This window comes from Sturnus vulgaris, chromosome 18 (assembly GCF_052056855.1).
Source record: "Sturnus vulgaris isolate bStuVul1 chromosome 18, bStuVul1.hap1, whole genome shotgun sequence".
Lineage (NCBI taxonomy): Eukaryota > Metazoa > Chordata > Aves > Passeriformes > Sturnidae > Sturnus > Sturnus vulgaris.
The window spans coordinates 12,722,508-13,010,865 of NC_142260.1; the positions used below are offsets into that span (position 1 = coordinate 12,722,508).

The 288,358-nt window shown below is 37.6% G+C and overlaps 2 protein-coding genes across 8 annotated transcripts; one reads left to right on the forward strand and one right to left on the reverse strand.

Annotated features, from left to right (window-relative positions):
- Positions 1–107,554: 107,554 nt before the first annotated feature.
- METTL15 (methyltransferase 15, mitochondrial 12S rRNA N4-cytidine) lies at positions 107,555–196,925 on the reverse strand. 6 transcript variants are annotated; one of them, XM_088175688.1, is made up of 6 exons: positions 196,907–196,925; positions 195,150–195,429; positions 158,926–159,062; positions 116,528–116,719; positions 113,891–114,069; positions 107,555–108,110 (listed from the first exon to the last, which is right to left on the reverse strand). In XM_088175688.1, the coding sequence occupies exons 2-6, from the start codon at positions 195,411–195,413 to the stop codon at positions 107,668–107,670; spliced, it is 1,215 nt and encodes a 404-aa protein (XP_088031814.1). In that variant the 5' UTR covers positions 195,414–195,429; positions 196,907–196,925; the 3' UTR covers positions 107,555–107,667. The 6 variants fall into 6 exon arrangements, with proteins under 6 accessions (XP_088031814.1, XP_014745301.2, XP_088031812.1 ...); XM_014889815.2 differs by having other exon boundaries at positions 196,617–196,917; XM_088175686.1 differs by lacking the exon at positions 196,907–196,925 and adding an exon at positions 196,366–196,506.
- Positions 196,467–229,208, forward strand: KIF18A (kinesin family member 18A). Of its 2 annotated transcripts, none has more exons than XM_088175685.1 (17): positions 196,467–196,589; positions 197,840–198,224; positions 198,941–199,098; positions 200,035–200,139; positions 201,082–201,192; positions 204,523–204,720; positions 205,973–206,146; positions 207,721–207,795; positions 208,045–208,154; positions 211,896–212,058; positions 212,602–212,766; positions 213,189–213,310; positions 213,483–213,721; positions 223,125–223,608; positions 224,131–224,235; positions 226,834–226,943; positions 228,646–229,208. In XM_088175685.1, the coding sequence occupies exons 2-17, from the start codon at positions 197,873–197,875 to the stop codon at positions 228,834–228,836; spliced, it is 2,862 nt and encodes a 953-aa protein (XP_088031811.1). In that variant the 5' UTR covers positions 196,467–196,589; positions 197,840–197,872; the 3' UTR covers positions 228,837–229,208. The 2 variants fall into 2 exon arrangements, with proteins under 2 accessions (XP_088031811.1, XP_088031810.1); XM_088175684.1 differs by lacking the exon at positions 196,467–196,589 and adding an exon at positions 196,983–197,091.
- Positions 229,209–288,358: the final 59,150 nt, after the last annotated feature.

The window sequence follows — 288,358 nt, forward strand, 5'->3', positions numbered from 1 at the left end:
TGCTAAAAAGATGATACAAACATTTTCTTTTAAACCAAACAGAAGATATGAATCTTAATTGGTCCTTTTAGCCTTTCAGTGCAAGCCATATTTCTCAATATAAGAATACACACAAGCTCAAGGCACTGTATTTTAACCCTTTAACTGACTTTAACTGTCATTAAACTCTTACAAATATTATTTCCTGACATCCACTACCAGTAGATTGTGCTGAAGTAAAGAACAAAGTGAACTTTGCAAAATACGGTTACTGTAATTCTTTTGCTATCTCCAAAATCCATGAAAGACAGAAGCAATCTCTAGATGCAAGAAAACAAAAATAGTTTATTACAAATATTTCAACTGACAAAGAACTGAAAGACTTTGAATTGTCTGACATTATCCTAAATTCTTGCTTAATGAATCACAGAAGGGTTTAGGTTGAAAGGAGCATTAAAGACCATCTCATTTCAACCCCTGCCATGGGAAGGGATGCCTTCCACAAGGACAGACTGCTCAGAGTCCCATGAAGCCTGGTTTTGAATATTTTCAGGGATGGGGCATCCACAGATTCTCTGGGAAACCTATTCCAGTGTCTCAGCACCCTCACAGTAAAGGATTTCTTCCTAATACCCAATCTATATTTACTGTCTTTTTAGTTTAAGCCTTTCCCTGCTGTTCTGTCACTACATATCCTTGTAAAATATCTCCCTCCAGCTCTCTTCGTGGCTCCTTTGGCTATGGAAGGTGCTGGAAGGTCCCCCCATAGACTTCTCTTTTCCAAGCTGAAAAAGCCCTCTCAGAGGAGAGATGTCTGAGCATCAGTGTGAGTATCTTAGTGGCCTTCTCTGGACCTGCTCCAACAGCTGCACATGAAATCCATTCCAAAAGTTTATGAAATATGGAGGAGGGCCTTTCCCACAAGGTTAAGATTATGAACAAATGGCATTTCCTAAAACTTCGATAAGGAGGACCTATCTTCTGTACCTAGACCTGCCTGAACAAGGGCCTGGAACATCCAATATTGAATGCACGTTCACAGAGCTCTTGAATAAAGCAGAATTAAACCCTGCAACACAATTTTTAGCATTCTGGCCAAGTGTTCTCCTTCTTTTGTAAGATAATTCTATTTTTATCTAGACAGAAGCCAACTTTATTCTTAGTAAACTTTTTTGTAGAAAAGTAAACCAGGCCACTTTCCACATGTCAGTGTAGAAATACACCTGCATGGCAACAGCACATTTAAATAAGAAAGTGTGAAACTGTGTCGAAATCTCTGTCGAAATGAAGAAATTCTGTTTTCATCGGGAATAAACTCGGAAGTCAAAACATTTTAAGCACCTGCTATAGAACTTTTGATAGAGTAAACATCAGCTCAGTTTCAAGTAAATTTTGGCTATATCAAGTCACAAGGTCACCAGAAACTCTCAACTCCCCGAGTCTGTAACTTCTGAAACCTGGCTTTACATCTTTTTGAACTCCAATATGAAGTCCTCAGACTGAAAATATACAGTTTTCAAAAACTCTGATTTGTCAGAAATTTGTTTCAAAAGAATACCCAGTAGTTTACCATGTAGTTGTCTTGGCAATATCCTGAGGTTTTATTCTCAATAGCATCCATCCATAAATCTCATCATTTTCACAAGTTAGACCACAGCTTTTAAACACTACACAAATTGCTGATTTGTCAGAGTCCAATACTGTCCTGAACAGGTGTGATTCTTTGGGGTGGGATAGAGTTAATCTTTTTCATAGTGGCAGATGCAGGGCTATATTCTGGATTTATGATGCCAAGAGTACTCCTTTAGATATTTAGATATTTCACACATAAAGGTTATCTTTTTATACCAAACTGTATTTTAATATAAAACTTGCTCATTTGAAGCAAGCTAGTGCTCTATGGAATTTCTGCTTCAGCAGAATGATATAAAATATATTGAAATAACAATAGAGATGTAAGTTACACTCAGCAAATATAGCAATTGCAATCTCTGGTTAATCTCTACTATGGATAAAGCTACCAAAATACTAACAATGGAAGAGAAAGAGTAAATCAGAGTTTGATGAAGTAAGTGAAACTTCCCATCTAAACCACAGATACTCACATTTTTAAGTAGAATATATGTCTATATGGCCTATCTCAACAACATCAAACTGGGAAATCCTAGTGGGTCTATGGTGTCTCAACCTAAATGTACTACAAAAGTAAAATATCACAGTATAGGATGAAAACAGAATTAAACATGTTTAAAACCTTAAGACATCAACACTTCATAATCTCTGCCACCAAGAATAAAAATTCAAATTTATCCATAACTATGCATGTTTCAAGCAATATGCTAGAATTATTCCTTACCAGGTAAATTTAATTTGAAAACTTGCACAATTCAAAATTCACCATGATATTTTGATAACTATGAAATTGTCATAATCAATAAAACAATAGGATTTGTTATAATTTTTTTCAGAATTTCCAGTTTAACACTTTTTCACAATTAACATGTTCTTTTGCTAAAATTATGACACAGTGCAACAGTTGGGTTTTTTTGTCATACAACAGAAGTATGGCGTTTTTAACAGATTTTAGCTACATCAAAGTACATTTAAGTACAACAAGTACTTAAATTTTTATTTTTGTTTTCCCTCCTCAATTCCACCAGTTCATTTAATGACATTTCATTTTTAGTGGGATATATGAAAATCATTGTAGAGCACGAAAATAAAAAGCCTTCAGAAACTGATCTTCTACCACTTTCAGAAATGAAAGATGTTGAGGAAATTCTGATATAGAAGCCATAAACATGCTGACACTACTAGAAACCTGCATGAAGCAGGTAGAACTGAACATGAAAGCACACATTTCTGAGTCTTCAGGGGTGAACACCATTTCACCCCTTTTCATCTATTTTGAAACAAGCAAGCCCATATTAAGACAATATTAATATGCTGCTATTAATAGTGTCTAGGAGTTTCCTCTGGCCAGACACCTGCAGAAGGCCAGGGAGATGATGTGTTTTCCTGAAGCAGAAAATGTGTCAGTGCACTGCAGGCAGCTCCTGGTGCCTCTCCCAGCACACAGGGATCACCAGCCCCCAGCAGCCCTGCTGCACAGTGCTTGCTTCTCTGACTGATGACAGACATTAAACTCTGCAGCCTCTCTATTGCCTTTCCACACTTACTCGATTCCTTCTGCTCAGCCTCTGTGCATATTTAGCTCTTTCAGGACCTCAGCTATTGTGCTATTGACTCTATCAACTGCCAGACTACAAGGAATGGACTTCTCACTAAATTCATCATTAAAACCATAATACAAGGGAAGGGAACACTTTTTAAAATTATTCAATTTTCCAGTGATTAGGATAGCTACATTCCCAAATTTTACAAAATGCTCTGCCTTTAGAAACATAGATCTTAAGAACACAAACTCTTCATTTACAGCTCTTTCTATGTAAATTCAATTAAGGACACTCCAAGAAGTGGCAGTACAAAGAAAAGCAGTGACTTGATTGACATACAGAAAATAAAAAAACTCTGTCCCTAACCTTAGCTCTTCAACTGTAGGCCTGCTGCTTACTCATTGCTAACAGCCTAGAAGTTTTCTCTTTTATAAATTAAATTCCTTGGAAACTTGGTCAGGTTTTTTCCAGGAACTCAGCATCACAGATCACATCATCGTGTGTTATGCTGACTAACCAGAAGAATTGTATGAACTGCTGTGAAAAGGTGACAAAAACTCTTGAAGTGCTGGGGCTTGAGACACTGAAGAACCCTTCACTGAGGTAAACTAAATAACACGGTGAGGAAAAAAAGTTACTCCAAAAGCTCTCAATGCTCAGGGAGAAATAATATTTTAAGATAAGGAACTTTTGGAAGCATAATTAAAGTGGAAAATCTTACAATGGTAAATAAAATTTATAGTTTTCTAAAATCTACTGGCAAGAAATTTTCTTCAAAATGAACTAAAGAAGCTCCAATAGCCTCTGTAGTATTTTCTCCCTAATGATTCAATTTGGTAATGATACAATTTTTTTCAGTATTTAGACTATAATGATTATCATTACTTAGGTGCTACTCAAATGAAGATACCTATGCTTTTGTTTTGCTTAGGTATTGAAGGCTGTCTATTTTATTTCATTCAAATTAATTTATATTAAATAAGACTTTTTACATTGAAATATTAAGATATAGAGAACCTCTTAGTACTTCACTGATTTAATGACAATAATTTATATTAAAACGAGTGAGTCTTGGTCATGAATGCCTGATATTGTCTTTTTAAATGACTAGGAAAGGTAAGGATCCTATTCTGGGTATGTATGAGATCCTTCCTTCTTCATTAACTGTTAAATTTTCATTGCTGCCACAATTAACATCCTTCTCCACAATTAACAGTTATTCAACACCATTTAAAATTTGAATTACTATTTCTATCCAGAACCCACCTGTGGCCACAATCATATATAAAATCCATAAACATGCAATGTTGGACTTCCTATTTTTCAGATGTTTTGAATGCCTAGATATTGGAAACTCCTTGCTAGAGGATAAACTGTGCAATTATCCAGTGTAGCTAGATTGCCTCAGCTCCCTCACTGGCTACTTTGGACAACCAAAGTCTTTTTTATATCTTCACATCTAATTAAGAATCTGATTCTCTGTCAGAGTGGGCCTAACTAAATGCCAGGCATGAAACTATAGGTTCAAGCTCCACCCAATAAAAATGAGCCTGACTAAAAAATATACCAATTAAATTTCTACTGAAATAAGGTATTATGTATCAAGTATTGCAGTGACCTTAAAGAGTATTTGGTATATTCTAATTACCTCTTGTACCTTATGTGATAACAGTTCTGGCCATGGAGTTCACAAGCAGCTATTTATATAGCATTTCATCTAATTATTTTATTGTTTAGGAGTTCATGATGACATAAATATTACTGACTGCTACTGAGATGACTAAAGTTGGTTCAAAAAATATGTTTCAGCATTTTAAATTCAAAATTAAAGAAATATGATTTTTAAATTTATTTTTTATCTATTTGCAAGAATATATCCATACCAGAAGCCTTCACTTTGGAATTTTCAGCTTCCAACATAGAAATAAGATATTTCTTTTAGAAAAGCAATCAACCAATATCCAACAACTTAAGGCTTAAAAGGCTTAGCCTTTTAAGCTTTAAAAAAGGTGAAGCATCAACTATACAAAGAAAAAACCCAAACCACTACATATTCAAAAAGGAAAATGTTAACACACAGGAAAAAAGATCAAGTCTATAGAGCCATCCATAAAATCCATTCAGTGCCACAGTTATGCCCAGTCTTGGTCTGATGTTTTCCAGCACCTTAAATATTGAATTCTTTCCTAAAGAGTGGCATTGTAGTGTCAAAAGTTGTAGGTAGATAAAGCATACAATACATTATTTTCTTGCAACAGACAGCCTGGACTTAATTATCTTTGGTCCTTTTGTGCCACCAGGACTGCAGCAGCACAAGGAAAACTCTCAGCACAGCACCCAGGACCAAGCTTGCATTTGTTCTCTGCCTTTTCCACCCCACACTGAAAAGCAGCTCCATGCCCCCACACCTTCAAGTTGATTTCTTAGCAGCCACAGCTCCCAAGCAATATCTCATTTTTCCAGCAGTTTTATGCGAGTTTAGAATGAATTGGCAAATTGTACCTCAGCAATATGACACAGTCACAATCTAGAGACCATTTGTAAGGTACAGACTTACAGGAAATATTTACAAGTCTTATTACACAAATGCTAAGTACAAATTAAGAAAATTCACTGTGTTGTAAACAAATGCCAAGGAGAAAAAATATGGAGTCAACTTCAGGAATTTGAGCAGCTAAATCTTTGTTTGAGTTTGGAAGTATGTTTGGATGAAGGCCAAAATTTAGAAAGGATCTCCAGAATTCTCCCACACTAGAACCAAAAAGAAAAGCCAGCCTCAGAACCCTGCTTCAAACCTCAGTGAAACAGAACCTCAACTAACCCTTTCTATTGCAAGGCACAGTTTCTTACCCTCTGGTGAACTGCAATGATTGTTATAGCAGAGATTTCATTTTAAATACTCTTATTAAGAAATCTCAGAGGTTTTTCCTCTTCTTTTTTTTTTTCCTTTCTAGTGGTGAACTACTGCTAAACTAAATTGCAGCTTTGCTAGATGATCACTTCTCCAGCAGCTCAACATTACTTAGAGAAAATGTACACCATACCCTGTACATGACATAGTTTTCTGAAATCACACCAAAAGAAGCCTATTCACAGTGAAAAGTGTATTCTAGTCACTTATCTCCATTTTCCTGTTGTTCCTTTGCAGTAATCTCCCATTGCGTGCAGACACAGTAATTTCCCAGTTTCTGTCTTTCACTGGAGATTTCAACCAGGCACAAAAAATCAATGATGCTTCATGAAAAACACGTGTATGCTCTAGGTCAGCATTGGGACTTGCAGGCAACTAAAATCTATTGCAACACAGTAACAAAATGAACCACATGCAAAATTAAAACATGTGTTTGGGTCCTCCTATCATAGTGCATTCATAAAAGTTCTCTGCATAAGAACTAACTTTTATTCTTACTGCCAAGACTCAATTTTCTTCAAAGTACTGTTCACAATGCAGAGAACTACCATTAAAATATTTATCATTTTAAGTGAAAACACTTTCTATGAAGTTTTCCAAATATGCATATATACAGATACATAGTTCTGATAACATACATAAACTTCCTCTTCATAAGAAAGCACCACAAACAGAAAAAACAGTTTTTTTGGGAAAAGGAATTTATAGTTTCGGATTTGCTTTTAATAAAGAATTTGAAGTCACTCTATTATTAACATTCTTTATCTGATTCTACAAATAAAGGTTCTTTTGTGTTAGCATATTTTGCTAGACTTTAGCATGTCAAAGCAGACAATTTGTGAATTAAGTTCTTGAAACAGATACTTTTCATGTCTAGGAATAGAACAAAACAAAGAACTGAAGTACCCAACTGCAAAAGATCTGTCAACAATTCTTTTATAAAGGCCCATTCTCAAGAGGTTACAATTATCACAGCAGGACATTTTTTCAGGAAAATAATTTTGTCCTAGATAGTTTTCTGGCTTATAGTTTTGGGTTGGGTTTTTTATTCCTCTCTTTAAATGAATAATGACAGTTCCCATATCTGTAAGAGGAAAATTACACATTACTTACCACTCACACTTCTCTCAACAGCCTTAAAAGGACCTCAGACTAGGTCTAGATTTCACTCATTTCAGCTTCTCTGATATTTGAACTGAAAGCTTCACATTAACACACTATCATAAAATCTAATAATAAAATTCAGAGGTAAACTCCAATATAATTCTTTGCTTTGAAGATTTATCTGTCTTTTAGATCACAACAAAAAAAGTTTGGCTTTAGAGTAAAAGGCTACTTAACTTTTTTCTTCCAGATACTATCTCAAAATATGCCAAATAATGCAAAACATTCATTGTTTGGAGAAGGAACAAATGCTGGTTCACCCTCTAGCTCAAGGCTTAACTCAAAATTCTCTCAAGACAAAGGCAAATCATTTATACATTAGCATTCCAAATCACCAGGGAGAGCATGGCAAGGCTTTCCTGTTGCATGTTGTGAAAACTATTTTTACAGAAGTCTGGAAAGGGCAGAAATAATAATAATTGATTTTAAGTTGCCCGCTATTTTTGGAAATTGGAACAAACTGAATTATATTAACCACAGAATCACAGACTATTCCGAGTTGGAAGGGACCCACAAGGATGACTGAGTCCAGCTCCTGGCCCTACACAGGACACTTGCTGACCCCTTCCCCGGGGAGCCTGTTCCACTGCCCAAACAGCCTCTGGGTGAACATTTTTTTCCTAATATTCAACCTAAACCTGCCCTGACACAGGCAGGTCCTGTCACAGACAGAAGGGATATGCAACATTTTCCATTTTTCTGAAAGTTGATCTTTTGTCATTTTAAGTTATCCTGTGACACGTCAGGGTTCTGTCACACATTCTTCAGAAAAAATGGTTTTGAAAGAAGGGCACACAACAAATGCTAGAAGTACTCTTACTCAGCTATGTTTTTCTTCATATTAGAAAGACAAAAGGATTCCAAATATTAATTGTTTTCATTGCTGAACTATTGTACTTCCTTGTAAACACAGCTCTTCAGACAATGTGAGGCTGGAGCACAGGACAGGTTTAAACAACTACCATTTCTAGTAACTTACTTAACTCAGGTTTTTTCTGTGCACTGCAGACAATCTTTTCCATACAAAATTCTCAAGGTCTGTTTAATATGCAACAGCCATGAAGCCATTTTTCCTTGCTATTATCTCCTGAATTGTAAGTGCACTTGGCAAGAACTCGAAGCATCCATGGCTGCTGACGCTTCATACACTGGCAGAGGAGGTGAAGGTTGAATCACTCTAACACTTAGGAATTGGTTTGGAATAGCTTTTGCAGGTTGGGAAAAAGCTGCTCATTCTCACAGCTACTGAAACGTTATACTATACCCTTATACACTGAAAGAGATAAAAACATACAATTTACGAAGAAAGCTATTGTGCTTCATTGTACATTCTATTCCCTGAGTCTTGGCAACAAAGAGAGGGTTGAACCGCCTTTGTGGGAGGATGATTATTGAATTGTGCACCTGGCACGCACAAGACTTTTCTGTCTTTCATTGACTGCTGTGGGCATCAGCAATGAATGAACCAGGGGAGGAGACATTGTTCTAATACTTTGTTTCCCAGCAGATAAGCGCCATAAGCCCCAAGCCGGGGCACTCCTTCCCGGCTTCAGATAGACCTTCAGGCCTTTGGAATTCTTGAAACAGTTTATTTATATTCAAACCTCTTAAAACCTCTTATTGCCTCACTTTCAACTGTTTCAGAGTAACTACATCCCTCTCTTTCTCTAACAAAGCAGTACTTTCATTGTCTTGCCTAAGGCCATAGACTCCCACTTGATCGGGGGTTTCACAAAAATCTTTCCTTAAGTATTATCTTAAATTATTTCTTCCTCCTGCCCAGTTCAGAGCTGCCCCAGACTGGTGTGCAGTCCGTGCTGAGCCCCCAGCTCGCCCTCCTCGCACTGCTGGTACCTTTCATTGTCCATCTCTCCCATCTCCAGCCCCTGTGTCCCTGTAGGGGGACAGGGACATCTCCAGCCCCTGTGTCCCTGTAGGGGACAGGGACATCTGCAGCCCCTGTGTCCCTGCAGGGGACAGGGACATCACCCATCTCCCAGCCCCTGTGTCCCTGCAGGGGGACAGGGACATCTCCCATCTCCCAGTCCCTGTAGGGGGACAGGGACATCTCCAGCCCCTGTGTCCCTGTAGGGGACAGGGACATCTCCCATCTCCAGCCCCTGTGTCCCTGTAGGGGACAGGGACATCTCCAGCCCCTGTGTCCCTGTAGGGGACAGGGACATCTCCAGTCCCTGTGTCCCTGTAGGGGACAGGGCTCTGCCCTCCCCACTGCTGGGTCCCTGGGCCAGCTGGGAATTCTTCCCATCACCCACGGCAGAATCCAGCAGCTCTGGCCAGAGACTGACCTGCTAAGAAACAAAAACCTCTGGGGACTCACGAACAACTCAGAATACTAAAAAAGGGCTTCAGCCATACAGAAAAGAAGCTTGGCAAGCCAGCAGAATTTATAAATGTGCTCTCTCAGGTTGTAGGAAAAAATGGTATTTGAGTCATGGTAGGTACTGCAGGAAACTGGTTGGTGGACATATTTTTTGGTTTATTATTGATTTTTAAATGGTCTTCATTCAGAAAATAAAGTTTGCAAAAAAAGTTTACTTATTTGAGAGTTTTCTCTTTTTCATAAAAATGTGGTTTAAAACAGCTTTAAAGAATGGTTTTCTGGTTTCTTTTCACCAGGTAACCAGGTTTTTTCTCCGATTTCTTTCATTTACTTGTAGATCAGTAATTTTCTCCCTAAATATAATGTGGAAAAGGAGTACTTTCCAGGTATTGCATCTTTCTTTTCTTTTATAGATTTGGACATGAAATCCTGAGGAGGATTTATTTCTTTCTGAAATCTTACCTGAGCATCAGAGAAGACTGTAGCATCTATCTCCATCACAAGATTCATTCACAAGGCAGGTCCTCATGTGGCATAACACTAATTAAAAAAAAAAAAAACCAAACGGGAGCAATAAGGTGTACTCCAGAGTTCCCGAGCTAAACTCAATATTTTAACTGACTCAATTACTTTTTCCAGCTAGTACATTTTTAGGAAATTGAGATATAGTAATGATATATTTTTGCTTTTCTTAGAGATGGACAGTTTAATTTCAATGTTGCTCTTTGCTCTTCATGGTTTAGAACTGGTCAGCTAAGTGTCAGTCTTTAATATGCCAGTTAACAAACCTTAAGTTGCAAAAGAAAAATTTAAAGACAGCCTAATCTGCATAATTAGGAACATGAAGAAAATTCGCTTTTCATACTTTAGTTAAAAACCTGCACCGTTCAGACTGTGAGGAGAGATACGCTATTCCTAAGGTGAGAACTGTCTTTGTAAAGCACATCATCCCCTATTAACACCTGCACAAAAGGGTTGCCACAAATCTACTTTATAACTAGAATCACAACAACATTTTGTAGAGGATGGTGATATTCAGCTATAATAGAGATTGACTCACTAGCCAGAGTGGTTTCAAATGCTCCTCATTCTCTTTACATATTACCTACCTTGTCTGTGAAAACCATATCAAAACATGCTTTTCAAAATTACACTTAAGAATACAGCTGTTGAATTTTACTATCACTCTGTGATGATGGCAAATAATACTTTCTAGGAAGTATTGTTATGTAATGACTCACATTGAGTGGCTAATAAAAGGGAGTCAAAATGCAGCCAATTGTCCTGTCATAATCTAATTCTTTATATTAATTACCCTTGGATTTAGCATTAAATCTTGTATTTAGCCTTCCTTCTGGTTTTGAGTGGAGTTTTTAAAATAAAAATTCAAATAATACACCATTTTTCAGGACTTAATTTTGAACATCATCTTGCAAACTGGTCCTGCTACATTCCCCTGCAGAACATAAGAGAAATCTAGTTAACACTCATGTTTCCTTGCGATCTAGCACAACAAACAAGGGAGAAATTCAGCTATACTCTGTTATTATGTGCTTTTTCAAGTGCTCCTAGCGTGCAATGTAGCAAAACCAAATTTGTGGAGTTGGCCAAGGATCCACATAACAGTAATACCTTTACCTGTTTTGTTAATCATGTCTCAGTCACCCAGTGGCTATTAATTAATTTTTCTGTTTCTTCAATGATCACAAGATCTATAGATGCTTACTCTAAAATGAAAAAAGAACTTGCTACCACAGTGCTTTCCTTCTTCTCTAGCTGCATTTGAGATTATGGCTGCATTGCTGGACAACTCATTACCTGCCAAATATTTCCTCTGTATCCACAGGAAAAAAAAAAAAAAAAAAAAAGAGAGAGAGAGAGAGAGAAGAATGTAAACATAAATACTGCTTACCCCCAAATTATTATCTAATTTATTTCACTGCATTCCATAGAGGTCTTTGTATCCAGCATGCCTTGCACAACATTAATAAAACCATAGAGTTGATTTAGCTCTTGTGTTTAGCCACAAGAAGAGGTCAAGTGTCTGGGCAGTTCTATCTGTGAGTCACAGAACAGTTTCTGCCCCTTCCTTTGACCCAGAGTGCCGAGTCCTCTGCAAGGTCTCAGCAGCTCTCACCAAGGTATTGAAGGAATGGAAATGAGAGTACCCGTGTCAGCCTGACCTGCCATCCAGCTGGCACCTGCAGAACACACTGACAACGGGACACGAGGCATTTTTTATCCTAAACCATCTCCTGGGGGTCAGGATGGGAGATCTGCCTGGCAGGCCAATCCAGCCCCTCTCCTGCTATCCCTGTGTCTGCACTGGTGGACACAGAGGGACTGGTGCTGGTGGGAATGGAGCTAGGGAATGCCTGTCCTAGCAGGGATCTCTGAATCCCCCAGGTGACATCCCTTCAGGCTGCAGGTGGCACAACCCTGTGCCTGCTGGGCTGCAATGCTGGGCATGACATTAGAGCCAAGACAATTTTGAGAACCTTATTTTGAATAAGTATAGCATGGAAAGTGAGCTTTCCTTGAAGTCTTCCCTTTTCTTCCTAGTAATCAAAGACATTCTCTTGCATTTCACTCAATTATCTGTTTCTTGCTGTTCATAAGTTATATTTTGGAAGTCTTAATTATTATAACATACACTTTTACCTTGAAGTCTAATCATTTTTTGTCATTGCAATATGCAAACCTACCACATGTTTAAATAGTTAATATATCATATGCAATTACAGAAATTAGAAGCTACTACTAACTTCCTATGAAATTAATATTATCATAATTTTACCATCTTACATAAAATTATTCTGTATGAGAATACATTTAAAATAATATTGGAATATTTAAATACCCCTGTGAGGGTCTTTACACTAACTTCTGTTAAATAGAAAAAAATACTAATATATTTAGCAAATATATTGAGCACTCCCCTCTTCCTTGTGCTTAAAGCACGAGCCTTATTCAAATCTTACAAAAACTTAACTTATGATCATTTCCATCCTTTTAGTTGATTACTCTGTATAACAACACATAAGATTAACCAGATCAGCACACAATCCTTACAAAAAAACCCAAAAACAAAACCAAAAACAAACAAACAAACAAACAAACAAACAAAAAACCTCAAGAGCCTTTTAAGTATTTTTGTAACTTTTGACCAATGATGTTTCCTTATGGAAAGTGTCTCTGCACTTTAGAAAATATTTGAAGACAATACTGTCAGATAAACAGTACTTGAGAAAGAAATCCTGACATCTTCCATGGTATCCCACAGAAAAGTCATGAAAAACTCATTCCTAAAAAAGCATTTCAACAGAACATAAATGTGATACTGATGCCAGCAGCAAAGACAGCACAAACAAAACCTGGGCTCCTGAAAGGTCTTTGTGGACCTGTACAACACCATGGATTTAGCAGAATCCTCTTGAAAAGGTGACGAATACCAAGTCTGTCACCATGCAAACTCTGACATATGGCCAATAGATTGTTGGTAAATATTTAATAAAATGAAACATTAGTCTCTCATGTAAAACCTCTACTATACAAAGAGGCAAAGGTACAGCAACAAAGCACGTGCCCTTTTTTGACAATGATGCTGTTTCAGGTTGCCCATGTCTACAGACTAAAATTAAAGCTCAATCTGTTACCACGGTGTAATACAACTCAGCAGAAGAGGCCTCTGTAGATTTTCTTTTTAGTTAAACCTGGATTCTATGGTTCAACATCTTGACAGCAGTGTAAAAGTATATTGCTTTTGCTGGAACATCTGTCTTTCAAGTCATTACTATTCCTCCTTTAAAATCTTCACTGTAAAAGCCAGCAGAATGTGGGTGTTGGGTTTGCTTGGTTTTTCCCTTTGTTAATATCTTATACTTTATCTAAGGTGCTTCCAAACAGAAAATCATAAAACACATCTCAATTTGCTCATCACCACTGATAGAAGACTGAGTTTTATAGAGGGCAAATTAACTTTTTCCTTTTGAGCTGTGATTGAAAATCAGAATTAGTTTAGTAGTAAAATTAGTTTAACAGCTTCAGCTCCAGGAGAACTCCAGAAAAATCAGCAGCTCCATTTACAGCTTGAATGAATTGTCAGAATGCAAAATCACATTTGGATATACCATGCCAGAATTATGTGCAAAACTGCCAATCCAAATCCCAAAATCATGGATGATTTTAAAAATCTTCACTTTTATGTACATTTTATTTACTTTTATGAACATTTTATGAATATAATGAAAATTGAGACCAGGTTGTTTTTTGGTTTTTTTTCAAGTTTTCATATTTTTGCAAATGTAGGGTCACACTTATTTAAGTATATTCTCATTTTAGACCCCAAAAATATTAATTTCATTTCTTCAGTGAAAACAAAAACCACCAATGTCATTTCCTGATTTTTACAGCTGAATTTTTGAGATACCAAGTTGCCAGAACAAAGAAAGTTTAAAAGCAATACAAGATAAAAAGACCCACAATACAAGCTCCATTATGAAGATTGGCAATTAGCAGCATTGTCCATGGAAAGTATAAACTGTGCTTGCAGATTTCTGTGAAGGAATTAATCAGCCATGAGAAAAGTCTGTCCCAGCTCATTTGCTGCAACTACTTCACTTTCCTCTAGAAGCAGTAACTTACTGCTGTACAGATGTATTACAGAAAATTCAGCACTTGAATGGATAAATATGTGAATGGATATCCTGGACAAATTGCAGGGTCAGTATGTCTATCTCAAAAGCTATTATCCAGTCACATTTGTACAATCTCATATTTCACTATCAACATTACAGATTAAGCATTTCTGAATTGTTCAAATTCTCCTTACCCAGCAAAGTAGAGACACTTCTTTTCTTTCATCCATTAAAAAAACAAAAGCAACATTCTTTTTAAAAATAAATTCACCCTTCAGGGCAACAATATTTCTTAAGGACAAGTCAAATCCCAAAACTGCAATTATTCCTTTTTGTATAATATTATAATCTCTGAACACTCCACACAGTGCTATTTGATTGTAAGTCATTTGGTGGTCAGCTCACTTATTTCAGCACCTCATTATTCACAGTCAAAATTTCAGCAAAACTAAGAACAAACACATATGCAACACTGAAAAAAAAATTCCTGGCATCAGTTCAAATTAGTAATAACATTTTGAACATTTGTTATTTAAGTTTGTTTAATTATTTCCATCTTAAAATCTGTAATAAGGCAACTTGTCCGATTTATCATCATGGCATCTTCCGTTATCCAATCATGTATCAAGAAAACATGAAAAAGTCACATTAGAATAGCATCTGTTAATGTATTTAAAGTTCTGCAGCTACTAAAGCTGATATCGAGTGCAGAGACCACTAGATGGCATAAAGCAATAAATACAATGAGAAAAAACATAATTATACCCCTGATTTCTATTATGGTATTCACTGGTATTTCTTTTATCATAAAATATCACACACTGAGAGAACAGATTTTTCTTTCATGAACTGCCAATAAAAATTAATAACTTTTTTTCTTCTACATGCAAAGTACTATAGATGGGATCTTGAGGACACAATCTTATCTAAGAAGCTCAGATTTTGTTAATATGTAGGTTATAAATACAATCTTAACTCCGTCCTTTAAGATTACCTATTCTGTTACAACATTACTACCTATTCACATGCTAGTTCAAATACAAGATATAGTTCAGTTTTTATAAACAGCTTTCTTCACCAAAATAATAATTTTGGAAAAAGTAAATTTTTTAAATATTAAAAGTGATTAGGCTTCACAGTCTGAAGAAAAGAAGGCAGAGAGGAGACTTTATTGCTCTCTACCTGCAGGGAGGTGGTGAGGTGGGAGTCTGCTCTTCTCCCAGGTGACCTGCAAAGGACGAGGGGAAAGGGCCCCAAGGTGTGCCTGGGGAGGTTCAGGTTGGACAGCTGGAAAAATTCCTTCACTAAAGAGTGACTGGGCATTGGAAAAGGCTCCCCTCGTGGAGTCAGTCCCAGGAAGCATACAGAAAATGAGTGAACATGACACCTCACTGTATGATTTAGCGATTTATGGTGGTAATTCTTCATAGGTTGGACTTGATCTTGCAGGTCTTTTCCAGCCTTAATGATTCTATGATTTTTGCTAACAACTTCACAAGAGAATTTTAAGATTGAGATCTGGTCTGGGAAATTTCTCCGGCACTCAGGACCTTCCTCCAATCACAACAAGCATTCAAAGATAATAATAATAAATAATAATAACCTGGCCTGGACATCAACCTCCTCCCTCCTGTACATCCCATCAGGGATGTGTTCATAAGGCCCTTTATTTGATCCTTCCCTACCAAGGTGTAGTGGGTTGACCCTGGCTGGATGCCAGACACCCACCAAAGCTGCTGCATCACTCCTCCACAAGTGGGAGAAAATGTACAACAACACCTTCACGAGTTAAGGACCAGAAGAAATCATTCCCCAAATACTGCCATGGGCAGAACAGAATTGGGGACATTAGTTGAATTTATTACTAACAAAATCAGAGTGGGATAATGAGGAGTAAAACAAATCTTAAAAACATCTTCCCTTCCACAATCCCTCCTTCCTGAGTTCTACCTCCTCCATTGTTTCTAAAAGATGCATTTACAGCTGAACTGCTCAAGCCAAGGAGAGAACAGTCACTGCAGGAGCCAGAAGAAGAAAAAGTTTCAATGTTGCTTACACTAAAGTCTGTCTGTAACGTAGGAAAGTGTTGAGACACTGCAGGAGTTAAGGATATCGAGTAGATATTACACACACAATAGTCTTCAGTTACATTCAAATCTCTGTTTTCTGTGTTTACACACTGCCTCAGTTCAGCACTTTTGCAGTCATATACTATTGTTTTATGTTCCAGATCCTATCTGTAACGGTGGTAAAGCTAAAAGAGAGCAAGCTCCAAAAACAGGAATGAGGATGCTCATGAAAATGTTTGCTAGCCAGACCCATGGTAAGTGAAAACTTCGTAACATTAGATGATGCTTTTTTCAGAATGTGCTGCTTCATTTCTACTTTTAAGTGGTTTCTGTAGCTGAACCTCTCAGTAATAAAGCCATTTTCTTCCAAAGACAATTTTTTTCCAGGAAGCAGAGACAGTTCTTTGACCAAAATTAAATTATTCTTTTCCCCATACATATATATCTGTTCCTTATCCACACACATATATGTATGCACACATATTCCTTATGCTCCATATATGCATTATTCAAATAGGTATATGTATTGAAATACCTATGTGAATATTCACCTATGCTTACCCATATATGTTTACATATATATGTATTTTCATAACCTGGTGCACAGGAGGAATCAAAGATCAGGAAAAAGACAAGAAAATATTCTTTGTAGAGAGTGGGAAAAAGCCTTTAGCATAAAGCAATAACACAAAGTAGACCATTTCATTCTCCATAACGTTTCCTGCTAGTTATGAATGCTTTAGTTTTTCAACTGGACAACAAATTGTAGGTACCCAACAGGCCCCAGCACTAGATGTTAATTACTAGTAGCACACAAATTTTTACCCATCTTTCAGAGGAGTTTAATTAGGTGTTCCCTGTACCCTGTAAGGCTAAAGCTATTTTCTGTATGGTGTCCCTGCATGCTGCCTTGCATGATCATGCTTCCCTGCCCTGTATGAATATTTCCCCTTTCTGCTTCCTCTTCGTGCTTTGTGTACTTGCTCCTTACTTACCTTATGTTGAAGTGAACTTTGACATGCTACTTCAAGCTTTTCAGCAGAGATGCTGAAGGTGTGACAAAAATCTTCCTGTGAAGAATATGTCCAATTTGGTACCTTCATGCTAGTCATTAGGGTTAGTTTTTATATGTGGCCCAAATATCATAATAATTATAGGTTTTAATACCTTCTTGATCTCTACTTACAGAACCTCAAAATTAATTTAAAAGCGTCACTCTCTTTGACTAATAAAATTAAAGTCTATTTGAAATAAAAAAATTCGAGGCCATTAACTTTTTAATCATTATTATTACTATAAAAAATTAGATATGGCTGAGCTCTCATTGTTCTTTCACTAACATGCTGTCCTCAAATATTGTGCTTATGGAAGCAAATTATTATATCATGAAACGTGGCTTTTCATGATTGTGTATCCATTGACCAGTCCAGTTATGAGCAGCTATGGGAAGTCTAAAATAAAAATATTAGTGTGTTTAAGTTTTTTCCTTCTAATACAGTTTTAAACCAAAATCTGCTTCACAGCTAATTGAATGCATAGGGAAAACATATGTTACTTTATTTCATTATCTATTATAATCTTCACTGAGTAATAGGTTATCTCATTAAAACCTCACTGGAATACTAAATGATTCCCACCCTGTCTGTACTGATATCCCACAACAGCCTGAAGTTGTTTCAAGGACTTGTTTAGATTTGATATTTTAGCACTTATGCAGCAGGTTCACTTGTTCATACAAAAACCATGATTTTTATTTCAACTTTAAAATTAAAATTCACTCTCATGCAACTTGAACACCGAGTTTGCAGCCAAAGAGTCTGTAAATAATTTTTAAGTGTTTCTATGAAGGCTAGGGCAGGTGGAAAAGCCAAAACCTACATTCAGTCATTTGTACACTGCACTATCTGGGAGTCTGTGCAACTCAAAGATAAGAGAGGGCAAGAGAAAGTCTTTCTGCAAGTCTTGATTAAAATAACAATCAATACAATCAAAAAGGCCCATAGAAAATACATCTGTCCACTATGTACTCATGGTTTTTGATAAATTAGTCTGGAACTGCAAAATAGGTCATAAAACTGAATTCTAATTCTACCAGAAACGCTGGAATCTGCTTAACATTTCTTAAACAGAATTTAGGTGTTTGGTTTTTTTTTTAATTTTAATTTGAAAAGACTATTAAGAAATGTTCCTAAAGCTCCTGGAAGAAACAGGAGAGTTTTCAGAGTGCTTGCACATTGAGAAGGCTGCAGGGATCTGAGAAAGCTCAAGAAAACACACAATACATGCTTCCTTGAAACTTCTTCATCACATTGCAAATTTTATGTGTTCCATATAAAGATCATCAGTGGATCAGACTTAATACTGAATGAACAATGTTAAGTGAATTGCCTGCCCCTTTAAGTTACTCTAACAAATCAAAATTGAATTAGTTCTAAGTTTGTTTAGATAGTAAAGAGTTAATATTCCAAACAGAAAATCTCCTCCTATATCTTCACAATAAACCCCTGTGCACCACCCAGTACATTCTAGTTCACCTGCCCTGTCATACCAGCTGTCACACATGTGCTGGCAGTAATTTTTTTCTGAGGTAATTTTTTTCACAATTACTAATATAGGACTGTGCTTTGGTTTTGTTCTGAAAATGGTGGTGAAGAAGGAATAAGGGGAACATTTGGAGTGGCAGCATCTGTCTTCCCAAGTCACCACCACCCATGAAGTAACCCTACTTTCCTTGAGGTGGCTGAGACCTGCCTGCCCAAACAAGGAATTAATTCCTTGTTTTGTTTTTCCAGTGGCTCTTGCTTTACCTAGTAAACTGTCTTTATCTCAACGCAGGAGTTTTTCCTTTTACTCTCCCAATTCTCCTCACATCCTGCTGGGGCAGTGAGTGAGCAGCTGCCTTAGCTGCCAGCTGGTGTTCCACCACAGCCATGCAAAACCACCCATTCCATCCACCTCTGCAGCGCTGGCAGCAGACACTGAGACTTTTCTTCGGGGATATTATGTCTGGAACCTGAAAGAGAAAACTACAAAATGCACGAGATCTCCTTGTTCTCCCTCTGCTCGACCACCTTCCTCTTTATTCTCTCTCCTGTATGGAACTTCAGAGCTCCAGCTGTGTGCTACAGTTCATGGGGCTCATGACACAAAAGGATGAATGAGGAGCAAAGTGAAAATGTCAGAAACATACGGGGGCTGCCCTCAAAATATGTTTTAAAGCCTTTAAGGGTAAAAAAAAAATTATCATGAAAACTCAAGGCACATCCACAGTATACAAGCATCTTGAACTCTCCAACTCACTCATCTGCTTTCTGGAATTGTCACATATAAAATTTCCCTTTTCCTTTAATGCATTAACTAATACTCCATTCACTACATCTACATAAGCCAAAATTTCTGATTTCACTCAGTTTTGGCTTTGGGATTAGTAACTATTGAAAAAAAGTAGAAAAAATGTCAGAAATTCTCATACAATTCCAGCTCACCAAAGAACAGCTCGATGGGCAGTATATAGACCATCACTATAGACTGGTAATCACTTTTCTCCTTCTTGGAGCATATTGATCACAATATTGTTTCTTAAAACCAAAATCAAACTCTCAAGACATCAAAATATCACCAGTCTAGCTTCATTCAACTCACTCTTATCTGGAAATTTATACATCCTAATACAGCTTTGATTAAAAGCCTCTCTTCAGGATATTGTATTGGATCTACAAAAGCTCAGATCCACAACCCTAGTTATGTCTTTAAGATACATATGCCTTATAAGCATTGTTGAAGTTAAATGAGCCATATCTACTCCAAAAACTTAATAACATTAATCTTAGTTTTTTTCAAGTTTCCGAAGCTGAAAACAGAAAAAATAACAAAGAATTGCACTATAATTAATATGTGAAATTTTGTGAACCTCTTTCTGCACAAAAAGCAGAGCATCTACATATGGCACAGCAGCACAACTTACATTAAACTATTTTGAAAATTGAAAAAGCAAGTTAGACAACTAAATAGAATGGAGCACAGAAAAAAAGAAAGAATATATAACTCCAATATATAATAAGCTATAGGAAACACCTTAAAATGCATCTCAGAGCTATAAGAATACCTTACTTTACATTTTGCCTATTTACAAGGGTTGAAACTTTTTGTTAATGAATCATGAGTTCTACTAAAAAGAAATAGACTCTAACATCTTTCTTCTCACAGGAGGACATACTTGACACGTGTCAGAATGACATAGCAGAGGCTATATTGTAACACACTGTAGGAACTGATCAATTAAGACAGCCTGACTTGTATCACAGTGTGTTAGCAAACTGATACCACAACAAACATGGAGATTCTTTTGTCACTAAAACAATTTTATGATAGAGATGTTGAACAGGACAGATATAAGAGCATAAAAATATTTCTTATAAAATAGACAAGATGGTGTGGAGCCTGATAGCTCCAGCTGTGGGCTACAGTCAGCTGACCCCAGTGATGCTGGCCAAAGATAAAGTTTTACAAAATGCTGCTGGGAAGAAGCCTGCAGTGGTTTAGCAGTGCCCTTTCATCAATCTCACACACAGGAATCGCTTCCAGTCGGGGTCTAAGCTGAACATTAGGTTCATACAGAAGTTGAAGACATTACTGAAGTTCTGGGTCATCACAGAATCCAAGCTCAGAGAACACACATTTGCAGCAGAAATTATCCTGTTCTGAACAGTAATACACCATAGATTTCACTTTCAAGGATATCATTCTTGAAGTCTCCCTTCTTTCAGTACCCATCAGCTGTGTCTGAAATATTGCCCTGTATGTGTATTTACTAAGACCTTGGGATAGACAACTGCTCCCTAAAAGGGGGAATTTTGTTGTGGAAACAGAGAATAGCATTTGTTTACACTTGCCACAAACAATTTTGTTAATCCTGAGCAAACACTGTACCTCATATGATCACAGTTTGCCAAATGAAGCACTACATCCAGCCTCATTAGGTAAAACCCAGTTTCTTCTCCAGGCAGTACAATGAACAACTTCATTTGTTGCCAGATTACTCCATCTCTAATTTCTTTTGCCAAAGGAAGTTGGAATTGTCATAGATCTGAAGATGCCACAATGAAAATGGGTTGGCACAATTCTGTTGAGAAATTACTTCTCTTTTATGAGAAATTTCCAAGTCAACACAATGAGTAATGACTTGAAACAGATATGTTTGATATATGCCTGCATATACCTGGATACTCCAGGATGTCAGGATACTACAAGAAATATCCTAGCCACATTGATATGCATGGCTTAAGAATGGAGGGGAATACAGAAAAATCTTCTGAGATTCAAATTTAATTCCTTCTACTGAAATGAAAAGATTAATAAAAATATTGACTCTTAATGGCCACAGTCCCCATGGGAGCAGTATTCTGGTTAGTTCATTCAGACCCAGTTCATTCCAGTGGTATTAGAGGTACCATAACCACATCTTTGAAAACTGCTAGTTTCAGGAAATGTTGTAACTCTAGAGAAACATGTAAAACCTTGGACTGACAGGTAATCTTTAGCAAAATATTACATTTTATTCTGACTTTTGTTTTCTCCTGACACTACTTTTCGTACAAAGAGTTCTTTCTTTTGCAAAAGATATATCTTAGACCCTTTGACCTTACCAGAGAGTAATAAAGAAATTTCACCCTCCTTTTTTTTTTTATTACTTAAACTGGAACATGCAGCAAGGAAATAAATAACTGGGAAACAAAGGTATGTTTTCAACTTCCTAAAGATACAGCAACTAAATCTACCTCATTGAAAGTGAGCTGCTCCTTTGTATTCTTCCTCCCTATCCTGGCCACTGGCAAAGTTGCATTATTATCCTATGAGTCATTCTTTCTTCAAAATATCTCTCTGGGTAGTACTTGTTAATTAAACTTTCTCATCCTCTCTTCCTCTTTCTCTCTTCCAGTTGTTAGCAGTAGGCTTGTATCCTCTCTTTTGAATAGACATCTACATGCAATCTCCCATTATTAGAATAGTAGGAAGGAACTATCTTTTACTACGTGTGCCCATTGAGCACACATTACTAATTATATCAAGTATGCCCTGTGAGTTCTACTGAGAATTTATATAGTAAATTTTTTTCACCTCTTCAGGACAATGATATCTATTGTACAATGTGTCTTTGGTGGCATTTTAGCTAGTGAAATTGAAAGGTTCTCAGTTTCATAAAGAAAAATGTGGAACATCTGTCCCTTTTCTGTAGATGTGACTCTACAGTAGCTAAAGCAGCCTGCTGCTCAGAAATGCAGAGTAGGAAATGTCATTTGAATACATGTGGTAATAATAGCCTGGTGGCAGTGCCCTAGCCAAAGCAAATACCAATCAGATGTGTTTCTAGTAAAATCATACATACTAATTTCTTAATTTCATTTTTATGAAAGAATAGCAAAACATTTTTCATTGAAACTAGGTTTGATTCCCAACCATATAAACAGAGATATCTATTTTATTATGAGCCTGGCCTACAAAATGCACAGAGAAGTAACTGAATTATATATCTGACTACAAATAAAAGGAAAATGCAGCTGTTATTTATGCTCAGTGAAACAAATTCACAGGATGGCTCTGCAGAAGGCCATGAAGTTACAGCTTATGTTTATATCCATGTTCATTTAATGCCTAGCTCTGAACAGAGTAACAGCTCTAGCTTTAAGCATATGTTGGGATAGGGAAGGTAAAATAAGACTGAAGAATTGCTGACATACTGGAGAAGCAAGGTAAGCAGAGAGAAAGCCTGAGCTGAGTAACACCTAAAGCTCTTCATCTGAAGTCAGACCTTCACCATGGAGGTTATTGTAGACATGAATAATTTGAGAGATTGAGAAGCCTACAATTAGGGCAGAATGGGAAGGTAGAATTCAGCAACTGATTTAACCTAGGCCAAGGAAATTCTGGAGCAAAATCAGGAAAAATATCTACCTATTGAAAAGTCCATCCAGACCTCATCTAGAAAACCATTCATTTTGTAAACAGAGACAAACCAACACCCACTGATGTGTTCTATGGGTAGCTATGACTGCCTTAGATCTGACTTGGGAAATCCCCCAAAGTCTCTTCAAGACCTACATTTCTATGGATTCAGAAATCAGATAAAGAGAAGGAGGATGGGACATTTTATGTGTGATTTTTGATCTTTTTATTTCTGTCATGTATGAACATCAAAAGCATTTGTTGGGACTGCAGTTGTCAAATTGTAAGCCAGCAAGTGAAAACAGCTGTCTATCCTCAGCACCAACAAACACGAATGGATCTGTCATCATAATTACAGCTCAGAGCTGGACTGCCTTCAAATACCAACAACAGTCTGCACTGTGAGCAATGTCAAATAAGCCTGACTCAACTGGTTTAGAATCCATTTCTTCTAGGGAGCATAATGACAGCCTTTCTCTTCTATGAAAGGTTGAAAAACTTTCTGTGTAAGGAAGTCTGTTATCTCTCATGTTAAATATTTCATGACTTGCTAAAAGAAATCGTTCTAGAAATCAAAAAGTGATTTACACATTTAATAAAATAATTATGCCATTTGTTTATGTGCACATAATTTTAACTTGATTAGACTCCAAGAGCCTTGTTTCCTTATTACAGCAGTAACTGTCTTTGGATATTGCTTTATGGATCTCTCACAAGTGTTTATTTGGATACATACAATAGCTCAAGGCATTACAATGGAACACCAATATTTTCATGCCCAAATTGTTGCACATTGGCACGAAAGTGATCAAGAGATATCTGAAAATATATCTGGATTTAGCAGTGGTCTAGACAAAGATGAATCTTATTAAGAATGCAATTTTATAATGTAAATATAACACTGTCAGTAGATTTGGTCAGCAGATTTACAATGAATATTACAATTCTCAGAATATCACTGAATATGAAAAAGAAACAGGAGGAAAAGAGCTAGAGACAAGTTTCCTTTGGAACACAGAAGAAGCAAGAACCAAAAATAAGAGTATTGGAATCAATTCCCAGTGTGTCTTCTGAACCAAACCTGTATTCTGACTGCCTCAGGAAAGCAGATTACAGCTGTCAGATGTGCAGATTGCCATTTTGAAATTACAACTTCTAATATCTGTTCTGCAAGGATATAGTTTCTCTTTGGTCTGGATATTGTTACATAGTCAATTCTCAATAGCAGGCAAGCCAGAATATTCTGCTTCCCATCATGCATTTCTTCCACATTCCCACATTTTTAGCTATCACACCAGCCTACCAGACAACCAAAAAAGTGTACAAGTAAAGTAAAATCAGAAAGCAACCGAAATTACAGGTCAGCAATCCATATAAACCAAATTGGCTGTATAGTCAAAAACTTTTGACTTCCAAAGCTAGCTTGAGGGTTTGCACATATCTGACACGAAGCTTTGTTAAATGTGCATTTTCATAGCAAATCGTAATGTGGAAAGTGCACTACTTTTGAATTACTACATTCTTGTCCTATATTACTCTAAAAGTAGCCATAATTATAAAAGAAGGAAAGAAAAGAAGTATGTAAAAAGAGAATGGGAGCAAGACTGCAGTTGGTCATTAATTTCAGAAGAGAATAAACAAAAAGAGGAGTTTCAAATTCATTGTCACAGGACCAAACAAATATCTTAGTTTGATTTGATTTTTCTGTATCCTCCTGAAAACTTAATTACAAAATGCAGTGTCATTATAGTCTGATCTTTTTTCACTTGAAATCATCTGAAAGAGCTCACTGGAGGAACCTGTAAAATTTTAGAAGACTGATGCTGTGCAGTAACACACTTGAATTGAACAGTCCTTATAATTGTAACTGATAGTTACCAATGGGTTAAATGAGGGACACTCACTGAAATAAAATCTGATGATGATGCCTCTCCTAGGTCCAGACTGCAGAGTGTAAGCTCAAGCCTAAATTCAATATTATTGTCATTTCCTTTTCCCTCCCTCTCTAGCAATCCCACACGTGGATTACACACCTGGATGCAGGAGCCAATGACAGGTATGAAAGCTCTTGGCCACTTCATTATTTTTCTCCTATGACACTGGGAGAGAGTTCCTCCCTCTGACCCACAGCTCTCAGAAAAGGGTGAGCACAGTTTGGTGTTTATAAATACAAATATAACTGTGCACACATGGAAACACATACATGTCATGTTGCAAAATGCAACACAGCAAACATGGCATAAGTTTTTATCTCAAATTCAGCTGAGCATTAGAGATGCAAGCAAGCACAAAGGGAAGATGTGGATTTAAATATAGCTCTTCAGGAGTGGCTTTCACAGTGTCATAATGGATACCTACCTTGTAGATTCAATCAGAGAATTAACTGGAGCTTCTAACCATTCTGAAAACAATTCAATTATGATATAGAATAAGAAATAGGAGCAGCAGGTGCACATTAGTTGGAAATTTGAATCTTGAAAGAATTAGCTGATATTAATTGTTACAATTTCTGGTTTAAGCTGTCATTACTCCACTTCACACTAAAAATCAGTAAGATGTTAGGAGCTCATTCACATTTCTAAAGGCCATTTTTGTTTTGGGGAAATCTGGGATCTCAGAAATATAAACCTAAATGCAATCTCACTATGGTTTACACACTTTCTTTTTCAGGGTTTCTTCATAATTTATGGGTCAGAAACAGAGAGAAATTTTTATCCATTCAGGACCCACTTTCAGCTGATGATGAAAAGTTGCTTTTTATAATATACCTCTGATGAGGTTTATAAAAAGAAGAATGGTATTTTCTATGAAATATTAAGTCTCTCTGTACCTTTAGTGTACTCTAGAACCACGCTGATTGAGGATTAATTTTTTAGGCTTGCTTTCCAGAATAGAGAAGCTGCATTTAAAAGAGGCATTGTTGTTCAATACAGCATTCTTCCCCATGACTAAGGTTTGCAGAATCTCTTTCAAATTTCACACAGGTATATGTGAGGCATGTGCAAGGAAGGGAGAATAAAATCCACTATTGCAGAGCTACAAAAGATGATCTCAAAATCAAAAAGTGTCATGTTATTTGTAGGTATGAAGCTAAGGGAAGACCTTTGAGATTCAAAATGCTATTATTTGAGATATAATAAGCCACAATCTCCACTTGTATTTATGCAACCCAGTGAGAACAGATAGATACCCTCAAGAAAGAACCCCTGAAACCCACTCATCTTTTATGTCAGCTCCTATAGAGAAAGGAAGAGAAAGGATATATTTCAATTCCATCCTGAATAGATGGTGAATAAGTCTGTAAGTCATGAATATTTCTTAGATATTCTCTTCAATCACATACACAACAATAAAATTAAAGGTGCAAAACCACACCAAAAATTGAAGTCTAAAGAAGTGGTGATTTACAAGGAATTTAATACACAAAACCTGGTTTGAGTCTGAGTCATGTGGAGCTCAGTATACTTCTGAGTTTTGCCAAAGGCAATTGTAATAATGTTGAAAAACATTAAAATTTTAAATATTATTAGACTCATGAAGAACTTGTTTTAAAGCTTAAGTGGATGAGGCAGTAGAGAATAAGCTTGGAAGCAGCTGTGAATTATTCCCATTTCACTTGGAGAAGGTGCTCCCCAAACACTTGAGTTGTGCTCTGTGGTTAGGAAAAGCTAAACCAGTCCCAGTGCAGGCTTTCTGCAAAGTGAACGAGTTCACTGCCCCATTAAGGCTGTTTATGCAGCGCCTCTGCAAGTCCTGTCTCCTGGCAGCCAGGTAATAACCTGAGACTCTATCTGCGACTGCTAAGGAATGAAATTGAGAAGGAGGAATGGTGGAACAAATTCATAGGAAGCGTTTCAATTTAAAAAGTTGTCAGAAGCTTGTCAATAGTGATTTAAATATGTGGGATGAGCCACATCCTGCAGACGTCATTTTCCTCATCACTTTCTAAGAGCTTATTTAGATTATACAACAACTTCTGAGTGTTTATATATAGATGTGAGGAGCCACACTTAGAGAAAATAGAAGATAATTAGAAAATGAGAGAAAAGCATCACTTCTTTTTGTAAGAAACACCATTGTGACACTCTAATAGAATTTCTACTTCTGATAGAGCTCATGAGCTCTTGTCCTTAAGTACACAATTCTAGTTTTTCTGGGTTTTGACAGAAAATTTTTGAATTATTCAGAATTATTCTTTTTCCCACTGCTGGTAAAGGAGAAGAAGCTACAGGTTATCCTCAACTAAAACAGTCTGCACTTGCCTGTAATATATACAATTGCATTTGAAACTTCCACTAATAAAGCTGGTCACTGTCATTTATTTCCAAAAAGATTTAAAATAGGATATACACTTCCTCATACTGTTGACAAAGGAAACATTTTCTAAACAAAGGTTAGAAACAACTAGATACTTTCCTCAGTCAGACACAGTAAAAGAGGCAGTATCATAAAACAACTCTTCCTCCCCCCCCCCTTCCAGGTATAAAGTCTGTGAATATATATTTTGGCAGAGAATCACTGTTTTTTTGTAAGACTTTTTTTTTCAGCCAACTGAACAAGAGTTTCCCTGGAATGTTCATTATTTTTTCAATACTAAAGAATGAAGACAAATATGCAAATTAGCAAATTTGATCAAAGCAACAAAAAGATCATTTTGTTGTTTTCAGAATGTCAAAATAATAATGTCTAGAAACAAATTCAGAAGATATACAGTGGCCCTCTCATTTCATACTTCGAATTCTCAGTATACCTGCAAATTTATTATTCTGACCTTTTGAGTCTGAACTTAATAATTCTGATCTTAATAATTATCACTAGGGGGGTAGTTTTCCTTTTTACTATGTGTTTTAATGAATTCCTCAGCAGGTGAAACACCCCTTTTCAAAAGCTCAGCCCCAGTTATATGAACCATCTAATTACCACATACATTCACAGCCTTGTTTTGTTGGTTTTTTTAAATAACCCTAAATTAACAGGCCAACAATCCACAACCTATAGAGCCAGCACTGAACTAAACCACAAATTTATAACCCCCTTTTTTTCAAGGCAATATTGATTTCAGTTTCTAGCCTGGAGACTTCTCAAACTCCAAACACTTAATACTTACACATTCTTTAGTTTGAAGATTACTATACCATCCCTAAAATGTTCTGACTTAACAATATGGTGGAAAAAATTTTGTATAATTTTGTATAATACTAGGGAAAGGTTTTCCATGAAACTGTATCCTTCCATGGTTTTCACTGCAATCAGATAAACACTAAGGAGAAGAAACATATCCAGCATTCACACGTCCAATCATTTTAAGTGGCAAGATCTAGTGTAAGACAGAATATTATTTTAGAATATTATTTAGAATATTATTAGTATTTCAGTCATTTTTTTTCTATTCAGTTCATCTATGCCTGTAGTTAAAGTGTCCCATGAGTTTCAGTGGCCACATTACAGTGGCCTTTCAGTGAAGGAATGAAATATGATTAAGCAGATATTGCTGAATCAGGCCTGCAAACATAAAGTAAATATTAATAGCTCTGTCCAATTCTCTCTAGGATAGCACTTTCAAGGAAAATGTTCAAAATCGTGTACTTTACTAAATAACTATTTAATATCTAATTAACAACAATTTGTTATGTAGAAGAGACCTCGAAACAGAATGTCATTCTGATGTCAATTGTCTACTTTCATTCAGTGCTAATAATCTTATAATTGAGGAGGTGCAAATAAGCATCTTTTCCAATGCTTCATTTGGCTCTGCACAAGTTCTAGGTTTCCTAAAAATCTTAAGGACAGAAGAGACCATCTTGCCAATAGATATTAAAAAATGCTTTTCTTTTTTAATGAGATAAATCACTATTAAGATAAAATATAATTCCCGAATCACAGCATATTATATTAACTTCATGCTCATGAAGGATACAGTATTTGTTGCCCCCTCTGGAATTTCCCTCAGTTGACAGCAACTCTTAGAAATAAAGTGTTCTCTTTACCTTCCCAGATGCATTCCTAAAGCTTCCATATCATACTTAGGATAAGTGCATAAAAGCAGAGATGGCACACAGTATCTTTTCTCTAAGTGAGTTCTCCAGACACTGCACTAAGCAGATCATCTCCTTTTTTGAATATTTACTTACTCTCATTTTCCCTCAAAACAAAACAGATCTTCAGCTACAGGTCACTAGCAAGGTGCTGGGGAGTACTGAGAGCCAAGTTCTGGCTGCTTGCTTTCCAGAAGATCTGAACCAAAAATTACATTCTACAACTTTCTATGTGAATGAGTAAACCAAAAACTGGACTTCAGGATCATCAGCTAAAAAAAAAAACAACAAAGAAAAAGCTGTGGTAAGAGCTCAGTTCTTTCAAAGAAAATGACTGGCACTGTACTGTTTGTACCAATTGTACACGACATAATCCTCCTTGAAGCCCTGACAGAAGTGTCACTAAGAAGATTTCAGAACCTATTCTCTCCTTTGTATTTCCTTTGCTAGTGGAGCAGGTCCCATACTGTGATTATGCCTAATCTCCTTGTGTTATGATGCAAAATATAGCTCTCTACATTCCATTTACAGTTAGAAGTTACAGGCTGCAGCTTTTAAATACTTCAATACTTCTCTATATAATTGTGTCTCTCTTATATTCTACATCTTTTTTTGATTCGACATAGTTATTTTTCTTGGTATTGATCAGTACTTCATGTTCATAGCAATTCCTTTATAGGCACAGCTGCAACACATATAATAAAATAACAGATAATAAACAATAATAATGATGATGATGATAATAATAATAATGAACAATTGACAGTGACTGAGTGATGTTCTGTTATGATACCAAAGTCCACCTGATCAGGCACAAAGCCTGAATCATCTTCATATTAAATCTGACATTCTCTTGCCCACTGCAGTGAAGGATTCCTTTTCTTTACCTGTTCTCCAGTTCAACAAAGAACTTAGGAAGGGTAGGCAGTACATGATACTGTGATAAAAATAACAAAGTAGAATACATCAATGGAACCAGAAGCAAAAGGAACCTCATGGTGCTGATTCACGTCATAGATGCCAACAACTCAAAAAGTTGCAGTTCATGAGTTTGTAAAAAAAAAAAAAAAAAAAAAAGAGTTTTGGCCCCTACTTCATGGCTGCATGACAGTAATTTAGTAATTCTTGATGTAAAAGTTTGTCAGATGCATATTCCAGGCAATACCTCCTCCCCCTCGTTGAATCATATAGGCTGTGTCCTAATCAAATTATATTTTTGAAGTGTTTCCTCACTGAATCCCACAAGATTGTTTCTCATATTTTCCCCCACACATGCTTCTGAAACTAACTATCCTGAGGCTGCCAGCAGAGCCTTCTTTCTTCTCTCTTCCCTACCCCCCTTTCTTTTTTTTGAGGGGGCGAGGAAGAGAGTCATAGTTATGTTCGTCATTTTTCAGTCCTTCACAATCTGCCCTGTCAGCTGACAATATCTAAAAATATCAGGAAGACCAATGTTTATTTCTGTCATTTCAGGATTATGCCTACTTTTTTTTCGTAAGAGTCACCATTTATTAACGTCAGGAAAACTTGTGTTCAGATCTTTTTGTGTTCTGCTGGACTGTCAGTGACCTTCCCCAATATTTATGAGAAGGCTCATTGATGTCTTCCAGCAAATACATTTGGAGGCTCCCTCTTAAAAACAGGGAGAGAATGCAAACTGGAGAGCAGCACAGTAGAGACATGGAATCACTCACCTAAGCTGCTGCCATTTGCTTCCACATCATTAGTCAGTGATTAATGCACAAGAACAAAACATTATGTCCTTGGCTGCCCACTGGTTACCCCTGCTTATCACAAGCCAGTTACATCATACCCTGTTTTTTATTTCCAATGGACTCACTATTGTCTTTTGAATTGTTTCCAGTTGTATCCCGAGCTGTTCTCTGTGCACTGTAATAACCATGCACCACCTGTTTCCTCCCAAACTGGCTTGCAAGGAGGCATTGAATTCACTTGTGCCCAATCATTTGCTAAAACAGGTTTCATCGCTGGGTTACAGCCATTCCCAGAACTTTTTCTGATGTTCTAGCAGTGTAAAGCAGCTGGTAGCAGCCAGTTACCCAGATCTGCATCCTCAGTACTCCCATAGTTCCTGCACAAAAGCTACAAGGAGAGCCATGGTCACAAGAAGAGATGACTAGGGAGGCTGAAATGCAGCTGTGGGGCTAACAGCCTTGTGGGATTCCTTGTGCAAATGTGTAATTTGGGTGAAACACATCCACCATACTGAACACCATGGGCACAAGGTATTGCCTGGCCTCTGGAACTGTGCAGCAAAGGAAACAGGTGACCCACACACTAAAGAAGGAAAAGTTAGGATGGCTTTTATCAATATATATTAATAGTTTTATTAACTAAACTATTAACACATTAATAGTATTAATAGTTTAGTTAATATTAATTAATTCGTACTAATTAAACTATTAATATTATTAATACATACTAATAGTTTTATTAATTAAACTCTTTTCCCGCAGGCCTAATGTCCTGGGTTAAATCAGTCTCCTTGGACTTTTCCCCTAGCACAGCACTGATCACAACCAGTCTCTCAGTAAACCTGTCTAAAAACACCTGTTACTGCTGAGGGCTGCATCACAGCCACCACTTCAGCTCAGGCTGGCTCCACCTCATCATCTTTCTCATCACTAATGAGTATTCTTAGAAAATACATGCCAGACAAATGACAGACCTTGTTGAGCCAAGGAAGCATGAAGCTTTAGCTCTTAATCTAACTCTTAGCAGTAATAGGAGGTCAGAGATGAGCTGAAGAACATTTTTTTCCAGCCAGGAATGTCAGTAAGTTTTCTGAAAATCCTGGTTGTCATGGAACACGTGGAAACAATCCCTTTCTATTGCCACAAGCAAACTATCTGTGACAAAGACCATGCAAATGAAGGAGGACACCAAAGAGGAGCTGGCAGCTTAATTGAAAACTTTGTATACTCTTTATCAGCCACTTTTAAAAAAGCCTTGCAGAATCTGAAGTAGCCTGGGGATTTAATTGTCACTTTTATTTTTAAAAATATCTCCCTCTAAGAGGACACATGAGACACAACACAATGTCAATCATTATTTCAAGACAAATGATCCAGATTTTAGTAGGAATTGGTTGGGAGAAGACGGAAAGAGGTTTTGAACACATTCTAAATTATTTTTTGCAATATATACAAGGCAAAATGTGCACAGTAAACCTGAAACAATTACATACGTACATTACTATTCTGAGTCTTGACTAGGAGTCAAAATCTGTAGTGGCTTTTACTGGATTCACTCTGTCTCCCCAGTGCACTTCTCTTCCCTCATGTTCTCTAAGTGCAGAGTGTGGGTTTAAGCCCAAGGACTGCAATTATACAAGTGCCACCAAAACTGTAGAAATAAAAGAAGCTCCCCAACATCATCTTTTAAGTGTGAGAGAATCAGGCATTACTTTATTCTGGCCAGGTTGTTACTCCAGCCAGGATGTGCAATGGAAATAGTTTCACCTACACATGGCAGTGGCAATCATTTCATCACACGTGCCCAGGTTGTATAGTGAAAATCATTCTGTCACACGTGATTCTTTACCAGACTTGTCACATATTTATACATAAAAAACCCAAAGAAATACTCTTTCATTGGCTCTACATTACACAGTTCAATTGGTCATTGATCCCTTTGCCTTTGATGCTGATTTGGTCCTCACTCTTTGATTCTCTTATCAATCTTTTCCCAGACCAAGCATCTTCAACTGCACCAGGGAATGATGTCTGTTAATGTCTATTTATCTTCTCTGTATCTTCTGGCTACTTCCAACCTGTTGATGTTAAACTTTCAGAATCTAGGTATCTTCCTTTTGTTGATTGAAGCCCACCAGGCCTCACCAAGTGAAACTCAAAACCTGGTGAACAGGTTCTTAAAAAGAGAAACCTTAATTCCCACCCCTCTGCAAAGGCAAACAAACCCATGATTAAAGTTCCTTTAAAAATTTAAAAGTTATGTAGTTTCCAACACAAAGACTATAAAACCTTCTTTATGGGATGGGAAAGAGTTGGGGCAAAGTCTGATGTTAGACACTTAGTTTCTTTGATTAAGAAGTTTTTAGTGAGATAGGTCCCTTGAAGGGGAATGCAACTATTAGAAAGCAGCAGTGTGCCTGTTTCATCTAAGTGTTTGTCAGCCTTGAACCCTCAGAGTTAGGCCAATTGCTAGAGCTTACTTGGAAATTATACTTCTGAGGGCTTTTCTGAGTGTTGAAGCTGAGCTGCTAGAACTGCTAGAGACTCTACTTTTTGATGTACCAGTTAGTACAGACACCAAGTGTACTGCTCCACTTGCTGGTAAGAACCTAAGTAAACAGGTCAATTAAAATTTGCCAACAAATGTTTGTCATGATAGATTGCACTTGGGAAAGCTCAGCTAGATTTGTGGCATAAAGCCTTGGCAAGAAATTTAGTCTGTCTGGGACACTACCTGAATTTATCTGTACTGGTTGATGATGACATTTCTCTCCTTCTCTGGAGTATTTTAGAGACAAAAACCAAGAGTGATCCCAAGGTGTTTCTATGATAAGACAACAGTTACTCAATCCAGTGTGTATTAGAGCAATCTGTATGGATCAACTTGACTTGTAGACTAGTAGCCTAAACTGAGCTTAAATGACTAGAATTTTTTCCTTTAATATAACATATTGTCAAAATCTACAATTGTCCTGGTTCTAGCCACAGCAAAGTTAATGTTTGCAGCAGCCAGAGGCTGTAAGAGACCACCTCCCACCATGGCAGGGGTTGGAGTGGGATCCGTGTTCTTTCTGCTTCTGCAGGGTCAGTGGTGCTGGGTTCTGTGAGGTGAGCACTGTGTGTGAATCGTTCATGTCTCTTGTAACTCTGCTATTACTACGGCTTTCTTACTGATAACTTTCTTATTTTGTTGCTGTTTCTGGTAGATTGTTCTTGTCTCAAACTATGATCTTTACCTTACTGTGCCTCTAATTCTCTTCTCTGTCCCACCACAGGGGTGGAGGGAGGGTTTGGGAGAAATGAGCAAGTGGCATGAGGTGTTTCAGTAAATTGAGGAGTACTATTCCTAAATCACAAACACACATCAAAATTGTAGGGCAAGTATGAATTACACTGCACAGGTTCCCAGCCTTCTCTACAACCTTTCACAGATGTACACTTCACCCTCATAACATTTAATAGTTCTGTGTCCTTTGATCTAGTTACATTTTACTGCATCTCTCTCACAGGCCTAAATCTTACCAGTGGCATCTGTATTTTCAGCCAAACATGGAGCAGGACGAGTCTTCCTGAAAAAATCCAAACAAATTCTCAGTTACCACTACTAATATCAGGAAAATTAGGGACACCCATATGTTTATCCTGGTCTTTGTTTATCAAACTGAAGATGGAGGCAAGGCAAAGTTAGTGAGACCCATCAGTTTGCCAGCTGGATTACATCAGAATTGCTCCTGAGCAGCTGGAATAGAGATGGACAAGAAAGCTGCATCAGTCATATTGGATGGATGCTAAAGAAGCAATTAGGCATATCCAGCCAAGACACATAGAATACATGAGAGGATCCAGCAGCAGGGACAGAAACAGAAAGGACAGGAATAAGTATTAATGAAGCCAGACAAGGATGGAAAATTAGCTGTTCAAATAAATTACTGTTCATTGTCAGGATTAGGAAACAATCTGGCCTATCAAAATTGCACCATGACTAACAGACAGAGAGATAATTTGGAGAGATATTGACAATATTTGTGCAGGTCAATTTGGAGGAAAATTTGTATATATTCTAAAAAGAAAATAAAAATAATATTATGACTTAAAAATAATATTATGATTAAAATCATCTTAGGCCTGATTTAATTAACAAACAGTAAGTGAGAAAGTCTCTGAAGATGGTATGAGTGCACCCAATAACAGAAATTAATAAGTCCAACATCAACATGACCAAGAGAAGACAATAGGGAAAAAAGTTAAGATGAGGAAAATTGTATGAAGTCCTTATCTAGAGGGTTTTTTACTCCACTGCTATTCCCCACATCTCTACATCCCTCACCACTACAGATGCCATCATTGTTTTCTCAATCATGCCACATAAAGCTACATGTATAGATGAAATATAAGACATATTCCCTATCTAGGCATGAATGTCCAGCCAAAGCTAGTATAGAACACATGGGGAAGAACAAGTGAAAAGGTACAATTGTGCAGATATCAAGGTTAAAAATCGTGGGTTTGTATGCTCAGTCTCTACTATGCTGCCTCACACTGAGTTATTACATCATTCTATCTACACTTGAGGCAAGCTATTTCATCCATTTAACATTTGTATATTTATATCACATCTAAATATACCTGTAAACATATGTATATAAATACTGTATCCAACCTGCCCATCAGCCCCAGTCACCTCCCACCTCCTGCTCACTAATAGCACAGTCCTGCATCACCTCCCACTCAGCCAAGCAATCCTGTGCTAGCTGCTTTCGACATACTCACAGCTATATATATTTGTGAGCAAGATAAAACCCTACTGCAAAGTAAAGACAACATCTATTTTGCAAGAGTTACAATGTATTTTAGACTCACTCTGATGCTCTGGGCTTTTTTACACTGTATTATGTGCTAAATTTGCGTATACATGCATGTCTGCAACTCATCTAGTCTGAAAAAGCATATACCACTAAGATAAAACCAACCAACCAACAAACCAACCAAAAAGAAAAAAGCAAACCCAGCCACATTTAGGTAGGCAAAAAAAAAAAGTTTCTATTACCATAATTACATCTTGATAATTCTGAACCATCAATAAATCTTACTAAAAAAAGTGAATGCAATTATGCTTTATCACACTGAAGTAAATTTCCCAGACTGTGTTCTGCTGTGGAAAGCCAGTCTTGATTATTTGTGTTCTGTATGTTCTGTATCAGTGTCTAAATGCAATCATGGTGAGGAATTCCCAGTGTTGCTATACCATCTATCCATTCCTAATGCAGTGCAGATACATTCCAAATCCATCACTGAATGATTTTCACATGATGCAAATTTTCCATTTTCTCTCGCTTTTCTTGTGAGGCTTTTCAGTGGTTCAGTATTTCATCTCAGCACAAAGGGTATTTAATGATTCAAGCTGCTTTCTTGCTTAATTTCATCCAACCATTCTAAAGTAAGAAATCCTCTATCTTGGTATTTGGCCTTTTCAAGTGCATGTTAACAAATATCATAACCTTTTTGCTCCATACTTTTTATTTTGCCAAGTTATGCATAGCAATTTCTTTTCGTAGTCAGCCTTATTGCCTTAATCTCAACTTGCCTTTAGCGTCCTGAATTAAGGCTTAATATATCTAGGGCATTCCTTCAATTTTAAGAGTTTGGCATTCCTACTCTCGTGGAGTTAAAACATCTTCATGGTTCATGGGGTAGAGCTGCAAATGTGAAAACCAATAAAACTCTCGGTGCAAGTTAGGCATGAGATCCTTTTAGAAGAGTATGCAAATGCATTTGGGCTACAACATTTTGGTGTTACATAGATTTACTTGGTGCAGTTTATAGATTTAACAAACTCCCTATGATTGATGGAATGGCATTGTCTGATAGACTCAAACACGAGCACTGTGAGCAAGAGATGATCTCTCACTCCAGTCTAGAACACTGTTTTTGGATCCCCACAGGACATGAGGAGTACTCCACATATTTCTGGAGAGACTGACATTTTCAGAGAACTGGACCTTTGGGTTAAATGGTATTCTTTGGGTTTTGGCAAGGGCAGGGAGGAACTTCCTAATGTGGCCATTCCCCTGCAGCAGCCTTGCTGTCAGTTTAGGAAGTGATATACAGTATGTTCTAGACAAAAATTACTCCTACAATAAAAACCTCTCTTGGCAAGCACAAGAAAAATACAGTGAAATTTTTAACACTCTATACCTAAAATGTTTAAAATATCTTTATCTGAGAACAAGACTGGGATTATGCTAGTATGCCTCCACCCCTGAAGAGTCAGTAGTGGTTTTCAGATGAGCATTAGACAGCTATTTTTAAAACACTAATTAGTTTTAGTATTTATATATACATAATTAGTATTATCATATTATTCAACAAACCCTTATTTCCAACCACAGCACCTCTATTCCAGTGTTTGTTTCATTGGAATTTCTAGGTGTCAAGTTTCCAGGTATCAGAAATTACCAAGAAAGCTAAAAAAAATTTTATAAGTCAAACAAATACCATCACTATCTCCAGTTAAAAAAAAAATCCATTGAGACCTTAATTTAATCTTCTTTCCTGCTTCTCCTTAGAGCTCTACTAATTGGCTGCCATTTCTAGGGGTCCAAGTACAGGCCTGCAGGATAGCAGACCTGATAATAACAAGGTCTTTTCTGAAGATCTGAGCATGACTCATAATACTGCATGAAGTGGCATGAAAACAAAGTACACATGCCGACATAGGAGGCAAAAAAGTCGAGGAAAGCATTTTAATTATGTTTATGCTTTCTGTGAACATAATAATAAGTACAGACAAGCAAGTAGGCAGCAACAAAACTCATGGGGATTATTTGCAAACTGCTGTAAAGTTGAACTAATTAATTAAGTGCAATTGATATTCAGTTGCATTATCCTCAATAGGAGAGAGGCAGGATTTAGTTAACATGGACATTTGCTTCTGCATCAAAGAATCAAGACCTCTCTTAAAAATTTAAAGAAGTATTTTCTCCAAACAAAAGTGTTACTGCCATGTGAATAGCAATAATGATGCTTTGTTAATTTTAGGCCAAAAAAAAAGTTTGCTCAGTATTAAGCAAAGTGTTTGTTCTAATTTAAACAAATTTGCATATTCTAATGGCTATAACTGTGGAAAGCAGACAAAGCAGGTTACATAAATTATAGGCAAGGACAAAACCAAGGAAGCCATTCTGTTACAGGGGAGATTGATTTTTACCACATTGCAAAGCAGATAATTTGCTGCTTATGGCATCCTGAACTTTCTCATAGTACCACAAAATTTTCATACACCCCAGAACACTCCCACTGCTTAGAAACAATCATAGCAGATTTCCAGAAATGCTGATTGCATCCCATAGTGACCCTTCCCCTGAAGGTTATTTATTATAGCATTATTGCAGAGCACAATGTAGCAGACTGCCATAAGGACATACATAATCCTTGAGTTTAACCAACACACACTGTTAACATTAACTAATTCCTCTAGCTCAGGTAGAGATCCAAAATCCTCACTTCACTTTGCAAGAAACAAAAAGTGTCATAAGAAGTCAACCACTGAAAATTAATGGAAGCCTATGGGTACCTATTGACTCCAAATTTGCAGTCATTCTCATTTCTCCTTTACACTCACTGTTCTAATTTCCACATTATGCCCACTTTTGCATTTTTCAGTTGCCATCCTTTGAAAGATGCACTGAATGCCAAACTTGAGCTTATACATATCGAGAAGTTTTGTCCATAAAGGATAGTGGGAGTTCCATCTGTAAGTCTTCACAAACTACTGTGGTAATCACTGCTAATCACCCATGTTTCCAATGTAGTCAATATAAATAATTCCACAAACAACATTTGCAAAGTTCTGACATGTGGCAAATGTTCGGTAGCTATGTTTAGCACATACTGGATAATCCAAGTTCTTCATACACATTAAATTAGTAATTTTGACTCATAAAAAGGGAAAGGAAAAGAAAAAAGGGTTTAAAATCTATTTCAACTAGAAGAGGAAAAAATGTGTATGATGCAGGAGTGCTACAAACTCACAGGAAGAGGTGTTTCCTTAATACAGTAAGCAAGGTACTCCTTCTAAGTACTTCCTTGTACTGCTGGTGTTATTACTAAAGCTTTTCTGTTGTTCAGCACAGAAGAATCTTTTGGTAGTGTATTGTTGCTACAAGTGTTCCTATAAAGACGTGGAAACACATTAGATGATAGATGACTGTCAGAATAGTCCCTTAGGGAAAGATGAGACCTGCTTTTTCCTGTATGAAGGTTCTTATACTTTCTCTAAACTTCTGTAGCTTTTATTAGCAGAAATTCTGGTATTGGCTCCCTTTGAGAAGGAAATGCTCAGTTGCTTCTCCTAGAGAAAGTATCATAGTTATATTTATGTTCTTTGGCGAAAGTAAAGTGACAGGAAAATGAAATATCTTCCTACTAAAATCTCAGATTTCTGTTGCATAAATTTGAATATTTTATCTGCTAATGTTACTACAGTGCCTTATGCTTTCCAGCTCTGATGTTTTCTCCTGTAATGCAGCACAGCTACTCTTACACATTAGAGGACCAGTGAGGAGAATGTTCACCTGCCACGGATGATGGGAATTGTAATCCAAAGAAAATTTAGCAGCAAACTTATCTCCTTGGAGACACTACAGCCTAAGACTCACATAAAAATTAGAAATTTCCACAACTGAAGCATTTGGCTGAAATGCTGTGGGTATTCTCTCTCTTTTTTTCCCTTTCTTTTTTCCTTTATTTCCCAAGAGAAAACTCGAAACTGCAAATGGAAGTCGAAAATTTTCTGTAAGAATCTTTTATGATACAGGTGGATACTAGTCATGCTGTTGCTGTGATTACTAGCATGGCATTTGATAAAAAAAGAAACTGAGTCATTAAGGACAGTCTTTGCTCAGGGTCAACCACTGAAGTGGTGACAAAATGGAAAGCTGAGACAAATAGTCCGAAGCTTTGGTCAGAGGCAGCAGGCTGGGGAGAGGAACAGACTGTACAAGTTCTGACCAAACTCTGGAACCACGTTAGAAACTTTGCCTCTTGAAACAGCCACTTCAATCTGCTCACTAGCAGCTTTTCTTGCTATGTTGTGATTTCCCCAAACCCCCACCCCAAATAATATCTTTTTTTGAACGAGGAAGAAGCATTATCTCAAAAGGTTCTCTGCCTTTATTCCTCCGAAAAGCTTTTGGTTTGCTCTTTCTTTTGTCCATCTTCCAGGCAGATATTTAGAGGAATGCAAATGCTTAACAGAGATGCAAACCACAAAATTAACATTCCTCACCAGTATACACACATATTTCACAAAATCCTGACTGGATGACAAGCATAGCTTGGGTAATACTACATCAAGATAACTTTTTCTTCTGCAGTCTGGCAATTTAAATGTTCTATGGAAGATGTGCCTTTGAGTGCACGTTTATTTGGATACCCTTTCCTTTCCTTGTGCCTAACATAAAAAGCAGGTTCAATCCTGCTGCAGAAATTCCAGATTCCCCTCTCTTGCAGGATCTCAGTGTTAGTAAACATAACAGACAACCAATCCGTCAGGCTACAGGAACACACACGTCTCCAGAAGGCAGCGAGAAAGCCTTAAATAAAGCACGGAGCCAGCCGTGAGGCGGGAGCAGAGGCAAGGGGACGGGGAAGGTGTCGCAGGGATTGCCGTGACGCGCCGGGGTGCCCGGGCAGGCTCGGAGCCTCCTCCTCCTCCTCCTCCCTGAGTCACCGCCTCCCCTCGGAGCCTTCTCGCACGTCATTGAGGGACCGAGGGTTATCCACACTGCACTGACTAAAAGCGAGCTTAACTGCATTCCCCTGGCCGCATGAACAGGACTGAGGTCACTTCCAGGCAGCCTTTGAGCTTTTTATCAATAGATCCAACTATTAAAAAAAAAAAAAAAAAAAAAAAAAAGACAAATTTAAAAAACAAAAACAAAACAAACCCCCCCCCCCCAAAAAAAAAGAAAAACCCCCAAAAAGAACAACAAAACCAAACACAAACAAAAGCAAAACAACAAAAAAACCCAAAAAACCAGACCAAAAAAACCAGGGGGAAAAAAAAAAAAAAGAGAAAAAGAAAAAAAAAACACAAAACAAAACAAACAAAAAAATGAGAAAAATAAAAACACAAAACAAAAAACAAACAAACAACACGAGAAAAAGAAAAAACGAACAAAAACACGAGAAAAAGAAAAAACAAAACAAAAAGAAAACAAAAAAAGACGAGAAAAAGAAAAAACACAAAACAAAACAATAAAACAAACAAAACAAAAAAAGAGAAAAAGAAAAACACAAAACAAACAAAAAAGCACGAGAAAAACAAAAAACACAAAACAAAAAACAAACAAAAAACACGAGAAAAAGAAAAAACACAAAACAAAACAAAAAAGAAACAAAACAAACAAAAAACCACGAGAAAAAGAAAAAACAAACAAAAAACCACGAGGAAAAGAAAAAACCAAACCAAACAAAAACAAAACAAACAAAAAAAAAAAAAAACACGAGAAAAAGAAAAAACAAACAAACCAAACAAAAACAAAACAAAAAAAAAACGAGAAAAAGAAAGAAAACACAAACCAAAACAAAACAAACAAAAACAGGAGAAAAAGAAAAAACACAAAACAAAACAAAAAAAAGAAACAAAACAAACAAAAAAAAACACGAGAAAAAGAAAAAAAACACTAAAAAACCCAAAACAAACCAAAAAAACCCACCAAAAACCAAAAGCAAAACAAAACAAAAACTAGATTGCCTTCTGCTCTGCCGTTCCTACCTCCCTCCTCCATTCTCCACACACCCCCCTCCCAAGCTGAGTTCTGTTTCATCCCGTTTTCCCCACAGCCTTAAAAATTCCCTTGATCACCGTAAAAGCTGTTTTATGGTTTCCAACTCATTCCAGAGGCTTTTAACTAATAATACAAGATTTAACGTGTATATAAAGCTCCTAAGTATTACCTGAGAATGCAGCTTCAGGACAGTTACTACTGAAATCCTTTGCTACTGCTGGAAATAGAGGAGTGCCACAAGCCAGTGTAACCATTTTGTTTTGCCCAATTGCAGTTCCCAGTGTGTGCCCTGCTCTCTCCCAGGCTTTCCACACCATCCCTGCTGGGGGAAGTGCTGCCAGCACCTGCCTTCAGCTGAAGCCTCTTCCAATTACTGTTAGCACTCATCCAAGTTGTTGGGTTTTTTAATTGGAGTCCATGAGTTATCTTTTCATTGTAACTATTAGGTGAAGTCAATAAATCCCCAAATGAGACAGGCACCAAATACTACAGGCCCAGTGCAGATATTATTGCATTGCTTTCACTGCCCACGGTGTGTTTTATCTCCTCTTTCTCGTGGAAATAACCTGTAGTGGAAAAAATATATTTATACTAACTGATAACTGGACAGTACTAGGGGACTGTAATGAGTATAATTAGAATCTACACATCAATGTAGTATAATATTTATGTGCAGATTAAAAAACAATAGGAGAAGATTATTTTTTATAAGATGATAAAAATGAAGGACTCAAATCTCCTATCTTCCATGAACACAATAAACTAATAATCTGACTTCAGCACATACAAGTAAACACATCACAGGTGCATTTCATAGGGCTTTTACACATCATTTTCCTCATAACCTCATGTCTAGTTGTCCCTGTGTTGCCTTCTCCACATCTTACTTATTCTTCTTCTATTGCTTTTATCCAGGTACCAATTTTCATCTGTAACCCTCATCAGAGGTTGCAAAGCTCTACCAGGATGGCCCTTTTTCCACTCACAGCCCTCTTAACCAGGAGCAGCCTTACTCCAGTGTGCTCTGGCATTCCCTGATCACTCAGCTAATACATCACAAAAGCCTATTCCCTCATGCTTGATTTCACAAAACAAGATCATGATTTTTCTCCAGAGATAACAGTTTCCAATTGTTTGCCAAGAACTTTTGTTTCAGGAGGCAGGCCCAGTGAGTGATAACATAAAAAGTGCTGGAATCATGCTACAGAGACTCAAAAATGAGGCAGAGCTGGAAAATAGGAAGGGCAAGGATAGTAATAGACTTCATCTGCTCAAGCCTTTTTGTTTGCTAGAACTGAACTGGAAATGATAATCTAGAGATGAGCTGGTCAGCAGAAAAAACACTCAAGACTTTAACATGTTAAACCACTAGAGAAAAATTTTCCAGATTGTATTTCTTAGCACCCCAGCACAGCCTATTAAATGTGGCAATGAAGCAGACTGGGGAGGATTCTATTTTTCATCTCCTACAAAGCACTCTGCAGAAGAAAAATACCGTGCCAAGTTCTCAGTTTACATTTTGTGACAGGGTGATGCTCTTAAAAATTAGTTGTACCCTCCACTGAAAGTATAGTTTTCTACTGTCATGACTAAATCTCCTGAAATAACAAGTCAGTTTATTTTCACACCCTACAGTTCTCTCTGGTAAAGAAATTCCAATATGTTTTTGTCTTTCTTCTTCCTATTTTCAACATTTGTGACACTTCTACTTTATAAGATAAATATTTGAAAAGGAAGATGTCTTCACACTACAGAAACACACTTTCATCACACTGGCTTTTAAAAGCAAAGTTCAGTTCTGAAAAGAGGGAGAAATCACATCATCAGAAAATGACTTTGGATAGTCCTGTGCATGAATTATTCATGCTCTATTTTATAGTCCCCTTTATTCTCCAAGAAATATCAAATGATTCAGCAAGCCTATGATTTTCTGTGTTAATCAGACGTCTGACACTATACTCAGGCCTCATGATAGGCCAAAGAAAAATAACTTCTTTATGTGAGCTAACTGCAAACCCTCTTGATGAATCCCACTCAGTTGCATGTCTTCATGTAATAAAATGTTCAAATGCAACATAATTACATTAGTGAAAATGGAAAAGTCTGTCTAATGATTTATAGCCTAAATTCTAAGATATCAAGGATATTTCCACCAGAACAATCATATACAAAATGAACTATAGTTTTCAATTCTTTTTGAAAAAAAATAGACACTGTATCCTTATTTTATTTATTTCTTTTTACTCTATTATTACAGCTATCATAGCCTATGCTTTCTTTTTCCAGTATGTTTCACACATCACCACTATCTATAGTCAAGGACAAGGATATACACATATGCCTTATAATGACTCATATTTAAATATATAATGGTCAAGCTATCTTTATATCAATTCTAAAAAAACCCCAACTTTCTGGTATGTTTAATTATTATCATCTAAACTGCTGAAGCTCCCGTTACATGATGTTTTACAAAACCATCAATAATACAGGAAGATAGGAAAACACAGCATATTTTTCCAGAACAACCCAGAAAATCTATATTGTTATATACATATGTATATGGTCTATACAGCCAGCACTGAGTCAGGTTCTTCCAATCCCTAATTATTGGCTCATTCTTTCTCTCCCATGTTGGTGGTTACAAGAACCCTTATTACATCTGCCAGTTCTGTTAGTAGCACACTGTAGGTAATAGTAGGGCTTAACCACATAAGGAAAAATTACTCTGTTATTCTTTACAGCAGAGGCATAAAATCAGGTATAAACAATAATTTTTTGCATGGATTCTTTTTCCTGTACCACACAGGAAGATTTTTGAATAACAAAACTAAAATGAAAAGAGCACTTCCATGTTAGAATATGAAGAAAGTACAAAGATACAACTCAACTAATGTAAATCTCACTGTGTCATGGAAGGATAGTGTGCTGGAGCCCAGCTCATGCCATACCTGTCTATCTGCTTTCTTCACACCTGATCAAGCAGCATCCAGCTGGACCAGTCACCATTTTGATAACAGCATGGTGTTTTATTAGATCAGCTATAACACAAAGCTGTAATCCTGAGTGTGTCTACACAGGAAGCTAGGCTAGTAAACCTTCACAATCAGCTTAAAATTCATGGTCTGGGTTTTATGAAAATCAAAATGTGCCCTTGAGTAAGCAGAGCGCTTTTCTAATGCTGATGCTGGAATTAACACTTTTATGTGGTTTCACTTCTGAGATAGGTATGACAGATCATGCAGATTTTGAAATCTCATTTAAAAACACATATACATCCCTGTCTTCTGATTTTAATTCACGTTACAATATTCGTGATTTCCTATATCCTATGTAAGATAAAATAGCAATATAAGAACCTCACTATATTTGAAAATAGTAAATAACTAACAAGGAATGACAGGTTACTGCAGGGAAAAAAAGGCCCAGTATGATTGTCAGTGTGGGCTTCGCTACTGTAGTATTTACTGCCTTCTGAAAGTAACTGTTGTCATTAGATAATTTTTTCATATTAGAATTTAAAGAAATAGGCCATTTTAAATATAAAACAGAAGATTTAAAAAAATAAAACTAAACCATTTTACATTATTTTTAATAACACAGGCAAGTCAACACTTCAAGACCTCAGAGCAGATTCAATTTGGTTTCTTCTTTATGACCTTTACATACCAGCAATGTGCTGAGGAACATAAAAATAGAAGCCAGTTAACACTGAACTTCTAATTAACTCTTATGTCTAACCCGTGAAGAAGGCAGAATTATCGGGGCAACATACGACAGACAGAGGGTGAGTGAACTAAGCAGATTCTAAACACACACACACAAGGGATGGAATGGGAAGACACGGAATGCAATGTGACAAGAGTAAGCCTTGGTACAGTGGACTCAATTGTAGCTTTTTTGTTTTGCATCTGAGGCACTATTCAGGAAAGAGAAGAGCAGGAAAACAAGGCACTCTTAAGAATAAAAGCCAAGCCCTTCACATAATACACATTTTATGTTCATTTTTAGCTGTGCCCTTTTTTCCTGTTTCGTGGCTGAGTTGCACAGAGCTACTCCTCTCAGACCATCCTAAATTGTAAATCCTCTACTGCAGGCAGTGCAAAGAGTATAAGGAAATGAAACACAACAAAGGCAATCACTTCCTTGCTTAATTTGCACAGTTGGTACCACAGTTGTGTTGTGTTAGTTACAGATTTATTGTTGGCTGGAGGGCTTCATGCTCTTGGATGAAGCTGACTGATCTACAGACGAGTATGCTGGAGGACAAAAGTTTGCATCAGAGGCCTGACAGTGCTAATTGCCCTTCATTGCAGCTCATTATAGACTGAGGAGATGCAGATCGTCCATCCTTGAAGTGCCATCATGAGAAAAAAACCAAATTCATAAATAAGTTATTAGTGGCAATTATGATGAAGAATAATGAAAATTAGCAGAGTAAGTAACTTTATGAAAAGGAACACAAAATATACATATAACATGTACTTTCTTTAATCTCTTAAAACCATCACTTCAACATTAGCTATATTATGTTAATTAATGATACTAGAGCTCACAGTTATGGCACTTCTTGGCTAATTGTATGAAACAGATGTCTGAGCCTGAAGACACTGGCTTCTATTTTTCCCCCAAATAGGGAGCTGTTATCATTCTTTCTGCTGCTAACATATTGAATTCTGCTGCCATTTTCTCTTCTGTTGTCTCAATGTTAAATCACAAAATACATTGTTGGTTGGCTGAGATAGGGTAGATGCAATAGTCCAACCTAAGAAGAGAAAAATATTAATTGTAAAATGAAAATACTCCATTCTGCAGCATTGCTGCCCCCCAACAAATGCTATACTAAAGGAGAGGTTGCTGGAAATATTTTCAGCAACTGAGGAGCAAAAAAGGATAGTTTGTGAAAAACACATGACAGGGTTAGGAAGGGATGATTAGTTCTATATTTGGTTAGTTTCTCTTGTTACTGTTACAGCTAATTAGAAATTGAAACCTATTTTCCAAAAGGACATATAGCTGAACTTCAGTGATCCTTGTGGGTCACTTCCAAAGCAGGATTTTCTATGATTCTATGATGTCTCTTCCAGATACCACAGAAAGAGCATGCATAACACTCTAATTTTTGTTATTGAAATAATGATCCTGAAGTGTTTAAGGAGGAACATATTAGGTGTCTCAAAATCCACTGTCAGACAAGCAATGATGCACATCACTGCAGCCCAAATTATATTATCATCCTGCTAGAAAAGCCTAATAAACAAAATACACCAGCAAAACAGACTGAAAAACAAGTGCTGAATGGTGCTCTCAACTTCATTGGCCTAAATGAAACGTTTGTGTGCTTGTCTTGTAAATTTTCTTCCTAGATGGTGGATATATTTTGAGTTGAGTATTAGTGTTAGTTTTCATTTTTGCTGAGCACTGATTACACAGAGCCAAGGCCTTTCCTGCCTCCCCTCCATCACCAAGGGGCTGGGGGTGCACGAGAAGTTGGGAGGGGACAGAGCCAGGACAGCTGGAATATTCCTCAAGACCTGAGGAATATTCCAGACCACACTGGCCTCATGCTCAGCACAGAAGGCTGGGGGAAAAGGAGGCAAGGGGAGACTTCAGTGATGGCATTTGTCTCCTCAGGTTACGTGTGATGGAGCTGCTCTTTCCTGGGGATGGCTGAGCTCCCACTTGTCCATGGGAAATGAGGAATTACATCCTTGGGGCTTTTTCTTTACATATGCAGCTCTTGCATTACCTGCTAAAGTGTCTCAACCTACAAGTTTTGTCCCTTTGATGTTCTGCCTCTGTCCCCAGCCCAGTGCTGGGGAGCAGCTGTGCTGGGCTCGGTTTCCAAGAGTCTGTGAATTTGATACAAGAGCTTTAGAACACTAAGCTGTTTAGAACCATGCTGTATTGCTTTTGCTAAGATTTGCCATAATGATCTTTACAAAGCAGAGAAATATTTGCTAGGAGAAATATCCCCACTTATAGAATATGCCAGACAATGATTACATGGAAAAAATAAGCCAACTGCTCTGTTTTGTAGAACTTTGGCAGAATTGTACAGTGATACTGCAATCATTTCTGGGAAATTTGAATTATAAAGCTAAAGAAATATACAGTGAACTCAGAGCAGAGTTAGGAGCTGGCAGAGAAAAGGGAAAAAATTAAAAACTCAACAAGTCATTTGCTGAACAATGGAGGAAGTTCTAAAAACACAGGTTAAGTGCTAAATTTCTTCTGATGCTCGAATGGTATAGTTAACAAGTAGAACAATTTAACATCAAAAATTATATAACTCAAAGTAATTTAATGAACTTTATAAATCCCAAAAGAGGCAAGAGATTAGAGAAGGAAAAAATCTCGTAATCAAAACCTTGAGGGGTATCTTACTCTAATGCAAAAACCTATTTCTAGGTAATGCACAAGGCTAGAATACAGCAGATCTGAAGTCACTTACCAGGTCTGTTATTTATATTATCAGCAAGCAAGGGAGAAGCTCACCTCTCTTTGCTTCTGTTGTGCTTCACTAAAATGGAGATATTGTTATGGCCACGTTTTCAATCTTTGTTCTATCTATTTAGATTTTAAACCCTCCAGCAGAAAAATCACTTTGTTCAATGTGTTCATAGAATACCATGCACAGTGGGATTCTAATTTCAGTTGATCTCTCCAATTGCTGCCATAATACAAATAATAAATGATAATATATTAAGACCACCAAAGAATAGCCCTCCAGTTTAATAAATGTAAATCCTCACTGGAGATAGTTAAATCTACTCTGGACTTAGAAATAGAAAATATATTTCAGGGAATAATCCTGAACCAGTAGGGGCATAGCTGACCTATTTTTATCTCTAGCTCCATGAATCACGGAAGATAAAATGGACGTATTACAGTATCAAATTTCTATTTTGAATGATATAATAGAAGTGGAAATCTTTTGAAGCTCCTTTTCTTTCAGGCACAGCACTCTACATATTAAGCCCTATGTAAGGTGCTTATCTTTGAGATATGGAATAAAAGCTGTTGACCTTTTAAACATAAAATCTTGGTGAGCTTTGGTATGGCTTGATCTAATTATATTATAATGGATAGAAGGTAATCTCTTATGTATGCTGTCTAGACACATCATCTCTTATCAGAAATCTCAGGGGGAAAATGGAACCTATAGCAAAGCAGTGATATAGCAATCTTTGTTGAAAGACCAGGATGCCATGGCTTCACAACAGACAGCAAGAGATGCATGACATTGCTAAGCAACGCTATGAGCTGGTGAGGTTTTCCCTGGCTTCATATGGTGTGGTAGTTAAGGAAGTAAGAGCAAGAAAAGAAAGACAAAAAACAACCAAATGAACTGAAGTGCGTAAGAAAGAAAGCATGTGAGCAAATGGAAAAGTAGGAAAAAGAAGTGTGAGTTAGCATAGTAATTGTAGGATGTCAAAACTGCTATTCCAGGAAAGCAAAAATATAATTTTGTCATTAAAAAGTAATAAAAATCAATATGTTTATCCATGAATTTCTCCAGGTAAACTTTCATCATCCTATATTCCTTTAAAATTTATAATCACCTATGAATTGGAAAGTGTCTCTTAAAGTAAACTATGCTTTACAGGAAATCACCATTTGTTAAAACTCTTCTCTTGTATTTAGGCTAGACAATGTTTGAAAACCACACAAGTGGGTTCAAATGTGATTGACAGAATGTTAAAGCATTTCAAAGAATAGAACAATCTGATAAATGGTAAAAAGCATTCTCTTTGACAGCTTGACAAGTTATTTGTACTCTAGAAAGCAGAGATGTTTATTTGTCTCCATCTTTTCTCTCTATAACATTAATTCTCAGATGGTAAATAGGTTTGTCTCCATGAGTAGATGCTCCCGTGTTTTCTTCTTTTTCAATAGAAGTAATCACTACTGCTCACTCATTTAATCTCCACACAGCCACTGCTGTTAAAAGTCTTCCCACCAAAAGAACCTCAGCAGGTAACATTTGAAAGTATGGCTTGAATTTTTCCTGAATACTATCAAATCCATGCTCATGTGCCAGCAAAGCTAGTCTAGAACAAAGGTATCACACCAGCATGCTTTCAATCTAATTATAAAAGGATATAAGTTACACTTTCTAAATAAAGTCTTCCAATTCCCTTCTTCCAAGGAGATTATTCCTCAGTTCTCTCTAAGGCCTCTGACTCTTGTGCCATTTTTGTCTTCTGTCAGAGAAATGACATTTGGGAAAAGATCATGAACAATCCCAATCCATCTCTCATTCAGCAATGAGGAGCTGTACTGTCACCTTGTCTACACATCATTCTTTTCAGGGAATAGCTTCTCACCTTGTTTTTTCCTGGAGTGCTTCCCAGGTAAACTAAAGCTACCACACACATGGCAACAAGATTGCTTTCTCTTAGCTCCTGGAGGAGAGATCCTTTGCATCACTTGATCATACGATGCAAAGGTTGATGGTCAGTATTTGTCATTGTAATCTAAAATAGTTAAAAAGACCATCCAAAAGAAACCATTTAAGATGTCATTCTAACAACCATTAGGTGTGGATAATCACTGCAGCAGTCAAAACAATCTCCCCATCAGTCCCCCATTTGATAAAGATTTTTCTAAAAATAAACAACTTAGTTACTGAAAAAATTAAAATCACAGATAAGTAAACAAAGTATTTAATTGACACAGGAATCTATATCTTTCTATGTCATTTGAAATCAAGTAAGTCTAAGTTTCTGGTTTTCTACTGTTTGGGAAACTTACAGCAAGAACCATATGAAATTAACCCCCTTTAAAAAGAGTATTAATTACAGACTAAAGAAGCCACAATTTCAGTGCCTTTAAACTGTTTCCAATCTGATTCATCACCAGGAACACAACAAGTCTTGACACACAAGGAGCAGTTATAAGCAGACTCTTGGGCTGCAAACCAGTAGAATTGTATTACTGATGGAGCTGTCACTTCTTGAATTATTTTTTTGTGAGAAGACTCTTCTTCTACACAGTTTTCTCAGAATTTTCAGTCTTTAAGTGCCTGCAATGAGTATCTTATTTTGCAATGTCTGTCATCCCAGAAGTTGTAAAATTATTCTTTATGACTTATTGAGAACATCCTTCTTATTTCTAATAGCTAAAAAAATATGTTCTATTAGACTAAGAATGCTCTACTTGCATTTCTGGCATTATTATTCAGTATTTTAAACAAGATGTATTTAGAAAAGATTTTACATCCTTGTTAGAATGACCCTTGCCCTATCTTTTTTATTTTATTTTATTACACCATGTTTTAAATGCCTCAATAATAGTTACATCAGAGATTTATCCTTTAATGAAGTTCAGGAATTACCCAAGAAATTTGAAATATTTTAACTGCTTTGTTCAGGGTCCTCTTGGTTCAATTGGAGAAAGGTTTCTTGGACCACAAGAGGGAGCTCATATTTTTCTGTTTTGTGCACAGCAATGTGCAGAGGCAGAGTGGAGAACTCACTTTAACTCCATCTGGTACAGAAATGAGAAAAATCAGATATATTTTAATAAACAAGCTGGATACAAATGCAAGTTTGAATTCAAATCAATCTTAGTTAAAGACTTTTTCAACGAAACCAAGATTGTCCCAGATTTTCTTCAAGAACATAATGCCACACTTTTAACTGTGTTTTTGATAATAAAAATATGTAACATGTATGCTGATACTCTTCTGTGAATAACTCCATGGCTTCAGTGAAACCATTTTTGGGATGGTAAATGTCTGCCATGATGAATGATGGCTGCAAAATTCATCTTACCTCTATACATAATAGTAATACACAAAAGCTGATGTTCCTAAAATAAATCTCTCATTCCCCATCAAGCTCTACCATGCATAGATTGCAGTAGCAGTAAAAGAGTTCTTTGAAGTTTTGGAATGCTCTTGAGCCATTTATAAGCCAAAAGCAATAATTATCAAAAGAGCAATGGGAATAAAGAAAATGAGCTTTGTCTGAAGACACTGATCACTGTGCCTCCACCCAACAAAGACTCACTACTGTGCAGCCCAAAGAAGACTGCTCCAGAAAGCTGGGAACACAGGAAGGGAATTACATCATCAAAATTTCTCTCCTCCTCCTCCATAGGTGAACTATTTTCTAATCTTTGGGCCTCTTGAATTCTAAATGTCTTGAAACTAAAAGATTTTATAAGTTCCATGTTCTCCAAATTTCAAACTTAAAAAGCTTTTGTATATTTTCTGGCACTCAGTCAACTCTTTTCACTTCTATTTTCATCTCAATTCTCACAAGTCTACTCATCTTCACAAGCAGTCCTGCTCTCTTTGCACTGTTTCTACTCTTTGAAAGATCCAGGTCTTCCTCATTTATCCATAGACATCCACACACAAATACACCCATATGCCTGAAGGACCCTGAAGGTGTGCAGGACACAAGATGAAGATCACAATGGTTGGAATTTTTTTTTTTTTTAATAATTTTATGTATGGTTTGAGAAGAAAACTTGGAAATTTCTTCTGTAATCTCAAGCATGGTTTATGCTTTGCTGGCAATATTTCACCATGCAATCTAATGAACCACATATATGTCCAGAAAAAAAGAACACAGGTGCATCCTCTGGATCAGTGTGTTTTGGATATTTGTCTGTAAGTGCTCCTTTTCATGGCCCTTTCAGTCATTGTTAAAGTTTTCAACGAGGATTCTTTATAAACGAACAAAAGATCTGAAAGTTATTGTTTTCTGTGCAGATGTGTTTCAATGTTTCTATTATACATTGATATATTGGTGTATGGTCTGCTTTCAAAAACAAAAAACAAGACTATGGTCTGCTGTGTTGACTGGCTTAGCCACAGGTTGTTCCAATATCTCACTAAAAACATAACAAACTTGCAATATCCAAAGAATGTATGTACATCATTAACAGTTTAAACTACGTGATATTTACTGATTTCAAAAGGTCACTCTTTTTCTGCATCTAGCACCTGGCAGGTCCACCCACAATCCATTTTATTCCAAATAACTTCCCTGAAAGAAAAGTGGACCACCTCCAAATTCACACTATTGTCATTAGTAGATTAAAAAAATAAAAACTAAAAGTTTGCAGATCTACAACAGTTAGCCCTGAATGCATCATATATGCGTGGAATGCTCTGCTAATTTGCAAACCCTCTTCATATTACTCAGTTTTTATAGTAAATATAAATACAATTAAACTCTTTATCATATTTCTCAGTGTTGTGTGTTAATTTATATTTCAATTTTCGTTAATATGTCCTCAGTAAAACTGCATAAGATCAGATTTTCTTTTAATAAAATGTAAAATATAATTTTTTGGGCTTAATAAAAGTGATGCACACAATTCGAAAAGAAGAAAGGAAAGGAAAGGAAAGGAAAGGAAAGGAAAGTTGAAAGAAGGAAAGGACAGGAAGGAAAAGGAAAGGAAAGGAAAGGAAAGGAAAGGAAAGGAAAGGAAAGGAAAGGAAAGGAAGGAAGGAAAGGAAAGGAAAGGAAAGGAAGGAAAAAGGAAAGGAAAGGAAAAGGAAAGGAAAGGAAAGGAAAGGAAAGGAAAGGAAAGGAAAGGAAAGGAAAGGAACAGAGGAAAGGAAAGGAAAGGAAAGGAAAGGAATGGAAAGGAAAGGAAAGGAAAGGAAAGGAAAGAAAAGGAAAGGAAAGGAAAGGAAAGGAAAGGAAAGGAAAGAAAGAAAGGAAAGGAAAGGAACAGGAAAGTGAAAGAGGGAGAAATTTTATACTCTCTCATCACTGCAAATTAAAACAGCAGTGAGAAAAAAGAAAACAGAAGGATTTTATTTAGGTAACGCTATAGATATTTATGTAATAAATGTATGTCTGAGCTTTTTGCAGTACCCAAAATTGCCAGCTACTGGAAGCCTTTCCTGAAACTGCCCACCAGACTGACAGAAACACTGGCCCCCCTCCCCACAGTTCACATCTGTGTTCAGCTTGTGCCCAGTAAGAACACCCTAAGACAGTAAGAATGTTTGTCTTGTGCCACTCTGCACCATTATTTCCAATGAGAAAGCCACTTTATCATATGGAAAGCAAAGAAACAGGTGACCAGTATCCTTGACAAGGCATGTTTTGCTAATAATAGATCACTTGAGTACAGAGCTTTCTTCTCCACATTTAAGCCAGTTAAGTCACTTGACGAGGCCTGACACAAACTTTCTCACCACAGCTAATCAGAGAGAAAAAGCCATCTCTACTTTTGTTTTGTCCATAGCCTTGGACCCCAGTCTAGACCTGGGAAACACCAGCAGGGCTTGGTTTCACTGTTAATGACCATTCAATGACACCAGCAAACAACAGGAGCCAGCAAAAGCAGCAGCCTTTCCTTTTCCCTAAGGAAGGGGGAAAAGCCTACAGCAGTCTATACAAGAGCCTGAATTTTACAATCTGAGTGAGATACTCATGACACAATATGATATTCAAAACGTGTGTATTGGTGTTAGCTCACCAGACCTTTTCCTATAGCTACACAGCAGCTAAGGAGCAGCTCAGCTCATCCCCTGAGGCTGCCAGGATATTCCTCATTTCTTCTTGGACACAGCTTCAACAACCACCACAGAGTTTTATGCTGTCTCAATTCTCAATTCCAATCCAACTGTCTGAGCAGTCATCAGCAAATCCACAATTAAATGTGATCCTATGATCTTGTGCAAGCAAAAATGCTTGCTGAATTTTGGTAACTGCTGACTCAGAACTTTGAAGTCATGTCATGGATGTTACAAATATGCAAATTTTCTATACATAATCCTAAACCCCACCCACAAAGCAAAGAGAGTCATCTAAAAATGTTTAAGGTATTAATATTTTACCTCATGAACTTAACCATTGTTATCTCTATAAACACCATATTTACTTTGAAATGTTTTCCAAATCTAGCACAATGCTAACAGATACAATACAAATAACAATAAAACAAGTCTACAGTAGATCAGCACTGCAAAATACATGCTCTGGAATGTTCAGCATGGCAATACACTACCTGGTGTTTCCTAAGGCCAAAATTGCCAACAACTGTCGATTATATTGAAGGTATAAAGAATAAATTATTTGCAAAAATCCCAGTACAGAAACTTTTACCTCCTGCATTCTAGAGACACACCATGTAATGTCAAACCTCCTCTCACAGGTCTCTTCAGCAAAGCGAGAAAATTGGACTCTTACACTTAGGTCTCCTCTGCCACCTGCAGAAATGGGCAAAACCAAGGGACAAAATTATTTGTGACTTTCACTTGTGGCAGAATGAATTAAGTGTAAGAAATCACCACTTTCTGAAATATGCACTTTTTTTTCATTTACCAACCTGAATAATTTACAATTACTGATTCTGTTTAGTGGCTAGACATCACTGTGAATGTCAGTGTTTAAATAACAGTACCAAACTTAAAGTTGATTTTAAGAATTAGCTTTTAAAATTTTTAGCAAAGTGGTTGAAATATATAAGGGGCACACAGATACATTAAACATTAAACCAACACAAGTCTATCTTGAGACCAGTCTAGAAGACTGAAAACTTGAAAGATTTCTTTCAGTGATCATTCCTAGCCTTCTATTCACAAAACCAGAATAGGATTCATCCAGTTCTTGATACACTTTCTTACATGATACAAAAATAATGAATGCCAAAGCACTGAATTACAAATAAATTAAGGGTAGCCATTTTCAACGGAAAGGAAAATTATTTTGTAGTAAATTCCACTGGAAAATAATTCAAACATTAATATGTTTGTAAACAAGTGATGGGGTTAAAGCATAGTGACAAAAACATAATGCAGCACACTAAGAGGTCAGACATGAAGAGTTGGCCACACATCCAAAGAAAGGGAACAGTCACAGTTATTTCTTCAGATAAGCAAATAAAGGTATTTTCCAATTTTTATATATTTCTTGAATAGAATGATCCTGTTCCCCTAATAAAACTAATTATGTCTGAGAAATACGAATAAGCCTACATTTTCTGTGAGCCTCAGAAGGGCTGGAATACTAAACTGATTGCCAACCGTTTTCCTCTCAGTGGCACACGTGTCTACATATCCTTGTTCTCTTCCAGTGCTGAAGCACAAAAACTCAAAATGAGTTCATTTCTGGCTCAGTGATTTTATTCTGCACTTGGGGGAAGATTGAGGCTCTTTGCTTTGTCTGACTGGGGGAGCTTACCCTCTATAAAGAAAAAGCTGCTGTCAAATAATAACGAGTATAAAATTTCACAAAAGCAGTTGGGTCAAAGAAAAAAATCTTCATTTCATGTCAATTATTCTCGTCTCCTTCAGCTAACTCTAAGATCTTATAAGACACTCCAGACTCAAATATTTGGCACAGAAGGACAAAGAAAGAGTTACATTTGACCTACCCACATTTTCCAGGCTCATTCCTGTCCTTACTTTTGAATCATTGTTGTCTTATATTACAGTATTCTCATCTAGGTTCCACAAAAACTACTGCACTAACTGCACCTGAAAGCTGGTCAGTGAGGAATTTATAAAGCCACAGAAGAGGAGACCAGTGCCAACATCTGATAGTTTTTAAAAGGGCAGGTTGCTATGTTAGGCAGAAAAGCAAGTCTCAGAGGAGTATCTGACAAATACTAACCCTGCTGAATTGGACCACAGATAAGTACATTTTAAGATGCTGTTAGTTGTTTTTACTGGAGATTTGAATTTATAATATGGATACTACATTATACATAACAGTTCATACCTAACACAACTAAATAATTAGCAATGATATGACTAATAAGTAAAAATATAAATTTGAAAGAAGTAGGCTTTCTGGGTTGGCATGGCAGAAACAGCAGCTCTGGCTTCTCAACACAGCCAGCAAATGTGCTCTGGAGCTTCTTGTTCTTAGTATGGGACAGGATCTGTCTTTGCATTCCCTCACACTGTAGTCCTTTTCTCTTTTAACTATCTGCCATGTCAGCTAAATTGTCTGATGCCACATTTATGAAATGAGGAGAACAGCAGCACTTTATGGCTTAAGCTAGTAGGGAAATTAGTTGGTTTGATTATAAATACTTTCAAGCAAACTGGGAAGAAAGTCATCCTCACCCTGAAATAAATGAAATACAGACTTCTTCTCACACATATTCAATTGACAAACTTCAAAGCAATTTAGATGTTTTTATCTTAATGTCTACTTTATTAGTAATCACTATGCTTACTTTGTAAAAAATTTCATCAGATCTCCTTTTTTTCCAGTTTAGCAAAGCCCAGCTGAACTTCACATTTCAGATGTTGCCTTGTCTGTCCTTTAAAACAGCTACTAAGGCATCACACAGCGTTGACATCAACCTGTCCAGTCTGTCATTCCTGAGGCTATCTCAGGTCCATACTGATAAACACTATATTCATTTTTCCTGATCATCAGGTGTTTTATTTGGACCTACTACAAACCACTGAAAGGCTGACAAAAACCTCTTAATTTTTTTTCCCTCTGCACAGTAGAGCACTCAAAATTGGGATTGCAAGGATGTCTTCTCAGTGAATTGAATCCTCTTCCTATGATAACCTGAAGGATTTGTAAAGCTTCATTTCATCCCCTTCTGATAGTGATAACTTGTTTCTTAAACTGGGTAAAATGCCTAGCTTCATAAAAATTGCACTCATATTGATTTTCTACCTCTCATTCATTTCACATTTTGTTTTCAAACTCATGATGTGGGCATATAATTTTTTCTTAGCCTTCATTTAGAATAATCACACATCAGTAAAACACAACAATGCTGTTCTGTCAGTAGTTTCTTCTCTTTATTTCAATTTCTTCAAAGATGTACAATTAAACAGTTTCTACTACACATCAATTGAATTTGGTCTTCTCCATCTTTTAGCATATTTTCTTAGGCATATAGCTGTTTAGAATTTTTATATGCAGGAAAATACACTGTAATCAACATGCTAGGATCAAAAATAAATATTAATAAATAATATTATAACAAATTATCTTAATTTGAATTAAGATGTACAATAGGGCTATTGTTCCCATGACCTGTAGTTTTATCCCTACCTCTTAAATGGGGTCACTCCAGTCACTACTTGACAGAATCTTAGTCTGAAGAGGTTATGACTTCACGGAAAAAAGACTACTACTGACTACTTCAGTCCTTTCACATTTGTACTCTTTAGGTCAACTAAAAACTGTCTTTGTCTAGCACAGAAAAGTATTAAACCTGGGAAAGAGCGTAGATCATACAGACAGCCCTCAAACTAGCACAAATTCATAATTAACAAAACCTCCCCCCCAGCCAGACTTCCTTACAGTAATCTCCAGAGTAAGGCCCAGGAAAAACTTTCAAATGCAAATGTTCACCAACAGGAAATCCAAGAAAGAAAAAAAAATAAATATATCCATTTGCAGAACAGACTTTTACATCACCTGTCTAAATACCAGGGAGAAAGGCTACTACTATTTTCAGGGGCTCTTCTCTGGTTTTCAGATAGCAGTTATTACATGTTTACACAATTTTAGGAAGAGAAAATATAGTGTAAATGTATGTTTATGAGCAGCCATCTTTTTGTACAGAAAGCAGTGGGAAGATTTTTTTTTATTATTTTTTGGTTGTTTGGTAAATCAAGAAAATTAGGCAGTTTCCATTAGGGCACATTATAAAAAGAAGTTCAGCTTGACGTGATTAGGGGGAAGCCACTGTTGCCATGTCATATCTATTTTGGAAGCACTGTGTACCTTCACAGAGTCCAAAACTAGACACAGAGAAGACTGGAGGATAAACTGAGCTTCAGTGATGGTGCCAGAAATCCAAGAACAGTCATGTAGGAAATTATTGCCCTTACCAAATCTCCCTTTAAAAATGGGAGCATGTGGAGGCTGGTAAACCAGCTGAGGAAAAAGCTGCTCCACTGCTCTGGAGGGATAAGCCATGAGCAACAACCCCGTGGTAATGGTGAGGAAAACACTTCCCCCAGAATGCATTGCTGCCATTGATTGCACGCGTCCCATTGGCCCTTCCCCTTTGTTCTGCCCCTGTGCCCTCATCCCATCCCATCCCATCCCATCCCATCCCATCCCATCCCATCCCATCCCATCCCATCCCATCCCATCCCATCCCATCCCATCCCATCCCATCCCATCCCATCCCTCTGTTTTGATGTTCTACCCTCCCCTCACTGATATAAAGCCCTGCTCTCTCTGTCCCTCTGAGGAAGAGGCCGTGCGAAGGCTCCGTCCCTTTCTCCTCTGCACTGCCCCGAAGGGCTGAGCTCACACCTGAGCTGAGATCCCCTGGGGGCAGCAGAGGTGCCTGTGCCACCAGGATGTCCTTCTAAGGACACCTCTCAGGGAAGGCTGCAGAGCTCTGACTGCCACTGCCCACTGCAACAGGAGCCTTCAATAATTAGGGGACAAACAGAAGGTCAAGACTCTCCACACACTTCCTTTGTGCTTCTCTACACCCTCCTTATTACAAGTTTAATGTACACTGGAAAACAAGTACTACCTCCAAGGGAAGCTACTGAATGAAGCTTCTGGAGACCCTCAGTCAATCAATTCCCAGATATGCCAAAATCTTCTGCATGTTTCTTATTCAGTCACTTCCTTTCCATGGACTTCAGGGAAAGCTATTTTTCTGGTTTTGGCTCACTACTTTTATATAAACTTGAAGTACTTCCACTTTCATGTCTTTGTTTTTTCTCTGATTCAGTGTTTCTAGAACCAAAGTTATGGATGCTTCCAATATTGTCTTTTAGGATGTTTTCTCATAACACTTATCAGTATTGCTGGCTAGTGTTATCATACCCAAGGCTCCAGCTGCCAAAATTCATGTTATGGTAATAACTGCACACACTGTAAATTGTGTTTAACACACTGTCATTGGTGTTTTACCTACTCCAAAAGGTTAATAAAAAGGCTATTAATAAGACAAAAGATTAACAGACATTTCACATGTTAACAACAAATACATTCAAAAAACATGCATGTCATACATATGGAGTGGCACTGCTCATCTCTATCACCTTCAGAGATATTGTTGATAGACTTAGCACTAAGTCTACTAAAATTTCCTTTGAAGAGATAATGATCTGACTTGGAACTTCATTTCTGTTCAAGTTCCACAGGCAGGTTCACCAGCTGGAGAGCAAACTTGAAACAAATCGTGGTCTTACCATGAGGTATCATGATCTTTACACATTTGCATCACACTGATGTTTTTAGCCTAACCCTAATGCACTCATTTTATATCAATTGCAATCTTTTTAAACATAATGATATTCAGGTGTGTAATTATTTAGAGGATTAGGTCCCTGGAATGCTCAATGTATTTCTCATCAATCTCCACAAGGTTTGGTTTGCTGTTTTGTATGTTATTATATTTTATATATACTTAAAGGTGTAGAAAATATTTTGGAGAGAACAAGCTTTTTTAAATGAATATTCATTGCTTTTATACTGAAAAATCTCTCTTACTGGAGAAACTCTCCCTTAGTCAAATTCATTGTATGTTATTTTATTAAAGTGCTTTACTTCATTTTCTCGATGTATTTACATACATACTGATCAGAAAGTCCATAGAGAAATGAACAATTATCTCCCTGCAGGATAAATACCTGACATATGATAAAATTGACTTATTTACCGTGGCAGCATGGCAGGAGCTGCTGAGACCAGCACCCTCCCAGAGGGTCTGCTCAGGAGAAGGGAAGGGTCAGGGGGCACCAGACTTGATGACTTCAAGGGGTCAGGGAAATAATGGCAGGAGGAATTCTTTGTGAGCTGTTCCTGTCAGGCTCTAGGGCACAGAAGGGAGCCAAGGACAAAGCACCCAGAACAAAGGAGGATCTAGGTATATAAGCAGGGTAGCAAGGGGTGGAGCAAGAGAATTGAGGGCCAATGGGTTGAGGGAATGAGGGCAGAGCAGAGGTGGGACCAGTAACAACCAACTGGGATGCAGGGGAGGAGCAGCTAGGAACGGGGGCCAATAGGGAAGCCAGCAGCAGGGAACATTCTAGAACTGGGGAGGGATGACATAACTGGGTAATTAACATAGAACCTCACCAAACTGTGAGAAGACATCACCACAACCTTTAGAGGGGTGATTCCTCCCAGGGCCTCTGGAACAGGGCATCCTTCACTGACTCCTGGCATCCAACAAGTTACCATGAGTTGCCATGGAAGAAACGCTCAAACACGTTGAGATGGAGTGAAATGGTAGTGATGCATTTGGTGAAGAAATAATGCTTAGGTAATTATTTTAACAATTATACTCTAGTATACAAGTTTTTCAGAAAAAAAAATCAACATGTAATTTAATTCCATTAAATCTTAGCATAATAGCTACTTAAAGAAAATAAAGTGAAGGTGCATTAAGGAGGTCACGTCAGGTCCAAGACTAAACCTTGGACAAAAGTATTTGCAGAAATTATTCTGGATTACTAAATGTGAAGTTCTATGAGATTTTTAGGAAATTGCAAATTCTTTTTGTGTGTGGGAATCACCAGCATTTTCAAGACAGCTGAAACTGGATAATACACAGGAAGTTTGGATTGTAACTGCCTGCTTAATTTGCTCTATATAAACCAGGCACTGTCTTACTATTTCCATGATAAATTCTCTACTATAGGCACTGTATCTAGTACACATGGGCTCCTTACCTGGGAATGTTCTAAGGCTTTATATCTAAGGTGCTCCTCAAAGCAACCTATTTCTTTTAGTTACTTTTAAGTTTTAGAAATATTTTGGACATAAACATCAAGATTATTCTTTAAGTGTAGTGTGTATTTCAGCAGGCCTTTTGCAGTTTCAAAAAGTGTTTGCACTTAAATAGTTTGTTATGTAGATGCATCAAAGCTTGCATCTAATTGCTCTTGCTTCAGTCTGTAAGAAACTCAGCACAGCAAGAATTGTCTCCAGTCAATTAATCTACCAATTATCATAACATTTTGTGTAATATCTTGCAGTAGAACTTATAGACACTGGTCTAGCTCCCTCATAATTTTAAGATTTGCTTTTTCAGACACCTGTCAGGAGAGATATTCTTTAACCAGTAAAGTACACCCATTCTGAAAAACTATGATGCACTGTGCAGTGGGAGTGTTTTGACAAGAGTTCAATTCTTTTTTCTTCTAATTCAAATAGTTCTATCAGTAGACATGCATTATTGCACCCAAAGGAGTACAAACAGAAGCCAGATATAGGAAGAATATATAAGAAGCCAGACAAGATTTTTTTATAAGCTTTGAATGTTTAGTTAGGTCCTTGGTTCTGTCCTACTCTGCTATGTAACCCTAGATGCAGAGCTTGAGTAACTCCTGTGTAAAACAGAACAATACATCCCTGTCTCAGCACGTAGTGCATGCCTGTTTGCTTCAAAGAGGGAACTCTTCTGTTCAAAGTCCTCTCCTCACTGAATTCATCTTGAACTCACACTCTTAAAGAAAGTATGTCAACAGCATTCACTAGGCATATTGCATTACACAGCACCAAAGCGAGTTTCAAACCTCAATCACTAATGCATATATAGTTTTAATGAGCTTTTTTCAGGAGATCAGTAATATTGTCCTCATGTCACAGGAGGAAAAGCAAGATGAAGAAAGGAAATATCATCCCCTTTATAAGATCATTCATTGTGTCACTGGCAAAGTTGGGTAGAAATTTGGGTAGCACTCACTATCTGCTGAAGGCAGTACTCATTATGATCACATGAAGAATAGCCTTAAGCAAGATCACCAAACCAAAAACTCAGCACTTCCCCAACACAAAAAACTAGCAAGGGGCACTTACATCATAGGCTAAGAGTGATTAATAATGAAAATACTGCAATTACAAAAATAGGCTTTGTAGTAATAAAGAAAGTCAATCTATATTTTATCATTCATGCATTCTACTTGGACATTTCTAAACATAATTATACAGTTGTCACTGCTTTTCTTGACTCACGGGATGCCAAGATAGAAATATAGATAACTAAAGCTTCAGCTTGGATGCTGCCTTTAACAATGGATGTATGTTTGTTACTTCCCAAAGCTCATGGCCAGTATTAACCAGGACAGGATATATCCTGCAGACAAAGTGCAGGAATGCCACTAGTGCATTAGGATCCCTTCATAGCCAGAAGAGTCAAATTCAAAATGTTTAAAATGAAAGACTTTACAGTCACAATATTTGTTTGTTTGTGAGTGGTCCTCTTACAGATGAGATTATTCATGATTTCCTAATTCCACCCTTAAATGTTTTGCAGAGACCTTTGACTATAACTTTGTGTGGGAGTAAATTGAAGAGTTCCTTAAATAGCAATGCCAAACTTAACAGCTCAGCAACCTGTGAACATTCTTTAATCTTGGTCCAATAGTGAAATCATGGCCCAGATAATAGCACCATGGGTATATTTTGTATTCATTTAGGGTTTTACACCAGTACTGGAACAAAGCCATTCACAGTACTCTATCATCAGCACATTTTTTCTCTCTTAGTCTCAATGTTCACCTCTCCCAGCTCTCTAAATTTCCAGACACAACGGCAGAACTTTCATTAGATGTCAAGGATGAGGCCCCAGAAATCTCCATCTGGTCCACTGTGAAAGTCACAGCGATGCTGTGGTTGTAAATAGAAATGCTAAAAGAACTGATCCACAGAACATAATGTGTTGAGAAGGAAAGCAAGAAAAAAGGGAAAAGGGAAAAAAAAAACAACAAAAACCAACGAAAGGAAAAAAGCCCCCAAACACTGCTCTAAAAAAAAAAAAAAAAAGGAAAACAACAACCCAAACAAACCACAAAACCACTTCTTTACTCAGGTTCCTGAGTGCCCACTATCTTGGTATGCAAACAGTAAGGACAGCTTTTCTTTGTAGTCAAGCCTGCCTCTTTATTGTGGCTGTTCATGAACTGTCATTTCACAGCAGGATCCCAACCACTAAGCACGTGAGGCTTGGTAAATGATCAACATGTATTTGTTTATCACAACAATGGGGCACAAATGGGGATTTGCAGCACAGCACCATTAAGTGTACTCAGCAGAGCACTGACAGGCTGCTTAAGAGCCTTTTTCATGAGAAAATGGTGAAAATACCAGGCCCTAAAACAATTCAAAATTGTTTCACTTTTTTTTGCATTCATAATGCAGCACCTCCCTGTATTATTCTATTGCATAACAGTTTCTTTTAATAGCATGGTTTTGTCCAGCCTTATGAGAAAGGAAACACATTCCTTTATAGGACAATGGAATGCCAATGATTAACTCATACCAAAACCAAGAAATCTGTTGGTAAAAAGCATGTGGTGTTGCATTGCATATATACAAGATTATAGTACATTAAAGAAAAGGCTTCATTGTTGAGAATGTACTACCCTAGCCCTATAATAGGTTAGTAATTCTAAATTCTTAGCTATACTGCAATGTTATGTTTTACTGTTTCAGGCTGGATAAACAATATTTCAGAGTATGCACAAGACATGATGTAATATTACAATAAAAATATCTTGAATATTAAGTAAGAAATATACATTTATTTTTAGATTACTTGTTTCCATTCCTTCACATGTTTTTCTACACTTTATTGGAAGAGTATTAGACCTATATTCAAGCTTGTCTTACAAAAAATATATTCCTTTATAGGATCTAATTCTTTCAATGGCAACGAACTTTCATATGAGAGATGAGGGACATGTGACCCTAATACAGGTGGATAGACACTGAAAATTTTAATGGTGTTGAGACAGAGAGGGTGGTCTAGATCTGTCTAGCCCCTAATCAAGATCTGTCATTATATTCTGTAAAACAGTGGCTTTGTTAAACAGAGAAATAGAAGTTCCTTTTCTCATGTTCATTGTTCATATAACAATAAATTAAAGCATGATACATGAAAACAGAAAACATTCCCCAATTTATATCAAGAATATAAAGAAATTTGACATCCCATATACTTTTGTGTACTGTCATTTTAGCCAGCATTAAAAATCAGTTCTCTCATAAAACCATTTTACACCAGTGGAAGTCACATAAATGTTTCAGGTAAAGCTGCATTGTCCTGGGTTGCAATACAAGATGTGACCAAAAGTCTGTATTCTATCACCATCTCTTGAAACCAGGTGAGGCAGTGATATTTATCTTTTCTACAACCCATCCTCCCTCCAGGAGATCTCTCCTGTTCATGGCCATGCAGTCCCAGGGCAGGGCTGATCAAATTCCATCATCCCATTGGGAGATGCTCCAGCCAGGGCAGGAGCCGAGCATTTCCTACCCAGATCAAAGGTGAGATTTGGAACAGCAGAGCAGCCTTTTCCCACTGGATCCCAGAGGAAAACCAGAGCCTTGCACATCATCCCTGCAGCTTTGGAGGAAAACTGCACCTTGTGCAGGAGCCCTGCTCCAGCAGAACCACATCTGTCACTGCAGGAGGATGCAGCCACCATGGAATGGGACTGCACCAACCCTGACTGACTGACGGGGGCACCTTGGATTCTCACTCTGCCACTGCTCTGGGTTTGTTCTCTGCAATACTGGATTGCTATTTTAATTTTCCTAATAAAAAACTACTATTCCTATTCCCATATCTTTGCCTCAGAGCCCCTTAATTTCAAAATTATAATAATTTGGAGGGAGGGGGTTTACATTCTCCATTTCAAGGAGAAGCTCCTGCCTTTCTTAGCAGACACCTGTCTTTCAAACCAAAACATTCATCTCTGTGCTCAGCCCACCAACATCTCCTAGACCAAACTGATAACAGGGAAAATGGGATATTCCAGCTATTTCCATAACTCACTCTTCTTCTCTGGTCAGTTTTATTTATCCAGGGCCTGCCTGGGTATGCAAACAGGAGAAGGCAAGTGCAAACCCTAGGCACTGAAAACCTCACTTTAAGCACAAGGGAACTCCTCCAAAAGAGCAGTAATGCTACAAACGAAAATAAGTCTGTGGAAAGGTGCTAAATTAGTACTCTGAGGAGACAGATGTATAAAATATTGATATAAACAGTCAATAAGTAGAAAGGTGAGGGCTAAACTGCTAAATGTTTAGAGAAACTCACTGGAAAAGAGAAGGCTCCAAGGAGACCTTTAGCACCTTTCAGTACTAAAGGGGGTCTACAGGAAAAATGGAGAGGGACTTTTGACAAGGACATGTGATGAAAGGACAAGGGGTAATGCTGTAAACTGACAAAGGATAGGTTTATATCAGATATCAGGAAGAAATCCTTTACTGTGAGGTTGATAAGGCACTCTGGACACAGGTTGCCCAGGAAAGTTGTGGCTGCCTCATGCTTCAAAGTGCTCAAGATTAAGTTGGATGAGGCTTTGAGTGACCTGGTCTAGCAGGTCTCTGCCCACAACACGGGGCTGGGAACTAGTTGATCTTTAAGATCCCGTGAAACCCAAACCATTCTGGGATTCTATGAATTCAATTGCATTTCATAGGCCTGTCATGATGCACAATTTTGGCTCCACACAGCAATATGCCTACCACAGGCAAAAAAAAAAAAAACAAACAAACCAAAAAAACCCCAAACTATAAAATAATTTAAAACCAGACTTTAGCTGTGTGTAGCCAGCGACAAGGCCATACCAAAGTGCCAAGATGATGCCCAGCATCCTCCCCTCAGGGCCCAGCCCCACTCAAGGAGCAACGTGGCAGCCCCAGTGCTCCCTGCAGCACACCCAGGCACTGCCTGTCTTTGTCCATGGCACAACAGTTTGTGCTTTTATATTTCCTTCATATATATTCTTAGCTCTGTAGATTATTATTGTATAGCTATATAGTTCCTAGCTAGCCCAGTGCTTTTCCCTAACTTTTCCCTGGCTTGGTAGGCAGAAAGACAAAAGAGATTCAAGTTGAGGGGTTCAGGGTCCCTAACCTATCTTGGTTATTCCTGGGATCCAAGGTTGAAACCAGCTCCTTGAGATACATTTTCATAAACAAAGGTTAGTTCCTATCTAAAGGGGGTCCACAGTAAGAGGTGGAACCAAAAGGGGGAATTACCTCACCACTTATGTATCTAATTGGGGATTTTTATCAGTTATGCTAATTTGCTAAACATATAAAACTGTATTCACCCCATGCAGGGTGGGCATTTTCTGTATCTGCCCCTTGGAGGCCTCCAATAAAGTCCATCCTTTATATTATGTCCTTTAGAAATATTGTCTAGCAAATTTTATTTCTAGGTCTTTAAGGCATCAGGACTGCCTCTCTCAGTGCCTTGCTGGACCAGGAATAACTCTGAGCCAGGTCTGGAGTGCAGAGGCTGACACACAGAACAGTGACTCCACGTATTCTCCATTGTGTTTGAGGCCAATATTCCTCAGAAATTCAGGGAACAGGCATAAGTAAGTGAATAAGATGAAATTAAAATAATTTCAGAAGTTAAATGGCTCTTTATGCCCCTCCCCAGCCTTGAATATAGCAGTAATAGAAATACAGAGAGGGCAAGGTCCTGACACATACCTGCAAGGACAGCACCTCAGGCACCCAGCTCTCAGGTCAGGACTTGTCACACACAGCAAAAGACTTTCAATGAGCAGTGAAAACCAGGTTTTCTTTCCATGTCAAGGACTTCAAAACAGAAGTTGGAGGAAGAACAAGATATATTTAAAAAAAACATGCATTACAAATGAGCAAAAATTTTAAAGTTTTTTTTTTTCTAAGTTTTGTCATTAGTGTTGTAGTTTGACATTGGTCAAACACCAGGCACCCACAAAAGCCGCTCATGTACCCTCCCCCACCACATCTGGGCAGAGGAGAGAAAAATTTAATGAAGGCTTAACGAATTGAGATATGGACCAGGAGGAAAACACTCCAAGGGTAAAACAGGATCAACTTAGAGGTACAAAGTGAATTTATTACTAACAAAATCAGAGGATGATAATGACAAGTAACACTGAGCCCTTAAAAACACCTCTTCTTCCCCCAAGCCCTCCCTCCTTCCCACCTACAACTCAGGGGACAGAGTACGTGGTTTTTGTCAGTGCATGATGGAGAATTTCTTCTGCTGGTCCAAGAGAGGAGTCCTTCTTCTATGAGACTGTGGGGGCCCTCCCATGGGAGACAGTCCTACATGAACTTCTCCAGGGTGGCTCCAACCTCACAATTCCTGCCAAAACTGCTGCAATGTGGGTCTTTCTTTCCACGGGGTGCAGCCCTCCAAGGACAGGCTGCTCCAGCCTGGAAGCAGGGACCCTTCTCTCCACCGGGTCTCCCACTGGATCACAGCCTCCTCCAGGGATCCACCTGCTCCTGCATGGGCACCTTCCCCACGGGCTGTGGGTGGATCTCTGCATCCCCATGGATCCCCACGGGCTGGGGGTGGATCTCTGCATCCCCATGGATCCCCACGGGCTGGGGGTGGATCTCTGCATCCCCATGGATCCCCTCGGGCTGGGGGTGGATCTCTGCATCCCCCATGGATCCCCACGGGCTGGGGGTGGATCTCTGCATCCCCATGGATCCCCACGGGCTGGGGGTGGATCTCTCAATCCCCTGTGGATCCCCAGGGGCTGCAGGGGCACAGCTGCTTCACCACAGCCTGCAGAGGAATCCCGGCTCTGGTGCCTGGAACACCTCCTCCCCTCCTCCACTGACCTTGGTGTCTTTATTGTTCTTTCCCTCACATGTTCTCGCCTCCTCCTCTTCTCTCACTGGAATTCAAACTGCACCCTGAATTGGTTTTGATTTTCTTCTTAAAGATGTTATCACAGAGGTGTTACCAACCTCTCTAATTGTGCCAGCCTTGGCCAGCAGCGTGTCCATCCTCAGAGCCATCAGGGACTGGCTCTGCTGGACAGGCTGGAAGCTTCCAGCAGCTTCTCACAGGAACCACATCTGTGACCCCCTACTACCAAAAACCAAGCTGTGCAAAACCAACTCCATCAGTGTAGAGCACATTTTCCTGTAGGACCATGTAGTTGTTGAAAAGAAACATTATTTTAACCATGCTTTTTCCAAGGCCTAAATTTTGAACAGAATTCATGTGTCCTTGTTCTTTGCAATGGACTGGAAACCAAAGAAGCCCCAGCCTCAGGTCAGATGGTAACAGTGCCCTCTCACAAGTCAGGCCCTATATATTAAACTGTCTTACAAGAAACAGAGAAAATTTCAACTTAATTTACAGCACCTTGGTTTAGTAAAGATTGAATTTCAAAAAGCCTGGATTGACCTAACTCAAGTCTCACATTGGACTGTATCAACTGTTAGGGATTGTTAAAGTTGTGCCACAAAGGTGTTGTAAAACACTCATTAGATTTCCCCAAACATACTAATACAATTTTAATTCAAAAACATTCACTTTCCCTAATGCATAAGGGGAAAAAAAACTTAAAATCTTTCTCTTCAATAACTTACAATCATTCTCTTTAAATAAGAAACCAAACTCTAAAAGGAAATCACAGTTTTCCTTCTGCATTTTCTATGTAATCCTAGGCACAGCTACCAACATATTTCAATACACAGAAGATGAAGAGGATAAAAATACAGAGGATAAAAATACTCCTCAAATGAAGAGTTTTCAAATTTTTTGTTTTAGAATTTTGCTCTTCTCATGCCTGTAGAAGGTGGAAATAAAAGATATGAAAAAGAAAGAAGCTGTTCAGCATCCTCCCCCACAATATGGGAAAATTATGTTTCTTCTGAAAGCAGTATTTTAGAACAGTAGGATGTTCTTATGTTGTGACAAGATAATGTGTGTTTAAAGCACTCCTATAATTTAGCTGTCACACAGACACAGCTACTCAAGTGCATGTGTGTCGAGGTAGAATTAGCTTTGATCTGAAAAATACATCAGATAGTTTCCATTCCTAATACTGAATCAATTCTGTTTGATAAGAAATTAATCTGACCATTTTACACATAGCCATTGTCAAAGTGTTTAATCTCTGGAACTGATGCTGTGACTGCATGGAGCTGTTTACACAGTAAAAAGCTAATGTCAATACAAATAAAAATCACTTTTTAACGGTTTTTATCTGGGTACTTCCACTTTGGAGCATCCTAGATATTTAAGGGCTATCAGGGTATCAATATATCCAGCAAATTTTTCTGTGAAGAAAAAGAATAGAGTACTTAATGTTGAATAGATGCTAAACTTGGGGGCTGAGAAACACATTTTCTGTAGTTTTTGTAACTTCAGTATTAGCAATACAGATGTGAAAAAATAATTATTTTCACAATTATGCCTGCCAACATTATAAAGACTGACTTAAACTTGCTGTAGTTTAAACTGTTAAATAGCACATCTGGTACTAGGTTTTTTCACTGAAATAATTCTTCCAAAAACAATTTAACTTCAGCCTCTGAGTTTTTCAGCACATGCTTCTTCATAGAAATAGAAAGCAAAAGTAATTCCAATTTCCAAGAATCAGACCACAATAAAGGAAAAAAATACATGCATACTATGACTCTAGAGTGAAAATCTTCATCTATTTTGAGGAGCCAGTATGGTTGGTTTGAGGGACAGAGATCATCCTCACTTAGCTGCTGCACATGCTTGCTTGAATGCACAAAGTATTTCCAAAAAATTCCAGTGTTCTTCCTACACTGAGAATGCTTGTCTCTCAAGTTTAGCTGCTGCTACAATTTATCTGTAATTTTTCCTTTGTCATGTGGGGAAAAAAAAGCCTAAACATCAGATCAGAAAAAAAATCAGCATAAATAAGGCCTCGCTCTCAAGCATTCCTTTCTGCCATATGCATCAGAGTTTTCCAAAGTTACCTCTAGGCACAGACAAGTCTTTAATTAAGAACTAGTGGCAGAGACTGCCTGCAGGCATTTTATGCAGCACAAAAAGTAGGACCCAGCACAAGAAAAGGAAATTACATCCATACGTGTTCCTAAGTGAGTACAGGTCTGGCTCTTCCAGTTTCTGACCAGATACTGTTTCTATAGACCATTCATATGGAGTGAAAACATCTATTTTGAGTGATGTAGTCTTTATTGCCAGTATTCCACTTGTATAAATAAGTATCCCTTACTTACTTTCCTTAGTTAATAAAAATAAACAAAAGAATATGTGCACATAGATGAGTTATTTCAGTATTCAGTGCAACTTGGGCAGTAGGGCAGGCAAAGGTGAAGTTGTATTTTTTAAACCTTGCAGCTAAAAGAGCAGGAGTGTAGAAAAGAATGAGGACTGTGGTGAACAATCAAAACTAAAACATTTTACAGAAACAGGGAAGAGAACCATGTTCTCTCTCAATATCTCTGACTGTACACATATTTTTGTGGCTATTAGTTGTACTACTGAACAAATTACAGCTTTGGGCATTGAAATTCCCATATTCACACTACCTTCTGAGAATTATTCCTAGATGTGAAGAGTACACACATTAATTGGGCAGTTACACACACATTATCTGTGTTTGTCGTTTCAGCCAGACAGGGAAGGCAGAGCAATATTTCACAATCCAGCCCATAAGGTTATTTTTCAAAGTCACAAGAATTAACAGCTTTGCCACCACCCCTTCTCTCAGAGAATCAGCTCTTTTCTGGTGTTCTCTAGGCAACTGACCTCTGTTTCCTCAGTGATACCTTTTTCTATTAACTACTTATCTGCCCCCCAAGTATCTGCATTCTTTCTTCCTCCCTGTGCAGTAAGAACAACCTCTTTCCCTGCAGAAAAAAATAAAAAAATACCACCTTCTTGGCCTTTTTCAAGTACCCACTCAGTCCCACCTGGAAGTCAGTGCTGTCAGCTCGTGGTGATCTGGCAGCTGGCAGATTGCAGGGGCTGTTGGCTCTTGGTTGATTTTTCTCCTTCCTCAGAGGAAACATCCATTTCACTTCCTTCTCTTCTCTTTCCCTCTAATCCCCTTGCCCTGCAAACATGAGAGATGAAATACAAATCAAATCAGAATAAAATTCCCGACCTACTTTATTCTTCCCCAAATTACAGAGAAATTATTCCTCCTTTGCTGAAATATTTTTGTTGGTTTTGCTGTCAGTGATTGTGTATTTATTTTTCAATACTGTCATGCTTCAGTGGTCTATCTTCACTGCCTTCTAAAATGATTCTTCTGAGGAACACTGTGATTTTACTATAATCTCATTTAAAATACAGCCCATGGGATTTTGTCTTGATCTGTATTCTTGGCTGCAACTGTTGGACTGCAAAAGGACAAGTAGTAACAGGTGTACATACAACTATGGTAGAAACACTGCTTTCTTTTTTTTTTTCTTTTTTCTTTTTATTTTTTTAGCTCTGAACAGAAGAAAAAAAGGAATTTTTTTAAAAGTGTGTATGCAGTTTTGGGCCAGTTAAAAATGCAGGATTTGTCTCCAAAATTTTATTATATATAAGCTGTTTCTGTCCTGAAAAATAGAAAATGACAAAGTCAGAATCTGAGTAGGCAGAAAATCCTCAACAGATCTGTCCACATTAGACATTCAGAAACAGACTTGTTTACCTTATTGTACAAAGATTTTAATGGCTTTCACACACACAGAATTGTCCAGTAATAAAAGAGAATTAAAGTGCAATTAATTACACATGAAATTAATATATTAGTTGCTCAATGGTACAATTTCTATCCCTAATAGACTGTGAGCTGGATAACTGAAACAGAAGTTGTAACCACAGCACAACTTGTTCTATGCACAAATAACTGACAGTAGCCATTAGCTGCCTTTAAAGATTTGCACACCAAGAATTTGCACAACAAAGAAAGGGCTGCAAGTATTCAAATAATGTACTACAGTGAAGTTGAAAGCAGGCATTCCCTAGTCCCTGATGGAAAGGTAACTGCAGAAGCTGAAGAAAAACAACTTACAGGACAAGAAAACCTGGGCTAACTCACAAAGTCTGCAAAACATTGAATTGAATTGATGAAGGTTTGAAGTGACCAGCCACAAAAGGAACAAGTTATTATTTTGCTCCAGAAGCAAAATTTATTCATTTATTTTTGTTATTTAAAGTAAAATAACTCTTTTAGAGTCAGTAGTGAATAAAGGATTGTGTTGAAATTCCCAAATGTTTCACAACATCTGAAGGGCAGAGAAATGATACAGTGCTTCCCTCCAGCATCCTTAAAGTAACACACAGACACTACACAGAATAGCTCTGCTCTGTCTCTGGACAAGAGAAAGTTACAAAATTCTGGGCCCCATTTGGGACCTTTCAGCTACCACTTATTCTGTGTCACTGGGAAGGGACACTGTTAGTCATCACTTCATTTATCTCTTGTTCTCATAAAACAGGTTCAGGATTTGATGGAAAGACAAATCACCAATCTGTTGCAAGCAGCAACATGGTCTATAAATTTGCTTCACTTATGCAGTTTTTATAAGTACAACACAAAAACACCATTTCAATAGAAACTTTTGAGCTTACCACTTGTCTTCACCGTGAGAACAAAAGTGTTGTGGACACTAAGTGCACATTAATTCACTGTTTTCGAAAAAGGGTAGACCTTTGTCAAACGAGCAAACCTGTGAATCAAGTACATTAAAGTATATTTCTATTCCTAAAATTTACATGAGCAACAATACAGATACCATAATATTGTCAAAGTACAACAAATTATATGGTAATGAATGACAAGACAGCCATTGCTTCCCAAAAATTGATACCTGGAAATGCACCAAAAAAATCCTCAGTAATCTTCTAGGCAATCAAGGAATCAGTTAGGCAGTTTGAAATTTAATGAAGTTATTCTTCATTTAACATAATTAATGGCGATTTCTATGATACTCAAAAAGCAATATTAAATAGTAAAACATGACTGCTATGAAAGAAACTTCAATATTTAGTGTTATGTTGGAGATACCTGTAACACCAGTTACCTTAAAAATCATAAATAACCTTAATTCAAAATATCATTATAGAATTTTTATCTAAAAATAAAAGCTAGAGGTTTTCTTCTGAGAACTACCTTAATAAAATTACCTCTGCATTTTTTTCATCCACTATATATACAATTTACAAACATTTGTCCTGGGGTACAATGCAAAAATGTGTATTCTATCACCATCTGTTAAAATGTGGGAGGGGTGGTGATCCTTATCTCTGTGGGAGATGTCCTCTGCTGATGTGCCATCTGATAAGATCAGGGGGATGATCATCGTTATCTATTCACAACCCATCCTTCCTCCAGAAGATATATTCTGTTAATGGGCCATTAAGTCCTATTGTGTGACTGATAAGATTACATCATCCCATTGGGAGATGCCCCAACCAGGGGCAGGAGCCAAGCCTTTCCTACCTAGATAAAAAACTGGGGTTTGGGACACGAGGGCAGACCTTTCTACTGGATCCCAGAGGGAAGTTGGACCTTTTCCACATCATCGCTGGATCTTCGGAGGAAAGCTGCACCTTCTACAGGAGCACTGCTTCAACTGAACCACATCTGTCATCCAGGAGGATGCAGCCACCATTTAATGGGACTGCTACAAACACCCTGACTGACAGGGTGTCAGATTGTATTTCTGACTGTGTTGGTGGTTGTTTCTTTTATATTATTGCATGTATTTTATTTTTTCTCTTTTCTCCTATTAAATTGTATTACTGACTTGGAGTCTTGCACTGGTTTTACTTTCAAACCAATACACATTATACCATACACATGGCTTTTATTCAGGTCTTTATGTCATATCTTTGTGTAAATGAGCTTTGCTTACATCAGTTATTGCTAGCTAAATCAGTTATTTGGTTGAAAAGAAGATTTATTCAACAAAGTCAAGCTGCTGGAAAACATGAGATGGGAGAAACTTCTCCCCACCAAGCCTCTGCTTGGCAGCAGTGGGAGCTACTGCTTGGATTTGATTATGCAACCAAAGAAAACTGCAACTCCTTTAGGGTTAGGATGTATAGATTTAAGGCACTGGTCCACATTGGTAAGATCTGCCATTTCTGTGCATGCTTCTGTGAGAAAAATGCAGTTTGTTTGCTGTTCCCTTCAGCATGAAAGCACAGAATTGGCTCAAAGCAGAGTTACACTGTGGATAAGAGCACTGCTGATTGCTTCATTAGGAAGGGATTTCCTTAATGATCTTTGTGACTGCTTTGATTTGAAGAAGGTCCTATGAAAAGTAAAATTTTGTAGAATGCTTGGAGACCTTCTGGCAATTCAGCACAAAAGACTCTATATGGCTCAATGAGTTCTTGATACACAGCTTTAGCTTCTCCCTAGGAGCCTTTCATAAAAGTTGGTCAGAAATTGCATACTGATAGCATTGTTCACACTTCAATTTTGTACTAACAATTTGTATTAGATTTTAGTATTAGTATAGAGTAAAAAAGTAATTGAAGTAACAAATTTCACCAAAAAAAAAGTTATTAGAGTGAAATGCATGCTCTGTATGAGTGCATCTAGAGAACTCAGAGCTTTCCAGGCTAAAAGAAAAAAAAAAAGGAAAACCCACCTAAACCAGCAACCAAAAAACCTCAAGTCATTTTGCCCACACAAACCTTTCAAACTGACATAATAATTAATTTATTCTCTAATAATCCATTTGAAATTGAGGATTGGTAATACTGCATTCAGACCCCTTATGTCCAGATGTGCTTCTGTCATCTATTTCTCCAGAACGAATTACACAGGCAATGCCTCTTTGTCACACCAAGTTAATGTTGAGGGAGTGAGAATACTCTTAGAAACACATGAGAAGTAGAAAAGACAACTGCAGTCTCACTCACTGGAGTGGTCATGGTTGTCTCTAAGAATTCCATGTAGAACAGGATTGCTCTGTTTGTTGGTGATGGAGGAAGAATAAGGGGACATTGACAGACATTATTACAGCCACTGTTGTTCCAATAGTTTGCATCTACTAGAATCATTCTCTCCAAATTTTAAAATCAGACTGTAAAAAAATACACAGCTGAGCAAATTGGACAGACCTGAAGTCACAATATCGATTCAAAAATATCAACAAAATGTTGTTTTAGTAACTTACAGCTGGAGGACTAAGAAAGAATGACTTTTAAGCAAAACAGAGTCCGTGTCCCCCTTACCATGTTAATGCCTTATCTTTTTATTTCAGTGGCATCAATAAGTTTTTTGAGCTTTGTGACTTTGTTCCTAGCTGGTGACTGTTAATTTTTAATAAAACAGTAAGATATGATAAAAATGCATCACAGTGAGATGTAAGAAATAAGTAGCTGTCTATTTCAAATGTATAATGAAATATAATGAAATCAGTGAAGTAAAAATTTACAGCATTGTACCATTTTAAATTACAAACTCACAGAATGGTAAGGTTGGAAGGGACCACATCTGGTGCAATGACCTTGCTCAAGCAAGGTACTCCTTCCCTGGAGTACCTGGACTTTAGGAGATTCCCATTTTATCATTTTCTGTATTATGAGTCAGCAAATAGCATGATTCCCACATGGACTCGTGCTTCTGCTCCTCAGCTGGATTTGATCTGATTCTCATGAGCTCCATCTTCTGTCATTTTGAAAAATTTTTCCAGTAAATCGGGACTCCAGGTTGTTCATTGAAAAGGTGAGGATTTATTGCTCTTTACACTGACAATGAGCTCTATTCTTATTAGCACAGTTTCAGCCAGTTTCCCACCCTCACCCTTCCCTTTAAATTCAGGGTCAAACTCGTTTTTGTAATATCTGTGTATTGGTTTTGCACAGCTTGGTTTTTGGTAGTAGGGGGTCACAGATGTGGCTTCTGTGAGAAGCTGCTGGAAGCTTCCAGCCTGTCCAGCAGAGCCAGTCCCTGATGGCTCTGAGGATGGACACGCTGCTGGCCAAGGCTGGCACAATTAGAGAGGTTGGTAACACCTCTGTGATAACATCTTTAAGAAGAAAATCAAAACCAATTCAGGGTGCAGTTTGAATTCCAGTGAGAGAAGAGGAGGAGGCGAGAACATGTGAGGGAAAGAACAATAAAGACACCAAGGTCAGTGGAGGAGGGGAGGAGGTGTTCCAGGCACCAGAGCCGAGATTCCTCTGCAGGCTGTGGTGAAGCAGCTGTGCCCCTGCAGCCCCTGGGGATCCACAGGGGATTGAGAGATCCACCCCCAGCCCGTGGGGATCCATGGGGATGCAGAGATCCACCCCCAGCCCGTGGGGATCCATGGGGATGCAGAGATCCACCCCCAGCCCGTGGGGATCCATGGGGATGCAGAGATCCACCCACAGCCCGTGGGGAAGGTGCCCATGCAGGAGCAGGTGGATCCCTGGAGGAGGCTGTGATCCAGTGGGAGACCCGGTGGAGAGAAGGGTCCCTGCTTCCAGGCTGGAGCAGCCTGTCCTTGGAGGGCTGCACCCCGTGGAAAGAAAGACCCACCTTGCAGCAGTTTTGGCAGGAATTGTGAGGTTGGAGCCACCCTGGAGCAGCTCACAGGAGCTCTCTGCTGTGGGCGGTGCCCCAGGGTCTCACAGGGCAGGGGCTCCTCTCCTGAGCAGCAGCAGAGCTCGGGTGATAAACTGACCAAACCCCCTTGCTCTGTCTCCCTGTGCTGTCAGTGGTAAGGAGGGAGATACTGGGGGAAGAAAAGGTGTTTTAAGGGTTTAGTTTTACTTTTCATTATGCTGCTGATTTTGTTAGTAATAATTTCACTTTGTATCTCCAAGCTGAGCCTGTTTTGCCCTTGGCGTGTTTTATCCTGGTCCTTATCTCAACTCATGAACCCTTTGTTAAATTTTCTCTCCTCTGCCCTGCTGTGGCAGGGGAGGCTGAGCGAGCCACTTTTGTGTGTACCTGGCATTTGGCCATTGTCAAACCACAACAGTCTGATACAGGCAGACTGTAAACACAACAGCCAGATGTGAGTTTTATTTTTAAAACATAGCTATGGAAAATGTTTTAAGTCATAACAAAAGAAATCTGAGGAGTTTGGAATAATTTTGGAGTAACTCAAACTAGGAAGAGCATGCACATGATGTTGCAAAAGAATCAGTTCCAGTATATCACACTGAAGGTACAGAATACTAGAGATCAGCAACCCTGAAAATCCTGTAAATGCCAGTCAAAACCTTGAGAATAAAAGAAATATGATGATTCTTATATTAGCAATGTTATTAACGACATTCTAAAACACCTGTCCAAACAACAACTTCAGAAGCAGCACCTATTCTTCCTTGCAAGAAAAGCTCTACCAGTAGTTTTTAGTAAAACATATCTCAGTACAGTCAAAATATTTTATTGCTCAACAGTGAAGGCTTGATGTTCATTTGGGAGAACACTGCATATTTACAGCTCTCTTGAACTACCCTAGGAGATTCTGGGAAGCTAATCACATATATCATCTCATTTAAATAACTACCTATACAAGGAATTCTTAATCTCCTGCCCTAGGCAGTTCATGTCAGTGGTGTCCTCGTGAAACCATCCACACACTGGTGGACCAACTAAGAATGGTTCTTGGTTTTTTGCAACATGCAGACACAACCTCACAAAAAAACCACAAAACTCTCCTTTCTTAGTTTCCTGTCTTTTGACTTAAAAAGCCCCTAAAGGGCTGTGGCTATGATTCAGTTATCCAAATTACAAAGGACCAAAGAATTTTCAATGCTTTTCTCTCTGCCTTTTCAGGGGCTCCCAAAATGCTCAAGCTGATGCTGCATGTTGAAACCTCACATCTTGAAAAGCTTTATTTTGTCTCTATAAGCTAGGAGAGTAATTTGTTTCATTTCTTCCTTCCTAGAATTTATGTTCCCTCCCTACTTGTTATAATGATATTTCAGTGTGTACATCAATAGATTAATTTAATCTTAGTGTCTTTTCCATGGTATGATCAGAAAAATTTTGCAACCATTTGTAAATAGTGCCAATTCTAGAACACCTGTATTTCCTATTTGACAAAATTGTCCAATTCTAGGAAGAGCTAGGAACATATCACTTAAAAGGGGGACTTTTATAAAAGATTTCCATAACTGAACTAAATAATATCTGGGCTTGTTCTCTCCTCCCCATGGCCACTGAAAAAGTCTTCTTGCTTTTATACTATTAAACTTCCATTTTCTAAAACTATGGATTTCTTCCAGCTGCCAATTGGGAGTGATCCCTTACCTATGGACACCTACTTTGTGTCCAAGAAACTATCAGGGAAAACACTGTCTGACCAGGCCAAATGAAAGAGGCCAGAAATACTTTAGCAGGAAATAGCTTAGGCAATTGAGGCAATTGAAATTCCAGTTTTGGGAAACGTTCCCTGTTACTGTTGGACAGGATTTACATCTTGGCACTGCTTGTAAACCCAAAACCCCCATTTTGTGCACAATAGCTTTCCACTAAATTTTTGAGGCCCAGATAAGAGCTTTTGTAAAACTGACACATGAAATGCCTCCTCTTTCATTAACATTGCAATAAACTAATATACAGGAAAAATATTATTACCTTTTCTTAAATTTACTTTTTGATCTCGAACTCATGAAATTTCTGAAATAGCTTCAGATGTGCTGTTTGCAGCCTTACATTATTCTCAATTATATAGCAGAGCAGTTTGTTCCAGTTCATTCTTCATTTACAGGTCTTCAAAAGGACCCAAAAAATTTGGTTTCATGATGGAACTGTGGGAGACTGAATGGCAACCAGATCCTTCAATACAGTGTGAGTTTCTTTTGCTAAAGCTATAGAAGATATATATACACACAGATATATAAAATAAATAAATGCATCATGCAAAGCAATACCTTAGCACCAATGAGAACTTTTTTAACACATTGAGCAGGCATGCACCTGGTTGAGAGGCCCACATTACATATTCAACATTTGGCATCTCTCTTATACCAGCATATAACCTAATCCCAATTTCGTTTATAAAACCCCTAATAAAAAGCCAGGAGGTTGCTCCTCTGAGTCTGCTGTTCTACCTTTTATCTTTTCCTTAGTCCTCTCACTGTAATCCAAATAAAGAGCCATGATTTCATACCTGCCTGCCCCTGGTGGGTTACCACCTGTTTTGCAGCTGGTGGGTCTCTTTCTTTACATGAAACAGTTTTCAAACCAGCCCTTCCTTCTGGCACCACGAGACAAATTTTAGTCCCACTAAAACTTAGTGTCCAATTGCCTTCACATAATCACAGCCACAACCCCAAGCCCTCCTGTAATTATTCCAAAAAGACAAAAAACTGCAGCAGTTTGAAAACCTGCTTTATTCTTCCAAGATTTAATGGTCTGTTTGCTCCTTCCGGAGACTACATATTGTGACATTTTGCTCAGTCTAACAGATGCTACAAACAACTCTTCTTAAAGCTGTGACCCTTATTCTTGTTTACTGGTTTTGCATAATGCAAAAAGACATATTAACAGTCTCTCCAGTAACTCAGAATTACTGCAATGGATTTATTCTTTATCTAAGTATTTTTTTCCACATATATAAATTTCCAGTAAACCTCAGTCCTATTGTAATGAAAACTGAGACATGCCCTCATAATTATGCTGATTGTTGTATGATTTCACTTTTATTTTTTATTACAGTCCTCTAATAGCAAATGTATTTTTTATTTAAGAAGCTGAGAAGGAACAAGTATCTTTTCAGGACAAATAAATAAGGGCATTTCAGAGAAGATTTTATAGGGGAATCTGTTGTTACCATGATTTAACCTTCATTGAAGAATTAACTGGTATGCCAGAAGGACAAGTTCAGATATCATGACATACACTGAGATATTCAATTTCACTGTATTAAGAGAATCTATATAATTCAGATTTGTTGTTCAGCCAAGTATGGAGGTCATTTAAACATGGTTTTACACCTGATTTCTGAAGTTTGCTGTTATGATTTCTAACGTTTGCTGTAAAGATTTTCTTCTTCAAAACAAAACACATTAGCATCTTTTGGATTTCACCAAGGGCATTTTTGATTAAGATGGCAAATCTTGTTCCTTGCACAAACGCACTATATGATGGTGTGCGACTTGGACTTGCTAAAAGTGCTTTGTAACAATTATCATATTCGGCCATGCTCATTGTATTTCATACTTGTTGCAACTCGGGTGCTTAAACAGGTATCTTCAGTTTTGTTGTGATGGCACGTTGATAAAGGAAGAGAGATGCTCACACAATCTGCTTAGCTGATCATCTTCCTCTCCTCTGCATCTGCAGCAGCCACCGAGCACGGACTGCAGCTGCCTTGACTTTATGTGACAAGAAACCAGACTGGACAGGAGCAGTGAAATGCAAGGAGCTCGGTCCACATTGAGAGAACAGAGCAAACAGCAAAACACAGCACCAGTGCTTTTCCTAAAAATACAGATGCTTTCTATACCTATAAATTTACCCCTTTCCCCTCTTTATCTCTAATTTCTTTCTTCTGACAGTGCTATTTCTAAAAAGCATTGTTTTGGAGTGCAATCTCTATGAAAAGTTGCATTTTGCTCAGAGGAACAGATCACTGACCCACAAAAGCCTTCTAGAGTTACCAATCTGCCTTCTGTATGCACTCAGGGATTCTCCAAAGTTATCTAGGCTGAAGAGATCTTAACAAAGTCTTTTGTATTATACCAACTGCAGAAGCTTCAAGGGGATGTTTATGCTAATGATTCTCTTTAATCTCCATATAATTCAGGCCAAGTAAAAATAGATCTTTTACAAACAATGAATCATCATGACTTTAAGTGGATGCAGTTCTGCCACAATAAAGTTGAGATCTCTGTTCCAGAGCACCATTCTTTACCCTCTTCACGTAACAAGTATCCAACAAGCCACTGACAAAAATCAATATAGTTGATTTTTCTTCTCTCCTCTTACTTTAAGTGTCAGTACTATGACCAGAGACAAATAAAGAAACAATTCCAAGTACCATACTAATTTGAAGGATAATTCCAGAAACTAAATAGAACTTAAAAATTTATTTTAATTTAAGAAAATTAGTCACGAGCATGTCAAGTGCAACAGCACAACAGCACTGTACAACAGTAGCCATGGTAATTGCTTCTTTGAAAGAAAAGAAAAAAGTACCTAGCCCCAAAACAGGCTGTAGACCTACTTTTGCTGCTGTTTAACCCTCCTGGAATGTGTTAGAACTCCAAGACACACGCAGCAGCTGAATTGATTATGAATGATTAATTAGCATCCATGTTACCTTGCAGATCAGATCCTCCTCACAAGTTTTTGCACAATGGTATTCCACATGCAAAGATATCTCCTAGTATCTCACTACCAGGAGACAAATAGCTTTGCAAATGTATCTCAAAGGTCAAGCAGGTCGTTGGTTGTCCATAGACCATTTTACTCAAAATATTATCACTAAAGGAAACAGAAATAGTTATGTTGAAATCCTAAACAGTAATTCAAATGGAAGTTAAAAAAATTAAAAAAAAACCCCACAGTCTAAGCAATTGTGTACTTGCTTTACACAATTCTTGAAGATTCTTTGTATTTTGTCAACACCCTTATAGAATTCCCTTAAGACAAGTACATAAGAATAAGGATTGTATGCATTTTTCTCAGAAAGAAGGTGGAATAAATGTACAACTGGGGAGCAAAAACCAACTATTAATATCAGAGGTTTAAAACTTAAGGGAGATCCAGGTGCTGGCTGGTGAAAAGTAAGCATAAGATAAGCTGAAAGATTGTTTCCTGGACTTTTAAAAGCTTTCATACCTTAACTTCTCTGGCATTTGCTTTTGGATCTTATTCTATTTTATTTTGTTCTTTTTCAATGGAAGTTAACAGTGTGATCCCTGGGTTAACTTACATACCTTACTAACAGTCTCAATTTACCCAAATTTCAACCTACAGAACTTCATGACTCTGTTGTGCTAGGATCCTATAAAAGAATGCCAATGTCAATATTGGGTAGCACGATGAAAACAAATCCCCAGCAGTGCCCCAGATGTCACACAATTGCCATGCAACCTCTCTTACACAGTCACATAGAATTCCAACACAAAAGTCTGAGCTGGAAGATCCACAATGATCCTCAAGTCCAACTCATAAGTGAATGACCCATCTGGAGCCTGAACCCACAACTTGGTGTTATTAGCACCATGCTCTAAGCAGCTGAGTTCATCTCAGGGTCAATGCACAATGAGCAATTACAGACATTTTTAAGCCCACTATGTTTTAAAAAGTGTTTTCTTAAATTATTGCAATATATACACCAATTAAACCAATGGGTACAGATGAAAATCACCAACCAGAAGACAGATATCACAGCTGTGATACAACCCAGGCAAAGAAACAGCTCCTGAAGGACACCAGGAACAGTGAACCCCCTAAAGAGTGAGCTTTGCTAAATTTTCCATAACACTTTCTAACGAAACCAAAGGAGGAGAGATTTCCATTAGATGTTAGGAAGAAATCCTTCACTGTGGGAGTGGTGAGGCTCTGGTCCAGCCTGCCCAGAGAAGCTGTGGATGCCCCCTCTCTGGAAAATGCTCTGAGTAAACTGGTGTAGTGGGTGGTATCCCTGCTCAAGGCAGGGGGTTGGAACTGGATGATCTTAAGGTTGCTTCTAACAAAAACCTTTCCATGATTCTATGATTTCTGGGCAGCAGAAAAGACTTCTAGTCTAAAGGAGTCCATTCTCTGGTCAGTCATTTTTCCCAGTCCGCAGGTCACTGGACAAAGAGGACAGTGAGAGGTGTTAAGATCCAATTATTAAAATTGTCTCTGCCCAAATTAAGGTGCAGACAAAGCTAATTTGCTGAAGTCAATACTACAGATTTTTATTTAACACTAAATGTGGGGTGGAGAGAGAGAGATAGAAAAAAAAAAGAGGGGAGAAGAGAAATAAAGTGATAAAGATAGTGGATCCTGACAGCATCTCACTGGTCCTCAACTTCCAGTCCTCCCACTGGCAAGGCTGGAAGTGATGGTCACAGTGATCCACCTGAGGTCAGTGAAGCCTGAAAACACAGAGTACCCTGGGTTTATATTTGCACAGGTTCATGTGGGAATGCCCAGCCACCTCCCCTGGAGTGGCAGATTTTACACTTAATGATTTAATACTTTGGATCAGGAGACACTTTGGGAGTCTTTGATGGAATATGACACCTTCTAAGACATTGCAGCTGCCTCTTACATCATCTTACATAACAGGTAAAATAATCCAAGGTCCACACAAAATATTTGAAACACCTTACCTGCCTTTCTCCTTTATAGCTATTTTGGCTTTCAGCTTTAGTTTCTTCCTCTTTCCACTCCTTCTAGCTTTTCCTTTCTGCTTATAGTAGTCACCTTCTTACTACCAAACACTATTCTCTCTCCAAACTAATAATTATCAAACTGTTACATTCACAGAAGAATTAACATTAAAGTTTGGCTCCAATTTTTTAAGTTACCCCAGAAGTTACTGAAGAGAACATCCGAGGAAGTACCATTACATAACCCTAAAGGCCTGAAGTAATCAGGCCTGGAGAAGACCCACTAAAGAATACTTACTGGACCTTACTAAACCTTGGCATAGCCTGTCTAGAAAGTTCTTACATGAACAGTACACATATGTATTAACAGTACACATACATATTAAGATCAAGTTGCAATTGCAGGCAAAGAAGGGGACAGTGAGTTCCTTCTGCATTTCTGAAGGAGTCCTTAATGAATGCAGAGACATCAGGGGTTCACTTTGCTCACCAGTAACTGAAAGAAGTATTCTGTGACATGTGAAAGAATTTAAGGGCCATCTAGTGCTAAGATTCATCTTCCTACTTAAAATTTTGTTTGTAATTTCTGGCGATCAAGAAATCCTCAGAAGGGGAGATATTGTGATGATTTCTTGTTGTGTAAGAAATAACATTTACAGAGCATGACCATAGGAATTACTCTTTGACTCCCTTGGCTCAGATTAAGTGTGTTATTTTTTAAGTTTTCAGATCTTATTGCCCAAATAAGTCAGAAAAAGCCTACATCAGGTAGATTAAGTTACTTTGCATGTGTTGCACCTCAAGCACATCAGTACAGGGAGTTAGCTTAGAAAATTCTGGTGAGCTGCCATGTGACTTTACCTCAGGTTCCTTGATTTTTACATGTTGTTATTCCTTTGAGTTTTCTTTCTCAGTGTTAAATATATTATTCCCTTACATTACTTAAACCTGTTTACAAATTTAAACTTATGCCAGGAAAGTATTTCCTTACAGTTTGCCAAAAAACCTTCCAGTTTTGTGTACTTACTATATTCACACCATGATGACCACTTTAATTGTCAATGGATCATGACTGCAAAGATGAGTGGTTTGTATTTACTGATTACTTTCTTGAAAAATGAACACTATCCTCATCATAGCCCTTTAGTAAATTATGTTCTGTGGGTTTTTTTCAGTAGCATACATATTCCAGAAAAATACTAGAACACAAAAGATGTCTATTTCTTTCTCACCTTGCCTTCTACTTTTCTTTCACAGTATTTCTGCAGTGCTATAGAAAATAAGATGCATTTTCCAGATTTAAAAGTATTTTTAATTGAGTCCTCAATGAATGTTCCATTGTGCAATGTGCTACATACAATCTTACTACTATCCCAAGAGAAAAAGTGAGTGTGGGGAATTTCTACAGTACCTTTGTCTAGATTAGATTGTTTGTAATGGTGACATCTGTGTATAAAGTACCTTAGGAAATGTTAAAAATTGATCCACTTTGGTAAATTACTATTAATGCTTTCATCTACATTTAATTAAAGAGAAGTCTCATACATTGCTTGCCTGACAGGCAGGTAATAACAACAACATCCTGACTTTGTTGTCCTCTTCATTTTTCAGTTTCTGTAACCACTCCATTCTAAATGAATGAAATGCAAAAGAAAAAGGATTAACCTGCCCTGTAGTGGTTTGATTCATCTCTGCTTTGCCTTATTGTTCTCCATTGCTGCCTAAGCTGGATGGACCTCCTAAAACAGAAGGAACAGCAGGTTCCTTTCCCTCCCTCTGCAGAGGGACAGAACAGTAACTGTGATAAGAAAGGACCATCTCATGTGTGCCATCATCACACAGGTCATTTGTAACTTCCTTTGAATCAGCTGAAGTTCCTGTGGAAGTTTCTTTGTATTTTTCAACAAATGGCCCTGGTACTTAATACTTCGGAAATTATTCACCAATAAATGTTTCAATTTATACATTACTCAAAAAAAAAAAAATGTTAGCAAACTGAAAACTGGTCTTCCCATAGAAATTTTTGCTAGACATTGTCATTGATTCCATGTTTTGTAGAAAGCCATCGTGCCAAAATAAATCATATCAAATCTACTATTAAGGCACTTTCAATAGGAATGGGCTGTAAAGAATAAACTCTAACAAAGATTTCCTAGAGCTGACCAGCAGAGAGGGATGTAATAACTCTGTGACAACACAAGTTATCTCCATCAGCAAAAGTGCACCAACATATTAAAGATGCCTGAAACATCACTGGTTTGCATCCATATAGGTAACATCTATGTGAAGTTATCAATTTTTTACTTTTTCCCTCAAAAACATATTCCTAATTTTTGTTACATAGGAATAACATTGCAAAGCAATCAGATAGCAATATTTAAAATTGTAGGCTTCAGCAATCTGTATCACAAAACCAACTCACATAATGTGAATGGAGTTCTTAAGCATCTGATGAAAATTTCACAACTCGATTCTCTTTTGTAGGTGTTCTTACTATGTGCACAAATTAATATTGACAGTTTGATTGAAAATCAGAATAATCTTTTTCAAAGCACACTGATCTTAGCAACCCAGGCTGTGAATATATTCTTTGAGAAGATGGTCAAAAAGCCACTTTCTTCCTTCTTTTCCCCCAAAAATAATAAATTCAGCTTGTCCATTATGAGTTCATTTTAATAATAGATTAAGAAGTGTACTGGTGTGGGGAACAGAGGCACAGTTACTAGTATTATTTCATATCAAGATACTACTGGTGGATGTTCAGATGGCCCTGTTACAAGTTCTATAAATCAGTGTATCTTTATCTGGTTGGCCTGCTAGAACAATGCTATTTTGGGGGGGAAGGTGGAGGGAGGAAGAAATCTATTTTTCAAGTAACAGATGGATAAACAGATGGGTGGAAAAGTCCACTGAATAGTGTGTTGGCTGCCTGTCATTGCCTGTAGGACAGCCAATAAATATCATATGGATTAAACCTGTAAACTAACATGTCCCTATTTAATGAGTTCTTTCAGAATGGTAGAGTTTTCTTGCCAATACTCATATAAATGAAATGCCACTTTGGATAAGGTAAATTTTTGCAAGGAGACCAAACACCTAAGCACAGTTTGTTCTAAGATTAATAACCAGAAGCAAACAGGGAAGGAAGGCACGTGGTAAAGTGTGTGCACTTTTACAGATTGTCTGTGAGGTGATCCTTTTGCACATCTGGAATAGATTCCTGCAAATAACTTTCAGTATGTTTACACTTAGGATAATGTTTTTATAATCCTTACATCTCTTTCTGTGAGAATTTTACACTTTTTTTTCTCAAGCTTGTATAAAGTGCTTAATTCAGTAGCCAGTCATGGAGATACCACCCCAGACCAACAGCAGAACATGTATTTCATCCTCTTTTGAGAGATTCTCTCTATTTTGGGCTAACATAAAATTAATGGAAAAAAAGCTGACATGACATAAAATTCCATATTTACTGGCTCTTAGGCTTTCCAGTGTCACAGACATCTTGCATTACAGACAATGACAATTTGCCTGTCTGCCAAAGCCACCATGGCTGTGAGGAATGGATGGCTCCTACTCACTTTAGAACATTCATCAGCACATGGATCCTTTTGTGTAAGAGTAGTTCCTTTACTTTTCTTCCAGCCTACTGTCTAATATTCACTGGGTAATTTCTAGATCTTCTGAGACAGTTGACAATTTTTTCCTTATTCAACAAATCATCACTAATTTTACAAAGAGAGGTAAAAGTCTTCAAGGCTCAGTTCCACAGGCCTCAAAATGAGACAAAGAGAAAAAAGCTGCAGTGAAAAATCTCCCTTGAAGAGGAGTTCAGTTCTCCAGAGCAGTGCTCCAGCGCTTCCACCACATGGGAATCTTATTCCTGAATTTTTTGAGAAAATACAAAAGCAAATATTCAGGTATAATAATGACATGTGAATTTAAGTGTTAACATCACTTTCAATAACTTTTCACAGGTAGTAGAAATCAATTTGCTGATTTTCAAAAAAATCTTTGAAAACAGTATTCCTGAAGAGAAAGTGCAGGACTTGTTGTTGTCATAAAACATAAAATATTTAGTTGTGCCTAGATGGAAAAAAATAGAAAAATAAAATGCAAAATATTTTAGCTATGAAAATATAATCTATAAACTCACTACCAATAAGAGGGGAGAATTTCATGAAAAGTTTCTAAAAATGTATAGACAGTTACAAAATGCTGACAACAATATTTTGCAACACTATCAGACATAAAACTCTGGATGTACTCAACAGAATTTGTATGACAACAGGAAAATGATTATTGTTGGAAAAGGGAATAAAAAATGAGTATAAAAATCCTGAATTGGTGAGAAAAAATATTTGGCCTAAGATAGACATGGTGAAGATTATCTTTAAAATTCAGTAATACATTTTGCCATATGAAAGTATCAGCATGAAGGCTGCTTTGCCTTTATACAACACCTTTTACTTGAGGAGCTCCAAATCCTGTAAGGAGCTTCATGATATTAATTAGTTTAATATTACTCTATTTATATGAAATGAAATTAATGTGATATAAGAGGAAAAAAAACATTAGCACTTTAAAACAATAATTTTAAATATTTTTTTTTTAAGTATAAAAGGACCTGATCAGTTTAGTGCCCCAAAGAGCTTGAAAATGAGAAGTGCAGTGTGTTCAGAGGAAGGTTAGGGCTGCAGTGTTTTTCCTGTACCATCTTTTGGAGAGCCCAGGCAGAGTCAGGTGCTCAGGGATGTAGCAGAAGACAAAAGACACAACCTACCCCAAGGACAGCACGTTCCTGGTATCTGCAGAAACACAGGGACACTGGCACAGCTGCCCAGAGAAGCTGTGGCTGCCCCATCCCTGCAAGTGTTCAGGATGGATGGATGGAGCTCTGAGCAGCCTGGTGTGCTGGAGGGTGGTCCTGCCCATGGCAGGGGCTTGGAATGAGATGACTTTTAAGGTCCCTTCCAGCCCAGGCCATTCCATGATTCTGTGTAAGAAAATGCAGAGCACTGAAGTGATGTCATGAGAAAACACATGCAAGAGATTTTTGATTGGTGTTTGTACTCTGCCACAGGAGCTTGTCCTAAGCAGAGACAGGAGACAACACAGATTTTGGCAACCCGTTGGTGCAAGATCACACACACATGTGATGCTGAGTCCTCAGTCTAACACAGTCAGTTATGTCTTTGAAAGCCTCCAAGAAGCCTGTGAATATCTCATTAGAGCTTCAGAGTCTTTACAAGGCTCCAGCACACCCAGCAAGACCACAGTGCTGAGCAGCCCTCAATCCATGCTGACACTGCTCCAGTGTACCACAAACAGGAAAGTACAGTCTTTTAAAAAACAGCTCTCACTTTTCTTGCCTCTTTGGGCATATGAGGCTTGTGCTTGTGCAGACATTACTTGGATTCAGTCTTGCCTAGGGCTGGAGAGTTCCCGAGTAGCTGGTTCGATTTTCTTACACACACTACAGCAGCCTTTTGAGTGACTGCTCACCTCTAGATCTGATTGAAGGGGAGAATTAAAAGTAGAATATTCTCTTTTAGTGTAATGTAACAAGTAACCATGCATCTTGCTGTACACTTAGTCATCCCTCTATGTGTGAATAAGCCCTCCTGTGAAAGAGCTGCTCTACTCTGGGCATATTATTATGATTGACAGAATCTGTCAGAAACCATAGTGAGGTTTTTGGCCTCTTTTCCTTAACTTACATGTAGCAGAAAATGAATTTTTTTAAGTAGTAGGAAAGTTAATAAAACCACTAGAAAGATAGGTGACATAAAGAAACATGGGCACTATATTTTTACCTCTCAAGACTGGAGAGTGTCAAATTTTGCCAAGCAAATCTTTGTCCAACTCTTTCTTTTTTAAACACAGAAGCCTTACACCCCTGAAATAACTAAATAATTCCATAGAAGCTTAGATTAAAATTAAATCAGGTTTAGATGTGTTTCTGAACTATTTCTTTCTCCTTAGTTGTTTAGTCTCTGGAGTCTTAGAAGAGCCTATGTCCCAGTTACTTAATGCAATTCAAAGTCCCCAAAGTTTGACAGCATCCAAGATTTCAAAATACAATCACAGGACATGAATTTATTCTACTGAATGAGAGCAACATGGAACAATCAAATGTTCTCAGCCTGCTGGATACATACAGATTAAAGCTACTACTGTCTTAGTATTTTTGTATCCCAGCAGGGTTGGGTAATTCCATAGATCAGCAAAGGCATGAAGTAATTCTTCACACAAAACTACAAACAGTGAAGATTATTGCTTGCCTTTTCAAAGTTTTCTCCTTCTATTCTCCTTTTCGACTGATTTTTTCTCAAAAGCAGACTTTGTTTTCTCAGATATCAAGAGAACTTTTTTCATTTAACTACTTCAGTCTTGCCTTTTCACACAGTGCAGTTAGGTGCATCCAGTTCCTCCACCTCTTCAGCTTTCAGCCTAATGCCTGCCTCCAGCAGATTAGACCAAGATGCCCAACAACTCAGCTAACAGGTGATTAGATTATTGTACAGGTTGATGCCATCTCCAGCTGAGTTGACCTCCGAAGTTATTTAACCAGACACATAAGGAATCCCTCTAAAACTCAGCCATAGAAAACATAGCTAAAGCACAATTCCCATAATCACAGAATCACAGAATATTCTGGGCTGGAAGGGACTCCAAGGGGGTCCACTCTTGACCCTAGGCAGGACACCCCAAGGGGTTGCATCATGTGCCCAAACACTTTGCATTGTCCAAACACTTCTTGAACTCTGCCAGGCTTGGTGTTGTGACCAGTTCCCTGGGGAGCTGTTCCAGTGCTTATTCATCCCCTGGGTGAAGAAACTTTTCCTGATATCCAGCCTAAACCTCCTCTGACTCAGTTTTAGGCCATTCCCTTGAGTCCTCTCACTGGTGACAGTGCCTGCCCCTCCTCTTCCCCTCCTGAGGATGTTGAAGACCACATTGAGGTCTGACCTCAGACTCCTTCAGGCTGAACAGAGCCAGTGCCCTCAGCTGATCCTCACACAGCTTCTCCTCAAGGCTTTCACCTTCCTCGTGGCCTCCTTTGGATGTTCTCTAATGGCCTCATGTCTTTTTTATATTGTGGCACCCAAAACTGCACATAGGACACGAAGTGAGGCCACCCAAGCTCAGAGCAGAGTGGGACAATCCCCTCCCTTGCCCAGCTGCTGATGCTGTCCCTGATGTCCCCCAGGACACAGTTGGCCCTCCTGGCTGCCAGGGCACTGCTGACCCATATCCAACTTGCCATGGACCAGGACCCCCAGGTCACTTTCCACAGAGCAGCCCTCCAGCCTCCTGTTCCCCAGTCTATACACACAACCAGGGCTGCCCCACCCCAGTTACAGAAATTGGCACTTGCCTTTGTTGAACTTCATAGGGTTTGATTGCCCATCTCTTCAATATGTTCAGGTCTCTCTGCAGGGTCTTCCTGCTTTTGGGGGAGTCAACAGCTCCTTGCAATTTTGTATCATCTGCAAACTTCTTAGTATCCCTCCAAGTCCTGTGTCCAATTCTCCCCAACACTGCCAACACAGGATCATGGCCTGGGGTTCCATATTCATCATTACTGCCCGTGTGGATCCTTTTTATACACATTTATCAGCACCAGACTGGAGCTAATTCTGGAAGGTCTGGAGGACACCCAGCCTGCATTGCTGTCACACACAGCTCCAGCTCCACAGTGCCTAGGAGGGACTCTGGGCAGCTTCTGTGGAGACACATCCAGGAGGCTCCAAAGCATCATGATCACCTCCAGCCTCATCACAGACACGCTCTTGCTGTCAGAACATAGTCCAGTCATGTGTGTCACCCTGAAACATCAAAGGTGCATTGCTACAGAGATAATCTTGACCACAATCCCTGCTGCAAAACCTGGAATACTTGGTTTTTAAGGTCTACTTTAAACACAAGATATGTTAGTTCTATCAGTTTCTTGCAAAGGTGTGCAGGAGACTAAGAATTTGAATGATCATAACAAATACTTTTACAAGTGTGTGTTGTCATTTTGAAAAATTAAAATTTTAAAAAATTTTAAAAGCCCAACAAAGTAAAAAGACACAGAAGAATAAGGTTGTGTGTATATTATTATTAAAGTTGCAAAATTAATGTTGGGTTTAGACCCTGAGTCTTTTACCACTGGATAAAACAAAAAGCCTGATCAGTATTCTTTGAAAAACCCTTTGCTAAAAGGGTTGGCATTTAAAATGAAAATAACCCCCAACATTGGGGGATTTTTTTGTTGTTTTTGTTTGGTTGGTTGGTTTTGGGGTTTTTTTGGGCTCTCCTTATGTTAAAGCCATTGCAAATTTGTAGGATAAGAAGAACCTGCAGGAAAATAGTTTGTACCATATGAGCAATGTAGGCTATGTAGGCTGATACAAATTTCATGTATCTTATTTAAAAGTCTTAGTGAGTCACATTAGATTACTTTCTAAATTTATTTGTTGATAGAAGAAAACTTTAAAAACTGCAGAAAACAGCCTGCCATTCAAACATCTAAAAATGAAGATAAGAGGAAGTGTGGATTATCTAGGTATTTAATTCTTAGTTTTTACTAAACTTTAGCAAATAAAATTTTTAAAAATCCAGCTCTTCCTTTATTTCACTTTGGGTTATTTTTTCTAATTAGAAATGCTGAAAAATCCTGAATGGAAGGCTTAATATATAGTGTTTCTGAACTCAACCAAATGAACTAATGAGGAAAACATCCCATCTAATTCTAAAATTTATTTTTTGGTCACAAGAGGTTCACAGAAATTTTGAACTGTGGTTTCTTTAAAGCTGAACCCCTAAACATTTACAGATTAAGTTTTCAATGTATTAATAACAAAGCTGTTTAAACAAAAGTGCCATTTTAAGAACTGAACCTAACATTCCAAGTGCAGTGCAATGTGGTCTTCTCCAACATTGCTCCTAAAACGTCCTTCCCAAGCCTCCAAGCTGTGATTCAGAAGAGGGAGCAGTTCAGGGGCAGCAGCAGGGAGAAGCCCTGGGTCTGCACCCTTTGTGGACAGAGCTGGTGCATCATTAGGTAATACAGGGAAGAATAATTGCTAGAGCCAGGGAAGGACAAAGCCCACACTAATGCTCTGTGAGTCAGCGTGCTCCTCAGCAGCAGCACTACAGACAAACAGCTCTGGGCTCTCTCGAGTGGAGAACGTGGAACTTTGGCAATTTGCTACAGCCCAGAGCATCTCTGCAGTACCACTCACATGCAAATGGAAGTTATGTGTTACAGGAATTTAAAAAACCTAGGGCCCCCTTGTGACTTCTGCTATGCTATATAGACTATAAAATTAGCACTACATAAATGAAAATCACCTCACAAAGGTAAAAGAAACACATTTTTAAGCATCACTGATTAAGAATCTGGAGTTTAGTAACGTTGTTTGCCATCTCAGTTCTGTCATTTTAGTTGCATTAGTTCCATTATTTTCTCCACATCCTTGTTCATACATTACTCTGTCAAACAATGGCCACATCACACCACAGTAGAAACAAAGACATTGACTCATATTGCTTTTAATTAAAAATTAACGTAGACAGGAAACATAACACAGACTCCTTGGCTTTCTGGGAAGAAAATGGGTATGGTGGTTACCACTATGGTCAAAAGAAAACCCCAGCAGAACAGAGCTTGGAAAAAGTAGGTGACTCTACCAACATTTTCCATTTCCAGCTACTCATGTATCAAACATAAATACCAGAGATCAACATAATCCAGTGACCTAAAAATGAGAATTTGTGGTTTTATTTCATTCCCCTGTAGTACAGAATAATTCTTTACGTGATAGTTGCCATTTCTTCATCAAGTATTATTGGAAGACCACCTATGCATCTTCTTTGGAAAAACCTGGACAGTGGCATAAAGTTTTCCATAAAATTCACCCTTATATCTATTTATTCTATTTTTTTCCCTTCAAACCACCCCAGATTTTCTTCCATCTTTCTCTTCCACATTCTAATTATTTATATTCAAACACCACAATTCTTTGCAATGGTCATTTGTGAGCCAATCTCTCAGCTTTCACACGGGTACAGATGCAAGACAATATTACAATAAATGGATTAATAAGTGCAGTCTATTACTGTTGTTCACATTTAAGGGCTTACAAGCTGCTAACACAGGAACTTTCCTTCATTAGCTTGGCTTTTTCCTCTTGAAGAAAGAGGCTTTATTTTCTCAAATACCCTAAGGATGGCCATGCTAATTAATGACAAAAGATTTCTTTGTGGTGTGTATATGTATACACATCTGTATGCATACCCAGATACACATCTGCATAGACATACAATTAGTTTGGTTAAAACAGCACAAACACATAAACATTTTGCTCAGGTAAGCAAAATTGTAGAATTCATTCAGAATCCTCCTCTCCTGTGAGACCTTAGATGGAAACAAATTCACAGGCTTCAGAAGGTATTTGCCATTGCAGCATTCTTTATATTGTCACAGCTATCTCTGTAAAATGGAAATTTGATATAAAATTTCTGCAGAGCTTCTCTGAAACTTAAAAATAAATGAAACAGAAATGGAGGAATGGCCAAAACCTCCTCCCCTTATTTTTCCTATATCTTCATTTTGGAGTAAGAAAGAAGAGCAGAATTTTCTTTGCTTCTGCTTAAAATCTGAAAAAACCCTGTGCTTGTTTTCAGATACACAAGCAACTCTATTTCCTTCAGCATTCCGTCTGAAAGTGTTTTGCATTTTCCAATGGTCATGATTTTGAAGAGGTGCAATATTCTCGCTAGCAATAAGGTAGTTTCCAAAAAGTTCTTCATTATTTCAGTAACATGAAGAGAAGAGAGAACTAGGATTTTTGTAGGGAAAAGGGAGAATTTGAGAAGAAATTCCCTGGCTCTTGGGAAGCAGCAAGTAAAAGGTACAACCATGTGAAAGTCGCTCCATGTAAGACAAAGTGTTTATCCCCTCAGTTTACATCTAATGATTTTAGCATCAATAAAGACCTTAAGAGTGGTAATTAGCATAATTTCAAACAAGTTACTTGAGTTTGCACTTCATTGCTTAAGTGACACTTTACTCAACAGAAAGTATTTCATACACACATAAACCAGAATTTTATTAATGTGGTGAATGTTTTATTTTATAGACAAAGTAACATGCTAATAAAGATGGAGTTAGAGCTGTGATACCATTTTGAGACTATGCTGGTGCCACGACAATTTTGCATCAGAAACTATACTGTAACTATATTAATAACAGCTTTGTTGTCAGTTAATTCTCTATATGCATGCCATCTATAAATAGCTATATAAATGTCTAAGTCTATCCATATTTATGATCACTACATATTTATGCTATTTACCCTTTTTCCTCATCAGAAATTAAGATTTTAAAATCTTAACAGATTAAGGAGATAAAGTGCAGCAGAAGTTTCCTCATCTCCATAACAAACACTGGAAGGCGAGGGATTTTAAAATACTCTATTTGCTATTTCAGATAACTTCAGCCCTGTGGAATAATCAGTACCACTTTTAGCAATGCCTTTCTTCAGATTTTTTCCTCAACATGACAACTTTCCTCAATCTTCCCTGTGAGAAGAGGAAGAGCCCCATTACAGTGTACTGGAAATATCTGCAGCAGATGGATTGTTATTAATGGGAAGACCAGAATTTGTTTATACAGGCAGAGGTACCACAATTCTATTTTTAAATACAAATTTAATTCATTTACAAAAGAATACCTGAAAGTTTAATGAAAGTAGACTGCCTAAACAGGTGATAACACTGTTTGTTTTAAGACCAGGAAAAGTTTAAATAAAGAAAGTAAGATATAATTACTGAAACTCTGCCAAGATTATAAAAGAAAACAATAATACATTTCTGCAAGAACATATTAAGCCCACACATGAACTATTCTTCAAGGAAAGGAATCTTTCCCAAAACAGCCACTTAGGTTAAATGGGAGGAAATTATGAAACTAAATCACAAAGCTGTAGGCCTCACTTTCATATTAAAAAGAAAAATAATAGGAACCCATCACCCACTCTTTGCCTTCTGTGATTGCTACTGCTTATTTATTTTTTTAAAAAAACTAAGCAGGCAAATTAAATTTTTCTACTAATGAGTATGTGTTGACTCCTGTGAAACAATAGCGAGGACTTCTCCACAACTGTTCACCACAGTTATTTCTAATTTATTTCATAGGCTTAAACATCCTGAATGACCACGTGAATGACCAGTGAAAACACTTATTCTGAAAATACTTTGTAGCAGTTTAAGCTCTTGTGCATCTTTAATTCTCAGATAAGTGAAGCTTCTTAATAAACACTTCTCCTTTTCCAGTGTACTCCTCACAAAATGCATTGTTGGGATTGAATGAATTACTGTACCCAGCTACATTAAAGCCACCCACAGTGCTGGGCTCTACTTGAGCAGCAGCACCTTCTTACCCTGTTACCACCACTGAATATAATAATAATACTCTTACAGAGAGCAGTATTTAACCCAATTTATTCATTTGTGCAGAGACAGAGATAAGGACTTTTTCACAAGTCCATTTCAAAGACCTATGTTTTTTAATTGATTCCCTGCAGATAAGCCAAATAAAGAACAGCCACGAACAAAACATTCACCAGAGTTCAACTTGCATTTTGCAAGCAGAACTGGTTACTTCTAGTAGAATGTTGCTTTGTTCTCAGGGGACACAAAGTTAGGTCAGCAAAGGTCGTGATGGACAAGGAGGAGGAGAGGAAACAGTCACAGGAAGCCTGCAATGCAGAGAAGAGAGGTCATGAAAATAAAACATGGCAAAATGCATTAAATAATTTGTTAAAATATGAAATGATATGCTTATTTCTGCATGCAGACACACGTTTCATAAACTGTTGGTTGAACATCACATAGAATCTCCTATGGGCATTTAATTAGATTCTGAATATTTTTTCCTACACATCCTGATGATGTGGAACATTTACAAAATATCGGAATTATTATTAAGTATAAATATGAATATTTGGATATTTTTGCAAATACGATTTTCATCTTATGTTTTCTGCATAATAGGCCTTGCCATGGGCCCTCTGGTTTAACAGCTTCTGGTGGAGAGATATACCCTTCATTTATTATTGCAACTGGAACAGCTAATTGTGACAATAAAAACCAGCAAAGCTGAGGGCTTTCATCCACCCGTAGCTCTGTGTGTATTTCTTCAGGCCAGTGGTTAATTTTTTTACTGAGACTTTGATATGCCTTAAGGATCTGTACTTTGTCCCTTAGAAACAGCTTTTTAATTAACTTATTTATTTATTGATGAGCGTAGGTGAAAGGAAAGAAGCAAAGGTAATAAGGAAAGCACACACTCCAAGCCTATTAACCTCTGCTATTCTAAAATGCTCCAAAACCCCCTTAACTTTCATCTTTTCTCTCTCTAGATGGAAAAAACCAATGTTTTATATTCAGTATGGAGGAGAACTAACATCTCTGCCAGCTAATACTGGCATAAAATGAGCCCTAGATCAATAGGGTTTTGTATTTACAGACATCTGTCACAGATGACCAATCCTCCAGTAGATTAAACTCAGAACAGATGACAATGAGTTGTTGAAGATGCTGCTGGAGATGGGCTACATTGCCATTTCACATGAAAGACTACAGGGTTCTAACAGTCCTGCTTGGACCAAAACAACCCACTGTTGGACTAAAGCCCAAAATTTTGTATTTGCCAAAACTGTACTCATCAACCTCTTTCAGATTTATTTTAATGTGGTGTGCTTCTCTGCAGCTCATCACTTAATACTTTAAATAATTCTATAATTCTAAATAAAAGGATAGTTGCTATAATTGCTATAAAAAGATAATTGGAGACATTGTAAAGAAAACAGTTCAAGATAAAACATGAATTGGCATTTAATGACAGTTTGACATACTTGCAAGTCAGCTGGCATGCTATTAAGTAGAATATCACTGATAGAAACCCAGGCTGCTGCAGTCAGGTAAGCCTGTTCAGGAACAAAGGTTGTGTGAGAGACAAGGTTTCTTTGCCCTAACAGCAACACAGGCTCTGCCAAGCTAATAAATTTTTGTTGAACAAGGATTAATAACTCTGCTTTAACTAAATTGCTTTCATTTCCAGGAGTAACATTCATCTGCAGAGTTTTAACTAAATGAGTTATTAAAACAAATTCACATCAAGTAATTACAGATTGTGTGTATTTAAGATCATTATTTTAAGTGAAATCACAGCTTTTCTTGTCATATTCAGGTATCTCAAAACCCTCCAGGCCTGCCTAAACTTTATCTCTGCATTTTGCTGCAATAAGAAAAATGTTATTTTTATGCCATTGGCCCTTTCTGCCACAAAAAGCCGTCACGGCATGCAGTGGGCTACAACTCCCTTCTCCTTGGCTTTTGGAAAGGAAGCAGTGGCTGCAGTGAATGCAAATAGAGATAATAATAATTATTAAAGCCAACTGCATACTAGTTAGACATTCTAATATTTTTCAACTTTTCTCCCAACAACACTTTAAAGCCTTAGAGCATTTCACGCTGCTGGAATTAACACAGGGACAGATCCCATAAAATCACTAACTGCCCACCAGTGTAGCATAATTTGTGGAAAAAAATGGAAGCATGACTCAGGCAGTTTGAATTATACTTCAACTTTAATCACTGGAAGAGATATACCCAAAGAACTATCTTTCAAATTAAACACTGCTCTCCATTGAGGAAGATATACCCCTCCAATTTAACCTGCCCAAGAGAAGTCATATGCATTACTCTTTTTGAGAATGATGAAATGATTCTCCTTATCCAATAATTACCCTCAATCTTATCATTACCCAAGGCAACTTTAAATTGCACAATCACCAATTATACCACGTACTGCTGGTGGTATCCTCCAGCTCTCAATATCACTGAACAATCCTTGCAGGCTGCAGCTGACAGCCAGACCAAGCCACATTCAAACATTTTCCTGCTTTGTCATGCAGGATTGCTTTAGGGACAGGATGAGAAGCTGGTAAAGTATGGAGCACAGATCACCAGCTCCCCAAAGCACTGTCAGTCTCATTCTGGCAAAGTGCCTCCCATCGCTCAGGAATCTCCTCTGGAAACACTGACCTGGCATTCAAGGCTAAGGAAACTGCTCCTAGGAAAAACTGTGATTACAAAGCTGTATTTATAAATATATTAATGCAATAGTTTAAATCCAACAATCCATAACCTTACCAGGATATAAAGTAAGAAATACTTTCAAGGATGCATTTGTAAAGGTTCATGTTTAAGAGAGGCTTTTATGCTTCAGAGAGTAAAAATTTGTGTGTTGAAGATGATGTGATTAGCTGATAAATCACACATAAGCAGGACATAGCAACAAACCTTTTTTCTTCCAATTCGAACCTTTGATACACCTTCTGGAGTGGAAAACAGAAGGCAGGGGAGGATGGAAAGAAGTGAAGTTTTAAAAACCAGAAGCAAGGGGCCAAAAATGACATGGCTATCCTGAGGGGAACGGGAGGGGACGGAGGGTGGAAAGGAGCAAAGTAAAACTTAAAAGAGGGAAACAGAAAGGGGAAATACAGGAAGATTATACTTTACTATCATGCATAGTTATGGGAAAGATAAGGGACTCAATTTTGCATGGTTTTCTCTGCTGCCATGAAGGTTGGAATTATGGGCTAAAAAAGGTTTAATATTTCAGGAAATTTGATAACCTCATGCCCATGGGAAAACTTGGAACATCATTAATAATAAAGGCAATGAGTGTTGTCAGCATTGAATCTGATGCAGTGACTTGAACACAGAAACATCTCATAATTTTATGTACAACAATAAGCAGAATTACAAGTGAGGATTTTGCTTAGAGAAAAGAAAACCTAAGTTAAGCACAGTTACTATACAGCTTCAGTATTAAATTAAGAAGAACAAACTGTGAATGCATGCTGAGGAATGCCAGATATTCTGTGGGCTACAGAAAGTGCCTGTGAGTAATGCCAGTTCAGGTGGCACCCTGTGTAAGAGGGAACATGAATGACAGGCAGTAGTTCTATTTAGTAGACAAAATTAATTCTGTATCCCTAATACAAATAATGAATTACTTCAAGCGAGAAACTACGGCACAAATTCTTAGATCTTTATTTCCTCATCAAAGTTAAAAGTAAAAAAAACCCAAAACAAAACAAAAAAAAGTGCAATGTTTTCTTTGCTCAAGACTGTATTCGAAAAAAGAATGAATTGCCTTTTCTCTGGAAAACCAACTACTTTTGAAGATTGTTTTCTATACAAAGAGTGCTCAAATGAAACAGAATCCTGAAAACAGCTAAAACTTGACTAGGTCAAGTAAAATATTTGCCAACTATAACTATAGGAGTGTATAAACTGTGAAAGAGTATTTTAAATATGCTGTTGAATTACTGAACTATTGGCAAATGTGGTATTTATTGGCTGTGCTCCCTTTGGTATACAGCTGAACCTAATGGTCACTGCAATTCGATTCATTAATTATTTTTGCCTCAGAGACAAATGTTGACTGCTGCTGCTGTCACTTAATTTTAAAAGAACAATAGCCAGCTTGCCTGGAGGAACAAAAGTTATCAAGTTCAAACAGCAAGTGAAAATACCCCCTACGCTCAGCTTGTGATATGTTCTTTTCTAAATAACTAGAGATCTATTAATAAAGCATTAAGTCAGTGCTCTAAAAAGTAAGATTTTGGAATACTTGAAAGGGAGGCTGAGATTTTAATCTCCATGTCAGTCATCACACTGCTGGCTACAGCAGTGCTCCTGCCCAGGTGTGCAGGCTGCAGCCCCGTGCTGCTGGCTTTACTTAAGACACATTCATGGAAAATGGGCAGGGTCCAGGAGTAAAGGCTGGTGTGACAAATCCCTAGTCACCCCTTAATTACCTTTGTTTTCGACTACTATGAAATGCAGTACAAATGTATGGCAAGCTCATTTAATTAATCTGCTATTTTATAATTTCACATCACCTCTTAGTTTTTAATAGCCTGAGTAACAGTGATAACTACAGGATTTGTGCTGTTTAGGTAGAGAGCCCATGGTTTTTACAACAGTGGGAACATATCTGTAACAGGCCCAGCAACACTAGAGATTAAATACCCTTTCCTCTCAAATAATTTTTCTGTCATCCTCCTGCCCTCCCAAAGAGAGGTAGTTAAAAGAAATATACAAGCTCAATTCCAAGGATTTTTTAATTATTATGTTCCTAACTTTAGTTTTCTAAAGTCACCATTACTAAGCCATTTTGGAATGCAGTATACTATATATCAGTGAACCTGCCTCCACATAAAGCACTGTTTTAATTCAGCATTATCATATTTAGTCACTATCATACAAGTGCTAGCAGTCAGCCTGCACTGCCCCATACTCACTTGACCTTGTTTTGCAGTGTTTCAAGTCCTTTCTGCTTCCAAAGAAGCCCACGATCAGCCCACTGAACTTAACCTCTGCTCTGCCAGCTCTGATTGCTTAGCAAGATTTCAATTTTCATTTCTATCCCAAGTATGAAAAATGGGACACTTTAGAAATAGGGCACACATATTGCCAAGCACTGGAACAGGCTGCCCAAAGAAGTGGTTGAGTCACTGTCCCTGGAGGTATTTAAAGACATGTCATGTCTGCTGTGGCACTGGGGGACATGGTTTGGTGATGGGCTTGGCAGTGCTGGTTAACAGCTGAACTCAATGACCTGAAAGGTCTTTTCCAACCTTAACAATTCTGTCATTCCATACCAAAGCTGGACCCACAAGGAAAGGCTGCAGGATGAGGCTTGCAGACTGGGCATGTGTTAACAGGCAAGCATCTGTCATTACTCTTGAGAATGTAATTTTTGCTCTATGTTGCAAAACAGTTTTTATGGTATCTCCATTTTCAGATACTTATCAGCCAAGACTGTTAATACTTCTTATTTCAGTTCTTAGCAAAGTCTACAAGATCTGTTCTTCCGTGTGAAACTACTTGATTAAAAAAAAGTATATATACAATTTACACGAAAGGTGTGGAGGGATGAGATTAAAATACTGTTCAAATTCAAAAAGAAGATTTTCTAGCCTGATTTGTTGATGACTAAGTGATTACTCAGCTTTCACACGTTTTCGTGTAGAAGTTATCACGATGCTTCAAGTTTTTTTTACAGTTACTAACTTGTGGTATAACCTTGTTAATGCTCTGTTGCTCTGTTAATATTATTAGTATAATTACCGCTAATATGAAGTTCTAATAACATTGTAAGTCTAGCAGAAACATATTCCGAGCTCTAGTATACCTTCAGTACAAATATAAACCAGAGACAGATTACATTTTCTGTGCCAGAATCACATCCACAGACTGGAACTGAAAAGATGACAATGGAGTACATAAAATCTAAGTTTTTATTTAGGCACTCCAGCATGTATAAATTTTAAGATGTGATTTATATAGTGTCATTTATTTTCATTCCAGTTTCTGTTATATCCAATAATGTTTCACTGTTTAGGCATATTTTTTTGAATGAATGATCAAAAACATGAAGTGTATTTGCCATTGTTATGTCTGCAAAAATTGTATGGGCACTAAAGAATAGAAAGAATTGTTATACATAGATATTTTATTCTAATAAACTAATTATAAATTTTGAGAAACTGCACAAGTTAGTTTTTCTGTGTTTTGAATTAGGTATCTTCACTGAAGTATTGTCAGATAAAAACATGAGCTTTATTCTTTTAAATTTCCAGTTAACATACTGGAATGTACCTACTGAGCTGTAAAACAAGCTACCCCATGTTTCTATCTTGCCTCTTCATGTTGACAATAAAGATGCTCTTCTATGATCATTTGCAAGTGCTCTCAAAAGATACCAGAGCAGAGGCACTGGCAGGACAGACAGAGGGAGCTGTATCTCCAGTTTTCTTCTTTAAAAAGACATCTATAAACAAGCTGTCAAGTTTAAACTTGCAAATATAAAAATGAATTTAAAAAACCCTCCAGCTTGTTTTTCACCATTACAACCAATCCAATTAAACTTGTGAAAGCAACAGGAAGAATAAGATTTGCCTAAAGATCAAGGTACAATGAAGAAATTTTAGTTTTCATAAATACAGGTATGTCAGTAAGAAATTTAGACAACTGATGTCTTGCTCTGTTTTTTTAGCTTTGATTTCCCATGAACAAATGTTTGCCCCTTTTCCTGATTTAGTGATGTAATAGCAATACTGAAAAACATGGCATGTCATCAGTGAAATATGTCAAGTAGAAAAGTATTATATAGTATTAATTTCAATAAACTTCTAAGGACAGGTTTTACAGTTCACCAAAAAAAGAAAAGCCCTTCCTTCTCATTCACCTGAAACAAGCTTAAAGAGGACTCAGAAAGGTAAACACAATTATAACTGCAAAGGAGACAGAGGGAAAAACATAGAGATTATATTTAGAAGCATAGATCCCTTCCCACTATTACCTCTCATTATGCATGAGAACCCATGCTCTGCATCCATGTACAGACACTGAGCTCTCACTGCTACTGTTCATGCCCAAACAGGCAAAATTAAGCAATGAACAGAAAAAGTAAGAGAATACTGCATATGTTAAATTCTGTTAAAATTGCTTATCAACCTCATAAAGAATTGTTTTTAAAACTTTTCATCTTTATTGCCTATTTCTTTAGAATTAAATGTATTTTTCTATTCTCTCTTCTACAGGGTCTGGGCGAAGGGGAAGGGAAAAAGCTGTTCTACATTCGTTTAAATTATTTACAAGATTCACTTGTAGCAATGAAGTCTTAATTAATCCACAAAATCCTGCTTTAATTGCAGTATAACTCCAGTGTAAAAGGGCCTCTGCATCTGATTATCCTTCTGGAAGACTTATAAATTTAATTTCATATTATTTTAACTTACAGATAAGTTTTAAGCAAGTGGTTTATGAAAAAGTAAGTGTATGGATATAAAGACTGACTCCCATACTCCACTAAATGCTCTTCAAAATCCTGCTGTAAATGCTACTAAACCTACTGAAGGGCACAAGAAAACCAGGTCTGAGCCCCCTTCTTCCTGTTACTAGAGGTGAAGGTGTTAGGTAAGATGGACAGCAAAAAACTGACTTATGGGTTCATTAATTCTCTGTTTATGCAAATTAGTCTCATTTTTCACCAGTACTTTTGCACAGTGATACTACAAACAGTGATTCACAACTGATTATTTAAAACAACTAAGTTATTTTAAAATTTAAACTAATCAAATCACCAACAATCTGTGTCTAAGACTTCTTATTGTGATTCTCCCACCCCTGCACATCACCTTTCCTGAGGGCACAGCTCTCACTCTCCAATTATTACCATGTTTTCCCCAGCACAAAAAGTAATCTTAGAGCAATTATATGAATCATTAATAATCATATAAATGCTACTCTAGAAAGCAGAATACAAAACATCTGATACAACACTTTCTGCTGGCAGAGGCACTTGCTAACTGTTCATTGAAGTCAGCTTTAGCCCATTCACACTCCATCAGGAATCCTTTCCTTCCAACTTCCATCTCTGAAACACCTCCATACATCTTTACACAAACTCATCTTTCAGACTGGGATTTTTTTCAAGTCAAGTGGTAATCTTGGCAGATGTGACTGTAAAAGACTACTGATACAATACTCAACTGAATGTTAAAAAAACCCCAAACAACCAAAGCTGAAGAGATATCCATTCCTTATATTACTTGCATTATGAAACAATGAAACTGATTCTTTTTCTTTAGGAAGCAATAGGGAAGTAATAACTGTCAGTAGGCCCTCACAGGCTGTAAATGCAGACAAGTGTGTTTATATTATTAAATTATGTTTTAAAGTGTACTAATTTTTTATTTTAAATATCTTAGTCACAGGATGTGTCTACTTTTCAAATATTTATTCTAGGCAAATTTCCTTACCAGGTAGGTACTTTCGATGGCCTACCAACTTTTACAATAACTTGGATTAACTAATTAAATCTTATTGTCTAGTAAATTCAACAGAAAGCATGTTTGCAATGCATACAAATACGTCTTATAGCTGGGTTTTATCCTTTTTAATTTTTTTCCACTCTTCTAAAGTACCAACATGAAAAGACACACTCTTCAGCATGCTCTGCATGCACATATTGTATGGCACCACTGTGTCTCCAGGACTACCACATGATGTTCTCTACAATTATTCCATATATTGGATGTTTCTACTCTTCCCATTGCAGGATCATATTCTTGTCATATTCCCTGTAAACACAGTCTACAATCTTGTTTCTTTTTTCTTTCTTGATAGATAATCTAGCATCTGGTGGTATTAAAATGTGCTTTGCTTAGGTGGAGTGGAAGTTTTTAGAAATGATACATAACTTGTACCTTTGACAGCATGCCTTGGTTTTCAGCAAGACCTTTTCCAGATATCGTCTCCTTCTTAAATATAATTTTCAATTGTGGCAAAAAATCCAGTTAATTTTAGTACCATGTCACATATACCACATAAGAAAACTTAAAGGTGTGCTCTGTAGATGTGTTCTGCCAACAAGATAAATGCCTAATACCTTCACATAATTTAATATCCCAGAACCACAGGATGGTTTGGGTTGGAAGGGACCTTAAGGATCATCCATTCCTCAGAGCCCCACCAAACCTGGCCTTGCACAACTCCAGAGATGGCACAGCCACAGCTCCTCGGGACAACCTGCTCTAGAGCCACCACCTTCTGAGTAAATTCCTTTCTAACATCTAGTTTAAAGCTCTCCTCTTTTAGTTAAAACCATTTCCCTTTGTCCTATCATTGCACACCTGTGTAAAATGTCCCAATTTTTTATGAAATTAAATAAAGTGAAATGCTTAAAGATACAAGACTTTAACCAAATATAACCAGAGGTTTTTCTGGGAAACTAGAGGTTTTTATTGTCAGGCAAGCAGAGGTTAAAATTCTCGGACTCTCCATATGTCAGGTTTAAAGCTGAAAATTAGAGGAGATGCTGAGAAGAGAGAAAGAGACTCTCAAATGGGAAAAACTCAACAAATTCTATACTGTCATGTCTGTGCAACTCCAACCTAAAGGCAAATAAAGTCTCTTTTCCTAAATGAGGGAGGGTATTTACACAACCTTGTATACAATAGTCCAATTACCCCAAGAAACTGTGCCTTTAAATTTGGGTATGACAAGTGTGGGTCTCCAACATTGTTTTAAGCATAAGGAATGTTAATGCTTTCATATAATTTCTGAGGTACAAATTCTGCTATAAGTGGATGGTCTTTCCCTGAAGTGTGCCCTGAACAAGGCACAACATGGCATTACAACTCTTCTAAGCCTGTGCTGGAGGCACAGTTTTTCAAATCTACAATTGAAATACATTTCAGTATGAAATCTTAGCTAAAAATAACCTTAGCCATTTATATTTAATGTTTGCACGAAAAAAAGAGTCTATTCAGGGTACAGTCTGTTGTCTCAGAGATGACAAGAGTAAGTAATATTATTTGAAGTGGAATGTTTTATTTAAGCAGCATGTATAATGAAGCTAGTGGAAAAATATTGAAATTTCAGAAAAGAATGGAATTCCCACCATCATGTAACTGTTATTTCAGGTTAGTGATACATGTTATCATCTATACCTAAGAATATATTATATTACTTACCTTTACCAAGGAATTAAACAATATCTAGCTATTTCACTATATTGCATATTGTATATTATATATTACTATATACTATATTGTATATTAGACAGTGAACCTAAATATCAGCTTGTGTCAATATGACCCAAAAACCTCCCATGAAGTAATCATTTACATCAACACAAAGAGGATTCTTGATGAAAATCAGGTTCCAAATGATCCAGTCAGTTGTTCAGAAACCAGTGGAGTAGTCATTTCACTGAGTGGGAAATTGCATTTTTTTTATTATACCAACCAAGTTTCAGACATCACAAATGAAACTCTGGTACCAATTTAATTATCTAAATTAAGACTTTTTCCTCAAGAGATGAGTCAGAGGTCAAAGACGTTGAAACTTATACTATTTTCCATTCATTTGTAGCATATAAAACTAGAATACCAGTGGTTGTTTAAGATAAAATATAAACCCAAAACTAAATTTAATTAATAGTAACCAAAAAAAAAATTCGATTAAATGTTCTACAAACTAGTATATATAGCACCCAAACAGAAAGCTAAGATAGTTAAGAGCTAAGAGCTAAGAGTGGACCTTTCCTAAAATAATTTAATACCTACTTCTTAATCAGCAATCACCAGGAGAATACTTCCTAAGGCCCACAATATTGCCTTTTTGATTGGTTAATAATAATTCCATCAACACCTAAGAGTTATAGTGGATCTATGCACAGAAGTTATGGTTGCTTTTTTAAGAAGCTTTTTTCCCCCCACGATACATTTATTATTTACAATTATTAATCATTAAACAACCAGGTTATCACTCAGACGTAAATACTTATTTTAAACAAGGTATTAGTCAATTTACAAATTCCTGGGTAGAATATGGAATCCTGATGTCACTTTATTTAAGAATCAGCTCTTGTCCCATAGGCATTCATGCAGCAAGTTAGCTGGGATAGAGAGACATAGAAATCAAGAATTCTTAGGTTAGTTTAAACTTACTCTAGACTAAACCAGACATCAGAATTAGGTGTGTGAAATCCACCCCCATAAAAATATGTCTCAACTAGCTACTGAATTTAGACTGTTAATGTCAGGATTTTGAAATTAATCTAAAGGGAATACTACAAATACATCAAACCTGCAATTTGTATAAACTTGGTATTTGATGCTCTTTAAAAAAAAAAAGTCTTTTTTGTATAATTAGTGACACCCGCTTATAAGCATTTATTTTGCATTTTCATGCTCTATAACACTTCCTAATCAAAAAGAAGCACAAACACAAGAAAGAAATGTTTTCTAACAGTCTTCATTTTATTTTTTCAGTTTGATATTATCTGTCCACTTAGCATTCTGGAAAATAGAATTTAAGGAAATCATAAAATCATGCAATCATATGTTTTGGTTTAGAGTTTAATAGCAGCCCTTAGCTTGGCTGACCTTCCTCTCGGGTTTGCTTGAATTTCCTTGGACTGGGGTGTGAGAACTTTTTTCTGTATAAAAATCCACTTTGAGTTGGATTTTCCACAGGGAGATCCTTGTGTACCTTCTTTGGAGGAATTTTTCAGAGCCTGTCTTATCTTCTGCTTTGAGCTAAGATTGTACTTTTCTGTCATGTCAATTCCATGAAGAAAACGTTTGATGATACGATCCTCTAGGGAATGGAAGGAGATGGCTACAAGGCGACCTCCAGGTTTTAGAAACTTCTCAGCTGTCTTCAGTCCTATGAGGAGTTCGTGGAGCTCATCATTTACAAATATTCGCAGGCCTTGAAAAGTTTTAGTAGCAACATGAACAGGTCTCTGAAGCAAATCCTTTCGTGCATAGAGAGCTGATGCTGGAAAAGCACCTGTCACACATTTTAAAAGATGTATGTTAGTAACTTCATATTTCTACATCTTGACATCCACTCATGCAAGATTACGTTAAAGGAAACATAGTCAAAACTGAACCTTGAGTAGTGAGCTTCCTTCTTTGTAATAAATCTTTATTTTGAATTCACATCTCTGAATGTAAACCTTATTAAACTAAGATGGTTTGTGGTTAAGTGTTGGGATTCTTTTCCCTAGAATCTTTTATAGACATTCCCTCTCCAAAAGCATCGCAAATTTGAACTAAAAAATAATGTGTGAAATCAAGATAAAGGAAAAAAAGATAGGATAGATAAATCTCACAGCTCAGTGTAATCAATGTCAGTTTGGTATTTGTGGTTATGTTATTGTTTTAAGGAAAATAATTAATGTACAATGGACACAATTCTAACTGTTGCCTTTCAGACAACTGCATTTCTTCACAGGCAGAGATAACTGAAGACAATGTCTACTGGTAATAACTATCTTTCAATGAATTACTTGAAGATTAAAAGAGTTATCCTTGTTTGGGAATAGCAACTGTTGAACGCTACACTTGCATTTCTTCAAATGTCTACAAAAATACCTTGAGAATTTTAGAAAATGCAGCTGATACTGTTGTGTTTTCACATGTCTACACAGCAGAATATGTCAAGGCTTGTCAGACCTAAAATCACCTATTTTTTATTAGATGCACACATTCAGATGTCTGAATCCTTCAAGACAGAATTTGGCAACAGGATTGACTTCTCCCAACAAACAACTGCATGGGAATTTGTGGCTTGAAGCTGTCTCACAAAACAGAGTAAATAGATGTAGCCTGCAGGAGCTAGGTTTCTCCATCATTTACAAACTCTAGGAAAAGTTATTCTAGCTAGTTTATATCATTTCTGTCCTTGAGAATATAACCTTCTCTATTTACTATGAATCACAAAAAAATGTATACTCTCATTGTAGAAGTCACAAAGCTCATTTTGATAAGAGACCTCAATTAAAAGGAGAACTAAAAATCACAGAATATAAGGCGTCCCAAGAAACTGACACCAAGCTTGTACTAACTGGCATGGTATCTGTTTCCATATGTCCTTACATACATTTAAATAGATTCTTTGGAAATGGAACCCTTAGAACAGCCACTGAGTGCCAGCCGTGTGTGATGAAAAGTGTCTCTTAATGCATAACATATAGGAATGTTGTGCTAGGCAAAATAAACACAACTTTCTCTAAAGGTCAGGTAACAACTACAAACACTAGTAGAATGCTCAGAACTATTGAATGAATTAGAAGTTAGAAGAAATTCTTCCCTTTGAGGGTGGTGAGGCACTGGACCAGGTTGCTCAGAGAAACTGGATTCCCCATTCCTGCAGATGTTCAAGGCCAGGCTGGACAAGGCTTTAGGCACATTGCTCTAGTGGAGGTATCCTTGTCCATGGCAAGGTAGTTGGAACTGGATGGTCTTTAAGGTCCCTTCCAACCCAAACCATTCTGTGAATCTAAATTCAACTTCAAAAGGCTTTGTAAAAATGTAAATGTAAAGGGACATAGTATGCTTATATCTGGGCAGATTTTCATTGGTGTGATCATGAACACTGACATTTTGCAATTGAAATACTGAATAGATAAATAAAAGAACAATGACACTGAGGCTATTAGCACAACTAGGACACAGGTCTTTGGAAAGTTCTTCCACTTATCCTGCCATGGCTGGTGAGTGCAGTTTCTTCCTACAATAACCTTCTATGACAATTAACTGTTAATTTATTACTATGAATAATTTATCATACACTGAAGAAAAATTAATTAAAGCCCAGGTATATTCTGTAAGTAAAATACAACCTTACATGTCTCAGTTGAACATGCACAAAGAGCACTGCAGGTCCTATAATAAAGTACAGAAAACTAATATTCAGAAAATTGGTAAAGAAATGCAGCCACTTTGCAGTTTTATGCAACCAAAACCTCCCAGACTAAAAACCAAATCAAACTGTTCACATGTTCAAAGACTTACTGGTTTATTGTCAAAGACTGGGATTAACAAATGTAATCTCTGGTAGTTATTTCTGTCACATTGACCTTCAGCTTTTTAGTAAAAGCTATAGATTCTGATCTGTGTTCGATGGGTGAAAAATTCTCCTATCACACTTACTCCTCTAGTTTAGTTAAATAAAAATCTGTTTGTGCTTTCTGCTCAGGCACATCACTTCTCACCCAGGCTCCTCCAGTTACCAAGACACTTACAGAAAATCCTTCCTGGTAACTGGCTGTTCAATGTACAACAACAGGAAAAAAAAAATCTGTACGGGAAGCTTGTAAAATGAACTTCATTCATAAAAACACCACTCTTCTGGCTAGATTAATGGTTTGAAATCCCAGTGAGAGAAATAACCATTTTTAGTTTTAGGATGCCCTGATGATACTAACACTTTAAAACAATCTAATAGGTTCACATGTTGAAATGCATTGAAATTTTAAAAGCTCGTGAATGAAATTAGCAATGTGCTGTGCCTGTCAATATGAACTATTAGAGTCCCCAGAGTGTAAGAGAGTGGGAGAGTTGAAAAATTAATTCAGATCGTGCACCTGTTTGCAGGAATTTGTCTGTTGAATTTGCACAGCATTTAATCAGTTTCTGTGACGCAACGATTGTCCTTTTGTCTAGGCTCCCTCAGTACAGTGTTAATTCTCACCCATCTGAAATTCAGGCAATATTACAAATTCCAAACTGATAATTAAAGCCGATAAAAGTGAACCAGTCTGAATGAAATTGACTGTACTGACTAAAGTTATTTTTAAACTTTTAAAATTTCTTTAACGTATCATCATCAACTCCTTTCAAGTTAAGGCCAAATGATTACATGATCTCAAAATTTTCTTTTAATAGATTATATATCTAAATAATGCTCAGAAAAAATACATTTTGAAAAGAAAATTAATAGATAAAAAGGCATATTGTCCCCTGAAAAGAAATCAAAATAGACCATTAGTTGTACAGGAAAAGCATATGAAAATAACATTCTAAAAATGTCACCATTTTTAATGAGTTCTCCTGCACACAGTTAGACCTCTTGTTTCCAAACAACTCAATGAGGTACAACAAAAGACACCAGGAAGAGCTTCTTAATCAACTTTCACACATCTATTCACTACCCTTCAGTTGGGAGCTACTGATTTTTAGTGTTTACAGAGCATTCAATGATGCAAATAGCTCTGTGAAATTATAAAGAGTGAGAAGAGTTTGACTTCTGTGGGAAGAGATGCTGTTCCCAAGACTGAACCAAAAACTCCTCTACTGCAGATTCCACAGCTCACAGAGATCTTATTTAAACAGATCTGAAGCTTCTCGGATAATATTTATAAACACAAAGAGAAAGGCAAATTTTCTAATGCTGTTTTGTTTCCTTGGTGTTTTGTTAAACTACATCCTTCACTTCTACCTCCCAATCAATTAGGAACTGCAATACAAGTTCTAACCTTTTGGGGGGTGGTAGGAAAGACCAGAAGTCTCGCATTCTATTAAAAAAAATTAAATTTTCCAAGTTCAGGTTAGTCCAAATCTAGATTCACTGTGATTCGGATTATCAGCTGGACCTTGAGATAAAATTTTGGAGCTGTAGAAAATCTGAAACCATAGTAATTCATAAGAGGAGAAAGAAATAGAGACACTACACAAATTCTCAGATACTGACACCCAGCTTCATTGGCTAGATTGTTTTGCCTGTCTTCTGGTTCCTATACTAGGCAAAAATAACAATCCTGCTCTGGAAGATAATCAGGCTTGCAAAGAATCTGCACAATCTAAAATGCAAGATTTTACTATTCTGATTAATATTTTATTTTTTATAAGACATAACATTTAACTAACATAGGTCATAAATCTTACTCTGGTGAAGTTCTGAATTAGTCAATGTTTTTTTTTTAGGCTGTGGCATCAAGAGGTTCCTGTAGCTATGGTCTCTGGCACTTTAGCTCTGGCTTATCCCAATAACTTCACAAACATAATTTCATGTAAGAATATATATTAATGATACATGATAAATGAATCAATATATATCACAATTACAAAAAATTTCCTTAAGGTTTTCTAAATCAGTTCAAAAACCAATAAGATCCACCATAGTACTCCCTTACTGGATGAATCAAATTAAAATTGGAAGAAGTTTTATGCAAACAGGGATCAGTGTAACAGCTCTAAAATTGTTATAACTACTTGTGTCCTCCAAAAAAAGCACACAAAGCATAGATATTTATTGTCTTGGCAGATGTGTGCTGGACTCATTGTTTTGGCATGTACACTACCTGATGCATACCTGACTCGTGGATCAAGAAGCTGTTCACATATAGCAGAGAATTTAAAGTGAGAACAAAAAAAATCCTCTCATTGTCACAGAAACTGGCCATTAACAAATGACTCACACGCAGGACATTAAACATGATGGGAACTTCAATTGCTGTCTTTCATACACTAGTATTTTAATTTCCGTAGTTTAAGCTGTGGCACAAAATTATTTCAGAATTACTGGGTTGCCTGTCTGTGACACATAACATATCCTTAACACAGTGATATGGTTGCTTCAAATTCTTAATCAACAGTTTTTCAAAAAGCATGAGATTTGTGACGTATATGACAAAGCCCAAAATTATTATTTCAGGATATTGCTAATGATGATATTAAAAGTGTAAGGTTTATAAAAGTCACATACTGCTTTATCTCTTTGATTTTTTTTAAAGATTGCTTACATTCACTATATTTACAGCAGGGGCTTACAATAACAAGCAGTGTCTCTTCAAGTCCTTTTATCATACCAGCTAAACTTTGGGCCTAGGTTGCCTGGACATTTTGCTAAACTGTCCTGACTTCTACAAATCCAAACCTTTTAATTTTTCCATCATTAAATATAAGTGCCCTAGATTTCCAGTTTAAGTAATACAAATTTTTAAGAATATCATAAATTTTTCAATTTTTCAACACTTCAGGACACTGATAAAATATTTTACACTGTTCTTTAGCAAGTGTTAAATTTGGATTAGAATTTTAAAGGTCTATAGTCAAAGTCAGCAGTTTAGACTTATGCATGACAAGATGTAGTGATTTTCATCATTTGGTTAAGAGAATAAAAACATCCTGATGCTACATATTATGTTAATGAACAGGATTCATGTCTTATATTTTTTCTTGAAATTTTTTTACTTGGGAACACAAATGTAAAGCTTCTTGATGTAAGCACTGTTCCTGCCTAACTGCATATTCTTCAAGTTGTTTACAGTGAGGAGCAAGGAAGATGAAGTGTTTCAATAGACTCTTCAGGCTGACCTAGTTGGCATGCACAAGGTGAAGCGAGCCATGTATTGCTTTGTGTTTCCTGATTCTTTAAAAATACAGAAACTATCTGATTTTACTCGGAATTGGAGACTGCCATGGTACCTCCCCTTAAAATATTAAAATACAGACATTTTAAACTACGACAGATATGACATATCTGATTTTTGAAAGTAGCCAGGATCAACAGCCAGGATAAAGAATACCCAAGGCTGCTGTCATTCTATGGTTCAACTTGGCTGACAAAATGATAAATCACTTCACGTTAAATCTATTATTAAACTAATTGTCAAACTACAATACAAAAAAATGGGAGCTTAAAAAAAGAGAAAAAGAGAGCTGACATCAGAGCAGAACAGGCAGGATTAGATCCTGCATGATTTCGAGTACAAATAGATCCCTCTGGGACTTTGGGGGATTAATATTTTTTTCCTCCTCACTGTGAAGAATTAACGAGGGTACCTGCAACGATGCTGGCGAGCTGCTGCGTTCTGGTGATGGGGTAGACGCTGCGTGCCCGCGCGATGGCCCAGGCGATTTTCCGGGCTTGCCTCTCCTCGCCGTAGGTGGCCAGGACGGCGGCGAGCGCCCGCGGAGCCAGAGCGTTCACGGCATCGGCCGCCGTGGCCATGGCCGGGCACCTGCACAGCCAACAGCCAATCAGGGCACTGACCCCAGCCAGCACCACAACAGGTGAGGCTTCACCACGCCGGGACACGGAGTCAAACACACACACACACTGCACACAAGGGCCTTTGAGGTTTTCAAACAGGAGATGGCAACTCTGGGGAAACAGTTTGCACCTTTCAAATGCTTTTTCTTGCTGGTCTAAATGGATTTTGTTCCTCAACTTCAATTAGAACAGTTTTAACTTCCAAATATATGCTTAATAGGATGATGTGGTTACTGCGCGGCAGAGAGAGAGAGAAAAGACAGCAACACACACGGAGCTCTTTGGGGAAAAAAGGCCAATTTATTGTACAGACAGCCCGGATTTAAAGTGTGTTAGTGCAGCCAGGACAGGACAGGAGCTCATTGGACAATTGGGAAAAACATCCTTGGGACAGCACCTCAGGATGTGTCCCACGGGAAAGACACCAGGGGTTAATGTTGGTGATGAATTCCACTCTGTTTGTCACCATGTTCTCACCCTGGGAGACTCCTCCCTAACTGAAGCTGCAGTCAGCTTGTCAGCCTGGGAATGGAGCTGAGAGTCAGGAGAAATCCAGGCCTGAAAGGAATCTCCAAGCTCTAATTCCCCAGCTCTCTGAATGTGTGTGTCCACAGGATGACAAGAATAAATATATTCCAGTATCGTGCTAGGATGGAAATTATGTGTGACCTTTCTACTTAGCCAGCTTTAGAATATAAACTTGCCTCTTATGGGTTCATTTTAGCCACCTTGCATCATAGTTGTTTTCTAGGCAGAATTGATTTCAAGGATCTTTTCTTTCACATCTCCTCTTATGAAAACAATTGCTAATGAAGATAATGAAACATTACTTTTCACTAAAAGGCATAAGAATATATAGAAATACTCTCCTGAGATAATGGAAATGACATAGTCATATAAATTACAGGACTTACTACAATTTAAGCAGTGAAAGCCTTCAATCTATAGATCTATATCTGTCACTTTGCTACTGAAATAGTTCAAGGTATTTTATGAACATCATCTATGGGTTTACTAATCAGAGAAAACATAGAAACTGCTTAATAAATTCTCTTGTAAATTCTCTTTCAGGCATTTTTTACTCCCCTGCAGTATCTTACAAAAGATAACAAAACTTAGAGGCAAGTAGTATCATAGCAACAACCATAGTGTAAGGAGTGTAAGGCTTTTGTTATGCCTCAGGTATCCTTTGTTCTTATGCTTCTATTCTGTGTTTGTTTTCTCATGATGCATCAGACTTATATTTAAGCCTGGAGTTCAGATTCTTGAAATCTGAGGGCTGAATCCCAGGAGAATCATGGCAGCATTTTGCACAAAACCAGAAAAAGCAAGTAACATGAAATTTAAAATTTAAAATTGTTAAAACTTAACATTAATATGGTAAGCTAATTCCTTTGAAATTGAGGCTTCCCATTGGCTCTTGTGAGCAATGAAGGAACAAATGGCATTTCTTAAGACTACATGTTCATCAAAACACCAAGAAGAATTACAATTGTCATGTAATGCACCATGCAATTACAGCCATCACCCATTCAAGACAGATCTTTGCTTGCTCATGCAAAAAGAAAAATGCTGCAGAAATACATAAGGTTGTCTGAAGATGAAAAACCCTGCATAAGTGGAAATTATAATTCCATGACTGATTTTTGTGCTCTTGAAAGTACTAAACACCAATCCAAATTTAAATACAGGTGATTTACTCGATAACCATAAATTTGGCAATTAAGCCTGATGTGCCTCCTACACAAAGAGACAGGAAGTTTATAATTTTGCTAAGTAAAACTTACAACAAATACAATGGCAAATGGGCATGGAAGCATGCATCATACTAGCATGTTAAAAGCAATGTAGCTATCTGATTTAAACCAGAAGATATAATGGATAGGATTTTATTTATTTATTTTTATTATGTTCCTTTTATAGAGAAGCAACTGGGTAAGATGGTCATTACACAGAAGAAGGATGCTGCTCCTTTCCTGAGGGAGCAACTGAACCTGCTCAAGTGAAGTTTCCAGAAATAGCAAGTGTGGCAGAAAAGGAAAGGGACTGCAGTAAGAAGTTGTGAGCCTGCAGATTAAGTACAAGCAGAGAAACTGTGGAAATAATAGGCCTCTGAATAAGAGATGTGACTGTACACCATACACTGCAAAAATGTTACAATTTAAAGGCAGAGTTAATAAAACATTACTGGTTTAATTACTCATCACTGGAACCTTCCTCTTATTTCAAAGAAGGCAAAGACAATAACCAGGGCTGGGCACTGAGATAGAAATAAACTTTTTTGGCAAAAGAAAGTCAGGGTACTCATGCAAAATTAGATCTCATTGTTTGATGACAAGAATTCTTCATTTTAAGAGGAAAGCAAATGCACAGGGGTTGCTGAGCAGACAGTTTTTGACGTTCAAGAATATTCTGTTATAATGTACCTGTCACTATCCATCCTCATGTCCAAAGGTCCATCCTTCTGCAGGGAAAAGCCTCTTTCAGGTGTATCAAATTGCATAGAAGAGCAGCCAGCATCCAGGAGAACACCATCCAGAGTCCCTGGCTCAACCCCAGAGGAGATTAACAAAGCCTCTGCCTCGCTAAACCGTCCTAGAAGAGGTTGGATCTGTTTCCTGTAAGAAAGTAACAAATAAATAGCCTCAAGTTTAATTATAACAATGCCATCTCTCCCCATTGCATCGCAGGAATTAGATAATAGCACTCAACTTGTCTCAGAAGCAATAGGGCTATTCCCAAAGTAATAGTTTGTGTATTTTCATATGTCAACATTGAAAACGGGTCCAAACCACCCCTCAGTGACTACTTCTACTTAAACTCTTTATTCCCTTCCTGCTTGGTCTTAAAGAAATGAAAAACTGATAAAATATTATTTTTTTTAGCATGCAGGACACTTCAGCAGGAATGTCCTGACTACTAAGGGACCTGCCCTGCTTAGCAGGTACTTGACCTTTAGTCAAGCAAGGCCAAGGTAAAAAGAAAGAACAGATCTTGGACCTAGAGAAGCAGACAAAATGGAACAAGAGTGCACAACCTTGTGATTAATATTTACTCACCAAGAAAAGAATTCCAAGTTCCTGCCATGGGACCAAACACGGTTTTAGTGGTATTTGTCATTTAAAAAAAAACTGGGAGAATGAGGTGCACTGAACCATAAGCAGGTAAAACACTTAGTGTATTTTGGATTTAGGCACCTGATCACTGGAGAGAGTAGTTTAACATGCAATTTTGTGCTTACTGCTCTTTCTTAAACTGGTTGTATCTTAATATTCCCATACTGACAAGGAAAAGAGGAATGGCAAGGGAGGAGATAACACATCTTCTCCACAGGTTCTAGTGTCCAATCACACAGAACCTGATGGAGATCAAGAAGTGTTTGGACAATGCTCTCAGGCACAGGATGGAATTTTTGGGGTGTCCTGCCAGGAGTTGCATTCAATGATCCTGATGGGTCTGTGCCAACTCAGCCTATCCAATAATCCTATGATCTCTGAGGTTTTCAATGCTTTCTTGAGTATCTCAAACTTTTGGGTTTTGCCTATATATAGGGTGACATACAATTACACAATTTATCTCTCTCAAAATCTCAATTAATTTCACAGACTTAAAAATATTAATCAACATCCTGCTGCATTTTTAAGCAGTACCTGCAAAACAGAATGCATTTCTGCCCATTCCAGGAAGCGACTGCCTCCACGTGGAGAGAAAAAGCTTCCATTAAAAGGAAGATGCTTATGAATCCAACCACATGGAAGAACATTCAGCTACACAATGTTCTCCTCGTTAGACCAGAACAAATCCACCTACTAAACAGCACAAATACCGGGAAACTGTGTGAATGAAAACTTTCCATGAGGGATATCATGACTGCATACAAAATTTTGAAGTGATTTCTGTCCAGCCCATAACTGAATACAACTATTCAGCATTAGAACTGACAGTTCCTGAAAAGCACAATGATCCACTTAAGATACTTTAACCAATTTAAGCTATATAGTTATACAGTTTTGAGATTGTATTTCCTCCTCATTATAATGAGAGGAATTTTCTATAAAATATGTACCACTTTTTCCAACTGGGCAGTGTTTCTACCTTCATGACTCATGCAAATGAATGAACTTTAAAATTCTGCATGTGGGAGATGAAAACAAATGAGACCTGGATAAAACTAAATTGCCATTGTCCAGTTCCCCAGCAGACAGTAATCCATGTCAGTGGCTCTGAAGCAGTGCTCTACCAATCAATCTGAAAAATTACCCTGAACAGTATTTATTTATTGCTAGAAATTTTCTTTAAACAAGTCATAAATATGTGGCTAGCTAAGATGCTTGTGACAGTTTTTGATTTGTGATCTGCCAAACTTTCGTGATTAGAAAAGGTTAATCTAAAAAATTAGTAAATTTTAAGTAAGTAGAAATTTACTCTTTGGTAGAGAGATGCTTCAGCTGGAAAACATTCTGGTGTTTACAAATAAAAAAAAAGATTAAAAAATTATTAGGTTGACATTTGATGTCAGTCTTTCAGCTGTGTGAAATTATAGCTTCTGTATATAATGTGCTTGTTATGCACTGGCTTGTGTAGATATAGGCATCTTGTTGAATATAAATTCTCACTAAAACCAGATGCTTTTTATGAGCCTATAATGACTATATTACAATGTTCAGGCTAGTTCTCTGAATTCCTGTTTCTCTGTGGAACAGAAGACACAATTTTAAGCATCTTGGCTATCTCATACACTTCAATTAATCAAACCAAGCACACAGCAATGAAAGATTTATTACCTTATGAAAGGAAATACAAATATCAACTCTTCTTTTGATAGGATAGTAACAATGATGATAGTGATGACAAGGATTAATCTATTAGATTATAAGCATGACACATTTATTTAAAATTAAATATTTTACCAAGAATTCAGAATATTTATTAGTAGATAAAGAACCTCTTCCCTATTCTACCATTCTTTATGCCTATATTCAAATAAAAACTGCCTGTTATACATAGGACTTCTCAAAATATTCTTAATTTACTGTAAACTTTCTTTTGACTTCAGATTTTTATTTATGTGATCTGTAAATCCACTTTCCAGAAAAAGCTCAAATAAATAATAAATAATAAACTGTTAAATAGTAAATTGTGTTAAAAAATTTTACTTCCTACAGTCACATGCCTTTTGCTCTTCCCAGGTATGCAGAATTCTTTCCACTTTCCTTTTCAGTCTTCCAATGTTTTCTTTGGCCAATAGAGGATTTCTGTTCCATGACCATATTTACCTAGTATGAAAATCTATTATCTTTTCTGTCTTAATATATTGCAAAATCAGTGCTTAGTGGAAAAAGCAGGAAAGTTAAACCAGGGAACATCTGCAATAAACACCAAGAAAAAGAGCCAAGCTTATAGTTCTAAGAAGCCTGAGATGAGAGAGTATATCAAAATATTACATAGCAAGACTAAATGGGGATTTTCATCAGGTCTTGGTGAAACCTTTGAAAGCTACTAAGGCTACAAAGGGTCACAGAGAGAGCATTGTAATAATTTCAGGCAATCTTAGAAGGTTAAAAATTTGACTAAAACAAGTTAAACTTAGTATCTGAACAGCATTTTATATATTCAAAATATTTTAGAAACATAAAAAACTATGATGAGCTTTTAGCTCCTCTCTTATAAATTGAGAAATGAGACTTGTAGGGTTTAATATTTAATGACTTGATGGTACCACATAGAAAGCCAAGATAATTTCAGAGACTATGGTCTGAGGATGTAAAACAGCAGAAAATACCTATCATGTAACTCTCATTTGGGGGGGTATGTACTGGGTAATAGCATGGTAATTTTTTGATGAATTCCCAACTGCCACAGACAAGCAATCTGTAACTTCTCAAAATATTCAACGTGTTCACTCCCTCTTTAGTAATCTTGACATTCTACAAGGAAAACGTATGTAAGATTTTAAATGAACACTGGGAATATGGAGAATCTAGCCTATTTTAAAAAGAATAAAAAGTTATTTACAGCAACTAAGGTTGTGGGCCCTTTATAGATTTTCTTGTGCAACAACTTCAAAAGCTTGCAGAATTCTTGGGGAAATAACACAGTTGGAAAATAATACAGAACCTTGGGTTCAGGTCCTTTGTTTAGGTCATAACACAGTATTTTATTATATTATGACGCATAGCATGGTAATTCTGCTAGACAGGCCTTGATCCACACTTCTTAACTACATGAAAGAGCAGAATGAGAAAGAGTTCAATGTCTCCTAAAGTATTTCAGGCTCTGCAGGTTTCAGTTAATCTCTGGTATTCTGCAATGCTTTACAAATTTTTTTTTTTATTTTACTCAGCTGAGAGGGATCCACACAGGAAAAAAAATAAAGCATTAACACAGCTTCAACAAAATAAATAGAATCTTTTCTCTCATCAAATTTCTCTCCATTGTCACAGACATTGACATGATCATCTATCATTCAAGTAATTTCACAGAGCTGTACAATGATTCTTTGATGGTGCTTCACCATTTTTTAAGTATACATAGTAATACTTGGTCTTGATGTTTCACTATTGCTCCACTTAAAAATCCTATGAATAAATACACGACAATCCCTCGCCAGCAGTGAAAACTACATTTTACACAACCAGAATAAAAGGTTCTTCAGGAGAACAGAACACAAGGTTTTTCAGCTAACTCTTGGCACTGCACATCAAACAAGGAGACCAGCGAGGTGCTTTGATTCAGTAACTCCACTGGGACTGCCACGGGGTGCCAAGGAGCACCAGCTGTAATGAGGATACTGGTACAGACCTGGCTTGACACTGACTCACCCCACTGAGGTCACTCACAGCTGTCAGAGAGCTGCAGCTTTCACTCATGGCTGCACTGCTCCAGGCATACCTAGAAGCAAACTATGAAGGATTCTAGCCATAAATTCTTGGAACTTTCAGTATCCTACCTGGAAATTGTTGTGTGTTACTACACCTCAGTGTAACATTCCTCTCAAAAAATGCATCTGAATATTCTGCAAAAAATTTTACATTACCTCTGCCAAATGGAAATTTGGCATGGTTTTCATGCTTGCCAAATGTATTGGTTTTGCATGGCCTGGTTACTGGCACCAGAGGGGGCTCATAGAAGTGGCTTCTGTGAGAAGCTGCTGGAAACTTCCACGATGTCTAACAGAGCCAATCCCTGACGGCTCTGAAGATGGAAAAGGCAGGGCCAATTAGGGACGATGGTAACACCTCTGTGATAACATATTTAAGAAGAAATCAAAATAAAGGTTGTGGTGTAGTTTTAATTCCAGCCAGAGAAGAGAAGGAAGTGAGAACATGTGAAGGAAAACAACATGGCAACACCAAGGTCAGCAAAGGAGGGGAGGAGGTGTTCCAGGCACCAGAGCCGGGATTCCTCTGCAGGCTGTGGAGATGGCATGGGGGAGTAGCTGTGCCCCTGCAGCCCATGGAGATCCACAGGGGATTGAGAGATCCACCCCCAGCCCGTGGGGATCCATGGGGATGCAGAGATCCACCCCCAGCCCGTGGGGATCCATGGGGATGCAGAGATCCACCCCCAGCCCGTGGGGATCCATGGGGATGCAGAGATCCACCCCCAGCCCGTGGGGATCCATGGGGATGCAGAGATCCACCCCCAGCCCGTGGGGATCCATGGGGATGCAGAGATCCACCCCCAGCCCGTGGGGAAGGTGCCCATGCAGGAGCAGGTGGATCCCTGGAGGAGGCTGTGATCCAGTGGGAGACCCGGTGGAGAGAAGGGTCCCTGCTTCCAGGCTGGAGCAGCCTGTCCTTGGAGGGCTGCACCCCGTGGAAGAATGACCCACACCACAGCAGTTTTGGGAGGACTGTGTGCCCGTGGGAGGGACTGACGTTGCAGCAGTTTGCAGAGGTGTTGTTTGTTGGATGGATTCCCAAGGGAGAAGTTTGTGGAGAGCTGTCTCCTGGGGGAGGGAGCTCACGGTGCAGCAGGAGAACAATTCCTCTCCTTGAACAGTGAGAGAAGCCCCAGGTGATGAACTGACCACAACCCCAATCCCTGTGTCCCTGCACGGCTGGGGTAAGAGGTAGAGCTGGGAAAGATGGTGGAGTGAAGGTGGTTTTACAGGCTTATTTTATTTCTCATTATCCTGTTCTTATTTTATTAGTAATAAATTTACTTTATATCACTAAGTGGAGCCTGTTTTGCCTTTGATGGTATTTGATGAGTGATTTCTCCTGGATCTTATCGCAATCCATGAACCCTTTGTTAAATTTTCTCTCCTTTGTCCAGCTGCAGAGAGGAGTGAGTGGCTGTTGTTGGTGCCTGGGCATCCGTCAGGGTCAACCCACGACACCAAGAAAAAACAGTAAAACCAAAAATTGTGACATCTATCACCTTACAAACAAACTGTGTCATTACATTTCTAGTTTTATAAAATTTCTAGTTTTAAAAAAATTAATTACATATTTATTATGAAAAACCCTGTATCTACTTGAGAACTAACAATTCAGTCTAGCTAGGTTTTGTGCAACAAAATTACAAATTCACATCTGTGCCACTGATTAACAAAGACCTGAAAACTGGAGGAAGCGTATGAAAAAAGCAGTTTCCATAGAACCAAGTTAAGATATCCAAATTTGAGGGCTACAATATTAAATGTGCTCTGTGTAAGGATCATTGAAATGTCATTTTAAGTATTTTTAAATTGGTAAACTTTTACTTACCATGTATTCCCACTTATGAGCGGAGAACATTTGAAAAGTCAGCTACTTCTCTTCATATAACCTAAAGACATCACACCAGAAAAACCCCAACAAACTCTCCTTTCTGCATTGACTTGGAGAACACTGAGCATCTTACACTGTCAGAAATTCTGTCCCAAGAGTTCTTCTGCCTCTTCTTGTCAACTGCATATCTCTCTTACATAAACCCTCATGAAACTGGTTATTTCATGCTTCAGTTGTTCTCCTCTAGCGTCCAGAACTTCCTCTTTTCCTTACTCTGCCACATGCTGTAAAATGATGCAGTCTTCCTCTGTTATTGACACCAGGCCCCTAAAACTGTTTCTAACAACCTCTCAAGCATACCTGCCCAAAACACATTGCTCACTGTTTAAATGTTCTTTTTTATTTCTATATGAAGTATGCAATCCACTATTCTGTCTGTTAACACAAGTTCAGCAAAAACTACTGGAGAAGACACTACTTTAGCTAAAGGAAAGATACAATTTTTAAACCAAAAGAACAAATATCGAAGAGGGTTTCCATTGAGTACATCCAAAACCTTGCCATATTAGACATTTTCCATAGCAGGTATACTCAATCTCAATAAAACAAATATGAAAATTTAAGTTCCTAATGAACAATGTTTCCTGCTAAATTGCACATTAAGGAGGAAACTCTTTTCCTTTTTCTGAGAAAACAAAAGACTAACAGAATAACAGTAATGATCAAGGCAAATTTCAAAATTACATGTCTCACCAAAATTTGAAAAAATGTATTTTTTCGTTTTATAAATAACACAAAATTTTGCTGCATAATAAGAACAAATTTTATGCAATTGTGTCTAGCCATTAAAGCCTTTGCTATAAAATATGTAACATCATTATGTGTGACACCTTTATTACATAATATATGTAGAATACATAATATGCTGTCATCATTTGGATGTGCAGAGAAAACCAAGCTGTCAGAATTATTTGCTTGTCACTCACAAGACATAACAGTTCAGAGAGTAAGACATCACCCTCAGAAAACTCATAGTTTCTCTGACTTTCCATTGCCCCATCTGGGGATTTAATTTGGAGGTGTATCTTAGTTTAGCTTTGCAGCAATGGATGGGACACGAATGTCAGGGGACACAAGCAGAGCTGAGCACATGTGCCATAACCTCAGCACTGTCACACATTCTCCATGACCCTCAGCACAACCACAATGTGAATCTGTTCTTTCACCTCTCCTAATAAACACTACTATCACTTTTACAATGACTGAAAGCAGTTTTGTTGGATTGTTGTTGGACATTTCTGCTGACAGTTTGCACAACCATTTTTTAAGGGTGAATGTCCAAACCATCATTCAAATTCTAAGACCATTTTTTCACTGTAAGAAAGGACAGCAAAGTAAGTTTTTCTGAGAGTTGATAAATCTTAATAATTATATCCTTATTCTTTTTCTACTAGCATCTTAAATGAGAGCTTGATAAAAACTGCCTCTCCAGTCCACAGCAACTCACATATAAATTCACACTTATATTAAAGACACAATGGTACTTTATTGAACTCAAAAGAAATGTTGCTGGTGGCCACAGAAGGAAGAAAAGTTCTGTTTAGATCAGTTCTCAAAAGCCAGTAAAATACAGAAAGAAATTCTGGATATACACCAGCAAGTCGAAAAGTACAAATGAACATCAGGAGCATAAAAGCTGTATATGAACACGTTTCAGTCCGTGAATATAAGAATACTAAAATCTGTAGCAACAATCATTGTAGAAATATTTTTTTTCAACATGCAGGAAAGGGGCAGATCACTTTTTTCCAGTGTTAACATGCAGTCTCAGAGGAATCTGAAATTGTATTGAGTGTTGCAGCTGGAGACAAGGCACAAAACCAGATTTATCATTCAAGCAGCTTTACTGATCAATTACTGATTAATTGTGATCAGGTATGTACAATGACCAAAATACCATATATAAAATATTAAAGCTTAAAAAGACAAGAACTTGCCTCTCCTTTGTTTCATTTGTTAAATGAACAAAAAAAAGTGTATTTCTCTAGGACCTGCTTTCTCCCACTACAACATTTCAGTTTCTGAATATGTTTCTGTCTTATTTAAATTAGTAATTAACTACTCTTTCTTTGACAAACCATTTCCTTGTTTGAAACAGTACTTAAACCTTAGAATACTGAGGATAAATACATCAAGAATTTATTACAAATGAAACAAGTAACTTTTTCTTCCTTCCCATCATTCTTTTCTAAGCTATGTCATAGAAGAACATGTCACAATTTAAATTAACTCTCATCACATGCATTAAACTCTCTGCCTATCACTTGGACAGCATCACATCTCCCAGCTATCTGCTTCTAATTGTGGGAAGGAGAAATAAGAGAAGCAAAACACAAGAGGAATGCAAATAAGGACAGACATGAAATAGGAGCATCACTTAGCTACAAGTTACAGTTTGCTCTTCTATACCTTTGCCCATACCAGGCCTTACCCTTTTCAAGACATGGGAACATGAACTCTACATAAAATTAAAATCAGAACATCAAAAATTAAATCATATAGTGGGTATAAAAGACAGGCTAACATTCAGTATTTTGTTCCCTATTTCTTTCCCAGTAGTTTTTAGCATGCTCTTCTAACCACCAGTGAACACAGGAAGGTTCCAAGAGCAAGCCCAGTGTGTCCCCAGGGCCTGGTGAGCTCACACCTGCACAGCCTCAGAGTTCTGCTCACTGCTGCCCTGGAAGGTGCTGCACGTCTCCAGAATAAGCTCCATTTTTGCTGTATTGGGTAACACAGCCCAACCAAAAATCAACAGTAATCATGCCACCAATTTACTGGCTTGTTTTGATAATTTATGAATAAGTTGGATGCTCTGCCCACATAACCTCGTGGCACTGCACTGGGGAGCTCATAGCTTTGAAATGAGATCAGAGTGACTCCTATAGCCAGGCAGGAAATCTACACCAGAAGATTGTTTTGCTTCTACTACTCACTCTCTGCACAATTTTACCTTGTTAAATTGTACTTGTCACTTCTATATTTACAAACTCTGAAAATTTGTTCCAAATTATGAAACAAAATAAAAATTAAATCTATATTTGTTACTCAGAATATTTCAATCCAAGAAAGTAATGTGCTTAATCCTACTAAAGATTCTATTTATATGCATACTTAAAAGGTAGGGTTTTACTAGTTCATCAAATCAAAACCTCAAGAAAGTAATGATTTCCAAAAACTGCATAAGCAAAATTAGGTATATCCCTTAAGATAATCTTAGTTACAATAGTAAGCATTAAATTTTGGAAAACTACCAAGATTACACAAAAGAACACAATACTACCAACTCTAAGAATGCTTTTGATTTTAAATGCTGTCTTAAAACACAAGTAGGCAGCAATTCACATTCCTGGTGACCTCGACCTTTTTTCTAGTTTAAAAATTTCAATTTCAGAAAGCAATCATAAAAATAAAACTAGATTGTTCAGGAACCATGAATACCTTGGTGCTCTTTAGACACCACCAGCTAGCATCTATGTAGAATTATACAGACAATTCTATATTAAATTCTAATTCTGTAACTTAATTTATTAAGTACCTTGTAATAAGAGCTGAGAAATTTAAATGCATTTCACCAGTGACAATCTATCCTGACATTTTTATTTCATACAAGTCATGAAATGCTGCACTCAAATGAACTTCCCTCCTATAAAATGAACATCCAGAAATTGTGTAAATTATCTTTTAAGTAAGTATCAGAAATAAAAATTATTGTTTTTACTGAAATACCCTAGTCTCAACAATGTTATTTTTTATGCACAGAGACTACATGCAGTCTAATTACTTGCCACTGCAGATTACAACATAAAATGTGAAGTTGTAAGTACTTGGAGAAGTAAGAGAACTTTCAATTGAATGTTTGCTCCTGAAAGTATGCATACAATTTTAAATTACTGCTCTGTTTCTCTCTACTGGGAAAATCTTTTCAATTAAGATACATTGAAAAAAAAAAGAACAAAAAAGCATTCCATTTGTGAGACAAGACAACATCCTGAGGTAAAAAAAAAGCTGTGAGTCAGCTTTACCAAATATGAAAGTTAACGAAACAGGTACACAATCAACAGTTAAAAAGATACCAGGCAGGAAAAGGGATATATAAGTATACATTGTGGCAGACTATGAGAACAGAAGCTGTTGCACAACTCCATCTAAAGTATAATGAGATACAATCCTTACAAATCCACAAACACAAAAAATATTTGTAGCAAGTTTTTAACCTAGAAGGGGCAATGTCAGTCCAGCTAAATTTGTTGCCTGTCCCCCAGTAAAAGATGGCAAAGTTCCTAAAATATTACCAAAGAGAAATGTGATGAGTTCAAAGCATCATGTGTGAAAATATGTACTACAGGGCCTGGAAGAAAACCCCTGCATGACCTGGAAGCTCATCATCTGGACATAACCATGAAGATATGCAAGCCAAAAGTCTTAATTGGAATAGAAAAGTATTAATGGTAAGGCTTCATGCAGAGTGTGGTATGTCATTATGAGAGCCTTGTCTAAAAGAGAACAACTCAGAGTGGAAGTGGCACAGAGCTAGAACAGGATGAGTAGAAGTGAGAGATTATCAGATGAGAGGATAAAAAAATCCCAAACTTGTTTTGCATACAAAAAGTGAGTATTTTAAATGCCAAGGAGAGAAAAGAGCTAAGATATATTAACATACTATTTGCTAATTTTCTTCAATTAAAATTAAATTAGGTAACTTGCTTTAACTGGAAATTTTTTTAAAGTTTCACATAATGAAAAATTAGACCCTGGAATAGCTGGAGCACTGCATATAGAACTCCTAATTACTTTTAAGATAGAGCACAGTGAAGGAGATTAAATTATGTACTGGCTTATAATACCATGCAATTAGATTCAGTGATGTAGAAGTCTCTTACAGAATGTTTATATTTGAACAGCTATTGTAATTCTCCATTGAAAAGTTCACCCTGAAAATGTTTATGTAAACTTATCAAGACATATACACATTACACATTTTACATGTGTATAAACATACTCCAGCCTAAGAATAACTTACCCCTTAGGTATAAACGATTCCTTTTATTTTTAGAAATCCCTAAACTGAATGCATAAACACAACATTGGCATTGAAAAGGCTTCTTTCTCCTAGGAAACTTTTAACCAAACATAACATTGATATTGACTGGAAAATGCTATTTTCTGGCAGAAAACTCAAAAAATACACTGCTCTCAGATAAATTTTTTTTAGCATTTTTATTTCTTAATTCAGAAGATGAGAAAGGAACTTCAGAATCCATTTGCTGCCACAAAAGGCTAATTAGGATCCCAAGATCAACAACTTTTGATCATTATTGAAGGAAAAGTTCAGCAGTTCAAAAGTTCAGGTGTCTGCTTTTCCACAGGGTGCAATAAAATAGTTTAAAGGCATTTAACTATTAAACTTATTTATATAAAAGCAGACAAAAACTGAAACCCCCAAACAAAACCTAACTTACTTTAGTGCTATTTTTATGTATAATTCTATCCAAGTAGAATAAAGAAGAATGGACACATCTAAGAACATTTTAACCTTTTGCTCCATGGCTTGGGACTTTGTAGGCTGTATTTCTCTATGTTTATGAACAGTTTTCCACCTGTTTTGTATAGTAGCTATTCCTCATTTAGACAAGTACTTTCTATTATGTTACTAGCTTTATTAAAGCTTAAGACCTTATAAGTAAAATAATTGCAGGTAATTTTTACATCAAGATGAATGCCCTTCCAGGTGCTAGAAAATACACAACATGATCTTGACAGCCTTCAGAAAACAACCACAGTCTACTTCAGCATCTATTAAAACTGAAGTTTTCCAAAACTGGAATTAGGCAAGAATCCTATTGATGTTATAGAGAATTTCTTTTTCAAAGTGCCATCTTTTTACCTAGGAATCACAGAAATAGGTAATAATTTGCAAAAGAGACCTCAAGAGGTCTTCTAGTCCAAAGTTCAGTGCAGACCTGATCAGATGGGTTCCTCAAGGCCAGTCCAGTTGAGCCTTCAACAGGTCCAAAGATACTCCACAAGCTCTCCACAAAACCTCTTCCTTACAAACATTTTTTTCACTGTAACATCTAACTGGAATTTCCTGCCTTATAACTCGTGCCTCTGAAACTCCAAAGGACTCCAGCTCTGTGGCAGCCCTTCAGGCATGTGAAAAACTTTAGTGCAAATTGTTCATAAAGTTGGTGAACAGTTTTCAATTACTTAAGCCTTCAAAAATACTAATCAGATCACTAATCCTGTTTTAAATTTTTTTTTCTAGAATTACCAAGACAAACCTGAAATTAAGATATAGCAACTGCGTATTTAATCAAATGATAAAATAAGAGTACTTGGACATACCCCTGGAAGATTCATTCTTAATTGTATTTTGTCACATAGATAGCTAAACAGTTACTCCTGAATCATTTACATATTTACTACAAGCAGATTTTTCCATATTTCATTTTCATTTTCCATATCAGGCTATTTATTTATGACTTAGGAGTTTTTGATGTTGGATTCTTGGCAGGATATAAAATAATTGCTCATCATTACCTGAGGACATGAAAAATTTAAGAATCAAGCTCTAAACACAAGCTGGTCTACACCTCAGTATTTCTGCACATTCTCAAAACAGCTGAATTTCAGTTCTATTATGGTTTCTTCGTAAGTGCCAGTAAATTGAATTTCATTGTTCTCCATTTGCTACAATATTTTTAGTAAAAAAAAATTCATTATTGAGTAGAATAACTCTCATTGGAAGAAAGTCTCATTTTTGTTACTATACAAATATATTTGTGGTCCCATTCATAAGCTGAACTACTGAAATCATTATAAATGCCAATATCAGCAACGTTTTATTTGGAATAAATGTCTCTTTCCAATGCAAAACCATGGGTAATCCATTAAATTCTTCACAATACTGTAGATTTGTAACATTTCAAATCACCCATGGGAGATACTAAAGAAACACCTCACAATTTCATTTCAGCAGTTTAATGCCTTACCTAGAGCATCTCTTCCCTAAGGTGGCACACTATAAGAGTAAGTATAACTCCATTTGAAAAACTTCTCTAAAAGAACTTTAAAAGACACTATGTTTCCAATAAAAAAAATCAAATAGAATCAAACAGAATTCAATAGAACCATCCACTGGAAGTCATTCATGTCAGGACAAGCAAGCCTTTGGTTCTGTTCTGCAAAGCACTGCCATGAACTTGGTGCAGTAAATTTCATCCCCACACATCACCTGCAATACCAATGACTTCTGTGTTATATTCACAGTATGGTTATTAGATTTGTTACAAAGTGTATAGCTCAGTTTGATTTATAAAAGTAATCCTCAAGTGATCCCAAAGCTATTGTTCTGTCTTAAAAAAGAATCCAGAAACTATCATTCAGAAACCTTCCACTGTGAGTCTGATTGCTCAACATTCATGCATTTGTGCTGACCTCTCCACGTGAAGCAGTTCTGACATCACAGTCCTTCTGACCATAAAATGGGTGAATTATGTGACACACACATTAACACCTTATGGAAGACACTGTCTGCCAAAAAGATTATCAGAGTTCTGGGACTATCAGACAGGGGATAAGAGGCATGTTCACTTCACTATAACTGTTTTGCATCTTACAAAGAAGAAGCTGAGCCAAACAATTCAGGCAAAGTCTTAAATCATGTCAAAGCCACATTGGGTCTTCTCAAAATATGCAGATCACTCTGACAAACATTAGGGTCTGTTTGAAATGAAGAAAAGAGTAGAATCACATTCTTCACAATAAGGGTCTGGCCTAGCTTCTTTATAGACGCATCCACTAGGAAAAAATGCACACACTTTCACAGTGTAATTAGCAAAATCTGATAATCAAAATTAAGAGTCAAGTATTCAATGTGTCACAGAACTTATCACCTGAAGTACTGTGCCAAATTTTACAACAAGTGCTTTAAAACAAGTTGTCAATAAGCTGAAAGAGATCCAGAGACCAACAAAGAAGTGGGTAGAAAACATGAGTCATATGGAAACACTGTACGTTGTGCTTTGTTTTGTTTTTCTTTGTGAATAAGAAGGCTGGAGGGGATGTGATGGTTATCTCTGTAAGAAGTTATTAAAAAGGTATCAGTATTCAGCCATTCTGCATGCCAAGCCAGAGCCAGTCAAGGAATACTTGACTGAAGTGGCAGAAAAGGAGCTCTGAGCTAGACACTGAGAAAATATCTTTATGTATAAACAACAAGAAATCACCCAGACATATTATTTATGCAATTCCTGTTATTATGGAATGCTCCTAGGAAGAGGAAAGGCAAACAGTGTTTACTAATTTCAAAAGTACATTAGGTTTGTTTTAATTTTACAATTTATTGACAGTGCTTAAACCCCTTGTTTTTAACACACATGATTTAATTTATTTGAATTTTCTTTTGGAAATCATTCAGGGTTGAAGTTGTTTTCATTGCTAAGTTTGATCAGGAAATCTGCAGTTAAATTTCAAGTTGGTAACATCTGATTTCATGTCTTTGGAAAAGTGATCAAATTTTTGCTTATATCATTCTGTTCTTTCTTCTGTCTTACCTCCTGATACCCCTGTAACTGCATCAGTATTTTATTTCTTTCTACTAGAAATACCGGCAGAAAAATCCTCTTCCTGCTCTTTTCCCTGCAGTCAATAGTATCCCAGATAGGACTTGTAGAGATCATAATGCTGGCCCTTTCAGTCTATTGCAAAGTGGTATTCTGCATTAACTACAAAGATTTTGGATATACAAAACCCTTTCTGCTTGAGTCTACAACAGTCATCTTTGAGATTTCATCTTTCAGTATTGTGAATGCCAGTATCCTTCTAATAAACTGAAGTTTATATAAAACAAATAAATTTATTTTATTATATATTAAAATAAGGATGTAGATAGTTGGTATCATTGCCCCTGGAGGGGTTGGAACCTAAGGCTCCTTTCCAACCAAAACTACTCTGAGTTGTTATTATTTGGGTTTTTTTAAATAGGTATAACATATAGAACACATATTTCTTTTTGAAATTGAATATTTTAGTTCAAAGCTGAGCATATGAACACAGATGTTACCAAAAAAGAAAAAAAACACCAAAAAACCCCCAAAAAAACCAACCAAACAAAAAAAAACCCCACCTGAGTAATTTCCAGTGAGGTCTGAAGGGACCAGTGTACACTTAGAAGCATTTTCACTGATTGGTATCATGGTGAAGTGGACAGAGAGGTGCAAAGCCACAATGGCCCTCTAAGACATGCCATATATGCTTTTGTGGAGCAGAAGATGAAGCCAGGCTGAAATGCACAGCCATGCACAATTTCCATTTTTCCCCTCTATACAAAAGACTAAAACCTATCTTTCACTCAGTGCATTCACCTTGAACAACATATCCTGAAGATGCACCCTGAAGTTCATATAATCTCTTTTTTGGCTATCCTTGATTTATCCATAAATTTTAACTGCTGCTGTTGAATGGTCAACTGATATTTAATTTCTGTTCTTTGTATTTTGCCTGTCACATTCCATATCTGCATCTCTTCCATTCATTTTATCTCTGTCTCATAATATTCCCTTCAATTATGAATTATTCAAACCACTTGTCTTTTTGGAATTTTTCTGATGCTCGATTTTTCTCATCAGAATTTACTCATAGCTCTTGCTCTCTAGACTTGCTTTTTACCCTGCATTTGCTGTATCTTCCCAATTTTCCACATATTCATTCATTTCCTGCTCTCCTCCATATTCTTCCCCACTGCTTTTCTACAACTATCAAGGCAATCCCATAGGTATTCTTGCAACATAATAATTTCCATGGTCTGTGAGCAATGAAGAAGCGTTTACCTCAGAAAGCATTACACAGAAAACTCTTCCTGCTTCCTAGGGATAAGAAATTTTGTCTTTACTCAGGATGCTTATTTCTTGCTATTATATCTAATTTACCTATGTTTAACACAAATAGTTATTAGCCAGGATTCTTTTCCACTATATTGATCCTGAGAGTGATCAAATTGAATCTATTCATGTTCATTGTAAATAAATCCCATTTAAATGATGTGAAATCACTGAAATTTTACAATTCTGCACAAATGAAAATCAAGCTCTTTAGCTCATTACACTTCAGTTCTACCAACCAACAATTGAAGTCAGAGGGCTGAAACACTGACTTGTAGGGATGATTCAGTTCTTCCCAAAAAGCTTTCCACTACAATACCTCATGAACTGGACTTTAAATAATCACTTGTAAATCTTGCATGTCTAGTTTAATCAAATTTCTCATGAAATGGCAAATGTTAAGAAAATACAATCCATCTGAAATAAATTTGTATATTATCACTGTCATATATTGCCCTTCTGTTACATACTTTGTTAATTCCTGTGACAATGAGAATAGAGGGTGTCTGAATTCCAGACATTATCTTATAATAGGCAATATAGTGTATTGAAGGAGATAAATATTCTCAAGAAGATTAATCTAAAAAGCTAGCATTTATGATAAAAGCACCTGTTTGGAGGTAGGAAGGGGGGAAGTAATGAAGGAATGCTGAAAAAAACCCAGGAATGAAAACTACAGTGAAACTGTGCAACTATTGCCTGTATTATAACATACAAGACATACAAGAACCTTAGCTCATGATTTTAAAAAATTTGCATATTAGGGATATCCACATTGTATCTATGTAGATTTTCACAGGTTCTGACAGCCTAAATACAAATTCATTTTGAATAGTTACTTCAGAATTTAACTGTAATTTTAAAGCTGGATTAACATTAAAGTGTAATTTTTTAATCTGAGAATTAAAGTAGATTTTCATCTTTCAGAAGCAGTCAGTCTCGGATTCACATTCCCAGTAAGGCACCATAAGCTAACAGCTTCAAAAGGTGCATACTCCAAGAAGCAAAGGCTGCTCATGGTTTCCTTCAGGAAACTCAAAAGCATAAACAAGTGGTCTCTCCACCAGAAAACTTCTTTAAAGAAAATATTGAAAGGATCATTCAGAAAGACAACTGAGTGTTTTGATATGCCAAACCTCCTCATGCCATGGCAATGACTCCACAGTTCTGAGTGGACATTCAGACAGATGCAAACAAATGTGCACACAGGAGAAACCAATAAGGCCACCCCCTTTCTGGAAGACTTAATGTCTCCTTCATAAAATTGCTAGGCAATTAAATCCCTTCTCCCTCTCTAACTGCCTTCCTTTTTTCCCCAAAGAAATTGGAAACACTTCCTGCAGTTTTGCTTCTCTTCTAGAATCAAGCATAACTTTTCTCCTTTTTGTTTTGATGGTCTCCAAATCCTGCCACCTCCTAGGCAGTCTCCATTCAAACGACCCCTTCTTTCCCAGGCTTCACAACTACCTCTTTCTACCTGGCATGCTTCAACAATTTTCTCAGTCACTACTCCGCAAAAGAAAATGTTTGCCTCCATTAACTTGGTAAGGACCCTAAAACAGGCTGGTAAAAGACACCAGAGCTTCTGATGTGCTGTACCTAAAACTATATCCAAATTACAGGAGATAACAGTGAGGGATGTCAAAGGTTCCACACATGTGAAATACAAGAACTAGAAACAGAATATCCAAAAATCTTCCCTCTCATGGCTGCTCAAAAAACGATTGTTCTCCTGGAAATCATATCATATTATAACAAAATTACACATAAATGGAGATAGCTGTTACTTTAAGATCAAGCAGCTTCTATTTACTTGGAAAACTAGGATGTAGCTGCCAAATTTAGATTGCAGCCACAACCTTTTACACAACATATTAAAGTTGCCCTATTACAATAAAGATCAGAGCCTTAAAGAGAAGCATTTTTTGCAGGAAACAACCTACGACAAAAGCTGGCAATATTTTCACTACTGATATAAATAACACAAAACCATTAATAAAGTGCAGGAATGGAATAATAACCTTCTATAAAAGAGCATTCCCTTCAAAAGAAATCTACAGTACACTAGTAAAGTAACATGTACAAACAAGCGTTCTGTAACTTTAGTTGACAGGTAACTCTAAATCCATGCCTGAATACACAGTGCCTATTAGCAAGCCCTCAGGAGAGGATCTCTGAAAATTACACAGAAGGAAAACATATCTGTTGTAGGTTCTGTTTGTAGATACTGGCATTTCTTATTGCCAGAATACAGACAGTGAGTCAACAGCCAGGAAACACATCCTATAGCCCTATCCCTCTCATGCAGCTGCTCCATCCCACTTTGTATGTAGTGTCTACAAATATGCACTCTTTAGTTTAGCTTTTTGGGGGAAAAGGCAGCATCAGAAACCTCTAGTGAAACTGCTCTCCATTTATTTTTTGACAAACCCACCCTGATTTTCCTCCACACCTGCTGTATCTCCCCAACTCTCTCTACCTTAAGTCATTTCCCCCTCCAACGTCCTACTGAAGCTCCCAGACTGACCTGAGAGAATGACTCAGCTGTAATTACATTAAATTCTAATAAAGGCTCATGCATTTGACAAGGCAGCCCAGCTTAACCCCTGCCTCTCAAATACACGTGTACAGCAAGCCAAGGTGTGGCTCAATAGAATGTCTTGGGAACTCTGAGTGCAATAATTTATATTTTTATTATGTTGTTTCTGGAAAGCTGCATTTAGCAAGTTATAAAAAAGATCTCTTCCTTATTTCTGTCTTGAGAAAGAATCCTAATTGGCTAGATCCAGTCATAAAAATTTAACCATGTTTCTGAAAACACGAGTGCCAAAGGGTAATGCATCGCTAATGGTTGCCAGTGGAATAAATAGCAGTTCTGACGTCAAAACTTTGTTACACTCCAATAACTGGCTCACTTGGGGTTTCAGGTACAGCAAGTTACATGTCAGTTTTAAATAAAGTTATAAAAATAGAACACACAGTGAACCATACTGCCACTATGCAGCCTGAAACTACATGATTTATGTCTAATAAAATGTTAACAAAGGTGACAGAGGGTATGAAAATAGTATTTTCTACCTCATAATATCCTTTTACTTAGATTTGAGAGGGCAAAACAAGGCAGATATAATTTTTCTTTTGTTTTTCAAAACATATGGCCAAAACCAGAGTAAGCAATTTTGAGTGGAAGTGACATTTTAAAAATATTTATAGTACCTTTACCCAAAAGATAGTATAGTAAAATTCAAGTTGTAAAAATCTGCATTACAATGCATCTCTGAGTCCCACTTGAATAAATTCATTAAGTAATAAGAAGCTTTGTCTTTCATTTCCTTCTCTAGTGCAGTGATTAAACAAAATACCCTTTCATTCTGTAAAAGATGAAACCTTGGGCTGTGCTTGTATAACTAAGAGTTTAATAGTTCAGTGATTCAGCCACCCAGATGATGGACAAAACTGTGGTGCATGTATGGAGCTGAATATTTGAATTTAGGAACTTACTTGAATACATAATGCTTAACACTTGAATTTAGGAACATGGTGGGCCTGGCAGTGCTAGGCTAACAGTTGCACTTAGAGGTCTTTTCCAACCTCACTGATCCTATAATCCTTTCTCTACCAAAAAAAAAAGTTTTAGATGTGCAAATCTGGCTGCATTCACAGGGAATGGAAAGTACAATACTCCTAAGGTAACACAGAAGGCTAGAAAGAAGTTTGAAGAAATTGCATTAACTTCATAGGAATAGGGATAATTGACATTTTGACCTGTAGGTTCTCCAGTGTTTATTTCCAGAATATTAAGACATTTATACCATCACATACAGCTTCCAAAGCAAAGGAAATTCAAAGAGCTCCCAGCACTGCAGATCAAAGATTACACACATGAAATCCAGCCCTGACAAAAGGCTGCTGATAGGCTTACAAATCACCTACACTGTCTAAACTTTGAGCAGGAAACTTTTAGGAATTATCAGAGCCTGTAGAAGAACGGAAGTAAACTGTGGCACCAACTGCAACAATCTATATTTGTAATCAAATTATGTAAGTATTCATGTAGGAAATCTATGATGAAAATTTTGGAGTGAGAAAGAAAAATTTGTTACAAATCTTGTTCAAAAAACCAAGATTTGCCTACATCTAAATGAATGCAATCAAATATCTGGAGGGGAGTGGGGCAAAAAGAAAAAAAATCCCCTTGTTTCACATTCAACAAAGTTTTGTCTCTTTTGAAGGCACTAGCTATCATTACTTAAATGTTTTACTGAAGATTTACTCTTATTTGAAAGGATCACAAGTTTTAAGAGAGAAAGAGAGAGACCAGAAGAAACTCTACCCTTTAGTCAGAAACCTTCACTAGGTCATAGAAATGGCCAAGCCCTTCGAGTCTTGAAATATTTGAAGTGCCTTCCTGCTGTAATGGCAATCTCCAGAGTGATTTAGGAATAAGAGAAAAACAAAAAAACAAAAACAAACACCAAAATTACATAATACTGACATCCATTTGAGTGAATATTCTTGAGCAAAAGCAATGCAGTAACATTTGATAAATATAAAGAGGAAGGTTTTGATTCCACATAAAACTACAACAAAAATAATCTTTATTTGAATTGGTTCTTTGTATTCCTTACAAGAAAACAATTTTTTACAGTATTAAGTGAAACCAATAGTACTTATTTTCACTTCTATAATTTATTTTCTCTGTTCATCACCATCATCTGCACCACAGGCTCCTGCTGCTTATAGTTCTGGTCAATTTTAAGCCCTTAGGTGACTTGTTAATAAACGATTTGGAAATAAAAAGTGACACAAAGGCCACGTAAATCCTTATTAATTATTAACTCACTCAACCTCCAAGCCACCTGCAGTACCTCAGAAAGTTGATTATGGGGCAGAAATCCGAAACAATAACAACATTCTGGTTCTAGTTATAGGGTGCACGTTCTTTCTCATACAAACTCATATTGAAATTGTCATTCAAGATTAAAATATTCAAAGATGAAAATGCTTTAGATATGTGTTAAACTTATAACAAGTTGTGACTGGATTGAGCATTGCAGATGAACCTTGTTGACTTAGGGTATAAACTAAACCAGTGAATTATAATTCCCTTTTGTCTTTAAATCATTTAATTCTAGAATAAAGTCAAATGCAAGTATGGAATCCCTTCTTAGCTTAGGTAAGAGCACATGCCAAGACCACATTTACCACATCTACTTTTAGAGACGGGCTTCACTTCCCAATACAGCAGTGCTTACTAAGAAGCACCTGAACCTTCAACCACAACTCTTTTTTTCCAAACCTTATCACAGGTAATAAAGAAACAAAGTTCTAAGATGCCATTCACTCCCTGCTTTACTTTCACACAGGAACCTTCCAAAAATCCCAATGATTCAAAGAAAAAAAATCTTATAATCTGTTGTTTGAAAAAATTACTTTCAACTTATCATAAAGTTGCTCATTATTAACAATACAGGTTTTGCTTTCCACTGGTTTGTTGGTTTTTTTTCTTTAAAGGGCATATTTGAACAGCCCCAGCTCAGTCATAATTATTAGAGGGTTTGCCTGCACTTCTGTTCAGAACCAATATTTTTAAAAGAAATAGAATTTAAGTCCAACTTCATCTCTAACAAGTATAATGCTCTCTGATGAGTTTAAACAAAGTTGACAGTGATACAACTGACTTAAATTAATCTTAAGAGATCATTTTAGTAATTGATGCCTTATGCAAGCTACGTTTCTCCTCTGCAGTATCTTTCAAAGACAAACAAATAAATTACAACTTCTATTTGTCAAAAGCAATTGAAAATTTTCAGTACTACGACTATCAGAAACTGTATTCATTTAATAACTTAAAAATGGAATTGAACACTCCATTAAATTAATCAGAAAGGATCTTTCATATGCATTTATTATCAGAGAACCTGCATTCCACAATGCTGCTGGTGAAGGATCTGGAGCACAGAACTCATCACTCCCTACAACTGCCTGAGAGGAGGCTGGAGCAAAGTGGGGATGGCTGCTATGGCTGCTTCCTCTAAGCAGCAAGCCATAGGATGAAAGGGAATTATCTCCACTTATGTCAAGGAAGGTTTTTATTGGATATTAAGAATATTTTCTTCACCAAAAGTGTTGTCAAGCACTGGAAAAGGCTGCTCAGGCAGGTGGTTGAGTCACCATGCCTGGAGGTATTAAAAGATGTGACAATGTGGCACTTAAAACATGGTTTAGTGGTGAACTTGGCAGGGTTTGATTTAATGCTTTGAATCAATGATCTTAGAAATCTTTCGTAACATAAATGTTTCTATGATTTTAACTGCCTTCTGAGAATCAGTAACCTTTCCAGAAAGGGAAAAAAAAAACCAGCCAAAAAAAAAAAAAAAAAACAACAAAAAACAAAAACACCAACAACCAACCAAACAAATAAAAACCCACAACAATAAGTACACGAAAACTGGATTAAGGCTGTATGTTTACATGGTGAGAAAGTTCTAGGCCAGTTTAATATGGGACCAGAGGGAATACCTGTAGTAAACTATACAATACCTGTAGTAAACTATACAATACAATAGCTGCAAAAAATAAGGAATTGGTAAAAACCTTCTTGTATAAGAAACAAATATTCCACAAATATTTGACCTCAGGTGTCACAGCTCCTGACACAGCCTCGAACAGATTTTGGAGGAATAACAGTGAAGGGTGCATTATTTTTCATGGCAATAATACAAGTGTCTAATAATACTTTTGAATACTGATCTAAGCTACGCAGTGTCACTTTGCAATCTAAGTCTTTAGGCAAAATTGCTGATGATGGTGATGGTAGCAAAGGAGACAACAAGCTAGAAATCACAGGATTCAGGAGACCTCAACCTTTTAAAGTAACAGGTAAACAGGAGGCTCTCCTGACATGAGAAGAAGCTCAGGACAATAGGTCAAATCCCATGAACAATTTCTGCAAAGTGCAAGGGAATCCACACACATATGAACACAAAAAGCCACAGCAGCCACAGCAAGATACCAGCTTGGCTGAACAGGGAAATACTGACTATGTCAAAAAGAAGAGGGCCAAGAGGAAGAAGTAGGACAAACTACCAGAGAAATCCTGAGCTGGACTGCACTCAGATGGAATTAAGAATACCTAAATCTGTCTGAAGGAAAAACTGGGAAGGGATATGCCATGAATTCATGGAAGACTGAAGAATGGCACAGGTGAACTAGTAATAAATTTCACTAAAAAGGCTGAGGCAATTAAAGCCTTTGCCTAAATATTCACTGGCAAAAGCTGTCCTAAGTGCCCACTCTCACAGATTAGGAGGGAAATGTGCCAACACCATAGAAGAACAAAGTGAGATGGTCACATGGAGCAGCTGGACACATACACAGACACGTGATCAGATGACACATACCAGAATGCGTCAAGAGAGCTGCCTGATGTTATCAGGAAGCTCCTCTGTCAGCTTTAAGGCAACTCCCTGATGACTGTGACAATGTCAGTGCCATGATAGCTTCAAAAAAAAACCAAGAAGAATTTTCCAGAGAACTACAGGCTGGCAGACCTCCCTTCATCATTATGGAATTTATTCATGAACTCCACATGAAAACTTTTACCCACCACTTGAAGAGCAAGATGAGAACAGATAACATAGATTTATTTAAGTAAAACACTCCTGGATCAACCTTATCTGTTTCTAAGACAAACTATCTGGCTCTATAGATAACAGGTAAACAGCATATTTAATTTCATTTTAATAAAACTTTTGGTTTATGTCCTCTATTACATTGGCAGGCAACATTAGAGTCACAAACAACGTATGCGCAAAAAGCTGAATTCAAGGGCTATTGGTGCAATGAATCAATGTATGACTTGCACCTGAAAGTCTGGCAGGAGAAGACAGATTCCTTCCAGAGACAAAAACCTGTCCCACCTGCCCAGGGGTATCCAATTTTGAGCTGAAAACTCAAAAGCAAAGTTCAGTAATTAAAGAGTTTACACTGCTCATCTGAATGCAGAATTAATGCATAAACATTTTCATGTACCATAATTTTATTATATATTTATCTATTTCTATTATATGTGCAACACCAAATCATTAAGAAGCTTCCAGATTGGAATCCAAATACTGACATTTCTTCCTGTAGCAATGGTTAGAGATAGGGGAGAATAAGACATTTTTAGTTCTGCAAACTTCTATTTTTCAATGTTTAATATCTTATTAATTATAATAATTAAAAATGGAAACACATTCCTTTGAAAGCAAGGAATTCCCTTGATTATACAATGAGATTCAGTTCTTGTTTTGAGCCATTAAGTCATTGCACAAAAGGAGTAATGAATTTCAAGTTTTTAAAATTCAGTAACATTCTAAATTCATAATTCTTGCTACAATAGATCTGAATTTATAATAAACTAGTATCTCAACTAAAGAGCTATGAAAAAAGACATCAAATTATCATCAGAAGCCTACAGAGATTTCTTTTCCAGTCCATTTTTCATCTGCAAAATATCTAAGGAAACAGAATTCAAGGTTTCCTTCAAACCTAGTTTTGGTGCTCTGTCCATCAAGCATGTGACCATGCAAAACAAAGAAACAGATGAGACCAAGAAAACCAGTGCCTTTCATGTCTACTGCTCTATTCTGCTAAATTCCCCATAAACCCATAATAGTCCAAATACCTGGGTATAAGCAGTGGACATTGTCTAACTGGAGTTGATCAAAGCTTTCAACACTCCCTCACAATATCCTCACAGGCACTCCGGGGGTGTGCACTGGACAAGGACATTTCAGTGGATGGAGAAGTGGCTGAAGGCAGATCCCAGAGAGCTCTGAGCAGGGGCACAGGGGCTGGCTGGAGGCCACTGGTGGCTCCTCCAAGGTTCAGTGCTGCTCCAGGGTTGTTTAACTGACTCATCAGTGACCTGCACAAAGGGGCAGACACCCTCACCAAGTTTGCTGATGACTCCAAGAGGGGAGAAATGGCCAGAACCCCAGAGTGCTGTGGATCCCTTCAGAGGCACCCTGGCAGGCTGGAGAGATGGACAGAGAAGAAGTGTCTCCAACTGAACCCAGGGAAATGCAGGGTCCTGCACCTGGGAGGAATAACCCCATGTGCCAGGGTTACTCACACAGTACAGGCTGAGGACTGACCTGCTGGAAAGCAGCTTTGTGGACAATGCACTGGGGTCCTGGTGGGTGACAAAGTGTCCAGGAGCCAGCAGTGTGCCCTGTGGACAAGAAGGCCAATGTATCCTGTGGGGCATCAGGGAGAACATTGCCAGCAGGTGCAGGCTGGTGACTGTGCCCCTCTGCTCAGCCCTGGGGAGGCACATCTGGATGCTGTGCCCTGCTCTGGGCTCCTCGGTACCAGAGAGACAAGGAGCTCCTGCAGCAGATCCAGGGCACAATAACAGAGATGATGAAGGGGCTGGAGCAGCTCTGCATGGACTGAGGGAGCTGCCTCTGCTCAGCTCCAGAAGAGATGACTGAGAGGGGACCCTGCCAGTGCCTGCCAGCATTTGAAGGCAGTGTCAGGGATGGAGTCAGGCTCTGCTCGGTGATGCCAAGCAATTGGCACAAAGCCAAGGGCACAAAGTGATGCACAGCAAGTTCCACCAGAATATAAGGAAGAACTTTGCTGTGCAGGTGGCCATGCATTGGAACAGATTGTCCAGAGACGGTGTGGAGTCTCCTCACTGAAGGTATTTGAGAACCAGCTGGACACAATCCTGGCAATGTGCTCTGGAATGACCCTGTTTGAGCAGAGAGGTGGCAGATGACCCACCGTGGTGTCTTCCAACCTGTCCTATTATGTGAAATTTTCTATCACTAGAATGACCTGAGAGGTCTTATCTACTTTGTTCTATACAGCAAGTATTAGCAACCAGTTCAAAGTCTGGTTTTATGACAGATCATGTATCTTCTCATTATTACCAGCCACTTTAGCTAATATTATTGATAATCTATTTGTATGTTATAATAGGTTATTTTGAAGGCAAAAAATAAAAGTATTTTAATTATGCGTTTTGTTTTGGGAAATCGAAATTTTTTCATAGCACAGTATGTTTTCCATACAAGCAGAAATAAGTTCATTTGAACTACAGACGTCCTATACCAGAACACAAAAATCCTACCTTAAGCATACTATAAAAGTAAATCTATTTGTGGGGTTCCCCCTCATTACCATAATAAAGAATAGCACACTAGCATTAACCTTTCTATTCAGCCTTTCCTTAGTTGCTGGTATTGCTGTATATAATAGATTAACCATAAGGACATACATTCCTGCATATAAAAATTTCATCTTACATACCCAAATTTTGTTAGCTGGAAATAAAGTTGCCCTTTACACTCTCGAAGCAGTATCCAAGATGGTCAGTTTACTCTAAGTGAAATGAGCTTTGTTGCAGCATAAAGTTTAACAAAGTGACAGTACTGATGATTCAAATGGGCACACATTTTTGGTCCTGATAGTTGGAAAAGTAACAAACTACACATTCAATTCTGTCGTGACACATAATTTTTACTTATCTATAGAAAATTAATTTTCACTTATCTATAGAAAATTAATTTTTATTATTTATTTTTAAAATATGAAAACATACTAGAATAATTTCATGCATTATCAGTTTTTGGCTTAAACACTATTAAATGCCAGAATGTCCTATCTTAATATTGTACTCACTAGGTGCTAACATCCACTTAAAGGCAGACTGTAGGATGGGCTGAATCCTCTTACAAGCTGGACGTCACACATCACTCCAACCTTAGTCCAGGCTGTATCACAAGGATCCAAAACTCATTCTAACAGTCAAGAGAATGAGATTTTTTGCCTTGTCTTTTGCTGCTAATCACTCTGCTCATTAGGAAGAGCTGGTAGGCATGAGGGAGGTAATGATAAACTACTACTTTTAACTGATAGAAGATAAGATAATGCAGTACTTGCCATCCAAAAGGGTGAGCAGCAACAATGCAGCAGTGGATTAAACCTGCCCTGACACAGAAAACTTGTCTCAAAGCTTTGCAAAATACTTCCTAGTTTTTTTGAGGGACAAGGATGCTGGTTTGCAGGAAAAGAAAAGAAAAAGGTGCTTTCCCAGAGAAGGCTTGGAGGAAAGGAGTGCTCCTTATCTTCTTTCCTTTCACAGCCAGGCAGGTGGCATAGATCTTCCTGAAGATGAATGGCCAATCTGGATATCATTATCAGAAAGAATTTGGTTCTGTTTTTCTGTTTTTCTAATTTATATTTAAAAATTTAAATTGCATCAGCCTCTAAAGACCATGACCACATTAAGACTGACAGTATAAACAATATCAATAATACAGATTGTGCTGTTGAGATAAGACACTTGTATTATTTCTTAGAAATCTGTGTGTGTCAAGACCCCCTAGCAGTCAATATTGGTCTCAAACATTTGCACTATTCAGTGGTGACAAGGCCACAGGTAACTTCCATTCAAAATAACATGTTTTCTGCACTGAGGTTTTACACAGAAATCTCTGAAATCTCTCTATCCAAATCTTTGCTTCTTGATCAATCTAAGATGATGTATTTTTTCAGGCACCCAAATACAAAGCAGCAATTAAGTGCCAGATTTCACTTTCAGTTCTTTCAGTATTCTGTACAATACTTGGCACAGCTGAGTCACAAAGACTAAAACCAAATTAAAATGCAAATTATGTTTATTATCACGACAAGAAAAAAATAGAATCATGTAAAGTAATTCATTTTTATGGTCTGTGTCACCTATATGCATAATCCTAATGCATCTAAGAATAACAGCATCTGAAGCCCAATGACTCAATCAGAAAAGTAATCTGAATTTCTCTGTACGTTTCTATATTTCATAGTTAAGTATGAAGCTCAGTTCTGATACAAAAATGTCTTTACAAATATTTTCATTTAGTTACCTGTTTTCTTTTTATCAAAGTAGAAGAAGTAAGGTTATGAGTCACAGACTAACAGCTTTTTTTGTTTGTTTAATTTAGTCACTTAGTAAATCATATGTTTATCTTAAATGCCAACAAGTCTTGACCTTCTCTTACTAAGTGACAAGCATCTTTTTGTCTACACATTTATATAATTTCCATCTTCACAGGAAACCACTGGTGTCTTCCATCCTCAACAATTATCATCTATTTACTGATGAAATAAACTTTCGTCTTTATAGTTTGATACAAGATGGAGTATTTTAATACAGTTTATATCCTCTTGATTTCTGCAGAGTGCCTTAATGCTTCCTATTGTAAATGTGAACAAAAATTAGCTAAATATTCAGCCTGGTACAAACTTGCTAAGGAATATGAAAATACTATCTTCTTATCAAGATAAAAAGATCTGTAGGCAACCACCTACTAGGTACAAAAACCTTCTCATGAGAAATTATCTTCCCCTCCTCCTTCTCATCAGAAGGAGTTTTGCTATTGTGAAAAACTAAATTTTAGAAAATATGAAAGCAGTATTATATCAGTGTCCTTTATTAAAAAAATATTATTTTTATAAAAATCAAACCATAAACTCTTGTTATGATAATGAAAATATATCCAGAACTCAACTGTTCATCTGCAGAAAAAATGCTTCAACTGTTTATAAAAGATATTTCTAAATATTTTTGAAACATACATTATAAAATGTTAATATTAGAATTTAAGTTCTACAATCATTTACATGCATTTTAGTAATGAGATGGTTACAAAAGCAATATAAAAGTCCTTAAGTCATCTAAACACCTGTAAGAAACTTTCTCATCAAAACCATGAAGAAGGAAAATTGGCTGAAAGAAAAAGATGATGTCTCCTTTACAGATCAAAAAAGTTCAAAGATTATTTCAGTATGATAATGATTTACTTGATGGGTATTGAAAATATTTTTTCCTTTTAGAAAAAAATCTGCAACCCAAATTAAACTTCAAAGAACTGTTCTTAGAAATACCCTGTGTTTAAAAGCTATAACAGTAAAGATATTCTGAACACTTTTATGCCACACTGATATAGATTAATTTTAAAAAGAATAAGAACATAATGAACATGTCTGAAACTACTACTGATTAAAGTAACACTTGATATTGCATTCCATTAAATTGAGCTAAGAGGTCCTTAAAAATAAATTAAGGATCTGGACATTTGTATTAAAAAGGAATTCAAATCACCCACATTCAGCTCCATCATCCAACTCCTCTCACAGAGGGGTTTGGATTTGTTTGAAATTATTTCAGAAGCTTCTTACCCCTCTCTATCAACTTAATTGATGGTCCTCTCATTCTGTAAGGAGTTAGCACTTTAGAGTATTCCTAGAAACACTGATGACAAACTGTGATGGAAGAAAACCAACATCCTACTGAGTGTTTCTTGGTCCATATCTGTGCTCTAAAAGGTGTAGCTTCTGCAGCCCAAAAGGAATTAAGCTGCTCAACCTATACTTCTATTGTGTAAGGATGTCTAAAGTTGCCTGAGATAATTCAGACACATGGATCATACTGACTGCCTGACATGTCTGATGCACGAGGCTGGACTAGATGACACCCTAAAATCTCTTCCCATGGGAATGTTTTTGATATTGTGTCACAGTTTGGGAATGAGACTTCCCGGTTTAGGGGTCCAAACCATGCAATGCTTACTTACTTCCCCTTCTGCACCCCTCCCCCTGCAGTGGGAAGGACAGGAGAACTACAGTCACAAAAGATAAAGACCACAGGTTGAGATAAGAACAATTTACTGGAAACAGCAAATGAAGTAAGAAAACGAACAGTAATGGCAGCAAAATTAATAACTAAGCATACAAGAGAGGTGAGCAATTCACACACAAGTGCTCATCACGTGGAACTCGGTGCCACCCCACCCACCCATCCATTCCCAGCACAACTAGAGGAGACCCCTTCCCTCCCCACACCCTGCCCACGATGTGGGGTGGCACAGAAGAATAACACCCAGGTTCTGGCCGTGCCCCTCCTGGCTACTGCAGAAGTCAACCATCCTGGCTGGAACCAGGATATACTGCAAGAGAAACTGCCTAAACCAAAACTAAATTCAAAACTGATAAACATCAGTTATCCACAAAACTCTAAACTTCACTTAATGTAAAACATATCTCTTCTCAGATTTTCCTACTAAAGTAATATGATTAAGCAGCTTATTCAAGAGCACTCAGATCAAAATTACATCACTTTGTTTTCCTAAATCAGTAACTTGCAAAAGGGATGTCCTGACTCATTTGACTGTCAATTATATTAAATCTAGCATAGGCCTATGAGATGTTATGTATGAAAGCAAAACTCCAGTTTTATGACATGAAATTTAAAAAAAAACTGAATAATGTAACTATCAGATAATTTTTTCAAAATAAAATATTTATCATTAAAAAGATTCATAGAATATTGTAAATACAATGAATCTTGAAGAACTGATCGGTATTTAATCCTTGTCAAAAGGTATCTACTGCTATAGAAAAGCTATACTGGGAATGTCAGCATAATTACATGCCTTGAAAGTAAAACTGTTTTGTATATAAAGGCAGTATTACAGAACAGTGTCTTGAAAGACACTTAACTACTTCTAGAGGTAAACAGCACTGTTACAACCCACCACCTAGATGGAGCAATGAAAGTTCTTGTTAAAAGATACTCTGGGGTGGATGAGAGGGAAGTGACATTGAATGCTGTTTAGATATAGAGATAGATAGATATAGATTGGGTTTATTTTAGAAGAATTTGATGGCAATGGAAAGGAGGTATGTAGCCATTTCTGTTATTATTATCTACTGTACTAAAACAATGCAAAAGTATAAGGAAGGGAGGAAGGGAGGAAGGAAGGGAGGAAGGGAGGAAGGGAGGAAGGGAGGAAGGGAGGAAGGGAGGAAGGAAGGAAGGAAGGAAGGAAGGAAGGAAGGAAGGAAGGAAGGAAGGAAGGAAGGAAGGAAGGAAGGAAGGAAGGAAGGAAGGAAGGAAGGAAGGAAGGAAGGAAGGAAGGAAGGAAGGAAGGAAGGAAGGAAGGAAGGAAGGAAGGAAGGAAGGAAGGAAGGAAGGAAGGAAGGAAGGAAGGAAGGAAGGAAGGAAGGAAGGAAGGAAGGAAGGAAGGAAGGAAGGAAGGAAGGAAGGAAGGAAGGAAGGAAGGAAGGAAGGAAGGAAGGAAGGAAGGAAGGACGGACCATGGATCAAGGTACAAGACTTGATTGTTGCAATTCAAATGTGTGTTGGTTGAAATGATGACCCTGTCTTGATCTGTCACGGTGGGGAAAGCCCATGAAACAGAGTTCAACATGTTAATATGTGTTCAGGTTCAGGTGGGAATGCCCAAGCACCTCCCCTGGAGAGTAGTTTCAACACTGTGCATCATGCACAGTCTTCTGATGGAACCCCACAGAAATGAGTCTGGGGGTGCTTTGATGGTCACTGGTGGCCACAGATGCCACCTGTCCCATAATTTGGGTGATCTTGGTTGACTGGTGATATGTGTATGAGCACTTGTTTCCTTTCCCAGCTTGCTACACTGGCAATCTTTGTCTGGATGCAATAACCAGGATGGGCCAACCAGATCTCACCTCCACCAGGCCAGGAATTAGCACCTTCCTGTCACAAATTCCTCCCTTCTGTGCTTCTCTCAAGTTCCTGTTGTGGTGGCTTTCCTTATGGCACGTTCCTTCTGTGGCTTTGACAGTGTTTGAGACAGGCAACTGTACCCTTGAAGTTCTTGTAAGTGCAAATGAGGACTTGTCTATTATGTAACCAGTACATGAAATGTAAACTCAACTAATATAGGAAATGGCCTGTAGTCATCCCAACACAAGGTGGTAGAAACACTTTCTGAACTTGAATTTACTAGACAATAGTCTACAGGTAAAGATTTTTGCAGCCCACACAATGAATCAAAATCCATTACATCTGCAATTAAAAGAAAATTAAGAAGTGCACATACAGTTTCAAACTGCAATGTTGTAGTGAAATTTCTGTAATTATGCTATGTAAGAGAAGCCTGATACTCAAATCACAGAATCACTTGGGTTGGAAAAAACTTCAAAGATGGAGTCCAACCACTGGACTCCAGCTCAGCACTGTCAAGTCCACCACCATCTCACTATATGCAACATCTACACAGCCTTTAAATCCCTCCAGGCATGGTGAGTCCACCACCTCCTTGGGCAGCCCATTCCACTGCTTGACAGCCCTTTCCATGACAAAATTTTTCCTAATATCCAATCTAAACCTCTCCTGGTACAACTTGAGGCTGTTTCCACTTGTTCCATGGTTATTACCTGGGAAAACAGACTGGTGCTCACCTGTCTAGAACCTCCTTTCAGACAGTTGTAGAAAGCAAGAAGGTCGTTTCTGAGTCTCCTTTTCTCCAGGCTGAACACTCCCAACTCCTTATAGGATTTTCTGTCCAGATCATTCCTCAGCTCCACTCCCTTCACTGGACATGATTCATCACCTCAATGTCTCTCTCGCAGTGAAGGTCCAAAGCTGACCTGAGGTGCAGCTTTATCAGTACCAAATACAGGGGGGCAATCACTTCCCTGGTCCTGCTGGCCACACTTATTCTGACAGGAGCCAGGATGCCACTGGCCTCCTTGGCCATCTGGGCCCAGCTGGCTCATGTTCAGCTGCTGTTGAGCAGCACCCCCAGGTCCTTTTCTGCAGGGAAGCTTTCCACTCTGCCCCAGCCTGTAGCACTGCAGAGACTGGTTGTTACCCAAGTAATTCATTCTGTTGACCTTCACACAAGTGCCCTTGGCCCAGCAATCCACTCTGTCCAAATCCCTCTGAAGAATCTTCCTACCCTCCAGCAGAACAACACTCCCACCCAACTTGGTGATGTCTGCTAATTGACTGAGAGTGCCCTCAACCCCCTTGTCCAGATCATCTCTAAAGATACCCAAAGGCCCACACACTGAGCCCTGGGGAGCACCACTCATAGCCAGGCACCTGCTAACCTAACTGCAGTCACCACCACTCTCTTGACCTGGCCACCCAGCCAGTTCTTACCATACAAGAGTACACCTGTGCAAGCCATAAGCAGCAAATTTCTCCAGAATTCGGTGGGAACAGTGTCAAAGGGTTTACTAAGTCCAGGTAAACGACATGCACAGCCTTTCCCTTGACAAGATTTTAAGAAAGCATTAAAGGGACAAGATATCCAACAATGTAAAAGGTGAACAGAACAAGTTGTCTTGTATGTGTTTTCTGTGTCAGGTCAATTTTGAATTTTATGTTTTGATAAAGAAATATGTTTGGCTTTCCTACTCAAATCTTTTGGGAAACAAAATAAATGTCAGTAAAGTAATATTTTAATATTAATGGCATTTGAGGGACTTTTTACTACTATCAATTGAATTTTTCCACTTCATATTTAAGTTAACTCACTTATCTTTGTTGCCTGCATTTGAGAGACAGACAGATGTTGACATACATGGAGAATTCTTTAGAAAGAAATAATCCTAAAGGTAACTAATTAAGTATACTTCTATGTAACTAATTAAGTATACTTCTATGTAGTCAAGGCACCATTATAATGAATATGCCTTGACTTCACATTAATTGTATTTCTTATGCACTACAGTTAAAAGTTAAATAAAAATAATATATAGCAAGAAAAGCACCAATATATAACACACAGCTACAATTCATAAGCACATTAAAAAATCTTATCAACATTGAAAAAAAGCTCTGATTTTTCTAGAACTGGGAAAAAAAATGTCTTCCCCAGTGTATACAATGCACAGCTGATCTATCACATTTCTCTGCAAACTTTGTGTGACTCTGAAAGCAAAATCTACAAGCACTCTCACACCTCCAAATCACTTTAAAAGTATATTAAAATGGTATTTAAATTGTATGAGGAATTCTATACTATTTATCCATACTTTTGGGGCACAATTTCTTACTCTGCTCAGCGAATTACAAAGCACATATTTTCTCCTCTACATTGGCTTTGCATGAGTTTCTCATACTTTAAAATTTTCCATGATATTGGTTAATTGCCAGACTTCAGCCACCTCTCTAGCCTCTTCCTTTCAGTGGGCGTGAAAGGGTTTACTTGTAATATATATTGCTACTGACTGAATTTCATCTTGTTCTTCTGGATTCTCAGCAGCAATTCCCAAGTTAGTGGCTTCCCCAGAAAGCACGTCAAAGGATTCCCACCCACACACTGAATATCTAACAGACCCTGACCCATTTTCTCCTTATTAAAGCAGCACTACATATTTTTAAAAATAAAAATAATAAACAGAGACACTAAATGAATGCAAGAGCTGCAGCTGGAACTCTACCCTCTTCAGATTTAAGTTCTGACAAAATTGCTACCAAAAAATAGAGACACATGTAAAATACAAACATCAAACGTATTTTCCTCTGTTTTCTCCTTCAGTGACTTATTACTCCAGCTATCTTTCAGTTAAATACATGGAGGATTTCATTTATAAGTTCTGGATATAGAAAAATCCCTTAATTTAGCCATATTTATCTCCTCTTGTCACAATATCTTTGGGCATATTTCACAGAATCACGTAATTGTTAGGGTTGGATGGACCTCTGGAGATTTAATTTGTAAGTTCTGAATATAGAAAAATCCCTCAATTTAGCCATATTTATCTCCTCTTGCCACAGTAACTTTGGGCATATTTCACAGAATCACAGAATTGTTAGGGCTGGAGGGACCTCAGGAGATCATCCAGTCCAACTGCCCTGCCAAGACAGGGTCACCTGAAGTAGGTGTCACGGGAACTCGTGCATGCGTATTTTGGATGTCTCCAGAGGGAGACTCCATAACTTCCCTGGGCAGCCTGTTGCAGTGCTCTGCCACCCTTAACATAAAGAAGGTCTTCCTCATGTTGAGCTGGAACTTTCTGTGCTTTAGTTTATGGCCATTGCTCCTTGTCTGGTCACTGGGCACCACTGAGAGATCTGGCACCACTCTCTTCACACCTGCATATTGTGATAAGTGATAAAAGATTCGTGTTAATCACAGAAGTATTGGGGTTTGTATAAACCAGAATACTAAGCTCTGAAGTGAAGCATGGACACTAGATAAAGGAAACTATATGATAAAATCATTCTGCTTAAAATCACCTTGTTATATTATATTGTTATGTTATGTTTTCCAGATAAGTTGCATCTACTACCAGCTTGCAAAATCAGACTTCCTGATAGTCTTTCCTGTCTTTGTCTGATCAATGCTGCCTATCTCAAGGACCAGACTTCCAGAACTTCTCTGGTGGTTATCTACAAAGACCAGATGGTTATCTGTGACTGACTATCAATGGAGATTTTGTGAATTGGGATAAGGATGTTTATTCGACCATCACTGCTTACCTGGCAAAACTGTGACAGCTAAAAAACCAAAAATTATTGATTATGGCAAGAAACCACAGTATAAGAAGAGGCTGTGGGCTGGGGTTCAATGGAGTGTGGAGTGGGCAGTGACCCCTCACGTTCCCCAGCACTGCGTGATCCGTCTATATCAAATAAAGCAATCTAAATTTTGCTGAATATTGAGACTTTTGTTTCTCATTTATAACAATATTTATATGCATTGATGAGATCACCTCTCAGTCTTCCCTAGACCTAACCCAGCTCCCAGAGTCTTTCCTCATAACAGATGCTCCAGACCCCTACACTTGCTTCATTAGGCTTCTCTCTGCCCAGCTCTCCAGCCCATCAAGGTCCCCCTGAATGGAGCACAGCCTTCAGGTGTATCAGCCACTCCTCCCAGTTTCGTGTTGTCAGCAAACTTGCTTAAGGTGCATTCTGTGCCTTCACCCAGCCCATTGCTCAGCAGGCTGACTGGGCTCAGAACTGAGCCCTGGGGAACGCCGCTGAGTACAGGCCTCCAGCTGGATTCTACTGCAGCCACCACGGCCCTCCGAGCTCTGCCCTTCAGCCAGCTCTTGATCTGCCTCCTCTGTACATTCCTCTAACCCAGATTTCCTCAGCTTACCCATGAGGATGTCAGGGAGTGTGTCAAAAGCCTTGCTGAAGTTGAGGCAGACAACACCACTGCTCTCCCCTCACCGTCATGCCATCACAAAAGGCTCAGATTGGTCAAGCATGATTTCCCCTTGGTGAATCCATACTTACTAATCCTGATGAACTTCTTTTCTTCTGCATGCTTTGTGATGGCCTCAGAAATTATCTGATCACCTTTCTAGAGAGCTTCCCAGATTCTCTTTTACGCCCTTTTTGAATCTGGGATTAACACTGCCCTTCCTCCAGTCATCAGGCATGGCTCCCATTCTCCATGTTCAAAGATGACAGAGAGTAGCGGAGCAACAACATCTGCAAGTTCCCTCAGCACCCATGGGTGCATCCCATCAGGGCACATGGATTTTTGGGTGTTAAGTTAGTCTAACTTAGCTCCAACCCAAACCCCTATGACCAAGGGGAAGTTTTCCTTTCTCCAGCCTTCCTCTCTTACCTCTGAGGTTTGGGACTCCTGAGGGACATTCTCAGCAGTAAAAACTAAGGCACAAAAAGACATTCAGTACTTCTGCCTTTTCTCTGTCTTGTTAGACCCATCTGATTCAGCAGTTGCCTCCCATTTTCCCTAGTTTTCATTTTCCTGCTGATGTATTTGCAAAAGAACTTCTTGTTGTCCTTGATATCCCTTGCCAGATCCAATTCCAACTGGGCCTTGGCCTTCCCTGTCTCATTTATGCATACCCTAATAATCTTCCTGTACTCCTCCTATATGGCCTGTCCCTTTTCCACATCCCATACATTCATCTTTCATTTGAGATTTTACTACTCCCTGCTCATCCATGCAGCTCTCCTGCCCCCTTTGCTTGATTTCTTGATCATGGGGGTACGCAGGTCTTGAACTTGCCATCTTCAACAAGTCTTCAACTTGCCATTGAGCAGGGTGCCTAGGTCCCTTTCTGCAGTGCTGCTCTCCAGCCTCTTGTTCCTCACTCTGTATATAATCCCAAGGTTGCCCTGTCTCAGGTGCAGAATCCACCAATAAAACGTTACAGCCCAACCCTGAGGGTGAGGGTAATTCAGGTTCTTCTTGATAGACACTCACAAATCTAGGGGACCAGAGGAGATCCACCCTGGGGTGATGAGGGACCTGGCACACGAGCTTGTGAAGCCACTCCCATCATTTATCATCAGATAACTGGGAGTTGTCCAATGTGATGCCTATCCACAATAAGGGCCAGAAGGAGGACTGGAAAACTAGAGGCCTGTCAGCCTGACCTTGGTGCCTGGCAAGATAATGGAACAGATCACCTTGAAGCCACCACACAGCACGTACAGGACAGCCAAGGGATCAGTGCCAGACAGCGTGGATTTAGGAGGGGCCAGACCAGCCTGATCTCCTTTTCTGACCAGGTGGCCTCCCAGTGGTTGCAGGAAAGGCTGTGGATGTTGTCTGTTTGGACTCCAGCAAGGCCTTTGACACTGTCTCCCACAGCATTCCCTGGAAAAGCTGCAGCCCATGGCTTGGACAGCAGCACTCTGTGCTGGGTTAGGAACTGTGCCACATCCAGCCAGTGGCCAGTCACCAGTGGTGGCACCAAGGGATCTGTGTTGGGGCCAGTCCTGTTTAATATCTTTACTGATGATCTGGATGAGGGGATTGAGTCCTCCATCAGTAAATTTACAGATGACACTAAGCTGGGAATGAGTGCGAATCTGTTGGAAGGTAGGAGGGCTCTGCAAAGGGACCTGGACAGGCTGGATAGATGGGCCAAGCCCAATAACTTGAGGTTTAAGAAGTCCAAGTTCCGAGTCCTGCACATTGGCCACAATAACCCTCTGCAGCACTCCAGGCTGGGGACACAGTGCCTAGGCAGAAAGGGACCTGAGGGCACAGATTGGCAGCAGACTGAACATGAGCCAGCAGTGTGCCCAGGTGGCCAAGACCAATGGCATCCTGGCCTGGATCAGGAATAGTGTGACCAGCAGGACCAGAGAGGTCATTCTTCCCCTGTACTCAGCACTGGTTAGGCATATCTTGAGTGCTGTGTCCAGTTCTGGGCCCCTCAGTTTAGGAAGGACGTTGAGATGCTCAAATACATCTAGAGAAGGGCAACAAGGCTGGTGAGGCATTTCAAACACAAGCCCTGTGAAAAGCCACTGAGGGAGCTGGGGTTGTTTAACCTGGAGAAAAGGAGACTCAGGAGTGACCTTATCACTCTCTGCAGCTACCTGAAGGGAGGTTGTAGCCAGGTGAGGGTCGGTCTCTTCTCCGAGGCAACCACTGGCAGAATGAGACAACGAAGTCTTATGCTGTGCCAAGGGAAGTTTAGGCTGAACATTAGGAAAAGATTCTTCACTGAAAGAGTGACTGGGCACTGGAATGGGCTTCCCAGGGAGGTGGTGGAGTCACCATCCCCGGAGGTGTTTAAAAGAAGACTGGATGTGGCACTCAGTGTCATGGTTTAGTTAATAAGGTGATGTTGGTTGGAACTGATGATCTCAAAGGTCTTTTCTAACCTAGTTAATTCTAGGCTGGAAAAGACCTTTTCCAAGACTAATTTCCTAGTTAATTCTGTGATCCTTTGGGGTGGATGACATTGCATGACCAATGTTTATCTACATCTATTTATATAAATAAATAAATTATATATATATATATATAAACATATATGTATAGTGTATTTTATAAGAATTTGGCTGCTATCAAAAGGAGGTATTGTAGCCGTTTTGGTTACTATTATCTACAATAACATAAAAGCACAAAAACAACACTTAAAAATGTATAAGGAAAAGAAAAAAAAGAAAAATATCACCACTTTTTGGATCCACCACCAAGACTCGATTGCTGCAATTTTATGTCCACTAGTTGACATGTAAGGGAGGACACTGCTGTGATAAAAAAGCACTATTTGGCCTTGCAGAATCTACTTCTTATTGCCCTCTTATCAGACTCACAACCCAGATTCTTGATAAAAAAAGGTGGGATTGTCATGGTCATCCTCTAGTGCTCATGCTCTCTGCACCTGGTCTGTTATCATGCACATCATCAGCAAAGCACCTACTGCCTCCACAAATGGCTGATTGACTCATTCACCACTAACAGTTTAGTCCCTCACACTACCCATGTTAAACTTCCTATGACTGGTGATTGCCCAGCCCTCTAACTTGTCCAGATTCCTCTGCAGAGCCCCTCTGCCTTCCAGGAAATCAGCAGCTCCTTCCACTTTTGTCAAGTCCTGCACCCAAGCCCTTTACCAGGATGCTGAAGACAACAGGGCTGAAGATGGAGCCCTGTGGAACCCCTCTATTGACACTCACCAGCCTGATGTCACCCCATTCAGCACAGCTCCCTGTGCCCAACCTGTGAGCCAGGTGCTCACCCACTGCATGATGGTGTGTTTATCCAGCTGTGGAATGGGCGTTTTGTCCATAATATCAAAAATTTTATTGAAATCCGAAAAGATTACATCAACAAACAAAGGTACATAGTGAATAACAATTGGAACTGTATGATTTTACTAAGATTATTGTCATCTAACCAGGATAAGCAATAACAATTAACATATGCATTATTCTGGTTCAAGTAGGACAAAAATGGCAACAGAAAATTCAGTTGAAGTATGACTTTCAGTTTGCCCATTGCATTCACAGTTTCAGCCAGTGGGAATCAGATTTACTGGTTATGGTTACACAACAGCCTCTTCCCCAACTTTGTGCTGTCACCTCCAAAGCAAATGAACCACTTCAGCAAGTCAAATAACCTCTCCCTAAACAGCAGTGCTAAACAGAAGAGGTGGGAAAAAGGCAGGAACAGAAGAAAGTGGAAGATGCTTATACTTTTGTGTTGCAGTTATTCAGTGAGATACATCTAAGGCTCTGCTTCTTACAGAAAGGGTAGCCCTACATTTCTCTTAGATTTAACTGCATGCTGCCATTGCCATTTTTAAGACAGCACAACTATTTCTGTGGCTTCCTGGTGAGCCAGGCAACTATTTAACCTGAGAATAGACCTGACCAGACATAGATGTCAACTGGATGCATTCCCTGAGCTTTTGATGCCCACACAGATATTTATTGAACTGATACAAGGTTTATTTCTAACACAGTGCAGAAAATAGATAATAAAATCCCATAATGTTAGACCAACTATCTTTTAATGAATACTGAAAAAAATCCATTTATAAAAGTTCCATATCTCAGAAGTAAATCCCTTATACTCAGCTGATTTGTAAGCAAACACCAGCTTTACCTGTTTATAAATTACATCCTTATACCTCCTTTCTATTTGACAATGGTTTATGCAACTGACTTTCCAGGGAAAGCAGATTAATAATGAGCACATAAAGAATATTCTTTTGCCATAAATTTTAGCACAAAGTATTGTAAGAAAATATAATATTTACCTTATGAAAAAGGACTCACCTATTCTTTCTAATAGGAAAGATAGAAAATGAAGGAAAACACCAGAGCAAGTAAGAATATGGCTCTGTAACCCACAATACATATCCAGGTGACATGCAGTCATCCTTCAATGATCAGGACTTTTCACCAATACTATATTTTTAAGAATCCACTTCATTCTAAGGATAATTTGCATCCATAAAGGCAGATACCACCATCAAAAATAAGAAAGGGGAAACCTCCTTTGTCTATTAAACCATAATAAGTTACATCAACTGCTATACAAAGTTCATCTTTTCTAAGCAAGCAGAAAATTATCAATGTCAATTATGGACAGAAGACCACCCAACACTTGGAAAATCTCTTTATCTATCTGGAAAATAAACTTTGCACATCCAGGTTTGCATAGGATACTTTCAGATAAACTTATATCGAGTCAGAGGATTGTTTATTATTGTTTTACATTGTGTGAATGTTTCTAAAAGACTGGTTTCTTTCTATGACACAGAGAACAGAAGACCTTACAACTCCCATGACATTTGGCAGAACATGTTTGCAGGCTTAGTTTAAAAGAAAATGGACTTTCCTTGACAATATTCTCCACAGGATTCCGTCAAAAAGAATTCTCTGCAGAAATAACAGTGGACAGAGGAATTCCACAAATTTCTAAGTACATATTGCATGGCACTTTAGCCCGAAAAGAACTGAAAATTTAAAGAAATATTGGTAAGTGGTTTTACAGAGTAGGATGGCTAGAAACAGCTCTGCTGTCCTGACTCATGCTTGCATCTCTCCCACTGGGTCTCTGTCAAACACACTTGAAGAAAGGAATGCAGAGTTTAGCTTTTTGTCTTAGAAAACTTGAAAAACTAGAAAACTTCGAATACTTTCTGTATTGATTAAATATTACTGCTGCCTCAGAACTTCTTTTCATGTGGGAAAATATGACTGAACAACCAGGTGTTTTTTTATCTCCTGTTCCAGATTTGTTATTGGAAATACTTATTTTTCTTCATATTAAAGCTCTTTTGAAATAGTGTTTTCAACATGACAGTGTGTATTGTCTCCTTACTACCTTATATATTTCTTAAGTCTTGACTAGTACACATTAATTAATTTTTTATCTACATATTTTTCTTCTTGGTCAGATCTGAAAATCTGATTTTCTGAAAAGTCCATATTCAATTCTATGTATTGCACACTTTTGCACAAATGAACTGATGTTCTGACTGGGTTCTTTCTTGAATTAAAGAAAGGAACAAGAACTTTGCATAACTATAAATTTTGCACTTAGCAATTGTTCATTTAGCAAATTCAGCACTCTTATTTAAAAAGAAAATTGAAGCACGAGTATACACAGAAATCATAGCTTATTAAATTGTTCAGTAGCTTTTTAAGCCAGTGGCAAAATACTTACCAAACCTAATACTGAATTACAATTATTTTGAGGTTTTTCTTAATTAAAATATTCATAATCCATATTTAAATTACCTAATTATTTCAAAACATATTATTCCATAATTTTTTTGTGAAATACGTACCACAAAAATATGCTTTTGTGCTACTTTGAAATCAGAATCATCTCAAGGCAAGCAGAACACATGAATCTTTTTTAAATATAAAATTAGCAACTTGATGCATGCTTAAAATTAAAACTACAAAACACATATTTAACTCCAAAAACCTAAGAAGAAACTGCATGCTTCACAAACAAATTGAACTGGATCTCCAATTTAACAGGGTACATACAGCACAGAATGCTATTCTAGAAGAAGTTATGAACAACTATAAAAATACATTAAATTCCATATAAAACCCCAAAGTAGCAGCCATCTGTAAGACAGGAGGAGCCGACTCACGGGTAGGTGTGTGTGAGCTGCTGAGCTATCCTGTAGGCTGTGGGGTCCCTGTCCAGGGCCAGCACCCTGATGTCGCCAGCGCTCTCCAGCAGAGCTGTGGTGTGCCCGCCTGCTCCAAACGTCATATCCAGGAAGAGCTTTGAGGGAAAACACAAACTCCTTTTACCTTACAGCAGGGAGAAACTGATTAAAAAACTTATTTAAAACTTATTTTGATAATCTCTCTCATGTACTAGAGGAAAATATACCTTTGCCTTTTTGGAAATATTTTTGTATTTTGTGCAGAATTGCAATCAGGTTAGAACATTCTTTTACCAAAATAAATATCCAAACAAACAAACAAAACAGCAAAACCAAACACCCACAAGCAAACAAATAAAAAAACCAAATAATACCTGTGGGCACACACATTTAGAGAGCTGGGGAATTCTTTCCAGGCCTGGATTTCTCCTGACTCTCAGCTCCATTCCCAGGCTGACAAGCTGACTGCAGCTTCAGTTAGGGAGGAGTCTCCCAGGGTGAGAACATGGTGACAAACAGAGTGGAATTCATCACCAACATTAAACCCTGGTGTCTTTCCCGTGGGACACATCCTGAGGTGCTGTCCCAAGGATGTTTTTCCCAATTGTCCAATGAGCTCCTGTCCTGTCCTGGCTGCACTAACACACTTTAAATCCGGGCTGTCTGTACAATAAATTGGCCTTTTTTCCCCAAAGAGCTCCGTGTGTGTTGCTGTCCTTTCTCTCTCTTTGCAGCGCAGTAACCACAATACCAAAAGAAAAAAACCCACCTTCTATCTCATACTTGGGAAAGGTGATTGTGACATCAAACTTCATATGGAGATAAAATGACTGGAAAAGGCTGCTGACTTCCAACCACATCATGGAGGAGAATGGCTGGAGCAAACAGTTTGCCTGCAAAGGCAGGAGACCAAAGAACTGGTGTGTAGCTGTGGAAAGGGGTTTTAACCCTTTAAGTGTGGCAGAAATAAGATGCACAGCTACATGGTCATCTTTCATGACAGGAAGAAAGGGCCGAGTTTATTCAGAAACACACTTGGTTTTATAGCATGACTGCAACTCCAAGAGTAGAGAAAAGGTGATTGGTTCAGAGAGAAGACACCCCATTTCCAGGGCCTGGTCATGTACTACAACAGGTGTTTTATTTTTGTTATTAATTCTTTTTTATTTTGACTAAATTATCATCCTGGGAGAAATTCGCCCTAGCCTTGAGCTGGACCAGCTTATTGGCTGGGAACAGAGCTGAAAAACTCCAGCCTAGAATATTTTTCAGGCTGTAATTTTCTTACTTTCTCAATATATGTCCCACACTGGTGAGCAGGTTCCAATTGGTCCCAGCTTGAGAAAGGAAGGAAGAAGAAAGGCAGCTGACTGAGACTCTGGAAAGGTGAACACTGCTCTCCTGACAGCTCTGCAGGCTCTGTAGGTTCATTCCAGAGGTGTTTCTATAGTCAGTGTCTGTATGACCAACAGGCTGACCCACAGGCTTTGCTCTTGAGACCTTCCAAAGAAACAGTGACTTGGGACACAGTCAGCCACCTTGGACCACGCTAAGTTGGGCTACATAAGCCCATTAAGGGGAGAAAATGAGTACAGCTTAATGCTGTGTTAAGTCTTCTTCTACCTATAAAAGAGCAGTAGTGTTTCCAGAAGCTGCCTTATGCCCCTTCCTCCTTAGGCCTAACAACACTGGTACTTGACGGATTCAAAGTCAGGAACTATTTCTGTTGACAGAAAGAACTGGCTCTTCACTTAGCCATGCAGTGCTTGTATGACTGCAATTCCACTTAGGAAATATTTTCTTTTCAAATTACTAAGTAACAATCTATAATTCTACAGTCTAGGAAAAGCATACTGGAGCACAGAAAGAAAAGGATTTTTATTGCTTTTATGACAATGTATCTAAACCAAAGTACAAATGTGACCTACTCTCTGCACCTTGGTATTCCCATATGTCTTTTCTCTCAGTTGATTAACTGACCTCTGTTGACTGGGGGAAACTCAAGCTAAACTTGAAGAACAAATTCTTCATATACTTCAATATTAATATCTGCATGGGGTGTTTTTTTCCACTTCTCAGATTATTTTTTATGTGAAATAGGTTTTGAAGACTACTTATCAGCTACAATCATATTAAATAGATATTAATATGAGCTAAACTTATTCTCACAAATTATACACCCCAAGGGTAAGCATCTTTTAAGTGAAATTTTCCAATTTAACTCTTGAAAGATCTAAGATTCAACCACAAATTTCATTGGGTAAGAACAGAAATTCAAAGGCAATAAAGACTCAAACATTTTTCCAGAAACATTAGACTAATTAGTTTATTAGAAAACATAAAGACTTATACATGAAAATTAAAAAAAAAAACAAAAAAAGAAAAAAACTTATGAGACTAATAATATAACTTTGCTGTGGCTATATTATTTACTGTGGCTGCATTATTCAATACAGTTTCTTTGTGCTGTACTATCATGTTTCCTAAGCTTATACTCTAGAAGCAAAGGTTTCCTACAATATTTTACAAAGTTAATGAAGGAAACAAAATTTAGTTGGGTGATCACCCAGTATTAAATTGCATCACTCATATGTAAAAATAAAGCACTGATCCAGAATTTTTTTGTAAGCGGTATCTATAAAGCAAAACTATGCTATAGAGGACATACCACCCATACTATATAAATGCTCCCACAATCCCTTTAAGCATTCTGATTTATCTTCCACCATAACAAAAACAAAAGTATACTCATTGAAATCAATATATAAACACAAAAACCAAAACAGTTAAAAAATGTGGTTGCTTTTTTAACACAACTGAATATAAGAATTTAACTAGATTTTAAATATACTTGCATATGCTAAAAATTCCAAGCATGTTCTCTTATATTCTCACATACCACTAAGATTCAGAGAAGCTCTCCTATGACAAAGATTCCAATCAGTTTGGGTTTTCTTTGCATTGCACTGTTACTTCTTCTACACTCAGAAAACTCCAATACTGGCTATTGGGTGGGATATTGAATTAGCTACTTTTTTTATTATCTCCCTTCAATGAAAATTATTAATATAAAAATGTAATTTTTAACTTTGTATTTAGCTTAGAAAATTGCAAAGATGATAATGAATTCTAGAAAATATATAAATCCTCTTAAATTACTTTTCAAATTTCCAGGGTATATCTGGAAATATATCTGGTTATGCTTTGATTTCCACTCAAGTTATTTCCACATAATCCTTACCAGAAGCAATGTACATAAGCAATAAACAGACCTCTAACTTTTATATTCTAGTTCTGTAGGGAAATCCATTTTGAAAAATCCCTTTAGAAATATGTGGAGGAGCAACAGAAAATTAAAACCACCTTTTTTTGTTTGGTTTTTTTTTGCATAAGATTAACCCACTCAGAAATGCACACAAAAAACTTAATCACAGGATTCCCAAGTGCCATTTAGGATTGCACTTATTCTGCAGCAACACATTACAGTCAAAACCAATCTAAATTACATCATAATTCCTCTTGGAAAAAAAGTTTAATCAGCATGAGTCACGTCTTCATGGTTGGGTTTGGTTGTTTGGCTTCATTAAAAAAAAACAAATGCTCTTATTCTTTATCACATTTAGAAAACTAGGATGAAAATTTTCAAAAAACATCACGATTTTCTTTCCTGAAAGAGACCTGTGGTGTTGGCAGGAAGAGTCACAGAAGGTAGAGGAAGTGTCAGAAGAGCTACTTCTATCTTTAAAATAAAATACTTTGGAATAGTAATTTTATTCCGCTTAAACTCACTAGTAAGAAGAGTTTCCAGAAAACAGTCTTTTCCCACTAATATGCTTAACTGCTTGTTTATTTCTTGCATGTCTGTTTATCTTCTAAACATCTAACTCTTCTTTGGTCACATCTAGGAAGTATTGAACAGCTTCAATCCTTCTCTCACCAGCATTTCTATACTCTGAGAAAGTCCTTTGTTTCATGATGTTTGAACAGCAGAAAATGAAAAAATTCTTAGGTACCTTTTTTGCCAAATCTCCAGACAATTTTGCTTTTTTAAGCAATACGTAACACTGGGATTTTTATTTTCAGATGAATTTTCTGAAGATCTTATAGCTCATTCAAGAATACTTGTATTTTGTTTAACAGTCTTACCTTTCCTCACAGATATCTGCTTCTGCTTTCATTCATTTTAAAGTTGATAAACTTCAAGCTTGACAAGCCCTTTACACATGCTTGCTTTTTAATGAACCATAGAGAAGATCTTGAAAATAAACCAAAAATAAACACTAGCAATGTAGACATGCTTACTGAATTCCACTGTCCTTTCTGAAAGAAACAGCACAAACCAACCAAACTTTTAAGAAATTATCTTTAACCTAAGAGCACTAGATACAGGAGGATACAGCTCTGATTCAATTCATATTCAATAATCTAGTTGTTCCACTCAAAAGCTACACTTTGCATCTAGAACCTAAAAAAAAAACCTATCGCCTTAATTTATCAAATAGAATGATTATGATATTAACATGATCATTTTGGAGCATTTATCAGATTTTAAATTAATCACTGTAATATCCTGCTTCAGAATGTTTCTTATATATACCATCCATCTTTCATGCCTGAAATAAAAGAGGCATCGTTTTTTTCTTCCTCTTTCTCTTTTGCTTACTAGTTTTTAATCAAATAAAATTAAATGACATTTTATCCTCCTGGTCCTATAAATACTAGAAAATATTACATTAATTTCTCCTGCAGTGACTCACAATTCCATTGTTAAGTTATGATAGTCCCATCAGAGTCCCCTTGGGAATTTTATAATCAGTTTGTGACTGTACATTTTAGAAACCATTTGGGTCTTTCATGACATACAGACAGCAAAAAAAAATTTCACAGCTTTCACTTTACAACTATCTCTAGTATAGTTAGAGAGATACAAAGAGTTGAGTTCACCATTTTAGTATACAAGACTTTTTACTGGAAAGCTCTCACAGTAAATACCTTTTAAGCATTTCATTTTACTATGACTGAACTGTAATTCCTCTAATGATTATGTTCCACATGTAATAAAGTTTAGTCCACAACACTTAACAGCCTTTGTGAATATTTTTCCTTTGCTGTGTAACAAAATGAGATTGCAGAACTTACACAAAATTGAAACTCAAACATGAGACATAAATTGAAATAGCATAATACTTACTTTAAAAAAACCTCACTATTCCAGTATTTTCCACTCTTCTCTTTCTTTCTTTTTTAAGGGCAAGTACTTTATACCCTTTTTTAAGTAACTTGATCCTTTATATGTACAACTTTATTTTCCTCTACTAACAATTATTTCAAGCACTCCATCAGATGTTCTTTCAAAAAATGTTTTTTCTTCCTCTCACAACCCTGACATTGCCTGAAAGAGGACTTCAATATATTGGACAACATCTCCAAAAAACTTTGACAAATTGTACAAAATATCTAAGATACACTGAGTTAGAATATAGGATATGAAGTCTCATGCCAAACAAACAATCTTCTATCCTGGCCATCAGTACTCATGAGCAGTCCCTCTTTTTTCCATTGCTGACCATGTGACAAACTCCTGCCATTTACCTTTTGTGTAGACAAACTGTCTCACCTTGTTCACCAAAATAGCATTAATACATTATGATAAACTAGCATGCATAAGACACTTGCCATGGCTCTTCCAACACATAAAATGAATTTATTCTAAAAACAGAAAAACTGTAATTTCCCAAAAAGTGACCTTGCACTGCATGATTATTTATTCAATCTCCAGTCCTGTTTATACACTTTTTCTAGTAAAAAAATTAAATCTATATTGACAACAACCACCTTGCATGCCTTCAGCAAGGGTAATCACCTAAACTATCTTACCTGCAAGTTCTCTGATTAAAACTAAAATAAATACAAATCAGCCTCAAAACAACCTTCCTGGGAAAATGCTGTTCCTTCCTCCAGTCCTGTTTTGCACGTGCTGCAATGATTTACTACACAACCTCAGAAGAGACAACTGCACAGTTATTCCCCTGTGATACTCTTGTTATCCTGCTGTTGACATTTGTCCCCTTCTTGCCTAAAGAACCATTTCACTGAATGGCAGCCATTCAAATACAGTGAGTGGCAGCAGTAGTTTTGCAGAACTCCTCCCAAATTAAGAATCATCAAACTCAGCAGGTAATGAAGACAGCTATCATGTCATGGAAAGAAACTAACACTATATAAATTATAGTGCATGATCTCTATAATTCATATATATATATATAATGTAAAACTCATTAAATTTTGCCATTTGCAGTCTTATGTATCAAAATCAGTCCAGATGCAGTTTTCAGAGGAAAACGTAACTCAAAGCTTACTTAGTAGCCAGAAAAAGGAAGAAGAATCCTACCTAATCAGTTCCCTCTTTACCTAATGGGAAAGACATACTTCCTGAGGTGCAAAAATACAAATAATGCTGTTTTCAGAATAGAAAACAATGAGTGAAAACTTTAAAACATGAACAGAAGAATTGAAAACAATATGAATGCCAAGTTTAAAATATGAGCAGAAGAAAAATTGCAAAAATCACACACTTTGCCAGTACCATATCAATATTATATATAATATTTTAACAGTGATACATGCTTAATGGAGGCCTTTCCACCCAAAATTTGGCTTCACAAATTATAAAACAGAATCATAGAACTTTCCTTTGGGAGAAAGGAAATATATCCACAAACCCTGCCGCAACAGCCAAGAACATAGCCCCAGTACCTCACCATTCATGTTTCATCTTCCAGAAGAAAAAAAAAAAAAAAAAAAAGGCAGTTATAAAGAATGACAATTATGAAATTAATATATTTTCAGTTTTATCAGTTATGAAATTAGAATATTTTCAAGAAACTTGCATAACGTATTTGTTTTGAAAATGGTACTCTTTCCACTTTTTACAGGCTTGAGGGAAAAAGAAAAAAAACAGAATACTGATTTATTTAAAACAGACTACAAAGAAAAAGTGAAGAACAACTACCCAGTATCCAAGCTATGTTGCCTAGAAAAAAAGAAGACACCTGGAAACTGCTGCCTGAGAAAAGAAAAAAAAAAAGGAGATTTTTTTTGTTCAATTGACATCCATGCAAATGTCAAAGTAACAATATTTTTCTTGGAGTATTATTATACTGAATAGTCTAACAAAAGCAAGTTCACAAAAATGAATGGTTACATGATGAGAGAAATAGGTTCTGTAATATTAAAGCCACCAACAACTAGTATATTAAAAGTCAATCAAAGCTAGATCACAGTGCTTTCTCTGCTTTTACTGATCTTTCTCAGTGGGGTAACAAGCCAACATTTTTCACAAGAATAGACTTTTCATACTTGAAATAAGAGCTAGTGTTTGCTGGAAAATGCAAAGAAGGTCAAAGTTCTAGGATGTTTGTTAAAGCTAACAATAAATATTTATTACTGCATTGCCAGGCACTGTTGGTCTGTATCAAAGTATTTATTCTTATTTTATTTGTATCTATTCCATCTCCTTGTGGAAAAAAAATTCTGAGGACAGAAAAGTAATATAAACAAAATAATCAACACATTGCAAGATGCTTTTTGCTACTTCATTCTTCTGGTGTTTCTATGATGAGTCATGTTCTCTAAACTTGCTGTCTGAATTTCCTTGTTATTCACAACAAAAATTGTTCACTGTCACAACACAACTTGTTTTCCACTCTGCTTTATTCTTCAAATATCAACTCTAACTGCAATAAAATATATCTGACCTCTTGTTCAAATACCTTGAATTTTCTACAGCTTACTATTTTAAGACACTCAACTATTTAATATACACTAAGTAGAACAAGCTGAATTGAAGTGGGGACCAGTGACAACAAATTCTACAGCTATCTTTTTCTGGCAGTGATTTTTTTCCCCCCCAATAAATAGTTGATCTGCTTTATCCTTTTATTTCCATATCTTTCGTAACTAGTCACTGCAAAGGTATGAATAGAGACATTTTAAAAATAGTTACTGTTGTCGGTGTTTCTTGAACAAAGTACACAGACTATTGCTTGGGCACATATTTTAAAGTCACTGTGAGAAAAGGCAATCTCTTCTCAGTTCCTCAGTATTTTATTTTCCTTCTGCAAAGCTCAAAATTGAGAATTAATGTTCAGTGCTGGCCTTTGTTAAAACCAACCTCACTGAACCTATAGTTTCAATAAACACAGAGAGAAAATTAATAACAAGGACAAATAAATGAAACCTATAAACTTCCTAAGAGAAAGGAAAAATACATCCAAACTTCAAATTATTTTCTTCCTCTCATCTAAATACAGGGATTCTACTAAACAATAACAGGAAACAGAACTTATATGCTATTCCAGCCAACAGGCAGGACTTACAACACCCCAAATTTGGTAGGAGATACTGGCAAACACTGCTTTAAGAAGGCAATCTTCCCAAAATCACAGCTCACCCCATAAGCAGTGTCCATGCAGAATTACAAATGTTAACACTGGTGTGCATGGAGAATAAAGGGAAACCTCAGGGAGCAAATACAGCAGGTGTGAGTGCACCAGACTACCCATAACAACACAGCTAGTGCAATGAATAAATTCACAGACATACACAAAATCTTACTAGCAGGAAAAAATACCTTTTGAAAAACTTAGTGCTTAAAAAACAAAACTTATCAGCCTAGAACTGTTCTGATTTGCTGCCTCCTTCTTCCCAGCTAGCAGTAGTAATTAATGACAATAAATTATATGCTTCATGATATTCCAACTAGTTTTCTGAATACCAATTACAAGTTCAGTAGATGAGAAAATATTTTTTTATTCTAAAATGCATCTGGTCTATTTGGCAGAAAAAAAAAGGGTTCTGTTGCTTTGAAATCCATAATATTTACCGAAATTAAGTTACTAACATTTCATTGGGGCCTTTCTAACAGCTATTCTGACATTCTTTGGGATATGGCCAAAAGGTACAAGGATTTGTATATTGTTGAGATTTTTCTTTAATTCCACTTCATTACTTCATCAAAAGGCTTTGAATTTACCACAGTGCACCTTAAAAACCAGGAGTCTATGGAGATATTGAAGCGCTTTAATTTTAAGATAATTATCCAAGTGGACAGAGAAACAAAAATGTTCCCAGAAAAAAAATTCCCCTGTTGCATGCAGCAATATACTACATGGTAATTCTAGGAACAGAAAAATATTATTATTTTCTTTTTTAATGCACAATGAGATTATACATATATATATATATATATAGTTCCATTCAGTATATGCATACCAATGAACACTAAAAACGTCATGTTCAATAACTTTAAATACTATGCAATGATACAACTAACTTCTATATCAACAAAGAAAAAGTAGACAGAACTATTTTAATTAAATTAATTACATTAGTTACATTAATTTACAATCTCCAAAAACTGAAGTTAATGCTTTTCATTAACATTAAACTGTACATATATGCATCATATACTGTACAATTAATTGAGGCTGCAAAACCTGGACAACCAAGTACCATGGAGTTCTAAAACTTATTTCACCCCACTTAAGGTGGCAAGGAGTTAGTTCCACATGGCAGCAGAAATGGGTGTTAATATCTTCAGAAATGATTTGATCTGAAAGGACCAGCCAGGCCCTGGAAGAGCAGCTGTGAGTGTCTTTATGAACACCAAGCCAAGCACATAGTTAAGCTGTTTCTGGGACCAACGTGATTTAACATGTTCTCACACTACCAGAACCTCATACCTGCTACACAAAATGCTTTGTGATTAACAGAAAATAAAATTATTCTGAGAGGATGTTATGCTAACGCAGGTATTTTCATAAAAAGCTGAATGAAAGGAAGAAAACCTGCTCTGTAGCAAAGTATTATAAAACAAACCAGAAGTGTCAGCTTTATGCATTTTCACCCTAATATCTGATCTAAACCTCATCTGCTGCTGAAATTGTTCACCAACACCTTCACATACATTTCTCCTACCCTCCTTCTCCAGGTCACCTCCAAGGCATGCACAACTCAAGCCTACAATCAAGACTTCCACAATTGTTGATTTTGAATCAAATTATGTCAGTATAGATTATCCCTGGAACTCTCTGATATGACAAACATGTTAAAGTATTGTTCAGATATGCTGAAAACAGTAATTGAAAAGGCAAGTTTTTTACATTAAAGAAAAAAAATTCTGCTACACACTTAGCATGTATTCAACATTTCTTACACTACTATATATGCACTACATATAATTCTGTCAATAATTTCCCACTAAAGCAGACAATCACCATTTCATCATTTCACCTACACAGACTGTGAGCTTTTCTGAAGAAATTTTACAATGAGTTTTTGCAATGTACAGCCAAACATGAGTCTAAAATTATTATGTGAGATATATGCAGAAAATCTTTGTCTTGCAGCTCATCACTTTTGAAACCACATGTCATGGAGCAATTTGATCATGACCAAATATATCAGAAAAGAAAAAAATAAAAAATTAGGACTGTCTTTTCTTAACACAGAAAGTCCAGAAAATTAAAATAACCAACAGGATGTTAAATTTTAATTGTGGAATAATTTCAAAGGCATTTTTAAGATATAATTTTGTCAGAGATAAAAAGGAAATCCAAATCTCCTTACATAGAATCTACTTCAGGCATCATTTTGCATTTTAAGTTGCTTACAATTATTTCTGAAGAAACTATGATGGTCATTGTGGGCAGCAAATAAAAGAATGTAGTACAGAAGGAACTTTGCACCATTCCCCTTAGGTCACTGTGAACATATTTATGTAAGAACAAAAAGAAAAAGCACTTCTTTAAAAGCTTACATAAATGAACATTTACAAACCAATAAAACCCCCAAACCTATTAATTGCAGTAGCAGTGCAAAGTCACACACAGCTAAAGTCACTTACACCAGCTCAGTTACACAGAACAATCCCAAAGGTCGGTGTTGACTTTGGGACATCTTATTATGGTAACAAACAATCTATTTAAAAGACACTAATGGAAGTAGGATCACTTTTCGTCTGAAAGACATATGGAGTCTTTTTTCTGTCAACTGAAGTTCATGGCTGGACTCAGCTTACAACTCTGGTCATACTGGCATGCTTAAAACCCTACAGTGCATAGAAATCTCACAAATATTCTCTTGTCAATAGCTAAAAATTCAGAACATTATAAATAATACTTCTTGATAACAGTTCTTTCTTCTAATTGTACTTCTATAGGAAAGTAACAATGTAATTATATGCTCAATTTATTTTGAACATACCACAGTAATAAAATAAAACCCCAGCCAATTAAAAAAAAATCACAAACACACAAAAAAACCCAACCAACACCCAAGGCCCTCTCCAGAAGAATAAAATATCCTTGAAAAATCATGTATTTTTATTGTTCATCTTTGAAGTGTAAATCCAAGATCATAAACCGTATGCAGTTACCAATTCTTTGAATGAAAGCTGCTGTTAATTTACCCTCAACATCAAAAAATCTACTCATCCAAACATTTTAAACAGTTTTCTCTTAGTAATATTAATTTACTTAACATTCCCTACTGATTAAGTAATGGCTATTTAAAAAAAAAAACAAAAAACTCAAAAAACAAAAAAGCCTCTCTCATCAGATTTTCAAATAAATTTCAAATACATTATTCTTCTAGAAGAGAAAGTCAAAAGGTAGTCATCTGGAAATAATCTCCAATTAGTTTTTAACATCATTCATGCAGTAAGTCATATTAACTGTTTTTTCAGTAACCAACTCAGCAAATTCTCTTCTCTCCTGCTCTCTCTACTTATTTTCATTCTTTAATAACTCATATATGAACATATCAAAAATAGGATTCTGAATCTCACCATCCAAAGTTGAACGTTTTCATTATACATGCAGAAACCCAAAGTAACATGGGACTTGTCATCTTTTTGGAAATGTTAGCCCCAACAACATGAAGTATCATGTTTTCTATGCAACAGAAGTCACTTTACATAACTTATCATGTAATTGAACTCTTTGTCATAGTGTGAATTTTCCTTGGCAAGATCAAGTATAAAATGGCAAGGGAAGAAGAGACACTGCTACCATGAAGGCAGGTTATATTGGTCCTCTCTTCAAGAAATTAATAGAATATTTTTTGACAATGGTAGAATTCAACCATATATTTATGAAATACCAAAAAATATTGTGAAATACTTTATTTTTTTATTTTACATTAAAATATCCCAAAATTATTGACAATGACTTTTAAATTTTTTTTGTAATTTTATAGTATATTTTACAGCAATTTTTTGCCATATTGTAAAAAAATCCCATAACTTTACTGATAAATTAACTCTCTAACTGTAGCTAAACACAGTCACACTCTAAAACAAGTGGCAACATAGTTCATTTTTCAGTATTTAGAAATGCAGTGCTACTACATCGAACAGAGAAGATTTAATGACCTCCAATACACTGTAACTGGAGATGCTCATATTCTCATCTGCTATGCAGATACAATACACTAATACATAATTAAAGAACAGGCAGTTACTGATTTATATTTATGTGAGATCAGCTTTACAAAAAGGAACATACTTCAGACTCACAGGCAATTAAAACCAGATTAATTTCCTACCACAAATATGAGTTCAAACTCCTAGTGAGAACAGCATGACTTGTAATTTACTTTTATACTCTTTATTACATTAATACAGCAATCAAAACAAAAATTGACATTCACCCCTGACAAAAATAATGAGCACAAAAACCTTGTCGAATTATACAGTTTTCATATAATCTACTGATTAGACAAGGCACCTACTTGGCCCTTCAGAGCATAAAACTGAACACCAGGAATTCCCAGGCTCTTGTGGGAACTGTACTGCTGCTTCAATAGCAGTATAAGTAGTCTTAGCAGCATGCAATTATAGTAATAAAATATCTTTAAAGTGTTGATATAAGTCAGTGAAAAAGAACATGCACAATCTGCCAACTGAACAAGGGTCCCTTTACTTCCATTTTAAGGCAAAAACGTTCTCAATTCTATCACCTGTGTACTTTAATAAAGAACGTCGTGGTGGAAATCACAGAATACAATGGCATGACTAACTTATGCAAATTTTTGGAGTGGAGGTTTTATATTTTTTAAAAATAAGATGTTCAGCTATTAATTACAAAAAGAATAAACAAGTGGATTAAGAACATAATAAATCAGATTTTACACTGAAGTTCTTGAACTAACTGGTTGCATTTCAACATGAAAGTATAGATACTATGATAAATCAAAAGCTGGGAAGAGGCAACATACCAAACTTCACTTTCTGATAATGATCTTTGCTTACTAACAAAGTTCTGCCTGTGGCAACATTTTACACAAGGAGGAGCTGGCCTGGCTCACATCTGTTACTTCACTGGAACAAGAAGCATAGAGCAACCACATGTAACTTAATAAATTAGATTAGATATAGCTAGTAGTTTAATCAACCAGTTCTAACACAGCATTACTTGAAAATACAAAAAACGGGCACAATGATATTTAACATCCTACTGTAAAAAAACTGTTTTAAAAATCCCTACAAATACACAGAAAATAAGACAGCTTTTACTACAAGAAGAAAGAGTATAAATACAGTAAACTTTCTTGCTCCCTTTGCCCATTATATATTGCCTGCAAATAAACTCAGTTTTGCATAGTGATGCTTGTATGCCATGATCCTTTATTAGAGACCAAAGGAATTACCATCAGCAAAACTAATTTGCATTATGATCTGTGCACATATACAATACAGTTATTTTCAAACAAACCTGTTATCTAACTCAAGATCAAACAAATGAATATGACAGAGTAGGAAAGACCATACAAATAACAGATACCAATTCCATATAATTACAGATAAGCAGTCACCTCCCTCAGCACAAAGCAATTAAATCTGTTTATCTTCAGACCTACAGTGTTTAGCTGCCTTGGAATCAACATGCACAACTAGATGGGTCTGTGAGTTTTGTAACTGTTAGCTTTACCCTGTATTTTCATCCAAAAGTTAGTTGCACAAGAGAAGAAAAATTAAAAAGCAATTATAGTTTTAAATCATCTCTTCGACAAGCAGAATCTGAGCCACCAAGTGTGGTCTAATCCATGTTAGACATTTAATAGCTCAAACAGGATACAGGATTAAAAGTTTATCTTAGTGGTATACATTTTTTCCTAATAAACTTACATAATTTCTTATGTTATTAAGCTTATTTTAAGATGGGAGCATTCTACTGTTTTGAATACACTCTATTTTTAGCCACACAACACCCTCATGCAGGTAGATGCACCCTCTTACTCTGCCTATACAAATGACAGCACATAAGAGCTGCTGCTGGCCAATCTGAATTGTCTTCCATTTTCTTTCAAGGAGTAGAATCACTCAAGAATAGTAATGTCTACTCTAAATACCACAGGTATGTCATCATCCTAAAAATCACTATGTGGAAAAGTTAAATATCTTAATGCAAACCCTAGCACCATCATTCCTTTCCCATCCATGATAAATTCACTATCTTGCAGATGTTATTCAGCAGCAAGTAATAAAACAACAACATACCAGAATTACAGAGAAGGGCAACAGCACAACTTGGAATTACCAAGAGCTCAGAAATAGTACCAAAATTCATGCCAAAAAATGGCAAAGTCAAGCACTACTGATAAAACAGAGAGGAGGGGCAGGGAGGTCACAAAAATCACCTAAGTACAGTTGGACAAATATAAAGGCAAATTAGAACTCAATACAGGTTCATTGAACAAAAACAACCAAATCCTAATACCTCAGACCAGTTTAAGTTTTCCTAAAAGCAATGCACAAAACAGTCATGTTTACCACTACAGCAGTCATGACCTACAATTCATATATGAAACTTACTTTCCCTTAACAAATGTGTACGTTGTCCACTCTTCCTGGCAGAATAATGTTTTATACATATATATTTTTATATACATACATATCACTGAGGAATGGAATTATGTCCACAAGAATCTGAAGTCCACTCTGACAAACTCTTACATAACTGAAACTTCAGCTGACCCTGTTAATCAGCATTTTCTTTTACAAGCATTTGGAAAAAATGACTGTGCAAGGTTCTTAAATTCCATTTAAAAAACCTACTTCAAAAAGGAAATGTTTTTTCTATGCTCCAATCCCATTCTGCTTCCTAAAAAAAAAAGCTGAAGTACAAATTTAACAACAGAAAGTAGTTTGAAGGTCAATTTTAATATGATGCCTGCATTACAGACATTTTCTCCAGAAAACATTAAATAATATTTAATTCAAAAATTGGCATAAAGATTAGAGGACTGGTTTCCTGTTGCTATGTTCCAGTTGCTCAGGTTTAAAATGAAACTAACCAGAGGATATCAGGTATGAAAACTGGATCAAGTCTCACTATCAGCATTCTTTACAGGATGCAGCATGGGAGGAAAGCTTGTCAGTGTCACATGTACATCTACACTACAAGGAATTCTTACTGGCAATTCTTCTTAAGAGGTCACATCCCATTACCAAAAAATCTATATCCCTTATCACCCCAGAGTCTGCAAATTACTTTTGACAGCATGAGTGATCATAAATTTTATTCTCAAGGATCTGCATGAAAACAGCTCAGCAAAAACAGAAGAGAGAGAAAATTTCACCCTACTCTATCCAACAGATACTTCACTTCTTCTAAAAAAAGTAGTATGTCACATTGCTGGATATGAACCTACAAAGATCCTCTAGAAAATCCAAGCAATTTGATATAGATTCTGGTGAAGAAACCAGGGATATTAACTAATTTTGGAACTTGTATAAGAAAAAAGACTGCAAATCTCCACATTACAGCAACACAGAAAATGTGCCTCAATTAGATGAAGAGACAGCACTTACATGGGCACTGCAAAATGAAGTATCATGTGTGGAACAGACCAGTAGGTCCCTTAACTAACAGATAGGAACAAATACATTCTCCAACTATTCTGGTCAAAATGTATAGGCATTTTATATCTTTGAAATTAGGAATATAAACATTAAGAAAGGGACATCTCTAAACATAATGTAAATATTACACACAGAATCACAAAAAACCCATACACACCACACAAATTCTAATTACCACCACATTATGAATAAAATTCAGATATTGAAAGCACTGAATGCATCAGATATTTGCACCAAAACTTTTCAGCAGATGAATGTGTTGAATGTGACCAATAAAACTGAGAAACAAAAGACAGCAAAATGTATTTACCAAGTAAATTTGCCTGAAATGGTATATTATTTTTAGTATTTCTGCTCTTTCAGGATTACCACTTGCTCAAATGTAACACAGTAATGAAAATCTAGTCGGTTCCAGAAATGAGATTTAAAGCTGCTTCCAAAAGGAATCAAATCAAACATGTTTCATAAACACTACACAGGCCACCAGCATTGCAAAGCAATCACAGAGACTCCTCAACTTTTGTACCAGTCAGGTTGTGTTTCCACCCCTGGGGCAGTCAGTCCCAGGTGTACTGGACACCTCTCCAGGTGAAAGCAAACTGTGGCCTGCACTCAGCTGCCAGAGGAATGGAGAAAAACACTTTAGCAGTGCCAACAGTGGCACCACTTTTCTTCCTTGAACTCCAGTTTGTACTGAAGTACCAGCATGTCCAGCACAGCAGCACTCAGTGATGGTGTGACTTAATTCAGGCCACAACAGTCTCCTGTCAGTCTCCACCCTCCACTGGACTTGGGCACTGGCAATATAGGACTTTTAAAGCATAAGTGAGTCTTGCTGGCCACTCTGGCTCTCCAGCTCACAAAAAATCTCATCGTTGGGGTTACAGAGTCCCAGTTGGTGCAGTGTTGTCAGCGGTGCACTGCTGTGGTAGCAATTGGTGCCTGCTGTTCTTCAACCCTCAACAATCTCACAGCAGGAGGGCCCTCTGAGCGACCATGCAAGGTATTAATTCAGTTGTCTAACTTCCTCTGTCTACACAGCAGCTATCTCAAAAGCCCAGCAATGCCCTTCTAGGTCCTGTGGGCCAGTCACAATGGAGTGTTTTGCCATTCACTCCCAATCAGGATCACTTCAACTTCCAGTACAGGCAGATGTTGGGATCCCCATCACCTCAGAAACAGAGATGGATTCTGCCCATACTTATCCTGATGGCATCTTGTGACATTGTTCCCACAGGTGTCAACTAAAGCCTTATGCTCTTGTGGGTCTCATTTGCCAGACCATGGGATCCACACAGTCCAATAGATCTGATTTCCTTTTCCCCACCTGGCTGGAGGCAGGGTCTCTCTAGTTCTGGTCATAGTACTCATTGCTCACTTCTTGTTGATATGAACTGGGCATCCTTTCAAGAGGATAAGTAACATCAGCCCTTTTATTCTGTCTGAGGACCTGAGGACTTGCCCCATGGAAACTGGAGCAGCATTTATCCTTGAAGAATTTCCTGCAGTGATTGTTCCTCATCTCAACTCCTGTACCCATGCTGCTAGGGCAGAGGCAGATTTTCCACTCCCTTTCTTCTCCATGGTCAGGCAGGTAAATCCACAGGTTACCTCTTGGTGTGTACCCTCTCTCTTGAGCATGGGCTGCTTCCTCCCAAGAGCAGAAACTCTGGTCTGTATTGGTGGGGCCTGGGACATTTCTTCTCTACCGTGCCTGAGTCTTTCAGATCTGTCCATGGGCTTGGACAGTCTTTCCACAGCCAAGGTGCAGGTAGGGAAGACAAAAATGATCTTCATATTGCCAGAGCCAGCACTGTTTGTTCTCCTTCTTTCATTGGCATCAATGCCAATGAGTTGGTGTACAACGATGGCATTCCATACAAACTTCTGCCACATGGACTGCGTACACTGAACCTCATCTGGATCTACAGGGGACTGCTCATCATTTGAGTCCCTACAGATGACCTCCAGCACAGCTAGTTGTCTCAGGTACTGGATACCTTTCTCCATGGCATTCCACCTGCTCGGGCACACTACCAGACCATCTTTGAGAAGATGCCTTTCCCTCACGTTTGACAGGAGTCACCTCCAGAGGCTGAGAGTTTCTGTCCTCTTCCCAATCCTCTTGTCAATCAATGCCTGCATCCCAGGACAGGGATCCCAGTTGCTTGGCTACCATCTAATTTCATATTTTGGGTTGTGATATCCCAGCATTGGAGCAGCCAGGTCACCAGGGTCTCATGTGACTGGCAGCTGAAATTTTTTTCCATATATTGGAGTTCACCTGGGGATAAATCAGAATTATTCCTGGCCCTGCCTTTTCTGAGGACCTTGTTTCCTCTTCATCCCCCACTAGTCAAACTGATTTGGTCTTTGATTTCTTTGTCTGCACAGGTGCAGCTGCTACTGGCAGAGGCTGTTCCTGTGGTTCAGCTGCAATTTGAATGGCCATGGTGCCTGTTGCTCTGCTTTCCTCCTCCTCCCTGAGGATACTGTCTAGTATCAGGCAGTGTCTGATAAATAGTAGCCAGGGCTTAGCACCTTGCATAGCTTTGCACCTCTCTGGAACTGCCACAGAATTTTTCCTTCATATATTTTATCACTTTAACAGGATCCTGTAGTTGTTCAGGGGTGAACTTCCAAGCCATTGGAGCAGAATAATCCTTCAAGAGATGACCCATTTCCACATTCCATGCCACTCATGTCTATCTACTCTCCTCAGAAGTCTCTTTCATTGTTATGATGGGGTCATTGGTTGGAGGCACAGACAACAGGAATTCACCAAGCGTCCTCAACAAACAGCACTGAGTTTGTTATGGCTGCTCCTTTTTAGAGGGGATTTGAATTTCCTGGGCTTAGACAGCTGATGGTTGGGGTCTTGGACTGCCCAGCTCTCTGACCAGTGAGAAGTCTGTAGCTTAGCATGGAACATGATTGGGTGAAGTCCCTGTTTGGGTTTGAATATATCCTATCTCTGTTCACCCTGGGACCTGTTGATCAAACCAGGCTAGCCGAACTGGGTTTCTTATTTATGGCCAGATTATTTGCCCAGCTACAGATCAGACGTGCTATGACATTTCACAACTCTGAACATAGTGTGGACCTCACTAAGGAGACCTGGAAGACTTAGGAACAAGAATATGCTTTCCTTAGCATCCATGGAAAGGGAATTCAAGTCTCAAAGGCTGTTGTAACAGGCCTGAAGGAGGAAAAGGGGGTAAAAGGCTGGGGAAAATCACCCTCCCCTGTTCCCTTCACAGACTGGATATGATTATTAATGGACTCACAAAGGCAGTGCCTGAGGTAAGGGTAGGAGAGCAGCGCTGCATCCACATCCCAAAATACCTTCATTGCCCTTGATGTCATCGTGTCATAAACTGATATTCCATTGTACAGAAAAGCAATCCTGATCCTTCTCCCTGCTTTGAAAAAGAGCACCATGATGGGCACAGAGTGCACATATGGAAAGATTATACAGGGTGAGGTACCACAGCCACATGAACAGACCAAGCAACATTGTGACCAGTGGCACCAGACCTAACACAGCAAATGCTTAGATCAAACTTGTTTCCAACCTGCTCTGGGCAGATCTGTTGTCATCTCACCCCTTCATGACCTACACCACACACCAAATCCTGCTGTTGTGGTTTAGGAATGGTATTCCCATATTCAGTACCCACACTGAGATTCTCCAAAATCCCACATCACTCTCTCTCGCTCCCTCTTCCCCTTCCCTCCCTGCTGGGGCAGGATGGAATTGAGAACTGAAGGCACAAGACATAAAGAGGAAACGAGAATTGAAAGCACAAGAGGTAAAAAACAATTTACAATATAAGAAAACAAACATTAACAGCAACAATACTAATAACAAAAGGTATAATAAATTATTTACCTAGACAAACATCCCCAATTAACAGAGAATACCAGACAGTTCCCTCCACCACACTTTCTCAACCCAAAGGAACCCCTTCTTCCAGAAGAGTGAGTCCCTTCTGCCTTCCCCTAACAGTGCCATGAGATGGTACTGAATAACCTCCATGTCCTAATCATGCTTCTTCCTGGCTATTGCAGAAATGAACCCTGTTCTGGACAAAACCAGGGCAATATTTTTAAACTTAGCTTGATATATGGTAACTAGCAACTGGAAACTCTTGCTCCCAAAAAAACCAGTATGGATATACACTGCTTGTAGTAATAATCACTGTTTTTTATACAACTTTTAATATTTGCTTTAAAATAATGTCACTGTTGTTTTTGTTAACTTGACCCTTGTATTCCACTCTTTTGCCTTCAGCATGTATATATTTTAATATACTACTCAAATAGAAAACTAGCAACCTGACTCGCTGAGCAGAAGTAATGAATCACATTCCTAAACTGTATAGGAAAATGGTTTACAGAACCATAAAAAGCACAGGACTAGGAATATGTTTCCAAGTGTACTTACTGGACTGTTTGTTAAATAATTTTAACTACTACAGTCTTTGAACCTATTCTCAAGTTAGTACTTTAATTGTTTCATGCCTTAGTAGGTGTTAAAATTTATCTTCTGGATTTTCCAAATGCCAGCTCCATCAGGTTCTGAGCACTTACTCATGCCCACTCAGAGACAGGTCAACAAGACAGATCTTTTTATAACCTTTGCTGAAATGAAGTCTTGAGTCTCTAATTATTCTCTCTACCAGCAGTAAAAGACTAACAAATACTTCCAAGACTGGTGCTATTGATTCCACTTATTACTGATTATAATTTTTTCCTTTCCTGCCTGGAAGAACAAACTAATCCACTAGAAATTTTGTGCAACATTTGTAAAAGCAATCCATCTACCACAGCAATGCAAAACCATTGGCTCTAACATGCAATATGTCAATGTACACAGAAGACAACCCCTAAACACTTAAGTGTTCTACTAATTATATTATCACCATTAATTATTTGCTTGTGTTATGAAGAAAGCATTGTCCCACACAATTCAAAAAGCATGGTTTGTTAATTAGTGTATATAAACACTCCTGAAAAGTTCCTCTACCTAAAGCAAATGACAATCCCACTACTGGTGAGACTTTCCACCAAAAATGTACTGAGATACACAAATCCCACTAACAGATGAGGAATCTAGTTTCTTCATCTTCAGTACTCCAACTTAGAACACACTGATTCTGCCAAGCAATAACCTCAACCATAGAATTTTGAGTTGCTAAAACCCAAAAAATATATGTGCTAATGGTGTGTGAGAAATGGGATGAGAACAAATAGGAAACTACCACCACTTTTAACTCTATAATCAGGATTATATGACTAATATTTTACAAAGTAATCAACGTTATGAGCAAAATTACTGCTGTAGGTTGTACTACTGTACAAACCACAATACAACAGTTCCCAAATTACTAAGTTTAAAATCCAAGCTACAAGTTTCCACCACAGAAATCTTTCTTAAATCTCCTGCACAGAGTAAGGAAAAAGTCTTCCATTTCAGCTCAACTTATCTAGATAAGCTCAACTTATCTATTTTTATTTAGAAACAGACTACTTCCAAGTAGAGCTTTATTCTCCTCAGTGACTGTAAGGCAGGTGAAAGCTTTGCTTTAGATCTTTAGTGTTTCTTTCAAATTGAAAAAGATGTTTTGAAATATGCTGCATTTTACTCTTCAAGAACTAATTTTATTGCTAGTCTCTAGGATAAATATTATTTTGGTGACCATATTCAAAACATCTAAGCATCTTCACAAACTGATGAAATAGAACAAATACATGCATGAAGGAGTTACAGCCATAAACCTACTTAAAAACTGAGTTTTTAATATTTAGATAACATGCAAAACCAAATTAATAAACATTTTGATGGAGAATAAGAGTAAAGTGGGGAAACATAAAAAACTGTTAGAAAAGGAGCAAAACCAGATAAAACCAAGATAAAGACAACAAAGGAAAAATGCATGAAGGAGGAAATCCTTTCAAAAGGAAGGAGGCTGAAAAAGAACTGCATCAGTAAGCCTTGCATTCCTAGGAGAAAGTTGATATGAGGGAAATCTACAGTCCAGAAAAACAATAAAATCACATTCAAAGAACAAATTTCAGAGCCAACTGATCATTTCAGGAGAGAACAGAACACCTTCCATCACTGCTGCTTTATATGAAACTGGGCTTAGATGAGTAAAAGAAAATAGGAAATGTGGAAAAGGATTCCCTTAGGACACATCTCTCTGGTCCAATAAAACATCCAAAGGCTCCAGCAGTTTTCTGTGGAGGACTATTAAAATTGTTTTTATACAGCTGTAGCAGATGGTATGATTCACTTAACTCAAAAATACAAGAGCTCAGGGAACTTGATGATATTATCAAGCATCAAGTTCGAACAAATAAAAAAGTGCCTTTCATGCAAATATTGAAACTATGAATAACGTTGTGGGGAGAGGTCTAGTATTTAACACGTTTGAGAGAGACCAAACTTGAAAAAAACACCATGCTAATGATATGATACAAATACAACCCTCATCTTTCCCCCTGCAAGGAAGTTCTTCAATTACTGTTGTCAGGTGAAGGTTCTACAAGGTAGAAAATAATCATTCTCTCCCTTCCTCTCCTTTTAGGCTTCCATTAGCACCTGGTGTTGAGCACTGCCAGAGACCGGACAGCTGCTCAGGTACACTCCTGTACTGTAACAGAACTGTAATTCTAATAGCCTTGTGATTTAGCAGTATCTTTTTGAGCTGAAGAGCTTCAGTGAGACAAAAAAACTGAAAAAGAATATAGAATCAAAGAATCTTCTACCTGCTCCAATCTCTAAAAAGACATTTGTTCACAACCCCAGCTTCACTATTCATCACATATAGAAGTAGCATTGATCTTTCTTAGTGCAAAATTACTGTCTCAGTAGTTTCAAGAAATATGAAACTCAGTTGCAACCATCCATTCATGTTTTCACTCCTCTGTTCTCAGTGGGAACAAGCAGGAGACCTGCACAAAGCCAGCAAGGTTTGTTTTCTCTAATAATGCAAATAACAAAATAAATAAATTTAAAAAATAATAATAAATAAAATAAAACCTTGCTTTTCTCCCAATACGTTAAGGTTGTTTTATTTTCCTTAATGAAAGAGACAGCTTCAAGACATCTCCTGTCCTATGTCCCCCATATAGCCCCTTGCCTCAAGGTGCATGATGGTAAGAAATACACACACAAAGGAACTGAAGAACAGGAGAAAGGCTCCCATGATATTGGAAAAACTGCTAATTACCTGGAGATGGTGGGCACCAACTCAAACAAAGAAAAGTCATTTATTATTATAAAGCAGGGCACAACATAAGATGAACATCAGAAGTGAAAACTAGCAAAATTGAAAATACAATCTGCAAGACAAGACAAAAAAAAAGATTTCTTTTTAATTTTTGGTTTTTTAAAAGCTTTGAATGATGCTTTAAAGTGTTTAGGAACAGTGGAAAAACATTAATCAGTACTAATAGGACAGTTCTTAATAACAAAAACTTTAAAGTCCTCAAAGGACTCAAAACATCTCTAAATGCACATGCATAGTAAAAAGCATCATTACTGAATATGTGACCTAACAGACCGAAAAAATTCAAACTGAGTATTATAAAAATCAGAGAGGATAGTAAAAGATAATGGCAATGGCAGGTCTATTTAACAGAAACATCTTAAAACACAAATTTTAACAGCAAAGAACAATTAATCTAAGTTGCTAAAAACAAAATACTTCAGTGGGATGTCAATCAGTAACACAGAGCTGACAACTGTGCTTTAATTACATTTGAGACTGTTACCAATTAGTTAGTCTACAGCAGTACAGGCTTCATGCTATGACTCAGAGCACTGACTCATTCAGGAAAACTTTTCCTACACAACTACCCAGGCCCCCACAAGGATGCAAGATCAAAAGGAAAGTAGTTACATTGACCTTCTCAGCAAAAGTCTTGTTTTCAATTTAGATGGCCAAAAGTGTATACTGACACAACTGCTCAAGTAGGCTGTTTGAAGGGGAGACTTTCAGGAGCACTGTTTTAACTCCATTTCAGATAAACATCTCAAAAAATCAAAATACAAATAATGCTTTGTACAGTTTGAAGCTGAAGCAGCACATTTTAAATCTAGTTTGGTTTTTTTTACAAGCTGCTCAAGTAGCATTATTTCCTATTAGTAAAAAAACATCTACCATCAAAAAATCCTATTTTCTGTCACTTAAGTTCTGGCTGATTTTAGCAATTGAAGGCTGAAATTTTTTCTATGTTAGAAGGAAGGTCACCAGCTGATGGAAGCGGGGGGAAAGAGTGATAAAATGTCTTCAGCCATTTCCCTGTCTCAGGAAAAAAAAAATCTTTGGTTGGGTTTTTGAATTACAACAATTCTACCATTGCACTAAGCAGTAATGGCATTTTCAAGTTCTGCAATGAAACAACAGGAAGATAATCCTGGGTGAAAGATTCTTCTATTGATACTCTCATGGACCTCCAAAAACACGTTAGATTTCAAAGTAAGACCTCTGTGCCAGTTATTCTTTCTGAATGCTCAGACTATGATGCCAAAGCTGAAAGTGCAGGATCCTGGAAAAGGAAAGCTGTGTTAATTATTCTCAGCTTCTGGTCTGATGGTCCAACACAGTGCAAGCAATCAAAGAGGTGAGTGCATGAGGTGTCCAGACTCAGGACAGATAAGCTGCTGAAGCCCTTCAGTGTACCAGCTCCTTGTTTCTGAAAACAGCTCACTATCGGCTTCAGCTCTAGCTGCACACTGGCCCTGTTCTCACAGGTTCAGTTTATTCCCCTGAAAACAAGGGTCAAGGAAAAACACACTTTTGCTGTGAGCTCATTCCATGGTGGAACAACCAGAAGAGCAAGAGGAAGCATGGATGTATATCCAGAGAGCAGCATGTCCAGTGCACCTGGCAATGTGTTAAGCCATTAACATGTAAAAGTTTTATTTTAGGCCTGGATGAAATGGGAGGAACAGATAAGGCTCGAGGATTAAAATGAGTATGAATGTTGGAATTAACAAATATTTTAAAATTAAGGCATGTTTTCTCCACAACTATATTAGAACCTACAAATCTCAGTATTTAACATTTATTTTTAGCAAGTGAAAAAGCTGTAACTCAGAACAGGCATACATCATCTTCTCACGGTAAAGACAAAGAGTGACAACTTACCTAAGATTAGTACCAGACCAATCAACTAGACTACTACGTTGCACAAGATGTTAAGTGTTAGGTGTAGGAGTAATAAGGCATTATTGTCTGATGTGTGCTTTCCCTCTTGCAGGTAATTTCTCTCAGCACAGGTGTTTACTGTGTACTTCCATAAGCCAATTAAACTTAGCAACATGGCCCAGATAACTAAAACAGAAGAAAAAGCTGCATTGTTTCCTGACATGTTAGTTTAACTGACTTGCAGAAGTCAGAGAGGGACAGGAGCTCAGGGAGATGGTGCTGTGGGGGGAGCAGGGATGCCAGACTTGTTCCCTTCAGTGGCATCGTGACACTTCAAATGGCTTCATGTTCAGCTTGGCTCTTCCAGCAAATCCTAAGGAACGAACCAATCCCTTCAAGTTTTCTTTCCAAAAGTGAAGCAACACTGGAAATTGCAATATCCAACATGTGGTGACTGCACTGCAAAGAAAGAGAAAGGACAGCAATACACACGGAGCTCTTTGGGGAAAAAAGGCCAATTTATTGTACAGACAGCCCGGATTTAAAGTGTGTTAGTGCAGCCAGGACAGGACAGGAGCTCCCTGGACAATTGGGAAAAACATCCTTGGGACAGCACCTCAGGATGTGTCCCACGGGAAAGACACCAGGGGTTAATGTTGGTGATGAATTCCACTCTGTTTGTCACCATGTTCTCACCCTGGGAGACTCCTCCCTAACTGAAGCTGCAGTCAGCTTGTCAGCCTGGGAATGGAGCTGAGAGTCAGGAGAAATCCAGGCCTGGAAAGAATTTCCAAGCTGGAATTCCCCAGCTCTCTAAATGTGTGTGTCCACACCAACACAGTAACTGAGAAATGCACTCAACTGACAGATGGACACTGAAACTTTGGCCACCCAGCTCCTGTGATTCTCAGGAGTTCACTAACCAAGCAGGTAGGTCACACTGTTTCTCATTTTCTGTGTGTAAAACTCAGAAGCTCTAGAACTGCTTCCCAGACACACTGTGACCTCAACAGCTGCATGTGGATGATCCTCCAATGCACTGCAAAGCTCTAAACCCAAATGCTAACCTCTTCAGAAAACCAGGAAAAGAGGCATTTCTGCTTGGGCACCCAAAGCAGAATTTCAGTATTGTTGCCTCTAAATTCTCTGAAGTAGAAGCAATACTATGTGCTACTTTATAAGAGTAAAAATAAGAGTATAAATTGTGTATAATGGATTTGAATTAATTAATCTATAAAGATAATCTGTGAATGATTCAAAGGTTATAGGGATATAATTCAAGAGACAGAAATCTAAATTCAAAGTAGAGTTTGAATAGTAAACAGCATGTAAGACATGTTTGTAAACAAAATATTTGGTTTATTTCCCCGGCACTGTCTGGCTGTAGCTACCTGAACAGGCCAGGGGAAGGAGATTCTCATTTTGTCTGGGCCCCTGCACAGAGGTCAGCAGGTTTTACTCCAGATCATTTCCCAAGGTCATTTTCTCCTCTTCTGCACTGCCAGAAGTCACCTTTGTTGAATGAACATAACTCATGTAAGCTGAAACATCTGCAGCTTCTCAAAGCCATTAAATAAAGATTTCAGAATAAATTTTAAAAGTCCAAGTCTGCCTACCCTTGATCAAGTCCAAATCATGCATCTACAAATTTTCATTACATTTTTCCATTCTAAGCCCTGTTTCTTTGGTTGACTCCAGATGCAACTTAAAATGGATAAGTATCCTGTATCCTCCCAATTTATCTCAAAATTATTTATTGCACCTACCACTTTGTCCTACCTAATGCACAAGATCAACCATGTACAGAAAGGTTTCTATTTTAATTTTGGCACAACAACCTAAGAAATTGTCCTCAATTCCTATTAAATAAACAAGAATCAAAACAGTATACTTGCTTTACATGTCTGACCAAAGGCAGGGTTTTTTAAATTGAGCTACATAAACCAGATTGTTAAAAACCATTGGCATCATGAGACATGATAGAAGTTACTTGTGAGATAGCAACAAAGATTTTTTAGTAGAGAAATGTACTTTTAGAGAAATGCTGGAAGAGTTCTACTTTTTTTTCTAAATAACTACACACACTCAGTCTCAGAAGAAAACATTATTAAAACACACACTTTGCTGCTATTCACATGCAAATATGAAAAACTATCCTAGAACTAAGAAAATAAGAGGTCAATGAGACCAAGATATTCTTGCATTTTTATACTATTTTATTCAAATTTAGAAGAAGCAATATTTAGGCTTTAGTATGCTAATAACTTTTGCTTTCCCTTACGAGAATTCAAAATATTTTGCAAATAAGTTCTGTAAAGTAAACCAGACATAGCTGTTTTTAAAGTAGAGCATTTTGATTATTAATCACCTTGTCAAAATCACTGCGTTACAGAAGGGAAAATAATATTACAAATCCAGTGAATCACATATGCTCCACAGACACCTAGTTATGCTATACACCCATGCTGAAAAGTTGCAATTTTCATTTGCATTCTGTTATTTCTATAAGAACTCTAAAAATGAAATTACTTACTAGAGGGCTGTATGTTCTGATGCCATCCTAACGTCAATCGGTAAAAAAATACTGCCATGTTTAGCATGAAATTACTTTACAATAAAAAGGAAAAAAAAAGGAATTAAAAAGTAACTTCTAGAAAATAAAAATGTCTGTGGCAAGATGTAGTTAAGGTTACCCTGTAGAGCAAAGCCTCATTACTGGTTTCCCTGCAGTAAACTTGCAAATGGTTTGAACCTATGCAAGGTAAACAAGCTTTATACAAATCTATAGACCCAGTACCAATAGGATGCTGATGACACCACTATGAAAATTATGAGCAGCTACTGATCTATACAGGAATAATTCCCATCCAAAGCTCGCTCAAGTATACAAGAGCTGAACTTGTCAGTGAAAATATTATAAAGGGATTAAAAGATATTATGCAGGATGACATTACCTGCCTGAAAATAAAGTTGAACAAACAAGTGAAAATTTAAAGTTCTATATTTTTGATAATGGTAATACATTACACCATAAAACCTGTCTTTTTTTGGCACCTATTAAAAAGAAAATAAAACAATCAAATTAAGTACATAGCAAAGAAGAATTTTAGTCGCAAGCAAAAGATCTCTCCTATCAGTTCTATACAGTACATGTCTTTCATTTATGTAAAAAGTTATCAATTGTAATTTAAAAAAATAAGGACTGATAGGTAAAACATAACTGGACTAATTTTTTCCAGAAGTACTCTTGACAGAATATGAAATGATAAAAAAGTTGTTTACACACCAAGTCTAACAATTTACATCACAAAGAGAATATAAATTAATAGTTGGCATTTTGTAGGAAAACAACTTTCTCAGATCACGTATTAAGCAGAATATAAAATGATTTTCCAGTATAGGTCTATTCAACAATTTAACATAATGCAACCATTATTTACCATTTTTCACATTGTACACTGATACACTGAGGATGCTACTAAATTATATCAGTATACAGTCAAAATATCTGTATAATCACTAAGTTTGCATATCCAAGAATTTCAGTAAGTTGCACTATCAACCATCTCTTCATCATTTCACACAGAGGAGAAAAAAGATTGCTATGAGCATATTTTGAAGCACCCATCAATCATAATCACTTATAGCCTCAAATAATTTCTAATGCATTTTCTTCACAAGGGCTCGATTTTTCTGATTACAGCTAAATATGCAACAACGCATGAAGAAAAATGAACAGGTTTTGTATGAAAACATATAAAAAGGCATTTTACTTCTGCTTTGCTTTGTTTTGCACTCCTCACTTATTTTCTAAAGGCTCCTAACTTGTCTTGATTCCACAGGACATACTGGAATACATCACCTGAAGACATCTACCATTTATCTTAAAGTACATAACATCTTTCTCAGTCATCAATGGCAGTTCACCTCAAAAGCCTGGCACAGTCCAGGCACTGGCAAACCAACCACTCTGACCTTTACACATCCACAGCAAAGGCAGCCACATCCCAGACCTCCTCAGGAATGCCAAGTGGCATTCCTTGCCTCCTGTGCAACCTGCAGCCAAACACTGCACTGCACACAGCTGAGAAAAAGAGCCAGAAAGATTCCTGACAAGTATTTCCAATGCTAGAGAACACAGATGAGCCCCTGCCCCCTCTGCTCTTGCATCAGAGGTAAGAGAAGCAAACAAAAACCACACCTTTGTCACCTGCTTTTAGACAGCACTGGCAGACCTTGCTTCAGTATGCATTATTTATTTCACTCATTTTCCTAAGAGTAATGTTGTCTGGAATTAGATTTAATGACATTATGACTCAAGCACACCATTATTAACATTTCCATAGGAAATTAAAATTTCAGTGTCTGAATGACTTCAGCTAATCATCAGACTTAACAAGAAAAGCTGACTTCCTCTGTTACCTCAGAAGAAACGTCTTTCCTCAATTATAACTGAGATATTTAAGATGCAATGAAAATTTTAAAAAGGCTCAAGTAAAAATCTAATTCTTCATTAATAATGATTAGCCAACCCCAAAAAAGTCATGAACATGTTTTTGATAAGCCTTAGCTGCCAGGTTTTACAGCAATTGGACATTAAGTAATTTTGATACAGAGTGAGCCTGAAACAATATTTATTTATTTCAGTGACATTATTAAAACAGAAGAATTTGTCATTTATTAAAACACAATTATTAGAGAATTATTTTCCTAAGATGCTGAGCATCATCAAACATCATTGCAATGAAGATAACATGCTCAGGAAGTCTGAGAAAAAGAAAAAATATTTGAAAAAAAAATCCAAGCATATATTTGCATGACTTTAGATACCTGTTTAAACAATAACTTTAGTAACGTAACCTTTTAATCATCTCTTCACCCAGATTAATTCTGTGCAAAACTACTCCCAACAGTATAAAACACAAAATAAGAAAACAAAACCATATCTCCCATACTCCAACTGTGATCTTCAATTGCTAGTAATATTTTGTGTGATAGGAAAAAGTCTGCATTTCTGTTTGCAAACTCAAATTCAAATATTTAATAAGAAAGCTTAGCCAAAAGGCTGACTAAAGACACACAGTACTAGATGAGGAGGAAATGAGTAGCTACATATATTAATTATCACCCTTTCTGAGAACACAGGCTCACTCAAGTTAAAATTTAAAGGGCTTAGATTACTTTCTGGTGAATTTTATTAGTTTTCCCCAAGAGGTGCAAAGACTAATACTGTCACAACAGAAAAGGAGAACATATACAGCGTCATTACAAGCTGAGTCACCCGAAAGCACTGAATCTTGCTTTATTATAACACAGCATCTTAAACAGTCTCCTGAAGCGCTACCATTTGTTATGTGATAGAACAGTAACAGCAAAGTAACCCAGTACCACCGTGAAATGAAATCTGCACATCTGCAGGCGTTTGCAGCAGACAGACCCTGTTCCCTTGCTGGTCCCTTTGGATATAGCAGCTGCAGCTTTTCCTTCCTCTACTGCAGTAGAGAAAGATGCAAAACAAAAGCTGGTGAGAGGTCTTCTATACTTGTGGCTGCTGGTAACATTTAGATATGCCTTCAGAGAGCCATGATGCAGGTGGGAAGATGAGGTGTTCAGGCAGATGTGCAAGAACTACAATCTGAAGATTCTTTCCTGTGCAGCTGTAGCCATCAACTTATCCTTCCTCTCATCCACGTATTCTAGTTATTTTCTGTCTAGAGACCTAATTCTTGAAGGAGAAAAAAAGTAAAATCTGAAGGAATTTCTTCACCATGCCTCAGTTCATATCCTGCCATCATTCAGATCCAAATCCACAGATATTTTTCATTTCCTGGTACCACAGTCTAATCACTCAGCAGCGCCAGCTTCAAAACAGAGAACAGTTATGCAGTACTCTCAAACAAATTGCATGTGTTTTAAGTCAGTCAATACAAAATTTAAGATCTGTTTTTGGAGGGCCCACTACAGAAGTCAGCAAAACAAGCAGACAATTGAAGGGTGTGACTTTCTCTGCCTCCTCAACTGGCAAGCTGTTAATGAATATCACCTCCTGTCCTGTCTTCTTCCCAGTCCCCTTCTTTTCTCTCCCTCTTGTGATGGAACTCACACAGATGCAGATACTGTAGAAGATGTATGACATTTTGTTGGCATTACACTGTTAAATGCTCCTTTACCTTTTATTTTTTATTTCGACTGTATGTCACAGCAGAGAGCAATGGGTTGTAAGTCAAGGACCATAAGCAAATGGGGTCTGCTTTTCCAAATCTGCATGTAAACACTACTACTGTAAAACCAGACAATATTACTATTTAAAGTAATAATAAATACTTGAAGTACTATCTTTCACGTATCTTAGTCAAAACCGTTTTGAAAATGTTTTCCATTTTCATGCACTAACTTCAAATGCTAACTTCACTAAAAACATCCCTCTTAAAGTATGATTTTAGCCAAGTATTTTAAACAGTGCTATCTGATGAGAATCCATTTAACTAGTTTCCTAGTAGATACATCCAAAAATAAATATACTTTGCATCGATACACATTCGATGCACATTTTATTACACACTTCCACACAGAGCTGAAGCCTGGCTGGCCTCTTCTGTAAATCTACAATAAGTGCAGCCAGGACATCAGGCTAGATAAGAGTGACAGAAAAAATACACAGGAACTACATGATCAACTGAAACAACTCTCAATATGCCCCAGTAACACTTAAGTACCATGAGGAAAAAAGTGTGTTCTGTAATTCCCAGAACATTTTCAGAATTATTCTGTATTAATTTATTGACTCTCACAAGTTTCTGTATCTTCCTTTCTTTTTTACAACTATCACTACAAAGCTCACTGTGCTGCTGACAGAGAAAAATTAGCCATAAAATTTGCACATGGAAAGATATTTTCAGCATGTTTCCCACAAAAAAAATAGTTGTTTCTACAATAAAGAACATTATGCAAATCGATAGCTTTATGTCACCTTACTCATTTTACAAGTCCAGTGAAAAACAGACAAAAACAATACAAGCTTTTACTATGTCCATGTGTGTGTGTGTAGTGCTTTTCCAAAACAAGTATTTCATCATTTATCTCATGATGCAACTAATACTCCCTTCCAAACTTGGTATTTTGGCTGCATTCTACAAAAAAACTCATACAACTTGAGAACTCAAGAATTAATTTTTCCAGACCCTTTTCAATTCCTCTTTATTTTGGACATCCTGCAGAAAACTTCAGTTTTGAGAACCTCTAGTATAAACGGGTCATTCCAATTATAAATTATTTGCATGTGGCTTTGGAGGTGCTGTGATAAGAATCATGGTCACCAGCACAGATATGTAACTATTTATATACCACAATACTTGGAAACCTTTGTCACAAAACAGAAGTCCCCTCTGCAGGGTGCTGGACAGAGAAAGGTTATTTTTGCCTTAAAGCATTTATATTCAGTACAAGGCAGAATGAGAATACTGATGTATGGACAAGAATACACAGAAACTAAGACGACAATTTCAGAACTGACTCTGCTTTCTCACTCCAGCAGCCTAGCTCAGCTTCCTTCAAGTGTCATCTTTACTTGACTAAGTGCAGAAAAGGAAGGAAACAACCATGCTCCAGATCAACATCCAACAGGAGCAACAGAACCTCCAGGAGGTGAGAAGCTACTGTCTTCAAACTTGAACCCCAGAGCTCAAGCAGCACTTCACTCACAACAAAACAATGTCTTATACTTCCTTCCTGTTATTTTAGAAGTCCATGCTCACACTCCTTCTGAAAAAGAATTATTTGATGTTTGGATACATGAAAACAGTAAGTATCCTGAAAACAACGCAGCATGTACCTGAAAGAGTGAAAGGAAAGCTCATGGCAAAGCTGCATGTTTTCAGGAAATATTTGTCTCTTTCTAGCAACTAAGTATAACACATGATTTCCAAGACAAAGAGGATACCTCCTTCAAGGAATGCCAATAGCAAAAATAATCTGAATAACATTATGAAGAATCAAAAGGGAAACATCCACAGTAAGTCCTGGCTAACTCAAGATGAAGTCAGACAAGATCTCTTTGGAGAAAATTAACTGCCTTCCTTTTTTTCACACAAATTAACATAATGAGGTAATAAACATCACCTCCTTCCTATTAACTGCTTCTCATGGACCACTCAAACACTGGAGAAAATTGAAAGGTCTCATTCATTATTTCTCACCTCAATTTTGACCACCTACCATTTAATTTACGGATACTAAAAAAAAAGGTTCTAAATCTATCATAAACCAAATAATACTAGCAGAGCTTATGGTATCTCCATTATAGTCTCTTCTAGATCATACTCAACCATAGATAAAATCGATCATACAAAACCATAGATGCCATCAGACTACAGGCTTCCCCATAAAATCTGAGTAGGGCATAATATTTCTTTTCTTCTAGTTGGAGTTTAAATATTATATATAGAAGTATTTGCTGGTGCTGGAGCACTGCCATTTCCTAGAGCTTTGCAACTCAAAAGTCTTTAAGATTCTCATAAGAACAGTTAAAATGTCGGAGTTTCATCCTCTTCCATTCATAAAAGAACTCATTGCTCTTGAAATTCTTTTACTTAACGTTATAGCCACAGTATGCAGAAAAGATCCACACCTCTAGTTAAAAGATAAATGGCCATTGCAAAGGAAAAAATAAGAAAAAGTAGGCTGAAAACTGAAGGAACATGGTTCTGGATGTTCAAACATTGATTCAAAATAAGTTCAGTTCTTTAAGAGAACAGAGAATTGTCCAGACAACTGCAAAAATATTGGTCAGGTATTTGCAACAACACTCATGGACTGAGAAGATTAAAATGCAGTGTAATCAATACAGTAAACTTAAAGGAAATTACTTATGTGTGGACTTACTGCAACAGACTTTTCATTGAGAAGCGAGGTAGATTAGTAAAAACTAATTTGTAGGCTTTGTTTCAAAGACAGGACTACTACAGGGACTTTGTGAAACAAGGCAATAAAAGAAGATTCAAAGATAAATGGAAGTATTATTGCTCAAACTCCTGACAAACAGATTCCCCAAAGGAGACAGTCAACAAGAATATTCAGTGGGAGGGCACTAACATCTTTATCTCAGCGCTGACTCACTCCTAAGTAACATTTATTTTCGTAAGAACCTCTATAAGTAAAATGAAAATCCCATTCAGTGACCATAACTATAGAGAGAACATCATTTTTCTAATTAGATTTTTTTTTTATACTGGTAACTTCTGTCTTAGGACACAAGAAGAAATAGAGGCTCAAATCAGCTTTTTTATAACAAATAATATAACTCTATTAAAGCCAAGTAAAGGAAATGTTTATGTGTGTAGGAGAGAATAAAGCAGAAAAACTAAATTCAAGATCACAGCACTACCTTTCCTGCCCAGAAAATAAAGTGTTTATAGACTTCCTGTCATGACTATAATCTTAAAAATGTAAATTTATATGACACTCTCAGTTGACATCCATGTTAATACAAACTAATTACCACCACTCAGGTTAGTGACAAACTGTCTCAATCTGTGTTCAAATTTCCACTAACAGCAAAACTCAGTTGACACATTGCATCCTTTTGCATACTACTTACTTTTCAAGGCTTCAGAAAGTGCTTTGAATACATACAGAAAAAGAAAAATGCAATTGCCGAACAGTTTCCAGTTTCAGCCATGCTGAACGGGTCAGCAGTATTATAAATGCTTCTCTTTGAGGTAAACACACCTGGGTTCTCTTATAGCAGTCATTGGTGGGTCACTACTAGCCTAGGAATCTGAAAACACATTTATACCACAGACCTGAAAAAATCCCACCCCAACAATAAGCTATTTACATTCATAAATATTTAAATTAGAAAAAGTCTTCAGAGGCAGTAACCTTAAATACTTTGTTTTACAACAAGTTCTGTTGCCAAGTAAGGTTTTCTACATCAATAAAGAAAGTTTAATGAACACTGACTTCATCAGGCTCTTCTTATCTAAGTAAAAATTTACACAACTGGAAAAATATTTCACATAGTGTATCACAGTTAATATGTTCATTTAATGTGTGAAAATGTCATCATAGTTTTGACATCAAAATAAAATCTGAACTCAAAGTTCCTTATGTATTTCTCTAATTTGGGTATCTTGAACAGCAGACCACACAGAAGAGCAATGTGTATCAATACTGTTTGCATTTTCACTGCTCCTTCAAAGACTTAAAATGATAAACAGTGCAACACAACAAGATTTGACTGCAAATTTTTGATCACTGAATCCACCTCAAACTTGCTATATAACCTTGCCACTGTTGGATCATGCTGTTTTCAAATAAAAATAAAAACATACACACTTTCACCTTTATACTTCTACTTCTGTTTTTTCAGTCTTTGTAGTAAAACTATACATTGATAAGCCTAAATTAGTAAGATTGTATGAAGCTAAAAGAAGCACTAAAATCACAGATGAAAATATCTGAAATGTGAACGTTATTTAAGAATTCATATTATTTTAAAAATCCTTTCAAATTAATACTACGACCACCCAGACAAAAAACATTTCACTGTGTATAATTTTCGAGGATGTATGTAACCATATACTTGGACTATAGCTGCAGTGTAGATATATCAATAGAGAGACCTGAACTATCCCAGATACCAAAAGCAAACTACTTACAGTAGCATACCCTAATAAGAAGGCTTGAGCTAGTTCCATGCTAATGAGGCTGAACAATTTTTAAAACCTACAAAGTTACTACCTCTTACACAAAAGGAAGAGGGCTCTTCAAAAACTGATGAGATAACCATACATGAGAACTCCCCAGTACTATGAGTAATTAACATAATCTTAAGAATACACAAGCGCAATTCAGAAAGACAAGCACAAAAGCAACAGAACAGTCAAATATGACAGTTTTAATAAATACCACCTACTTGAGGATTCAGGCACAAAGACACCAGAAGTTTATTAGTTTGAATACGGAGTTTTAACTTGAACGTTAAAACAATTTAAAGGTACAACTGATTGTTTAAGAGCATCCCTTTATTCCTCTAAACAAAAGTTATTCCTACACTCCACACATTTTTCTGCTGGACTGTTAATGGATTACAAATATTTATTAATCATTTAACTTACCTGACCTGGCTGAGGGGATAAACAATTAAGAACCTCCTCTAGCATCACTGGCATGTGCAATCTTCCATAATTGTTGTTTTCTGTACTTTGAGGCAACTCTTCAGTTTCACCTTTCTGGACAGTTTGTTCCTTTGACTCGGAGTCAGAAAGCTTTTTTGATGAAGAATGGATCCTTCTGGCCAAACCAGCCACATTTACTGAATTCAGTTTCAAGTTACACAGAAACAAATATTTGCAAACTTGGCACAGATTTTGAGGTAACATTTTGGAGTTGATCAGCCTAGAAGAGCAGTAGATGTTGGGAATTACTTTCAAACAAATATCTGAAATAATGTATTTGTTTAAGTAACAAAGCAGAAATGCTATAGGCAAAGCTATATGCATTCCAAGTTGGGCAGCTTTATAGATATGTTTGATCAGCAAAATGTTCTCAGAACTTTCAAGATTATCTACAAATCCATCACGTTCAAGCAATAAGCAGATTCTTTTCACTATCATATTTTAATGTGTGCTTTTCTTGAATTTACCTTGCCAGAAGCTACCAATATTTTTCCTGCATAAGAATATGCTGAGAAAGTTACACCCCTGATAATTGAAGCTCCAGCTGGGAAGTAATTCCCCTACCTTAAGTTCAAAAGTGTGCATCACTCTAACTTTGAATATACACACAGCTGTGAGGTTTTGCAACAAACCATAGTGTGTCTCAAGAAAACATCTGTATTACCATGGTATGCTGTGCTGGTTTTGTCTGGGGTGGTTGTTTTTCTTCACAGTGGCGAATATGGGGCTGTGTCTTGGATTTTTGCTGGACTCAGCAGGGAGGAGACTCAGCTAGGGCAGGTGACCCAAATGCACTGAAGGGATGGATATTCCAGCCCAAACGTCATCATGCTCCATACACAAAGTGGGAGGAAGACAATGTTTGGAGCGATGGCATTTGTGGTCCCCAGTAACCACTACCTGTGATGGGGCCCTGCTCTCCTTGGAGATGGCTGAACTCCTGCCTGCCCACGGGAAGTAGCGCACCAATTCCTTGTTTCGTTTTGCTTGTCTACACAGCTTTTAATTTACCTAAGAAATTCTCCGTATCTCAGTCCCCGAGATTTCTACCATTTTACCCTTCCCCTTCTCTCCCCAGTACCACTGGTGAGCGAGTGAGGAGCGGCTGTCCGGGGTTAAACCATTAAATGTGGGCCATCATCGTACTCATGCTCACCTGCACTGCTATGAGCCCGAGACGCGCGGTTAAAACGAGGGACACGCCGTGCTCACAACCACCCCTGCTATACACAACTGGAGATCTTTTCCTTCGAAGTGAGCAGAAAGTGTCTTTTATAAACAGCGCAAGGCTAAAGGGGCACTCGGGCACGACTGCAGGCTGAAGACTGCCGCCTCAAAATAGAGTGGCACTCAAGATCACGACTTCTACTAAAGCAGAAGGTAAATACAGCAGGGACAAAATCCTACCGCTCAATACTTTTTACTAGAGGCGACTGGAGAAGTGCCAGCCGATCGCACCGCGGTGCGCACAGGCCCCGCTACGTCCGGGGGAAAGAGGCTGTGCCCGCCCGAGCCGGGCTGGCGGGATACGCGGAGCCAGAGGCCGCCCGCCCGCCCACCAGTCCCAGGCGTGCCCGCGTGCCCCCGTGCCCCTTCCTTTCTTCCTTCCTCCCTTCCAGCCTCCCCGCAGGCTCCGCCACCGCACACGCCGTGTGGGCCCCGCGCACAACGCCCCGCGCTCGGCCCCACGCACTTACCGCGGCGCTCTGCTGACGTCAAGGGGGACAGCCAATGAGGAGGCGAGGAGCGCTGCCTGCGCGTGTTTGAATTCGTCGGGTGGCGGTTGGTGCGGCCGTGGCTGGGGCGCGAGTCCGGGGGGCGAGCCCGGGGACGGCTGAGGCCACGGCCCGGCGGTGAGACTGGGCACGGCCGCGGCCCGGGGGTGAGTGGGGCCGGGGCAGCCTCTCTGTGGCCGGAATGGGGGTAGAATTCTCTGGCCGTAGGGCCGAGCCTGGGGCCGGGCCCCGGGGAAGAGCTGTGCCGTGGGGGAAGAGAACAGTGCGGGTCTGGGAGGCGGCTCCGCTGAGAGAGGGCGAGCTGGGCCTGGAGCGGCAAAAGCGCCACTGAGAGCTTTTGCTGTGTAGATTACTGTCCGCTTTTAAGGGTGGGTGAACAGCCCGCTGTTAATAACAAAAATGGGCTAGTTCAAGGAAGTTCCGTTTTGGTATCGGTTACTGCGTCCCATGCAAGGCACGTTAACGTGAATCCTGCTTTAACTCTTTAAATCCATGTGCAAGGTGACTATATCAATAATCCAGGGAGAACAACATAGGCAGCTCCTCTTTCTGCTGAATAACAAAAAAACTACTCGCTTTAGTCTACAGAAATGTGGTATGCCATCTGAAGGCTTGGTCCTTTATAAAGGAAAGCCTGTAGGTCATTTAGTAGTTTAAATTCTGAAATAAGCTTGAGCATTTACTGGGGAAGTGCTAGTTGTTTTTCTGACAGCTGTGCTGAATTAAGTCATCTTTTGAGGCCAGTTGTAGTGTTTGCCAAAGTCTCCGTGCCATTGGGGCAGTACATTGACAAGTGATGGCTGGATCCAGCATAGCTGCCTGTTCAAATGGGTGAGCTGTTGGAAAGAATGAAAGGCATTATATTGCAAATAAAACCTATCTTGTCAATTGCAGAAAAGATTCAGCTGTTCGCTCTGAAAGCGTTGGATGTGGAGCTGGGGAGCAGAAGAGATGACTCCTGCTAAGGAAGAAGATGTCTGTAGCCATGTGAAAGTGGTAGTCCGAGTCCGTCCGGAGACCCAGAAGGAAAAAGACGGCTGCTTTAGCAGGGTTGTCCGTGTTATTGACCGGCACGTATTGGTCTTTGATCCAAAGGAGGAAGAAGTTATCTTCTTTAACAGGAAGAGAGTGACCCATAGGGATATTAACAAAAGACAAAGGAAAGATCTTAAATTTATGTTTGATGCCATTTTTGATGACAGTTCATCCCAGTTGGAAGTTTTTGAGCATACTACCAAAAATCTAATTGATGGCTTCCTAAATGGATATAACTGCACAGGTAACTTAGCTTTTTATCTTCTTTAATTAAAAAAATAATGATTTTCTCAGAGTTTCTACCGTTCTGTCCAATGGCTGCAGAGGTATTAAAAAAGCCCGTGATAGAAATAAAACATTGTGGTTTAATTCATAGATATAAAAGCCTGAGGTTTTAGCATATGGAGGTTAGGCTAGCTCCACTCTATTTTAAAAATAAGTTTGTGTTAAGGTTATACTAGACTTGGGAATTTTATCTGAAATATATGTGCTAATGGGAGTCCTCTAGAGTTATCCAAGCAGAAGCAGTTGTGTCACTAAGCGTAGTAACCTGCTTTATCAACTCTCCAAGATCTTGGGGGTTTTTTAATTGGCTGCTGCAATGTGGTGAGGAGATGAAATGCCTATCAGCAACAAGTTGATGGCTTAGGGTTATGAGAGTAAGTAAATAACATTTTCATGCAACAGATCGGTGAATGAATTTTGAACGGAAAATTCAAAAGTGTTGTTTTGAAACATCTCTCTCTAATTATAGATGTGAAAAGTAAAGCCGAAGTAAGGAACTTGAACCATTTATGAAACAGTTGTGCAAAATAACAAAGGTCTATGAATGTTTGAGTTGTGTTCCTGATTAGCTTAAAAATAAATTACATCTTTTCATTTTGTTGGGTTTTTTTGTTTTGTTGTTTGTTTGTTTGTTTTGTTTTGTTTGTTTCTTTGGTTTTTTGGGGGAAAATTCAGTGCTTGCATATGGTGCAACAGGAGCTGGAAAGACTCATACAATGTTGGGTTCTCCTGAAGATCCTGGAGTCATGTATTTAACTATGATGACACTTTATAAACGCATGGATCAAATAAAAGAAGATAAAACATGTGATGTTGCTGTCTCTTATTTAGAGGTGAGTTCCTGTATTTGGTATGTTGCTTTAAATAAGTCATATTTTATAAATAAAGACAAGCTGGTTTTGCTTTCCTCTGGTCCTTTCTGGGGCTTGACAGAAAGTGTCCTTATAGGAGCAGAACTATATTGTGCTCTGCAAACTTGGTGTTCCTAGGCACCTGTTACTATTTTACAGAAGGCTGCCCAAGAACAACCAGCCCTTCTAATATGTTTATATTATCTCTATCATATCTATAATATGAACTGAACATTCATGATTGTGTTTTGCTGATGAATTACATGCCTCTGAACATCTGTTGATGTGTACAAGAAAATATAATTTCAGAGTCATATTTTAGAACTTCTCAGCAGCATCTATAAATACTGTGAAAAAGCACAACAAAATGCTCTCTTTTTCCAGGTAAATGTTTTGGCACTGCTGCTGGGCAGTGCTGGTAAAATGGTTATCTTTTTAGCTCTCTCTAAGTCTTAATGGGCTCTGGTTGGTATTTGGGAGAGGTAGAAGGAGATGGGGAAAGCTTGCATTGCCATAAGCTTTCACACACCAAGAAAGAAGACATTCAAATAGTTTTAACAGAAATAGGTTTGAACTAAGAAATATCACTGAGGTGTGCATTGTGATGTACAATGGAGGAAAAGAAATGCTTCAGATTCATGCTTGCTGCAGAACTGTTTTTTGTAAAAAAAGCCAATTTTTGTTCAATAAAGAATGAATATTATTTACTAGAAAGAATTATTCACTTCTAAAATCTAAATGGAAATCATGTAAATTGAATGTTTTAAGCTCAGTATAAGAAAAATCTAAAAAAATTAGAGCATGAATTCACTACTTTGTCTTAAAGGAGTATTAAAAAGGACTGGTGATTTCTGTTTATTGAATTCTGTCAACTATAGGAGGATATTTTAACAAAATCTTTTAAATTCCCTTTCAAAGGTTTACAATGAACAGATACGTGATCTGCTGGTCAAATCTGGACCTCTGGCTGTTCGTGAAGATGGCCAGCAAGGGGTGGTAGTCCAAGGTCTGACATTGCATCAGGTATGTAAATATCTATAGAAACTTACAATGTGCTTGAGATATTTGAGAAATGTTCCCCTTGTTCTCAGGATTGTATGTAATTTGGTAATTTCCTGGCCATAAACACCACTAACTTGCAAATCTAATTAATTTATTAAAAGTACATTGTGGAAGAAACCTGCTCGTCTTATTGAAAGCAAATCTAGAAGCATTCAGTCCTTGTTATCAAAAGGGTACTCTTGGCTTGATGCTCATCCAGTAGATTTTGGAAGCTTTCTTTTTTGGCTAAAATATCTTGGCATTGCCTTCGTTACCATCTTGGAATGTTCCACACTGCTGTGAAGTCTCAAGGTTATTTTTGTTTGTAAATAACCATATTTGAAAAGTTTCATATTTAATTACTTTTCTGGACTAGCACAGCAATTCTTTGCTAAGTCAGTGATGGAACTTAGTTTTCCAATCTCAAAATCAATTCCTGTGGACCTATTTTCTTACAGTTTTCTTTTGTACGTTGCATGCTGTGACAGGAAACAATATTCTAAGTTTGGCTAGCTCTCTGAACATCCTTGTTCCCAAACCTTGACTCTTGTGAGGAAAATGTTTTCTTGTACTAATGCATTAAATAGTGATATACTAATTTAAGTCCAGACATTCTTAAAAGAGGCTGATTCTAACTATGGAGAATCTTTCAGATTTGTTTAAATTCTTTACTAAAAATATTTTCTGATTTAGGTTGCTGCACTTAAGTGCTTATTTTTCATACCTTATTGCTTTTTAACTGAGAATATTTGTTTGAAGTGCCTCAGTTTCAAACAAGAAATTTCTCTTACTTCTAGGTAGCTAAAATTTTAAGGTTATTTTTGAGGGTTAATGTTAATGTAAATGTATTTTAGAATCAGTGTATTCCTATAGTTGATGGAAAAGAAAAGAAACCTGTATTTGTCTTGTGCTCTACTCTTAAAGCCTAAATCAGCTGAGGAAATCCTTCAGATGTTGGACTATGGAAATAAAAATAGAACTCAGCATCCCACAGATGTGAATGCTTCTTCTTCCCGGTCCCATGCTGTCTTTCAGGTAAGATGATAAAGCCAATAAATGTTGGTCATCACTGTGAGAAGCAGTTTTTGTTTAAAGTTGGAAACAATGGAAGCTTTTATGTGAACCTTAGTTTGGGGAAGAGGGAATTGAAGTTTTTCAGTTTAATCTTCCTGTTGACTCCTTATTCCTTGGAAGTATGTAATGGTTCTTAGTGTTTATGTTCATTAAGAAATTAATTCAATGAAAATATCTCTAATTCCAATTGTTTGAACTTACTACATATAAAATGTACTTATACCTTCTTAACTTATATTTCTTAGACAAAATAACTTTTATGTAAAATGGTAATTTAAAGCTTTAATGGACTTCCATATTGTAATCTTGTAAACTGAAACTTATTCATCATTCTTTTAATGCTTTCTGGTTTCATGATGTTGCTTAGCATTTCTCTGGGAAAAATAATCTACAGAATGCAGTTATGTAAACTAAGAGTCTCAAGTAGTACTTTCTTATTCTATTTTCTTGGTTAATGTTAATTTTTACAATAAAGTTATTTCCTAATATCCTTATATAGATCAAATTTTAGAAAATTACTATGATGATTCTCAGTTTTCAGAAATTAGTTTTGAATGAGTTGTACAAACATGCTAGAACTTAGGAGCTCCCCAAAGATTTTTTGGGTTAGCTACACTGCCTTATTCTTCTGACTTCTCTTTTAAAATACAACCTGTGATATTTCAAAATGAATCCTGTTATCAGCAATGTCTCTTTTTTCTTTTTTTTTTTTTTTTTTTTTCTCCTGTTTGCTGTTACATACTGGAAAGCAGTGTCTTGAATTTTTTTATTTGTTCCACTCTGGGTTGAAAAAAATATTAAAATGCATTTGATTCTGGTCCTTGCATTAGAACACTTAAATGTTGGAAAGTTCTTAACGGTATCTGCAGACTTAGACAATGCTAAATAACGATAGAAAATTTTAAAAAAACCTTCTGATTATGAAACAGAACGGAAGTCATTGTCCCTCTAAAATCTTCTGTTTTCCTACATACCTTAAACTTATGTTTGAAGTTGTCCTTCCTGTTTTTAATTTCCCCCGAGTATGCCCTTGTTGTGCATTTTCTGTGACTGCACAAACACTTTTCAAGTTGTTTGGGTTGAGATCTGCCTTGTGTATGTGTGCTGCCCTTAGGCTCAAGGTACAGTGCTACAGGCAGGTCAGGGTGAGCTGCTGGTTTCTGTTTGTTTACTTGCTGGGCTGGGATGTCTTATCTTGCCTGCCTTTACTTAGGAAAAAGCTCTGGATTTTATTGTCTGGCAGGCTTTTTCTCAGTACACTTCTGAAAGTGGTAAGCAATTAAATAAATCACTTCAGTTTCTCATATATGTCCACAGATCTGTGACATTCTGCATAACAGAATTGTGTCTTTGTTTCCAGAGATATAAGTGATGAGAAATCCCCAGTGCTGTCATGATTGCTCTTTATTTTTAATGGTCTTTTTATTCCAAGTGTTGCTTTTTTGTAGATAGATGTTATTTTTGGCTTTTCTTGTTTAACCTTTTGGGAGCAGGATGTTTTCTGAAACTAACTCAGAAATTAAGTCTTGGTCCAGGATATTCTGAGCTGATTTTAGAGATGCAAGTTTTGCCTGACTGTACCATATGTCTTATATTTGAAATATCTATCTGGGTCAGGCAACTACTGCATCTGAGAGGAAAATCTGAATTGCCACACTGTTCTATTGAAAGTGTTCTGCTTTGGGGTATTTCCTGTATCTTTTGAATTTTTATAAAAGCTGGGGTCATACAACATAGTTTGGCTGTCACTCTACTTTCCTACTTCATTAATATAGTTACTGTGTTGCTCTGGTAGTGTGTTCCTGGACTGAGGTTCTTTTTTTGTTTTGTTTTGGTTTTTTTGTCTATTACACTGGAAACAATACAACTGAACTTAGTTGTACTGTTTGATACAGGGACATGTCTATTTGAAATACATGAATTACATTTCATAGCAAACCATAAGAATTTTATTTTGTTCATTCACAATACTTGTCTTCTGTTACAACTTACTTCTGTTACTTGTCTTCACAATACTTGTTTTCTGTTACAAGGTACTGTGAAGACTTCATTTCTCATGCACAAAGCTTAAAACTACAAAGTAGTGAGATGCTGCCTTTACTAGTCAGTCACCTTCTATTCATGGCAGCTCTTTGCTAATTCACTGTCCAGAAGGGCACTCAGGAGTGTGCCAGTAACCATTAGCCATATTAAATGGCAAGGCACTCAGTGGTGAAATATATACTGAAAAAGTATAAAGCCATCTAAGGATAACTTTGGTTCTTCTTACTGACTATATATTCATGCTTTGCCTACTTCCTTATAAACCTGAAGAAAGAATACCTTCAATAGCAGAAGGAAGCAGAAGCATTTAGTTCTTTATACTGTGAAAACTTTAGGAAAGATGGATTGAAGGGGGAACAAGTGGTTTCAGGAGGTATCACATTTGAAAAGGTCCTGGAGTGTATTTTCACAGCAGTAAATGAGTACTGTTTCCTATTAATGGGAGATATACATTTTGAAGTACACTATAAAGAGATGTTTAGGGATAAACCAGGAAAAGGTTGACCTTTCAGTGATTTGGCTTTAATTGTATTTGAAAAAGGAACACCTCTTTCAACTGCAAGTTCAGGAGTGTCATGCTCATTTTTAGTGCAGAAGAATCAAGAGCTGTGAAATTCATTTTCCCTGTAAAAAAACTCATTATCTTTGCTGCTTTGTGAGCCTGGGCCAGTTGGTCACTTCATCCTCTGCAGCAGAATGGGAGAGAGGATGAGGAGCAAGAATCTTGTGGTTCATTTAAGTGAAGGGAAGGTGGCAGGTGGGGCAATTACTTGCCACCATCAGACCAGTGCCCAGCCATTCCTCATGCAATGGCTCCTCAGAGCAACTTTCAGCTGTTTGCTTGCAGCCTCTTGCCCACTGCCTTGACACCATACAACTGCTGTTCAGCAAAAGCTCATCACCAGTGTGTGCTGTCAGCACTGTCTGGGTCACAAGTCCTGGAAACAACTTATGGGCAGATGCACAGAAATTAACTCCACCTCAGTCAAACTCACTGCAGCTATACTCTGCTTCTTCCCTTACTAATACATGAAACAAGGGACTTTAGAAGGTGTCAGAAATAGATTCACTATTTTCCACTAGAACAAAGTGTCTGTTCATGTTAGATATGTACTAAGAGGTTTAACTTGGATTATGAGGATTCCAATACAAATGCCTTCAGACAGTTGTTACACTATGAAATTAATTTACTGCTTAGATTGATTAGTGATTACTTTTTAATTATGTTCTTTTTTTTTCTAATTGTAGATTTACCTACGGCAGCAAGATAAAACAGCTAGTATTAATCAAAATATTCGTATTGCCAAAATGTCTCTCATTGACCTGGCAGGATCTGAACGTGCCAATGCAACAAGTGCCAAGGGGGCTCGTTTTGTAGAAGGAACAAATATTAATAGGTCCCTGCTTGCTCTTGGAAATGTCATTAATGCATTGGCAGATCCAAAGGTATGTGCTGCTTTCCCATGCACTCTTTACCTCCTAGTGTTCTGAAAACGTTTTTAAAAAGTGCTAAGCTGATTGGATAATGTGATTTACATCGTTGATGCTGCTCACATCATTCTCCCAAAAGATTGTCTTAAGGGTTTCCACCACCATATCTGATATAGCTGAAAGACAGTCCTAATGAGAGAGAACTCTCAAAAACGATGTGCAGGTGCCTAAGGATAGTGTAAAAGATGAATGGTACCTGCTTTTCTTACCTTGATTTCTTCAAAATCAAGCATATATAGAGAAGCTTGCATGAGTACATGAATAACCTTACAATGAACCTTTAATCTTAGGGGGAGGCAGCTTTATAGGCTAAAACAGTACCTCTTCCAAGTTGTTCTCTTGGGATTTCACATATATCCATACACACACACATGTCCCGGCTCAAAGCAATGAGTCAGTCTGCTGATCTGGCTCACTAGCTCAAGGCAAGGAATAGGTACAATTGTGTAGGACAAGACCTCCTGAACATTTGCATAAGTCAAGTCCGTTGTCTACCATAACATTTTTTTTTTGTCCTTCTGCTCAACAACCAAATTCCTCCTTCAAATATGCCAGGAGAAAATCAGATTTAATTTACCTTCCTGATGCTGCATGTCCTCATCACCATCTTGGTGGAGGGGAAGGTGGAGTTTAAAATCTGTACCATGGACATACGAAAGAATCACATTGACTTACTTGATGTGGGATTGGGTTCCTAGTGACCAAACTTAGTTTCATGAAATGAAAATTCTGTAGCTTCACAAAGCAGAGTTTGTGTTGCCTGGAAAGTTGTGAAATCTATCCATGGAGGTAATAAAAACCCTACTGGGCATGGTCCTTGGCATCTTACTCTAGCTGACCTTGCTTTGAGCAGAGGGATTGAACTAGATGGATTTTAGAGGTCCTTCCCAACTTGAATGATTTTGTAAACTGGAAATAGTTTAATGTAGCTTATTTTTTCTGTTAGTTGTCCCATCACAAAAATAGGAGTTACATATTCAGATATCAGAAAGTAACCTAGCTAATACATGTGTTGTAAAGGTGTTGAACAGTTCCAAGAGACTTAAAATGTGTAAGATGTATAGCTATTTCAAAGAAAAATTACATATGTCAAAGAATTTTCATGGCTGTTTATCATGTTTGATGTTACTGTTAAAATTCTAAACAGGCTTTTATTTAAAGTACAGTTAACTGAACCATAAATATATATATATATAACTCTTTTTAGAGCAAGAAACACATTCCTTATCGAAACAGCAAGCTCACTCGTTTGTTGAAAGATTCCCTTGGAGGAAATTGCCGAACAATAATGATAGCTGCTGTTAGCCCATCTTCCTTGTTCTATGATGATACCTATAATACTCTCAAGTATGCAAACCGAGCCAAGGATATCAAGTCTTCTGTGAGTATATTGGTATTTATTGATGTCTTGTCAAAGTGCAATAATAGCAGTAAGAGAAAAATAACTTCTTTTGGAGTATTTGATTTTTCCTTCACTTTTGTCTCAAATTTTGTTCCATCTTCTATCTTTATGGTCAGCTCTTTCTTATCTGACTGATGGGTGTAGTAGATACACAGTAGATCCTCGATCTGGCCTGAAATCAACATAGCTCTGTGTCCTGGTTTAGGATAAATTTGGGAGGAAACCTCCGAAGGGTTGTCCTGTCCCCCCTCCAGGAAACAAACCCAAGCACCCCTCCCCTAACTGGTTTGGGAAGAAATATCCTTGGAGAAAAGTGGAAAAAACTTGTTTATTCAACAGGCAAAGCACTGCCCAGCACAAAAAATGTATGATACCAAACAACAAAACCTCTCGCTGATCTGAAGAGATGACAAATTCAGAAAGTCTCTCTCCTGTGGTGGCAGCTCGGCTCAGTCTGTTCTCAGTCCCTCCAGCACTGGAAAATGCCTCTGCCCGGGCCAGGCCCCGGTGGCCGCAGGTGCGAGCTCCTGGTGCTTCTCCCCCGGGTCACCAGTCCAGAGCAGGGTCAAATAATTCCAGGGAAAAATGAAGGAAAACAAACTGTCTGGGGAGCGCCTGGGCTCGAGTTAGTCGGGAACTCCTCTACCTGAGTTAGTCAAAAACGAGCTAAAAGCAAAGGAGAGCTCTCTTTGCTGTCCACCACAGTGACACAGTCCAGGAGGATGATGGAACTCCTGTCTCTGTATTTTGACAACAACCCCCTGAGACATTCCACCGCTTCTCCTCCCCCCTCCTTCACTCTCAAATCCAGCCTTAAGGGTCCAAAACTTATTTCTGGGATAAACAGACAAATGGGGATACAATTCAACATGACAAACTCACCCCAGGACACTCTGTTAATGAGATAATGCTGCCAGTGTGAAACAGTTTGTTTTGTGAGCATGAAATTTAGAAATAATCCTCAGCTGGTAGAATTCACATCCTTTTTTAGTATCTTGCTATTATGTTCTCAGAGAATTGTAAAGTATATTAAATTTCTGACTAGTTGTACAAAAATCACTCCAAGTTTGTACAGGTAGAATCCAGCTGGAGTCAAGAAGCTCAGTGAGATTGTCTTGGTAAATGAAAAGCTGTAATGTCCTGTTTCTGCACTCTAATGTTTAATTTTATTTTTCATGATCTTTTTTTTATGGCAGCTCCTAATTATTTTTATGCAATACAGGGTTCGCTGTAATTTCCATTTGTTGCTTACTTAAAGATAGCTTTTAGAATAAAATGCGCAAGATAGACTTTTTAAATAGTAAAACTAATCAGAACAAATGCAAAATGTGCTTGCATATGTAAATTCTTGGTTTGTTGAGGGAAATGCCCTGGCCATGGGTGTGCAACAGGTGACAGCAAAAGCTGACAATCATATTCTCATTGTGCAAGTCAGAATTTTATGAATCTCTTTCCTCATAATATCCTGTGTGTGTAAGTATCTAGTACATATACAAGGTGTTTATTATGCATGAAGACATGACATTTTTAAATTCTAACTTGTTTCTTTACAGTTGAAGAGCAACGTTGTTAGTTTGGACAGTCACATAAGCCAGTATGCTAAAATTTGCAATGAACAGAAGAAAGAGGTATGTAAAAAAATCTCTTGTTAAGAGGTTGAAAGGTTACCTGTTAATTTTGAATATAAAAAATAGTTTATGGGATTAAATCTATAAGGTAATATGGTTCTAATATATTTTGGAGTATGAAAACTTTGTCTTCTGAGAGGACTATCACCTACTGCCATTTGCAAAGCTGTTCAGTATCAGCACTGAATGATAATTTTGGAAAAAGGAACAAAAACGTATTTCATCTGAAAGGTGCTTCTTTTGGTTTAGATTCTGATGTTGAAGGAGAAACTGAGAGAGTACGAAGCAAAACAAGCAAGCATTCCTGAAAATCATCATATTGCAGAACTTTCAAACAACCAGCGAGTGGAAATAGAAAGGTAAATGAATCACATTCTGAGCTTGCTTCCAAGCTGGAGTTTGCCTAATTTGTAAAAGCATTTGTAAAACAAACCTTCTCTTTTCGGTATTGCTTTCCTCATTTCAACATTGCCTTACCTAGATCTAGGTATGGCTTTGCCTAACATGTTGTTTCTTTTTAGAGCAGCTTGGTGGTGGCTTTAAAATGAAAGGGGGCTGTAGGAAATGACATGTGACAGGAAGGAGTATATGAATGCTGGCTTGCAGCAAAGCTTTGTAACAGGTTGTGTTTGAGGGTAGGCAGAATGTAGTTTGCATAAATGACAGCAGCTCTTGTGACGGTTGGCAGGCACGAATTCATGGGCTGTCTTTTCTACAAGGTTTGAGAGAGACAAAACCTGGAAGTTTTTCTGCAGAGAGTTCACTATGGTTGTAGATTCCTTATTGTTAGGAAAATTAATCCACAAACGCCAGAGGTTTATGTCTAAAAAGGAGACAGAGGAGTCCTTTTTGCTTTATTCAAATAAAGGGAGAGGCCATGGGACATTCCCCTGGGATCTCTCCAATTTTTGGAGGACGCAGCCTCCTTTTTATCCTATTTTCCCGGCCGCATTTCCCTCTCTCTTTCCCTATTGGCTGAGGTACTTGAGAGGCACAGACTTCCCGGAACGCCTGATACCTGAAATTCCCCTCTAATGTATAACCCTGCCTCTTCATTTTTAATTCTTATAGAATTCATAGTTTTCCCCCTGTTGTTTCTTTCATCTTTCAATGACCAATTTCATTTATCAGTAGCCCTACAGTTTGTTTGTAAAGGCAAATATCTCTTTCCATTCATCAATCAGTGGAATCCATCCCATTGTTTCTTTTATCTCTCAGTGCTAGCCTTATCTACAGGCTGATCCACAACTCATTTGTAAAGACAAATTCAACATTCCACTCATTTTCTATTGCTTCAATATTTCTTGGCCTCTTCTGGGTAGTGTTCCTGTCTTTTGTGACGGTCTCAGGAGAGAACACAAAATGTAACAAACTAAAACGTGAAGTATCAATTTGTTGCAGAAGCCATTGTATTCCATGAAGGTAGATTTTGGAGCTAAAGACATTCCAGATGTGTCTTTGCATGTCTCATCTCATATTTCTGACAATTATTTAAGTAAATTTAGCTAACTTTTTTTTTTTTATTTGGCCCTTTGAATCTGTTATTTTTTTAACCTGGAAAACTTTCTGACGTGTAGTAAAAAACCATTAAAGCTAGATGTTTTAATGCTTTATTTTAGTAGCATTCCAGACATTTCAATAAATCCTTTCATTCAGGTTATTTAAATTTAATTTTCAAAAGAAGTGTGGGCTTTTAAGTCATGTTGATAGTTCTGACAGTTTTCCTGCATATTTTTGCACTGTATGTCTTTAAGATTGATTTAATTTCCTGTGATTTGCCCTTTATTTCATTCTTTGTGTGTGGGAAGAGTCAGTCAAGGGCAAGGTCTCTAAAATATCTTTTCAAAAGGCTGGACATATTCTATGCCAAGATTTTCTGGTCAGAGAATATTTGTTTGCATTTCATTGTTATGGAAAATCCAAAGGGCCACATGTAAACTTATCCTAGTCCCTCTGGATGTCAGAAATGATGGGGATGTCTCATTCTCTTCCTTCTCACGAATATCCTGCCAAGTTCATCCTACTGATGTAGTGTGGGTGACGAGTTGATTTCTCCCATTCATTTACAGGTTTTGAAGGCAGTTTGCTGCCTTTTCCATTTTAGTTGGGACAGGGAAGAGAGCCTTATCCATAATTTGTATTTAGGTCCAACTACCCATGATTTTTGCATCACTGTTATCTGAAAGAGACTCACTGAATACGTCACTTGCTTCTTAAAACCTAAAAACCATTCTTCCTCCTGCTAAAGCTTGGAGATGTGTTGTCTGCCAGTCTTTCAAGGCTTGAGCTTGCTGAGGGTAGACAGTGGACACTGGCTCAAAAACAATGACCAGTAGGTCCTTGAGCACTTTCACACTGATGGTATAGGCAGTTCATATCCTGGATAAGCCTACATGGTAACTTTGTAATTTTTCAAGTGAAGACCAGAGGGTAAAGGTAACTCTGTAAGAACAGAATGTGCTCATTGAAAGACTGAATCCACAAAGGCTTCTGTACTTTATGCTTTATTTGGAACACTGGTGAATATAAGCACACAAAAGGCTGGTTTAACCAGTAATGGCCCCTCATAAGGGGGTTACATTGAATCAGAATCTTCACCCTCATCTGAGTTGTACCCAGCTTTTTACTGTGATGGAAACTGAGGTGATTCATTCTTATTGCTGTGTTTCCCAAGCAGCTGGGAGGGACCATATTTCTATGGATGCTATGGAGGACAGAAATTCTCCAGGCAGTGTGCAGTCAATAGTAGAGGTGTATGGATAGGAACAGTGTAGGGTAAGAGCTCTGGTACTCTGCAGATAACTGTTTCATTATTACAAACTCTTTTAGGTTAGAAAAGACCTCAAAGATCATAGACTCCAACCATTAACCTATTATTGTTCCTTAAAGAAATCACAATTATAAATCCTATGAGTGTTTTAGTACACATTTTTACCTAGATACGATAGCATTCCTCTAGACACTCAGTGAAAACCTCTTGTGTTTCTAAATCTGTGAAGAAGAATTACTTTCTTAATTCTGTTTCTTTTTAAAAGGCAAGTAATAAAACACTCAGAATAAGACTCAGTTATTCAAACTTTAGACAATGAAATAAAATTGCTACTTTTGAAACACTGGCAAGAAGTCAATTGCATGACAAAAATGTCTCTTCAACTTCTTCTGGAGTTGAACCTGGGTTTTTTAGCATTTTTGCAGTTTTTAATTTTATGGGGTTTTTTAATACTAAAATCTGTATAACCTCAAATGTTTCATGTCTTTAGAACACTTGCATGTTAAACTGTGCTTTTATTTTTATGTAAAGTTCTAATAACATGGGATGTAATTAAATACTTTGTATGTGAGGTTGGTTATTATTGAGATACACAGTATCTTTTTGGCCATTTTCAGTGGTCAGGAGTGAAGTGACAGAGTACTACCAGTGAAAGTTATATTGCAGTATGGCAATGCTTCCAGGTCTTCTTATTCTGACTTGTGTTGCAGTCTAGGGGTAACCAGAAAACTGATTACTCAATTTCCTTGAGTACCATCTAGCAGTAGTTTGGTTTTCCCTCCTATTAGTGTAGTATGTGTTAAAACATGATGAATATTCTGAGTTTTGTTGTCCATTAGTGATGAAAATTGTACAGCTATTTCAGGGAAAGTGAGATCTGAGGCCCTTTGTGGCTGTCCCTTTTTTTTTTTTTTTTTTTTTTTGAAGATAGCTAGCAGGTTTTTGAACACCTTGTGTGTCTATGGCAACAGTAGTCTGATCTGTTTAAAAAACTGATGTAAGAAGTACAGCACATTGGTATTTAGTATCTTTTGGAGTTAGAGAAAGGCACCTGAAGCTTCTTCACATAATTAAATCTCAGTGTAATCTTCATGATTATAACAAGATTTATTTTTAGTGATTCCTTCAAAATTTCACATCACATTTTCAGTTCAAATACATAAAATTCTTACTGATGTACTGATTTATTTAGTTCCTCTCTACAACAGCCCTTAGTCATTTCCTTTAAATCTCTTTATATTTATTTTATTTATTTAGAATTGAAAATTCCCCCACCCGAGGAGATGGTCATAAAAAGTCTTAAAAAATAATTATTATCCTTTGGGTTTAGATACAAAGAAGTACTTAAAAAAGTTTTTGCAAACCGTGAGGAAATCAGAAAAGAATACCTTAAGGTGGAAAGAAAACTGAAAGAAAATACACTAAAGAAGTATTACCAGAATCAATGTCATGAACAAATTCAACTGATATGCTCTGAAGAAAGAGTAGAAAAGGTGAGTTTTCTATAATGGAGTGCAGGGTATCGTCTCTTCATTTTGGTATAATTGTGCAAATTTTGCTTAAGTAATTATATAATGAGTTAATTCATTTAATTAAAATGGGACACACAGATTATCACTCCTCTATGACTACTGGTGTAGTGACCTAATTTTTGAGGTAAACAGCAGAGTATAATTGTCTTCTAAATAGAAAAGAGTACTCTTTGCCTTGTTAGGACACTACCTTGCTTATATCCAGCTTTCTGTTGCTGGTTTTGTGCCTTTTAGTTGTCGTATTTCAGAAACAGTACAAATATCAGAAGAGTTTGATGTTTGAAGATAGAGGATTTTGCAGCTCAATGCTTTATCCTTTAGCAGGCTTTTTGTAGGACATATTGCATAAGGAAAATGGAAAAATTGCTTCTTCATATTCATTCTTGAGTTACTAGGAATTTTGTTTAAAAATAAGGAAACAAATCTATATATAAGGAGAATTTGGTGAACAGAATTTGAAAGTTTCCACCTTAAATGCTGAGTATTTGGGTTTTTTTTTTTTAGGCCACTTGCAAACGGGACCTAAGGCTTTCAGCACTGAATAGCCACTATGTACGAATGCAGAAGAAAAAGGAAGAGCAGTGCAATCTTTTTGAGGAAAATACCAAATGGCTGCACCGTGTGGAAAATGAAATGCGCCTTCTGGGTCAAGATGGGTGTATTCCTAAAGTAAAATGCCTCTCACTTTGTCATGGTTGGGGATGGGCAGGAGAATTGGAAAAAGGGTAAAACCTCTGAGTTAAGAACAGCTTAGTAACTGAAATAAAGTAAAATCTATGGAGAGAATATACAGCAAGAGGCCAGCATGTTTGGGCATGCATGGATAAGCATCCCTATGTGTCTGGATTTTTAATGTTAATTGCAGCACACACACTATTGGTCAAAGGAATTAACAGAGTTATTTATGCATATAAATAAAAAAATCAAATAATTCATACTTCTCTAGTATAAAACTTCATTATGATAATTAGCTCTACTCTGCCTTTTCAATGTAGGCTGATCTATTATTATTTTAGTTTACGTTTTAGTTTCCTCCTGCCAGTTTTATGTACAGCTGTTTGATTTTCATTTGTATTCGTAATTTTCCAAAGGAGCTTCATCAAGATCTGCAGTATTGCCATTTAAACCTAGAAGTTCAGGCCCTTAAAGCCCAGATTGAACACATGTTGTCCCTGGTGTCCATTCAAGATCAGTATAACAAGCAAACAGAAAAGTAAGTATGGTTTCATGACAGGTGGGATAAGACTAACCCGACACTTGTGAGAAGACCTATTTAGGGAATTTAATTTTAATTAAAGAGAAGCAAGGTTTTTCTCACTTTTTGTTTTCTGGGTTAAAATTGTGTTTTCTTAGGCACACTTGTCTTGCCTCTTGCTGTTTTACAGAGTACTAAATACTGCACTTCCAGTTCTTCGCAAGCAATTCCTGACTTTGAGAGAAGCTGGATTGACAAATTACATAAGTGAGACTGAATATGCAGAGGTTGAGCAGCTGATTCAAAGACAAAAATCGGTAGCTTGGGCTGACCAGACTGAAGAAAAGAATCAAAATCAAAGCCATGAAGTAGAAATGTCAGCTATATTTTCATTCCCACAGCTTGTGAGCAGACCAAACACCCCATGCCGTAAGTATATCAGTAAATTTTTCTCTGTTGGAAATAGGTTTAAATATCTTCTGCAACGGTCAGATATCATCCATAAACACGGGTCTGCACTTCTCCAGACACTGAAGCCAGATGTAAAGTTGAGTCTCAGACCCATTTTCTATAAGTTTTACACCATTCTTAATTGGATATAGGAAAGAAATTTACTTTTTCAACATCTAGACACACACTGCAACAGATTAATTCATCCTCTTCATATTGTAACATACCCCATATATCAATGTACACAGATGCTGTGAGTGCTATTAAAAATTGCATTTGAATCTTTCATGTGACATTGGTGGGAAAGGAACCATAGTGTTAGTTGATTGTAATTCTGTTAAAGTAACTTGAGATGTTAACCAGGTGTAGTTTTTAATAATAGCCTTGAGGGAAATGAGATTTACTATTAGTTAGAGGTTGACCTGGAATTAATTTACTGCAATATTTTAGGAGTTCGTGTTCCTAAGAATCAAAGGATATCGAATCATACCTACCATGGAACTGACTGTTTTGCTGTATCCTGATGGCCCCAGTTTTTCCCCATAACTCTATATAGCAGGCTTTTCTTCTTTAGCTGTGAAGGGAGTACAGTCTGGGTAAAAAGGGATGAAGATTCCTCATTAGATGGTGCTGTTCTGATGGATTACATGCAAAATTTCATCCTAATAGTGCAACTGCTTTGGGTCCCATGTTTGTGTTTTGTGCTGTGGATGGGGAGCACCCAGCACCTGAGGCTTTCTCATTACTGCTAATAATCCATCTGGCAGACATCTATAGGTAACAAGGGAAAAAGAGAGAAATGCTACTTAAAGTACATCAGCTTCTCAAAAGCTAGTAGTTCCAAAAAAAGCATTGACCTCTGTACAAACTGAAATGAGCTCCTTCCTATTGATGGCTTTCTTCTATACAGCTTGAGAATTTTTTTATCAAAAACCATGTATTGTCCTTCTCATAAAAAGTGTATGTGATTTTTTGAATGTTTGTGTTGCTGTTGATACACAGTGTCTCACTAACTGCAATGCTAAGTTCAGACTGCATTGGCAGTGGGCTGGAGTTGTTTGGTTTGTTTTTTGGTTGGGTTCAGGGGTTTTTCATGAGTGGCATTGGTTTCATTTTACTTTGGATTGGTTTTTCTTTTTAGTGTGTGTTTGCTTTTGTTTCTACAGAGAGGAGGAAAAGAAAGTTAGCAGATTTTCATGCTTACATTTATTCTGCCCATGTTAGTCGGATTCATTCAGAAAGGGTGAAAGCTGGTATTAATTTAAATCCTATGTTCTTAGATACTGGGGGTTTCTTGTGTAGAGGTGCTTTTTTTTCTGATGGAATACGTAGGAACATTAATCCAAAAGCTCTATAATATCCTTTGTAACAAAATATTGATTGTAATGATTTTATCTTGTCATATGTAGGTTAAGCTTGCTGTGAATTTTAGTTTCTGATGCTAGTCTGCTATGTTAGAGTTCTTGATTAATTTACTTCTTTTCTACCTTTCTTGAAGTTTTGTGTTGTAAGAGGCCTGGTCAGTTCTTAGTGAAATTAATACTAAAATTACAATTATTTAAATTCCCTATGAACTATTAAAATATGAAGACTTTATTTTATTAAAATAATTAATGTTATTTAAGGGGTTTTCTTGAAAACCTTGTGTAGGTTTTCCAATTATTCTCTTATCCTAAATTCTGTTGAACTTTTACATTCAGCTAAGTAAATGGGCACCATTTTCAGCTAAGACAAACTTTTTTCAGTTGTAAATGATGCCTGAAGATGACAAAAATCCTTATTGGTGTTTTATGATTTTTATTTGCTTTTTGGTCTTTGGAAGAGGAAATACAAGGCATTAGTGTCACTCCTTTCCCCTTCTCATTAGATGCAGGATAAAATGTGGGAGAAACAACTGTTCTCCAGATTTTGCAATCTTTAGGGGAAGGTTAACTAAAATACTAATGATGTTGACACAATCACTTCAATACAAGTGGGGAGGATAAAAGCAATCCACTTACTAGTGCTTGGATATTTTTTTTTTTTTTCTGTTCAGCACACAAACACAACTAAGTAGCTCCTCTTGAATTGTTTGAGTTCACATTTAAAATAATTGGACTACTAAATGATACTGAGTTATGGAAATACATTTCTCTTGTGCAAATTTTATGCAACATACTAATAAGAAAAAAATCATAAGTCAGAAACATACATTAGTATGGGAGAATATGAAGTAGTTCAAGGGCAGCATGCCAACCAGAAATGAGAAGGATGTAGTAATTTCTTTTTTTTTCTTTAAAGATGAAATTAAATTATTCAAGAATCAAATTCCTGCTTCCTAAAGTTATCTCAGTTTGCTTGGTAACCTCTAGCAACAGCTGACCTAAGAACTTAGTGAAAAAAATTGAGAATTTTAAACCAACTCCCTTGCACCTTTGATACTTGGATATTTTATTATCTAGAATTTATTCAAGGTATTGGGAAGGAAATAGTGCTCCAAGGTTGAAAAAACAAAACCAAGAAACCACAGTTGTTGTTATTCCTTATATAAAACCTCATATTTCACATTTAACATATTTGAATGGATTGCATCTTGTCATCAGGAAAGAGCAGTGCATTTCAGTTCTTGTGCTTTGGTTCTTTTTATTTTGAAAGATGTGGTTTGTTGTTTTGTTTTTTTTAATCTCCCATTTAATATAAATGTATGTTGCCTTGTTTTGGAAGTTTCTCCCATAATTTAGGGAAGAAGGTAAAAAAGTTAATTGATGGCAATACAATGATTCTTTAATATGAAATGTAAGTCTGGAGCATTTAGATTGAGGAGGAGAGTGCACTAGGTCTGCTAGCAACAAATCTCAGGTATTGCTTTGAACCTATGTTAACATATCTGAAAGACAATTTTCGAGGCAAAATCCATCTGCAAAGATGAGATAGCACTCATTTATAAAACACAAAACATTATGAGAAAAATATTCATTTCTCTTCAGTGTAGGCTTACAAAATAATTGTTGAACTCAGAAGTATCTAGGAACGTGTGCAATATCCATCAGTCATTCACAAACTACAGGTCTCTCTTCAGTTCCTACATGTTTAAATTGGTGGTGATGCAGGAAACCATCTGTATTTGAAGACAGTGCTGAATTCTGTGTGTTGCAGAGCATGATGCAGTAATCATTGCAGAAACTTTTTTAATGACACAAACTTTTGTCTGCAGTTCTTGGAGAGAACCATGACAATGTTCAAATGCAAATTAATTGTTATTGGGTGTTTTCACATTAAAAATGAAGTATTTTAAGTCACATAAATAGCTTTTCTGATTATAAGCACTGTCTCCAAAAGGTCAAAGCAGCTACATAATTTCTGCAGAATAGGTAAAACTATGAAAGCAGGACTTGAACAGGTCCTGAAAGCAGTCTTGTGTGTTCCTTTGTAATTAACTACATTTGTTGACTGGTCCCAAAGAAGAGAGTCAAGCTAGTAATCGATGTGGAAGAAGAATCTAAAAACTGCAAAGAGAAGGTGAAAGGGTAGGGGGATTTATTCTAGGTTTTGTTAAGTTTTCTACAGAAATAAGTTCTTGAAATATAATTCTAAACGTTCTTACTTTTTTATATGAATTGATTTTGTTATTGTCTTAAGATCCTTCTTCCCAACAGGAGTTTCAAAAGAGCAAAAAATTTCAGCTGATTTGCAGTAATGCTAAGTCTTTGTTTCTAATGAATATTTCTTCCTTGGAAAAGATTCATATATATTGAGTAGTATGGGAGGAAAAGATAAAGGTGTTTTCTGGCCCTTCATTCAATGTCTGTTTCTCTGGTCAAATTATCAAGGTAGTCAATTTTTGTGAATCATCTCTTGATTTCTAGTGAAAGTTAAAGTTCACATGCTTTGCCAAAGCAGATATAGCACTTCACTACAGGAGCTGACCTCCTATCTTGCTTTTCCTTTAGCTCTTGAAATCTTTAAACACCTTTTGTAAAATTCTGACTTTAATTATATGTCTGTTGCTTTTTACAGAAAACGCTGGCTTTCCAATATTTTCTCTTTTTTTGGACGCATACATGAAAAATTTAGATTAAGCTTGTGTATGCTTAATGCTACCGTAAATGTGCAAGGTCATGAACAATTTAACTGTTTGTGTCAAAGAATGCACAAGCTATGGAAACAAGTTCATTTAAGAATGTATTTGGGCACCCATTCTTAAGTGTTCATTAATGGAGAGCCATAGAGTATTCAGAGTTCAGCCTGATGGCTGCAGAGCTCTAACTGGTACTTGCAAGTATTTCTTTGAATGGGGAAGTTCTTGGCACTGTTTCAAGCATCCCATTTCCAGAAGCCTTACTGTACATTACCACTGAGAGAATGGAATTGATTAATAGAAAAAAATAAGGCATCCATTGCCTCCTCTTGTCACAAACATTTGGATCTGAAAAGTCAATATTTTTCTTCTGTATGGCAGGAAAAATTGAGGTATAGTTGTATATAGTAAAAGATTTGATTAAAAGTAGGAAAAGCATGTGTCTTGAATAGGAAAGATTTGTCTTGTTAAGCAGCTCTTTCATACTGTCTTATGTGACTTCTCAGTGTTTTTTCCCATGCTGTGTAAAACAGTGCACCTGATCAATAGAGGAACAGCCTGGATTTGAGCCTTTTCCAGCTCACAGCTGTTGTTTGTGAACCTGTTGTGAAACTTGCCATCACAGTGATGATGCCTTTGGGTCACAGGAATATTAAATAATTGAAATGCATTGACTAGACCTCATTTGCAATTTGGAATTCCATGAGTCAGTTGTTAAAAGAATGAAAATGTATGATTAGAATTGTAATTTGATCAATCAGTGGTAGCCCAGAAATGTTTATTGAAATGAATACATTAATATTTAATTTCACTTTAGCAGAACAACCTGGTAGACTTAATTTAGCCCAGTTTCCAGAAATAATCCCCTTATGCATGTATTAGCACGAGTTCCAGAAGAAGACAATTCTTGGCCGTTATTTTGTCCCTAATGTCAATTAGAACTAACTCAATTCATCAGATTTGTTTTGCCATGAGCTCTGCTCACTTTTCCTGTGACTCATATTTCACACACAGTGCATTCTGCTTCTCATATTAATGCACAGGCCTGTAAATATCTGATATTGCCATGTTTCTTGTCAGATAAATCAGTACTTCTGACTAGTCTTTTGGGACAAATGATAGAGCAAGCTAAGGACCAAAACCACCTTCTGTCACTGGTGGGGATGGTTGATCAGTGGATGATGGCTTTTATGTTTAATTTCTGAGTGGATCTCTTAAATAGTATCTTTATAAAAGACAATTTAAAAAATTCTTTAAGATCAGCCTGAAATCAAGGAATATCAAATATGTGATCTCTTCTCCAAAATACATTTGGAATAATGTTTATTTTTAAAGAGATGCATTGTAGCTGAAAATACTAGCTAAGGAAATAAAACTTCCAAATTTTTCTTTTAACCAACTTCATCAAGTTAACTGCAGCTGTTCTATAAAGTGTATAAGTGATTCATTTCTGTATATGAAATAAAAAATTACTGCATGATGACTATATTGATGCAAAAGCTTGAAGTAGCTATAAAGCATGAAGCAAATATAGACTATAAACATAATTTCCCTTCCTTATTATGGAACATGTTTGAAAATGAATTTTTTTTTTGTAGTTGGAGCTTGTTTATCTTTCAATAGGAAAATAATGGCAATACTTAATGATTACCGTTAGACATCCATTCAGGAACTACTTGGATTTGTACTTTAAGGAAATATAAATAGCCCTACGTGATTCTCCACTGTATCATCTTCAGTACCATGTATTTTGAAGTTTCTGGAACTAGTAGAGTTTCTGTAGCAACTTCTGGTGTCCGAGTCCCTTTTACATAAACTTCTCAATAGTAGCTATTAAAAGCACTTGCAAAAAAGTTAGCTACTAGCTTGAATATCTTGCTTCCTTAATAAGATGGAAATAGAAAAACTGGCAATTCTTTATTTTGTGTCCAAATGTTTTTCTTGCTGTATTTTTATTTACTGAGATCACAACTGTTTGGAGTGATACACAGTAGAACAATAAGATAAAGTGGAATTAGGATTTTTTGAGTTGTTTTGGCCACATGATATTTGGTTTATGTTGTTCAGTGAAGCCAAGTTAAAGATGATAAAGATGATGTTTGTTTACTGTGTTAGGAGCAAGCTAATATTCTCTCAAAAAGCTATGGGAAGGGAAACTTCTTAAGTATTTTGTATTATTTCCAACACTTCAATGACAAGAAAAGCTTGTTGTGTTTTTACTTAGTTTTGCAATGAGTTTTATTCCAGAAATGAATAGATGTTAAAAATGTCTGGTTTTACTAGCAGCTTATATTTGCCTTATATAGAATTCCTGCAACTGCTGTGATTAGTTTACTTGTATTACAGTACAAAATGCTCTCCATTATGATGGAATTCATCAAATTATTTATGTTGGCAGTACTTTTGTGTTCTTTATGTATTTAGTTAATGATTTAAATGCTAGTACTTACAGTTAATATTAAAATGCTTCCAATATTTAGGCCTGTAGAAGCTTCTAAACGTTGGCACACCCATCAAAATGTTTCTCCATCAGAGTTCCTTCTAGTAACTTTAGGACATTAGCAAAACCTCAGTGTCTTACAGTAAGCAAACTTTCTGAAACTGAAACCTCCCCATTCTAATGTAACAATGGACTAATAGAACTCTAACCGTTATTTTTCCTGAAACAGACATTCAGATGCATATAAGTAGGAGTAAAAACTAATAAATGAATATTTTAAACGTGTCCTGAGGCATTTAATGGATAGTTATTTCAAACACTAAATTATATAAACCTTATTCTTGTACTTAAGACTATAAGATGTCAAAAGTCTTTTAAAAAAAGGTTTGGATTCAATTTTGGTTGTGATGACCAGAATTTTTTTTAAATATTTGTTAGTCTATTACATTGAGGTATATGTTGTACTTACTAAAACAAAGAGCAAGTACATAGTGAAGCATAGCATTGTTGATAGTGTCGTAAAGCAGATGTTTTAAATTGTTCATAAATAAGTTTCTTGTTTGTTAAATCCAGCCAAGTCTTGGAGAAATGTCTCTATCACAGTGGGCATATTTATTTTAGGTGGAGGTAAAGATTATTTGAGGTACACTCAGGCCTTGTTTTACTACTGTTTCCATTCCACTACTCATGGGGTCCTGAATTTAGCATAATGTTTAGATTACACTCAAGGCACTGCATCTCAGCAGCCTGCTGCATTTCACCTGCTGAAAGCTGCTGTGTGTTGGATGCAGTATAAGATAATTTCCATTTTAACAAAGGAAAGGTCCTTTACATACACCAAGTGAACTGTAGATAGGTGCACATATGGACAAATTTACAATTCAGTTATTTCATGTCAGGTTTCCTCTCAGGCCCAAGTTTTCCATGGATGTGTTTCTTCAAAGCTGGAAGCAACATAATAGAATTGTAATCGTTCATGTCCTTGTCCACACCACCTTCCCCATAAGCAGTTTAAACATTGTTCATTCTGCCACTGAGCCCCTGAGTGAGGAATAAACGTTTGCTTGGTTTTTTCAATGGTTTCATTTTTGAATTAAGTTGTGGCAGCATAGAATAGACTTGTGGCCAATATCTAACCATCTCATTTACTTGATGCTTGTACACTCTTTGATACTAGCTGTTCTATCCTCCTGGAACAGGTCTAAGTCTCATTGTGGTCTTTAAATCCTTGACTGTCCCTTACCAGCTCTATTTTGTATCTTCTAATTGGGCATCATCTCGTGTAGCTGGGTATTCAATCATATGGCAGCGCTAGTACAAAAGTGTGCAGGCAAAAGCGGTGCCGAGATCGTTCTTCAGTGAGGATCTTACTTGGGCCTTTTCCCCAAGATATCTGATCTCTGAGGGTACTTGAGGAATTGACTTTTTTAAAGCATCTTGGCAAATTGGGTTGCCACTGGGCAATGAGCTCAAAATTAAATGTGGCCTGAGAAATGGTAAGCAGAGAAAAAGCTGCAACTATTTAAGCCTTGCTTTCTATAACAAATCAGCCTTGTGGAGGTGAAATATACAATACATACATGTTTTTAATCAGTCTTTGTCATGTTCAAAGAATGTTTTTGGAACAGTTAAAATGCTCTAAGTGTTAACATGTGAGAACAATAGAAGCATTCAGACCGAGGAGTTTAAACTAGCTTTCTTAGTCTGAGGCAAAAATAGAATAAAATTTAGAAGAAATAAATATTTATCAACACTGTTCTAGGAATACTATAGCTAAGTCCCGAGTAACTCGCATCAATTTAAAAAGCACGAGGTGTTTTTGCAGTTTAGTTGCTCACAGGCATGAAGCAGGCAATGCAGAAAGAAGTACAATCTCTGGCTGCCAGCTGAAGGGGATCCAAATTGTAGGCATTTTAAGGCTACTAGGCTTCAGTTCTTAAACTTGCACTGGAAGTTAAATATAGAAGCACTTGGGATTTTGACAGCCCTCTTCTATTCTTGATTTGTTTAAAAAAGGAATTCCATAATTTTTTTATTATTAACTGTGTAAGTCACCAGTTGTCTACCCATTTGAACAGTGAGCTGTCTTAAAATGATCCTCCTTCACTGAAAGCTGGAGTAAAAGAAAGGCCTTTCCTGTCTTACTTTGGAGATTGCCATTATTACCACTTGCTTGAAAATAAAAACATTATGACACTTCAAGAGAAATCCTTTCAGTCAGGATGAATGAGAATGGCCAATTACACTGTATTGCTTGTTCTTATTTGGGAGGGTGGGGGAAGTTGTTAGTCAAGAGCTTTGCTCCCTGCAGTTGATATAATGGGGTCACAGAATCCTAGTAACTTCTTGGTTTCCCCTTTGTAACTTCTTTGCAAAACCCTGCTTTCTCATTTGCAGTGTCAGCGAATTTTGTCCTTCTAAATGGTTCTGTGCAATTCCTTTTTCCACAGGCTCTCATTATTCTGCATGATTCTTGCTGGGGAAAAGAATGGCTGGGATCAGGAATCAGCTCTAAATTACTGTGATTGTACCACCTTAAAATATGAGTTTTGTCATGGTAGTGGAATAATTTTCAGTACTCTTACTCTTCCATTCCTTCTTGTGAGGTGTTAGATCTTGGTTGTGATTGTTTCTATAACCTCTGGGATTAACTACACCAACCTATGCATGTTTATAATACTTTGAGTGTCACAGAGCAAATATCATCTTGGACAATGCTGCAATAGAAATAATTTCATCTCTATGACCAAGTTGATATGGATATGAAATAAATGGTATTTGTAATAATTTCTGGCAATGTCTCAGTAGGCATGAGGAAGGGAAAAACAAGATTTAAGTAGTATGTGCAGTTAGATGTGCTAACCATTGTTACTTATGTTTCACAGGCACCTCTTTTGGTACACCATCACAAGAAACGAATAAAAATACACAACAAGTATTAGAATATACAGAACCACCACAGAAAAGAACTAGGAGGAAGCTAATGGACTCTCCAGCTGTGGCTCCAAGTCCACCTGCTTCCAACCACTGGGGCTTCCAGCACCTGGAGGATTCTCTTGCCAAGGAAGTCTACCCTATAGTGTACACACCAGACTCTTGCAGAAAGCCAGTGCAAAGCTTCTGCACTCAGACTGTGGTGAAGAAGGCTTTGCACCTTGCAGGCCTGGGCAAAGTCAGTGCATGTAGTGCAGATCTGCCAGCCAAAAAGGCCAGTATCATGGACACTACATGTGATCTCATCCCAGACTGTGACGAAGGTGTCATGAACTCAACAATAATTCTCTATGAAGGTACAGATGAAACAACTGAAATGTCTACTTACTCATCTGTGAAGGAGTCACAGGCATGCAGCAATAGCATTGTGCAAAGGTATTTTCCTTTTATATGGGTGAGGAATATTACCAAGTAATTTAATCCTATCTTTACAGCTGGGTTTTTCTTTTATATCCGTTTTATAAATAAAACCAACGTTTTGAAAATCAAACCCTCGATTTTGATTACCCTCAAATTCAATTCTTCCATTATTTGAAAACAGTAGTATGTTAGTGACAACAAATCAAGTTGAAAGCTTATCCTGTTTTGTAAGATATGTACCAAAAAGAAAATACAGCATTTTTAAAATTGATTCTGATGCCTCAGGCAAGTTACTTTCTCTCTAAGGTTTATGTTTTCTGTCTGTAAAATGGATACTTAACCTCTCCACATTGTGAAATGCCATGCTTAAAGCCACTGTGTGTGTCTGAAGTCTGCGAAGCTACCTGAAATGACATTAATGAAATGAATTTCCAGTTTTGCTTTTCAACTTACCATATATTTGTTTACAGTTAAGAACAAGTTTACTTGACTTTTGCCAAGAATACGTTTTCCAAAAATGTAATTCTTTTATTGCAGACTTGATCTTTCTTCCTTAATCAACAAAAATTCTGCTCCAGTATTTGAGAAGCCCTCATATATGGCAATGACTTCAGCTGCTCAAAGAAAAAGGAAGGTGTTAGGGTAAGATTGAACTAACCCTTCTATACAAAATGAGTTTTCATTTCTTATGCTCTTACTTCAGTTTCTTTATTCTATTTCAAATCTGCAGACATCTTATACAAGTCATTTGGACCTGCATGTGACATGTTCTGATTCACAGATGTTTGAATTCAATTGAATTTTTTTGTTTTTCCCGGTAACTTCACTTTGGTTTTTTGTTTAGTCTTGGTTTAAGAACTTCTGTTTTAATAATTGCAAACTAATATCATGTCATGTGTAGCTGCTGTCTACTCAAAATAGAAAGATGGCATATAATTCTGAAAAGAGAAATTTCATCATCAAGTAAAAGTCTTAAGGTTTTTGAAGACGTTCTGCCTTTGCTGGAGCACATTAGAAACTACCAAAATAGAAAGCAGGGAAAAGAAACTACATGGCAGTACTTATGTGATCAACTTTGAAAATGAATTATCAGAAAATCAGTCTCATATTGTGACTTAACTTTTGCGATCTGCTCTAGGAAGAACTTGTGTATCATCACTTCTGGTTTATGACCCTGAAAGAGGCTTGTTTAGTAGGAACACCAGAAAATCTGAAACTGAGTAGACAATAAGTTGAATTGTAGTATTTTTTTGTGTGTGTGTATTTCTTTGATTGGTTGGTTTGGGGGTTTTTTTAAGTCTATTTAAAACCTGATTAGCTATGAAACAGATGGTTTTCTTTTATTTTCCTAAAAACTGATACAACCTTTTTTAAATCATGTTACAAGTCACCTGTTGCTACCACCCCACAGGTCTTATGAAGAATATCTTAAGACTGTTGGCATAAGTCTATAGTTAGATCACAGTACATGGAAGAAACATAAGAGCCTTTTTGTTTATTAGCATCTTTAAAATAGAGAATTATCCTAAAAGATCAGATTCATCTGGTCTAGTTACATGTTACTGTTCTGATTGTTATCAATTACTCTTCCAAACTGTCTTGCTAGGATGAGGAGTAAACTCTTCTGCCCTAGGATGAGAAAAGAGCCACTGCTTGCATTTTCAAATAGCTGGTTATATTTAGCAAAATTTATCAAAATAAATCACCTGTTCTGAAATCGAGCTAGTTTTTTTCAACATTCTCTCTAGGGAGAGACATGGGAACTTTTGGAGCCCGATTTATCTAGTCTTAAGGTAAAAGTTCTCAGACAGGCTTTTGACGTATTTTTTTTAATAACTGTGTAATAATTTAAAGTATATATAAATAATAGAAGCATATAAAGCATATATATAAGCATATAAAAATATACTTATTTCTTCCCAAAAGACTAGCTCTCTGTGTTCACCTTTGTTTCTTTTGTATCTTAAACATATTTCCCAGCACACTACAGAAAAATCCCACAAATTCTGTTCCTTTTATAGGGATCATTCTTCCTCAGTAACTTTGTCTGTAGACTGAAATTCTTTATGGTGTTGGCCAGCAGTTGGTGCTGAAGAGAAGGAATGAAAACACGTTTGTGAAGGAGAAAAGCCTTTTCAGAGTGCCTTCATTCCATTCTCTTCACTTTTTCCCTTTTTTCTCTCCCATACTTTCCCTGATTGAAGTGGCTCACTCCAGTCATTCATCTCCTACTAATGTTAGAATAAAAATACAAATTTCAGTCATGTTGTCCACATTAGAAGTATAATTTGAAACAGTTGTATTTTGAGGATGAGGGATTAGAGGCAAGTTAGTCATAGGAGAGACTATTTTACCAAATAATGTTAAATTCTTATTGGCATAAGTTTTCTTGCAAGAAGCATGCATGAGTAGGTTTTAGGACTGGTACAAGGAAAGTCTTAGTCTTTGCTGCTTGCTATATATTTTGATTTAGGCAGAAAATCATTATTAAGAAAGTGTGAGTTAAGGGACTATAAAGTGGAAATAATACAATATTTATTACAGGAATAGGAAAAGCATAGGAACTTGGGGCATAAATACGATTAGCTTGTTTATGAGGCTGTCTTGCAGAGTGCAACCAAGGAAGTTTGCGAGGCAATTGCAAAAGGGTTGAGATCAAATAGGTTCATAATTTTCACCATAGACCTTAAGTTCATCACATAAAGTGCTATGGATAAAATATAGAGGCTTTGTTTTCATGAATTTGAAGCTATAACAGTTGTCTTGCAGCTTAGTTAAAAAGTATTGTCTGCTATGAAGCCACCCCCTCCAACTGTGTTGGAAGCTGTGGAAAAGTTAATGTAGGAATAAAAAAATGTGATTTGTTCAATAAACACAGCTTGGTCATTTCAAGGATTTTGCAACATGCCTTAAGATTATTTCTTAGTACAATTTGTATGTGATGGCCATCAAACTGGCTTCTGTGTTTTCAAAAAAAACCTGTGACATATTGTCCTGCCTTTTAATGCAAATGCCAGCATTAGATCTTATTTTCACAGCTGGAGCGTTCTGGTAAATTTTTAAAAAAGAAAAAAGGGAATGGTAGCCATAGATATACATAATAAATTAGTTTATCATTTGCCTTCTGTTATGATTCTATGAACACTTGATAACATTTGAAGTACTTCTGTATTGCAAGGCCTGAGCTACTGTTAGTAGTGACTGTACTGAAAGCAAACTCCTTTCTGGTAACTCTTCCAGCTCTGCATCCAACACTGTTCTGGGCAGCCTGCAAGGCCCAGTTTGTGCCCAGAGGGTCCAGCAGGACATCCTGTTCAACCACACAGCCCTGCGAGTGCCCCGAGCCACTGGTGAGTGTCCCCGCTGGGATGGGGGCCCTGCCTTGGTGGCAGAGATTGTTTTGCACTGGCAGAACATCAACATTGCTGCTCAGTTTTTGTCAATTTAATAGCATGTGTTGCTGTGATAGTATGCTAAGCCATTGGTTTGAGTAGTATATTAAAAAAAAATCAGAATGTCAATTATATAGACGGTGTCTAATCAAAATTCAGTTCAACCTCGTAATAATATTGTTGGGAAACCTTTTCCCCAAGAGGTTTTAAGTTATTCCACTTAAAATAGTTTTATATACTTGTTGAGGAATTTGGTGAATTTTATTACCAATTTTGTCTTTGCCCAAGTGTGGTTTATCAAAAAATAAAAGTTGCTAATAATTTCCAAACCTGTTTTTAATTCTTTGCTTTCTTTTACAACACCTCACTGATTTGTTTTAACAGATAACAGGTATTTTCAGAGAGTTATTCGTCTTAAAATTTGGGGCGATTCTGGGCAAAAACAATAACTGAGGAAAAGTTATTTTGCTTCTAGCATACTGCTGGTAATATTAGCAAGTTGTGTGAAAGTTTGCCTCAATTATATGGTTTCTCTCTGAGGTGCATAAGTCTTTTCTGTGATAAAATCAGTTACAAGTAATTGTTTTCAGCCAATATTCACAAATGTCTTCGCAATTTTATAAAAACCTCTGTCTTTTCTAGTGCATGGCACTAAGTTGCTTGGCACCTGCAGCAGATTTTAATGTGGTGAATCAGTACAATTTTCCTTCATCTCTACCAAATTGCTTCCTTTTCCTCTCTACCTTCAGAGAAAGAGTTAACAATCTTCTCAGACTATTTAAAGGAGATCCAATATTCGTTTCATAGTCTGCTTTTGTTATGAAATGGAAAAGCAATGTGAAAAAACACTTCCATTGTGTAGCTTTTTCCAGTGTTCTGGGCAATACACTGGTTTTACAGTACATACATGTTTTTAAGTAAAAATTGATGTGAGGGAACAAAGACATATGAAAATGTCTTATTCTGTGTTCATGAGAAATGTTGAGCTTGTATTACTAGAAGCTTCCTGGAAACTGAATATCTGAGTGTAAACTCTGTCTAGCCAAGTGACTTCTTTGGCAAATTGCATACACAGTTACTTCATATCAATGTCTGCTACAACAGACCAGGTTATGAAGTCACCACTATTCAATCACCTCTGAATTAAGAAACTGTAATGTAGAAGCACATTTTGAAATGAGAATAAATTTTTGATTCTTTAATGTTTAACTGAATATGAAATAGACTTTCTTTTCAAGAGCATGCACTACAAGAGCAGAATAAACCTTAACCAAATACCTAAGAGGAAGAGTTGCTTTCAGATTTAAAAGATACAACTCTCTATAATAAATGTTCATTTTTCAATGCTATTCTATAATAAGAAGGAATAATTGCACTTTTCAATATTTCTACATCTTTTTATAGACAACTGTGCCTTTTTAGTAGCATCTCATGTCAGTCGAGGGTCTAATCATGGGACTTTCTAGACAATTAAAACACTGAATTACTGAGCTAAGAGTGATTACATTTTTGCATATTAAAATTAGGCTTTCAGTAAAGGAAAGAAATGTGTAAAAATTCTTAGACGTATTCTGAAAAGGAGGTCCAGGTAGGCTAAATTCTAATTATGTTTATTGAAGGAGTGTCTCCCTATTTCTAATAGCATTTCTTTCTTCACTAGGAATTAAAACGAAGAGCAAGAAGCAAGAACAGACTATGTCAAGAAAATTGGTTAGAAGTCTTTCTCAAGGAAATGTCCCACTCGATGTTAAATCAAGGACATCAAAAAATCTTTTACTTCGTGTTTCCAAGAAAAAGGATTTAGTTCTGAATTCATCTGTATTTCAAGCAGGATTGATGGATAGCAAATGAGAATAGGGTGAATTGCGATTTCCACTTGTAAATAGTTTTGAGAGTTTTGTGGTGGAAGTCTTAGAAAAACGTTGACCCCCTAAGTTATTTTCATTGGACTAGCTTCCTTGTGTTAGGATCATTTTTCTTTTGGAAGCAAGTTAAATAGATGCTAATATTAGAACATGTTTGTAGATTGCTAGCATCTATTGATGACATAGGAAATTCCAAGAGACAAAAAAATATTTCCAAAAGGTTTTTTTTTCATTTTTTTGTCTTTCTGGTTTTTAGTCTGTTACTTGGTTGTAAATGTTCCTATTCTGTTTTTTCAGTTTAATTCAGCTGTAAATAAATTTTCTTAATTATGTCAAATAAATTTAAATATTAAGAGAAATATAATGTGAAATTTATTTCTAGCAAAAATGTTCCTTTCTTCTCTTGTGAAATATGTCTAAATCAATTTTGACAAACATTGCTGTAAGTACATATTGTTTATAATGTCTTCTAGCAAATTATTAGTACTGAGAGACAGAGCAATTCATGTGTAGCTGTACTGTAACCGGTCTTCAGAATGTCACTCTAGTGTGTTTGGTCTGTGCAAATGCAAGCACATGAATTTCTCCAATCTGGTGAGAACCTGAGGAAGAAGTCCAGTAAGAAGTTCCAGTGGTGTTAGAAGCTGTCTGAAGCAAGGAGCTTCCAACCTGATTAGTTCAGTAATATGAACTATGCTGCAGAATTTATTCCTGACACAGTGGAGGAGCATTTTCCAGAAGTTTCTGAAGGAGATGGGAGCTGAATGCAGAAGCCTTCAGGACCACTTGTGGAAGGAGCAGACAATGTTGCAGAAGTAGTCTTCATTAGGGAAGTTCAAAGAGGAAGAAATAATTTCTTAAGAAATAGGTCTTACTAGTTAAAAATACTAGGATGAGAGAAATGGAATCCTCCTAGTTGTATTCTAAAAGGAGTATCAGTGGTAGAGTTGTGGTGAGCCTTGGATCTTGTAGTCTAATGAGAACTGAGAAAATATTGGCCATGGAAAAGGCTTGTGTAAATTCTAAAAACTAGAATCTGATATATGTCCCTATAGCAAGGTGATGTAATTTCAGTAGAATGAAGAGGGAGGGTCACTTTTAATATTATGATTTTTGGCACCTGATACAGCTTAAGTAGTAAAGACCATTTTTGATTTGTGGGAATGTTTTCAAATTCTCATTGTTTAATATAAAATGTACACAGCAAGCTTCTTGGGTTAATATGTACAAGAGGCATGTTGGGTTTTGCTTATAAATATAGTTGTAACTTTCATTGCTCTTGTGGCACATTAAGTCTTACACAAAGATGTCCATAGCAATCTTGAAGTTTCTAGACAAGCTTGTGCATGCACCTTTTTAATGGTCAAAACATAAAATTGATGAATCTCATGCTTTTTAAATGTTTTCCATACCCTTGAATGGAATTGGTTCAATTGCAACACAGGGACTAAAAAAAAATTGAGAAAATGAAAAACTGATATGAGAAGTGATGCAATCAGAAGTTGATTATAGATTTGTTAGCTAGGTATATATTTGCCATTTGTAACTAGCATAAAATGTTTCCAGAGATGTAGCAGATTGAAGCGGGATTTTTGTATATCAGATTACTATTGAGTAATTTTCTGCGCTGTTATTTGTACTTACATTTGTTTTCTTACATACTGTGAACACATCTAGACTTCATAAGCAGAAAGTGCTTCACAGCACATTCCACACATCACTGGCACAGAACTTTTCATAACTTTTCGTTGCCTAATAAGATTTTTTTGTCAGATTGCCAGTTAGGTAGAAAGCAAAAGGTATTTGGGAAGCAGTGGAGGCATGATATAGCACATTTCATTTTCTTGCCAAGCTACTTTGACTTCTACCTGCTGGGTTGTCTTAAATGCTATTACTTAAATTAGTTATCTGAAGTACACATTTCATTGATTTCACTGTTGTAGCATGCGAGGTTAAATTGTGTCTGTTGCAAGTGTGAAAAGGATGTTAAAGATCTTGTCCCACTGGGAGAAACTTATGAAAACATGCAAAGGCTGTAGGGTATAGCTTGTACTATTACTTGCTTATTATAACATTCAATCAACATAAAATGCTTCTCAGAACATTAACTTGGCCCATTCAACTTAGCAAAGTTTAAGCCTATTTGCTTTTTAGTTACTCAAGAACTTCCAATAAGAGGGAATTAGAAGAAGAAAGAAAAGCACACATTCTGTGTTTCAGTAGTGTTCAGATAGAAACCCCAAGATGAAGGCAGGGTCAAGATCAAGGCCTTGCCTCCTGTTTGGCTTAAACACCCTTGGCCTTTGTCCCTAGTGGGACTCCTGGTCTCTTGGTGGCTCGGGGCTGGCTTGGGGCAGAGTGGAGCGTGGCCTCCACTGTGCCTGTGCTTGGCACCACTGCCAGCCTGGGGTAGGGGCTCCAGGGCTCGGGGCTGTGGGGCACTTCACTGCCTCACCACACACACACCTGCCCCCTACACATGCATTCCCAAAATGTCTGCAGGCATCAGGCTTTCAGTTCATCCATCCATCAATCGATATGAAATGGTGATTCTTGAGGCTGCACGGTGCAGGGCCAGCAGCTGGAATTTACTCATCCCTAGGGGTCGCTTCCAACTCGGGAGATTCTGTGATTAGGATCACAAAATAATTATATCTGCAGTCCTGTTAAAATGACAAAGCACAAGAATTTGACTGGATTATTAGAAAAAGTTATTCATGATGGTGGGAGAAGTTTCCATGGCAGTCTGAAGGTAATGAAGCAGCTGCTCGTTGGAAGAAATGTTTTGGGATATCCTCTGCTAAGGCAAGTGTCTCATACTTTTAAGTTTGGGTACTTTGGCTGCAGAAAACAGCAGGTACCTATTTGGAAGCATGACAACATAATGCAAAAATAGATTTATGTTAGCAAAGTGGGCCACCATGAAAATCATTTGGACTTCTCATTAGTTTTCTTTCACTTTGATTGGATTTTTGAAAATTTGATTCTGTAAACAGGCATGAGGAAACTAGTTTTACCAACTAAAAAAAGTAAACATTCTTAGAAAATTCATCCACTGGATGTGAAAAATATGTAATATTTCCTGCAGGAATTTCCAAGAGCTGAATTAATAGAGAATAGATGTAATGGTAAATGGTCTGTTTAATTTTTCTACTCTGTAGCGCTCTTGGAAAAATTATTCCTGATTTCCCTGTTGTTTTGAATTTAATTATGCTATATGCATTAGGTCTAAGAGTTTTATGTAGCATGACTATTGTGCATCTACAAGCAAATGGTTGAATCTAACAGTAGAATAAATCATGCTTTAAAAGAGTTTAACTAAAACAAGTTTCATTTTGTGTTTGAATTTTACTCTGCTACACTGCTGGTATTATTTTTAACTGAATACTTGTATTTCTCAAAGTATTACAGTAAGGTGGTGAAAATGCTGTTTTCACCACTAGCACATGCACATAGAGGCTACTGTACCTGGAGTTACAGTGAAGCAGTTGGTTTATTTACTTAAAGATGTCTCCAAAAAGAAAAGATATTCAGCTAGACTAACTTTAGATACAGTAGCAGTTCTATATTCTGAAGGAGACAGGGAAACCAGTGCTTGAGCTAATTATATAATTAACATGAAACACATTTGTATTTAAATTAAGTAGCTAAATTCCTGTTGTTCATCCCAAATTGCATCAAGACAGTGACATAAGGGAAAACATCCTTTAAAAATGAGAAAACATCATTCTAGTTAGAGGCTTAATCATGTGTAGATGCAATAGTCCCTCCTGGCACTATAATGCAGACTACACTTCTAGACACCAAAAATTGCCTGAGCAGCACATAGGTGATGCCTCAGAGTTTATACATCACTCTTAATAAGTTCACATTCAGTAGCTTTTGTAAGCTGAGATGGAGGGCAAGGAAGCCCAGACAAACCACTAGAGTATTTAACCTGAGAAGGTGGGGGGGGAACTAAAACTAAAAATGTTTTTAAATAATCTGTAAGGGGCAGATAAATGCTGAAATGTTCACCTGAAGTATATATCAAATCAACCTATGTATGGAAGGGAATAAATGCTTTAAAAGATAAAGGAGAAAGTTAGAAGTCAAAATCTGAGTCTTTCAATATTGGAAGTAAAAATGTGGAATCTATATTTATATGAGAAAAAACAAAAAAATTTATATAAAAATTTAAAATAATTTGCTGGAAGTGAAAGTAATTAAATAATTCACCTATCTAAGGGCAGGTGTATAGTGGCTTGGTAAAAAAGTAGTCAAAGAAAAAAGGTTATGATAGAGACCTAAAAGGAGGTACAAATCTGAAAGGAGTTCTTGAGATATGTTAAATGAGACTTGTCAGAACTTCTCTTGGCAAGAGTTGGGTAAAGCTGTTGTTTGAGGTTGAAGATATCAAAAGCACCTTTATCAATTTGGCAGGAGTCACCAAGAGGAGGGTGATGGGAGGTGAGCTGATATGCCCAGGGGCAGGACTGCCACTCAGAGCTAAAGGAAACAACCAGCAAGAACCTTTGCAGCCATTGTGGTGCAGGGTGGGAGCACAAGACAAAGGCTGAGGGAGGAGAATTTGATTTTAGCTTGGCTGCCAACACCAATATAGATCAGAAGGGGCTGAGAAAATAGGGTTATACTCTGCTGCAGTGCATGGTGGAAGATCAAGGAGTGGTCCTAAATTGGACTGGAGGTGTTTCTAATGGCAAAGATAACTAAGCACTGGAACAAGTTCCTGTGTGGCTGTTGAATGTCTGTCCTTGGAGGTGTCAAGAAAGAACTGGACAAAAGCCTGTGGGACTCAATCAGTGTTGACCCTGCTTTGAGCATTGAAAAACATTGAGGCTGAGCTAGATGAACTTTTTGAGCTTTCTTCCAACTTGAACCATTCTGTTATTCAAAGGAAAGGAAAGAATTTTCCGGCTGAAAATCAAATGGAAGATACTTTATAGGCAACTTTTGTAAGGAGCACTAATACAGCTGTCTCACCAGCCAAAAGCACTAAAGGTCAAATTTAGAATAACTATGATATAAAACCTATTGCTTCAGTTGTTCTTAGCATCAATGACTTGTAAATAGGCAATACTGTTCTTTTGGTTTGGTTTGTTGGTTGGGTTTTTTAGAAGCTCTGGTACTCCATCCAAAAATTAAAGAATGTAATAAGAGGTCTGTTAGAAAACGTGTCTAATGGTCTAGTCTTTCATTAGAAGGAAATCAGGCCTCACAAATCTAGTAAATTGCTTCACAGACTCTGAGCTTATAATTGAGATGTAACTGCACAGTTGTTGTCCACTTATATTTTCAAAACCTGCCAGAAGATAGCTCATGGTAACTATTAAGCAATAAAACTACTTTGGGGAAAAGGCAGGGGGGATTCACGTAAGAGTTAATTTGTGTTTTAGAAGTCAAAACCAAAGTGTAGGAATGCATATTCAGTTTTTAGAACAGAGGAAATGAATATTGGTGCAGTCCAGGTAAATGTGCTAGATCCATAGGCTTTAATATATTCACAAATTATTTCAAAAATGGGTTCTAAGGTAAACTGACACAAATTATTGAAATTCAATTATTCAGTTAGCTGAAACTAAAGCTAACTATGAAGAGGTGAAGGAGCATGTCAGTTACTGAAGGACTGGGCAGTAAAATAACAAATGAAACTCAATGAATGCAAAATAATGCACAAGAAGGAAAACAGCCCAAATTGTACACACGTGACAATATTATTACTCAGGAAAGAGACCTTAGAGTTATTGTAAAAATGTCATGAAAACATCGTCTCTGTGGTCAAAATAGCACAAAAATGGATGGAGAACAAACCATTGTGTGAATTCCTTGCCTGAATCTTGGTGTTATCCTACACATTTCAAATGAATGTAGTTGACCTACAAAGGGTATAAAGATGGATGAGGGGAGCTGTTAAAGTAGTGAACAGCCTGAATAAAAGTCATGTAGTTTAGGAACACTTCACTCTGGAAGTGAGCAGTGATGTAAGGTATATGAAATAGCGAGTCATGGAAAAGGGGACTAGGCAACAATTATTCACTGTTTCTTACTGTACAAGAGCTAAATGACAGGTTCAAAACACATGACATTTCTTCCCTGCATGGCATATTTGGTGATGAAGTCTGGAATTTAAAATCTGATGGGGGTCAAAAGAGTTGGGTTCAAAACTGATTACTCAAATCTGTGGAAGAAATGGTTATGGGGAGCTTTTGAATACAGAGAAACTGGTTCTGCAGGTGCTCAGAGCAGTGAACAAATAGGGAGGCACGAGGGTATGCTCAGTGTTATTCTTATCATTGGTTCTGGTATTTCCTTTAGTATCTGGTAAGTGGTGTAAGTAAAGAGAGGAGACAGAGCTTACTGGACTTTTAACTCTAGTTGTTTATTCTGGGTTTTTCCTTAATATCTTAAGTGCTTAACACCAAGAGGGTAGTCTTCTTGGCATCCTGTCTAGTCAACAGAGAAAAAGAAGGTGGGAAAGAGTCTCTTCCAGAAGGCAGTTCAGAACGGGAAGCTGGCTTGGATTCTTTTGGCATTACACTCACCTGGCAGGTAAGTCTTGCTCCTAGAAGACCTTGAGTTTGGCATTCCAGCTATCTCCTCCCAAATGAATTTTATGTTTACTCTCCATATACTCTGTGAATTTATAATAATGCACCCTAACGAAGAATATAATAAAGTTTCTGACGTTTTAGCCTGCTTGTGGCATCTTTCTGAGATTTGAAGTCTTAGATGACAATCTGCTCTAGTTGACATGAAGAGGTCTGGGAGCCACAATGGGCACTAAGTGCTGGTTTCTGATCTCAGCAGGGTGCAGCTCCAAGTGTAATAGGAATTCCCATTTTGGAGAGTGACAGAAAAAAGCTAAAGCAATTACAAACAAACAAAAAGCAGAATCCACATATATTCCAATATAGCTATAAAACTTAGAAATAGTGATTTTCATCTTTTCATTTTGCGTCATAATCTTATTGTATAGTTTGGCTTTGCTTTTTCATGTGGTTCACAGTTTGTCTTCACTCCAGTTGACCTTTAAATCACGCATTTCCTAGTCTTCCTAACATTCTGTGACGCTCTCTGCTGGTTCACATAGAAGAGAAAATATATGTTGAGCATTCTGAAAGATACAGGGAGATTAATTTTGTGATTGCTTTAGGATATTTCATTTGAAACTCATTGAAAGGTTAAAGATTAAGAATTTTTTAGCACTGGAGGTTCCACTGGAAAGCTCTAAAAGCTGTATTACCTTCACACAATTCATGCATCCAGAATTAAAAGGTGCTATGGAAACTCATAGAAATATGTACTCAGTATGATAAAATACATTGAAATTATAGAATATTTTCCTAATGAATCAATTCTCATTCCTCAGTCCTTGGTCTAAGACTTTTCAGAGATGATGAGAATGCTCACGGATGATAATTTGAGTCTCTCTAAATGTTCCCCTTTTCCCACAGGCATCTTACCTTGTCTCCAGTATAAACAGATAAGATTGATATTTTTTTCTTGAATATCTAGCCCTTTTGATGGAATTGCTTTGTTTGTGATCTGGAGTCATTTAGTGAAGAGGATAGAGCTCTATACAAAATCTCATTACTTGTGTAAGATGGAAGTAATCTTGCAAAAGACTCAAAGGAAGGGAAATAATGCTGTTTTGATTTTTGGCCACAATGATGGTTCCTTTAAGGAAATGGGCTCACCATTCACAACAAACTTCTTCAAGTTCCTCCATTTTGAGTGCTTGTTTTGAGACAACTGAAGTTTGATATCAAATAATGTTGAACATGTGCAACATTTTGCATTCATGGCAGCAGCTGGTGGAATCAGGTTCTTTGCTCTGAACATATAAAACGGCTTTTAAAACCTTTAGCTTTTGGAAAACTCAGAATCTTAGACTCAAAACTGGCAAACAAAATTAGCTGACACTGAACATTTTGGCTTTTATCTTAAATATTCCATTCCCCTTGTGTAAAATAGTGATAAAAATATCCTCTAACTTCAAAAGGATGTTGGGAGGATCAGTTCATTAATGTTTTCAAAGAATTCAGATGCTGTAGTGAAATCACCATACAAAATCCCATAAGGAAATTAATAATTCTGTATTCATTGGCTTTGGGTTATGGTAAGTCAATAACACGTAACATTATATACTGCATGGGAAGGGTATCAAAATAATCTTTTTTTGGAAAGTAGTCTTTCCTTCTGTAAGTGCTGTCCACTCAAGGCACTCTATGTGTCAGGAGCACTACAGAAAACAACTCACAGAATTCACAGAACCGCTGGGTTGGAAGAGGCCTTCAAGATCATCGAGTCCAACCCATCCCCTAACACCTCAACTAAATCATAGCACTGAGTGCCACATCCAGGGATGGTGACTCCACCACCTCCTCGGGCAGACAATTCCAGTACTCTATCACTCTTTCTGTAAAAAACTTTTTCCTAATATCTAATCTATATTTCCCTTGGCGCAACTTGAGACTGTGTCCTCTCATTCTGTCAGTGCTGCCTGAAGAAAAAGACCAACCCCCATCTGACTACAACCTCCTTTCAGGGAGCTGTAGAGAGTGATAAGGTCACCCTGAGTCTCCTTTTCTCCAGGTTAAACAACACCAGCTCCCTCAGCCATTCCTCACAGAGTTTGTATTCCAAGCCCCTCACCAGCCTCGTTGCCTCCTCTGGATGTGCCCAGGCATCTCAACTTCCTCCCTAAACGGAGGGGCCCAGAACTGGAGAGAGTGAGAACTCAAGGTGCAGCCTCACCAGTGCCAAGTACAGGGGAAGAATCACTGCCCTGGTCCTGCTGGTCACACTATTCCTGATATAGGCCAGGGTGCCATTGGCCTTCTTGGCTCATGTTCAGCTGGCTGTTGACAGTACCCCAGGTCCCTTTGTGCCTGGGCACTGTCCAGCCACACCACTCCAACCTTTAATGCTGCAGGGGTTACTGTGGCCAAAATGCAGGACTCAGCTCTTGGACGAATTAAACTTCATCTTGTTAGACTCTGCCTATTCATCCAGATGTTCCAGGTCTCTCTGCAGAGCCCTCCTACCTTCCAACAGATCAACACACACTCCCAGTGTTGTCTGCAAATTTACTAATGAAAGGCTCAATCCCCTCACCCATGTCATCAATACAAATATTGAACAGGACTGGCCCCAGCACAGACCCCTGGGGAACACCACTGGTGACTGATCCCCAGCTGGATGCAGCACCGTTCACCAGCACTCTCTGGCCATCCAGCCAGTTGCTAACCCAGCACAGAGTGCTGCTGTCCAAGCCATGGGCTGCAGCTTTTCCAGGGAATGCTGTGGGAGACAGTGTCAAAGGCCTTGCTGGAGTCCAAATAGACACATCCACAGCCTTTCCTGCATCCACCGGGAGGCCACCTGGTCAGAAAAGGAGATCAGGTTGCTCAAACATGACCTACCCTCCTAAACCCATGCTGGCTGGGTCTGATCCCCTGGCCATCCTCTAAGTGCTGCATGATAACACTCAGCAGAATCTGTTCCATGACCTTACCAGGTACTGAGGTCAGGCTGACTAGCCTATAATTACCAGGATCCTCCTTCCCACCTATGTTGGTTTGAAAGTAAAACCAGTGCAAGACTCCAAGTCAGTAATACAATTTAATAGGAGAAAAGAGAAAAAATAAAATACATGCAATAATATAAAAGAAAAACCACTGACAAAGTCAGAAATACAACCTGACACCCTGTCAGTCAGGGTGTTTGTAGCAGTCCCATTAAATGGTGGCTGCATCCTCCTGGATGACAGATGTGGTTCTGTTGAAGCAGTGCTCCTGTAGAAGGTGCAGTTTTCCTCCGAAGATCCAGCGATGATGTGGAAATGATCCAACTTCCCTCTGGGATCCAGTAGAAAGGTCTGCCCTCGGGTCCCAAACCCCAGTTTTTTATCTAGGTAGGAAAGGCTTGGCTCCTGCCCCTGGTTGGGGCATCTCCCAATGGGGTGATGTAATCTTATCAGTCACACAATAGGACTTAATGGCCCATTAACAGAATATATCTTCTGGAGGAAGGATGGGTTGTGAATAGATAACGATGATCATCCCCCCATCTTATCAGATGGCACATCAGCAGAGGATATCTCCCACAGAGATAAGGATCACCACCCCTCCCACATTTTAACAGATGGTGATAGAATACACATTTTTGCATTGTACCCCAGGACACCACCCTTTTTGTGAATGGGTGTCACACTGTCCAGCTTCCAGTCATTTGGAACCTCACCAGAGAGCCAGGACTGATGACAAATGATGGGAGTGGCCTCACAAGTTCATCTGCCAGCTCCCTTATCAGCCTGGGGTGGATCCCATCTGGTCCCACAGATTTATGAACATCTAAACTGCTCAGCAGTTCTCTGTCTGCCCCTCCATGGATAACAGGGGGACCATTCTGCTCCCTGACCCCATCTACCAATCCAGGAGGACAGCTGTCCTGAGGATAAACTGTCTTCCCACTAAAGACTGAGGCAAAGAAGGCGTTAAGCACTTTTGCCTTCTCATCTGCAGTCACTAAGTTCCCTCCCTCATCCAATGAAGAACAAAGACTGGTCTTACCCTTCTTTTTACCACTGATATATTTGTAAAAACATTTTTATTTTCTTTTACAGAAGTCACCATTTTTAGTTCAAACAGAGCTTTGGCCTCCCTAATTTTTTCCTATGTGCTCTAGCAGTCCCCTTAAATACTTCCTAAGACACCTGACCCTCCTTCCAAAGATAACACATCCACTTTTTATTCCAAAGTTTCTTCAAAACCTCCTTGCCCATCCAGGCTGGACGTTTGCCTCATTGACTCGCCTTTCAGCACACAGAGACAGTCTGCTCCTGTGCCCTCAAGATCTCTGTTTTGAAGCACGCCCGCCTTTCCTGAACTCCTTTGATTTTAAGGGCTGCTTCCCAAGGAATTATCTGAATAAGTCTCCTAAATAGGCCGAAGTCTGCCCTCTAGAAGTCTCATGTAAAAGTCTTATTGATGTTCCTCCTGATTTCCCCAAATATTGAAAACGCTATAATTTCATGATTACTGTGCCCCAAGTGGCCTCCAACCACCCCATCTCCCACCAGCCCATCTCTATTTGCAAACAGCAGGTCTAACATAGTCCTTCCCCTGGTGGGCTCACCCACCAGCTGCAACAAAAAAAAGTTGTCCTCCATACACTCTAAAAATTTCCTGGACTGCCTTTTTTCAGCTGTGTTAAATTCCCAGCAGATGTCTGGCAGGTTAAAGTCACCTACAAGAACAAGGGCTGATGATCCTGAAACAGTACCTAGCTGCTCACAGAATAAGTTGTCCAGCTCTTCTCCCTGGTTGGGTGGATGATAACAGACTCCCAGTAGGATATCAGCCTTGTTAGCTTGTCCTTAATTCTCACCCACAGGCATTCAACTCCATCGTATTAGCTTCAATATTCATGATGTCAAAAGCCTCCCTAATATAAAGGGCCACCCCTCCACTTCTCCCTTTCCTGTCTCTTCTGAAGGGTTTGTAGCCATCCAGTGCAGTGCTCCAGCTGCGTGAGTCATCCCACCATGTTTCAGCGATGGCAGCTACATCATAGCTCTGCTCTTGCACCATGGCTTCCAGCTCTTCTGGTTTATTACCCGTGCAGCGTGCATTGGTGTACATGCACCTCAGCTGGGCTACTGATTTCACCCCTAACTCAGGCTTACCACCCTTGGGCCTGCTTTCAGACAGCCCAGCTGCATCCCCTTCCCGCTTCAGACCTAGTTAAAAGCCCTCTCAACAAGGCCTGCAGGTTCATGAGCTAAAAACTTTCTGCCCTTAACAGAGAGATGTACCCCATCTGGTTCCAGCAGGGTAGGTGCTGTAAAAGTTGCCCCATGATCAAAGAATCTGAAATTTTGCCTATGACACCAACCCTTGACCGACTTGTTAATGATATGAATTCTCCTATTCCTTTCACTGTTTATGTCAGCCACCAAAGGGACTGAGGAAAAGACTACCTGTGCCCCTGTCCTATCAACCACTTGATCCAGTGTCCTAAAGTCCCTTTTAATTGCCCTGACACTCCTCTTTTCAGTCTCATCACTGCCAGCCTGGACTATTGACAGTGGGTAATAACCAGAGGGCTGAATCAGCCCACGAAGTCTCTCCGTGATATCCCATACCCAGGCCCCAGGGAGGCAGCAGACCTCCCTGTGGGATGGGTCCAGTCGACATATGGGGCCCTCAGTTCCCCTCAGAAGGGAGTCACCCACTACAACTACCCTTCTTTTCCTTTTCATGTCAGAGGTGCTGATCCCTTTGACAGATGAATCGTAATGGGGAGGCTCACTGGGCAGATAATTTTTTTCTGAATCATCTGGCTGACTCTCTAGATCCAGGGCCTCATACCTATTCTGAAGTGGCACCTGGCTAGGACGTGGAGATAGGGAGGAATTTTTGTTATTACCTCCCTGAGCAGGGACCCATTTCCACTCCCCTTCTTCTACGAGGTGCAGTGTTGAAGCTGTGGGGAAAGGCATCTGTACTGTAGGAATGGACACTCAGGGACACATTCATACTGCACAGGCACCCTTAAAAATGTGATTTTGATTTGACAGTCAGACATTCTCTTAGTATAAAATTTAGCTAGTGCTGTTAATATGTGTTCAAGTATCTGAAACGTGTTTGTTTAATCATCCACTGAGAGAATCCTGTTAATATGGTTTAAAAGCAGCCCTACACTCTTTGAACCTCACACATCGTATTTCAAGTCCCTGTCAGAGAGCTTTACACAGCACACAGTGATTGCAAGGAACGAAGATTGCTAGAAACAACTTGGGAAATGCATTATAATTGCTGTCATGAACCTGAGGATCCCATTACATCAGATAATCTGGGGATTTACAGATCAACAACCAAACTTCTGTGTTTCAAGGAGTAAAAATAAATAAGCCACTCAGAATTGTTCAAACTATTCAGAGCTGTAAGAGCTGTAAACATTTAAGCAGAAACTGCAGTTAACAGCTGTGCTGGTTCCAGTCCAGCTGCTATAACAGAAGATGAAATCAGAAGGCTGATAGAAATCTAGAAGTGGATGGAACAAAGCTGCACAGTTTCCATAACTTCATTCAACATCTCCTCTAAATGTGTACATTTAAAGAGCAAAGAATAGAAGAAAACATGGAAATTAGTGGAAAGTGGTAGGTGTTATTGATCCACGTGGTCAGCACATGGCTCAGCTGAAGGAGCAGGGCTGCTGATGCTATGGGAGCACAAAGCAGAGACAGGAAGGGCAGGTGGGGAACACAACCCTCTGGGGGAAGCCTGAGATGTTCAAGCCAATGCTGACAACTGTGCAGCAAGCTGAGGGCTGTTAAGAAAGTGTGGTTACTAGTGCAAAGTCAGATCATTCTATGTATGCTACAATAACTGGTCCACATGGGGACATTCTGGACTGTGGGTAGGTAAAAAGACAGTACAGATACCAATAATCAATCTAAATTAAACCAGCCAAACAAGTAAAATAAACAAATAAGAAAAAATAGACAAAACACAATATCTTTTGGCAATTATATATAGATGTCAAAACAGCCATTCATATAGAAATTTAGGTTAATTTCTTGAACTATTGCGTTAGGCAATCTAGCCAATGAGATGCTCAAAACTGACATGGGAATTTAAGAAATATATATTTACTGAGCAAATTCTGAGAGGTTCAAGTTCTGTTGCGTGTTTGTGAGCACTGTCAGCTGTCAGAAGGAGGAAGATGCTATGTTATAGCAGAGCAAGTGGATTTTTCATCTGTAAGGCAGGCACTAAGGATTGTGAAGAATGGTATTTGCACCTACCAATTTTCAGTAATAGAGATGACAAAAAAATAAGGGGGGAAGGAAAAGGACAAATTTGAAATCAAGGGGGTTTTGTTACAATATTTATTTCTCAATTATTCAAGTTTTTTCTTGTGAAGACAAAATACTTGTTCCTTTAAATTGTACATTCAACAAGAATAATAGCTGCATAATGCATCCTTGCCAAAAGATATCACTGAATCCAGGAATTAAAGAGTAAAATTGGGAGTCCAAGTGTCCTAATTTAATTTTCTCTTTGGGGCCTTAAATTTTTATTTAAGTTTTACTAGATTATGTTATAAAAAGATTAGCCCACAAAAAACTTGAGTTTTTCAGTTCCTAAGGGGAACCTGAAGCAGAAAAGGGAACATACTTTCTAGATGCTGATCACTTTTAGGAAGAGAATTAGATCATGTAGGACACTGCCCCCAAAGATTCATGCACAATTAGTATTTTTGCTCTCAGCATCATCATTATTTTATGAAAGTGTTTTAGTGTTGTTTTTGCACACTAGACAATCTCAGTTACCCACAAAATATTTTTAGATGGCCTTTACTTGAATTATGTAGTGTGTCACTCATTAATAAATAAGCATCAAAATATAACACGAAATAAATCAATTTTTTAAAGTTACTTAAACGGATAGTAAAAGTTAACAAAGGGAGAATTAATTTGTATTCTTTAATGTGTGCAATAAATTAGTGGCTATCCATGGCTAGGCCTTTCTGGAAGTGTTTAGATATAACTTTAAGAGTAGACTTGGAACAATGACAATTTGCTTCTAAAACTTTTAGGCCAAAAAAATAAATTTAGCATTACTTGATTCAATTATGTCCACAAGGTAATGACGCAAGAGACTAAAAAAAGGCTGCCAAACCTTCACAAGACTTTTTTTTCAATACACAATGTTTAAGAAGCCGGAAAGTGTTGGACTGGACTTCTGGGGAGAATGAAGGTGATAAAATGCACAACTATTCCTACAGCTGCACTGTGTACACTGCCACTAACAATGTGACTGCTGTTGACAGGTGTTACTCTGAGAAGGTGGTATTGCTTTCAGACATATGCTGAGCTATTAACCCATGTTTCTTCCTCTTTTTCCTTTCCAAGTCCATAGGAAACTGGCATATTATGGCAACAAAATCTGCTTTCTTCTTTAATTAGATTTTAATTTTTTCTTCCTTGAAATATCAATTGTTACAGGGAGAAAACATCTTAAATTCCTGCTCTCACTGAATACAAGAGTATGCAATGACATAATGTCAAGTTTTCATTTTGGTTTTTGGGAGGCAGCTTCTTCACACAAGCAATGAGAAGTCCTGTGCTGTGCTGCTCCTTGCTTTTCCCTGCAGGCAGGAGCTAACAGAGGTCAGTTCAGGCCACTGAGCAGCTTTCTGCTCGTGGCTGTGGCACTGTGTGTTGGACCATGAGCGATGCTGTACTCTGATCTCTGCTGCGTCTAGACAGATATTCATAATGAAATAGATGTCTGGATAATGAAGCAGACTTTCACAGTCCTAATGGGATTGATGCCTACAGAGGCTGGAAAAAGAGCAACTTGCATTGCACCCTCCTGGGCTGCTGGATTTCACAGGTAAGATGAGCATGGGCAGTCAGGATGGCTTTGCTTTTAACCTCACCTTCTCCCCACGTGCTCAGCCTCACTTGACCTGATTTGGGCTCCTAAGGCTGGGCTCTGTGGAGGGGTGCACAAGCATATTGACTGAAACAACCAAGAGAACTTTATACAATACTTAATTTCATCCTAAATTCTCCAGGATATAGGGTTTTTTTCAGAATCAAATTTCAGTTTTTAAATCCTGTGTGCAGATACGATCTTCTAATGAATGACGGATGTTTACTTGAATATTTTTATGCTTCTTGGCATGTGGAAATCCTCCCCAGCTAAAGTAAGAGTGACTGTAGCTCCCTAAGGCTATCCTTTTATGCTTCAAGAGTTCCTTGAAACAGTAGGTCAGACTGGAGTATGTAAGTATGAGTGCTAGCAGTGGCAAGAAGCAGGAGAGAGAATGTAGGCAATTGCTTTTTGTCTTAACAGAATTAGACAGCAAAGGAGAGCACATCCCTAATGTCAGGAACAAGCTACAAGGCATTATCAATCAGAGTACAAAAAATTTGCTGCTGAACAGAATTACGGTGAGACAGCAGAAGTCATGGTCATTTCATCCTCATTCTCATCTATATGCAGAATGGTTCCTTAGCTCTTTGTATATTAACAAAACCTGAAAAATTTAGGAGCTGGGAAATTTCTGAAATAATTACGGAACTCTTTGGGCATTTCTCTAGTGGTCTTTTTGGGATGTAGCATTAGAGTACTTTGGGGTTCATTTTCACTGGCTCTTCTTGAGAGGAGCCCAGATGGCCCCGGGACCTAACCCTGCCTGTGCTGAATGCAACCTCCAAGTCAAGAGACCTCCCAGAAACTCCCCAAAGTTAAACAACGTTCGAGGATCCCTCGTGTTCCAAGGTTCCCTGCTTGCTGTTGCCAAAGTAGATACAGAGTCAGTGTGGAGAACTTGCAAATGTATTCAGCAGGCATACATTATGCAGTTTCTCTTGTAACTGATGACCTTTCATAACATACCTGTGTGTTGGGCATTCATCAGCTGTAATGTGATATAGAACTCATGTAAGTGTATCTCTACAAAACCCATTAAATAATATATGGACCTATTGAAAAAAAGTATAACAAAAGGATGGAGTATAGATTAATAGCCTCTGTTTCCATTTTTTCTATGAAGGTAAAATTATAATTTGTCCATATTTCAAATAGTAATTTCTGGAATTCTTTTAAAATTAAAATATTTTTAAAATTAATTTGCCAAAAATTACATTTTCAATATGCCAAAATCTGTAAACGTACTTTGTAATATTCATAGACACATGCATAGATTTAAAATATGTAAAACTAAGGCGACAGCAGAAGAGGATACAAAAACTTCAGATCCTTTATATTTAAATAGTTTTTCAGAAATTAATTTATGAGGGTTTTTTGATCAGCCCTTCGTGTACATGTGTAAAAGAAAATGCACTGTGCATTTCCCATAGCATTTACCATAATCATGTGCTTAAAGACAGGAACCTTTTTGAAATCTGCAACTATACTAATAGCATTTCAGTCGATAGAACTCTTCACACTTGATGAAATATTCCCTGTGATTTATAGGGCATCCATTGACATGCATTTGCTGATAAGATACATCACTAAAAAACATATGAAACAGTATTTACATTTTGGACTACTTTCAGAGGCAAGAAAATGTTTCATCTTGGGCAGGTAGGCATGAATAGCATGCTTTCAGCTTTAGGAGAGAATGCTCCAGCAACAGAAAATCTGGGATAAGCTGAGCAGGAAGCATAACCTATGGAAGAGCTGCTGCATGGTGGAAACCAGAGTGAGCTGAATTAAACTCAGCTCCACCTGGATTGGTGTTTCCAGGGTTGTAAAGGTAAAACTGCTTGTCTCTATGTTAACAACATCTCTACATCAGTGCGCAGGGTTCTCTTCTTGAAAATTAACTATTTGATAACATTTATTTGTGAGTCAATGGCTCATCCTACTCCACTGAAACTTAAAGTCTCAGAGTAGATCGAGCACCATCCAAAATACAAGTTAAAGTATTTTATGTCGAAAACACAAGACCTTATTTCTAATACCATGTCACCCTTCTCATTCTTTTCTGGTGCTCTGACATGGATAAAGAAAATGTGATCCTTGAAGATGAGGGTGGTTTGAAAAGGCTTGCTAGAACTAATAGAGTGTGTTTGTATGTGTATAAATATATATATATATATATATATATATAGGAGTTCATATCTCTCAAAAGTCATCCAAGATTTTCCCTTACTTTGTAAACATACTGATTTTATAAAACCACTATGCTAAGAGAAATTGTTGATGCCTAAATGCTGTTTAGTGTGTTCAAAATTTGCTTTTTCTTATTCATATTGAAAAATAATTGATCAGATTTAGGTTAGTGGGTTTAGTTTCACTCTTATCAAATAATAGATATTGGTTTTAAGTTATAACAGCTTAGCATCTGATATGCTTAACATGGTGAAAGAGGCATTATCTCCACTCTTTTTGGGTTAGCACTCAACAGCAAATTCACTTTCTATTTTAATGCAGACAAGTTGAAGGTGTGCTAACCAGCAAGATACTAGGAGCCAGAAAGGAATTTTTAGAAGGTAATGGGCAAAATTATGCTGAAATAATATTCATGTGAAGGTTTTGTGCATTTCATCTGTCTGATAACCACTGGGTGACTACCTTTCCCCACTCTAGACACCCTTTCCTGTGAAGACCAGTTTCTCAGTGCCAACAGATCTCTGGCATCAGAGCAGTGCCTGATGGTACCTGCTACATGCTTGGTTGGCCTCAGAAAAATGATCTTCCAGTTGGCCTAAAGGAAAATCTCTATTCCTAATTTTCATGAAGTGCAACGGTTTCTGCCCAAGTTCTCCTTATTCTCCAGAAGGAAAACAATGAAAAACAGCACTGGGATAGGTTTGATCTAGTGTTTTTAGGTAAGGGAGAAGCAGGAGCTTCTGTGCATCTAGGAAGTATGGATAGGGCCCATGACAGGTCAGGGAGAAATATCAGGGAACATCAGCCACTGACACTAAGTAATTGCTGAGCAAGAATGTGTTTTAAAATTGTGTTTGCTTTCCTCATGACACTCACTTTATGGCAAGGATTTTGCTTTCAGCACTGATCCATAAGACCAGAGCATCACCATGTAGGAGTCTGATGGCAGAGCAAAAGCAGAGGGCAGGCATATTTCTCAGCATTAGACTCTTGTTTGTATGAGATATCCAATTCATTAAATACTTTCAGGTGACCTATAGCCTGTCCATCTGCTTCACACTTCCTCTCCTGTTCCTGAGCTCAGATAGGTCTGTAATTGGAGCTTGGAGTCATAAGGATACAAGTGTTTTCAGGCTGTGTTGGCCTTGGCAGTCGGTGAAAGCTGCATGTTTGGCTGTGCAATAGCTTTGTTCACCAGCTTTTAGATGTCACTCTTGTCCAATGTGAGGAAAGTGAGCCAAGATCCCCATGACTGGGAAGAGGGTCCAGTTATCCATACAATGGCAGGCATGCCTGCTCCTTGGTGTCCTATTTCAAAACAGCAAATGCTTCTTGCTGCTCTCAGGCACAGGGCAGCGTGGTGACAGGAGTGCTGCAAATGCTCTTGTGATTCTTTTTCTTTGTACCATATCATGACACAATAAATCCATGAGACAGGAGGTATGTGTTTATACTACACCTGCTGGTCTCCTTGCTGGACTGATCCTGAGGCAGCATTCCATTCTGTATTAACCTGTTATGTACTAGTTAGAAAAGCCCTGCCTACAGTGTCATGGGCTGCAGTCCTACTGTCACTGGACCATTTGCCATGTTTTACTTAAATGTAAAACATCAAAGGAACAATGAAATATTATCTTCCAGCATCTCTCTGTCTGCTTCCCGGAGAACTTTGTGGATGAGTCTGTAGGGATGGTAGGATGAGACAGCCTAAAATTAAATGCTGCTTTGTACTCTTTCAGGTTCAGGCCCTGAATTCCTCAAATTTTGTGTTAAGCTTTTTTTCCCTTGTAGGTTGAGCCTTTGTAAATAATGAGTGAGAGAAACCTGATCTGGTAAACTAATAATTGAATACTTTAGGTAATATAACAGGAAAGCAGTGGTACAAGACAAGATTCCTTGTACAGCTCAATAATTAGGTGATTGACTAGGGCAAATTATGCAGCCAAAAATCTGTTTCAAATTTGGGGTTTGTTGTCAAAAGTGTCATAACAGACTATTTCAGTGGTCTGGGCCATGAGTTGGCATGTGCTCAGTGGCACTGACTAAGTTGAAAAATACTTTATCCTCTGACAAAGGCTTAATATGGGAGACGAGAGAATATGGCTTTACTGACACTTTAGGGAAGCAGAGTGTCTCTGCAATTCTCGTGAGCACCCTCGGAAGGAAGGGTTTCTGTGCAATTAGAAGTGAGGCTATTGTAGGGAAAGAGAAATATGACAAGAGTAACAGTTGTGGTCAAACACCTTCAACAATGCCAACACAACCTCTCTGGAAGCAGAGATAAAAGACATGGTTTGATTGAAATGACTGACTCTTACTCCTGCCATGGAGAGGTGCAATGCTGTAGGCTACATGGGAGTGGGAACAGAACTCCATATAGATGAAGGGGTTGAGTATCTGCATATGTGCACTTATATCTGCATAGAGGGAAAGAAGGAACATAAATAAAAGACATGAGGGACTAAAATGCCTTTATTTCTATTTCTGATAAATTACTGAAAACTGTGTTACACAGAATATTCATTGCAAGAAATCCTTGCAGTTAATAGTAGTTGTAGACACAAGAGTTGTAGATACGTAATGCTTTGTGTCTGTTATTCTATGATTTATATGTTTGATAGAATAGATTACAATATTTCATTTGGAAGAGACCAAAACTGCTCCTCTTATGCAACTCCCATAGCTCTTGTGAACAAAAGACCAAAAGTTAAAGCATGTGCTGAGGTGCATTGTCCAAAAGCTTCTGAACTGTGGCAGGCCTGGGGCATCTCCTCCTCTCTAGGAAGCAGTTCCAGCATTTCAGCACCTCTCCATGAAGAAATGCCTCCTCATATCCAGCCTGCACTTACCCCAGCACAGCTTTGAGCCATTTGTTCTCATCACTGAGTCCCAGGGAGAAGAGATTGCCATGGTGTCCTCCCACCCTCCCCAGGACACTGTGGAGAGCAGCGAGGTCACCCCTCAGCCTCCTTTGCTCCAAACTAGACAAGCCCAAAATGCTCAGAGGCTCCTCAGAGCACATCCTTCCCAAGCCTTCCATGAGTTTGTTGCTCCACTCTGGATGCATTCGGGCACCTTCAGGTGCAGACCGTGGGGCCAGAGCTGCACACAGCACTCGAGGTGAGGCCACCAAGGCTGGGCTGAGCAGGACCATCAGCTCCTGGCCTGGGCTGCCTGAGCTGGCTCTGATGACCCCAGGATGGAGTTGGCACTCCAGGCTGCCAGGGCACACTGCTGGTTGCTGTGGGTCTGCTGCAGGTCCCTGTCTGCAGGGCTGCTCTCCCACTTTACACCTGTGCCCGCTCTTACTCCATCCCAGGTGCAGAATCCAGCATTTGGACTTGCTAAATTCCACCACACTGATCTTCCTCCAATGTTCCAGTCTATCTAGATCCCCCTGGAAAGGATCTATATGATGTCTCTTCATGAGAAACTATCTTATCTCCTAGCACGGGATTAATTTTTTTTTCTCAGTTTTAGGGGAATGCAGCTAAATATTGGCCGCCTTCATCAAAATATGAATGACTCTTGTATATCAGGAGCTGTGGTCTTCCTCTGGCTTTCTGCCTAACATGCCTGATGGAGCATGAAGCCACCTAGGGCAGAATTGTGTTTTGTCTGCTGGGTAACAGGCAGGCACTGGCACGCTGTAACTTGTTTGCAGGGTATCCTCACTCTGCATACTTGTGAAGTCAGCACCCTCTCCGTTTCAAGTATTCAGCATTTTCACAAGCCCACACACTTCATTCTTCTGTCACCTTTCCTGCAAGTATAGGCTCCAACACCCCAATCTTATATCCACTAGGATTTTCCAAAATATTCTCTGACATTGGCACTAATGAGTAGAAGAAGTGATTTAATGCAGACAGGCAAGCATAATGACAATTCCACTCCTTGCAGTGAGCAAAGGCTGTGGTTTCCTTACGTTACTCCTAACACAGCATGCTGAATGTCCTGGTTTCCACCAAGGACAGTGTTTATTTCTGCAGTGGGTAAGGGGGTGTGTCCAGACCCTAATGTTATTTGATAACACCCCACATCATTGCTGGGGACAAGGGACTCTCTTGGTTCTGAGAAGAAGGGCAGGGCTTCCAGTCGACACAGTGTGGCAGGTGAAGCCATCTGCCATTTGTCCATTGTTGCCCAGAGCTCTCAGTGACCATTTTTTCATGTGAATCACCCTCTCTTTTGTATGCTTTTGTTATTAATATTGTTGTTGTTACTATTCTTTTTCTTATCTCATTGCTGTTTCCAGTAAATTTTTCTTATCTCATGATCCCTGCCTTCTGTGCCTCCTATTGGAGAGCAGTGGAGAGGAGACATTTTTACTGATCTTTTTGCTAGGAGTGCTAAACTGGGGAATACCATTCCTTAACCATGACACAGCTTTACCTGAGCCTGGGGAGGATACAATAGCAAGTCCATGAATACTATGCACATCCGTTCAAAGATTATACCACACATTTTTCACAAGTGTTTAATTTTTCTGCTCAGTACCTTGAGCAAATTAATTGGCACAGCATCCCACACCTCTCTCTTTTCAAATTTAATTTACCCTAACTAGATTAAGTAAAGCTTCATCACAATATCATCATCAGAGCATTGCTCAAGTTCCAATTTGGCACAGCAGAAGAAAGAAGCTCAACAAGAAGTTCTATCCTAGGAGAAATTACACTTTGAGGTAAACGTGTTTCCAGGAGAAATAATTTTCAGCCTTAGACCCTGAATCTTAACTAACTCTGTAACCCCAGAGTTCAAACATCTCAGAAATATGATGAATGTTTAAAACATAAATGTAAGTTAAAAAGTTAAAGATGAGCCTGAGTGCTCAGTTTTAAGAACTTTGTAAGTCCAGCTTCTGCTCTTTGTATCTTTGTTGTATGGGTTATTTGTTTTTTGGGTTTTTTTAATGCACTCTCAAAGTAGTGGAGTCAATTTTATAAGCTTCATACTATCAAAAAAGGGTAAGGTGTTAAAGCAATATAAGGTTATTTTCATCTCCCGGAAAGATAAGTAAATTTAAGAACAAAGGATTTTGCAGCAGTTAAAACATTCAATGCTTTGGTGCCCACTAGCTTTGGTCTCGTCACAAAAATATGTATTTCTTTATGTAAAAGATTTTGGGGGGATTTTTCTGAGGAAAAACTATTGGATGAAGCAGACAGACTTCAAGCTTTAGAGGATAAGCACTAAATATGCATTTAAATAATAATTTAATATCAAAATCTCATTATGCATTTGTAGCCACTATTATGATTTTTTAAGTATTATATTTATGCATTTTGGAAAATAAGGATTTGATGAACAGAAACAACAGCTGTGCAAAGTTTGGCTCTGTTTCAGGTTCATGCCTTTCTCAGGGAGACACAGTACATTCTGCCTGGCCTTGCAATCTGAATGGGTGGCTATTTCTAGACAGAAAAAAAAAGACATATAACTAACTTCTTACTGCTACCTGCTCTTAATAAGCACCAAGAATTTTGTGCTCTTACAGAACCCTCTGGAAGGATTTGAAAAGGTTTACAAGCATTACTGCAGCATGCTCACTCACTCTGTGTTGGAAGGGTGGTACAGGTACAGAGCACTCTGCACTGGTCTCCAGTAAAGGATAGAACATTGCCTACTATCACATTGCTGCACCACTGTGTATTCTGAGAGTCCTCAGTTACCTCATGGTCAACTATTGTTATCACATACATTTTTCTGTGGTGGAAGTGCTTAGGAGTTTTAACGTGGAACAAGACCCCAAACCAGTATAATATACAATAGAGAGACAATCCCTGCCTCAAAATGCTTGAAAGGTGAGATGGCATGATACAGGATGGTGTTAGAGGTCTCTTCCAACCTTAATGTTCTATGATTTTATATACCAAGAAAGAAGACAGAGCAGCAGAGCAGGCTGGAATTGGACACATCAGTAGCCCACATTGTGGTTTGGTAGGCATGAGGATAAAGAATGTACCTGTTGGTGAATGGCAGCAGATATTCTTCAATGAATGAAGGCTGGCAGGCAAACAAAGTGTCCCTAGCAGCTGGAGTGAGTAGTTCAGGTTTGATGCACTGTGGGTGAGATGAGTGTCTAGCAGAAACAACACAAAGGTGAAGCAGCACGGGCAGATGAGTCAGAAAAATTCTCTTGGTGGAACATGCAGGGTGGAAATCAGTGGGGCAAGGCTGCATTTGTCAAGGAAGGAGGTTGCAGTATTTGAGATAAATAAAAGAGTTTGGATAAAAGTTCAGTCTGTTTGAATAAACTCCAGTTTCAAGGGTCTTATACAGAAAGAAATATTATGATATAAACTGGACATCAAATTTAGAATGAGTCTTCCTTTCCTTTGCCAGGAGGGATAATTAACCTCTAATTTTATTTTTTTTTAATATTTCTGAGTTGGTTTATTTTGTTTTCTAGTCTCAGGCAGGAAAAGCATCATTCCAATATATTATCATATTGGTTTGTGTTAAACATGTTGGTTTTATGGCAGAACTCAGAATACTGCTGTCTAAACTTTCCAGTGAGGTGCCAGAAACAAGAAACTTTATACGAATATCAGCTATAATTTTTTTTAGACATTCTGGCAGGATTTCACTAAAAGCTGAAAAACTCTGCTAAATTGTGCAGCACATTAGAAGTGAATTAGAAATGGGCACTTACAGCTTGATTAAACTCTTCAATTTTTAAGTGACTTCTGTGACTTCTTTTGTCATCTGTTTAGAGATTTCTGAATACTTGAAACTAGCATTGCTTCTCATTGTACATATTTGTTTATATAGCCCTGTTTGCTAACATGCATGGTTGCAATGCCAGTTTCAGTTTTACACAGGTCAGTGTATGAATATCAGTGTTTTCCAGCCAAGTATTCCAATATTACTTTATACTGGTTTTTTGTAGATACAAACTCCTAAAAGAATGTTTGGCAGCTTCATACTGTGCTATATAGCTACAGATGGCACCACAGAATTTCAGAATGTGCTGAGTTGGAAGGGAACTATCAGGATCACCAAGTCCAACTCCTGGCCCTTCACAGGACACCCCAAGAATCCCATCATGCTCCGGAGAGCATTGTCCAAACACTCCTTGAGCTCTGTCAGGCTGGTGCTGGGACCACGGCCCTGGGGAGCTGTTCCAGTGCCCAAACACCCTCCTGGTGAAGAATATTTTCCTAATATCCAACCTAAACCTCTCCTCAGCTTCATGCTCCTTCCTCGGGTCCTGTCACTGGGCAGCAGAGGTCAGTGCCTGGCCCTCTTCCCATCCTGAGAAATCAGGAGACTGCAGGGAACTCTCCCCTCAGCCTCCTCCAGGCTGAGCAGAGCCAGTGCCCTCAGCCCCTCCTCACATGGCTCCCCCTTCACTGTAGGAACACCTTTTGTCTCTTAGAAACGTAGGATGTTTCCCCATGTATTTTTGCTCCTTTACACCTGAAGAAATGGCTCTACTAGCATTTAGTGGATCAGGGGCACCTTAATCTCTAATGAACCATCAAGCTGTAAATTACTTGATCATCTCATTAATCTATTTATTAATTGCATACTGAACTGATAGCAAAATCAAAAGTAAAGCCTATGTTTTTCCAAAGCTAGGCTTATACAAAACTTACATATTTGTGTGGGCACTCACATCTGGTTAAGAATTTACGATTTAATCTACAGATTTTAAAAATGAGACCGATTAATACTTCTCTAGATCACTGCAAAAGTTATCTCTTTGTCTTCCACCCAGAGCTCTATCTTCACTTTAAGAGAAGTTATAGGTTTTAACATCAGGTAGACAACGTATGGACAATGAAGTATGATGTAATTTTTGTGTGATTTACCAGGTTGAGTCAAAAGCTCACATCATAAGAAACTTCACTTCTGCTCAATGATTCACTGGGAAATTTTAGACTGCCTTGTCTTCGCCAGGGTATTTACTCAGCTTCCTCCAATTAAGAGTTCACCTTTGTTGGGCAATGTAGACATGGCTTGAGTTGTGCAAGCTAACTTCTTGACCTCTGAAAGCTGCTTGTGATTACATCTTATCAAAGGTTATGGTTTTACTATATTAAACATTATTTTTTAATACACTTCACATCTCTTGCTCTAAGCTCCTTCTAAACAAATTCAATATAATCTTAATCCAGTACCATTTCCATCTTAAATATTGTGTCTCCATCTGACTCTGGATTCAGCATGTGGTCCCTAACCTCTCATGACAGGGGCTGAAATTGCAGTCCATTGGTATATCTTTTGAACTGCATTGTTGAACATAACCATGGCACTCATGGTGTTTGACACTGCACTGCAGAGTGTCAGCAGTTGCATGGGTTCTCCTGCTGCACTCTCCTAACGTGCTATCTGCCAAAATGTTTTTGAACACAACCTTCTTCTCTACAGCAAATCTATCCATTGCCTTGAGAAAGACCCTTCAGAAACTATTTTACTCAGCTCTTTTAGCAAAGGAAGTGGTAGCAGAGGTGCAGGAATTTTCTCACTTTCCAAGGGGACTGAATAGGAACAATGTAGGTTTTTTCTCTTTTTCACTGGACTGGTTCAGTTTTCATCAGCCATGCTCATATTTAATAATTGTGCTCCTATAATTCAAAATAAAGTGCACATCATAGAATCATAGAATGGGTTGGGTTGAAAGAGATCTTAAAGATCATCCAGTTCCAACCTCCTGTCTTGGACAGGAATACCTTCCACTAGACCAGTTTGCAACAAAATGATTAAGCTAAAGCCTATGGAAGAGAGTTGGATTTAGTTTTTCACATGGTTCTCACATGTAAACAATGGTGATTGATGTCTTGAAGTAATGGAAACAAATTTAGCATTTCAATCTAACATCAACAGAGACTACGTGTCAGCTGAGCCTCATTTGGTACATAAGAAATAAAGCTATTGTTCTTGTCCAGCACTGCTTGGCAGTAGAGATACCAACTTTTACAACCACTAAAATGAGAGGTTAATCAGTTTCTTATTCATAAAGCAGAAATAAACTTGACTCTTCACCCTAGTAACAAGCTATTATTACAGAGGGAGGGAGCAAAAGGCAATGCAGAAAGGACAAAAGGATCTGAAAGGCAGAGGAAACCAGTCATTTAATATTTTATCTTTATGTTTTAAATTGTTGCTTTTGAATTTCCTGAATCTCGATTTAAGAAATCTCTTTGGCATTATTTTGGCTTTAAATTATTTATGTTTCCCCATCTTTCATGGTACTCTGTTTCTGGGCTTCCTGTAAGATCTCATCACCTTCTAGCAACATGCTGAGGCACTGCTGTAATCTGTCAAAAAGAAAGGGAGATAGGGCTAACAAAGTGATGCTCTGGGATTTGTATTAGCATGAATTGTCAAAGATGAATGACTAATGATATGTTTTCTCACTTCTGAAAAACTAGGGAAAATCCCTGATAATTTTGTTAGAATAATTCATTAACCAGCATTTTTGCCCTTTGTTGTTAAATCTTACCTATCTCTCTTTTTTTCATCAAACTTAGTGAAGAACTCTTACATTTGTATACCTTCCTGCTTGAAGAAATCTACTTCCCAGAGCATTTTTGTTGAGATTTTGTTCCATTTGATTTCAAATATCTCAAGTAAGAGAGATACTATATCTCCCAGAGTTGATGATACAGAACATCTCACTGTTAGGTACATTTTCCCTGTGAAATTAGGCAAAATAGTCCTCTCTTTTTTGCATCCTATTCCAGATAGGTCTGTATACATCTTAATTCTTCTCCCTCCACTGTATTTCTGCTTTCAGACACTCAGACCAGAGAGACTGTCATTTGGCACCTGTAATTTTGCCAAACTGCAGCCAAGATTAGATTGTGCAGCATCCCCATCAGCGAGCAAAGCTCCATGGGAATGCCCATGTGCTGTGTGGAGCCCATGTCCTGCACAGTATGCCTTGGCAGAGGTGAGTACAAACAGGCTTTCTTCATTTCCCTGGCCACATTTCACTGTAAATTCCCATTCCATTAACCCTCCATATTTCTCTTAGGTTTGGTTCAGGATTACTGCTTTCAAATTTCCCCCCCGCCTTCAGAGAAAAATGTCAGTACTTAACTGTTTTGGATTCATTCATAGTATTAAAATCTGTTTAGGCTGTGCTTCAGGTTCTGGAAGTCTTCATTTTTAAATTAAGAGACCTAAGGCAGAAGAGCACTTTGTGTTTTATGGCCAAGAGAATATAAAATGTCACTGATGGAGCTGGAGAGCCTTCTGCAGTTCCTCTAGTTCAAGGTATCCAGAGCCAAATCCATGTCAGTAACCCTATGGAAGTGCTTGGGAGTGTCTACTTATTGAATGTAAATTGTTTTTCTCATGGACTTCTTTAGTCCCACAGCTGCATTGTTCACTGCTGTGGAAGATCCCAACCTGAGCATCGAATTTTCCGTGATTGATTTTTAATCAGATTTATCAGCTATGGTAGGCTGACTTTCAGAAAGTGCAATAGACAAAACAGTAACTGTGGGAACAAAAGGAATATTTTTTCATTACTGGCAGCTTCCTTGCTTTGACCCTTTGACCTCTTCCCAAGGTCAATTAAATGCCTCAGAGGAACTGGAGTGGTTACAAATCAACTTTGTCATTGTCCATTGGGTGGATGGAGAACATTTCATAAAAATTAAAATAGGTTTCCAGGGAGACCTTCTCAGTACATGACTTGTCCATGAATTGAAGCTCAGACCTTTTCACAGGGCAATTTACTGGTTTGCTCAAGTGTTCTCTCTCAGTCTTGGTGTCCCCAGATGTTTCTCTTGTGGCACAGTGGTGTCAAATAAACCATCAACACGCCCAGCTGGAGTCCTTTCCCTTCCATATCTCCTATCTTCTGGTCTAGTACATAATCTGTTTAAGTACCTTGTTCACTCTGTACTGGAGAAACAAGTCATTATCAGGGAATAATACCCTTTGACTGTGGCTGATAGGAAAAGGAAAAAGCCACAAAAATGAACACTAAATGAAGATCATCCTGTTGACTGCAAGAACTATCTTTGAAGAGTTCTAAACAATCAGAAACTTCAGTTTGTTTTCAGCATATGCTCCCAGGGGAAGGTCATCTGATTCATATCCGTCAAATGTTGAAAGGATGAGTCACAGTCAAACAAATCACACTTTTGTAACTGTCTTTACACATACGGGAAGGAATAATCTCTCTTCATTTAAAAGGACTTCTTCTTTTTCTTAGTAGACAACACTCAATAACTTAGCCCCATGTTATCTGTTTTCCTTGAATTATGAATATTTATTCCTCTCTATATCCATAAATAATACATAATCTACAGTTGCCTCATTTTTCTCATATGACCTTTATACACATCCTGTACTTTAAATCAAATTCTCTCTTAGTTGCAAAAAGCTCTAATTCCCACTTGAAACTTAATTCAACATCCACAAAAAAAGTATTGTCTTCAAATAATAGCTAATACCAGATCTTATATTCTTTCCTGCCAGTCAAACAACACTGGACATGAGAAGAAATATATTAGTCCAGAAGTCATCAACTGATGCCACAGCATTTAAGATGTGATAAAATGTATAATGTGCCCATGATCCCAATCCCATGGCTGCAATGTTAAAGTGTGAAAAGTGCCCACTTCATGCACAGCTCCCATGAAGCTGACAGGACACTGTCCTGATGCAGGAAGCTGTGATTGCCCTTTTGCTCTTCCACAGGGTCCTTCTCCCTCAAAGAATCAAGGAATGAGTTGGAAGGGACCTGAAAGCCCATCTAGTTCAACCCCCTGCAGTGGGCAGGGACACCTTTCACTAGACCAGGTTGCTCAAACCCCCATCCAGCCTGGCCTTGACCACTTCCAGGGATGGGGCCTCCACAGCTTCTCTGGGCAGCTGTGCCAGGGCCTCAGCACCCTCTGAGTAAAGAACTTCTTCCTACATCTAATTGGAATTTCTCCTCTTTTAGTTTGAAACTATTCCCCCTTGCCCTGTCACTGTATGCCTGTGAAAAAATCATTCTCCCTCTTTTTCATAAGCCCCTTTCAGTACTTCTCCTTGCATGCCACCTGCCTCAGGCTGCAGAGCCCCCAGGTAAGATTTTACTTTAGCAATTTTATCTGCCTGGCTTCCTAAGTGCAAGTGGTTGACTTTGTTTCACAAATGGCATTTGGTAGGGCTACGTGTTTTGTGGCAGTATTGTGCATTCCAGCACACAACAGTGCTCATTCCTGGTCCCTGCCACCTTCCAAAATGTGTGGGCATAAGAGGTGGAATTCCCATCGGATCAGGAAGCTGTGTTAAATGGAACCCAGCAAAACATCTCTCTGCAGGTGCAACCACCTGCATGCTGCACTCCTCTGGGGGGCACGTGTGAGAGGAGGAGGTCCAAGTGATGGCTTGAGCAGATGAAAAGCTGTTAAAGAAAATCTTTCAGAAAAGTGTGCTCTGAACCATGACCTGAATGTAAAGTATATGTGTTTGCAAGGCATGCTCAGGAAATTAACATTTTTGTTTGTAGAGAACTGAAAACTTTTTTTCTCCTAATGTATACTAAAGTGCCTAAAGAGTAAATCTGAGTGAGACAACTATTTTAACAGCAATCATTTCACACTATTCTAAAAATGCATTATTTTAGATTTATCACTGGGCATCACAAAAAAATGCTCAGGGAATGTGCAAAGGTATTCCCTCAGCTTCTACTCACTAATAATTTGAACTGCTGTCCAAAATCCGAACTATTCAGAGTTAGGTAACTATTCCCATTTTAGAGAAAAAGAACCTTGATACACAGAGAATGCATTCAGAGCAATTAATCACAGGATGTATCTGGCGCCAGAGCCAGATCTTCTGACTCACAGTGCTTCCTTTTCTGTTGAGAAAAAACACATACTTATTTTTCATAATTATGTCCTAGAATAAGTGTTAAAAAAAAAAGTTTAAAAAAATGATACAGACTTTAAGGTAATCTAATTCCATTTTGACAAGCAAGATTTTAAAAAGTATTCATATCACCTATTTATATACTGGAAAATGTGTGTCTTCAATCTTCTAGTTTGGATATCCATATGAAATATTTCTAAATTATGTTTAAAAGTTCCTTGAAACTTATCCTATGGGAGATACTGTCATTTCATATTTTATTCTGCATTCTAAGTGTTTGCATTTCTAGAAGATTGGACCTGCCTCTGAAGGGATGCCAATCTGTTTCCAGCTCCTCTGATTTCAAATGGTCGTTTGCCAACACCAAAAGTAGTTGAAAGAGTTCCACTGAAGTGTTAATCTATAGTAATATAAAATATAAAGGGAAGAAAGGAACCCCCTCAAAGCTGGATTTAACAATGAAGCTAATTTATCAGATATGCAAAAGATTTTTGGCCCGTTAATGCAAATAGGCAGGCTGTATCTTTCTAAGGTTAATTACAGAGCAGTTTTCATGACTACTTTCACTTAGATTCTCTGCTTAATTCATATGAAATAAATTATGTGATTTAGACACATAACTGATTTTGAAATGTCATTTTATCTAGGGGGGGAAAATGGATGTTTCAAAACTGAACTCGTTCTGTCCTATCTTACGTCCTGCCCCATTTTCACACCTTCAACTTGTCTTAGAATTTGTATTATTTCCTACTTAAAAATAAATAGCTAAACAGAACTCTGCTACTGCCCCAAGTTCATCCTTACCACAATTGTCAGGTCCAAATGTATTTGTTACTGGGTATTATGGTCATTCAATATGCCAAATACATACCAAAAAATACAGTACCAAGCACCAGGGTTTTAAAACCTGTCTGAAAAAGGAGGGAGAGTAAAAAAGATAGAGTCATCTGTGAACCCAAAGGTACAATTGAGCTCTTTTGAGAATTTAACCCCAACTGTACCTGCTGTGCTTTTGACAATATACCTATTTGTTATATGATATAAAATATTACAGTATCATAAAATCTTATTATTTGGTTGTGATATACCATATGAACGTAAATTTCTCTGAAGTAGTTCTGTTTAAATTCTAGAAATACTTAAGCAAGTAATACTTCACCCGAAAAGGTAATAAAATCCATCCCAGTGTCACTGTAAAACATACCAGAATGCAATGTGAGAATATACAGAGAACTTTGGAGATGTAATTCCTGCAGGCCAAGCTGCTGGAATGATGTCTATTCAGAGAAAAGCATCTTGTCTCCAGTTTGCTGTCTGATTGTAAAAGTGATCTTGATGCAGTGAATTCATGTCTCATTGCGTGAAAAATATCTCTAAGATAAATTCTGAAAACCAGAAAAAATCGTATTAAAAATAACTTTCCTTTATTTTCTCTTTTTTTAAGGTTCTGTTAAGTTCCATGTTGAAACAGCACGGGGTGGTGTAATAAGCAGAGTGAATGGGATGTCACACTGCTTTAAAACAATGGATGACTTGCCTTAATGTCTTAATCCTGCTGTATCTGTAACAAATACTTCTGGAGCCCCACTTGAGAGTTGCTTTAATTTCAAGTTAATCCACATCGGTGTCTATTGCCTATTAGTCACCACTTCCAAAAGGAATGATAGTGACAGAATACTTAAAAAGAAATGCCACTGCTGATGATTTGCATTATGAAAAATGCCAATATCAAATCTATTTTGGTGTCCTTGAAAATGTGAGCATTGAGAAAAGGACATGAAGAGTTCAGCCCTGTGCCTGAACGGGGACGGGGAGGGTCTGTCATGATGGTCAACACTTGGGTTTTGGAAAGAAAGCCAGGAACTGCTCCCTGTGACGGGCCTGAGTTACGGAGTTTGCTCCACACTGTTCCTGCCCCTTTTGTTTCCCAGGTCTTCATTATTTAAGAGGAAGCTTCAGCAGAAGGACTGGAGGGTGGATGTGTGTGAGCTAACACACAGTACCTAAAGGGTGGAATTCACAGGCTTAATCTCTCACACACATCTCACCCCATTCAGTGATTGCTCTGGCAATTAGGATGCTCCACCCATTTCCTCCTCAGCCAGAAAAAAGGTCTCGTGAAAGGCAGAAGTGGGTCACAAATTAGTTGAAAGGACAAAATCTTAATAGGGTAAGGACTGACAGAATAAAATGAAACTTCTGAGAATTGTCATCTTAGGTTTAGCAAGTGCAACAATACTTAAGTAGAACCAAGATGTACAAGTCAACAATTTTTCCTTTTTATTTTTATTATCATCCCTTGGCATTATTACCGAACTTACTCTGTGCATGGGTTAAGCATAGGGCAATGAATTATTATGGTAACTATTTTTCCTTGGATACCAAAAGTCACTGAAGAGCATAGATTACCATTTCTTCTAATATATATGCGTATCTAAAATATTTCAAAATAGCAAACACCTATCAATGCCTTATTATTACTGTCAAATTATTAATTTCTTTTATCCTCTGGTCTTCAGCAAAGTTTTCTCCTTGAATTTATTGAAACCTTTTCATATGGCTAATAAAAAGTAATGTATTGAATTAATCTGTTTAGGAATTCTTATATAGTAGTTAGCTATATTTTATAGTGAAATGAGGTGGGAAGATGATTACTGCCCATCCATGTGAGTGCCATTTGATCAGGAGGTAACACTTCACAAGAGAAATTGAATGGAAGGATGTCAAGCAATGCAGGTGTTAATTTGGGAAGATCCCCTGAAACTGTCTGGAAGAAAGGACTTTACAGTATGGAGTTTAAGTTACCTTTTTAGACTCAATAAATTGCTAAATTTAAAATAGAGTTCAAACTCATATTAATTCTATGACTCCACCAAAACCTGAGAAGATCAATAGGCCAGGAAAATATCTTTCAGGAAGTCAGGGGTCTTTCATGGAATTTGGGACATTAAATGGTTCTGGAGTTTTCAAACATATCTTTTAAAATATGTTACAGAAACCATCCTGTCTCAGGGAATTGGTTGCTAATATGGGAGGGTTAAGTGAAGGAATAAGTTTTGCAGAGGAAGATGTTTGCAACAATTTTAGTATGTAGTAAACAAAAATCTATCCCATTCGTCCATCATCCTGTCTTTCTTCTCTCTCATCAAACCCCTTTAAGTTCACATGACAGCCTCAAACGTGTGGCTTCAATATTCAAAATTAGTTTTGAATAGACAAATGAAAATATTTTAGAGTCAAATTTTGGTATTAGTGCTCAAATATGCAAAGAGCATCACACTGTTTTCAGCATGACACTTCAGGTAAAAATCTTGAGTCAAATTTTGCAAGATGCTGAGTGCTGCTGAGGAGGCAGTGAGCAAACTCTCCCTCCTTCCTTCCCACAGCCACACACATACTGTGTGTGGAGTGCTATGTACCCTGTGGAAGTGCATCCAGAAGAGAATCTAAGAGCCACTGTGGCATAAACAACAAAGAGAACAGACTCGAATTAATTCTCTTCTGGCTTTCACACTGATAACAAGATGTAGTAACTACTTTGTCACTATTGTACTTTCTGTAACACTTTCTTAGAGAGCTCCCGTAGAGAATTCCCCCCCAGAAAAATAACGTGTATTATTCCTGCCCTCTGTGCATCAGTTGTCAAATTCAAGGATGCCTGCCAATGCCACTTAGCCTTTTGTAGTCTGAAATTCATTTTCAAACAATGCTTTCCAATTTCCAGCTAATCTTTTGTATGTTATTCAAACCTCTAATGTATGTAATTTCTCAAGGATCAACATAGTCAAGCACACAGAAGCCTTGAACTGGCATGTCAAATAAAATGTTTTCTCTCTTGGAAATGAACACAGTTTCATAGTGATTGAATAATTGGTGTTTTGAGTGTTTGCTTCTGAGGTTTTGCAATGTATTCCAAAGTCTAATTTTATAAATGTATCCTAACACTTCCTGACTATGACTATGGAACAGCTGTTTTGTGTAAATTAACAGCATGTGCAAAATCCTAGCCCTGCTTTAAGTCAGCTGCACAAATCTCTTGTGTTACTTCAGTTTGAGAATTTCTTGCCTATCTTTCAGGGTACAGCACGACTTTCATTCCATAAATTCTAATAACAAATCAGGTTTTAAACTTGCAGTGAGGCCAGTGCCTATGCAGGGGCTCTTGACATTTTCTTCTCTGCTAAATCTGGACCAAGGTCACACAGATGTTACGTAATCTGCCAATTTTTTGCAACCTCAGTGAAATCCAGCAGTATTTCAAGAAAATCTCCAACAAAAAATCTCATGACAGAGTTGGCTGTGGAGCCAGCAGCCTTCCTCTCTTACAGTAGCTGGTGAGTCAAAACAAGATCAAATAAATCAGAGTGTTATTCATTACTTGGTCTTGGAGCTTAAATTACCAGTTCCTTATTTGTCACCTGGACATTTTTTTCAGGCAGCTTAACAGCTCTAGGCACAAGCATGATGTGACTAACTTACGTTTTTAGTCTAGGCTGTGTGCTAGATGGCCCAAAGTCTCAGAACAAAAATTATAAAACTGTTGTCCAAAACTCTTCCTCTGCTCTCTAAAGTGTTAGTATTCTATATACTATTAGACCCAATTTCTATGCAAATCTTTCTCAGGCCAGCCACCCAGCCCTCCTATTCACTAAAATGGAGGCTGCATCTCTCTCGTTCTGTTTTGGGGAATGGCAGGCCTGAGAGAAGCAGGGAGGTACAAGACGCCTTAAATTAGCTTTAATATCAGTACTTTATCTTCTCAATATTTCAGCCACTAGCCTGCAAAAGCATAATTCCCTTATAAACCTAAGCTGGTAAGTGCAGAGCCCAAGTTTGTCTCGTTTTTGGACAGTGAGGCTTCTCAAATGAGGGAGGAAAGCAGGATTTGATGTTGAATCTATGATCAATACAATTGGATTGTCCACTTTGGGCTGGTCTGCTGAAAATTCATAAACTGGATATAGAAGCTCCTACCAAGGAATTCTTTTCCTTTACCTCTTTAAAGTAATAAATATTATGTTAATATATGTACTGAAAAATGTGATCGTGTCAAAAGTAAAGTTTTTCCCATCAGTAAAAAGACAGATTTGTAGGGAGACAGGTGAAATGGCTTGTGCAGTGGTAACACTGGTCCTAGAACACCTGAAAGCAACTTTGCAGGCTTTTCTTCAGCAGGATGACACTTAACTGCATGTATTGTAATATTTAGCAAGTACTTGTTTTTACAAGCACTTGCTAAATACTACAAAACATGCAATCAGGTCCCAAAGCTTTGAAACCTGCACATTATATTAAAGTTGATAATGTTGAACATTTTATTTCATTGGGAGAAAGAACTAAGCATCAGCTGGAGAAGAGGAGGTTCCAAGGTGACCTTATTGTGGTCTTTCAGTACCCAAAGGGGACCTACAAAAAATAAGGTGAGGAAATATTTACAAGGGTAAGAGGGAATGTTTTTGAAACGACAGAGGGTAGCTTCAGAGTAGATATTATGAAGAAATTCTTGACTGTGAGGGAGGTGAGATACAGCAGCAGGCTGCCCAGGGAAGCTGTGGATGCCCCATCCCTGAGGAGTTCGAGGCCACGCTGGATGGGACTCTGAGCAACCTGCCCTAGTGAAAGGTGTGCTTGCCCATGGCAGGGATTTTGGATAAAGATGGTCTTTAAGGTCCCTTCCAACCCAAATCACTCTATGACAGTATGAAACTAAGAAGGTCTTACATGCCATCACAGATCTTGCTTGCTGAAGTGCAAGAGATTCAGTCCCTGCTGCTCCAGAATCAACAGCCCCTGCTGCCACTGAGGCCACAGCCGTGGGCAGCCACATCCTCCCAGGGGTGCTGTGAGACCACGTCCCCACTTCTCTCTAGATTTATCCTCAGGGTGCTAGCATATTGGCCATACTCCAATTCTTTTGCTGTTACAAAGGCCTCTCATTTTTTTATTAATGTCACAACTGGAGAAGCCTGGCTGAGAGGAGCTCCAAGCCTATGTGGAACATCCTATGGCTGTACTACAATGTAACGCAGTCTCTTGAACATGAAAACCGTTTTTTAATTAAGCAGTTAGAATACTGCATTATTTGAGGGTCATTTAGCGTCTCCAAATCCTTATTTGATTGAGCTTTATTTCAGTAATGTACTTTTTGTTGCTTCTTAGTATCATTTTCTTTGAATCTGCTTAGAAATTCATTTAGTCAGGGTAACTGCTCCTTCACAGGGCACTTCTTTGTAATGTTCAGAACAACGATCTCATGTCAGAAGATGATGTTAAAATAAAGTGAATATCATGATAAAGTCTTGTTTAAAAAGAAAAAAAAAGGAGAATAAAAATCTACTATTTATTCCTGTTTCTGGTTTTCCTCCATTACAGGTAATGAAATAATACGAAAAAATGTTGTAAGTATCATACATGTGGGAGCCCAGACTTATCAATAATTTCAAGAATTACAAGCATCATCTTGTTTAGTTGCACATATTGCTGTAGTTGGAATTCAATTGTCTGATTACCAAAAGAAGAAAAGGAAGCATCAATATTGCTGCTAAAGTCTTAAAGTAATTTTATTTCCAAATTAACAACATTAATGATGTACTTGAATATAAAAGAATCCCTCTTCAGTGAACAGAAGGAATTTGAAAGTGCTGCTTCAGACTTTTTGTATCTAAATTTGTCAAAAAACAAAACTAATAGTATTTAGATGGATGGTTACACAGCTTTTCATCTGCAGAAAATGGAGCCTTGCTTTACAAAGCCCCGTGACTGTGGCCAGTAGAAGCAGTGGCTTGTCCTGCAGGATGATTTCCACAGATGGGAAATGAAAGGGTAGCTCCTGGCTCAGCTGACCTCTTGGTTTCAGGGTTGAGAATACTAGCTTACATCATGTTTGTCAGCACATTAAATTCTCGTTTTACAGGGGAGCCACTGGTCTTGGAAAAAGATGTCTGGAAAAGGGGCACAGTCTGTTTTATATTATTTGTTTTGAGTGGCATTTGATTCCTCCCGTGTTTCTGCACAGATATGTAGAAGTTTACATTGGGGGGGAAAAATTAAAGCCATTATTCATAGGCTTTACAGGATTTTGTTGACCAGTAGTTTAAACAAATCCCATTTTAACAAAACTTCTTCATCTTGACTTACAAAAAAACCACAACAGAACTTATTTAAGCTCATCCATGGAACCAGGCTTCTGTGACTGAGATAGGAAGGTCTTACTTTGAACAGAAGTATTATTTTGAAGGAATCTGGTTACACTGAGATTAGCATAGTAATTTACTGTACCATTTGCTGTGTGACTGTACTTTGAAGATGTTTGTGATTTCTTTGCAGTAAACCAGACAATGCAATCCTCCAGGAGTGACAGGGAGGATGAACAGCAGAGGTGTGTGTCTATTTGCAAACATCATGTCTCACCAGCTCCAGCCCTCTCTAGCTGCATCTGTGATACAATATCTTTGGTTTTGAAAAACCTGTTAGCTGTCACTGTGCAGAAATAAAGAGTTGCAGTATTTGGGTTGGCCTCAAACATCTGATAGGTTCAATTTACAGGGAGAGCTCAGAACGAAATAATAGCTTATCCCTCAACTGACCACCTAGAAAACTCCTTGTTTTCTTGCTGCCTCAGCTTTGGTACACAAAGGGAAAATCAAACCAATATTAATGGTCCCGAAAAACATTGTATTAAATAGTACTGGCACAAACTTTTGGTCAACACTTGTGACAGTGCAACAGGGTGTGAGGAGGATTGATTTTTCTCCATTTCTCTTTTTTAAATTTGTTTTTCTAGTTTGGTTTGGGATTTTTTGCTATGGCATTACTAATGCCTCATTCTGGGGAGACAGCTACCCTTATATGAGATTTGTTAATGCAGCCATCACCTGATGCTAACAAGCCTAATAGGAACCTAATAGGAATGTTTTTCATGAGTGTTCCTAGCTAGGGGAAATATGGTGAAGACAGTCTGATTCAGAATCTATCTGAATTTCTTAGGTTATTATCAGCTTCGTTTCAGGACATTTTACAATGCAGAGCAAGGCAGATATTAATGCCTGTGGTCTGCTGGTAACAGACAAAGTGCTACATGAGAGTTTCATGGCAAGATTGATGCTGCTGTTTCTGAGATGTTGCTGACTCATCCATGGCATCTAATGGATGCACTTCCCTGAATTAATTCCTGCTTCCAGTTCCATAAATATGGCTAAAGTAAATGATACCTCTTAGGAAACATCCTGTCTTCATGCTAATGTACTTATTCCAATGGTTAATTACTCTTACTGTTAAACATTTGCATCTTATTTCTAGCTGAAAATCGTCTAGTGTCAGATTCCAGTTATAGTTTATTGCCTTTGTGTTGTTTTTTCAGCAAGCCGTTTTTACTTTGGAGGTTTTGTAATTAAATACGCTTTTTTTCCCTTCAGTCAGATTTTAGTGATACCATCACCAATCTTTTCACCTGAGCACTTTTTTTTTTTCATTCAGCATGTTTCTTTTTACAATAAAGAAGCATTTTGGAATTGTTAAACCATTTTAAAATATTGTACTCTTTTAAAGAATAGTAATGATTTGGCTTTGATAATCCAAAGGTATGAGAGACATAAGGATCATAGGGCATATTCATATATTTTATTAGTCCGACTGATACAGGCTGGGGAGAAAGAGGGTGGAGATATGGAATAAAAATTTGAACACATAAGTTTTCTCTGAGATGCCAAGAGGTTTTTGTGATCAACTGTTAAGTAGTCAGTTTAATAAGAAATTGCTTCTTAACTGTCTTCCTTTTTTTTTGCAATATTTCACAAAACAAGGGCAGAAAATTCCATATAAATAATATTTAAGTATCTTCTAGCAAAAATAAATTTTGTTTGATAAAAATAATCAATGAAAGAAGGTATGAACAGTTTTGTTCTGCCCAGAAATAAATGAAAATCGAAGAAATAAAAATAAATTAATATAAAATATGTTATATTTTCTGTAAGGCTGAAAGTGTTGAGCTAGAGAAAATTCTGTTCTAGTTTTCTCTCTTGTTTTTCATCGCCTCAGGGCTTATTAAGGGGAAATAAATATCACTAAATGTATTCAGTAATAAACTGTTATAAAAAGGCATCTAAAAATTCAGTGATGGGAGAAGAAAATCAGTATCCAATCATTACAGTTTTCTTTACCCATTTTGAAAAGTGCTTTGGCCCCCTCCCCTGTTACCACCTCTGGCAATGTCAGAGGAGGCAGAAAATTGGGCTGGGTGACTAAAAAAAATTACTTAAAAAAAAATCCCACAAAACCAAAAAGCCCAATGTTTTTGTTTAAAATAAGGCAAAGAGGTGTTGAGATTTTCTCATTCACAGCATTTACTACATATTTGACATTTGAGCTGCTATAACTGGGAAGGGATGACTCCATCCTGAAAGGAAGGATGTTATTTCTGCAGCTAATTGGCTGGTTGATACTTTAATTCATAAAGCCCCGTGCCTGTTCTCATTTGCCATTACTAAAGATCCCAACCATTTTTAGCTGCAGTGAGGACAAGAATACTTATATTTCCTGCTTTCTTTGAAGTTCATTCTTAAACATCACTGAGATGTGAAATTCCTCTTCAACAGACTTCTTTTTAAACACAAGAACAATTTAAAATATATATAATATCAAACCTTCCCTAAGAAATGTTGCAATGACTGAGAACGACTTCAATTAAATCCTCTTATTAAGTGAAGAAGTAATCCAAGTTCAAATTTGACCAGATGAGGTTAATGTAATTATACCAGGGATGTTCCAAAAACTGGCAGCTCCCCATAGCCTTATGATGACTTGCAAATCAGAGGAGGCAGCAAAGTTAGTTCCCATTTCTCCCATGCATGTTGCATAGAGAAATCTATGGGGGACATTTCCAGAGGAGGCTACACCTCCTGAATGTTTTTTTTTTCCTTGAAATTCCTTTGATGGTAATAGCCACCCTCATTATTATTTTTTCAAGTGCAATTTCCCTGCTTAGTTTGACCCTATTGTTAACGTTTAATGTTAAGACCCTTGAAAGGGTTTATAAATTTTTTTAAAAACCCTAAATTATGAGTACTGAACTGTAGACTAAAAATAAACAGATAATTGCAAAACACTAGATTATTACATTACTTATGCACTGTAAGTTTTATCTCAGTGCATATTACCTTCTAGATAAAAAACTCTATAATTTAATTAGAATTGTTCCCTCCACATCTCATATAGTAACTTTACATTTCAAACTTATCCAAACATTTTCTTAAGCCTACATATAAGAAGCCAAATGAAACTTTAAAAAAAATATTGGCTTTGATTAATGAAAAAGCCTCTGTCTAGTGGAAAAAGAAGTTAGATATGAGTTATTCACAATTTGATGTCTAAGTGAAAAAACTGTTGTACCATTTAGTGGTTAGAGCAAATCTATTGTATCCAAGTTTGCCTCAAAGAGTAAACTGTATGGAAAATTTAAGCTTGGTCCATTTTAAAAATTCCCTTTAAAATTCTGCACAATCTAGTCTGTAAAAAGTTTTGTGACATATGTGCACTGACAGTGCTCATAAAGTTGTGTATAAAATAGGTAGGTGAGTGTACAACTGGCCAAATATTGTTTTCAGTCCATCTTCTGACAATGGTCCATTGGCATTTTTAATATTATCTATTGCATCTGTGAAAGCAGAAGAGCGAGAAAAAATGTAAGAAAGTGTTTTGAATTCTTCAGGTATGAATGCTTAAATATTATTTTTATATTTACATATTATATTCAAAATCATTTTCTTTTAATCCATGGGTTATTGGCTGTATATTTTCTCCATAAGGAAGAATCTATGTTGAAAAAGAGGTCTTTGAGGTACTGATTTTCTCCTTGATTTCCCTGATGCACCACAGCAGGAATTTTCTTAGTGATATTTTATTCATTTTTCCCCTTCTAATTGTCTTTGATTTTTCTTTCTCTATCCTTCTTTCCATGCTCTACCACAGAAAATTAATTTGTGGTGAGCAGAGGGGAATTCCTTCAACATATTTCAGGGAGCATGTAATACAGCCTGGGATTTTGCTGCAAAGGCTAGAGATGAAAAGTGCTAACTAACAAAATCTGCTTGAAGGGAAAATGTTTTCTCACTTTGATAATGAAATATTCATAACATAAGACTTCCCCTCCCTCCCCTCCCCCCATGACAACTGCATGTGAATTTTAGATGGAACTTTTGTGATCTCTTGAAATGGGACTGTGGCAATTTTCCTCCTGTCAGGATCATTCATCTCAGCCCTGGATGTAAAAAGTGGTCAACCAGCTACGTGGCTACAAAGTCCTACATGTGCACTTTTGGATTTTGTGACTCAGAGGGATGCACAGATACCTTTCTGCCACCGGCCTCATTTTCTAGAAACGTCCTGGACGAGACCCCAGGCCCAGCTCTTCAGCCCCCTGTGCCTTCATCCCTGCGAGCACAGGCTGGGCAGTGTGGGCAGCTAAGAGTGCTGCTCTCGATTTTGATAGTGATCCAGTGAGGCTGATTTCAAAGACAATCACCCTGCACAGTTAGATGACTAAGCCTGGCTGGCTTCTGTTTCCTTTTCAGTTGTCTCTTTGGTTTAGCATAGCTTTGTAAAGATACAAGTTTCTTTCGAACCAATACCAGCACAAAACAAACTGATCAAAAATAAATCTTACCTTTTGATGCCATTACACTATAACAAAAAGCTTAAAAAGTATTTTAAGTTGTGGGTTTGGGATCTTTTTTGTAAAGCCTGAATTTTTCTGTCATGTGCATTAATCATTTTAATAACTTCATATAATCATTATGTAGAGTTTATGGGTGTCCTACACAGCACATCTTCCAGGTACTGCAGCCCAGCAGAACAGCAGGTAAGGCTGCTGCACTGGAATTCCTACCCACAACACTCGAATTCCTACCTTAATCTTCTTTTCTTCAAATGCGAGATACTGAAACAAAGGTACAGGGTTGGGATGCAGGTTTATTAGCAAAAAGATACAAATTATATTCTCAATGTTTAAAAATAATAGAACACATAAAATATTGTTTTTTATATAATAATAGATTTAAGTATATTCTAAGTATAAACGTAGAAAATTATTTATTAGTCTTGTGTAGTATTAGACTAAGAGCTTTATTGGATTGTGACACAGTATACAATGTGTGACACACTTATTACATGCAAGCAACAAATGGTCAGAATTTCTAATCTTTCCCAAAGGAGCAACTTGAATATATTCATTAGCAAGCATCAAACACAAAATAAATATATTAATCATCAAAAATAAATTTTTCAATTTACTAAGTCCATTTTTTATATTTTGTTTGTATGTGAGCAATGAAGGTGAGCACACAAAACGTTTTCAAGTACTAGGAGGTGAAATACAGTCCTGTGTTTCTGAGTGGAAAATTATACTACATGGATAACCCCAGGCTTTGATCAATAAATGGGAATATATAAAACTAAATGTTTGGTCTGATCCATGGTTCATTGAATTCCACTTAAGCAATGAAAACAAAATGCTCCACACTGCACTTTAAGACTCCTCCTGCCTCACCTCACAGAAATAAGTCTACTAATTTTTTGTGGCTTTATTTACATGAGTGAAATTCCACCTCTACTGAAATCAGTGATACAGCCCCTGTGCTTTCAGCTGGATGTAATTCCACTTCCATATGCACACTGTGACTGATGGTCTCTGTCACACATAGCTCCAGGAAATGTCATTTCTATATATTTGTGCAGTGCCCTGCACAGTAAAAGTTTGGCTTGGTTGAAGCAAGCTGAAGAGCTGGTAACATAACATAAATAATAAATTATACCTGCTAAAAAGCTTTGTATAGAGGGTTGTGATTTTGTGGAAAGGAAATTTATGCAGCACTAAAAAAATAGTATTTAATGACTTCCCTTTAGTTATTCTTTAGCCTACTTGCAGATTAAATTGACAGTTCAACATATAACATGACGAATTTTCTTGATTTTCAAGTACTTTAAAAGAGGGAGGCATAAATTATTTTGGTTTGGATGTTATTAATTTAGCTGGCAAAAAAATAGGCCTAAATATTTAAAATTGTTTATTTCTCAAAATGTGGCTACGACCTTGGATTGGGTTTGCTTCTTGCTCCTGTAGATGTGTCACTATTCATCTTCCCCAGAAGTGGCAGGTGAAATAAACTGCCTTTAGAAAACATAATGACCTCGTAAGAGAACAGGGTGAAATGTCTGAGTCTTATCTCTCAACCTTCTGATCTATCAATGGAGAACAGCCCTGAACATGGTGGTGATAACTGAAAGAAACATTTTTCTTTCTATTGCACCAGAGCAGCAAGAAAGAGGCCAAACTCCTCAGCTTTGCTCTTTGAATCAAACTGTCAAAACCCAAAGCAAACTGTAGAAATCATGAAAAGTGTAATTATAAAACCCAAAAACCAAACCAAAAAGCCCATAGTTATTGCTTTGTCCAACACAATGAAACTATATTCAAGGGTGAAAGTCCAATTCAATTTTAGATAATTTTAAGTTATTTCCCTTAAATTTAAATACTTAGTGGTAAGTCAAATGGAGGTGGAGGATGACAAGGAAAGAGCCCCATGCTGCAATGGAGGTAAAATCACCATTTGGAATTTGAGCAGGCAAAATGGAAGGAGGCATTACAGGAAATGTCTTTGTGTTGATCAGTGATAAAGTGAAATAACATCTGGGTGTACTTTCTTTGATTTATTGGGAAGTTAATTTACCTGCAGGAATTTACCCCTAAAATGTTTATTTTTATTATCTAGCTGGAACACTGTTGTGTAAGCTTGCAGAAACAGAGGCTGGCTCAGAGATTGTCTATGCCTTGTAAAGAAATTAAATGCTTGTTACTGTTTATTGCTTTTGACTAATATAGGAAAATTTATCCTCTGAGCAGACTTGGCTCCTTAATGTTGTGATTAAATGGAGGTGAAGATACACTTTGTTATTGCCTTACTGCTGTAACTACCTATGTGCCAGGAGCATCTTCATCACAGCTACACATAAGATAGAAACTTCTCTTGACACAATAATTTCAGCTTGATAAGGTGATAAGAATTTTGGAATTATTTTTTTAGACACAAGAGGCTGCATGTGCAAAACCATAATAATGGTGAAACTGGTGAATACTATTTTTAAAATCTTGGTTTGAGAGCTCTTGCCTTCATACTTTCTTTTGCCTTGGGATTTGTACAAATTTTTCTGAAAAGATGTAAAAGCTCTCCTAGGTATTATAAGCCACATGTATACTTGGATATTTGGTGCTACAGGTATCATGAATTAACAACATCATTGATTTTATAAATTAACATCATTATTTTATTTTCTATAAGAGGTAAAGTCCATGCTTCAGTGGTACTATCCAAACACATTGCACTACCCTCAAATTTAGTGGCTTTCTCCTCTGCAGACAGAAAATCTGACATTGACATTTGCAAAAGGATGCTAAGGCCTCAGAAGCATGACTTGGAAATTAGATGAGAACATCAGGAGCTGGGGAGAGAACTGTAAACACCTGGAAAAAAATGTTACTAGCAGTATATTAATGTCCTTCTTCCAGGTATGCTATTGCTTTATCAAGCACACCTATTAGCTATTTACAGCCTCTTGTCACCTGTGGCAGCTTTTACCTTATTCTATAAAATTATACTGTTTTGAAATCAAACTGCCGCCTAATGTGGCTAAAAACCCTGACTGCATGGTTTCTAGCCCGTTTTCTTACATTTAAATATTTGTCAGTTAAACAACATCTCAAAATGATATAGCATTTTGTTCCTGAAATTTGATATTGTAAGCATGTGGAGAGCCGTTATTGTCTGACTAGTGCCACCCTTCATCTCTTATTCTCCTCAGAACTCTGCTCTGCACTTTCTCTCAGTGTCTGCCTGGGAATATTACTATTACTAGAGCAGCAGATTTCAGTTGCTGTTTCCCCCTAGTCGAGAGAAACTTCCAGACTGCTCTAACCAGACAATAAGGAAGAATAAATGTCCAATGCCCCAACCTGATAAATCAGATTAAACAATTGAGCACATCCAGAGAAATTAAATGTAGCCCAATAACTCTTAATGGCTTGGAAAATTATAGATGAGGGGAAACTTTAGAACCTAGAGTAAGTTATTGACATACTCATTCAGAAATGAGTATTTAACTTGCTGACCTTAAGAGAAAAATTTGAGAAATAAGAATGTCAGAATCAGACTAACAGAATATCTACCCCTCCATTTTAGTGTGTGTTTTCTGTGTTGGCATTGGTCACTTACACCTCTTCATCCCAACTCCCCACTGTTACTCAGTGTTCATAGCTAAACAAGTCAGAGGAAAAAAGGAGACCTGGGTACAGGACACCAACGAGGTTCACCACCAATTTTTGGCTCAGCTTTGTACTCAAACCTCATAAATCAAGAATGAATCCCAAAACACTGCTCTGAACTCAGGTCAGCCCTTGGCATCCTATGGATTTGGTGGAAAAGGGCTGGCATCTGAGTGTTCATGCATGAATGGATGGTGGAGGGTGACTTTGCCCTACTTCAAGATCATTAAACCTCTCTGTGCTTGGGCTTACAAAAACATTTTTGGAGTTGACGACTCATCTACTTATCTTCCTTCATTCCACTCTTACTGGAGGCTTTTGGATGGTGTATGCACATCTATCATCCCCTCAGCACGTAAGGGGTTATTTAGTCCTAACTGCATGACATTTCTTTGGCTTTAGATCTCTCAATGAGCATGAAGCCATGCACAGAAAGATCTTCTGGCATTACTTCACTCTAGACGTGATGATGTTATGAATTATCCTATCTATTTTCTTTCTTGGGAGTAACAGAGCAGCAAGAGTTTAGAAAAACAGTCCTGGGGAGAAAATTCTCTTTATATTAATTTTCCTTTAATTGAAACAGAACAAAAAAGAAACCAAGTAAAAAACCCCAAACAAAATACAAAAACCACCATCAGAGAACCCCAACATTAGGAGTGAAATATGTTTTTCCTTTACCATTTGTCATGTTTCTTAGGTTAACTGTTGAGCAATTAAGTAGGAAATAGAAATAGTCCCCCATTAGAAATGGAAGCAGATAGAAAAACCAGGCGTTTCTTCAACTGTTTGGAGACTGAAAATAAATATTATAAATCCTGTAACATTCCATTTTTTCTTTTACTTCCTTCTCGGATGGCCAGGTGCATCACATTTTTCCATTTGCAGCCAATCCATAAGATCTACAAAAATTCACTACATTGATGCAATAAAGCCATTCCTTGACCTGCTGTGTTAGAGGAGGTCTGCATTAAAGACAATGAGGTTTGAGCTGTGTCAACGGTAAATTTCTGCAGACGTAACTGGATGTGCACATTACAAATGTTTGAAATACTTGAATCTGAGCTCTCCAGGGAACATCTATTTAGCCCAATACACCTTAAAGTAGAAGTTCTTCAAATTAGCTCTAAGTGCATATAAAGTCTCGTTCATATCCTGGACACAAAGTGCACACAGTACTAAATATTATGTTCAGAGCAGTTCTCATTCCAGTCATAGTTTATGGATCTGCATTTTGATTTCCAACAGCTGACGCACACACGTAGTCAATTTCTGCTCAAAAATACAAAGTACTGGAAATTTTAGAACAGTCTTTTTTTCTTCAGGAAAAAAAGAAAATGTAGCCTACATTTGTGGGTATAAATATTTTCATTTACTTTTATAGTGATGGTAATATTCCTGATGATTTGAATGTTAAATCCTATTAGCTCAATCTCTTTCTCTGTCCATTTAACTGTGATGGGAACAGATAGGAGATGTGAAAAGAACTTTAGTAAATGCATTTTAGTGCTAAAAATGTTGCATTTAGCAATTTTTCCTGAAACTAGATATCCTAGACCTCTTTCATCAGTACATCTGTCTCTGTTTCTTTTGTGCAAATCTAATAGCTACCACTAATGAAACGAAGACTGTGGTGATTGTAATTACTGTTTTGGAAACAAATAAACCATAAATACTGATGGACCTAAGTTTCATTAACTACAGATTCCTTCTTTTAAAAAATTTTTCTTGATCTCTTGGTTGATATAAGAAGGTAGAAAACTGTAGAGCTACTGTACTATGCTCTCTTCTGGTAAGATGCACTAACTGATTATATAATCAGTATTTCAAACATCAAAGCAGGCTACCATGACTTTATTTTGCTGATGCTTCTATGAATTATTTTACACATGAAAATTTTAAATTCTATAAGTTTTCTTTCTTCAGAAACATTAGGAACCTATTTCTTTGAGAATTCATATGGTCATCTGAGCATCCTCTATTGGAGGAATTCTCTTCAGTTAACACGTCGCAGCTTACAAGATTTGTTCACCTCTGAAAGTGTGAAAGGTTGTTGTTTGGGATGACATGGCAGAACAACTGTGTTCTCAGAGCCCAGAGTGAACTAAACCCTCCAATCGTTCAGAGGCATTTTTGGCTTGTTATATAAACAGTGACAAGCATAAAATAATTTGCACTGTGTGTTTTCACACGCTCTAGGGAAATTGCTGAGATTATTTAAAAATATGGGAAATCCTAGCAAATAATCTCTCACCTTCACAAATATTTTTCTCTTTGTATCTAATTCCATGCAGATGTGGGATAGACTTAGAAAAAGTGCGTACATTTGAATTTCTACTTAAAGGCGAGTTTATTTTTTTTTAATTTTTTAATATTCTGCCACCTATTGGTAACTGTATGTGCTTGTTCATGGCACAGTGATATATACACAAGAGCCAACATAACCCATGTCCCTGTCCCTCTTAATTAACATAATCATTTACTCTTCTTCCCATGCAATTTACTCTGCAAAACTTCCTATGGATCAAATCATGTCAGGGGAAATTACTAAAGCATTAAAACAATTCCATTTGTTTCTGGTTGGCCTGAGAACAAATCAAATTTTCAGATTCTGGACTGTCTTTGAACCTAGAATATATCTTAAATACCAGTGCCTCTTTTACCCAGTCTAATATGAACACTTCCTATAAATCTTATGGGGTAAAAACATTTAGGAGACCAACAGCACTTCTATCTCTATGTAACTGGAGACATTAATTTATTTTGTTTATGATGAACACTGAATAGAATTGGATATCCATTATGTCTGGAACATATTTTGAGAACCCCCTAATTCTTTGGAAATCATATAGATTCATATCAATCTTGATTAGTTCTTTATTTTCAGAAGCAGAGAAATTTTTACTTCATCTTGAGCAAATCCTGGATGAACTTAGTATTTGCTTCTGGTTTTCGAAGATAAATGAGAAAAGTTCAGTGATTTTGATTTTTTGTAATATATCCCATAACGTTATTGCTTATTCAGAAATCCACTCAATCAAGCCATGCACAATGTTATCTTTGTCTCATTTGTAATTCCAAATGTGTAAGGTTAACATCATTTTAAATATTTCATTACTATGGAGGGGGGAGATATCACAGGCTGGGACTGGGTCCATTCCTCAGAGTTTGTTATTAGGTGTTAATCTCCCTTTAAAGATTTTTATCTGGGGATGTGAAAGTTGAATGTCTAAGACAGCAGGTGTGGAAGTGTTTGAACTACACAGAATATGTCGGATGTGGAGTATCTTCAGAAAACAGGAGGGGAGTAATCAGTGTGAGAAGGAAGAGAGTATTGGGAAAGGCAAAAACAGGTCAATTTTTTTGGAGGGTGTGAACCAGAAATTCCAGTCCAAAAATAAGCTGCAAACATCAGAAAGAAAGCCACAAAGAATGAGAAAGATGGACAAAAATCAGAGAAGATGGGAGAGTAAAGTAGAGTTATCATCACAAATGTTCAGCCACTAATTGGTCCACAAATATATTTGGGCACATAAAAAGAAAAAAACACCAAAAAAAAACCTAACAAAACCAAACAAATCAAAACTTCCTGATGGTTAAATAACGAAAGTACTTTGGGCAAACTGTGAAGCCAATAAAGAGTTCAAATTCTGACTGAAAAAGGCAGATTTGGAAAATAGGAGGTCGAAGTGTGAAAACTAACAAGGAACTCTTCAGAGGAGAAAAATAAATATTATATTGTGACAAGTAGATTGTCAGAAAATAAAGGTGAGAGATAATTAAAGAATATTGCTGAAGACCTCACTTCTGTCAGTCTTCTCTGGGCAGGCTCTGGAGAGGCACCGATTTTCCTCATCCAACAAAGATGGGTCATTCTGGGTCAGTCTGGGACATTATGCTGCTTTAATACATTTTGAAAAGAGTAATCAGCTGTGGATATGAAAACACCAAAGCCAGTCAATGAAATACCTGATGACTTGGACTTTGACTCCAGAGAAGCCTAGGTCTAAAGCCTTAAAACATTACCATGTAAGCTACCAATATGTACTGGATGCATATTGTACATATATTGTACTTATGCATTTATGTGTAGTAGATACATTTATAGGGAAATTAAAGTAGTGTTTTCCAGTGTCCTGTAAAAGGAATGATGACCCCAATGAAGTGCAAGTTGCTGTTCATTACGTCTAGGAATACCTGTAAAATGAATCATGTGGATGTTCAAAACACTTAGCAGGGAACACGAACTGAAAGGAAAAACAGCTTCTTCCTGAAGGAAAGATGTGTCTCTTGATTAACTTGATTTTTTATATTCATTTTATATAATGACTGTTAAGGAAGTAGAGAAAGCAAGAAATGAGAGGTAAAGTGCTGTTAAATTGGAGGAGGTTAGTGACCAAAAATTAGATGCTGCTCTAAATCTAAATCTAAATCTAAATCTAAATCTGGCAAGCTGTGACCAAAAGAGATGAGAAAAACAGGCAATATAAATCATGTGGGGGGAAAAGTATAAATATATGATTTTATTTTAAAAATCAGTTAGTCTCTTTCTTTTGGAAAGTGCCATTTTTATTTCTTGTCACCACACCAAATGTGAAAAAAGAGACAGCTGAAGTAGAAGTGATTTAGATATGAAAGAGGAAAATGATGGATTTTCAGACAAAACCAAATTAATCTATAACTCACATAGCAACATCTTTCAGTTCTTTACAGTGCATTTAGAAGGGCAACTGGGCTATCTTGGTGGTATGCAATTCTGAAGTTGGAAGAGAAGAAGAGACAGCTAACAAAAACAAACAAACAAACAAACAAAAAAGTGTAACAACATTCTTACCAACTTTCCATTAATTAGGAGCTGAAAATCTAGAGAAAAAAAAATGAAAGGAAGTGTGCCCTTCCAGAACACAGACTTTGACAGATAAATGGAGCATGGACAAATAGAACTGACTCCATCTGCACTACCTGTGAAAAAACATTGTATGGGTTTTAAAATATGAGACCATACAGGTTTATACATTTATAACAGAGTGGAGAATGATTTTATCAGCTGACATTTTTTAATCAGCTGTGATTCTGCTCTTCAATCATTTTGTTACATCCCTTAAGTAGCTACTAAATAAATTCCAGTTAAACATGCTATCCTGCGAACAAGCTATGCATGATAGAAAATCGCTGAAGAATTGCCCTTGGTTTGGTACATGCATGACAATTTCAGGATCTATAAAATTCCCAATTCACTGGGTTCTGGCAACTGAAAATGCAACCGCAATTATGATTCTGACACTGATACTCAGAATGTTGGGACAGAAGTTTACTTAATGCAGTTGGTTTTGTAGGGGCGTAAGTTTGTGAATTCACTTTGAAATGTAGATTCATGTGCAGTAAATGTAAACTCATATCCTGTTTCATGCAGAATGTTCAGGGCAGAGTACTTCTGCTGACCCATCTGCTGAACAGACCACACAATAACTGATTTATTTTGAAGGAGGAAGAGAGAGATGGTAACTAAAGCCTGCAGCACATGTTATCCTTCTTTCTGCTTTGCTTTTATCAATTTTCTCCTGTAGTGCAAAAGAGATTATTGTGGGAGTAAGGGACAGAGCCTCTGACACAGGTTAACCAGGTCAGTACAGTTTCCTTCAGTGATGGTGGAAGGGCTGATGCTAAGGCCATATGCTACCACTTTGGTGGAAAGACTGCAAGTAATACCACGAAAAACCTATTTTCCCTCTAGAAGAAGGTTCATAGAAATAACTGCATTTAGTGGGAAGGGAGCAAACCTTTGGTGAATAAGTTCAGTTGGGCCAGTCTGAGTTTGTAACTCATCATCCAAGAGCTGTGATAAAACCCAGGTTGGCTGCTGTGCCAGTCCCTCATTCCTAGAAGGGCAGAGGTAGAGAGCTGGGAGAACGAAAGCACATGTGGGAGCAAACGCTCTGGGTGTGGTGCTCAAGAGATAGAAAACAGGCTCCAAACACCTCTGACTGTAGGAGGGGCCAAGAAAACTGAGGAAAAGGACTTGGTAAATCTTTCCTAAGACCCTTTCTAATGCTCCCGTAAACGGAAGCACAAAGAGAGAAGAAAATATCATAGTCTCTCTACTGAATTTCAAAGTCAGCCTGTGCAGTTGCAGTGCACAGAGAGTGCCCCTGAGAAAATTGGTCCTGAGCAAAGTGGATGCACTTGTGAAAGCCTGTGACTGAGTCCTTCCCTGCACCAGGTAGCTCACCCACAATTTGTGTCACACACAGCCTTCTACAGGCCGTCATGGCCTGGGGGCCTCCACGATGCCAGCAAAGCAGATGGAATTAGGCACAGCAATGAACTCTGGCACTCAGAAATCCACTTTCCAGCAGCTCTTATTGTGCTCTCCCCAGATGTGCCAGGACATGATTGGAGGGACAGCAAGAGTTGGACTTCTGACTAGCTTTGTACAAATTAACTGAAATAATGTTTGGCACTTCAAGCTATTTTGGTGAGCTATATAATTAGTCTGCCTATGAAGCAGTCACCTCTTTCAGTCACATAGCATGAGCATGGGAGCCACTTACAAATACCTGTATCACTAAGAATTCTAAACAATTCTGTAAGAATTGTTTAGAACTGTCTTCATTCCAGAGAAGTTGGCTCATAAGGAGGAGCACGTGTGGATAAAGAAAAAAAGAAAGGTATGATGATAGCAAACATCATTCACTCCACATATTACTTTTACAAAAGCTCTTTGCAATCCTCTCTTTTTCAAATCTCACATTCAGACATGTCTCAGATACATTTCCCCTGCTAGTTGTCTCTCTTACATTGTTTAAGTGTACTTTTTTTTTTGGCTTAGCCTGGAGCATCATGATGCTCCAGTTGCCTGACATGGCCCAGTAAGGACCATCTTTATCTGCTTTTTAACTTTAGTAGAGTTTCGTTACTGGGAATGGTATTTTCACTGATGACGGTCATGTAAAGATGATGTGTGTATGTGTGAGAAAGAAATCAGAATAACCTTTGGAGTAAAGATAGCGAGAAATATTTTGGTATAGTACTTAATTTTTGCTCCAGGAAAACTTGTTTCATTTATGGTGTCTTCCTGCTTGAGAGCAGGAATTCAAAAATTGGCTAAGTGTTATTTGGTAAGTAAGTAGGTCTGTCAGCTTCATGTTGATGATGTTCTTTTAGCCAACCTCATGAAAATCTGCTGAAACTTGGCCAACTTGTAAATCCCAGGGGAAAAATTCTGTTTGCTTGTGCTCAGTAGCATATGAGCATACGAGCAGTGGTGAAATTCTCTGCAGCACCTGTAGCACTGGGCAGACAGGGTTATAGTGGGCTGTCCTCCAGTTTCCCCATCAAGTTCTCCTTCCATTGAATCTTCAGAAGCAGTAGTAATAATAGTAGTAGTAGTAGTAGTAGTAGTAGCAGTAGTAGTAATAGTAGTAGTAGTGGTAGTTAGGCTTTGAGAGTATGGCAGTTAAAATACGGTCAAGAGACCCTAATGCTAGCATAACCCACAGGTGAATGTGTGGCACAAGTCCCTGTCTGAACCAGTTTGACTTGCAAGCCAACAAGACGAGTTTTGGATTTTAAGCTCTCGTCTTTTAATTGTTCATAAGATGTCTAAAGATTTTGTTTGTTTCTGGCTGCTCATTATGCAGGTGATTTTCACAAGGTAGCTGAATGCCAACGGGTGTTTTTCACAAAGAAAAGAAGTTTAAGATTTATTGTCTTTACCATAAATTTTCAGAGGGATTAATTTTTTTAATAAACCTGAGGATTTAAAATCAAGTCATCACCATTAAAAAATATTGTACTAATATCTTATGTATACGAACTGTCAATGTGAAAAGACAACACTGTGGTCAGTTCAAATGCATAAGATCTCTAAGTCACTATAAAAAAAAAAGTCTGAAACTCACTGAATAGAAGATATCTGATTCTTTTGTTTTCCATCACAAATAACCAGTGTGATTTGCAGGAGTTTCTGGTTGCAGGAACTGGCACGTGTGTGCAGTTTGCAAGACAGGTGAATATTACAGGGCTTCTAATTGATTTGAAAACTGTCACCACAAATGTTCTCTCCTCTACATTTTAAGTATGAACAATGTAGATCAACTCATCACTTCAGGAGAGGAAAATTTGAGGGTAAGGAGCAGAAAGAGACTGGAATAATAGCACTCATCCTATAATACAATGCAATAATCCAGATAGTATTTGATATAAATATAACCATATACAAAATATAAATAAACTCTGACTAGATTTTTCACCTGCATGGTAGAAGATGAAGAGCCAAGACCAAACCCTGGATCTTAGATCCAACCTCCCAAGCAAACTTGAGTTCCCAGCACTTACCTCACAGCTACCAGTTTTTTTGTGAAGAAAATGAAGTTCTTTAAAGAGGCTTAGGGAGTGTAATCATGAGTTAAAGGAGGCAGGTTGTTTTTTAAGGAGGACCTATTGATTTTTACAGTTACAGCTCTGACACTCTTTAGACCCAAGGGTAGCAGTTCCAGTTTTCTGCCATGTCCCTTGAACTACCAATGGTAGCAACTGCTTCTGGTGCTCAGTTGGGTGTAATCGCCCCACACCACAATTATCTTCAGTACAATAGGGATGAGAACAATCCTTGCCTGCTGTCACCTTCATGTCTCAGTCTGTACTGGCCATCACTGCAGGATTCCAAGCCTGGCTGAGCCTCTAAACAATTTGGTAACACAAATAAAGATAGATTCAGCCATTATTTACTAAAGATAACAGGAACACAGCCACCTCACAGACATTTTAAATCCTCTTAATATTTGCATTTATTTGTTTTTAATCCTCAGTGCCATAGAATTCTTGTAATGGATGTGGGACATAAAAGATGGGAAGTTTTGGCCCTTTCATCTGAATGGGAAAAATCCAGAAAAGCAAGATTTCTGCTCAGATTCCTACCACTTCCCTACTGCTGTACAATTTCAAAGGACATACATTGTCCCTTAAGGTAAGGCTACAGTTTGTTTGCTGAGCAGGGTTCAATAATATGTCAATATGGAGAAATCTAAGAGGGAGCCTTCTGCAGCTCATATGTCTTCTTTCCATCTTTCAAATTTGAGAAATTGAAGTAAGAGACCTGATGGTTGAATCACACAGATAAAATGGAATTTTGCAGTCTGGTCCTTTCCTTATTGAACGGCCATTGCTGTCAGCATTGGGAGTTTTCTGCTTGTTTCAGCTAATCCTGGAAGCTTCAAGGTCTTTTTTGAGTAACTTACTTTCAGGCATCTCTGCTGAAAAGCAACAGTTTCTTATTTTCAGCTTCTCAATTCTTTACAGGGAGCCTTTGCTGAAAGGAGGGTTTAACATTATTTTTTTTCTTTTTTTTCTTTTTTTTTTCTTTTTTTTGAGTAAAAATAAGAATGATGTGAAACAAAACCGATCTGGTACCTTGAATGAATGGACAACTGTGCAGTATCTGAAAGTGTGAAGATTCTCAAGCCCCAAGGAATTATTGCTGTTGTGCTATTTCTTATATAAGACTACATCCTGCCTTCCTCATTAATTGGACACAACTGCTAAAACATCCTTTACAATAAGCACTTCTTCATACCAGACATATTTCCTGGATCTATAAAACAGCTTTTAGAAAGGGAGAACTGTATTTAAGACATTAATATAGTTCCACAAAATGATGCTTGCTGATATATGGAGCACTTTTTGAATAATTCACTTTGAAATTAACACTATAATACCATTTACCTTTAAAGTCCTATTTACTGGAGCTGGAAAGAATTGTTCTCTGGAGATGAGGATATCGGCAAGCACCAGACTTTTAGAGCTTCTTTGGCTTAATAAAAACAGTCAGATGATTTCACGCAAAGAAAATCAGTAAGTAGTGAGAGAGGTAAAAATCAGAGGAGATGAACGCCAGCCTGTCCTCCACCATCAGGCTCTGCATGTCCAGCTTGTTGGGCTTGGCAGCAGAGGAGACTTGCCGAGGTGCTGCCCTCAGATGCTCACTCCTGTGCAGGAGATTGCTCCCCCTCGGCTGCGACTACAGGACTGAGGGGACTGAGCCATAAACCGCTCACTGCAGCGATCTGGGTTAAGTTTAATCCTTAGAAAAACGGGGATTATTTCAAGTGCAGATGAGTTTTATACTGTCATTTGCAGGGCCACCCCGCAGACAGGCAGACAAGCCCTGCTGCAGCTTGGAGATGGCCATAAGGCTACCTGGGCCTGGCATGGCTCAGCTGGCATGCACCACTCCTTCCACCAAAACTGCAGCAAGAAGACATCCAACCTCCTCCACCAGGGCCAAGCTAAAGTATTTGGTTAAAAGTTTGTGTTTATCTTTCTTTTTTCTGTTATGCTTCTACATTTCTGCCATGTCTGGAGATGATTTATATAATTTAGGCAGAAGGAACAAAGAGACTAATGGAACTTCTGCCCCTTAAAAGGGGTTGCAAATTTTGTAGTCAAACATTCACAGTCATGTGTGATCATAGCATCATAACTGCAACCTGATTTTTATGCAATTCAATATTTTCTTGCTCTTTAGCCAATTTTAGGTATAAATAATGAGGGAGGGAAAGGGCATCTTGGTGGAGTCCTTTTCTATTGATTTCAAAATTACCTTTGATATGAGTTTCTTTGATTGACAACAAGTCCTATGAATGTTGACTTTTGAGGTAGAGTGCTAAATGTTTTATTTATTGAACACCTGTTTAACACTAGTGACACAAATGGTTTTGGTAAAGTCATATGATGTTATTTGACTGAGCTGACTGTCAATAAGGATAGCCCAAATTGCAGCTGACTATTTTTTTCTGATATAAGAGTACGGAGCACAAATTTATGCACGTTTCCCATTACAGTTCATTTGGATATGTTTTTATTTCCCATTTTGATTAGCTTCACTATTGCCAACCCCAAATATTCAAAAAATTGTGAGTCGGTTTATAAGAATAGTGGGATTAATTTAACTTTATATACCTGTGGATTTAATTTTTTCTTGTAAGCTCTAAGATACAAAAGTGTTAGGTGTAAAAATAATTTAAAAGAATGTAAGCTGAGTTATTTGCTTAGTCAGAATATTGCAGAAAGTGAGACCTTACCACTCCACGCCACTTGTCAGCTGAGGATGCTGATAATCTGGGAAAAGTGGTACTGCTGTCACACTCAGCCTGGAATAACCTATACAGTGTCTTATAATTTCATTTAGCTGAAAAGTAAACTCATTTATCTGTGCTCCCTTTCAGGTATACCAGTCTCAGTGTACCTTGGCCAGAGTAAGAAATTGTCTGTTTCAGACCACTAATGGGCTTTTCTTTAAAAAAAACTCTGTCTTCAGTGGGAATCACAATTTCCGCATCCCAGTACGAGTGGAGAAATGAATGATAACATCTAGATTTGTCTGAATTCCATATATCCCAGAGGGATCAAGTTTGATTCCCTCCCTTATTTACAATGATACAAGGAAAGCATTTCAATTCTCCAAATGCTCCCTCATGTGGCTTCTTAGTACTAATACTGAAACATTTATGTGTTCTCGGAGATTACAACTCTATGCCAGGAAATAGGCTGAGACAACATAAGAGGTATTTCATGTGAACTTTGACATTAGAAAATTATAGTTCCAGATCCTATATGTAAAATGTTTGGGTTGCTGTTTTGTTCAGGGGTTTTTTTTGTTTTTTTAATGAGATGGAAGCAGTTATATTTGCTTCTGCCCCTGTGTTGGGGGAAGGGAAAAACCTGAGCTTTGATCAGGTTTGCCCACTGGATTATTTATTCAGATGTCATGGCAATAAGTAAGGGATACACATCTGAAAATCACAGAATCACAGAATCAGCTAGGTTGGGAAAGACCTTTGTGATCACCAAGTCCAATCTATGACCTAACAGCACCTTGCCAAGCAGACCATGGCATTGAGTGCCACCTCCAGCCTTTCTTAAACACCTCCAGGCACGGTGACTCCACCACTTCTCTGGCAGTCCATTCCAATGCCCAATCACCTTTTCTGTGAAGAAATTCTACCTGATGTCCAATCTAAACCTGCCCTGGTGCAGCTTAAGACTGTGTCTTCTCACCCTGTTGCTAGTTGTCTGGGAGACCTGGCTACAGCCCCCACCTGGCTACAACCTCCTTTCAGGGAGTTGTAGACAGTGAGTGATAACATCTGTCCTGAACCTCCTTTTCTCCAAGCTAAACAACCCCAGCTCACTGAGCCACTCTTCATAGGGCTTGTGTTCCAAATCCTTCACCAGCCTTGTTGTCCTTCTCCTGAAAATGCTCCAGCATCTCAACATCCTTCCTAAACTGAGGGGCCAAGACCTGCACACAGCACTCAAGGTGCAGCCTCACCAGTGCCAAGTACAGGGGAAGAATGACTTCTCTGGTCCTGCTAACCAATAAAAGGGGACTACTTTGGTGTAATATCTGAAAAAGTGGAAGTCCGTGTACACAACCAAAGGAATTTGCATAATGCACAATCTTGCATTTGTGAATAAATACAGAAGTTAAATACAGTTGAATTACAGAAGTTGAAATACAGAAGTTGAAATACAGAAAAGGAAATGGAGGAAGGTAAATATGTCATTGGTTTGAAACTGCAGCACTGTATCTCTCCTTTACCACAAACTGGGAGATGTTTCTTTGAGCTCTGACATTCCCAGTTTGGTTACAATATGGGAAGCCACTGCCGAACCTTGGTGAGAAGGCTGTGTAAGCTTATTTCCATTCATCTTATATGGCCTAGTTATCTCATAACTTGGGCCACCAGGCTTCTTTTTTCTTTTTAATGATAGCTCTGTCTCAGCTATTCTAACTATTCTTGACTCTGCTTTTTCCAGTGCTTCTGCTGGCTCTGTGTGATGAGCAGGGACTCCCACCTGTGGGCAGCTTAATCTTGTGAGGTGGGAACAGATGCCACATGTACTGAGGACTTCTCATTTCCATGGTGAACTGTCATGCTAAAGAGCAAAGAGTGACTAAGCCCAGACAGTCTTCTATTATATAAAAATCTCTGTAATAAGAAGCTAATTTCTCCCCCTATTCTTGAATGTTCAAGGCACATGGAAACGTATCTTCTAAATTTAAGCAGAACACAGATTGCTCAAGAGGACTCCAGGTTCAGCAGCACCTCTTCCAATCACCTCCCCTCTCTGAGGGAGGCAAGAAGACAAATTGCATCAAAGAGAAGGGCTTAGAGAAAATACTTTCTTGTCCCTCTGGAGAGCACTCACTTGACCCCCAAAGCGTTTGCATGGTATGCAAAGGCACATATGCAGGTGTTTTGGTGTGTAGTTTTGCCTGAGGTAAAGAAAAATAATACTGCTTCTTGGTCACTTCAACAATCTGGGAACACTTGATTTGCTTCTCTGCCTCTCAAGTCCTTTTGGAAAGGGTAAGTTTTACCTTAAGGAGGTTGATTCTAGAGTTACTGGCTCACTCACAAGAAAAAAAACTAAAAATCAAAGGACTGCAAAGTTAATAATTAATATGTTTCATACTGGACAAGATATTTCTTTCAACAAGAAAATTTTCATTTATATCTTGAGCTTTCTAAAGCCTGTACAAATAAAATTCTCTGACCCTGGAATAGTTTCTTTTGAATTTGGATGAAAAATCTTACAAAAGTGGAAGTCATCTGCCAGCCTTGTGGGAACACTTCTCTGCAGTTTTTACCAATAGAAGTTCTAACCAGGAATGTCACCCAGCCTTTATCAGCACTCTGAAAGATGGTGATATGGTCTGTATCCAGATGC

Coding starts and splice junctions, on each gene's coding strand:
- METTL15 (XM_014889814.2), bottom strand. CDS start 195,647: ATGATAGTGAAAAGAATCTGCTTATTGCTTGAACGTGATGGATTTGTA. Junction 116,720..158,925: donor CAGCTCACACACACCTACCC/GTGAGTCGGCTC, acceptor ACTTTCTTACAG/GAAACAGATCCAACCTCTTC. Junction 114,070..116,527: donor ATGAGGATGGATAGTGACAG/GTACATTATAAC, acceptor TTGGCTGTGCAG/GTGCCCGGCCATGGCCACGG.
- KIF18A (XM_088175685.1), top strand. CDS start 197,873: ATGTGGAGCTGGGGAGCAGAAGAGATGACTCCTGCTAAGGAAGAAGAT. Junction 212,059..212,601: donor CTGAAGAAAGAGTAGAAAAG/GTGAGTTTTCTA, acceptor TTTTTTTTTTAG/GCCACTTGCAAACGGGACCT. Junction 213,722..223,124: donor CAGACCAAACACCCCATGCC/GTAAGTATATCA, acceptor TATGTTTCACAG/GCACCTCTTTTGGTACACCA.